This window comes from Perognathus longimembris, chromosome 2, assembly GCF_023159225.1.
Source record: "Perognathus longimembris pacificus isolate PPM17 chromosome 2, ASM2315922v1, whole genome shotgun sequence".
NCBI classification, from domain to species: domain Eukaryota; kingdom Metazoa; phylum Chordata; class Mammalia; order Rodentia; family Heteromyidae; genus Perognathus; species Perognathus longimembris.
The window spans coordinates 44883555-45162746 of record NC_063162.1 but is presented as its reverse complement, the minus strand read 5'-3'; the positions used below and the strand labels follow the sequence as shown (position 1 = coordinate 45162746).

Here is a 279192-nt window from a genome sequence, read left to right as displayed (position 1 = left end):
GTGTCTTTTGTCTGCCACTTCTGCTGAGTGGTGACCTGAACACTTTGATTTCTCCAGCCCTGACATGCCATGCAGAGAGTCTGGTGCTTGGCCACCTCACACTTATCTTTCCTCCTTTCCATCTTTATTTCTGTGCATACTCCTTGTGTCCTGCCAGTTGGACCCTCTTCCACCCAGGCTCAGACCCAGCTCCTCTGGGAAGGCCCAAGGTTATCTCCCTTTCCCAACCTCGGGACCGTCTCCTGGTCCCAGGAAGGCTGTCATGTCTATTCACCTCTGTGTTACATGAACTAACTGGGCAGGCGTCCAGTGAATTTCTCACATGTGCTTGATACCTCAATTGAGACTGTTTTGCCCTTTAATCATCCTTAGGGATGACTCCTGCCCTATTGAAGGACTTCCTGGAATCAGAATCATGGTTCCAACCTCTGTTTGAGGCCTAATCCCCCTATTTTACTAGCTGAGTTCCTTAGTCCATAGGGGCCTCAGTGTCTTTGGTAAAACAGAAGAGTAAAACTTACCCTGCAAGACCTGTGCAAAAAGGAACTGAAGGAGGTATGTAAACACATGATGTTCGATGATATTAGCTATAAATTTTCAAACAGTACTGGTGGGATCATTTAATCAGAAATAAATGCCTGAGCTGCCATGATGCACACTCCAGTGGAGGTAGGAAGATCTCCTTGGTCAGAAGCCAGCCTGGGACAAAAAATTAGCATTCTATCAGAAAAACAAGCTAAAAGCAAAGGATGGTGTAAGGACTTGAGTTCAAACCTTAGTATACCCCAGAAAAAGTAATAGAATCCTTCTGGATGTCAAGGGCTGGGGCTGGACCAGCCAAGAATGGACAGTGATTTGTGATGGATATGAGATTTCATTTTGTGATGATGAAGATGGTCTAGAATTATATATAGGAGGTAGAGTTGATTATACAGTCTTTTTTTTTTTTTGCCAGTCTTGGGCCTTGGACTCAGGGCCTGAGCATTGTCCCTGGCTTCTCTTTGCTCAAGGCTAGTTCTCTGCCACTTGAGCCACAGCGCCATTTCTGGCCATTTTCTATATATGTGGTGCTGAGGAATTGAACCCAGGGCTTCATGTATAGGAGTCAAGCACTGTTGCCATATTCCCAGCCGATTACACAGTCTTGACCTCATTGATTTTTATGGCACTTAAATAGGTTATACCTTAATTTAAAAATATTCATTTGGCAAACAATAATGAATTTTAAGGGAACTGGATACTGGGGTCAGTGCCAGACACAATCTAGCAAAGGGAGGTCTGTGCCCAAAGAGAAGGTCTAAGGTGTCCTCGCTGTCAGAGAGAAATAACTGTAGGAAGAGAAAAGGAGATGAACACTATTTGAAAGTTTGCATAGCCCAGGACAAATGTGAGACTTGTGTACCACCAATTTATTTGCCTAGCAGTTTCTTGTCACTCAGGATTAGGACAGGTTAGGCTCCCAGCTTTCTATACCCACACTCTGGTACCAGTTTATCTTCTGTTGCTCCAGTGGCTTAGAGAAGGCAGAGATAGGAAAGTTCCCCTTCCTCTTTTTTTCAGTAATGGAGTTTGAACTCAAGGCTTCTCCCTTGCTAGTCAGGTGCTCTGTCACTGGGAGTTGGCTGCATCCCACCATCTTTGCTTTATCCCAGATGTACCAGAAGTGCTGAGCTAGTAAAGGAGAGGCAGGTGAGGGCGTTTGCTCTCCCCGGGACATTAACTCCTGTCCTAGCTGGAGATGACTTTAATGTATCTTGTGTGTTTGCATGCATGTGCTGCTACTGGGGTGTGAACCCAGGGCCTCATACTCTCATTTTTTCCTGCTCAAGGCTTGTGCTATACCAGTTTAAGCCATATCTCTTCTTCCATTTTCCTGCTGGTTAATGGGAGACAAGAGTCTCACACACTTTCCTGCCCTAATGGCTTTGATCTTCTATCCTGAAATCTCAGCCCTCTGAATAACTAGGATTACAGATGTGAGTCACTGGTGCTTAGCTCCAATGTGTCTTCTAGATGGTTCTGATCACAATGCACCCTATATCAGGACTGTTGGATGTCAAGGTTTTTCATCCCAGTTCTATTGTTTATTGGCATATGTTAATTGTACAAAAGGGTTTCAGTATAAAATTCCCATACGTGTAACCAATGTACTTTGGTGGTATATGTTCTCTCTATTACCCTGTCTTTTTTTCCCCCCCAGTCCTAAGGCTTGAACTCAGGGGCTGGGCTCTGTCCCTGAGCCTCTTTGTGCTCAAGGCTAGAGCACTACCACTTGAGCCATAGCACCACTTCTGCCTTTTTCTGAGTAGTTTGTTGGAGATAAATCTCACAGACTTTTCTGTCAAGACTGGTTTCAAACCATAATCCTCAGATCTCAGCCTCCTGAATAGCTAGGATTACAGGCATGAGCCACTGTTGTATTACACTGTCTTATCTCTGACCACAGCATGTAAAAAAAGTACAAAACTGGGAAGATGAGAGCGTCAGTCTGATTAAGAAAACTACCAATGAACTGCTAGGACAGGGACAGGCTAATCTGGAATACAAAACATCTGTAATACTGGAACTGGCTATGAAAGTGTTCCTGTTGTGTGGCTGGCGTCTTACTGGATCTTCCCCACAGCTCTTAAGGTAGGTGCTGATATTTATATTAAGAAGATGGAGATGGTTTTCTGGTGCCAGTAGCTCACACCTGTCTCAGGTAATAGACACCTAGAGGATGAGGGTCCAAGTCAGCCAAGGCAGAAAAATCTGTGACTCCATCTTCTACTAAACAACAAAAAGCCAAACTGTTGGCATGGCTCAGGTAAGTGGTAGAGTGCCAGCTGTGAGCAAGAAAACAGCAAGAGCTGAGGCCCTTTTAAGTCAAGGTACCCGTTCCACTTCTCCAAAAAGAGGATGGGGATTTTTATTTATTTGCCATTCCTGGGGCTTTGACTCAGGGCCTGAGCACTTGTCCCTGTTTTTTTTTTTTTTTTACTCAAGGCTAGCACTCTACCACTTGAGCCACAGCGCCACTTCTGGCTTTTTCTATTTCTGTGGTGCTGAGGAAATGGAACGCAGGGCTTCATGCATGCCAGGCAGGCACTCCACCATTAAGCCATATTCCCAGCCCTTGGGGATGGTTTTAATCTTTCACTGTTAGCTTGAGTACTTCTAGATTTAGCTTCAAATATGCTGGCTCTGGAATCCTTGTCCTTCCTCTGGGTCTTAGCACACACAAAGGGCACTTCCCTACTGTCTGCCCAGAGTATACTCCTCATTCTGGGAGGGAGGCTTTGCACCCTTCTTGGTCCCCAGTCTTTGTCCCTGCGACTGACCATCTTGTTGGTTCTGGTTGGGCTGCCTCTCACACCTGTTTTTCGCTGGATTATCATAGCGTCCACCAAAGCAAAAATTGGGTCTGTTTTTGCTCTCCATTATCCCACCCCTTCGCCAGCACTAAGCACAGTACTTGGCGTACAGTAGGTGCTCAGCTAGGTTGGTGGGATGATTCCGTATTTTCGTGAAGCGAAGAAGCAGGTAGTGTACCCGGGGTCCGCACATCGGGCAGGCAGCGGGTGAGCAGCTCAACAGGTGTCAATAGAGAAGATGAAGAGGTTGGCAAGGGCCGGGTGGAGCAGGGCTGGGGGCGGGGCTTTGCGGGATGGTCGGGGCTTGTGAGGGTGGAGCAGACGGGGCACTGGAGAGAGAGCTTGGAGATAGAGGGGGCCCGCGTGGGAGGGGCGGGGTTTGTGGCTTGTGGTGCGGAGTTGGCGGGGCGCGGGCGGGGCGCTGGCTGGGCGGGGCGGAGACTTCGGCCTATAGGGGGCATTTGTTGCAAAGTTCAAGGCAGTTTGCTAGCGGTCAAGGTCAGTCCCAGGAGCAGCTGGGGCAGCGCGCAGGCGGGAAAGGCGGGGCGCGGGGGTTGGGGCTTTGCCGCGGGGGCGGAGGTTCCGCCAGGCCCCGCCCAGTCCGGAGGGCCTGGGGCTGGCCGCGCCGGAAGGCGCCGGCGGCGGTAGCAGAGCGGAGGGGGAGCACGGGCGCTGCGGGAGATCGGTAGGTGAGGTCACCCCGCAGATGGGGTTCCAGGAGGGTGTGTGTGGGGGGGAGGGGGACCAGCGCCTCGGCGGGACGGGGACTCCCGCTTACACGGGCGCGAGGAGCGGGGTCTGGCAGACGCCGCGTCCCGCGTGGGGAGGTCGGGTCGTGGAATCGCGGCTTAAGGAGTTGGGGGTCGTTGCCGAGGAAACAGGCTGGGACCGCAGCACCCAGTACCCCAGTACCTCGGGCGGAACGCCGGAGGCAGGGTTCCTCCACCGGGGCAGGGAAACGCTCACTTCCCGGCTGGCCCCTAAATCCCAGCTAAGTATTGGTTCAGGCCTGGAAGAGCGGGGTGAGCAGTGGCCACGGGGGTGGGGGTAGGGGGTGGCCCCGATCCTGGGAGGTCTCCCACGGGATGAGGCTGGTGTCGGTGGCCAGGTGTAACCTTAGTCTCTACACCGGGTGCCAGTAGACTTGGGGAGCACCCCGAGTCCCGCTTCGTCCTGTGTTGAAGCTGAACTGTTAGTTCAGCAGGAGCTGAGCTCTGAGGGGACCCTGCCATCAACTTGGCACTGCTTGGAATGGGGAGGGAGCAGGTGGCTTGGGAATGATGCTCCTGCAGGACAGGCACCCAGCTCGGTCAGAGCTTGGGAAGGAATTTCCAGGTTTCCCGGGCTCTGAACCTGTGCATGAAGATTCTCCCTAGCGTGCTCTCAGGTCTTGGCCGCCAGCAGGCTGTTAAATGTCCCTGCCTTCTTCCACCTCCTAGAAATGAATTGTTGAAGGGAAATTGCCGGTAACCAGAGATCCAGAGCACCTCCATTTCATCAGACCAGCTAGACTAGGGCCTTGCTCAGGACTACTACACAGCCCCGAAGTGATGGAGCTGGAGGCGGGGGAGGGGGATGATGTTGGGCTGTGTACACTCTAGCCAACCTGGTCTTTGGTGTTGAAATCAGGTGCATGCTGGCAGACCATGAAGAGTGTCAAGGGGTCCACAAAATAGCTATCTCTGAGGAGGGTAGACACATAGCTTGGCACAGGAGTAGATATGCTACCTCAGTAACCCTGTCTACCCCAGAACTGCCTTCATGGGGACATGAAAGAAGATTGTTCTTTTCAGCAATCCATCTGTTTGGAGGGTACATTTAGAGTATGTTCCCTAGGAGGTTTCCCAGGAAGTACCCCCTTTTCAGCTGGCCTCCAGTGTTCAGGGAGGGAGGTTGTTACCCTTCCATCAGATATTAGATTGGTATTAATAGCCCACCGAGTCACAGTCATGGATCTCTCTAGAATCTTGGCCACTCTGGATATATGGCTACCCAAGGGATCAATGTTGAAATCTACCTTCTGCGTAATACATGACGAACTGAAAAGCTGCGTGTTCTGTTTGGAATTCAGAACTCACATGGCTCCTCCTGTGGGTCTTCAGAGGCCTGACCTCTCAACAAGTTCTGGCTTTTCCCGTCAATTCCTGAAGGCCTCTTATTCTTAAAGAAGAGTCCCCCTGGGATCAGGCTGGGTATTTGGCAGAGGAAACAGGACTGACTGAGAAGATTCAAGAGTAAACCGCATTTTGTGTGTTGGGGGATTGGGTAGAGGTGCAATCAATTAGGAATTGCTGGACAAACTATTCCTGAGGCTAGACAGATGTAGTTGGGATTGCTTGCACTCCCTAGTTACCATATGACTTCAGCTATTCCAAGTCAAGCTCTGTTATATATCCACACAAAAATATGTCTACATGTTCATAGTGCATTTCTCACTATTGATGGAAACACCCTTAGTGGTCATAGCTAAGAATGCAAATAGAATGTTGTATATTCAAGCTGGGCAGTATGTGATACCCATTCCATGTAAAGATGTAGTAAAAGTGCCAGGAATGCTAACTGTGGTAGCAGTTGCGTGTATGTATGTTTTAGTACTAGAGTACTATATTTTATTACCTGAAAAATGGGACAAGGCAGTTGTATTGCCTGACCTTTTCATAGACAAACTTTTCATGTGAAAATGTCTTCATCTTTAAAAAATGAATAGCTATGCTGTGTACCTGTAATCCTAGATACTCAGGAGCCTCAATATCTGGACAATGGAAGTTAAAAGCCAGACTTGGCAGTAAAGTTTGCAAGACTCAATCTCTAAAATAACCAGTGAAAAATAGGGCTGGTGTTAAGGTTCAAGTAGTAGAGTACCAGCTGTGAGCACAGGCGTTCAGATCAAACCCTAGTACTGGGGGAAAAAAAAGAAGGTGCCAGTGGTTCAGACCTAGAATCCTAGCTATTCAGGAGGCTGAGATCTGAGGATCACAGTTTGAAGCCAGTCTAGGTAGGAAAGTCCATGACACTCACCTCCAATTAATCACCAAAAAGCCAGAAATGGATCAAGTGGTAAGCACTAGCCTTGAGCAAAAAAGCCCCCCAAAACTCAGGGACAGTGCCCAGGCCCTGAGTTCAAGCCTCACCCCACAACCCCCACAAATAGCTATAGAATTTTTGTTGTATGGGAAAATAATGGATGCTTCCATAGACTAATGTGTAGTGTCCCACTGATTGAAGTGTGCCATCCCCACTGCCATTCATTCATTCATTCATTCATGCACATTAAGCATCTACAGGGTGTGCAGCTATAAACGCAGGGCCATGGCTGACACCTAAGCCCTTGGTTTAGGTGTCTGGCAAAGCAGGTCATGGCCCACAGAGGGGAATGTGCCATCCTTGGAGTATAGGCAGAATTGACAACTAAGGAAAATCTTCTGTCCAAGTTAGGCAATAGCTGCAGTGAGGGAAGGGTGGAATGTGTTGGAAAAGCACTAGTGAGAGTGTCAGAGGTCAGTAGAGGAGAGAGAAGATTCCAGAAAGGGCCTAGGGAGCTCTCAGTGAGGAAGTGTCTGCACTCCTGGACCTATCCTAGGTCCCCCTAGACCTTACACTGGGAACCCCAGAAAAGCATTTGCTTTCATGTGCCTTTGGGGAAGCAAGTTGATGATCCAAGGGGCTGTGGAAAACGGGGCCTCATTGCTTTGGTTTAACCAGGATGCCTGACAGGCCTGTTGGGACCCCTGATTTTTTTTCCTCCTAGGGAGGGAGTCCTCATGATATGTGGAGGTCAGGCTTGTTTGTTCTCTTGGCATGTCTGTTCTGGCCCCTGTCCCTTGTCCTTTGTGGTCTTTTGACCTTTGTGCTACACATGCCCTGAACTTCTTACACTCACTCCCTTCCTGCCTTTGGGCCTTTAGCCTATACCTGTCCTCTGCTGGGATGGGTCCTGACTCAGCTTCTCTTTGGGGTTCTAGGCTACGCTTCTTGAGTCTCCCTGATGGTCCAGTGTGACCAGCCCATCATGGATCATGGGTAACACTCTTCAAGCTATGCAGCCCCTCTCAGGGCCAGTGTCCAGCCTGCTTGTAGGTGGGATTTTCCTGGATGTTTTCCTGACCTTGTCATTGGCTGCCAGCCCCAGAAGGGACCATGCAGAAGAAGGCAGGTGAACATACCCCACCCTTGGCCTCTCATGTCCCCAGGCCCTGCTCAGCTCCTGGTGTGCACTCTTGCCTCTGGCTTGTCCCTAAGCCCTCCTAATCCTGACCCCCAGGAGACATTCTCCTGCGACTCACTTGGCAGGTTAAGTCTGATGAATACTTGGGATCAGCTCTGGATAGTCTTGTGAGGACCTGGAGTAGAGAAGGTTGCACTGCCTCTGGGGGGATCTTGTCTTGGGAACCATTTTGGAGGCTGCCATGTCACATCTCAGAAAGGGGCTGCAGTGATGACTAGACAGTAGGTGGCCTTTCAGTCTTCCTAGAGGGGCTAGAACACACTCCCCCATGAAGTCCTTCAGCAGCCTGAGTCCACCCACTTCAAGTGAAGTGACTTCAGAGTCCTGGTCCTCCTTCCTTGATGCCTCCCTCCCCAGCCTGCACCCCTGACTGCTTTCTGTGCTGTGAGCTTTGTTTCTTCCCCAGGTACCTAAAGCAGGCTCCTTGTGTGTGGCTCCGCAAGCAGGAGGATGCTTGATCACCTGTTGCTGGAGCCATCATCCCCAGCAAGCCTTCCACAGCTGGGGATTTCTCTAGGGTTATTTTCCCTCTAAGGGGCTCCATGGCTGCCCCCACACCAGAGTCTGCAGCCTGTTTGAAGGCCACAGTATAGTGTCCTTGTCTGGGGTTCATCCTGGCTGGAGACAAGCCCCCTGGGGGCAGCCCCAGACCAGCCTTTCCACTCCCTGTGGAGCAGACTCCGGGATGCTATAAATGCTGTCCCAGCCTCCCAGGTGTGGATGGGCCAGACTCAGCAACTTGGCTCCTTTCCCCTTTTGCCTCTGTGCTCAGCAGTTCCACGTGTAGTGACCCAGCTCAGCACTTCTGTCTGTCTCAGGTGGCTCCTGTTTCTGGCTGTGGGCCAAGGGGTCCCAAATTTTAGCTCCATTGAGACTCAGCCAAGGCTTTCTTTCAGTTTGTTGGGAACTGGTGAGTCTCCAGTACTCTGGGGTGAGCATGAAGTCCAAAATCAAGGGGCTAGCATGTGATGAGGTCCTTGCTGCTGCAAAAGAGGACGGGACAGCAAGAGATCAAACTTGAGTCCCAGAAGCGTTTTACAATCAGGATTAATCCACACTGTGGTTTTAGACCCTTCAGGACCCAAACCCTTCCCATTATGGTCACTTCCCACCACTCTCAAAGGGAGGATTACATTTTTAATTCATGTTTTGGAGGAGACACATACATATCATAGCTGGCACGCTTGTCCTACCCTGGTTGCCCTCATTAGGCCTTGCAATCAAGCTGGTGAGCCTGGAAGGATCTGGTTGTAGTGTTTGCTTCGCACAGGCCTTGGAGAATTTCCCTTTAAAGGGGCTGGGAATATGGTCTAGTGGCAAGAGCGCTTGCCTCGAATACTTGAAGCCCTGGGTTCGATTCCTCAGCACCACATATATGGGAAACGGCCAGAAGTGGCGCTGTGGCTCAAGTGGCAGAGTGCTAGCCTTGAGCAAAAGGAAGCCAGGGACAGTGCTCAGGCCCTGAGTCCAAGCACCAGGACTAGCAAAAAAAAAAAAAAAAAAAAAAAAATTCCCTTTAGATTCTTTATACACCATTGGTGGGAGTGTCATGCAGCCAGCCACTGTGGAAATCAACATGGAGGCTCCTCCAGCAGCTAAAAATGGACCTACCATATGATCCAGTATACTATTACTGTGGATATGCCCAAAGGAATCAGAGTCTCTTTCTTCTTACCCATGTTTATAGCAGTGCTGGTCACAGTAGCTAAGTCATGGAGTCAGCCTAGGTGCCCAGCAACTGAGTAAAGAAAATGTGGATGTACATACATGCATATGTATATGTATGTATATATATACACATGTATGCATATATATACATACATACATACAGATAGATAGATAGATAGATAGCAGGGTGGCTGGGAATGGGATGGAAGTCAGGCATTCTTCTTTCTGAATTAAATTCATATTCCACTAATGAAGGATTTAACTCTGTGTTTTTTTTTTTTTCAGAGTAGGCAGTACTAGAGCTTGAACTCAGGGCCAGAGCTCTGTCCCTTAGCTTTTTGAGCAAGGCTGGTACACTATGTATGTTACAATACAGTGTTATCTACCCACAAGGAAAACCAAAATTATGACAATTATAGGAATATGGATGGAATTGGAGAACATCATGTTGAGTGAAATAGACCAGACTCCAATAAATACCACATGAAAAAGGCATGAAAGTAGAGGGGACTACTTGGGATCAGCAGGGATAGAGTGGATGAGGGTAAATATGCTTGTGTACATACATGAAGATGTCATAATGAAACCCATTGTTTTGTATAATTAATATATTCTAACAGTAATTTTCCTTGAGAGGTGGCCTGTGCAGGCAGTTCCCCACAGGCATGCCGGCATTTCTGTTCACTTGCCTAACTTCCCCTGGTTCTTTGGCTTTGGACTCTCTGCCTTTATAAGAGCAGGGACCTCATGCGAATGTGTTGGCCACAGGATCCACAGCAAGAACATGCTATATGTGTTGAGTGAACATTATTTCCTCTTCAAAAGAAGTGTATGGAGTAAAAACAGATTAGTTTAATGTGAGCAAAAAATTAGTCATGGCCGTAGGTACAGAGTGTCTCTAGAAGGCTTCACACAGCTTCAACACCAATGGGTCCCTGGAGAAGGGAACAGGGTGGCTGACAACAGGATGGAAATCAGGTACTCTTCCTTCTGAAGTCAGTTCAAATTCCACTAGAGAAAGACTCACCTCTTTCTTTTCAGGGTAGGCAGTATTGGAGCTTGAACTCAAAGTCAGGTTACTGTCCCTTAGCTTTTTCTCAAGGCTGTCACTCTACCACTTGAGCCACAGCTCCACTTATGAATTTCTGATGATTAATTGGAAAAAAGGAGTCTCATGGACTTTTCTGCACAGGCTGTCTTTGAACCCCAATCCTCAGATCTCAGCTTCCTCAGTAGCTGGGATTACAGGTGTGAGCCACTGGTGCCTGGCAGATTCACCTCTTTTAAAAAGGGAGGCAGGGGGCAGGGAACATGGCCTAGTGGTAGAGTGCTTGCCTCACATACATGAAGCCCTGGGTTCAATTCCTCAGCACCACATATATAGAAAAGGCCAAAAGTGGCGCTGTGTCTCAAGTGTTAGAATGCTGGCCTTGAGCAAAAAGAAGCCAGGGACACTGCTCAGGCCCTGAGTTCAAGCTCCAGGACTGGCCAAAAAAAAAAAAAAACAAAACCAAAACAAAACAAAACAAAAAATAACAAAAACAAAAAGGGAGACACATGGCATGCCAGTCCAGGCATCTCTCCTGACTGATATGGTCTTTTTCCTAGCCTAGCACTATCTGGTTTGAGATGGGGTCCCAAGTATCAGTGGACACAGGAGCTCTGCATGTGGTGATTGTGGGCGGAGGCTTCGGCGGGATTGCAGCTGCCAGCCAGCTGCAGGCACTAAACATCCCCTTTATGCTGGTGGACATGAAGGACTCCTTCCACCACAATGTGGCAGCCCTCCGAGCCTCTGTGGAGAGTGGTAAGGAACCCTCCCTTCTTTATTCCCTCTTCCTTTCTCCATGCTGTCTTTATGAGAATGGTTGTGTTACTACTGAGGGTATTGTTTCAAGGCTGAGAGTGATTTTCCTTCATGTACAGCATGTTACCTAAGTTTTACCATTTTACTGCTAGATATATTTCAGAGAACCTGAAGGTCACTGATCTTTTTTTTTTTTTCTTAATGAGGATAGTCCTGGGATTTGAATTCAGCACACTGCACTTTTTGCAAGGCTGGTGCTCTCATATCACAGCCCCTGATGATCTTTGGTCTTAAGCAGCTACTATAATAAAGCCCCAGGGGCTGGGAATATGGCCTAGTGGTAAAGTGCTCGCCTCATATACATCAAGCCCTGGGTTCGATTCCCCAGTACCACATATATAGAAAAAAACGGGAAGTGGCACTGTGGCTCAAGTGGTAGAGTGGTAGCCTTGAGCAAAAAGAAGCCAGGGACAGTGCTCAGGCCCTGAGTCCATGCCCCAGGACTGGCAACAAAAACAACACAAATGAAGCCCCCAAATAAGAGCTTGGGCTTTTTGGAAGACCCAGGGATTGGGTGGCATTTTAGGGGCACAGAGTGCCTGGTGTCCACTGAGTAGCCTAGCTCTGGCCAAGGACACTCTAACTGGTATATAACTTAGGGAAGATTCTGCCTAGTTCTATAATGCCACCTTTCTGTAATTATTCCCCAGGCTTCGCCAAAAAGACATTCATTTCGTATTCAGTGACCTTCAAGGACAACTTCCGGCAGGGCCAGGTGGTTGGGATCAACCTGAAGAATCAGACGGTGCTGTTGCAGGGTGGCGAGGTAAGTGTGGGCTCTGTCCTTGGGCATCAGCTGGCTCTCTGGAGGACTGTCAAGGTATGAGAGAGCCTTCCATGGCCTCCCTGCCCTGCCTGGTGCTGGACAGGTGCAGCTTCATAAACAAAGGCTCCACCATAGCAACAAGGGTGTGACAAGTCTCTCCTATATGCCAGGCACTGTCTGATGCCTTCACATGAATCTCATTTAATTTCTGTCATGGCTCAGTATGGTAGTTGGTATATCTTTGTTTAAAAAAAAATTTTGTGGGGCTGGGAGTATGGCCTAGTGGCAAGAGTGCTTGCCTTGTATACATGAAGCCCTGGGTTCAATTCCCCAGCACCACATATATAGAAAAGGCCAGAAGTGGCGCTGTGGCTCAAGTGGCAGAATGGTAGCCTTGAGCAAAAAGAAGCCAGGGACAGTGCTCAGGCCCTGAGTCCAAGGCCCAGGACAGGCAAAAAAAAAAAAAAAAAAAAAAAAAATTTGTGGGCTAGGAATATAGCCTAGAGGCATGAATGTTAACCTCATATACATGAAGCCCTGGGTTCGATTCCCCAGCACCACATATATAGAAAACGGCCAGATCTGGCCCTGTGGTTCAAGTGGCAGAGTGTTAGCCTTGAGCAAAAAGAGGCCAGGGACAGTGCTCAGGCCCTGAGTCCAAGGCCCAGGACTGGCCAAAAAATAATTTTTTTTTGGTGCCCATTTGGCTTAAATTCAGGGTTTTGCACTCTTGCTTGCCTTTTTTCTCAAGGCTGGTATTCTGCCACTTGAGTCATACCTTTCACACCTTCACTCTGGCTTCCCACTGGTTAAATGGAGATAAGAGTTCCCTGGGATTAGTCTACCTGGGCTTGAACCTTGATCCTCAGGTCTCAACCTCCTGAGTTACTGGGATTACAGGTGTAAGCCACCAGTTCCTGGCTTTTTTCATTACTATTATTATTATTAGTCCTGAGGCTTGAACTCAGGGCCTGGATACTGTCCCTGAGCTTCTTTTGCTCAAAGCTGGCATTCTACCACTTGAGCCATAGTGCTACTTCTGGCTTTTTCTGTGTGTGTGGTACTGAGGAATTGAACCCAGGGCTTCATGCATGCTAGGCAAGCACTCTACCACTAAGCCACATTCCCAGCCCTTTTTTGTTTCTTTGAGTTAGGGTTTTATAGCCCAGTCTAGCTTTGAACTTGAGATCTTCTTGCCCAAATCACCAAGTGCTGGCATTATACACACAGCTTTCTTTTCTTCTCTCTTCTCCCTCTCTTTCTTCCTGTTTGATGGGTAGGTAGAGAGATCATCTAAAATGTCCAGGGAATTCTAAACTACCATCTGTCCTGCTTATTCCCTACCAGTGGTTTCCTGCTCTTTTGCTTCTGCCCTTCCCCTCCTGCTGCTGGACAAGTTCACCTCCCATTACCACGGTGGCTGGCTCCACAGCCCAAGTGTTCTGCTTCCTTAGGTGGCTCAGGGGTTCTAGTGTCTTCTCTTGGCCCCATTGGTTTGGTGATTTCACTTCCCTCCAATGGGGCTGCTCCCTGTGTGCCCAGTGGCCTTTCCATCCCTTACCCCTTGGCAGGTGGGGGCCTGGTGTTGGATGCAGATATCCAGGCCTCCTCTTTCCTGTTCTCTCCTAACCTTTCTTTTTCTTGTCCCTCACAGGCCCTGCCCTTCTCCCATCTTATCCTGGCTACCGGCAGCACCGGGCCCTTCCCAGGCAAATGTAATGTGTTTTGCCAGCAGGCTGCCATCCAGGCCTATGAGGACATGGTGAAGCAGGTGAGCTGTAGTAACAGGCATGGGGGCTGGCCAGAGAGCATATGGTGAATGGCAGAGCAGAGAGGTCACATGGGAGGCCTCCGGGCAGCCTCCAAAGCTGGAGCACTGAGTCATTGGGAAGAAATTTCCAGGAATATTGCCTCTGGTCTGTCACTGAGGCCTGGACAGGAGCTCCTAGACCTACACATGGCCTTACTCTCACTTTATGTTCTTCTGTCCCCTATGTCACATGGGGCTTTGTGATTGGTGGAGCAGGCTCAGGTCCTGACTGCAGTCAATTTCCACAACATTCTTTCAAGAAGGGGAGGAGGAGGCCTGTTTGGCATCCAAACATAGAGCATTCTCTGCACTTCTTAGGCTCTCTGCCTCAGGCAGAAGGTAGATGTGCAGGTGGGTTCCATGTTCTCTTCTCCAGGTCCAGAAATCACAGTTCATCGTGGTGGTGGGAGGCGGCTCTGCGGGAGTGGAGATGGCAGCGGAAATTAAGACGGAGTACCCTGAGAAAGAGGTGAGGCTCCTACCTGAGCTCTGACCTTCATGTGGCCAACTGCTTCTGCTTCTCCTGCTGACCTTCAGGAGTTTATTCAGGGCTTGGAGGCCAAGCTCCATGCACAGCCATTGTGTGTCCCACCTTATGTGGGATTCTGCAGGATATTTTCCTAGAGATCTGGTATCCTGTATCTCCGTGGCACTGTTCTGGGTGTGTCCTTATTCAGGGAGAGGAGGATCAAGCCCCAGGCTATGTCTTATAAAGTTGGCTACTCCTGTCCTCCCAGAATCCAGGTCTTTATAATGAAACCTAGACTTCAATGATTTCTTCTTGTTGCCAGCCAATATGGACCAGGTCACTCTCAGTTGACTTCTTGGCATGTATTATTATTTTTTTTTTTTTTGCCAGTTTTGCTTTCTCTGTTTATGTGGTGCTGAGGAATCAAGCCCAGGGTTTCCTGCAAGCTAAACAAGCACTCTGCTGCTAAGCCACATTCCCAGCCCAACTTCTTGGTGTTTTTCCTGATGGGAATGTCCTTGCTCTGGAGAGCCACGTGGTGGTCCACGCTCTGGTCAGTGGGGGAAGCCACAGGGCGGTCCCTCACTGCCCAAACAGCAGTGCCTCTGTCTTGACCCTTCTAATGCTGGAGTGGTAGAGAACCAGCCTGGCAGTCAGAAATAGAAGAGCTAGCCTCCCCTGGGCCTGGTGAGGGCCTGATGAGCTGTGACAACACTAATGGACCTGCAGGCCCCAGCTGGCCCGCCTCGCGTGCAGACAGACTCTGAGAACCTTGCAGAGATGGTGGATGCTTCTTTTCTTCCCAAGGGAGAGCTGGGTTTTGAAAAGAAAAATCAATCTATACTTAATTTATTCCTATAGCTATTTTCTGATAAATTGTCAAAATTATGAGCAATTGATATGATTAAAGGTTACTCATTTTGAATGATGAGAACTGAATGGGGCAAAGCCACAAGAGTAACACTACTGTGGGATTTTTCACATGTCAGTGTTCCAGGAGGAGCTGTGTGTCCTGCAGTTCAGTTCAGCTGAGACACTGAGCAGTTAGCACTGACCTGCAGATCAAGGGCTTAGTCCTATAATAATGGCCTCAAGTCAGATGCTGGCTATGAGGAATGGTCCCCAACTTAGCTACACTCCTGTCTGACTGGATTCAAATGGAGAACTGTTATGACCTTGTGATTGGGTTTGGTAATGTCTTAGAGTGGCTGATATGAACCTAGGAAAAATCTGACTTACGATTGCGATTTATGACAAAGGTTTGTTCACTCCTAGGATACAGATGGAGGGTCAGGTTAAGAGGTTCTTAGTGGGAGGGTGGGAAGGGCCCTGAGTTTAGGAGGTTCTGTGCCCTGGAGCACATAGAACTATCCAAGCTCTGTAGGGAGTTTCTAGCGGCATTATGTGGGCCTGATGGATTACAAACTTAATCTCCAGCATTTCTCCTTTCCCTGGAGGATGGGGTTAGGGGTGGAATGGAAAGTCCCAAGCTCCCAGTCCTGGTTTGATCTTTCCGGTGACTAACCCCCATCCAGAACCCATGAAGAGTACCCTTACAAGAACAAAAGATATCTGGGTGCTGGTGGCTCATGCTTGTATTCCTTGTTATTCAAGAGGCTGAGATTTGAGAATCACAGTTCAAAGCCAGCCCAGGCAGGAAAGTCTGTGAGACTCTTACCTCCAATTAACCACCAGAAAATGGGAAGTGGCGCTGTGGCCCAGAGTGGTAGTGCTAGCCTTGAGCAAATAAAAGAGCAACCAGGCCCTGAGTTCAAGTGCCATGACTCCCCCCAAAAAGAACAAAAGATATTCTGTGGTGGCTCATGCCTGTAATTCTAGCCACCTAGCAGGTTGATATCTGAGGATCCTGAAAGACTGAAAGACTCTTATCTTCAATTAACCAGCAAAAAGCTGGAAGTGGAGGTATGGCTTAAGTGATACAGCACCAGCTTTGAACAAAAATAAAAAGCTAAGGGACAGAGCTCAAGGCCTGAGTTCATCTCAGTACTAGAACAAAAACAACAACAACAACGAAAAGACATTCTGTCACCCAGGAACTGCAAAGGGATTCAGGGGCTCTGTGTCAGATGCTCCTGTTACTCAGAAAATTACAAAGATCCTCAAAGCTCTGGTCAAATACAAAAATATTAGAATAAATGTCTCAGCAGTTCTTTCTACAAGGGCTGTAAGAGCTGGATGTCAGGAATCAGGGTGAAGGCCTTCCTTCCTTCCTTCCTTCCTTCCTTCCTTCCTTCCTTCCTTCCTTCCACTTTTCTGGTACTAGGTTTGAACTCAGGGCCTTGTACTTGCTTGGCTGAGACATCTGCCACTGGAGCCATAGCTCCAGCCCTCTATGTATGTATTTCTTGTTATGTTGTAGGGGTAAAGACCCACGTGAAGTAGAAATTTAGTTCAACTAAGTCAGCATAATGTTCATATGCTTATACTTAGTAGGTAAATAATAGTAATGCAACAGAACATGTCAAGTTATATCCTCTACACGTTTTCTCTTCATCATAACAAAGTTCCTGAGTGGGGTGGTTATACCCATTTCAGTGAGCTTCTGAGTGGTGATATCAGAGGTGGGGTTTCAGAGCTGGGCTACTTCCTGCCTCCTTGTATCCACCCAGATAACTGGATATGTCCAGGAGTGCCAATTTTAGAACTTGCCTGACCATCAATACCACCCTGGTGGAATTCTGCTTGCTTATATGTAGATTATGCCATTAGAAGGGCCCTGAGATGCTTGTAAGTAACTCTGCAGCTGGCCTAGGGGAGGTTGGGGTTGGCACACTGGCACATGGGTAGTCCTTTGGTCTAGGGATGCAGGATGTTGATAAAAGTGTTGTAGACAAGGTGGTGTGGGCTGGAGCTCTGCTTGCCATGGTCTGCTACCAGCCCTGTGCAAATGACTTCTCTGGGGCCTCAGTTGGTAGAGGAGGTGGTCGGTGTGGTGGGTGTTTATGTGACTCAGAGACTGGGGTTCCCTTTCATCCTCTGGGCCATTTTGTCCCTAGGTCACTCTCATTCACTCCCAAGTGGCCCTGGCTGACAATGAGCTCCTTCTCTGTGTGCGGCAGGAAGTGAAGGAGATCCTCCTCCGGAAGGGTGTCCAGCTACTGCTGAGTGCGTGTGACCTCACTCCTCCGTGTGACCTCACCCCTCCGTGTGACCTCACCCCTCCATGTGACCTCACCTCTCGATGTGACCTCACCCCTCAGCCTTTCCCGGCTTGCTGAGTTGTGGCCCAGGGGCTTGGCCAGAGCTTCCTGCTGCAGGGCCTGTGTCTTCCCCATTGTGTGCAGGATTCAGCACGAAGCATGGGTAATAGATTCAAGCATGACTCCAGTGTGAGGCTCCTTATCCAGGAAGTAGAAGTCAAGAAGGCAGCAGTGCTGGTCAGATACCTGGGGATACCTGTTTGCTGAACTATTTTTTAAAAAGTGCATCTAAAGGATTTGCCCTGAGTTTTGATGTCCATTGGGAGTGGGAAGGGGATTGTTGGTTTGTATTTTGAGTGGGAGGTGTTTTGTCCAGAGCAGGTGGTGAGAGAAGCACCCAGCATTTTAGAGGGGTTCTAATCCAGCAGTGGGATATCCATGATTTACTCCCTCATGCTTTGTGCTGAAGGAGATAAGGCATTTTTAAGTCCTTCCCACCTGTCACACCCTTTGTTTTTTTTTTTTTTTTTTTTTGCCATTCCTGGTCCTTGGACTCAGGGCCTGAGCACTGTCCCTGGCTTCTTCCCGCTCAAGGCTAGCACTCTGCCACCTGAGCCACAGTGCCCCTTCTGGCCGTTTTTTCCATATATGTGTAGGAGGCAAGCACTCTTGCCACTAGGCCATACTCCCAGCCCCCTTTGTTTTTTTGGTGCTAGTCCTGGGCCTGGACACTGTCCCCGAGGTTGTTTTTTTTTTTACTCAAGGCTAGTGCTTTACCACTTGAGCCACAGCTTTACTTGCTTGTAGTTAATTGGAGACAGTCTCACAGATATTCCTGCCCAAGGTGGCTTTGAACTGTGATCCTCAGTTCTTAGCCTCCTGAGTAGCCAGGATTACAGGTGTGAGCCACCAGTGGCAGGCTCACAGCCTCCTTTTGGTAACTGGATGTTCAAGTCATGAATACTGTGAGCTGCTTCTCTGAAGCTACCTGCCCTAAAACTTGGTTCGAAGTGTCCTGGGACGGGAAAGGTGACAACCAGAGAGGCCGACTTGAGGCACTTCCAGGGAGGCTCGGCCTCACTCCCTTCCAGTTGTATCCTCTGAGGCAGGATATCCACCTGTGTGCTTCCTGGGGTAGGAGAGTGGACTGAAGAAGAGGCTGGGTGGGAAGATGGAGTGAAGGGGAAGCCTCGTTGAATGGCCCTGGCCTTGCCTGTGGTCAGCCATGGTGTGGTGCCAGCCTTTGCCAGCCTCCTAATCATGGAACCCCCTGACAGGTGAGCGGGTGATCAACCTGGAGGAGCTGCCCCTCAATGAGTATCGGGAGTACATCAAGGTGCAGACAGACAAGGGCACGGAGGTGGCCACCAACCTGGTGATTCTCTGCAGCGGTGTCAAGATCAACAACTCTGCCTACTGCAGTGCCTTTGGTAAGGGCAGCTGGCCCTCTGTCCAGCACTCTTGAGGATGCCCTCCAGTCTCTGCCTTCCACCCTCACCTCAGAAGCTCACTGGTTTAAATTCAGAATGGTAAATTTGAACTTTAAATGCAGGCAAGGGTCCCCTTTTGTGGAGCTTTCCTCAGCTCTTGGGTGGCTCTAGCTCAAGCTGATCAAGGACACCGGGAATTTTCTAAAGTTAGGCTGCCCCCTAGTGGTAAATCCTGGGTTAGCCCTTTTATGCACAGTGTCCTGCTGTCTCCAAATTTGGATACAAACATCTGGCTACTTCAGCTTACAGTTTGCAGTGAGGTTTTGGGGTTGGGGACAGTCCTTAGCCTTAAAGCCCCGTGACTAGCTGCTTGGAGGTGTAGTGGGCGGGTTGATTTGTGAGAGCAGGATACTCAGTGGCCAGATCCTCTGGTTGCTTGGTGTCCCCATGTCCTTGTCATCTACTTCTGAGTGTTGCTTCCAGACCAGGAGCTCCTGCCTGCATGCAACAGGAATGGGAGTTAGGACTAATCATGGACACAGAGCACCCCATTGCCCTCGTGTGTTTTCACAGATAAGTTACTTGGTATTTATGAAAGCCCCACATTTATTTTAAAATTCTGATCTGTGTCCAAAGGGGAATTGAAGACCTGGATCTCTGTGCCTGACTTTGCAGGAGGGTCGGAGGTAGGGACTTGGGGCAGGACTATAGCAGGTGGGAAGATCACCTCTTGGATATGCGCCTCTGAGGTGTCTGGACCAGTGCCCAGGACTCATCCCCCCTGTGGCCTGCTGCTGAGTCTGGCTCCTCGGGTCTAATCTGGGTGTGTCTTGCCCTGCAGAGAGCCGACTGGCTGGCAATGGTTCCCTGAGAGTGAATGAGTTCCTGCAGGTGGAGGGCTGCAGCAATATCTATGCCATTGGTGACTGTGCCGATGTGAAGGAGCCCAAGATGGCCTATCACGCTGGCCTCCATGCTAATGTTGTTGTGGCCAACATCATCAACTCCATAAAACAGAGGCCCCTCAAGGCCTACAAACCAGGTATGGTGAATGCAGGAGCAAGTGTCACTTTGGGGTTCGACATGGGGAAGATGACTGGCCATTAGACCACAGTCTCAAAGTTGATGACAGAAATAGCCCCTTGAAGGCTCTTTAAAAATAAGCCATTAGCTGGGGTGCCAGCGGCCCACTCTGTTAGCTACTCAGGAGGCAGAGATCCTAGAATTGCAATTCAAAGCCAGCCTGGGCAGGAAAGTCCATGAGACTCTTATCCCCAGTTAACCACCAAGAAGCCAGAAGTAGAGCTATGGCTCAAGGGGTAGAGCACTAGCCTTAATAACAAAAGCTCAGGGACAGTACGTAGGCCCTAGTCAAGTCCCAGAACTAGCACATACAAAACAAAAAAGTCATGTAAATACCCATGCTTGGGAAACTGAGGCAGGAGGATTGAGGTCAACCTTGGCTATATATTGTTACCTTGGCTCAAAAAGCAAATGAAGTACCCCAAGCCCTAGGATACTGCTTCCCTAAAAAGTCATACAACCCCTGCCCTGGAGGGAAAGGGAAGGGAAGGCTGGGTGGGTGCGCGCTTTGGAAATCGAGGGCCATGGCTATGAGTGCTATGCTGTGTCTCTGCCCCGCAGGTGCCCTGACCTTCCTCCTGACCATGGGCAGAAATGATGGTGTAGGCCAGATCAGCGGCTTCTACGTGGGCCGACTCATGGTCCGGCTGGCTAAGAGCAGAGACCTGTTCATCTCTACCAGCTGGAAAACCATGCGGCAGTCTCCACCTTGACAGGGGCGAGGGGCAGGTGGGAGACACAGCGAGGCCTCACATGTGCCACAGGCCTCTTGGCAAAGGGCAGAGAAGCTCTTTGTCTGGAGTAAAATGTGATACTGTCTTGTCTGAAAGAATTACTTGTATGAAACCAAAAAATGAGAGAGAGTAGAGAGAGGAGCATTAAAGAAAGAACTGTTTAGAAGGTGTGTTTGCTGTTGAGCTGGCAAGGTGTTGGGGAGGGCTCAGGCAGCTTTCTGCCCTCAGGCTCCTGTGCAATGTGCGTGTGTTGGGGCTTGGGTGTGGTGTTCAGGGTATGGCTCCTGGGGGCTGCCATCCTGTCTGAAGACCAGAAGGAGAGCCTGCAGGTGGGAACAGCTAAGAAAGTGAGCTGTCCTGCACCCCAAGCCTTTCCTCAGACAGGGCTGAGGAAGCTCAGACCTCCCACGATAAGCAGGTTGTTAAGCCTTATTGTAAACTCTAGTTTTGGGTTAGTGTTTGTGCTTTATATTTTTGACACTGTGGCTCAAGCCACCCTCCTGTCTCAGTCTCCTCAGTTGCTGGGATTACAGGTATATACCACTGAACCTGACTAGTCCCTACCTTCCTTCATCTTTGTGAACGTTTCTATTTCTCCTGTTTTCAATCCCAACTCTACACCATAGGCATACTTGAGAAGAGCTACACAGAGTGTGCTTCTGGCTAGCACACTGGTGAGGTGTTAGAAGCTGGGCGGGCTGCTGGGGTAGTTAAGGAAAAGCAGCAGATGACCCATGAGGAGGTGCCATCGAGGGCCTGCAGGGAGCAGAGGAACCAGCAGGGGACTCTAATGTTGCTTGGAAATTCAACTTGTATAAAATGACAATGAGCAAGAACTAAGAGGGGAAGTTAGAAACAGATGAGTGAGACTTAGAGGCAAATTTGTGTGAAGTGTCAGTAATTCTAGGAGAGGGGAAGAGAATCCCAGGGACTTTTGGTTTTATGCTTCTGTTTTCCTGGTCAACCCATGTCCCTGGTTTGTATGCTCAGCCTGGTTGGTGGCAGTAATGTCTCGCACTGTCTCAGCTACAAGTAACTTCCGTATTTGAGAGAGACCTGATATGGAGAAGCCTCTTTTAGGATGCCTTAGCTAAATGGAGATCATCTGAATAAATTCAGGCCTGGTTCTGCGCATCCCTGCTTGCTTTTGATGGTTGTCTTCGGCAGTCTTTTGGGCACCAGCCTCACCGGTTCTTAGCCATCCCATTTGGGCTGTAGCTTAGCTTTGTTGCATTTATATAAGTTATTATTATTTTTTTAATGGTAGTAGGGTTTGTCAGAGTTTTGTGCATGGTAGGATGGTCCAAACTGCAGTCCTCCAGATTTTAGCCTCCTGAGTAGCTAGGATCACATGTGTGAGTCACTGGTGCCCAGCAAGTCTGTTTCATTTAGCTGCCCAGGTCTCAGTGAAACTTGTGCCTCTGTCCCAGAGGATGGCAGCTCACATGTGGCTTTGTCCACAGCTTTGCTCTTGAGACCCCATCCAGCAGGCTTCTACCCAGAGGCAAGGCTTACTGCGTGTGTGTGTGTGTGTGTGTGTGTGTGTGTGTGTGTGTGTGTGTGTGTGTGTGTGTGTGATGCGCCAGTTCTGGGGCTTTAACTCAGGGCCTGGGCAGTGTCCTTGAGCTTTTTTTTTTTGGCCAGTTCTGGGGCTTGGACTCAGGGCCTGAGCACTGTCCCTGGCTTCTTTTTGCTCAAGGCTAGCACTCTGCCACTTGAGTCACAGCGCCACTTCTAGCCATTTTCTATATATGTGGTGCTGGGGAATTGAACCCAGGGCCTCATGTATATGGGGCAAGCACTCTTGCCACTAGGCCATATCCCCAGTCCCCTTTCTTTTTCTTTTTCTTTTTTTTTTTTTTCTTAAACATAGTACTCTATCACCTAGACTATAGCTTCACTTCTGTTTTTTTTGTAGTTAATTAGAGATGTGTCTCATGGGCTTTCCTGCCTGGGCTGGCTTCAAATTTTGGTCCTCAGATCTCAGCCTCCTAAGTAGCTAGGATTACAGGGGTGAGCTACCAGCGTCCTGCCCCCACTGCCTTTTATTATTTAGTTACAACATCCTAGAAGTATCCATCCAAGGGAACAGTTTTGGGGAATGAAGGAAGGCATTGCAATAAAAAAAGAATATATAATAAGAAAGACACTGAATCTTTTATTTTTTTTCCCTTTCATTTTCTTTTTCTTTAAAAAACAAAATGAAATAAACAAGAAAGCCCAAAGCAAAAAAAAAATCTTTAGGAGTAGTTACAGATATTATAGGGGTCAGAGGTCCGGGGAGGGGGCTCTAAAACAAGAGAAAAGCACCCATGAAATTTCTTTCCTGTCTTCTCTTCACTGTAGAAAAGAGATAGCCAACAGACTCATGTCCTTCTCATATCCTCTTCCTTGTGTAAAAGGGGGAACAAAAGATTTAAGAATCCTGGAAAGATTTTGTGTGCATCTGTGGGTGTTTGTGTGTAAAAGTCAATGCTATAAATCTAAAATGAGGTCTGTTTTTTTTTTTTTTTAAAAAAGTTCTAAAACAGGAAGAAAACACATGGAAAAAAACTCCCTGGTGGAGACCTGGAAAATTACAGCGGAGGCTCTTTGTAAAGACAATATTATGCAAAGGGCTCCTTCCTTGGGCAGGGTCTGCTCCCCGCTGGCTACCCCATGACCCCTCTTCTGCCCTCTGCTCCCCTGCCAACACCCTTCCCTGTTGCTTTCAAAAATAAAACCCCACTCTCATGAGTCGATTCTCCTTCCCTGCTGGTGCTGAGGCCCTACTTGGCATCCATCTTGGCCATCTCCTGCACATAGATGCCGATGCTCTCGCTGTCGAAGAGCAGGAAGTAGACGTTCTTCAGTGAGGACGCACTGGAGCTGTCAAAGTGGGCCGAGATGGCCTTGAGGGTTACCTGGGCAGCCATCTGTTTGGGAAAGCAGTTTCTGTGCCAAAGCAAAAGGAGAGCCATGTTATTCTGGGCCCAAGTCCCACTGGTGTAACTGTCCGTAGCTCACTGGGTCCTAATGGTGTGAGGGGTCTCATTGGGAACAGGAATAGTTCTCTCTTCAGAGCTGCCACACTGACAGATATGATGCCGCTAGCCAAGATAGAAGCTGGTCTCAAAACCTCTAGCAGGTCAGCATTTTATAGCTGGGTGCTACTCAGGAGGATGAGATCTGAAGATCACAATTTAAAGCCAACTCAAAGCCAAATATATGAGATTCTTTGATAGTTAACTACCAAAAAGCCAGAAGTGGAGCTGTAGCTCAAGTGATGTCGCTCTAGCCTCAAGTGCACAAGCTCAAAGACAGTGGCTAGGCCCACCCTGAGTTCAAGCCCCAGGACTGGCACAGAAAAACAACTAATATGCCACCTTGCCTCTGTTCACGGTACCTCTCTGCAGCTGGAGAGATGGCCCCAGCCAGGGATAGCAGATGGACAGACCAGAGGCTTGCCTCTGGATGTGTGGAAGGTGGAAACTGGGTTTCTCACCCTGTATCCAGGCTATGGCGCTTGGCTGTGCTGCTAGGCCTTGGCCGTGTGCTGTGGAATGGGCAGAGCATGTGTAAACGTGTTGGGAAACAGTGCCCAGCAAAAGTGCTGGAAGCCATCAGCTTGGGGGAAGCACATCCTACCTGCCACTGGGGAAGGGCGGGAAGGCGACAGACTTTAGCTTTTTGTCCTCGGCTGCTGACAGGCAGTTTTTGATGGTCTCCTCCAGCTGTTCTTCACATTTGTCGGAGCCCCACTGGGGGATGTGGCAGTGGATGACAAACTTGGCTGCGAGTCCACTGGATTGGCTGATGGCGGCTGGGACATGGGCAAGAAAATAAGCAGCAGGTGATTCCCTAAGTGTCACCTTCAGCCCAGAGGGTCAAGCTGAGCCTTACAGGGGCACCTGATAGATCTGTGGGGGGACCAAAGTGCAGGGAGCTGGACAGCACCCCCTGAGTCTGTGACAGTCTCTCATGCTCATGCGGCCATCGACAGGCCCTGGGTACAGCTTATTCCTACATCTCGTCGTGGGGACACATGGAAGTTGTGTTGTGGTAGGTTGATTAGTGACCATCCCCCCCCAACCCCCCAACAACTGTGTTCTAATCCCTGGGACCTGTGGCTGTCACCTGGCCCCACCAAAGGGACTTTGTAGATGGGATTAAGCCAGAACCGTGAGATGGAAGGTCTCCTGGAGCACTGGGGGTGGTCCTAAGTGTAACTCCATGGCTTCTAGAAGAGGAGGCCAGATAGCCCAAAGGCGGGAGCAGGCATGTGATGAGGGAAGCAGAGATGAGTGATGGGTCCTTGAGCCAATGTGGGCTAGAGTTGGGGCAGGTGGGACGCTCCCTGCCTCCGGAGGAACCAGTACTGCCCACCCCTTCCTTTTAGCTCTCAGAACTCCCTGCGGGATGCTGACCGCCAGGACTCTTAAGTCTACATTTGTGTTTTTGATATCACTGTTTGTGGTCACTTATTGGGGCAGCCCTAGGAATGAGACATCGTGGCTTTCAGAACATAGCCATGTCTGCCCGCATCATTCAGGCCTTGTGGGTACGGCGCTGGGCTCACGCTCAGACCCTCCCTGAGCCACTTAACCCTTCGTGTACTTGCTCAGACATGCACTGTGTTGGGTCATCTCCACATACCCTGCAGAAAGCTGGGTTCAACATGAACTAGAGTTCAGCCTTGTCTCACAATCTGCCACTCTTCCTTGCTTTGCTCCACCCCCTCTCCCCCACCCCGTTCCTGGGACAGGACCTGATGAGCACTGTGGCTGCTGAGAACTGGAAGGGGGTTCCTGGGCCCATCAATCCCTAGGAGCCACTTGGTCTGATCCGTTGGCTCACAATTGGGCCCCCTTGAATTGGCTATAGCTGATCCTGAGTTACTACTCTGGCAGAGCTAGGCTTGGTGACCCAAGGATTTCTGCAGTGTCTGAGCTCTTGGGAACCTGGGCAGTCTGTGGAGGTCTGGTGACATTCATGGCCTCTAGGGGCAGCATTTGCAACATATATGATGTCTATTGTCTGTGTGTGAGCGGGGTTGGCCTGAAAGATTTATTTGAGCCAGGCATGGTGGTGCACACTTATAATCCTGGCATTTGGGAGGCTTGAGGCAGGAGGATCGAGAGTTTGAGGCTAGCCCAGATTATGTAGTGAGACCTTCTCCCAAACAAAACAAAAGAGCTGGACACCAGTGGCTTGCTCTCCTAGCTTTTCAGGAGACCGAGAGTGGAAAGGATCGACATTTGAGACCAGCTGGGGCAGAAAAGATCCTATCTTGAAAATAAGTTTTAAGAAAACAGGAGGTATGGTTCAAGTGGTAAAGCAATAGTCGTGAGTGAAAAAGCCAAGTAAGATCTCAGGGCCCTGTGTTCAAGCCCCAGTTACTGGCACCAGAAAAACAACAACAAAAAACAAACAAAAGCACCACCACCACTACCACCACCAACCAACCGATTAAACAACCAAAAAAAAGAAAACCAAACCAAACAATAAAACCTGAACGGTTTATTTGAAGGCTACAATGTCCACATAGTTGCTGGCATGGGTGGGGAGCAGTCTGGGGCTGGAGTCAGACAGCCAAGTTTATGGTTCCTGGCTTTGCCTGTGTCCAGTGGGTGCTGAGTGCAACCAAACAGGACAAGCCTGTTCACCAGATACCCGTGAAGCAGTTGTCATGTCGTGTCTGGGAGGCCTCACTCAGGGACTGGAGATTTGTTCACTAGCAGCATCACGTTCCCATTCAGAATGAACAGTGATGGCTGGGAGGAGTTTTGGGGGGGAGGTCCCTAGGCCCCTCTGCGGGCCTGATGACCCTGGGCCTGCCTGGCTGTGGTCAGCCCCCTTTTGCCAAAGCTAACATTTTCTTTTTCTCCCTCCTTTCCCTCCTTCCTCTCTCCCTTCTATCCTTCCCTCCTTCTTTCTTTCTCTCCATTCCTTTCCTTTCCCTTCGCTTCTGTTCCTCCCTTCCTTCTTTCCTTCTGCAGTGGAGGGAATCAAGTTCAGGGCTTTAGGCATGCTAGACAACATTTCCCCACTGAGTCATACCTCCAGTCCATTTAATATCTTTTTACATCTTTTTCCTTCCTTCCTTCCTTCCTTCCTTCCTTCCTTCCTTCCTTCCTTCCTTCCTTCTTCCCTCTCTCCCTCCCTCTTCCTCCTCCTCCTCCTCCTCCTCCTCCTCCTCCTCCTCCTCCTCCTCCTCCTTCTCCTCCTCCACCTCTTCCTCCTCTTCTTCCTCCTCCTTTCTTTTTCTTTTCTTTGGTGCTGGCCCTGGAACTTGAGCTCAGGGCCCAGGTGCAGTCTCTTGAGCTTTCTGTGTTCAAGGCTAGCATTCTACCACTTGAGCCACAGTTCCACTTCCAGCTTTTGGGTGGTTATTTGGACGTTCCTGCTCAGGCTAGTTTTGAGCCATGATCCTCAGATGTCAGCCTTCTAAGTAGCTAGGATTACAAGCTTTTATGTGTTTCTAATAAAGATGAAATAAGCATGTATTCTATAATTGCTATCAGCCTGGATTAAAGCTGAGTCCTTCTAGAAATACATTAGATTTCCTTCTATGTCTCCTGGGGATACTACCAAACCAAGCCGACCCCCAGTAACCTCTACATGCACGTGCATGCATGTGTACGCACACAAAGACACAACCTATTGGCTCTGTACCTTTTGGAGAAGAGGTTGCATCTGGACATTGGGCACTTTCTAGCCTCCAGAGCATATGACAAGGTCTGCCTTGGCCACTCAAATGGTCAGAGAGGTGTCTGATGAGTTCTAGTGTATGATGTTGTACATGTGGAATATATGTGTGATGTGTGGGGTGCCCCACCCCCGCTGGGAACAAGGCCCGGGCCCACGCTTACCTTCAGCAACTTCCAAAGGGCCTTGGGATTTGCGAAGCTCCTTTACTGTTTCCAAAAACTCTTTGCCCCCAGCCTTCTCCAAGGCTTTTCCTGCAGAGAACAGTAAAGGGTTTGCAGGTGTCCTGTCCTTCCCATGGGGAAGTCAGGAAGCAGCCAGGACTCAGAGCTCCCAGTTGTTATCCTGGCCTACCCGGTCCTCTCCTGTGGCAGGGGTTTCTGGGTCTGTGTGTGGCAGACTTAGGTCAGCAAGCTGAAGTAAAGCATCTTTTTAGGGCAATGCAGTAATCACAACTTGATCCCTGAGGATTTGTTTCTTTTAAGGGATAGAACACAGGAGCATTCTGTTCTGTATGTTTAGAGCCCACATCAATCTCTATAGTATTCTCAGCAGCAGACAACATGTTGTAAGGATTTGGGGTCAAGGGCCAGATACAGGTCCAGAGCAGCCTGTCATGTTCCTCTAACTTGAGCCTTAATTTTCAAAGGAAAAATGCAGATTTGAAAAGTGTATTCCTCTCTCTTGCCCTCCTTTCTCCTCTCTTCTTTTTTCTGCACTGGTACGGTCTGATCTTGAATGTTTGTCCCAATACTAGTGTTCTTTCTACTCTGTTACGTTTTTTTCCCCCCAGTTCTGGGGCTTGAACTCATGGCCTGAGCACTGTCCCTGGCTTCTTTTTGCTCAAGGCTAGCAATCTTACCACTTGAGCCACAGCACCACTTCTGGCCTTTTCTATATATGTGGTGCTGAGGAATTGAATCCAGGGCTTCATGTGTGCAAGGTGAGGACTTTACCACTAGGCCATATTCCCAGCCCCTACTCTGTTACTTTGAAACAAAGAACTCTTTCTTTCTTATTCTCTCTCTCTCTCTCTCTCTCTCTCTCTCTCTCTCTCTCTCTCTCTTTCTCTCTCTCTTCTTTCTTTGCCAGCAGTCCTGTCTCTTGAACTCAGGGTCTGAGCACTGTCCCTGGCTTCTTTTTGCTCAAGGCTAGCTCTCTACCCCTTGAGCCACAGCACCACTTCCAGCTTTTTCTGTTTATGTGGTGCTGAGGAATCGAACCCAGGGCTTCATGCATGCTAGGCAAACACTCTACCACTAAGCTACATTCCCAGCCCGAACTTTTTCTTTTTTCCCCCCCAATTGTTGATGGTTCACACCTGTAATTCTAGCTACTTAGGAAGTTGGGATTGAGAGAATCAAGGTTCCGAATCAAGGTTCCAGGCCAACCACACTGGAAAAAGTTCTCAACTAAGAGCCGGCTGTGGTGGCATATGTGTGTTATCCTAGCTACAATGCAGCCCAGGCATGTGTCTGGAGACAAAGACTAAACCTTATCTCAAGGCAAGCACTCTTGCCACTAGGCCATATCCCCAGCCCCTAAACCTTATCTCAAAAATAACCAGTGCAAAAAAATGCCTGGAGGTATGATTCAGTGGTGGAATACCTGCCCAGCAAGTATAAGGTCCGGAATTCAAACCTCTCTTCTACCAAAAAGAGGGACATTTTTATCATTGCTCCCCGCCCCCCCGCCCCCATGTCACATGGGAATGTATGAAGTAGGAACAATCTGCTTTGTTTGCAAGAAGCTAGGACACAAATAAAAACAGAGCTTGTGGTTGGTCCAATAGGGGGCGTCCTTCTACAGTGGGGACTGACGGGGCCTTGCCAGGTGAGGGAGGAACTGTCCCTACTCCTTAGTGGGCAGCAAAGTCCTCCCATCTCCTTTTTCAGTTTCTGATGCCTGGAGGGAGTGACAATGAGCTGGGGGAGGGGGGAGTCATGAGTTGGGCGGGCGGGGTGGGGGGCGCGGTGAGGTGCTATGACCTAGGTCTGTACTGCTATAAACTCACAGGCCAGCCTGCTCCCTAGGACAGAGCCTTTTCTTCACTTACTTCACCTTTCAGTGGAGAGCTTAGGGCAGTTAAGATGGTGACCATGGTGACCACTTGGCTTGGGTGGTGCCCATGCTCTGGACAGATTAAACCACAGCCCCAAGCCTCCCTCCTCTCCCAGTAACAGCTCTCTCCCCAACTCATGAGACAACTGGGAAAACACTGGTTAAATAAGTCAAAGTGCATAGATTTGGAGGCAGCCTAATTATTTCTAGGTGTCCTCCTCCATCTTTGTTGTATTTTGCTTTTGGAAGCAGGGTTTTTGCTAGCCCAGGCTAGCCTCCCTTCTTCTCCCAGTTTTGTGATTACAGGAATACACCACCATGCTTGACTCTGTCCCTTTCCTTTTTTACCAGTAGTATTCTCAATATGCAGACATATATGTGAAATTAATGCAAAACATGTTCAACAATATTCAAAACAATACTGATTATGGTGGCCTAGTCAGTGGTAGAATGGATTAAAAAATTATGGATTATCCATGGAGTACAACATCATACACCAAAGAAAATGGATGAACACAAGCACACACATCTGCCTGGGCAGATTTCACAAATGTTAATCTGAGCAAAAAGAGCACATTATTTCATCCTAGTAACATTCAAAACAGATGAACCCCTCTGTGCTGCTAGAAGACAAGGTGTTGGTTTCTTCTGGAGGAGATAATGGCCAAGAGGGGGCTATGGGGGTTTCTGGGAGCGCTGGGGAGGGTCTACCTCCCCATCAAGGTGCTGGTTGAATGGAGGTATTCCCTTTGAGAAAACTTCATCAAGCTGCACACTGATGATCTGTTTCTGTATGACACGACGATGAGGATGTACCAAACCATGAGTGAATATTAACATAAAGTGAGGTCACGTCCAGTGACACCATTGCATTACCTTCAGGGACAAAAGCTTTTATGTAGGACTTCTGGAAAGATGGCACCCAGCACCCAGCAACAGCCTTCACAAGACCTTGCCTGGACACTAGGCTATTCATGGCACTGCTATGGAAGTCTCGGGGCCTTACCTATGTCTTCCTTGAGGTCAATTTCGGCTGTGGTTGGATGGACAATGCCCTCCACTCTCATGGAGCCAATGTGGCTGATGTCACTCTGGGTCAGGGACAGCTGCATTAAGAAGAAAATAGGAAAGCAGGTGAAACATCAATCCCACTGAAAATCCTCATTGCCTCTCTCAGTTATTCAGACCAATTGCTAACATAAGGGCTGCATGTAGAGCAACATTCTATATCCCAGTGCTTGGTTTTCAGTGGCCTTTTACAAGGCTAAGAGCATGCAACGAATCTATTTTCTTTCTTTTTTTTTTTTTTTTTTTTGCCAGTACTGGGGCTTGAACTCAGGGCCTTGCATTCTCCCTTAGCTTTTTCATTCATGGCTGGTGAAGTGCCAGACTTTGAAGTCAGGCCCCACTTTACCACGCGAACCCCACTCTACCACGTGAACCTGAGATAAGCAGGCCATGTGAGCAAACCCAGGACAAGCTTATTAGGGCCCAGTCGGTCTAGAACTCTAACCACTGGGAATGCTTAACTCTAACTGCCCCCAGAGTGCCTCGAGCCCTGAGCCAATCAGATTTGTACCTGTGTCCTAATCTTGCTTGCTTGAACACCTGGTTGTTGTAACTTTGTTTTTGCCTTTATAAGCCCTGTGTAACCGCAGCTCAAGGCTCCCTCCTAACCTCTGGTGTGTCGGTGGGTAGGATGAGGCCCGAGTTGCAGCTCGCTTGAATAAAGCCTTGCTTGCTTTTGCATTTCGGAATGTCTGAGTCTTGGTGGCCTTCTTGGTGGTCGTACTGGTAGGACTGGTACTCTACTAGTTGAGCCACACCTACACTTCCAACTTTTTTTTTTTTTTACCCAGAGCTGAGGACCGAACTCGGGGCCTTGCACTCACCAGGAAGGCACTCTTCCACTGAGCCAAATCCCCAGCCCCCACTTCCAGCTTTTTGCTAGTTACATGGAGATAGAGTCTCACAGATTTTTCTGTGTGGGCTAGCACTGAACTAAGATCTTCAGATTTCTGCCTCCTGAGTAGCTAGGATTACAGGCATGCCTGGCTGCCTTCTTTTTCTTTCCCTTGTAGGTTATGCCTTTAGTTCCCAATCTGGTTTGGGATGATTTACCCAAGAAGATCTGGGAGGGAGGGGAGCCTGGGACTTGCTCTCTCTTTCCTGGCCCCAATGTGTTGGAGTAGCAAGGAACTTTGGGAACAGGCACTGAAGCCAATGGTGTTGCTGAAGGGAAGGAATGGGCTGTCTGACTTGATGAGCTCTGACTGCCTTGCCCTCTGGGGATCACATTCTTGGGGCTATTCGATGCAGAGCAGAATAAAGAACATTCTCTAGTGTCCCCCCGTGTGGTGAAGAACTTCAAGATTCCCTAGGTAAGCTTGAGAGAAAGCTAGTAATCATATATAGATCCTCCTCTCCACTCCCCTGCCCCTCGATCCCAGAGGAGATGAATTAGGAACCTGCCACATTTAGCTTCTTAGAACACGCTCTTCCCAGCAGCTGGAACGGAAGTTCATTGCACGCACCTGCCGACATTTAGAGAACTGACTGACTCTTTCTCCATGTGTAGATAAATTGTTCAGTAAACTTTATGTTGTGAGGATGAATTATTTGCATGTCTGGCCAGGCTGCTTATTGTGTAGCTGAAAACTATTCAAATATGCAGCCATGTTTGCTTTTTTGTTGTTGTTGTTCTTGCAGCTCAGAAAGGCAAGCCGACTGAATTATTGGCAAATAATTCATTTCTAACACCAAACAAATACAGAAAGCATACATTTCTATTTTCTTTCTCTGATGAATTGCATGAAATCATGAAAGCCAGGCTGTCAGAGGCAGTGAACTATGGATTTTTTGGGGGGTGGAGTGGGGTGGGTGTACAAATAATTGGAACTTGGAGATTTCCCAGTCAATTTTTGTTGTTGTTGTTCATGGGGCTTGAATTCAGGGTCTGGGCGCCGACTCTGATCTCTTTTACCCAAGGCTAGCGCTCTACCACTTTGTGCCACACCACCACTTCTAGTTTTCTGGCGGCTAATTGGAGATGAGTCTCATGGACTTTCTTGCTTGGGCTGGCTTCAAACCACAATCCTCAGATCTCAGTCTCTTGAGTAGCTAGGATTATAGGCCTGAGCAACCAGAGCCCAGCCCAGCAAAACATTTAATGCATATCCTGTCTACTAATAAGGCAGATCCTCTATGCTGACCTTTGGCTGACCAGAGTCAGCACAAACCATCCTCAGCACCAAAGGGCAGAAACTGCCACAGGTCTTCAGCTTACAGATGTATAATTCAAGACTCAGGAAAGTTGTACCAGGGGCACAAAGGCTGAAGGGGACATTGTGGCATGGAAAACATAGGGTCTAAAAACACAGTGGCAAGGGCTGGGATGTAGCAAAGTGCTTGCCTGGCAAGTAAGATGTCCTGGGTTCGATCCCCAGTACCAAAAAACAAAACACCCCCGCCCCCCACAGTGGTGGCTCTGTGGTATGCTCTGATACTCTGCCTTACCTTTTGCCCTAGTACAAGGCTCTTTGAAGACAGGATGGTGAATCCATCCCCCGGCCCATCTTCAGAGGTGGCATTTGAAGTTCCTTCTTTATCACTGTCCTTTGGTTTGAACTGTTGTAAAAAATAAATAAAATCAGAAGGACAGATGATAAACAACCCAGAGAAAGCCCAAAGTGCCTATGAAACTCCTTTGGCTGTCTGGAACTTGGGGAAGGAAGGTGTTATGTCCTGCTGTGTTGTTGTTTTGTTTACAGTGCTAGGGATCAAACCTGGACATTTGTACCTGCTAGGCATGGCACGCCCCAGGGCTCTGCTCTTTGTAGAGGGTGAGGAGTAGGAGTAGAGGTAAAAGGATGGTGGGGGGGGGGAGTAGGAGCATGGAGGGGGATATTTTGTCATAATGTAGCCTAATACAAGCAGTGAAAGTGGTCTAAAATCCAGCATGCTTTGGGTTTGGAAATCTCTAGTAGACACAGTTTTGTGACAAGCTCTAATCTCTGTCTCTCCCCCCCCCCCCCTTTCTCTAGCTCTAGTCTCATGGGTGAGGGATCTGGGGTCAGTCATTATCTCCCACCTCTTAATCTTGTCTTGTGTATGTCTTTTTTTTTTTGATGATAGTCCTGAGGCTTAAACTCTAGATCTGGGCACTGTCCCAGAACTTCTTTTGCTCAAGGCTAGTGAGTGCTCTAGCACTTGAGCCATAGCTCCACTTCCATCTTTTTTGGGGAGTAGTTTATCTGGGATAAGAGTCTCACAGATTTTCCTGCCAGGACTGGCTTTGTGTGTGTGTGTGTTTTTTTTTGCCAGTCCTGGGCCTTGGACTCAGGGCCTGAGCACTGTCCCTGGCTTCTTCCCGCTCAAGGCTAGCACTCTGCCACGTGAGCCACAGCGCCGCTTCTGGCCGTTTTTTCTGTATATGTGGTGCTGGGGAATCGAACCTAGGGCCTCGTGTATCCGAGGCAGGCACTCTTGCCACTAGGCTATATCCCCAGCCCCTCCAGGACTGGCTTTGAAGTGCAATCCTCAGATCTCAGCCTCCTGAGTAGCTAGGATTATGGGCACGAGCCACTGGCACCTGGCTTACCATTGGATTTTTAACACATGAATCTTGAAGAAATACACACCATGAGGCCAGGGAGGTGTGCATGCCTGCATGCCATGTGCCTTGGCTTACCTTCTTGGATGTCCGTGGTTTGTCAGCCTTGGATTTCTTGCCTCCCTTTTTGCCTGATGTGGCCTTCCTCCCTCTTTTCTCTGGGGGTGGGGAAAGGATAGTTTCTGATTTGCCTTTGGTCCCTCGTTTTTTGGCCAGCAGTTCAGGGTGAATTCTGGGAAGGACACCTCCACTGGCGATGGTCACTCCTTTTAGCAGCTGGAGAGAAAAACACATGCTCTGGCAAAGAAATTGCTGGCTCTGGATTTAGTTTTTCAGTGCTCAGGATCAAATCCAGTGCCTGGTGTGTAGTAGCAGGCACTCTACACTGAGCTTCCTTCCCAAGTTTTTGGGCTTTTTGAGATAACATCTCCAAGGCTGGTCTCAAACTCATGATCCTCCTGTCCCTCTCTCTCCAGGGCTGGGGTTATAGAAGTATACCCCATACCCAGCTTGCTTCTTGATTTGATTCAGTTCTAACTACTGGCAAAACAAGGCTTGACTCTAGTCGTTACTTTTCTAAAGAAATGGCATAATTTAATTGGTTCTCCTGTCTCTTATTTCTTAGAATATCATCTCTCTGAAGGTATTAAAGCATGCTGTGATCTTGGACCAAAAAGCAAAACAAAGCAAAGCAAAGTGAAAAGAATTAAAACCAAGGATGCGGCCCAGACATTGGAATTCTAGACAAAACTGAGATAAAGGGCTTTACCCATGGGGAACACAGCTGGACAAAACTAAGTTCCAAGGTCAACATAAGGATGAGAGCAGAAAACAGCAGTGCTCCACACACTATGTAGTGGTTCTGTCAGGAAAAGATGTTTGGTCATGCACCTCCTAATTGGTAGATTGTGTGTGTGTGTGTGTGTGTGTGTGTGTGTGTGTGTGTGTGTGTGTGTGTATGTATGTATATATATATATCTACATATATATTTATTTATTTTTTGCTCAGGGGCCAGGTGCTATCACTTAGTTGTTTTCCACTCAAGGCTGGTGCTCTACCATTTGAGCCACAGCTCTACTTTAGGCTTTTTGGCTTTTTGGTCATTGATTGGAATCTCACAGACTTTTGTACCTGGGCTGGCTTTGAACTGTGATCCTGTGATTTCAGCCTCCCAGGTAGCTAGGATTATAGATGTGAACCACTGATGTCCAGCTCCAAACTGATATGTTTAATATTTATTTGCAAACAATCCACTTGTACTGACAGACTAATGTATTCTGCAGATCCTAAATCAGCGCCATGCTGAGCCATCTCAGATGCCAGCTCATATGTCAACTGTTGGCTCAGTCATCTGTGATCAGAGAAGCTCAGACATCTTGTAAGATGTAAGAACCATGAAAAAGTAAGAGTCTAGAAACCTTCACAGGAAATGGATAGCTACTGAATATCTAGTGAACCTATTAATAAGAAATTATGGCTTGTAGTCTGTATGCCCTTGCTTTATTCTAAGAACTTGTATTACATTTTTGAAATTATCAGTCTTTGATGGATTGACAATAAATTCATATGCTTAACACAGTCTGATAAGAACATTGTTCAAAAATAAAGAGAAGGCAAGTACTCTGTCTCACTCCTGTAATTCTAGCTATTCTGGAAGTGAAGATCGGGAAGATTTTGGTTCAAGGCTAGCCCGGGCAAAAAGTTGGAAAAACTTCCATCTCAACTAATAAAAAGCTAGTCATGGAGGCATGTGCTTGCCTGTGAAGTGGTAACCCCTCTGCACAACACCTTCATAATAACAATAAAATTATATTTCAAAAAATAACCAAAGCAAAAAGGACTGGAAGTATGGCTCAGGCAAGTTCAAGGCCCTGAGTTCAAACCCCAGTAACCCTCTCCTCCCCTTCAAAAAAGAAATATAAACATTCTTCTGCTATTCGTCTACTACCTTGTGGATCCCGGGATGGGGGTGGGAGGACATTCACTTGACTTTGGAGAGAGTTCCAAAATATAAGGGTCAGTTCTAATCCATAACTAAGGAACAAGCCATACACGAAGTCTGAAGAAACTGCAAGCATGAGGGTGCTGCTTGTCTTTAAACAGCACAGACCTGGTCTCTCATGAGGAAACGAGGTCTTGCAATACCCAGAAGGCCAAAGAGGTGACCTGATTTGGGCTCCTCATGACAGGACTAGCAGGATTTCTTCTTCCCTTCCTGGTTTGAAGTTTTTGTGTAGGTAGGACTGGGAACCCCTTAGGGGAGTGATGGGGGGCCAGCAGAGTCACCTACAACTGTGTGTGTGGCCAGCCTTTCACAGCTGCTCTGTGCTTCACACATACCTGGTTGAGCTCTTCATCATTGGCAACGGCCAACAGGATGTGTCTTGGGGCTATCCGGGCTTTCTTGTTGTCCCTTGCAGCATTCCCAGCCAATTCTAGGATTTCCGCTGAAATTACAAGAGGACACGAATAATCACAGACTAGGGGCTGAGTTCCTTTTCTTTAAAACTAGACTTTGTGTTTCATTTGTGGCTTTCTTTCCCCTGGGCCTAGAAAGAAATCCAGAAATTTCAAAGTAAGAGATTTTCAGCAGGACCTCATATATGATACCCAGGAGAAAAATCTTCTAATTGTGTATATGAGTTCTGTATTGGCATTTGGTTTTCTGTTAAGCTCAAAATTGTAGGACGAAGACTACACTTCCCATCCTCCTTTGTTGTGTGATCATGTAACTAATTCTGGCCAATGGGAGAAAAATAGTTGCCCTGGGATTTCTGGGAAGATGCCATCAATGAAGCGCAGTGCCCTTCTTCCCTTCCTACTCCTGCATGGAGGAGATGATGGTTGGAATTTGAGCAGCCATCTTTGATTTTTAAAAATCAATCCTTTTTTAAAAAAGGATGGGGGGACTGGGAATGTGGCCTAGTGGTAGAGTGTTTGCCTTGTATACATGAAGCCCTGGGTGTGATTCCCCAGCACCACATATACAGAAAAAGCCAGAAGTGGCACTGTGGCTCAAGTGGTAGAGTGCTAGCCTTAAGCAAAAGGAAGCCTGGGACAATGTTCAGACCCTGTTTTCAAGCCTCAGGACTGGCAAAACAACAACAACAACAAACTTGGGAAAGCCAGATGTTGATGGCTCATGCCTATAATCCTCCTCTCAGGAGGCTGAGATCTGAGGATCAAGGTTCAATACCATCCCAGGAAGGAAAGCTTGGGAGACTCTTATCTCCAGTTAACTAGTGGAGGTATGGCTTAAGTGGTAGAGCACCAGCCTTTAGCACAAAAGCTTAAAGGAGGTTCTAAGATCAAGCATCAGTACTGGCTCAAACGAAATAAATGTAAAAAAGGAAAAAGAACTAAGGATGTTGAAACAGAATAAATAAACGAGAGTGTTTTCTAGGTTTCTTTGTATGGGAGTAAGATAAAACTCTCTTGCTTAAACTACAATTAGCAGAAGTGAATCCTGACCGACACAGAATCCTAATGTAGGACCTACATTTCAGTCTACAGTGTAGAGCCAAGTATGGAAAACAGTAGTGCTGTAGGTAAAGCCATCTACATCTACCAAAATCGCCTTCATATTCTCCTTTTTCCTTTTGCTTGCAGAGTAGATAGGGAGAAGCAAATATGATGCCTATGAGTCCTGGTAAGGAGGCATGTTGGGGCACCAGGCCTCCCACATACTTATCACCATAGGCATGACTTGGCAAACATGGCACTTGGTAAGTGTGAAAATGCTCACAAAAATCGTACTCAAAGTTATTTTATATGCTATCGAAATCTGGGGGCCATATAAAAGGTGTTGCTTTATACCTCCTCCCCCTTTCTCTTTTGGTTGTGGGGCTTGAACTTAGGGCCTGGGTGCTGTCCCTGCACTCTTTTTGCTCAAGGCAAGCATTCTACCCCTTTGAGCCACAGCTCTACTTCTGGTTTTCTGGTGATTAATTGGAGATAAGAGTGTCAATGGCTTTCCTGCCCGGGCTGGCTTTGAACTGTGATTCTCAGATCTCAGCTTCCTGAGTAGCTAGGATTACAGGTGTGAGCCACCAGTGCCTGGTTACCCTTCTCTTATTATTATTATTTTTATATTCCTCAATTTTAAGAGAATGTCCTGCTGAATCAAATTAGGATTCCCTAAAAAGTATAAATAGAAACCTCCCCCCCCCCCCCAAAAAAGGATGAATGAGCTGGGAGTGGTGGTACAATCCTGTAATTCTAGCAGTGGGGAGTCTAAGGCTAGAGGATCTCAAGTTCAAGGACAGCCTGAGCTATATAGGAAGAGTGTGTCTGAAAAAAAAAGTATGAATGTAACTTTAGGAAAAGTTCTTCTTCCCTTAGAAAGCTAGAAACAGTATACTGATAATGTCTCATTGATAATGGTAGGGGGAACTGAAGTATATGTATGTGTGTTTGCATAAATATGTTGTTTGAGTGTGTGTAGGTACTCTGTATGTATATACTGTGTGTATGTATGTGTGTGCAGGCACTCTGTGTTCAGGCACTGTATGAATGTGTGTGTGTGTGTGTGTGTGTGTGTGTGTGTGTGTGTGTATGTGTGAGGAAGTCTGCCAGGACAATGGCATAAACCCTTAACCATAAATTATCAGGCAATTCTGCAGAAGTCTTTACCATCAACCTAATTTCAAATAAAATAGCACATGAAATTGCCATCATCCATAAAATCTATGGTGATAGTTAAAACTTGGCATAAAATGCCATATTAACTAAGCAAATGTAATTAACAAAAAATTAGAATAAAATAAACATTAGAGTTAAATATTTACATGGCATCTCCATAATGAAAGGTAGAAAATCAGTGCTAATTCACTGCAAACTCATTCTCATATCTTTCTCAGATTATGTATGAATATTATGTATACCAAAAACTCACTCCTATATCCAATAAAAGATTGGAGACTTGTGATTTCAAAACTATGAGCACATTTATTGGGACAATGGGACAGAGTGGAAGTCAGTACTGTATTAAATAACCTGGTATGCTGCATAAGGTTGCTGCATAACCCTTTCTTTCTTTTAAAATGATACTGATCAAGTCAGGCATGGTGTTCACACCTGTAATCCCAGCCCTTGGGGAGCTGAAGCAAGAGAATCATGAGTTTGAGGCCAGCCTGGATTCTGTAGCAAGACCTTATCTCTAAACAAAAACAAAAACAGAAAAAAATCCCTAAAAACATACATAAAAAAGCAAAATAGTTATCAGAAGAAAAAAATAATAGCCAGGCACTGCTGGCTCATGCCTATAGTTCTAACTACTCAGGGGGCTGAGATCTGAGGATCCTAGTTCAAACTCAGCCTGGGGAGGACAAGTCTGAAATTCTTATTTCCAGTTAACTGGAAAAAAGCCTTAAATGGAAATATGGCCCAAGTGGTTAGAATGCCAGCCTGGAGCAAAAATGGAGAGCGTGGGGTCCTAAGTTCACGCCCCTGTATTGATCTCGATTTCTCTCTCTCTCTCTCTCTCTCTCTCTCTCTCTCTCTCTCTCTCTCTCTCACACACACACACACACACTTTTTCCTATGTGTCTTCAGAAACTAAGAACCAGCTCAGCAAGGAGAACAAAATTAGGATAGTACACTGGCCTCGTGGAGCCTCCTGAAGATGCTCTTAATGTTCTAATAAATATGACTTACAGACTTTTGAGTCCTCATTTAAATTCACCAAGAAAATGGATGACTAGTCAGAAATTTGATGCAAAGACAAGACCCTCTCCCCCTTTTACAGTTACTCTTCTTCAAGAATTTATGCAAGTTAACATACACATTTGCATACATCAAACTTGGGGGGAAGGACAAGAAGAGCCTGTCGTTGCCTGTCTTCACCATCTGTCCCTCCCACACTCTCTTCTTCCCCCAGAGCCTGACCTTGGCCACACAGGCCAGGAGAAACCCTGTCTCCAGCCACAGAAGCCTTGGGCTGATGGGAGCATCCCACCCCAGTCCCCGTGTGGGCAGTGCCTGGGGAAGGATGGGGAGTTAGGAGTGGGTGGTACTCCTTTACCTGCCAGGTACTCGATGACAGCTGCCATGTAGACCGGGGCACCCATGCTGATCCGGTACTTGAAAGTCCCTTTCTTCAGGTAGCGCATCAGCCTGCCCACTGGAAAGATGACGCCGGCCCTGGCTGACCGGGACAGCTTGGACATTTTCTTCTTCCCACTCCGCCCTGACATTTTGCCTCAGTTTCCCTCTCAGCTTGTTGACCTACTGGCCTTCCGGCACTAATACAATGCTGGAAAGGAAACAAGGCAGGGTTGAGGATAGGTGGCAAGAAATGTGGGCACACGTGGACATAGTGATGTGACCTTAGGACACTGCTGCCACGGACATCTGGCTGCTAGTGCAAGGTACTCTGGGCACAGAGCCAGGCAGGGGGTCTCTGAAGGGCATGGACAGCCCACTCGAAAACATCTCTCCTACAGCCAGCAGCCCAGCCTTAAGAGGAGGGAAAACTGCCCAGCAGAGCAGGTCATAGTCCTGCAGGCAGCTGCACAATGACCCCTAAATATGGCATTTTCTCATTCCCACAACAGAGGATGTGGCTTCCTGTGACAAGGGTGTGATTAAGGTAAGGATCTGGAGATGAAGGAGATTATCCTGGATGATCTGGGTGACCTCATGTAATTTCCAGAGTCCTTCTAAGAAAGGCAGGAAATCCGTGAGGAGTGGTAGGTATGAGACCAGAGTCAATCGATTCTCTCCTCAGAGCCTTCTGAAGAAACCTTCGGGCCAGCACTTTCTCTGTAGCCCACAGAAGAGACGATGTCAGCTTTCATACCTCAGAACTCTAAGACCTTTGTACTGTTCAAAACTGTGAAGCTTGGGGTCATGTATACAGTAGCAATAAAAAAACCACAAAACCAAATACTCAAGCCAAGTGTGGTGGCACACAACTGTAATGTCAGCACAAGGGAGGTTGAAGCAGGAGGATTGTGATTTTGAGGCCACCCTGTGTTACATAGTGAGACTGTCTAAAAAATCTGACTATTTATCTATCCATCAATTGAGATGCAACAAAAAAGACAGTCTGTAAAGATATGATCACACTCATTAAAATTAGTTTTGAGCAACATAACTTGGAGCTGATGTACATTTATTGTTTGTTATTTATTCTAAACATCTTTTTCCTTTTTTTTTTTTTTTTGCCAGTCCTGGGCTTGAACTCAGGGCTTGAGCACTGTCCCTGGCTTCTTTTTGCTCAAGGCTAGCACTCTGCCACTTGAGTCACAGTGCCACTTCTGGCCATTTTCTATATATGTGGTGCTTAGGAATCGAACGCAGGGCTTCCTGTATATGAGGCAAGCACTCTTGCCACTAGGCCATAGTCCCAGCCCTCCTTTTTTTTTTGCCCATCCTGGGGCTTGAACTCAGGGCCTACGCTCTGTCCCTGAGCCTCTCTGTGCTCAAGGTTAGCTTGAGCCACATCGCCACTTCTGGCTTTTTCTGTTTATGTGGTACTGAGGAATCAAACCCAGGGCTTCATGCATGCTAGGCAAGCACTCTACCACTAAGTCATATTCCCAGCCCACATCTTTGCCTTTTAAGAAAATTACTTTTTAATTGTTCTTATAAAGGTGATGCAAAAAGGGGTTACAGTTACAAAAGTCAGGTAATGAGTATATTTCTTTATTTTTTTGTTGGTCATGGAGTTTGAACTCAGGGCCTGGGTGCTGTCACTGAGCTTTTTTTTTTTTTTTTTTCCTTCTCAAGGCTGGCACTCTACCACTTGGAACCACAGCTCTACTTCTGGTTTTCTGGTGGTTAATTGGAGATAAGAGTTTCATGGACTTTCCTGGTCAGGCTGGCTTTGTACCATGATCAGATCTCAGCCTCCTGAGTAGCTAGGATTAGAAGCATGCACCACCAGTGCCCAGCATGAATACATTTCTTTTTGGACAATGTCACCCCTTCCCTTGATCTCTCCCAGTTCCTTCCTCCCATCCCCACCTACAAGTTGTACAGTTCATTTTGTACCACTGCTGTATTTGTTCACCCATGTCCCTCCATTTCTGTGCCTCCTCTTACCTTCCCAGAGACAGACAAATAAGCAAACAAGACAAAAAGAAAACAAAAACAACCACAAAGAAAAAAGTTCTTATTTCCATTTCCTGGAGTTCATTTGATAAATATTATTTTATAAGATCAGAGGCACCTAGGTATTGCGCCTTTGTCTGAACACTTTTTTTTTTTTTGCCAGTCCTGGAGCTTGAACTCAGGGCCTGAGCACTGTCCCTGGCTTCTTTTTTTGCTCAAGGCTAGCACTCTGCCACTTGAGCCACAGCGCCACTTCTGGTCGTTTTCTGTATACATGGTGCTGGGGAATTGAACCCAGGGCTTCATGTATATGAGGGAAGCACTCTCGCCACTAGGCCATATCCCCAGCTCCCCGAACAGGTTTTTAACTTCTACAATCACATAGCATTCTTAAAAACAGAAGCAACCCAGAAGCTGTAATGGTATGGAATATGGTACTGCAGAGTAATAGCAAACGGCAAGTCAGAATACACCCTAGGCTTTCATGTCACATTGCCTCAGCATCTCCCCAAGCCAGGATGGCAAAGGACCAGGTCCAAGCATGTAATTAATTCCAAGAGGAGAGAAAGTGCTAAATGAACACATGGCCCACAGGACATGGGCCCCAAATGGAATTTATGTAATCTGGTTGAGCGAACAGAGTTCAATTTTCTGCAGTGTTTGGTGGCTGTGTAGTGACGAATATGATGCCACTATGCAGCAGCACCTAGCTGAGGTGAATGAGGTGAGCTTTTACTACATGGCTCACCCAGGTTATTATTACCTGATCAGGAAGACCGCTACTCTTATTTCATGTGCCATTTTGCCAACACAGATCGTCCATAATCATGAGTCAAGGGTAAGCAAAAATAGCCTCCAAATGTTATCGGACAGAGACAAGGGTCAAGCAGTGTCGCATTCTGAAAACCTCCTGCCACTGTCACAAATGCATGACGTGTGGCTGGAGTCAGCTCTGCTTACTGGCACACATGGAGGAGATCAGGGTGTGGCTTCGGTGAAAGCATGGAGCACCCAATGCTTGCTGGCGGTCCCAGGGGCTGGGACATGCTTGGCAAGGTTATGTGATCCCTGTGCTCACACCACACGTGTTTGCTGGCTGAGTGCTGGTTTTCAAAATGCAAATGGCTCCTGGTAGAGAGAAAAGATCCCAGGCCTGGGAGTAGGAAGCCAGGTATAGTCTCACTTCGATATAACTCCTATGTGAGTGCCCTGTGTCACCTGCTTGGGCCTCCAGGGCCTCTTCTGTGCAACTGGAGAGGGGCTTAAATTGATCCATTAGGTCCTTCTGGCTTAAACTTTCTGAGTTTTCTGAAGCGCAAATGGTTTTGGTAAAGGAGCATAGCCTTCTAGAGAAGTTGTTCTAGGCCTGAGAAATCCATGCAGGTTTTCAAAGATGGGCTACTGATCTCACTAAGCCAAGTAAGTGCCTTTCCCAGTTTCTGGCAAGTGTGTGTCTGTGTGGGGAGGATTAGGAAGTCTGGTTGCCAAGGAAACCACCTGAGAAGCCAATCACAATCACAAGGTACATGTGCCCCCATGGACAATACCCTGTGTGCTAAATGCTCAGAATCGCACCCTACCATTCCAACTCTGCATGAAGTTCAAGCTGCCACGGGATAGATATCTACACACACACACACACACACACACACACACACACACACACACACACACACACACACAACTTTGTGGCAAGCCTTTCCTTGTATGATTCTGGCTTTCCTCTCCATCAGGGACTGGGCTAGAGCTGGGCTGCAGGGCCAGGTGACTGGTGGATGTGCTTTACTTGGAAATGGAAGATATAGTTAGTGCTTTTACTAACAAGGTATAAGCCTCCTTGGGTCTCCAAGTGCTGGGCTCTGAGACCCCTTTTCACAGTCGAGTCAGACCACATCGGGAATCCCCAGGGGATGTAAGGGTAGGGGTGGGGGGCTGATATAAGCTGATGTGTTCCACTTACCCTAGCCACAGGTGGAAGGCAGTGTGCCTTTGGGACTACTCAGAAGACTGAGTCCCAAGAGCACTCCTGCCCTGTGCCTAGAGTCAGGAGAAGCTATAACCCAAACTTCTTTCTATTCCAGGTAGGTCTATTCCAGGTAGTCTTGGGAAGGCAGGAGTTCAAAACTTAGCAGTCTGTATTTGCATCCTGGGAGGAGTTTGAGTATGATGTAGGTCTACCATCTAAAGACAAAGCATTCACTGCAGTATTATGCATCTGCATAATATTGAAATGTTTATACTTATTTACCTTCTGCTCTCAAGAAATTTTGCTCTGATTAGGCAAAGCTTCAGGACTATAATACATTGTTTGTTTACATGTATGAAGAAAGAATATGGCTACATGAAGGTTGTGTACATCACGCACACATAAGTTGTTTTTTTCCTTCATCATCCTGGGACCTGCTCTCTCTGCTTCTCCATGATCCCATGGCTTCTTTCTTGGGGTGTCCTTATGTACTCAATCAAACTCTTCGGCAACAGAACTGAGAAGTAAATTTTGTTTACAAACAGAACATTCATTGAATGATCCTGGATTGGATTATCATTCAGTGGGTATATAATGATTGGCATCAAAATCATTTTGCTCCAATCTTTTGAGGCCATGAGTGCCCCCCTTCTCCATTCATCCTGTTCAGCACTTGGAAGTCAGTTCAATCTAGATTACTTGGGGATTTTCCCCTATTATGTATGTGATTACTGCTCCCTTCCCTTTTTCTCCCAGGTTCTTATTTACTTCTGTTCTTGGGTTCTCTGTAAACCAGATGTTGAGTGTCCTGGTTGCACCTTCAAGTCTCTTCTATACTTTTTTCTCTCATGTCTTGAATCCTTCTAACATTTAATTTAATCATTCTATTTTAAATATCAAGGCCTCGGCTCTTTTCTCGTAGCATCCTGTTCTTTCATGTGTGCACCATGTCTGCCGACTGCTTAGTAATGAAAGGTTACTTTCTGATCTCTATGCTGCTTTGTCCAGACAGTTGTTCTACTTATTTTCCTCTTTACCTTTTACCCCGGGATTCCTTCAGTGTCTGGTGGTCTTTGGTTATTCACTGGTACTTTTGCAGAAGCACAGGCAGGTAGAAGAGTTTTCTGTAACGAGCATTTAGCAGGTAGGCTTCCTACTTGGGGTGTATGCCAAGCATGACAACTAACAGAAATCACCGTAGGGTGTCCCATAAGGAAATGAAAGCTCCCAAGGCCAGAATGGGGATCTTTATTTTGTGGAGTCAAACCCATCTTAGAAACTTCAGATGTGCCCTGTAGTTGTGTGATTTCTTTAGAGTAGAAACGTCAGATTGTAAGCTTGGAAGAGGAACACTAAGGTTTTTTGTTTTGTTTTTGTCCTTCCTGGGGCTTGAACTCAGGGCTTGGGTGCTATCCCTGAACTCTTTTTGCTCAAGGCTAGTGCTCTAAAACTTGGACCCTCAGCTCCACTTGCAGTTTTTCTTTTAGGAGGTTAATTGGAGGAGATAAGAATCCCAAGGACTTTCCTACCTGGCTGGCTTCAAACCACGATCCTCAGACCTCAGACTCTTGAGTAGCTAGGATAATAGGCCTGAGCCACCAGCACCCAGTGAGCACCAGATTTTTAAGTTTGACAAGATGTTGAGAAGGAAGAGAAGCCAATTCATTTAGCTACACAAGAGACAAGTCTTTTCACCAAGTCCCGACCTGTCATCCCGCCCACTTTCACTGTAGCTCATCTTGCTTTCATTCTTTGTCTGGAGTCAGGGTTTTAAATATAGCCCAAACAGGTCTTGAACTCACAATCTTTGCCCTCTCCAGTGCTGGGATGACCACCATGCCTGTCTTTTCCTCTTATCTCTGATATATATATATATATATATATATATATATATATATATATATATATATTTTTTTTTTTTTTTTTTGGCCAGTCCTGGGGCTTGGACTCAGGGCCTGAGCACTGTCCCTGGCTTCTTTTTGCTCAAGGCTAGCACTCTGCCACTTGAGCCACAGCGCCACTTCTGGCCATTTTCTGTATATGTGGTGCTGGGGAATTGAACCCAGGGCCTCATGTGTACAAGGCAAGCACTCTTGCCACTAGGCCATATCCCCAGCTCTCTTATCTCTGATCTTTATGATAACCAACAGCAGTCTAGCTCCTTTGTTGTGCTTTAAAATTAATTAATTCATTATATGTAACCCAGCCCAGCTTCAAATTTGAGATGGTCTCCCAAGTGTTGGGATTACAGATGTGCACCAATAATTACACTATTATACATCTTTATCAACATTTCTGTGGATTCCAGGGAGGAAGAGGGGGATATGGTGGGGAAGGACTGCATATGCTCTCAGTCCATCATTTTGAACTGGAAACTAGAAATGTCATTTTCCTTTAACATCTTGACAAACCTTGCTTGGATATCAGCCTAGAAATGGACACACTGGTGAGGAACAAGTATTCACCCATCTTATAACTAAGTAATAGTGTCATACTAAAAATTAAGGTCACTTCTATCATCAAGTGAGTCATCAGAAACTAACCGATCTGAAGATAATTGGAGAATACAAAATTCCACATCAAGAGATTGTATAAAATGTACTAATATAATAGAATCCAACTCAATGGGTCTGTATTTGCATGGTGGCAGCATATGGTATTCTTACAAACAATATTTCAAATTATATTATAATTCCAGGAGGCAGGAAGAAAAGAAGGGGCAAACCCTTAGCATTTCCCCTTACTGAATAAAAAGCTTTTCATGAGGAATGGCAAACTTCATCACTTAACACACTGACTGCTTTCCTAAAACAAAGTCTGGATTCTTTAGACCATTATTTTGCTTATAAATAAGTTCTTTTTCAAGTATAAAGAGCTGGCAAGAGAGCATCAACTTTTTATGCCTTAAACGTCTTGGCACTGTTTTTAAACTGATAAAGACATAGAAAATTAGCAAGAAGCTTTCAGTGTCCTGATTTAAATGACCACTTAAAAGATCTGTCTATTCAATCAATCAATCAATCAATCAACCAATCTATCTATCTATCTATCTGTCTATCTATCTATCTATCTATCTATCTATCTATCTATCTATCTATCTATCTATCTGTCTATCTGTCTGTCTGTCTGTCTCTGTCTACCTATATATCTATCTGGTTGACTTTTTAAACAGGATCTCACTATGCAGCCCAGGCTGGCCTGGAACCATGATTCCCCTGCCTCATACCCCAGTGTTGGTATTACAGGTGTGTACCACCATGCCCCATTTAATGACTGCTTTCTAATAGTGAAGCTTCTAGAAAAAGATGCTCATTTTTTATCAACTTATTTTTTTTCTTTTTGTAGTGCTGGTAATTGAATCCAGGATCTCAGGCGTGATAGACAAGAACTCCACCACTGACCTACAGAATCTAGCCCAAAGCTTCCTAAAAGGGGAGAAAGGAGACAGGAGAGAGAGAGAGAGAGAGAGAGAGAGAGAGAGAGAGAGAGAGAGAGAGAGAGACAGAGAGACAGAGAGAGACAGAGACAGAGAGATAGAGAGACAGAGAGACAGAGACAGAGAGAGACAGCGAGAGAGAAAGGGGAAAGGGAATAGGGGGGCGGGGGGATAACAAGCATTGGGTTTGTTCACACTGAGGAATAATCTTGACAAAGGACCTGGAATTATGAGAGCTTATTCAAAAAGATTCTTGAGATCATTCCCTTCAGAAATACACATACCAAGAACATTTTCATATATGCATTATTTAAAATAAAAAAACAAGAGGTCTTACATAGCTTTTTAACGATGGAAGTGAAATTTTCAAAAATCTCCAAATACTGTTTTCTGATATGGTCACGAACACGAAATTTACACTGTCACACCCAATAGACTCAGATGCGATTTGAACATTTTGGAAATGTGTTCACTGTTAGTGTTCATGATGTTTTCTCATGGATACAAAACACCATTAGTACACTAAGTACTGCTGTGCTTCAGAATATTTTTATTGTAAATATTTATGAAACATGAAGTAGACACTGAAATGAAGCGGCTTTCTGCTGTCAGTTCAAAACTGTCCTTTGGAAAAATAAAATGACATGAAATAAAACTAAGTAGACCATCAGGGAATTCAATATAAATATGTTAACTCTATGGAGAAATGTATTTCAAAGGGTATGAAGAAAATCTCTTAGACAGCTTCACACGTAATAGAACTCTAATATATTTTGATGTATTACCCTAAGTACTGTATTAAAATAATAGTTTGTTAGCATTGCTTGGTAGCTATAAAAGCTATTTTCAGTAACACCAGCTAAATCTCTTACTCTATTAAACTCCCATTTATGAACTCCAAGGGCAAATCATGATTGTACAAGTAGTACTTTCCAAACCATTTTCTTCCAGGGCCACCTTTAAGTGAATGAGAATAGTCAATAATTTTATTGTCATATATGTTAAAATACATTAACAATTTATAACGTAAAGAGCTATATCAAATGCAATTTCAGCAAAATGACACGTAGATGAAATTAACCAAATTAACCAGCCATGAATTTGAGAACAAAGCATTAATCAAATTTATTTAAATTATATGATGATTGCGAATCATTCCCTTTTAAATAAGCCTCTCAGTTATGCTGAGCAGTAGGGAAGTATGCACATTCTTTGTAACTCAGAGGCAGAAAATTTGTACTCACTTTGGCCATGCCAGGGGCACTAAGAGATGCAGGAGGATGAGGGGTTTTAGGAGTTCCTTGAACTTTGGCCCACTGGGACTGTGTGTGTGTGTGTGTGTGTGTGTGTGTGTGTGTGTGTGTGTGTGTGTGTGTGTGTGTGTGTGTGTACTGGGGCTTGAACTCAGGGTGCTGTCCCTGAGCTTTTGTGCTCAAGGCTATCCCTCTATCACTGGAGCCATAGCTCCACTCTGGCATCTTTTTTTTTGGCCAGTCCTGGGCCTTGGACTCAGGGCCTGAGCACTGTCCCTGGCTTCTTTTTGCTCAAGGCTACCACTCTGCCACTTGAGCCACAGCGCCACTTCTGGCCATTTTCTATATATGTGGTGCTGGGGAATTGAACCTTGGGCTTCATGTATACAAAGCAAGTACTCTTGCTACTAGGCCATATTCCCAGCCCCACTTCTGGCTTTTTGGTGGTGAAGGGGAAATAAGAGTTTCATGGACTTTCTTTCCTGGGCTGGTTTTGAATTTTGATTCTCTGACCTCAGCCTCCTGAGTAGGATCACAGGTGTGTGTCACCAGCACCTGGCCCAAACTCTTCCTTGGCTTGGACCAAAGTTGATAGGAGCTCTAAGATATAATCTGCATGAGAGCAGAGCTGTCTTGGTTGGAGAAGGAAGTGCCTGGAACCTGGATGGGTTTGGCTCCCAATCTTCCTGCCCCGGGCTCTGCATAGCTCTGCCTGAGAACATAGCACCTCCTGACCTCCAGATAGAGAGGTGATACCTTTGCAGGAAGATGCTCAATGCACCATTCTTCCTGACCCCCACCTGATACAGGCATCAACACAAAGCACATAGACAGGAAACAAGCAAGCTTGCCTTTATACTCACTGGTTTACTGCCCATGAAAATCATGGATAAGAGTAAGTGGGGGCCCCAAATCTCCTTAATTTTGCCTCAAGGAATGTCTTTTCACCCCAAGATAATGACCTACATTGTCAACTATATATTGGCTAAGGTAAAAATTCAGTTTAGTGATGGGGCAGGGTGGGAAAACACTTGAGTGGACTTTTACTTCAATAAAATTGCAGAAGATTAGTAAATATGGAATTTAATCACTCTAATGTTGAACCCAGTGAATTATCCTCTGTGATTGCATAAGTTACTGGGTTTTACCTTTGTGAAATCCTCCACTATTCCTTAATTTTATTGAGTGATGAAAGCTGGCAAAAATACAAGTAACTTCATTCTCTTTCTAGAGGGTTGGTAGGGTCAGCCCAGCACAGATAGGGCCCAGGTTTCAGGGTAGGTCTGATTTTATCTTATTATACCTTTGTCCCATTGTCATGGGAACACCTCAAATTTAGGCTTCTAAACTCTACTATTAAGACTGCTTCTCCTTTAAAAAATTTTTAAAGTTTAATTTTATTGTCACGGTGATGTACAGAGGGGTTACAGTTACATACATAAGGTAGTGAGTATATTTCTTGTCAAACTTGCTACCCCTTCCCTCATTTTTCTCCTACCTTTCCAACCCCCAATCCCTCCCCCAAAGACTGCTTCTCTTATCTAGAAACAACTCCCCAAATCTTTGATCAGACCATGTCATATTGTCATTCTGGGTTAAAAAAAAATATGGTCAGAGCAGAGTGCCAGTGGCTCATGTCTGTCATCCTAACTACTCAGCAGGCTGAGATCTGAGAATCTCAGTTCAAAGCCAGCCCAGGCAGGAAAGTCTGTGAGACTATTATCTCCAATAAACTACTCAGCAAAAGCTGGAAGTGGCCCTGTGGTTCAAGTGGTAGAGCAGTAGCCTCGAGCAAAAGGGGCTCAAGGATAGTGCCCAGGCCCAGAATTTGAGTCCCAGGACTGACAAAATGAAGCAAAACAAAACAAAAAACAGTCAGTGTAGAAAGCTTCTTGGGCAAACATGGTCAGCTGAAGTGGCTGTCCCTAGATGGGGGTTGGTACATTTGTCTGCCCACAATCCTCTCACAGTATGGGAATTTTGAATTGAATGACTTACTCCATCCCAGCCCCTAATTGGCAATGACAGTTTAATAAATTGGACAAAGTATGATGGATGGCAAGGTGGTTATATGAACTGTAAGGGCTTCAGAGAAACCAAATTTATCTTATTTAATACTTTGTGACATGACAGTTTAAAGTACAGTGTCATGTGGCTCAACGTGATACTCTTTATCTTTCATTTGTCATGAAAATAAAAATGTCAGGTAAAACAGCGATGCAAGTAGGATTTTTAAAAATAAAAATTTGCATACACTATTCCAGTGAACGCAGTCTGTAACTAGTGACTCACAGCAGGCTCTTAGCTTTTCTTTTCTGTAAAAAGGTAGGTGTAATAACAGTATCTACCTGTGAGCTGTGGTTAGAATTAAAGAGTTCAGACATATAAAGTACTCAAAACAACATCTGGCTGGCAGTAAACACCCAATAAAGATGAACTATTATGATTTGTTTCTTCCACAGAAACCACTATAAGCTGAGTGCTGGTGGTTCACGCTTGTAACCTTAGCTACTCAAGAGGCTGAGATCTGAGGATCTTGACTCAAAGCCAGCTAGGGTAGAAAAGACCACGAGGTTCTTCTTGCCAGTTAACCAGCCAAAAAGCCAGAAGTGGAGGGAGTGGCACAGCACCAGCAGGAAAGTGAAAATGAGTCTCTGCATTCAAGACCCTGTACTCACACAGAGAGCTACTTTATAAAAGGCAGTCTTCTCATATTGTCTTGAGTATGTTTCTCTCTATTTGTCCTTCTGTTTCAGAGTCAAGACTATTGGACTACAGGGCTTGAGGCTGTGTGTGAGAACAAGAGACGCTGTCTCCTGTTATTGAGTCTTTTATGTCTCTCCGTACGAGCTACCAGAGCCTGGCAATAATAATGAAGTATGTATGTATGTATGTATGTATGTATGTATGTATTTATTTATTTATATGCCTGTAGTGCTGAGGCTGGAATCTGGGGCTTGCCTAGCTCTAGGCAAGCATGCTACCACTGTGCTATGTCCCCAATCTGGTACTGGAGGTTTAACCCTAGGGAACTCCAACAGCCTTTTCCTAAGGCTAGGTGAGCACTTCTGGATCCCTCCTCATCTAACCCCGTATTCTCCAAATTCCACCTGCCTGAGATTTACATGCATTGCAAAGAGGAGGCCACAGGATTTCACAAAAGCATGGCTTAAACCTGGAACATCTTAAACCTGGAACGTCTTGGGTTCTCCCTTTCCTAAAGTCAGCTGCAATGTGAGGTGTGGTTGCAAAGGGTTCCCTCTGATTCCCAATTGCTGGGATTACAGGTGTGAACCACAGTGCCCAGCTGGGTGCCTAAGACATTAGGATAACAAGAAATGAAAGGCTAGGTTATGGGGCTGGGAATATGGCCTAGTGGCAAGAGTGCTTGCCTCACATACATGAAGCCCTGGCTGGGTTCGATTCCCCAGCACCACATATATAGAAAATGGCCAGAAGTGGCACTGTGGTTCAAGTGGCAGAGTGCTAGCCTTGACCAAAAAGAAGCCAGGGACAGTGCTCAGGCCCTGATTTCAAGCCCCAGGACTGGCCAAAAAAACAAAACAAAACACTAAAAAGAAAGGCTAGGTTATATAATGTAGGCATTATTCATTAATAGTGCCAGACTGCTTATCAAATTGGCTCTCTCGATACACATTCCTGTCTGTTTTCCCCTTAGCGTTCTTTTTTTTCCCCTTAGCTTTCCACTATCACTTTTTACCTTGTTTTGCTTGAATGTGCATCTTGTCTTCTAGGCTTTAGTCAAGGGCTTAATGGGTAAGCAGGGTGTGACTTCCTCCCATCTGTTCTCCCGGACCCCAGTTGGTGTTGATGATTGTTAACCATACACTCTTCAATTCTGCCATACACATTTTGCAAAAGCATTTCTAAAGATTGCAAGACTGTGCCTGATACCTGGAAGTGGTTGTTATTATTATTGTGTGTGCCAGGCTTGAACTCAGGGCCTCACACTATTACTTGGCATTTTTTGCTTATGGCTGAAACTCTACTAGTTGAGGCACAGCTCCACCAGGATTTTGATGGCTAACTGGAGATGAATCTCAGATGTTTCTGCTCAGGTTAGCTTCTAATTGGGATCCTCAGATCTTGTCTTCCTGAGTAGTGAAGATTACTGGCATGAGTACCAGCACTCAACCTGAAGGGTCTTTTTTTATGCTAGTCCTGGGGCTTGAACTCTGCCTGGGCACTGTCCCTGAGCTTTTGTGCTCAAGGCTAGCAGCACTCTACCATTTTCTGTTTTGTTTTTTTTTGTTTTTGTTTTTTGTAGTTTAGTGGAGAGAAGAGTCTCACAGACTTTCTTGCCCAGGCTGGCTTCGAACCATGATCCTCAGATCTCAGTTTCCTGAGTAGCTAGGATTACAGGTGTGAGCCACTGGCACCCAGCTTAAGTTCTTTTTTCTTTTCTTTTCTTTCTTTCTTTTTTTTTGGCTGAGCACTGTCTCTGCTCCTTTTTGCTCAAGGCTAGCACGCTACCACTTAAGCCACATTGTCACTTCCAGCTTTTTCTACATATGTGGTGCTGAGGAATTGAACCCAGGGATTCACGTACATGAGGCAAGCAGTCTACCACTAGGCTATATTCCCAGGCCCCTTAAGTTATTTCAGGGCTTCATGTATATGAGGCAAGCAGTCTACCACTAGGCTATATTCCCAGGCCCCTTAAGTTATTTCTTAAGAATGAAAAACATTCTGAAGGAAATTGGTTGAGTTTTTGCTCACCACTCACCCTAAGCAAGTTACAGATATCTTTCATTTAAAGTTGCCTAGGACAAAAATCTCCTCCTGCTTTGCTGGCAGGAGACAGAGAAAACAGACTGGCTGTCTCAGACAATACCTAGCAGGGTGTCCCACCTGCTGGGAGAGAGGCAACCAAAGGCACCTCACAAACCCTGGGAACTAGACATGAGATAGAACAGTGAGGGAGTAGAATCAGACTCTTTGGCACATTTTGGATCCACATGGTAAATTCTTTCATTGAGCACAAACCAGGAACAATATCAAGGGCTTGATAATGGTTCCAGGTGAGACAGAATAGTTAGGGTAGGAAAAAACCAGAGAAGAAAACTGAGATTTTAAGAAGGACTCTGGGTGCTCAAAAGAATGTTGAAGATGTGAATTATATGGTTCAAGAGATATCTTCCCACCGGACAATGCCTATATTTATTTATATGATCATCTTGGGCTAAAGCAGTTCTATTAAAAATCTAAAAGCACAGTAACAGATTTTGGAGCCCTGAACACTGAATTTGAACGTAAGAAGAGCTTTGCAAAGAAGTAAGAGACAACTTTCAGTTGAACAGGAATGGACTGAGAATTATGTGTAGCTTTGTTTGGAAACCACATAAAGACACTCTTAATATTATGTTTCTTTTTTCTCTCATCTCTGGAATCATTTCTGTAGCAATTGCACAGAGAGAGTACAACTCTACTCCAAAAACACAAGTGACAGAAGCCAGATCACCATTTGCAACAGTGCACTGAGAGCCCTCCTCTCAATGGTCCTCAGTGCGGTGGGGTGGGTGGTCCTTGGGTGTGTGGGCTCTTGTGTTTGAAATCCATTGAGCTGGACAGGGCTGGCTGGAATTCTCCCGGGCTGCTGTACCCAGGACTGCCCTACCATCAGGGCTGCCAGTGCATCCCACCAAACACCCAGGGACCCGTTGGGTTTCTCAGATCCTTCCCCCATTCAGGAGCCCCTTCCTCAAAGCCTCAGCAATGGCCAGGCCAAAATCAGGCCCAGAGGGGCCCATTTCACCCCAGGGACAACGGGCTGTATGACACCTTTGGAGAAGCCAGTTCACTGGATCCTTGCGGGACCAATGCCCCAATGGCCATTGTTGGGTGAAACAAAGAGGGCAGGAGCGGAGGGCGCCCCCACGAGGCAAGGCGTGGAATGGCACCCACGGAGCGTCTAGGATGCTGGCCAGGCTGTTCGCTGGGGCACACCGGGACGGCAGGGCTGGCCCACCCCCAGGGCGCCCCGCACGCGATTCCCCCGGTGGCGTGAGCCTGGCGCAAGTCTTTAGGGTGTCGCAGCCACTTTACTTCGATTTCCTTTTTCTTTACATTCTGAGGATTAATTTTTCCCGCGCAAAGCAGGCGGGAAATCCGACTACTTCCCCGGAAGGGAAGCGCGGAGGGGCCGCCATTTCCCGGTGAAAGCGCCGCGCGCGCGCGCCGGCACCGGGCGCCCCGGAAAGGGAACCGGAGGGGAGTGCCCGGCCCAGCGCCCTCCTCCCGCCCGCCCCGGGGCGCACGCACGCTCGAGGGGCCGCGCAGCAGCCCGCGCCACCCGCCCGGCATCTCGGGCCTGACCTTCCCCGGCGCCGCCCGCCCATCCCGGGATCACGGTCCTTTCCCTCTGCCCCGCGCCCCTCCATTGTCAGCCCCGAGCCGCCGGCGCCCAACCTGGGCACCTCGGAGGCCCCGGGCGCAGCTCCCGCCCCTCGCCCAGTCCCTCCCCCTCCTCCCTCCGCTCCCCAAACTCCGCTTCCCCAGAGCCCTCCAATCCCTCGGAGACAGCCTCGCCGGGGCCCCCGCCGCGGGACCCCGCAGCCCTCCTCGCCCGCCGTGCCCCGGGCCCCTCGCCCGCTGCAGGAATTTCACCTTCTCGAGCAATCTCCCTTTTATTTCCCGACTGTGCAAGTTGGGCAGACTGATTCATTTTTTCCCTCTTGCACAGAGCGGGATGGCGGTGGGGCGCGTCCGTGGGGCTGGGGTGGGCCGCGGGGGCAGAGGCGGGGTGGCTCCCTCCGGCCCCTCGCGCTGCCCGGGCACAGCGCGTTTTGTTTCAGATCCCCCCCCTCCCCGCCCCCGAGCTCCTGAACAATAATGCCGTCGCCAAGGCGGGCTCACCTGGTGCTGCGCCCCCTGCTCCGCGCGCGCGGTGCCCTCTGCGCGCCCCTCCCCAGGCGCAGGTTCGGCCCGCGCGGCGCCGGTGCGGGGCAGGACTCTTTGCCTTTCTTTAGGTTTTATCTGTGCGTGTCAATGGCGGCAAGCGGCAGTTCTCCGGGCCGCGGATCGTAGCAGGGGGAGGAGGAGGAGGAGGGAGAGGGGATTGCTCCTCCACATAACCGCCGCTAGGGGGAGGCGCCCGGCCCCAGCCCCCGCCAGCCCCGGCTCTGCCACGGGCGCGGGGCGTTCGGTGGGGCTTGATGAGCCATTGTCCTTCAGGGGCATTAATGAGGGAACGGGCGCGCGCGGCCTCCGCCGCTTTTCCGGGGACTACGGGGCGTCTTGCCCCAGATCCGGGGACACAAAGGCACTGTGGTCACCGCCCAGGCTACTTTCAGGTTAGCCGCGATCCACCTTGGCCAGGAGAAGGAGGCGTGGGTGTTCCTCTGCCCCTGCCGGTGCTGGGGACGGCTTTAGAGCATGGACGCGAGGGGGGAAAAGCCACCTTCGATGCCCCTCTCGTGTCCTTCCATAAGAACAAAACGCACCGACACGGTGTCCACCACCGCTGGGAAGCACCCAGGGCGGCCCCGGCCCCGGAACTGCGACAGCATCTCCCATGCCTGTCCGCTGGTTATAAATGAACATTGATGTAGAATCCGTGGTTGTGTCATACTTGGAATAGGAGATGTGTGTTTTGGCGGGGTACACCGTGTGTGTTTGTGTATGTAATGTTTAATTGTGCGTAAATTTGTCATCTTCTAAAGGGTATTGAGGTTAGCATACAGGTATTGCCTGAAGGAGCAATTTTTTATGAGTTTCTAGGAAACTCATTTTGTATGTAGTTGGGGGGGGGGAGAGCATGGACAAATTCAGGTGCCACAATGACATTAGTGGCTGCTACATCTTTACAGGAGATCTTTTGTATCAGGAGAACTGGCAAGAGCCCATGACTACAGGACCAAAGGAATGCGTTTATTTGGGGGGGGGGGAATCCTAACTTGCTGTGGGATCATCTGTATTTCCCATGTTGTCTCCTTAATAAAACAAACGTGTGTGTGTGTGTGTGTGTTTCAGCATTTTGATCTCTTCAAAAAAGAGAAACCCACCCAAGTGAAAACAGTTCTCCACCGCTGGCCAAATGGGTGTTTTCCAAAGGCATTAACTACCATTTGGTAATATTGTATATATTTGCTACTATAAAGTTGTAACTCTGCGGGCAAAGGGGCACTGGGGTGACTGAAGTCTGTGACTGTCTAGATGGATGGGCAGAACCCAAATGTGCACAGCCTTGGGGCATTTGTATAACTTCATCGTGGCAGTGGCTGGCATTTGCAGATAGTGCTTCAGATCATGTGCATTTTGTATTATAGTCAAAGAGTTCCTACTGAACAGGTTTGTTTGTGTGTATGATGCATCCTAGCAGAGCCATTCCTTCCATTATTCTCCCCACCCCACCTATCCCATCCCCACTCCTCTTCTCACATATCCTGGTTCCGTTTTCAGGTGTGTCCCTCGACTATTAAGATTATGTACATTTGAACTCATTTTTTTCTTTTCTTTTCTTGAGGAATCAACCATCTTCCTCTCTAATGTCACCCACGCCATGCATACATTAGAAAGATATAAATAAACTGCTTCTGATTAAGCCTCACGTGGCTTTTCTGACTCCCTTGAACCTCATATTCTTAGTAGAGGACACATCCGTACTCTCCTTCCTAACCCCTTTTTGTTACATGTGGCCTCACCGTTCTTTGTTTTTTTGTTTTTGCCAGTCCTGGGGCTTGAGCTCAGGGCCTGAGCACTGTCCCTGGCTTCTTTTTGCTCAAGGCTAGCACTCTGCCACTTGAGCCACAGTCCCACTTCTGGCTTTTTCTACATATGTGGTGCTGAGGAATCAAACCCAGGGCTTCATGTATATGAGGCAAGCACTTTACCACTAGGCCACATTCCCAGCCCCTCATCATTCTTTGTCTCCTGAACTACTTGCCAAGTCAGAAATCCAGGCAGGATGAAGACCTCTCTTTCATGAGACATACTTGAAGAATTTCCAATGAGACCCCAGAGTACCTCCTCATAGCTTCTTTTCCCATTTCTAGAGGACATGCCCACCTCCCTTCTTATTTCCAGAAAATCGTCAGGTCAACATTCAAGAGAGTTCTGGAGTCTTCTAGAACTGCTTGTCCTAAGTACTCCTATTCTGGCCCCATGCCCACCCCATAGCCACCAAGCTGACCTAAATACAGTTGAACAATTCACCACTCTGTGTTAGGCTCATGTTCTCCTTGTAATTTCCCAATAAAAATGATATACCTAGTCCTTTTTTGTTTTGTTTTGTTTTTATTTGAACCTGATGTAACCTGTTTCCTTCTAGAATTTGGTTATATGCTACCCTGAGAAAGGCTGGGGGCAGGAAATTTATGAATCCGCCTTCTCTCATTTCATACAGCATGGTTTCTTCAAACACAAGCTCCTCCCACTTATGGGATTATGTTACTAGGAAGACCTTATAAGTTGAAGGCAGAAATTCATGTGCGCCTAACCTTCTGAGATCCGCTGTAGAGAGCCAGCTGTTTTCTGTCAGGACCTGCAGTTGCTGCTGAGCTGCCCAGATGGTGAGAGGATACCCCTGCATAGGGCTAGCCTATCCAAACTTCCAAGAATGCACTCCATAGAAAGGCATTGTTTTTGTCCCGCTGTAGAGTTGAAAAATCATCATAACGTTAAGAAATCCTAAGTTGAGCCATTGTTTATCTGTCAAAGATGCTGTCACAACTCAGAGAATCAAGGGGACTTTCAGCTTCATAATGCTCTAAGGCATTGTAGAGGTCACTCTTCTTTTTATGGGAAGAAATCTGGTACTAGGGGGCAGGTGCAGTGACCCAGCTAAGACCATGAAGATAACCAGTAGTAGAGCTTTCAAAACATTCCTGGATACCTAATGATAACATCCAGGCCCTGAGTTCAAGCCCCAGTACTCATGCACATGCACACATGCACGGGCATAAACACACACACACACACACACACACACACACACACACACATCTAAGGTGGAGGGAATAGCATATAACTAGGATACATTTAAAGTAGTGGATATGATGATAAATTTGATGGTAATCTTGAATTCTACTGTGACCTCAGAAAGTTCCTCAGGGAACTTCTGTGAAGTCTTAATAAATGGTGATAAGAGCTCACATTCATTGAACACTTACAAACTTTTACCCTTATCAATTCATTTAACCCTTACAACAGTTTTAAGGGCTAAGCACTACTTGATGGAGAAACTGAGGCAGAGAGTAGATGAGAAACTTGTCCACAAAGTTAGGAGGCCGCAGGTCAGTGCTGTCAGTCACCATCTTAATCTGATGCTGAGGAAGTGCATTTGCTTTAAGCAAAGGGATTTTGTATTAGTCACATGATTGAGAGCCCCTTGGGCCCCTCCTGACACATATCTAGCAGGGGGGGTGAGCAAACAGCCTAATTATAAGAGGTATGGTTGATTACATCTCACAGAAAACATTTTCTTAACTCTTGACCTGTGTGTGTGTATAACATGATAAACACATGTATTGATTTTGAGCCAGTTCCATTAGCAACACGGATGTCCAGTAAAATTTTATTGAGATGCAGGATGAATTGCTTCACCATTCAGAACTAAGCATGTAGCATAACTTAGAGATGAAGATAAAAAATGGATCAAATGAGTCATCCATGTGATTGGACTCATGTCCTATTGGATTGACTTGTAATTCAAAATCAATACATCTCCAATGTAGCTTTAAAAAACATATAGCACACACTGAAAAGAAACAAAGACAGGAATGTAATAGATAGATTGGTACTATCTAGGATCCTGTACTATTTAGTGGGAGGGTGAGTGGAAAGGATGAAAAATAAATATGGTCAAAACTCTTTATGTACACATGTGAAATGGGACAATGAAGCTTGTTGAGTTGGTTTGGGAAAGGAAGAGGAGGAAGAGGGAAGCGATGGAGCAGGAGAGTCTGATCCTGGTGCATTGTATGCACATGTCAAAATGAAATTCCATTGTATAACTTATTGATGGTAATAAAATGTAAAGATATTCAAATGTAGCTCCATTAACTTTGCCCTCTTGTGTTTTTTTTTTTTGTCCTACAATCCATGTATGATGCTGTATGAAATGAGTGGACTTTGGTTTTCCATGATTAGTTCTAACCCAGTGTATGTTATGTGATCAGATTAGCCCTCTAGGATCTTGATGAGCAATTAATTATTACCTGTTGATTTCCTAACTTTGCATGCAGGTATTTATACGTGGTGTGTGTGTGTGTGTGTGTGTGTGTGTGTGTGTGATTTGTATATCCAGACTAATTTTGTTTGAGAGCTTCCGATCTCCTTTGAAGTAACCTGAGATGGCTAGGAGTGTCACAGGAGCAGATGGAAGTCACTGGTTCAGCCCTTCTGTGGATAGTAGGTGGGCATCCCTGGACGGAGTACAAAGTCCCTCAAAGCATCAATTGACATAACTTTGAATAACTCTGAGGATTTAAATGCAGACAAGCACTATGTTAAAAAAATCTCATTTTTATTTAAAAAAATAAATAGAGGCTTCCAAAACACCCACTTCCCCCCATGTAGCCTAGGCTAGACTCAGGTTGAAGAGCATCCTGTCCCAGCCTCCCCAGTGCCTCAAAATACTTTATAGCTAGACAAATGCCAGGCAAGCAATTTGATGATTTTTTTTAAACTAGAAGCATGCACAGTGCATGCAATTAATGTTAAACTTTTATTTCCTTGACCAGAACCAAAGTCTTTACAATTTGAATCATTTATGGAGGAAGATAATAAAGAACAGCAATGCCCCACTTAGTCTTACCATCTCTGTCTGAAATGAATATTTTCGTTTCCTAACAAAAGAAGTAGTTTCCTAATCCTGAGTCTAAAAACAATAAAATAAAATTTATTCTTTTGGATAGTAAGCTTTGAACTTTGCATAAGTGAGTGTCCACAGATGTGTGTGTGTGTGTGTGTGTGTGTGTGTGCATGACTGTAAATATTTGGTGTGAATGTTACATTATATATAGTTATAAGATGGGAAGTGCCTGAGATTACAATAGGCTCAGAATAAGACTGGTTTTGATGGACAGAAATCTGCCAAATGTTTAGTATTTAACTGATGAACTGCAATGTGAAAGAAAAGGAGGTATTTCTGGCCTTTAATACCCTGCCAGTCCCAATTATGCAAAGTTTAGGTTAGGAAAATAAGACACATGGTATTATTAAGTTTAGCGGAAACAGAACCCATAGCTAAGGGGAAGGGGGCCAGTTGGTATCTCGCTCAGCTCCACGATGTGCTCCGTGAGATCACCTGTTACCCCCAGGCAGAGCTCTGCTGCAATTGTGATGGGAAGTGACAGAAAGTGTCCAGAGAATTTGGGCCTTGGCATCTCTGTTGATGGAGCATGCAATGTGACCTTGTACCTAAACAAAATTGCACTTTCTAGTTTGGGGCCATTCTAAAGAATTGGAGGGGTGGGGGGTGGCAATCGATTTCCCAAATCTATGAATGCAGAATACCATCATAAAACTATGATTTATTTATGCAAATGGTGTGTTTTCACAAAGGCCATCTGTCAGTTGACTCTCTGATCTAAAACAAATCTGTTGGTTCCCCCAGAAGAAATAACATGTCTGTTGAGAAGGATTTATGGAGGACAGGCTGCCCAAGCTACCAGACATTGGAATAATAGTAACTATTTATGATATATTTACTTCTAAGGGAGCGCTGTGAATGGAAACTATTACTTGTAAAGTATGACAATTAATATTTCCTTACCTCGAAGCCAAGAATTGGAGGCCAGTTGTATCCATTAAGATTGCTACATGAGAAACGTTCCCTTTTGGAAAAAAAAATACCCAAATAACAACATTTATTGAGCTGTAGTGGACATCATGATTCACCTCCTGGATGGGGAGAGGGCCACAGGGTGGTGTGTCAAGCCCTTCACCGTTTTCTAGAGTAGAGGATGACAAACCACTCGGAAAGAATTTCTGGAGGCAAAAGAGTGAGAAGTGGCCCAGGAAATCGGTGGTCTGCTTGTAGGGCTTGTGGGTTCCCACTTTTATGCCTCTTTTGGTGATTCTTAGCTGTTCTGGAGTCTGGTTGGATCGTCATCTACCTCACCCCAAGGGAAAGGTGCCTGTTCCCCCCCTCCCCATGGGTCTGTTCCGGGGTCATGGGGAGAGGAAGCAGCATCATCTCCTCTGGAGCTGCTATCTCTCCTTATTTGCCTAGGTTTTTCTTCTGACTCTCCCTCAAGGAGGTAAGGCATCGTGGTTTTGGTTTGCAGTTCACTAATGGTTCATGGTGCTGAGCACTATTGGCCACTTCTAAGTTTTCTTTGGGAAAAATGTGTATTTAGGTCATTTATTTGTTAATCGAGGTGTGTGTGTGTGCACGCGTGTGCACAGGTGCCTGTGCGTGTACTGGTATTGGCCTTGAATTCAAGGCCTGTGCTTCTGCCTGGCTTTTTCTGCTCAAGGCTGGCACTCTACCACTTGGGCCATATTACCACTTTGGGCTTTTTGCTGGTTAATTAGAGAGAAAAGTCTCATACACTTTTCTGCCTGGGCTGACTTAGAGTCTCAATCCTTAGACCTTAGCCTCCTGAGTAACAAGGATTACAGGCATGAGCTAACAATATCCAGCCAGAAACATTTTAAAAAGGAACCACACCATATCCCATTGTGACTTTTCTGTCACTGACAGATGTCTAAGAAGAATGACTTGGAGGGAGGAGTATTTATTTTGGCTCCCAGGCTCAGAGAGTTTGGTCTGTCATGGTGGGGAGGTCATGACAGAGCAGCTCACATCACGATGACCAGGAAGCAGAGAGTGAATGCCTGAGCTAAGGAGTCCTTTACCCTTTTTAATTTTAAATTTAAATTTGTGATGTAGCCCAAGATGGCCTTGAACGCTCCATTCTTCTGATTCAGCCTCCTAAGTGTCAGGATTATAGGTGTGCATACCCAGCTCTTTTTTCCCTCTTATTCTATCTGGGTCCCCAGTCTACCAGATGGTGCCCACTTTTGGGGTGAGTCTCCCCCCTTTAGCTAATTGTCTCTGGAAATGCCCTCACAGAGGTGTGCCCAATTAGGCACTCAGTCCAAACAAATTGGCAATCCAGATTAAACATCACATTTTCAATGTCTGAGTTGCTTTTTACTTTTTGCCTTCTGCACATGTGAGTAAAAAAACAAACATTGATAACCACATTGGTTAAACATCACTATTTCTTCAATGTCTTCTTTTCTTTCTTTCTTTCTTTTTTTTTCCCCCAGTCCTGGAGCTTGAACTCAGGGCCTGAGCACTGTCCCTGGCTTCTTTTTGCTCAAGGCTAGCACTCTACCACTTGAGCCACAGCCCCACTTCTGGCTTTTTTCTATATATGTGGTGCTGAGGAATTGAACCCAGGGCTTCATGTATATGAGGTGAGCACTTTACCACTAGGCTTCCCAGCCCTGTCTTTTTCTTTTTTTCTTCTTTATTTGTGGAATTGTCCAAATGTATTTAGACAGTCAGAATAAAGACTGCATTACCTGGGCTCCCTTGCAGCTAGATGTGGCACTGTTGTTCAGTTCTGGTCAGTTCTGCACATGTAATGTGCAGGTAAGGGTATCTGTGTTCATATTCTCTATCCTATTACCTGGGACCTGATCACAGTGGTGTCATCCTCAACCTTGCAGAAGAGGGTGCACCTGGAAAGCTGAGCAATGAGAGAGAAGGCATATTGGTCCCCAGCATTATAAAGCCAATGTTTTTAAATATTCTTTGTTATAATAGGGGAAACTGAACTTCCATCTTGTTTACGTCACTGGGAGCAGAACCTGCAGCCAGCGTAACCATTGCATGTGTGCAACCTGCCATGTTGGGGATGTATTGCACATCAAATGGAAGTTCCTTTTGTCTTAAGTTCTTTTTGCCCACAGGAAAACACAAAAGTGACAAGAGTGGGGGAAGAAACGTCTCACATGTGGGCGAATAGATGAAATCGTTAGCAGTATTCCTGTTTATTTTGTTTTTATCTACCTTGTTCATGGGAGGAAGGATGGAAGTAGAGGTTAAAGACTCAGTGTTAGCCCAGCTCCTCCACTGTGTGACCTTGGGTGCATGATGGAGTTAATGACAGTCTTAGTTGCTTCATTTATAAAATGACAATAGTGGGTAAGATAGAGGGGCAGGGTACCAAATCATGCTTTTGCAATTATGTCTTTATATGTTGGCTTTAAAATTGGCCTTAAAATACATAAACTTACCTGTATTGCTGTAACACTAATAACCACTATTTATTAAACATTTCCTGTGTATTAAGGGCTACAGATCACTTAGTGAATACCTACTGTACACTCTGCATGAGTTAGCTCCTGTATTCCTGACAGCAATCCCTGGCAGGAACTAGGTCCATTCCTAAGCATCCTGTGCAGACAAGGAGAGCCAGGCTTGCAAAGATGCTATAACTTGCCCAGGACAAGCGTGCATACCCATGTGTGGCTCATCCAAACCTTTGTTCTTAGGCTGGTATGATTCTTTATTCCTCTCCATTGCTCTAGGCCGTGCAGGATTTCAGCAGCTGGAGATGGGAAGGCAGGATTAGAGGCAGAATCTGGAACTGGGCCAGCTGGGGTTATGACTGGTGTCCCTGCTGGGTCATTAGGGGTTCAGAGAACAGCTTCACAGAGAGGCTGTTTGGAATGGCAGTGTGAGGAATGCATCTTCCTTCCTTCTTTCAGCTTTTACTGAAAATGTCTCAGACAAGATACATGCTCACTTCATGGCCTCAGAGAGGCTCTGTCTTCTTACCTTGTCCTGTGTGTCCCAAATCACATGGCCAGTTAGCAGCCCAGTGGGGATCAGAGATTGTGTCCAGTGAGAGAGACTACAGAATCTCTTCATCCACCTCACTGTTACAGTAATCTCACTTATCTTCATTTCCTGTGTGTGTACATGTTTGTGCAAATGTTTATGTGTGCATGTTTTTGTGTACATATATATATATGTACAGACATCCCTCTACATCTGTGGATTCAGTCAACATGGAAGATACTAAAATATTTGTATTGCACGTGTCTAGACTGTTTTCTTGTCATTTTCAAAGCAATATTGTATAGCAACTATTTCTGTAGCATTTACATTAGATTAGATACTACAAGGCATATATATATGTATATATATATATATATGAGAGTATATGTATGCCTAATATGCAAACATCTTGCTGCTTTATACCAAGGACTTGAGCATGTTGGAACTTTGGTATCTGTTGAGGATTGGTTCTGGAACCCATCCTCACACATGACTGACTCTATGTGTGTGTATGGATGTGTGTACACATGCCCACGTGCACACACATGCCCACACATGTAGCAGGCACACACCTATATCTATACATGTACACATGCGTACATATATATGCACATCTATGTATATATGTACATATAGATGTATAGATGTGCATATAGGGGATGTAATATATTATAGATCACTCATGATCTTCCATCCAAAACAACTGAATCTAAGAATTTTTGTAGATATGTTTTATGTGGAGAAGTTAATGTGGCCCAATCTCTTTATTAACAAACATGGTTATTTTCATAAAACGATACTGTTCACATCTGAATGTTTGTGTCCTACTAGATTAAGTTGAAACATAGCCTCCAATGCAATGGTGGGAAGGGCTGAGTTCTTTGGAGAGTGATGCATGCGTGCATGAAAGAGGCTGGGGTGGGGAGCTTGTCTTCTCTTCCACCTGTGTGTGGGACCCACCCTAGCCAAACTCTGAATCCATTAGCACCTTGGTAGCAGATGTCTCAGCCTCCAGAACACTGAGAGCAAGGAATTTGTTTGTTTGTTTGTTTGTTTGTTTTGCCAGTTCTGGAGCTTGAACTCAGGGCCTGAGCACTGTCCCTGGCTTCTTTTTGTTCAAGGCTAGCACTCTACCACTTGAGCCACAGCACCACTTTTTCCTATATATGTGGTACCGAGGAATCAAACCCAGGGCTTCATATATATGAAGCAAGCACTCTACCACTAGGCCATATTCCCAGCTCCTTGGTTGTTTTTAAATTACCTAGCGTAAAAGGCCTAATATCTGTCATCTACAGAGAACTCAAGAAACTAACCCTCTCCAAACCCAGTAAACCAATTATTAAATGGGCAAAGGAGCTAAAGAGATACTTCACAGGAGAAGAAATAAAAATGGCAAAGAAACATATGAGGAAATGTTCAATATCCTTGGCAGTAAAGGAAATGCAAATAAAAACAACCCTGAGATACCACCTCACTCCAGTTAGAATGGTCTATACTCTGAACTCAGGCAACAACAAATGCTGGAGGGGATGCGGAGAAAGAGGAACCCTTCTCCATTGTTGGTGGGAGTGCAAACTAGTACAACCACTTTGGAGAACAGTATGGAGGTTTCTCAAAAAACGCAGCATAGACATATCCTATGACCCAGCCATACCACTCCTAGGCATCTATCCTGAACAACAGGTCTCAGGATATCATAAAGACATCTGCACATCCATGTTTATCGCTGCACGATTCACAATAGCCCAAATATGGAAACAACCCAGATGCCCCACTACAAATGAATGGATCCAAAAAATGTGGTACCTGTACACAATGAAATAGTACATAGTGATTAGAAATGATAAAATATTGGTATTCACAGGGAAATGGTCAGAGCTTGAACAAATAATGTTGAGCGAGACAAGCCTAGAACACAGAGAACAAAGGGGCATGATCTCCTTGATATATGACTGTTGGGAGTGGGGGGGGCAGTAGAGACCAGGTATGCAAAATAACAACCTTTTCAAATGGTATTTCCACATATTTGGGTCAGCAACTTTATATTATGTATCTAAAACCAAACAACTACTAATCAAACATAAAAAGGTCTAGGATAGACCTATCAGCGGATCACAATAGCTCAACAGCTATGTACACATGATTATATAAGATGAGGCTAAGCAAAAAGAACCCCAAGAGAAGGACACAGGAGGATTCTATTGTTGTTACGTATAATGTTTTAGATGAATTTCCTTTGGCTTACCCTACGTGGTTACTGTATATGATTTTGGTACACTGGATATTGTATATATGCTTACCTGAACTAGGGAAAGGAAAGAAAAATGAGGAAGGGTGTAACAAATATGACAAGAAATGTACTCACTACCTTATTATGTAACTGTACCCCCTTTGCACATCACCTTGTCAATAAAACTTAATTAAAAATAAAATAAAATCTACCAGGGGGGAAAATAAATAAATTACCTAATCTATGGTATTGTGTTACAGTAACTAGATGGATTAAAACAACCTTCCTCAAAGAGGTGTATTAAATAGCTCTGTCTAAAACCTTATAGTGTATTACTAGATTGTTAGGGTGGATTGAATATTTTACTGATAGGTTATCTGGTCAGCACAAAATCTCAGCAGTTTGTCCTTAGTCAGGCTTTGTCAGGAGCCCGGGTTCTCTTTCAAATATACCATGCAGCATGTCCTCTCCCTGTTTGTCTGTCTTAGTTGTCCTCTCTGTCTCTGTCTCTCACTCTCTATTCCTATCTCTTTGTCTTTCTGTCTGTCTGTCTCTTTCTCTCTGTTGCTGTCACTGTCTCTCTCTCTCTTCTTTTTCCCCAGCTCATCAAATGAGGTCACTCTCCACCTGGTTCTGTGTGGTGATGAAATTGTCTGCTCCCAAATTATATGACAGATGAGCTTGAGGAACCTTACTTAGAATCAGAGGGGACAGCCACAATGAAGATTCAAAAGACTTTCAACAAGCTGTCCCTGCAGAGTGGCTCTGACAGCCACTGCTCATTGCGATTAAGATCCCTTGGCTCAGAACCAGCTGTGGCTGAACACCACTAGCCTGCTCTGCTCTGCAGTGCTATTTCATATCATGGCAGCTGCAAGGCAGCCTCTAGGAATCCTGCTTTCCATGCGCCCCTGGGGACTGAGGCCATGATGGGCTGTTGCTCCTCTGTCTAGGAAATGCTTCAGTTCTGTTATACATCTGTGAGTTGGCTTCAAGGACTGTCTGTGTGTGTTATCCCAGACTGCCGCAGTGATGTGTGTGTTTGCTGGGGTAGCCCATAGGGTCCTTTGAAGGAAAATTGTATGGGGGACATTAATAGCACATAACCTAAAGAAATGATTTTTTTTAAAAAAGAATAACCTCTGTAGAGTTACAAGACATGTTTTGATTTTCCAAGCAGAATGAGTATTCAGATAACCTTTAGCTCACATTTACATATCCTGAAAATGATTATGTGTATTCATTCATGAGTTAGTTAATACAGCTTCTAGAAATAGTTAAATTTTTCCTCCATTTCCTAAAGGTTACACAAAAGCCCCATTTCTGAATTCTGTTACTGTGCACCAAGCCTTGCATTATACTTAGTGAGAATTTGTGACATTTTACATAGGCTTTGTCACTATACTCTTTTCACATTTGTAAATATATTTTTACTTTTGTAATCAGTTATTAAACTGTTTTCATTTAGGTGTTGATACTTAGAATGTTTTCTTGGGAAATTCAGAAGAGCTGATATTCAATGTCTCTAATCTTACTTGGCCCAACCTTAGTCCTTCAGAAACACAGATGTTCATGGCCTCTCTTTTGCTTTTCTGCCTGCTCTGCAAGCAATTAGTTTTGAAGTAGGTTATGTCTCTCTCAGGTCCTCAGATTTTGAGTCAGGCTTGATGTTTTCCCACTGCTGATTCCCCTTCCCTTGGGACTCAGCGTTCTGATGATGTTAAAGCTTTGTGACAGTCTTCATTGAGGCCTGTTCTCGTTTTGGGTACAGATCATGTTGACAGAAGATTTCTGTCAGATAAAATTTAGAGGCACTCTGTTTTTCTATTTAGAATATTGAAAGTGCAAGGAGCTTTCAACAGCATTTGTAAATATATTACCTTGCTCTCCTTGCTTACAAAAACAACTACAGAATTTTCTGAACCATACTAGAGTCTCCCAACAAAATCCCAAGGGTAGCCAACTGCCAACTCTGGCTCAGGGTGATTGTTTTACACTTCTTATTTCTCAGTCAAATATTATTAATTAGAACAAGAAGTCCTAATTAGAAATGTAATTTTGGCTGCCTCTAATTCAGTTCTTTACACATATATACATGCATACACATATATACTTATATATTCACACATACAAATATATATGTTTACTAGATTCTGGTTTCTTATCTTACAAAGCAATTCAGGAGTTGACAAGACTTAAGTAATCACAACAAAGATATTGAATTACACCCAGAGGTATGAATTTTGCTCCCAACAAACATGTATCTAATTTGGTAACAAAGAATTTCCACATAAAATGTTTATTTTTTGCCAGTCTTGAGGCTTGAACTCAGGGCCTGGACACTGTTCCTGAGCTTCTTTTTCTCAAGGCTAGTGCTCTACCACTTGAGCCACAGTGCCACTTCCTACCTTTTCTATTTATATAGTACCGAGGAATCAAACCCGGGGCTTCATGCATGCTAGGCAAACACTCTACCACTAAGCCTGTAAAATATTTACTTTTGATTATTTTTCTTGATTAGAAAGTAAATGGTAGTCCTTGGAGACATTTTGGGGAAAAATTAGTCATTACATTTTATCTCATCACCTATACAATAGTCATGGCTAATTCCTTGTTTTGTGTCTTTCTTGTTTTGCTTCATGTCTGTAAATTGTACTAAATAGAATTGCTCATGTATGTATGTATGTATGTATGTATGTATGTATGTATGTATGTATGTATGTATTTTTCTGCCAGTACTAGGACTTCCACACAGGCCTGGATGCTGTACCTTAGCCCAAGGTTGGTGCTCTCCTTCTTGAGCCACAATCCTAAAGAATTGACAAAACTGGGAACTTCCCTCCTTCCCTCCCTCCCTCCCTCCCTCCCTCCCTCCCTCCCTCCCTCCCTCCCTCCCTCCCTCCCTCCCTCTTTCCTTCCCTTTCTTTCTTCTCTTCTCCTTCCTTCTTTCCTTTTGAAAAATTATATTGAGATGTTTCTGACCAGCATATTTGTGATAAAAGAAATGATTTCTGAGCTGGATGCAATAGTAAACATCTGTAATATCAGCACTTGGGAGGCAGAAGCACAAAGTTACTTGGGTGCAGGAATCAAGGCCAGCCTGGGCATCACAGTGGGACCTCATCTCAAAACAAAACAAAGGAAAATAAATGAACTAAAAACATCCAAAACATTATACAAAATGAGAAAATAGTATTGAAAGCTGCAAGAGAAAAACCCAGAATCATATATAGAAAGATTAACTCATCAGAATTAACAACAGATTTCTCAGAAGAAACTCAAAAAATAAGAAATGATGCATTTTAGCCATTAAAGAAAATAACTTGAAGACTAGATTACTGAATACAGTGAAGCAATCCATCATAATTGAAGGAGAAATAAATACCCTCATTGACAACAAGAAATTTATGACCATAGCCATCAATGCAAAAGGTACTTAAAGGAATGTGACACAGAGAAAAGGAGGGTAAAAGCAATCAGGAACACACAGGAAAGAATAAATCTCATTGGATGAATAGATAAGCAAATAAAGATTAGGAGAGAATCAAAACACTACAGAAATAATGTAAGAATTTTTACATATTTTTTTTTGGGGGGGGAGAGGGTTCAGTCATGGGGCTTGAACTCAGAGACTGGGCACTGTCCCTGAGCTTTTGTGCTCAAGAAGCTATAGTGCTCTACCACTTTGAGCCCTTGCAGTACTTCCAGTTTTCTGGTGGTTAACTGGATAACAGTCTCATGGACTTTCTTGCCCTGGCTGACTTTGAACTGTGATCCTCAGATCTCAGCCTCCTGAGTAGCTAGGATTATAGGCATGTGCCACCAACGTCAACCATATACTTTTCATTAATATCTCTGAAGGTTAATGATCTTAATATGCCAATCAAAAGACAGAGACAGACTTGTGAGTTGGATTAAAAACAAGACTCAAACATTTGTTGCCTATAAGAAATGCTGCTGTGGGTTGGTTCCATATTTTAGCAATGACAAATTGTTCTGCTATGAACATAGTTGTGCTGGTGGCTTTGGTGTGGTCTTGCTTGTAATCTTTTGGGTAAATGCCCCAATTGGCACTGCTGGGTAATAGGGGAGCTCTATGTTTAGCCTTTTGAGGAACCTCCATACTGCTTTCCAGAGTGATTGAACAAGTTTACACTCCCACCAACGGTGTAGTCGGTTTTCCTTTTAGCCATATCCCTGTCAGCATGTTGTTATTAGTTTTCTTGATAATGGACATTCTTACTGGGATGGGGTGGCATTTACCCAAAGGATTACAAGCAAGACCACACTAAAGCTACCAGAACAACTAAGTTTATTGTAGTACAATTTACCATTGCTAAAATATGGAACCACCTCAGATGCCCCTCAGTAGATGAATGGATCAAGAAAATGTGGTACATATACACAATGGAATTCTAAGCTTCTATCAAAAAGAATGACATGGTGCCATTCGTGAGGAAATGGAAAGACTTGGAAAAATATCATACTAAGTGAAGTGAGCCAGACCCAAAGAAACATTGACTCTACAGTTTTCCTCATTGATAATAATTAGTACTTGTCTAGGATAGGCCTAGCAGAAGACCACAATAGCACAATAGCTATGTACAAATGAACACATAAGATGATGCTAAGGGAAATAAACTCCAAGTTTTGGAAATAAGTGGTTTATCTTTGTTGTTGTTATTTTCAACATACCATGTGAAATTATGCCTTTTTCTTTTGTCTTTCTTCCCCAGGGTTTTATCCCTAATGTCATTGTTACTGATTTTGGTATCCTAGGTATTGTATGTACATTTATCAGAACTAGGGAAGGGAAGGGAAACACAAAGGGTGAAACACAAAAATGGAAACACAAAGGGTGAAAGGCGAACCAATGCAACAGCAATACTTACAAGACAATATGCTGTAAACCAACTGTACAACTTGGGGGATGGAAGGGAACTGGGGAGATTGGAAGGTGGGAGTAAAACAAGGGAGGAAGTAACAAGTTTGATAAGAAATGTACTCACTGCCTTAAGTATGAAACTGCATCCCCTCTGTATGTTACTTTGACAACAAATAAATAAATAAATGTTAAAAAATATTAATCACTGCCAAAGATAAATACTGGCTTAAAGTAAAAGGATAGACAAAGATAATCCAAGAAAACAGAGAACAAAAGCAAGCAGAAATAGCTATATTCATATCTGGCAAAGCAGACCTCAAAACAAAATTAGAAGAGAGAAAATTACTTCAGATTGGCAAATGGAATAATCCATCAAGAGATGGCAACAATTATAAACACATATGCACTGAGTGCTGGTGTATACAACTTCATAAAACAAAAACTACTGGTAATAAAAACACAGACTCCAACACAATAACAGTGACTGGTTTTATTACCCTATTCTCACCCATAGATAGGTCATCCTGGCCAAAATAATTGACAAAGAAACTTCAGGGGCCAGAATGTGGCTAGGGGTAGAGTGCTTGCCTAGCATCCATGAAGCCCCGGGTTCGATTCCTCAGCACCACATAAACAGAAAAATCCAGAAATGGGGCCATGGATGAAGTGGTAGAGTGCTAGCCTTGAGCAAGAAAAAGCAGCCAGGGACTGTGCTCAGGCCCTGAGTTCAAGCCTCAGGACTGGCAAAAAAAAAAAAAAAAAGATAAAATAATGGCATTCACAGGGAAATGGTCAGATCTTGAACGAATAATGTTGAGCGAGACAAGCCTAGAGCACAGAGGACAAATGTGCATGGTCTCCCTGATAATGTGGTTATTGGAGGGGGAGGGGATAACAGTAGAGATCATGTCTGTAAAATAACAAACTTCTTTTCAAATGGTATTTCTACATGCTTTGGTCAGCGACTTTACATCTGTCTCTAAAACCAATTACTAAATAAACATAAAAAGGTTTAGGATAGACCTGCCAGGAGCACAATAGCTCAACAGCTACATACATAGGATTATATAAGATGAGGCTAAGCAAAATGAACTCCAAGAGATGGAAGCAGGAGGATTTTACTGTTGTCATTATGTTTAATGTACTAGGTGAATTTCCTTTGACGTACCCCCTGTGGTCACTGTATACGATTCTGGTACACTGGATATTGTATATATGCTTATCTGAACTGGGGAAGGGAAAGAAAAATGAAGGATGGTGTAACAAATATGACAAGAAATGTACTCACTACCTTATTATGTAACTATACCCTCTCTGTACATCACCTTATCAATAAAATTTAATTTAAAAAATAAAGAAAAGAAAGAAACTTCAGAATTGACATGGTAGATCAGGAAACATGAGCAAGAAATAAGCTGGATGCTGGTGGCTCTGTAATGCTTGCTACTCAGGCGACTGGGAATTGAGGATCATGGTTTAAAGTCAGCCTGGGCAGGAAAGTCCATGGGACTCTTATTTCTAACTAACCACCTAAGAGATGGAAGTGAAGCTCTGGCTCAAGAGAGCTAGCCTTGAGGAGAAAAAAAGCTCAGGGACAACAACCAGGTCCTGTATTCAAGCCCTAGGACTGGCACACAAAAAAAAGACAAACGAACAAAACAAAAACAAACAAAAACAAAAAAAACCCAACAATAAATGACAAATGGAATTGTGACAAAAGTTTTTTTTATTTTTTACTAATTTTATTTATTTATTTATTTATTAATTGAACACAATTTTTTTTTATTATTAATTGAACATAAATTTTTTTACAAGGTGTTGTGCAAAGAGGGTGCAGTTACATAGTAGGGCAGTGTGTACATTTCTTGTGATATCTTACAACCTGTTTTCCCATCCCTTGTCTAGGTCAGGTAGACCATATGCAATATACAATGTATCAAGCACATATACAGTGTTCACAGACTTGGTCTCTACTGTCTCTCCGTCTCCCTTTGTTAACAGTCATATATCAGGGAGATCATGCCCTTTTGTTTTCTGTGTTCTAGGCTTGTCTCACTCAACATTATTTGTTCGAGTTCTGACCATTTCCCTGCGAATAACAATATTTCACCATTCCTAATCGCTATGTAGTATTCCATTGTATATAAGTACCATATTTTTTGGATCCATTCGTCTGTGGAGGGGCATCTGGGTTGTTTCCATATTTTGGCTATTGTGAATTGTGCCGCGATAAACATGGAAGTACAAATGTCTTTTTGATATCTTGGGTTTTGCTGTTTAGGATAGATGCCTAGGAGTGGTATGGCTGATAGGGTAGGTCTATATTGAGCTTTTTGAGAAACCTCCATACTGTTCTCCAAAGTGGTTGTACTAATTTGCACTCCCACCAACAATGGAGAAGGGTTCCTCTTTCCCCACAGCCCCTCCAGCATTTGTTGTTTCCTGAGTTCAGAGTATAGGCCATTCTAACTGGGGTGAGGTGGTATCTCAGGGTTGTTTTTATTTGCATTTGCTTTACTAGCAGGGATGTTGAGCATTTCCTCATGTGTTTCTTTGCCATTTTTATATCTTCTCTTGTGAAGTCTCTCTTTAGCTCTTTTGCCCATTTCCTAATAGGTTTACTGGGCTTGGAGGGGCTTAGTTTTTTGAGTTCTCTGTAGATGACCGATATCAGGCCTTTGTCTGTTGCTGTGCTGCTAAATATCCTTTCCCATATCGTTGGCTGTCTTTCTATTTTGGTAGCTATGACCTTAGCTGTGCAGAAACTTTTAAATTTGTAGTAGTCCCATTTGTTGAGTCTTTCCCCCATTTGTTGTGCCCCTGGGACTCTATTCAGGAAGTTCCTTCCTGTGCCTATAAGTTCTAGTGTCTTTCCTACTCTGTCCTTCAGTAGTTTCAAGGATTCAGGTCTGATATTGAGGTCCTTGATCCATTTTGAGTTGATCTTGGTGCATGGTGATAGGCTTGGGTCTACTTTGAGTTTTCTGCATATGGCTGCCCAGTTCTCCCAGCACCAGTAGTTGAAGAGGCTATGTTTATTCCATTGTATGTCTTTAGCTCCTTTGTCGAATATCAGTTGGCTGTAAGAGTGCGGTTTTATTTCTGGGTCTTCACTTCTAATCCACTGGTCTTCCGATCTGTTTTTATACCAATACCATGCTGTTTTTGTTATGATGGCCTTGTAGTAGAGCTTGAAGTCTGGTATGGTGATACCTCCTGCACTATTTTTTTTTTGCCTAGAATTGCTTTGGCTATTCTAGGTTTTTTGCTGTTCCATATGAATTTATGGATTGCTTTCTCTATTTCAGTGAAGAATGTGGCTGGGATTTTGATAGGGATTGCATGGAATTTGTATAACAATTTGGGCAATATGACCATTTTCACTATATTGATTCTGCCTACCCATGAGCATGGGAGGTCTTTCCATCTCCTTGTGTCTTCTTTGATTTCCCTTATTAGATTTTTGTAGTTTTCATTGAATAGGTCCGTCACGTCCTTGGTTAAGTTGATCCCTAGGTACTTTATTCTTTTTTTGGCTACTGTAAATGGAGTTGTTTCCATAATTTCCTTTTCTGTTTGTCTATTGCTGGTGTACAGAAAAGCTGCTGACTTTTGTGGATTGATTTTGTATCCTGATACTTTGCCAAATTGGTTTATTAGGTGTAGGAGTTTGGGTACTGAGTTTTTTGGGTCCTTCAGATATAAGATCATGTCGTCTGCGAATAGGGATAACTTGATTTCTTCCTTGCCGATGTGGATCCCTTTGATGTCCTCCTCTTGCCTTATTGCTATGGCTAGGGATTCCAGCACTATGTTGAACAGAAGTGGGGAGGGTGGGCATCCTTGTCTTGTTCCTGAGTTTAGGGGGAATGATTTAAGTTTCTCTCCATTTAATATGATATTAGCAGTTGGTCTGTTGTATATGGCTTTTATTGTTTTGAGGAATGTTCCATCTATTCCTGTTCTCTCCAAAGCTTTTAATAGGTATGGATGTTGTATTTTGTCAAAGGCTTTTTGGGCATCGACTGAGATAACAATGTGATTCTTGATTTTAGTTCTGTTTATGTGGTGAATTACGTTGATTGATTTACGGATGTTGAACCATCCTTGTGACTGAGGGATGAAGCCTACTTGATCATGATGTATGATTTTCTTGATCAGTTTCTGGATCCTGTTAGCTAATATTTTATTGAGGAGCTTTGCGTCTGTGTTCATTAGTGATATTGGTCTGTAGTTCTCTTTTTTTGTTGGGTCTTTGCCTGGTTTGGGAATGAGTATGATATTAGCTTCATAGAATGAGTTTGGGATTTCTCCCTCTGTTTCTATTTCGCGGAAGAGTTTGAGGAGTATTGGTATTAGCTCCTCACTAAAGGTTTTGTAGAATTCGTTGGTGAATCCATCTGGGCCTGGGCTTTTCTTAGTAGGGAGGTTCTTGATTACCTCCTGTATCTCACCGTAAGTTATTGGTTTATTTAGTTGATTTATTTCTTCTTGGTTCAGTTTGGGCAGTTTGTACTTCTGTAAGAATTGATCCATTTCTGTAAAATTATTGTTTTTTGCTGAGTAGAGGTTTTGGAAATAGCTCCTTATGATTGTTTGAATATCGTGTGTACTTGTTGTAATTTTTCCAGTGGAGTCCCTGATTTTACGTATATGAGTCTCTTCTCTTCTTTTTTTTGTGAGTCTTGCAAGGGGTCTGTCAATTTTGTTTATTTTCTCAAAGAACCAGCTTTTAGTCTTATTTATTTGTTGAATGGTCTTTCTATTTTCAATCAGATTTATCTCTTCTTTAATCTTTGTGATCTCTCCCCTCCTAGTCGTTTTAGATTCTGTCATTTCTTGTTTCTCCAGTTGTTTTAGTTTCATCGTGAGGGTATTCACCTGCGCTGCTTCCATTCTTTTAATGTGGGTGCTGAGTGCAATGATCTTGCCCCTCAGTACTGCCTTAGCTGTGTCCCATAGGTTTCTTTGTGATGTGTTTTCTTTGTGATTGTGGCTTATGAATTCGTTGATTTTATCTTTAATTTGGTCTGTGGCCCAAGTGTTGGATAGCAGCATGGGGTTTAGCCTCCAAGAGTGTGTATAGTGTCTGTGGTTTCCTTTGTTGTTGAGGGTTACCTTTAATCCACTGTGGTCAGATATAATACATGGGATGACGTCAATACTTTTGTATTTGCTGAGGTTCTTTGTGTGGGCTATGACGTGGTCTATTTTGGAATATGATCCATGGGCTGCTGAGAAGAAGGTGTATTGGGTCTCTGTAGGGTGAAAGGTTCTATATAGGTCTGTTAGATCCATTTGGGAAATGGTGTTATTTAGGTCCTCAGCTCCCTTACTAATCCTCTGAGTGTTGGATCTGTCTCTTGGAGAGAGAGGAGTATTAAAGTCACCCACTATGATTGTGTTTGCGTCTATCTTGCTCTGTAATTCTGTGAGAATTTGCTTGACATATGTAGGGCCTCTTTTGTTCGGTGAGTATACATTTATCACCGTGATGTCTTGATTCTGGATTTTTCCTTGTATAAATATGTAGTGTCCTTCTTTGTCTTTTTGAGTGGACTTTAAAGAGAGGTCCAGCTTGTCTGAGATCAGATGGCTACACCTGCCGTTTTGGTGGGTGCATTTGCTTGGTAGATCTTGCTCCATCCTTTCATTCAAAGCCTGTTTTTGTCCCTTGCTGTAAGGTGGGTCTCTTGTAGACAGCAGATGTCAACTTTTTGTTTGCGAATCCATTCTGCCAGTCTGCTCCTCTTAATCGGGGAGTTTAAGCCATTTATATTTAAAGAGATCAAGGATAAGGGTGTTTTTTCTCCTTCCATTTTCTTGTTGGGCTGTTTTTTCCTCTTTTTTTTTTTTCTTCTTGTCTTTAGTGAGCTGGTCTTTCTGCTGGACTTTGGCTATTGAAGTTTCTTTCTGATTCTGTCTGTGTGTCTTTTACGATCTCTGTTGGGTGGGGTTCCCCTCTTAATATTCGCTGGAGGGCTGGTTTTTTATTCACATACTCCTTTAGCTCCTCTTTGGTGTGGAAAGATCTGGTTCTCCCTTCGAATGTGAACTCCAATTTCGCTGGATATTTGATCCGAGGTTGTAAATTGTTATTCTGGAGTACTTGGATGGTGTTCTTCCACTCACTTCGAGCTTGGTAACTTTGTGTTGATAAGTCGGATGTTATTCAAATCCTCTTCCCATTGAAAAAAGTTTCCTTCTTCGCTTTGGCTGAATTCAGAATTTGCTCTTTAATCTTGAGGTCTGTAGTCTTGAATATTATGTGCCTTGGGGTGGTTTTCCTGGGGTCTGGCCTGCCAGGTGTCCTATAGGCTTCGGTTACCTGGATGGGGTCCCCTGTGAGATTGGGGAAGTTTTCTGCAATAACTTTATTGAGAACATGATTAAGCCCTCTGTTCTGATATTCGGCTCCTTCTTCTATTCCAATTATGCGCAGATTATATCTCTTGTCTTTGTCCATTAGTTCCTGGATTAATCTTCCCTGAAGCTTCACCTTTTCTTGGAGTGTAGTCATTTTCTGGTTGTTGTCAGCTGCTTCATCGTCCAGGCGAGAGATTCTGGAATCTATATGGTCCACTCTTTGTGTTATGGTTTCAATTGTGGAGTTTATGGATGTCAGAGAGCTATTCATGGTTGTCATATCAGCTCTGATCGTGGAAATTTCTTCCTTTAAAGAGTTGTATTTTAAATCTATTTTTTCATGCATTTCAATTCTCAGGCTGTGGAGATTTTCTTTAAAGGTGGCTTGCATTGTATCCATTTTTGCTTCCATTTCTTTAAATGAGGCTTGCATTGTATCCATTTTTGCTTCCATTTCTTTCTTGGCTTCCTGGGTGTCCTTCCAGATTTCTGCTCTAAACTCCTGGAATTGTTTTCTGATTTCATTTCTGACGCTTTCGATCATTCCTGTTAACATGGCCTCATTTGCTTTTTTAGTCTCCATCTCCTCTTCAGTCGTGCTGCTTTTTGGAGCTGGTGAGTTGGCTTGTCCTTTGATGAACTGAGTTATGTTTCTTTGTGATTTGCGCATCTGGAAATCTGGGTGGCTTCTCAGGTTTGGTTCGTAGCTCTTTTCTCCCTCCTGTGTAGGCGTGTCTATGGCAGCAGGTGCTGCTGCTGTGGCCCCGCCCACCAGTGCAGGGTACGCCTACCAGAGTGGGCGCTGTCGCCGGGGCCCCCGCCCTCCTGTGCGCTGTTGTCCACTACAACATGCACTTTAGCGGGATATGCCTCCCAGAGCGAGCCCTGGGTTGTTGGGTTGTGCTTGCGCCCTCCCGCGAGTCCGTTGGGGGGGGGTATGTGTGGGGCCCAGTGGGATCGACTGTCCAGGTGTGGCTTGGCACCCTCAGACCTCGCCTCCGCTGCGAGGGGGGGGACGTGATCAGGCTCAGGTGACCCTGCTGGGCTGGTATTGCCCACCAGCGCCTGTGATTTTAGTTGTAAGAGTCCGCAAGGTCCCGGCGCCTCTGGTGGGGCTTGCTCTGCCGGCCGTCCCCCGGCCCCTGTTGGGAAGGGGACGGGGCCGGTTCTGCCAGTTCAGGAACCTGTGGGGGCTGGGGGCTGTTCCGCCCTTCCCCTGCTAAACTGGCTTCCCAGCTCCTGATGGGAGCTTCCCGCCTGATTTGGGGATTCTTTGTTCCCTCGGGAGTAGGGAGGGGGAGGGAGGGAGATCTAGCTTCTTTTCGGGCTTGGGTCTCCCATTGGGGGAAGGGATTATGGGGGACTCACTTTTGCTGCTTTGTGTGTGTGTCCCGTGCAGCCGTTGGCCCTTCAGGGGTTGGCGAAGTGTCGTGGTGGCTTCCCCCGTTCCCTCTTTCTGCTGCGCTGGGTTCCCTTGTCCGAACCCGGTGTGGACGCGACCTTCTCGTCGCTGCCGGTGTGTGTCTTGGTCCGCACCCTGCCTTGTGTCCGTGGGGTCTCCCGCTATATGAATTCTGCACTCCTGGCAGCCTGTCTGCCGATCGCCGGGTTCCCCTTTCCCAGCCTGACCCTGTTTGGGCCATGGTCGGCTGGTGGGGGGAGGGTGCCCCGGAGAATCTCCGGCTCCATGTAGTTTTTCGGTTCTTCTTTTTTGCTCCTTTTTGTTTTCCTGCGTTTCTCCACTGCTTCTGGATGCTAGTTTTGCTGGGTTCTTGATGGGGTGTTGGGTGTTGGAGTTCCCAGCTCGCTATTCAGTTGGTGCGAGTCGGGGTGCCTCCCTATTCTTTCGGCGCCATCTTTCTCTCGCCACAAATTTTTTTTGACAAGGTGTTGTGCAAAAAGGGTACAGTTACATAGTAGGGCAGTGTGTACATTTCTTGTGATATCTTATGCCCTGTTTTTCTTTCCCTTCTCTAGATCAGGTAGACATATATACAATACACAATGTATCAAGAACATATACAGTATCCACGTGGCCAAGCCCAAGAAAATTCGCCTAGGGCTTTAAATGTAATGTCGATATTAGACAATATGTCAACAGTAGTCTTATATGAACGTACATACATAGCTTTTGAGCTATTGCATTCCACTGAGAGGTTGATTTTTGACCTTTATATGTTATTAGTTGTTTGGTTTTAGTTACATACTGTTGGGTCGCTGCCCCAATCCTGTGGGAAATACCATTCGATAAGCAGTTTTTGGTTTCACAGACCTGGTCTCTACTGTTTCTCTGTCTCCCTTTCTTAACAGTCACATATCAGGGAGATCATGCCCCTTTGTTTTCTGTGTTCTAGGCTTGTCTCACTCAACATTATTTGTTCAAGTTCTGACTATTTCCCTGCGAATAACAATATTTCACCATTCCTAATCGCTATGTAGTATTCCATTGTGTATAGGTACCATATTTTTTGGATTCATTCATCTGTGGAGGGGCATCTGGGTTGTTTCCATACTTTGGCTATTGTGAATTGTGCCGCGATAAACATGGAAGTACAAATGTCTTTTTGATATCTTGGGACCTGCTGTTTAGGATAGATGCCTAGGAGTGGTATGGCTGGGTCATAGGGTAGGTCTATATTGAGCTTTTTGAGAAACCTCCATACTGTTCTCCAAAGTGGTTGTACTAATTTGCACTCCCACCAACAATGGAGAAGGGTTCCTCTTTCTCCGCACCCCCTCCAGCATTTGTTGTTTCCTGAGTTCAGATTATAGGCCATTTTAACTGGAGTGAGGTGGTATCTCAGGGTTGTTTTTATTTGCATTTGCTTTACTAGCAGGGATGTTGAACATTTCCTCATATGTTTCTTTGCCATTTTTATCTCTTCTCTTGTGACATCTCTCTTTAGCTCCTTTGCCCATTTCCTAATTGGTTTATTGGGCTTGGAGGGGCTTAGTTTTTTGAGTTCTCTGTAGATGACAGATATTAGGCCTTTGTCTGTTGCTGTGCTGGTAAAGATCCTTTCCTATATGGTTGGCTGTCTTTCTGTTTTGGCGGCTATGTCCTTAGCTGTGTAGAAACTTTTTCATTTGTAGTAGTCCCATTTGTCGAGTCTCTCCTTATTTGTTGTGCTCCTGGGATTCTATTCAGGAAGTTCCTTCCTGTGCCTTTAAGTTCTAGCATCTTTCCTACTCTGTCCTTCAGTAGTTTCAAGGATTCAGGTCTGATATTGAGGTCCTTGATCCATTTTGAGTTGATCTTGGTGCATGGTGATAGGCTTGGGTCTACTTTGAGTTTTCTGCATATGGCTGCCCAGTTCTCCCAGCACCAGTAGTTGAAGAGGCTATGTTTATTCCATTGTATGTCTTTAGCTCCTTTGTCGAATATCAGCTGACTGTAAGAGTGCAGTTTTATTTCTGGGTCTTCAATTCTAATCCATTGGTCTTCCTATCTGTGTTTATACCAATACTAGGCTGTTTTTGTTATGATGGCCCTGTAGTAGAGTTTGTAGTCTGGTATGGTGATACCTCCTGCACTGCTTTTTTTGCCTAGAATTGCTTTGGCTATTCTAGGTTTTTTGCTGTTCCATATGAATTTATGGATTGCTTTCTCTATTTCAGTGAAGAATGTGGCTGGGATTTTGATAGGGATTGCATGGAATTTGTATAACAATTTGGGCAATATGGCCATTTTCACTATATTGATTCTGCCTACCCATGAGCATGGGAGGTCTTTCCATCTCCTTGTGTCTTCTTTGATTTCCCTTATTAGATTTTTATAGTTCTCATTAAATAGGTCCGTCACGTCCTTGGTTAAGTTGATCCCTAGGTACTTTATTCGTTTTTTGGCTAGTGTAAATGGAATTGTTTCCATAATTTCCTTTTCTGCTTGTACATTGCTGGTGTACAGAAAAGCTGCTGACTTTTGTGGATTGATTTTGTATCCTGATACTTTGCCAAAATGGTTTATTAGGTATAGGAGTTTGTGTACTGAGTTTTTTGGGTCCTTCAGATATAAGATCATGTCATCTGCAAATAGGGATAACTTGATTTCTTCCTTGCCGATGTGGATCCCTTTGATGTCCTCCTCTTGCCTTATTGCTATGGCTAGGGATTCCAGCACTATGTTGAACAGAAGTGGGGAGGGTGGGCATCCTTGTCTTGTTCCTGAGTTTAGGGGGAATGATTTAAGTTTCTCTCCATTTAATATGATATTAGCAGTTGGTCTGTTGTATATGGCTTTTATTGTTTTGAGGAATGTTCCATCTATTCCTGTTCTCTCCAAAGCTTTTAATAGGTATGGATGTTGTATTTTGTCAAAGGCTTTTTGGGCATCGACTGAGATAACAATGTGATTCTTGATTTTAGTTCTGTTTATGTGGTGAATTACGTTGATTGATTTACGGATGTTGAACCATCCTTGTGACTGAGGGATGAAGCCTACTTGATCATGATGTATGATTTTCTTGATCAGTTTCTGGATCCTGTTAGCTAATATTTTATTGAGGAGCTTTGCGTCTGTGTTCATTAGTGATATTGGTCTGTAGTTCTCTTTTTTTGTTGGGTCTTTGCCTGGTTTGGGAATGAGTATGATATTAGCTTCATAGAATGAGTTTGGGATTTCTCCCTCTGTTTCTATTTCGCGGAAGAGTTTGAGGAGTATTGGTATTAGCTCCTCACTAAAGGTTTTGTAGAATTCGTTGGTGAATCCATCTGGGCCTGGGCTTTTCTTAGTAGGGAGGTTCTTGATTACCTCCTGTATCTCACCGTAAGTTATTGGTTTATTTAGTTGATTTATTTCTTCTTGGTTCAGTTTGGGCAGTTTGTACTTCTGTAAGAATTGATCCATTTCTGTAAAATTATTGTTTTTTGCTGAGTAGAGGTTTTGGAAATAGCTCCTTATGATTGTTTGAATATCGTGTGTACTTGTTGTAATTTTTCCAGTGGAGTCCCTGATTTTACGTATATGAGTCTCTTCTCTTCTTTTTTTTGTGAGTCTTGCAAGGGGTCTGTCAATTTTGTTTATTTTCTCAAAGAACCAGCTTTTAGTCTTATTTATTTGTTGAATGGTCTTTCTATTTTCAATCAGATTTATCTCTTCTTTAATCTTTGTGATCTCTCCCCTCCTAGTCGTTTTAGATTCTGTCATTTCTTGTTTCTCCAGTTGTTTTAGTTTCATCGTGAGGGTATTCACCTGCGCTGCTTCCATTCTTTTAATGTGGGTGCTGAGTGCAATGATCTTGCCCCTCAGTACTGCCTTAGCTGTGTCCCATAGGTTTCTTTGTGATGTGTTTTCTTTGTGATTGTGGCTTATGAATTCGTTGATTTTATCTTTAATTTGGTCTGTGGCCCAAGTGTTGGATAGCAGCATGGGGTTTAGCCTCCAAGAGTGTGTATAGTGTCTGTGGTTTCCTTTGTTGTTGAGGGTTACCTTTAATCCACTGTGGTCAGATATAATACATGGGATGACGTCAATACTTTTGTATTTGCTGAGGTTCTTTGTGTGGGCTATGACGTGGTCTATTTTGGAATATGATCCATGGGCTGCTGAGAAGAAGGTGTATTGGGTCTCTGTAGGGTGAAAGGTTCTATATAGGTCTGTTAGATCCATTTGGGAAATGGTGTTATTTAGGTCCTCAGCTCCCTTACTAATCCTCTGAGTGTTGGATCTGTCTCTTGGAGAGAGAGGAGTATTAAAGTCACCCACTATGATTGTGTTTGCGTCTATCTTGCTCTGTAATTCTGTGAGAATTTGCTTGACATATGTAGGGCCTCTTTTGTTTGGTGAGTATACATTTATCATCGTGATGTCTTGATTCTGGATTTTCCCTTGTACTAAAATGTAGTGTCGGGCTGGGAATATGGCTTAGTGGCAAGAGTGCTTCCTTCCTACACATGAAACTCTCGGTTCGATTCCCCAGCACCACATATATGGGAAATGGCCAGAAGGGGCGCTGTGGCTCAGGTGGCAGAGTGCTAGCCTTGAGCGGGAAGAAGCCAGGGACAGTGCTCAGGCCCTGAGTCCAAGGCCCAGGACTGGCTAAAAATAAAAATAAAATAAAATAAAATATAGTGTCCTTCTTTGTCTTTTTGAGTTGATTTTAATGAAAAGTCCAGCTTATCTGAGATCAGGATGGCTACACCTGCTGTTTTGGTAGGTGCGTTTGCTTGGAAGATCTTGCTCCATCCTTTCATTTGGAGCCTGTTTTTGTCCCTTGTGTTAAGGTGGGTCTCTTGTAGACAACAGAAAGCAACTTTTTGTTTGTGAATCCATTCTGCCAGTCTTCTCCTCTTTATCAGAGAGTTCATACCGTTTATATTCAAAGAGATCAAGGATAAGAGTGTTTTTTCTCCTTCCATTTTCTTTTTCTTTTTTTTTTTTTTTTTGCCAGTCCTGGGCCTTGGACTCAGGGCCTGAGCACTGTCCCTGGCTTCTCTTTGCTCAAGGCTGGCACTCTGCCACTTGAGCCACAGTGTCACTTCTGGCCATTTTCTATATATGTGGTGCTGGGGAATCGAACCCAGGGCTTCATGTATACGAATCAAGCACTCTTGCCACTAGGCCATATTCCCAACCCCCTCCTTCCATTTTCTTGTTAGACTGTTTTTTCATCTTTTTTTTTTTTTTCTTGTTTTTAGTGAGCTGCTCTTTCTGTTGGGCTCTGGCTATTGTAGTTTCTTTCTGTTTCTGTTTGTGTGTCCTGTACGATTTCTGTTGGGTGGGATTCCCCTCTTAGAATTCGCTGTAGGGCTGGTTTTTTATTCACATACTCCTTTCGATCCTCTTTGCTATGGAAAGATCTGGTTCTTCCCTCCAATGTGAACTCCAACTTCACTGGATATTTAATCCTAGGTTGCAAGTTATTGGCCTGTAGATCTTGGATGGTGTTCTTCCACTCACTTCGCGCTTGGTAGGTTTGTATGGAGAGGTCTGCTGTTATTCGAATCCTCTTCCCATTGTAGTAAATTTCTTTCTTCGCTTTGGCTGCATTCAGAATTTGCTCTTTATTCTTGAGATCTGCAGTCTTGAATATTATGTGCCCTGGAGTGGCTTTTCTGGGGTCTGGCCTGCCAGGTGTCCTCTAGGCTTCGGTTACCTGGATGAGGTCCCTTGTGAGATTGGGGAAGTTTTCTGCAATAACTTTATTGAAAATATGATGAAGCCCTCTGCTCTGGTATTCGGCTCCTTCTTCTATTCCAGTTATGTGCAGATTATATCTCTTGTCTTTGTCCACTAGTTCCTGGATTAGTCTGCCCTGAAGCTTCACTGTTTCTTGGAGTGTGGTAATTTTCTGGTTCTTGTCGCTGCATCATTGTCCAAGAGAGAGATTCTGGATTCCATATGGTCAATTCTTTGTGCTGTGGATTCAACTGCGGAGTTTATGGATGTCAGAGAGCTATTTATGGTTGTCACATCAGCTCTGATCGTGGAAATTTATTCCTTTAAAGAGTTGTATCTTAAATCTATTTTTTTCATGCATTTCACTTCTCAGGATGTTAAGGTCTTCTTTAATGGACGTTTGCATTGTATCCATTTTTGCTTCTATTTCTTTCTTGGCTTCCTGGATGTCCTTCAAGACTTCCACTCTAAACTCCTGGAATTGTTTTCTGATTTCGTTTCTGATGCTTTCCATCATTTCTGTTAACATGGCCTCATTTGATTTTTTATTCTCCATCTCCTCTTCAGTCGTGCTGCTTTTTGGAGCTGGCAAGTTGGCTTGCCCTTTGATGAACTGTGTTATACTTCTTTGTGATTTGCGCATCTGGAGGTCTGTGGGTAGCTTCCCTGGTTTGGCTTTGTGCTAGTTCCCGCTGGTCCGTCAGTGGGAGCCTTGTGTCCTGGTGTCCTGGCTCTGGGTTTGGGTTTGGCTGTTGAACCTTGCTTCTCAATGGGTGAGCGTGACCTTCTTGGTTGTTGCTGAGGTGGTCACTCTCCCTGCACTTGGGGGCCGGTAGGTTCTGTGTCTTTCTCTGTGGGACAGTGTCCTGCCTCTGTCTTGTGCTGACCCTAGCGTGCCCCTGGTGGGGGTTTGCTGGTCGCTGATTCAGCGTGGTGTGGAGGCTTATCTCTTCTTTGGTTCTTTTTTCCACTCTGTATCTTGGTCAGAGGAGCTCACCGCTCAGGCAATTCGCCTTCCTGTGTGGACTGCTCCGGGGCCGGTGTTGTTGAGGGGCGGCCCACCCACTTGTGCGAAATGCGCCAAACTGAGTGGGCACGGGCCGATGGAGAGCTCTTCCCTTCTGTGCAGGCGTGCCCACCAGAGTGGGCGCTGTCGCCGGGGGCCCCGCCCACCTGTGTACTGTGCGCCCACTACAACGGGTAGTGGGCGCTGCTGCTGTGGCCCCACCCACCTGAGCGGGGTACGCCTACCAGAGTAAGCCCTGGGTTGTTGGGTTGTGCTTGCGTCCTCCCGCGAGTCCTCTGTAGGGGGCGGTATGTGTGGGGCCCAGTGGGATCAACTGTTGGGGCACGGGTTAGCGCCTCAGACTGTGCCTCCACTGCGAGGGGGTCACGTGATCAGGCCCAGGTGCCCCTGCTGTGCTGGTATTGCCCACCAGTGCCTGTGATTTTAGTTGTAAAAGTCTTCGAGGTCCAGGTGCCTCGGGTGGGGCATGCACTGCCTGCAGCCCCTGGGCCCTTGTTGGGAAAGGGGCGGGGCCGGTGCAGCCATTTCAGGCTCCTTGGCAGCCTTGGCGCTGCTCCGCCCTTCCCCTGTTAACTCCTGTGTCTTCCCAGAGCCTGATGGGATCTTCCCGCCTGATTTGGGGGTTCTTTGTTCTCTTGGGGTGGGGAGGGGGAGGGAGGGAGATCTAGCTTCTTTGTAGGGTTTGGGTCTCTGATAGATGGTCTCTCATTGGGGGGGGGGGGTTAATGGGGGACTCACTGGTCCTGGATTGTGTGTGTTTCCCATGCCGCCGTTGGCCCTTCGGGGGTGGAGTGCTGTGGTGTGGCGAAAGGTCATGGTGGCGTCCCCGGCTCTCCCCTTCTGCACCACTCAGATCCCCAGTCGCTCACGTCCGTTCCCGGCTGTGTGGACCCAAACTTCCGTCGCTGCCAGTTGGGGGCTGGTTGCAAAGCCAGTTCTTCTGGTTCCGGACCGAGAATTGTGGCCTGCTTCCGCATTCCCCCAGGGATGGGGGAAGGGCGACTTCTCGGGAGTGCTCCCTTTTGCTCTTCCCCCTCAAGGCCAAAGCTGAACCCCAACAACCGCCGTCACTGTGTGCCTTGGTCCGCGCTCTCCCTGGGGTCTGTGGAGTCCTGCTGTCTGGACTCTGTGCTCCTGGTGTGGGTTTTCGGCAGTCGGTCTGCCGATCGCCGGGTCCCCTTTCCCAGCCTGGCACTGTTCGGGCCAGGGTTGGCTGGTGGGGGGAGGGTACCCGGGAGATTCTCCTGCTCCGTGTAGGTTTTCCGCTCTTCTTTTTTGCTCCTTTTTGTTTTCCTGCATTTCTTCACTGCTTCTGGCTGCTGGTTTTGCTGGGTTCTTGATGGGGTGTTGGGTGTTGGAGTTCCCAGCTCGCTATTCAGTTGGAGCAAGTCGGGGTGCCTCCCTATTGTGGCGGCGCCATCTTCCTCGACAAAAGTTTTTTTTTTGCATATCAAAGGAATCAATTAGTAGAACGAAGAGACAAACCACAGAATTAAAATATTTGTAAGCTATTCAGTGGACAAAGGTCAATATTCTTAATAGATTGAAGACCAAAAGAACAAGTGATCCAATTAAATGGACAAATGAATTGAACAGACAGATCTCAAAAAGAAACAGAAAAAGGAAATGCAAATAGCCAATATATACATGAAGAAATAGCCAGCATCCTTATCCATAAAGGAAATGCAAATCAAAATGACAATGCAATGCTATCTCACACCAGTTGGAAGAGGTCTCAGAAAATAAGCAAAAACAAATGCTGGTGAGGATCAAGGGAGGAAGGAACCCACAGACATGGGTGACAGGAATGTAATTTAGTGAAGACACTATGCAAATTAGTGGAAGCTCTTTAAAAAATGGAAAGTACAATTTGACCCTGCTATACCACTTTTGAGCATATTTCTAAAAGTGTGTAAGCCAGTATACCATAGAGATATTGTGTACTTATGTTTATTGGAACTATTCACAATAGTTAATCTGTGGAGTAAGCCTAGGCACCTCACAACTTAAGAACAAATAATGAAAAAAATAGTGAAATATAGGTGTATATATACATGCACTTATATACATACACAATAGAGTATCATTCAGCTTTAAAGAAGAATGAAATTATGTTGTTGGCAGGAAAATGGATGTCACTGAAGATTGCTTTGTGGAGTGAGATATGCCTAGCTCAAAGAGCCAATAATCTCATGTCTTCTTTGACATGTGGACTGTAGAATTAAAATGATGATGTTATACATATACGATGGTAGCATAATGAACCCTTCCAAAGGAGGGTGGTTCAAAGGAGGATGGAAAAAAATGTGAGGGGGATCAGCAAGCAAAACAGAGGAGGTGAACTAGACCAAAATGCATCATATGCATGTATAGAAATGTCAGATGAAATCCCTTTGTGTAATTAATTTACATTAGTGGGGAAAAAAGCAATACAAATTGCTTTGACCTCTGGGAGATTTTTTTTTGGCGGGGAGGGGGTCGGTCATAGGGCTTGAACTCAACGCTTAAGCACTGTTCCCGAGCTCTTTTGCTCAAGGCTAGTGCTCTACCACTTTGAGTCACAGCTCCATTTCTAGTTTTCTAGTGGTTAGCTGGAGAAAAGGGTCTCATGGACTTTCCTGCCCAGGGTGGCTTTTTTTTTCCCCAGTCCTGGGCTTCAACTCAGGGCATAAGCACTGTCCCTGGCTTCTTTTTGCTCAAGGCTAGCACTCTACCTCCTGAGCCACAGTGCCACTTCTGGATTTTTCTATATATGTGGTGCTGAGGAATCAAACCCAGGGCTTCATGTATGTTAGGCAAGCACTTTACCACTAGGCCACATTCCCAGCCCCCCAGGCTGGCTTTGAACCAAGATCTTCAGATCTCAGCCTTCTGAATAGCTAGGTTTATAGGCATGTGCCGGGCTCAGGTCACCTCCCCTGGCACAGGGGTGTCAGGCTCTACTCTAATCTAATCACTCCCTTTCTCACCCTCTCCCCTGGTCACCCAACCCGTAGGTAAGGCCAGAGTGGATTGGGGGGCTCAGGAAAGACCTCAGGTGCACGCAGCTGTACGAGATCCCTTTTCCTCCCTCCTTACCCATGAAGGAAGCCAGGCCCAGACGGATCTTGGAGACGCTTCAAGAGCAAATCTGATTTAATAAGGGAGTGGCTAACAGTTGATATAGTAGGGGTGATGAGAAAAGGGGTGATAGACCAGGAGCTGGTGATAGGCTGGTGAGCTTGTCATAAGCCCACGAAAATGGGGAGCACATGGGCTGGCGAGAAAGTTGGGGGGCTGGTGGCAAAGCCAGTTCTTCTGGTTCCGGACCCAGAGAATTGTGGCCTGCTTCCGCATTCCCCCAGGGCTGGGGGAAGGGCGGCGTCTTGGGAGCACTCTCCTCTGCCCTTCCCCCTCAAGGCCAAAGCTGAACCCCAACAGGCAGGAGCCACCGGCACCCAGTCTCTTGGAGATCTTGATGCATAGGATAGCCAGTTTCCCACTAATGTGGCGGGAATGGAAAATCTTTTGGGACTTTTTGTTGTTGTTAACTGGGAGGCACCCAGCATGGTCCCGAGTGTGGCTCTGTAGGAATTACTTCTCTCTGAGGTAGCTCATGTTTTCTACTTTGAATGTTCACTACTTTGAAGGATTCAGTTTTCCTGTAAAAGGAGATTGTCTGTGCTGCCAACCCCTGAGCTTTATTTTTATGTATATTATCCCATCCATTTTCTTGAGTAACTATCTGTATTGTTTGCCTGCTGCATTGATGTTATTTTCAATGATTAAAAAGCACATCATTTTGGTAGGAAGAAAGGGCTGCATGATGGTTTTAATTCTTCTCCTAATGGAAAGGTTTGACTAGAGTCCTTTGGGGGTGCAATTATCCGGTTAATCTGAGTATGTCGCAGGAGGGAGGTTAAAAAGCCTACTTTGTAGAACTCCTTTCTTCAAATTTGGTTCCAAGAAAATGCCTCTCTAATTCCACACTTTTAATAAGAAAGAGATGTTGTGATACATAAATAGGGTAGATTGAAAAATACTTCAGAGTTGTACAAAGTCAATTTCTGGAGCCATTTGTATTTTTACCCTTTAGATTTTTATGGATTCTTGGAGCAAATATAAAGGAAACAGTGACAAGAAAGGAGAAATTAAAAAAATTCTCATTCAAAATTCCATCATTCTGCCTCAGAAACATTTGTAAAGTGTATTTTCTTTGAGCTGCATTTGTTAATTTTGTCTATATATGGAATTGAAGTTTTCAGTGTGGTTTCCTGTTTGTTTTTTTAATTCCACTTAAAACTGTGAAGACCATCACCAGTCTTTCATCTTCTTATCAACATTGTACTTTGAAAAGGAGAAATAGCAAGTCTACTTGATTGCTTCGTGAAGACCACCCAAAAGGCAACGGAAATGCTCTCCCCTGTACCCCAAGGACACAAATGCTTTGGGGGCCTCTATTCAAGAGACCTTGGCTACTTTTCAGGATGTAAGGTAGAGAAATATCAGATGTTCAATGAGTTTACTGCCCTGATCAGAGTCAACTTATACCAATTAGAAAGAGGAAGAGAAGGCAAAGGAAGAGAAAGGGAAGGGAAAAAGGGAAAGGGAAGGGAGAGTTAGATTCCCACCATTGTGTTATTTCCCTCCACTTTTGTTGCTTTTGCTGCTATAATTCATCTTCAGTTTGATTTCTTTTCTTTCATTGTCTACTTGAAAAAAACAACAAGGAAGCTGTACGAATACATTCTTTTTTTTTTTTGGCCAGTCCTGGGCCTTGGACTCAGGGCCTGAGTACTGTCCCTGGCTTCTTTTTGCTCAAAGCTAGCACTCTGCCACTTGAGCCACAGCGCCACTTCTGGCCGTTTTCTGTATATGTGGTGCTGGGGAATCGAACCCAGGGCCTCATGTATACGAGGCAAGCTCTCTTGCCACTAGGCCATATCCCCAGCCCCACGAATACATTCTTATTCACACTAATCAGTTTACAACATATTTTTGTATTGTACTATTTAATACTACACTATTCTCTGTCTCTGTCTCTTTCTCCCACGATCTTGTCATGTAGCTCAGGCTGGTCTCAAACTGCCCACCCTTCCACCTTTGCTTTCTGAGTGCTGGGATTACTGGTGAGTACCACCATGCATGTAGACTGCCCTCTAACTGCCACTTTTTTCCTTTTAGTAGTTAAAAACTACATTTCCCAGCTTTCTTTGAAGCTTGTTGTCATGTGAGTTTGTTCAGGTCAATGAGATACCAGCAAAAGTAATAGATGTGTTTATCTTGGTCTTCCTTAATTTCTCTGTCTTTGAAAGCCATGTAGTAAGAATGTCAGAGTTTTTCCAGCAGTTGAAATGGCTGCCAATAGTTCATGGAACAGAACCCATAGCTTACATAATAGAGATTAAGGTATTTATTTTATTACTTACTGAGTCTTTGTCTTTTGAGATCACTTCCTTAAAGCACCTTGCACTCTACTCTATATTTAATACATGCAGCTTTCTAAACACATGGGATATTTATATTTTTTCTACTATGACTTGCTTGTTCAAACTATTTGCTTATTTTTTTTAGCTAGGTGTTGGGTCTTTTCTCATGTTTTAGTGAATATTTTCATATATTCTAGAATTTTCTCCATACTTAAAAATATTGTCAATATTTGTCCTTTGTTTTCAACTTTATTGTGTATTTCAAGAAAGAACATTTCAATAAATGAGAGACTGACTTGTTTTAAGTGAGGGAAATGATGAGCTATTACAAGCAGTTGTAAGGATAATTCAAACAGACACATTTATAGATTGGGACTATGAAAACAAATGCGAAAATGGAGGGAAAACTGACATCTATGGAAGGATAGTTCTTCCTTGGGTATGATTTATTTTCACATTTATTCAGGAATTATTTTCCATCCATATCAGTTATCTCTAACTTGCAGGGTTGTAAAGCAGCCCAAAGCAAGGCCCTGGCTACATTCAGATTCATTCGTCTGGGGTTTCCCTGGAGACAACGAGCAGTGGCTTTTTCTTATTGCAAAAGTGACTCGTTGCCTCCTTTCTGCTTATTTGTTGTGGATTTTGTATCTTTCATCCCCACCTGGGCATCACACTTCTTTCTTTATAGCAAGAATTGTTTTATTTTTTGTTTCTTTCCGTTTTTGCATATGTATTGCTGGGGAACAACAAAAACAAAACAAAACAAAAAACTGGTACTGTTTAACTAGTTAGAGATGTTAACCTATGGTGTCTGATCTTTGTGGCTTGTTATCCAATAGTGCACAATAAGAAAAAAAATATTTAAAAAAATCTCAGTTACAAAAAATGCCTGTGGAAATCCATAGAGAGTAAAAGTATAAATTCAAATGAAATCAACTCTGTAAATCATACATTATGGTATGTTGGCTTTGAATCTTCTGTGGGGAAACAAACAACCCTGTTAACTTTATGGAATAAGTTTAGAATTTTTAAGTTTGTAGCTACATACTTTTTTTTTTTTTTGGCCAGTCCTGGGCCTTGGACTCAGGGCCTGAGCACTGTCCCTGGCTTCTTCCCGCTCAAGGCTAGCACTCCGCCACTTGAGCCACAGCGCCGCTTCTGGCCATTTTTCTGTATATGTGGTGCTGGGGAATCGAACCTAGGGCCTCGTGTATCCGAGGCAGGCACTCTTGCCACTAGGCTATCTCCCCAGCCCCTGTAGCTACATACTTTGATAATTGATGCAATACAACATCTATTTCTTGGAAATTTGGCAAAATTTGTCTATAGAAATATTTGAGTATAGTATTGCTTCTAATGGTAGATCTTTGATGACTTCTTATACATGTTTGTTCATTCAGATCACTACCTATTACCTATGACCTATCATTTTCTTTTTGCCAGTCCTGGGCCCTGGCTTGTTTGCTCAAGGCCACTTGAGCCACAGTGCCACCTCTGGCCATTTTCTATATATGTGGTGCTGGGGAATCGAACCCAGGGCTTCATGTATACGAGGCAAGCTCTCTTGTCACTAGGCCATGTTCCCAGCCCCTGACCTATAATTTTTAGATGACTTTTTTTGTGTGTATCAATACTGGTGCTTGAACTCAGGGCCTGTTTATTTCTTTAGCTTTTTAATTCAAGGCTGGTGCTTTACTGCTTGAGCCACAGCTCCACTTCTGGCTTTTTGGTGGTTAATTGGAAATAAGGGTCTCACAATTTTGTGTGCCTGGTCTGGCTTTGAACTACAATCCTCACATCTCAGCCTCCTGAGTTGCTAGGATTACAGGTGTAAGCTACTAGTGCCTGGCCATTTTCTCCGCTTTTGATAAATGTGTTTCTTTTGATATAAAGTATGATCAACTTTTGTTAATTTTCCACGGGTTTTGAAAGAAAGCTATATCCTGTTTTGGCAGTAAGATGCTTATTCACTAAATTGATGAAATCTGTTCATTAAATTTTAGTTTATATTTGTATTGCTTTTTCTTTGCCATCTTTTCTAAGAGACATAGATAAAATAAATCCCACTAACTGACTGGAGGCATGTCTCAAGTGGTAGAATGCCAGCTATGAGCAAAAAGCCAAGTGAGAGGGGCCCTACTTCCAACCCCTATACCAGAACACACACACACACACACACACACACACACACACACACACACACACACACACACCAGAGCTGAAAGCATGGCTTACATTGTAGAGCCTTAGCTAGCTCAAGGACCTGATTTTAAGCCCTGGTACTGGCAAAAAAAAAAAACAAAAAACAAAAAACAAAAAACAAAAAAACTGAACTTTAATCTCTATTAATAAGGAATGTTTCTATTACCCCTTTAAATATGTTTTACCTTAGGTGTGTGTGTGTGTGTGTGTGTGTGTATGTGTGTGTGTGTGTGTGTGTGTATGTGTGCAGGTCCTGGGGCTTCAAGTCAGGACCTGGGTGCTGTCTCTGAGCTTTTGGTACAAAAGGCTAGTACTCTACTACATGAGTCGCAGCTCTACTTCCAGCTTTTTGGTGCTTGCCTAGGCTGGCTTTCAACAATGATCCTCACATTCCAAGCTCCTGAGTAACTAGAATTACCGGTCTGAACCACTGCCAGCTAGCTATCTAAGGTTTTATATTTTCTAGCAATTCTATTTCCCTTCAGTTAATGTGTGTATGTGTATATACACAAATATATGTATATATGTTGAATATATATATATATATTTATACATTGTTTTCTTATTTATTCTCACCCTTCCCAGGTCCTTTTTCATAGGCATTTTTCTTCTGAAAAATATTCACCTGGGGTATTTAAACAATTTTTTTTTTGTGGTTCCCCAACCCCTTAATGCATGGTTAGCGATTACTTACACACTTGAAAATACTTTTAATTCTTTTTTTTTGGTGGGGGGGACAGAGTATTTGTTATGTAGCACAGGCTGGCCCTGGATGTAAGTTCTTTTAGCTTCAACCTCTTGAGATTGGGATTATGGGTGTGCACCACTATGCCCAGCTTTTAATTTTGCATTATGAAGTTTCCTTGTGTTTTGGATTTTGTTTTAGATTAACTTTTCCTTGTGTTACATTTTTCTTGTAATAATTTGGAAGGTTTGTGGCCTATTTCTTCTTCTTTTGGAAGAATGCTTTAAATTATTTATTATTTTTATTGAGTTAGAACTCACATATTGTAAAATTCTTTATTTTTCTGGTATTGGGGCTTGAATTTAGGGCCTCGCCCTCTCACTTGGCTTTTTCTATCCATATTGGCACTTTACCACTTAAGCTACACCTCTTCATCTGTCTTTTTGCTAGTTAATTGGAGATGAGTCTGATGGGCTGTTTTGTCCTGGCTAGCTTCAAACCACAATTCTCAGGAGTAGCTAGGATTACAGACATCAGCCACCTGTGCTCGGGAAAATTTACTTCTTAAGGGTCTAAAATTGGTAGGTTTTAGCTTATTAACAGAATTCTAAGGTCAACCAGACCAATGATAAAAAGTTGTCAGAATTAACTTTCTTACAACTCTGACAATTGATGAACGACATAGCCACTGAGATGTTTTTATTCAAGAAAACTGGCTGAACCTTGGTAAGCACAGAAAGAGTTTAGCCCTTTTTCATTTTCCCTGTCCCCTTGGTCTCTTCTCTACTCTGCAGTAACCTTGACAATAAGAGAACCAACAGCCTGGCAGGCCCTGGGGTTGAGGTGGCAGTGGCACTGGGGGCGTTAAACCAGGTTGGAGCTCCCTCAAGCTCAGAAAATTGGTAGCATTTTTCTCCTTGCTCAGGGTCCATTTAATTATGACATTGCTTTGATCTTTGTTGTTGTTGCTTTGGACTTTTTTCCTTTTCATTTGTCTTTCACAACATGGATAGCTTCGGAGAGTGTAGGCCGTGCTTTCCTTGCCTCTCCCCTCATAGCATATCTTCTTATATCCATCCAGTGTTCCTGGAGGGGCTGGACAGGACTGGATCAACTCAGTATCTTCCAGCCTTGCTTCTCAAAAGCCGGGAGAGATGAACAATTAGCATTTGGAATTTCTAGTTCTCCAATTTCTTAGGTTCCCTTCAAGCTCAGGTTCCTGAGATGCCATTCAACAGATCCTTTTCTGGAGAGAATTTATTGCTTTCTCCAGTGAGGCATAAGCTAGGAGAAAACTCTTTAAGTGGTTGGAGTTATCCAAGCCAATCTCTCCCCAATCCCCAGTACAAATCTGTAGTCTGAAATATTGTACATTGCCTTTTTCTCTACCATACTTGCAGCTGTCAGCAGCAACAACACTCATTAGCCTATTGGAAATGTCTGTGGCTGCCACATACCTGCAGCCATTGCTGTAATCATGCTAGTACCAAGAGAGATTCTGAATTCAATGTCTTTAATTTTAGAATGGGAGATGAAGGCTTGGTGAAGGCCTCTTAATATAGTGCCACAACCACATCTTGAATTAATATTCTGATTCATTCGTTAAACTTGAAACGAACTGGCATTACTAAGGAAACTATTGTTTAAGAATGACCACATTAGTTCTCTGGTTTCCCTCATTGGTAATAATTAGTACACATCTAGAACTCCAACTTATGGAAATAAGTGGTTTATTATTGTTGTTGTTATTTTCAATGTTCCATGTGAAATTATGCCATTTTCTTTTGTCTTTCTTCCCTAGGGTTTTACCCCTGATGTCAATGTTACCGATTTTGGTACCGTGGGCATTGCATATATGTTTATTGGAACGAGGGAAGGAAAAGGGAACATCAAAATGGAGAGACAAAGGATGAAAGATGAACCAATGCAACAGCAACATTTTCAAAACTATATGCTGCAAACCAACTGTCCAACTCATGAAGGAGGAGGGAACTGGGGAGGGGGGAAGGTGGGAGGAAGATGAGGGAGGAGGTAACAAGTTGGATAGGAAATGTACTCACAGCCTTACATATGAAACTGCAACCCCTCTGTACTTCACTTTGACAGTAAACACATTTTAAAAAGAAAAAAGAAAAGAATGACCACATTAGTTAGTAGTAGGAAATGAGGGCGGGAGACAGGGTTTGTGTCTCCATGACTAAGCCCATGATCCTGCCAGCTCAGCTGAAAACATCAGGTAACATCAAATGGGCCTTTAGGAGGCCAAACAAGAGAGTCTGCAATTCATTAATCCAAGGGCACTCTAACTGTCAGCACACTGAATTAAAGGACCAGTGGCGGAGAGGCTCTTTCTGGTTAACAGCCACCAATGTGAAGGGTTAGGGACATTTAATTCAGAGGAAAGACTCCAGCCATATAAACTTAGAGATTTATTGCTCAGCTAGAGATGAATGCTGTGAGATCGAGAGTTTTCATTCTGTACCACATCTGCTTTTGATCAGCCCTGCAAGAGTAAATTATTTATGTGGCATTCTTGGCCTCAAGCTATGTGGTGTGGGGCGTGGGAAGACCATGAACAGAGATCCAGGAAGGGCTCAGGGGTCAGCGGTCAGGAAGTTAACACTCATAAAGAGCTCTATCAACATCTGCCCAAAAAATTTCCCTGATTGCACATTTGCCAACATAACGATGATTTGTTTTAATGTCTGTGAGATAGGACTGGGTATCAAAGCAAAACGTTGCTGTAGGATGGCAGAATTTAATTTTGGGTTTCAGTGGGAAGCTAGGCCTTGCCTATAGCAGCATATCATATTCTTCTGGGCTACCCAATTTTAGAGCTGTTCTTGGTCTTGGAGTTTTGGAGCTCTTCCGCAGCCCTTTATTTATTGTGGGTTTCAGATTGGCATGTACATTCAGTCCTATCTCACAGTTATAACTGACTTTATGTCTTCCACTTGCAATTCATCTCCACATTGCTTTTCTCCATATGAATTTGTGCTTTTTTGATTGTTCTGAACTGGTGAAAACCTCTGTCTGTTTCCCTCATCATGAATGAAATGAACTCTTGAACACGTGTACGTTTTGCTCTTGTTCATCTTTCTCATTTCATTTATATTGGAGGAGGGTTTCGCCTCTTTCTGAACATGGCCATTTAGCACCATTCTTCCAGAGTCTGAAGTTTGTGGAAAGACTCAGCTATGTCTCCGTTCCTTGTTTTTCAGTGATCTGGGTACCTACATCAGTTCTCTGGAGACTTTGAAACTGGAGCTTTTAAACATCAGTCATCTAAAACCAAACACAGCTGTGATTCTTTTGAAAAATGCTGTTTTCTGAATTGTGGGGTTAATTTGTTGGAAACCACAGAACTTCATCATATGATGACTACCTGCATTACCAATTTTCACTCAAGGAAGTGACAGAAGTTCAGTGCTGGCAGAGGAAGAGGAAAATTCAGGGAAGAGAAATCAGAGAAGGTGCTTTTACATGTTTTGCCTGCACTCTGGCTTTTCTAAGCAGACAAGGCGTGGGATCATGTATAATGGTGGGCCCAGGCCTGGAACCTTACTTTTTAGAAAAGGAGAGCTAGAAGTATTTATTCACAGTGGTACCAGAAATTTAGGACAGCTAAGCTGGCCTTGGATGCTTGCATATGGATAGAAAAGAATTCAGGCAAGATGAGAACATAGTAAAGGTGATAGAAAGGTTTATCTGAGAAGAAGCATGGTAGAGAAAGAGAGAATAAGATAGGCCTTCAGTCTATCTCAGCCATATTATACTACCTCCTTCCTTACTGGGATTGGCCTTGAGTTAAATAGGGAGAGTTAGGGTCTTTGAAGATGGCTTTTTTGTTGTTGTTGTTGTTGTTGGTCATGGGGCTTGATCTCTGAGCCTGGGCACTATCCTTGAGCTCTTCAGCTCAAGGCCAGTGCTCTACCACTTGAGCCACAGCACCACTTTTGGTGTTCTGGTGGCTAATTGGAAATCAGAGTTTCAGGGACTTTCCTGCCAGGGCTAGCTTTGAACCTCAATACTCAGATCTCAGCCTCCTGAGTAGCTAGGATTACAGACAGGTCTGAGTCACCAGTGCCTGGCTAGAAGATGTGTGTGTGTGTGTGTGTGTGTGTGTGTGTGTGTGTGTGTTTTGCCAGTCCTGGGCTTGAACTCAGGGCCTGAGCACTGTCCCTGGCTTCTTTTTGCTCAAGGCTAGCACTCTACCACTTGAGCCACAGCACCACTTCTGGATTTTCCTATATATGTGGTGTTGAGGAATTGAACCCAGGCCTTCATCTATATGAGGCAAGTAGTCTACCACTAGGCCATATTCCCAGCCCAGAAGATAGCTATTTGATTGGTGGAATTCCCTTTAGTTTCCTATAAGGTCTTGGCACCAAAGGTTTAGTGTTCAGTCCTTAGTTCCTCTTTTTTTTTTTTTTTTTGTCTTTCTTACTTCTTCATTCTTTTATAGCTCCCTGTCCCATTTCGTTACTGTGATTTTTTTTAGAAGTATGAAGAGGAGAAATTAACTTTATATTCCATTTCTTGTTGATTTTATCTTAAAACAGAAGCCAAGAAAAATAAAATACAAAACAGAGATTCCCTACCTGTGACATAGCCATCCCTCAACCAATGGGCTCCATGACAAGAGTTAAACCATAGCTGTTTACTGCCTTTGCGAACAACTTTTTACTTTCCAAGTATTTTGCTTCAGTTACTTTGCTGAGTCTTAAAACAACAGCAGCAGCTGTTTTTACTTTTAGGTGAAGTTCTAAAAGGTTAAGTGGCTCCATCAGGGCTCCATACCTGTCAATGGCAGTCAGAACTAAGGCCAACTCCTTACCCCCTAATCCCTGTCATCTTCCTTCCATTAGTCAGGAACGAGGGATCTCTTTAATCATGGAACTCTTTCCCTTCTGAGAGATATCAGAGTAGGAGTATGTATAATTTCTAAAATTAAAAAAAATAAGAACAAGATGTCTACGATTTGTGATTCACTTCTTGGATCAACTTCCCTTTTGGAAGACAGGAACAATGTATATATTTCAACATTCACAGATTTTTATTATTCCTTGGATCAACTTCTGTTTTAGAAAAGGCAAGAATAAAATATATAATAATTAATATTTACATTTTACTGTCGCTTGGATCAACTTCCGTTTTAGAAAAGATGAGAGCAAAATATATAATTAATATTTACATTTTTTACAATGGAAAATATTTACATCATGGGGAATAAGTAAAAAAAAGTGATAGGAAACTCTTGGACAACATAGACAGCAACAGAGTTTTAGCAAGGAATTTTTTGGCTAGTTTTTTCCTTGTAAGTTAAAGTGCACTAGGTTAACAGTTGTCTATCTATTTTGCTAATTTAGCCTGTTATTGTTTCCTCTTTATTTTATTTTATTTTTTTTGCCAGTCCTGGGGCTTGGACTCAGGGCCTGAGCACTGTCCCTGGCTTCTTTTTGCTCAAGGCTAGCACTCTGTCACTTGAGCCACAGCATCACTTCTGGCTTTTTCTGTTTATGTGGTGCTGAGGAATCGAACCCAAGGCTTCATGTATGTGAGGCTTTTGCCACTAGGCCATATTCCCAGCCCCCTTGTTTCCTCTTTTGATGGAAAGGTTTAACCAAAAGAGCCTTTGGTTAGTGTAAGTAGTAGTTGATTTCCCCACATCACTTTCTGGGGGTCATCCTTGATTGCTAGGACACCTGATGATGCCACTGTCATTGGCCCCTGCGGTCTAGGAGGGGGGGCGATAGGACCTCTTACTTGACACTGTGATTGGCTCATTTGCTCAAGTCCTTCACCTCTGGGCAGTAGCAAAATTACAGTTCAGCAAACAGGCTGAGTTGTTCAGCTAAGTCTTTCCATTAAGAATATTCCAGTGCAAAGGAAGTGTGACCCTGTATTTTCTAGAACTGAGGTCAGAAAGGCCACTACTTGGTACAGCAGTGGAAGAGGCAAAATTAGAACTTGAGCCTCTGTCTCAGCACATGGGGACCTTCCCTGGATGTCACACTGCCTGGGTTGAGTTTTTAGGAGAGAGAGGACTTCTCTGTTTGCTGCCTCACTGTAAGCAGGGTTTGTGGCCCACCAAATCTTTCCAGAGTTTCAGGCTGAAGCCTACTTTGAGGCAGAGAAGAGGAAAACAAGAGGTGCAGGTTAGCTAGAGGGCACTGTGTCTGGCATTCTCCAAACACTAGTGGAAGACTTACGAAGACCTCCTGGGGCAGTAGGAACTTAGGCTGCCTCTGGTCATGTGGGCAGGTGTTTTTCTTGCCCGTCACTTTTAGCCTGGAAGTTACTGAAAGGCAAAAAGGCTCTCTTGCCAAGAGACCTAACTAGCTATCTTTGACCTGATATATCTTGGCATTGGCAAATTGAGTCACTGGTATCTAAGTATTAAATAAAAAACTGGAAGGACAGAAAAAAAATCAGCAAAGCAAAGAAAAAAAATAGCACCTGTTAATGAGAAGAAAATCATGTAGGTAGCGCTCTTCCTTTCTTGCTTTACTTTCTTGCTTTCATTTCCTTTTCTTTTTTTTTTTATGATGCTGGTACCATGGCTTTAATGCAAGACCTTACACTTTAACTTGGCTTTTTTGCCTGGTTTTCTTGCTCATAGTTTGAGCTCTACCACTTGAATCACACCTTCAGCCAGGCTTTTTGCTGATTGTTCTGAAGATAGAGTCTTTCAAACTTTTATTCCCAGACTTTCTTTGAATCATAATCCTCAAATCTCTGCTACCTGAGAGGCTAGGATTACAGATATGAGCCACTGGTACCTGTCTGTAGGTAGCATTTAAAAGGATCAATCTTTAAAATCAGCACTTACCAAGGGCTTATGGCTTAACAACATCATTTTCCCATATCTACTTATATAAATAATCAACACCTTCAAAATATCCAAAGTAACTTAAGAAAATCAAGTGTACCAGAAAAATCATCCGAACTTAAGATTCACAACAGAATCATAATAGTGATCACAAAATAACAGTGACAACAGAACTTAGAACACTAAGATAGGTGAAAAGGGATTTACATGTACAAAATCAGCAATGGCACAACATATATAAAAGAGATGTGGCCCATTACACAGTTCTGAAATTATCTGAAGGCTAAGAGAAGCAAGAGACACTCTATGCCCTCATCAGGTTAATTATGGAGGCAAATATTATACCTTTAAATATTGTATATCAAATGCACCAAGTAACAAGAAAAAAGTTGAACTGAAAGAATGAAAGGATCAACGCCTAGACTCTAATTGCTTTGGTAAGTGGGCTGGCAGAATGACCTGGATGGGGGGGGGTATATATCTATGGTGCCTGCTGGGCAGAAAGAAGTGTTAGCCAAAGGAAATGAGCACCTTGTTCATGGTATATTTTGGCAGCATTGACATTCTTACTAAATCATTGAAATATGTTATGAGATTATTTGTGAGGGCAGTACTAGGGCTTATAACTCAGAGATAGGGTGCTCTCCCTTAGCTTTTTTTGCTCAAGGCTGGTGCTCTATCACTTGAGCCATGCTCCACTTCCAGTTTTTTGCTGGTTAAGTGGAAGGAAGAGTCTCATGGACTTTCCTGACTGGGATGACTTTAAACCAGGATTCTCAGATCTTAGGCTTTTAAGTAGCTAGGGTTATCGAAGTGAGCTACCAGTACCTAACTTTATGGACTTACTTGTAAGAAAAGCTTTAGACACCCACAATAATTCAAATCTTTTGGATAGTTAACTATAGGCCACGAGATGGTTTTGTGCTTTGTGAAGTCTGACTAGACAGACGAGAAACTTTGGGTTGTTAGAGAAAAGCTGTTGTTTGAGGCACAGGGATTTTGTGTCAGGGTCTCTTTGTACCTACCAAGAGACTAAGTTTGAGTCCAGAGCTCTGAGACACCCACAAAAATCATGCTGTAGGTTACCGTACTGATCATGGGGCACAGTGGTCTAAGTTTTGGACACTCCTCCCACCCAAGACATCTTTTTCTCATGGCTAGTGATCTGGGAGTCACGTATCCTTTGAAATCACACAGGCGAGTGAATTTTTCAGACTAAAAGACTCACCCTTCCTGGTGGGATATCTTTGGTTTATGATTGAGTTCTTGTTTGGGTAGGGAACTGGAGGCTCTGTCCAACATAGACCCAGTCATTCCTGGTAACTCTTCCTGGTAACTCCTGGTAGCTCTTGGCCAGATAGAATCATTGGTTCTGCCTTACCCCTGCTGGTTGAGGGCTCAAGGGCCAGAAACCAAAGAGGTATTTTTTTTATTGTTGTTTTTGTTTATTAATGACAAAGATTAGTTCTATGTTCTTTGCCAAAGACCATGCTCTGTGTTTTGTTGGGTGTCTCCTCATTTATGAGAGACCTAATATCAGATTCCAACAACCCACACAGTGAAAGAAAATCAGGGGTGTTCCCCAATAAAAAAGTAAGAACACACTTAGAAGGATTTGGCCGGGCTTGTCCAGCAAAGGGGAGAGTGGGGCCCTTACCCATTTCTTCCATCCAGCTTGGTGGAAGAAAAAGGACTGCCATCAACATGGGTTTCAGCAAGGACACCTCTTTAAATGAGAGAACATAGGCACCTATGTGGTTAAAAACAATGAGACCCTGGAGGGCCTAAGAAAGTGTCATAGATTTCCAGAAATCAGCAAAAAAGGTCACTGAATTATAGAACCATAGGGAACTACATCTAGTCTTTCACTTTTCTGTTAAACTCTTGGCTGCCTTTCTCTTCTGAGATGGAGCTCGTCATGGGCCTATACTGTAAAGTTTGCTGACACATTCAGCCGAAAGCCCCTAAGGTCTTAGAGCTTTGCTTATGGCCATGAAGCCAGAAAATAAAGATAACGTCAAGCATTCATTCCCTAATTACCAAGTTGTATCTGATATGTAATAGAAACTAAAAAGAAAAAAAATCAAACCAAATAAAAGTGCATTTTCCCTCTAGTAGGAAACATAATGAGATATGTCTATTTAAAAGTCTGTTTCAATGAAAGGCACATGAGTGTTTGGTGGGAAAACAATTTGTCCCAACAAGTTGACAAGACCATGGATTATTTTTTTTTTCCTTCTCCTACTCATCCCCCAAAAGTTCCAGGTTGTTGACAAATGAGCTCTCTGGGCCTGTACAGGGTAGTGAAGGTGATGGGATGCTATAGATGAGGAGGTAGGGGTGTCTCACCCTGGGGGTGTGTAGCAGCAGGTGGACTTCCATGAGCATGTCTGAGGCAGAGGAGAGTTCAGCTGAAACACCTTTGTTAAAGTCGTAGGTTAAGAAAAAGATCTCTTGCTAACATATCAGAACAGAAATCACACAAAGCTTGAACCATCAGTAAACCATATACAAGTTAATGTCTTCTTCTTTGGTAGAAATGACCCACTGCCTGCAAGTATTAGACACGTCTTTATAAAAAAAAAATTAAGCATGCTTCCATTATGGAGGGATTGCTCTCAAATCCTTCTTCCATGCTATTCAACCCACAGTGCCAGCCCCACAAGCTGTGGGCTTTCCTTGTTCTATCCTGAAAATTAGGTTCTCCCCAACTTAATAAAACAAAAACAAAAACACACAAAACCCTCAGTGAGGGCTGGGAATATGGCCTAGTGGCAAGAGTGCCTGACTCGTATACATGAAGCCCTGGGTTCGATTCCCCAGCACCACATATATAGAAAATGGCCAGAAGTGGCGCTGTGGCTCAAGTGGCAGAGTGGTAGCCTTGAGCAAAGAAAAGCCAGGGACAGTGCTCAGGCCCTGAGTCCAAGGCCCAGGACTGGCAAAAACAAAACAAAACAAAACAACAACAACAAAAAAACCCTCAGTGAGCCAGGTGGAAGTTTGCTGCAACATGAAAGGACAGATTTTTTTTCTATGGAGGCAGTGAGGTAATAGTTGTTAAGCTTAAGACATTAGGTGGGCTGCCGGGAGAGTTGCCCATGTGTCTAAGGGGGCACCCGTGGGCATCCGCAGGAAGAAGGGGGCTGCCGGGGAGAAGGAGGCTGGCTCAGTGTTGGTAACACAGATCAGGTTGGAGCCAGCCAATGTGAAAAACCTTGTTTAACCAGGAATCTGAGTAACTGGAATTTTAAAGCAAGCCTTTTTTGTTAAAAAAAAACAACAAAAACAAAAACAACCAAAACCCTAGGAACACTTAATGAATTTAGCTTAACAAAGCAACTTCTTACCAGTCAGTTCATTCTCATGTCTAGCTCCAAATGGGTACCATTTCTAACATCCTTCATGTCTATCAACCAGACCCCTCTTTGCATCTCTGAAGCTAATTTCAGAAGCCATTCCTCAAGTGGTTCCAGTGAATTGAGGGTTGTCTATAAAGAGGAAGAGGTTTTTTTTTTTTTCTTTTTGTTTACCAACACTAATCATGGTGCTGTCCAGCCTTTATACTGGACTTTTCCTGTTCCAAGTGCCTTTGCAGGGGTTGCTCGATGTCACGCGGAGGAAGGTGGCACTGCCCTTGTACAGAGAAGGAAGCAGGGGCTGGGAGGACGAGAGACATTATTTGGCCAAGATCATCCAGCTAGCAAGCTGTAGTCAGGGCAAGCTCATAGCCTTCCTCAATCCCAGCCTGTAATGCTTTGCCCCTGGTGGGGGGAGTTTGAGGCACATTTATTTTGGCAGATTTGCCAATAAAACATCGTCTTTGGAATGAGTGGAGTGTGAGAAAAATGTCTCTTAGAAAGCGGTTTCACTGAATTTCTGACGGGGAGCCACAGAACCAGTGCTTCTCCTGAGACGGTGGTAGAGATGGCTTGTCCTCTCTGATGCTGGTTCAGATCAGGTGATGCAGACTGTGGGACTGTGTCCAGATGTCCAGGATCCCGAGATCACACGAAGCCCTCTGGCCCACTCACCTATGTGCCATTTCATCTAGGATAGCAGAGGGTAGAGCAGCTGGCTCACTTGGCTGGAAAGAACTCCATGGTACTAGCAGGGCCCCACACGTGCCTGGACCCACTAGCTGATTCGCCATGTGCACTGAGGTATATGTACCCTAGAGCAATTTGTCTGCATTTCTGCGCAGTCACCTAAGGTGGCCACTGTTTCTATGGGCAACATGTCCCCACAGAAGGAGTGGCGAAGAAGTGATCAAATGAAGACCAGGTGGCGCTTTGTGGGTCAGGCATAGGGAAGGGGGAAACCCCTAAACTTGTTCTAATGCATTTTCTTTAATCTCTCAGTGAAGGAAAAAGGTTGTTATGGATTTGAAGTCAGAACTGCAGGTTGAAGTCAAATGACCCCCACTGCTCCATCTTGGAATCATCTTGAGAGACCTTCCATTAAGATGTCTGCCTATTCCAGAAGATCTCTCTTTCCTTTGTGCGCCCTCTTCTGATTGTTCTCCCTGCTGAGGTGGTGGTGTTTTGTGTTCTGGTCTTTCCTCTCCGCTAGAAGCGAGGCGGAGCAGAGGCTCCAGCTGCTCCCCTTGGTTCCTCACACAGTGTCTACCTGGTAGATATTGGCCAGCCAGGCCCTCTGTGATGGCTGGGGTGCTAAGAAGGAGGAGGTGTTGGGGTGGAGACTAGCTTCCCTACTGGCTTTTAAGCAGTGTGTCCCACAGTTTGCTAGGTCACAGCATAAAGTCTGACAACGCCTTTGCTTGAAAGTGGCTTGGATTGGGCAAGACCATGTGGTCACCACCTGCTCACTGAAGCAGTTCAGATATCATGACAGAGGGAGAAGGGGATCTATTGCCTTCAGCAACTTTGCTAAATGAATGAGGCTCATTCCAGACCATCCGACACTCTGCAGATTGCTACCTTCCTCCATCTGTGTCAGCTCAGTCATGGCTGGGATGTCAGAAGAGTATGTCAGAAGAGACGTGAGAGGCTCTTTGCTCTGAGGGCCAGAGCAGGTGGGCTAACACCACGGCCTTGCTTGAAGCCTTCTCTCCTCTACCTCATTGCGTTCCTTCCTCTCTGAGTCCAAGGGTCTCAGCGCTTCTAGCTCTGTACATACATTAGCTTAGGACATTCAAAAGAGCGCAGGAAGGGAAAGTCAGCAGCACCAAAGGACATCACAGCAACTGTGTTTAGAAGAAGCTGGGAAAGGCGACAGGTCTCTGGTCACCGCCTTCTGGAGGCTTTCCAAGGTCAAGGCAGGACACCACTGACAGCCCTCCGGCAGAGATGTCCTTCACAAACTATAGCGGAGTTGGGGGCCCTTGATATGGCAAACACAGTAAAGGGCCCGTCTGTGAGTAGCAGCACAATTTTTCCATCAGCCCAAGAACTGGAGGGAGCAGACGTAGGCTTAGTGCCAGCAGAACTAGCTCGTGGAGAGGGCAGAGCCCCTGCCCTCCTGCTGCCACACCCCGATCAGCCCTTCAAACCAAGCCTTGGGAAGGGTGCAGCTGTGTGCCGACCCTCTGTCCAAGGCAATTCCTCCATCTTCATCCTCCTCCAAAGGCAAGGCGCTCTGGCTGGCTGGCTGCTTTCACTTCTTGGCCACTAACCAAGGACTCTGGCCCTTGAGGAAGTACAGAGAAGTGGGGTTTGAGAAGGAGGCTTGCTGGGGACTGGCCCGTTTTATGGGTACCTCTTGACATCAGCGATCTCCCCATCCTAGCCGTTATCTGGCCAAACTCCCCAGCCCCTCACAGTTGAGCTCTCCACTCCCTCTCCCTCTTCCTCTGCAATGCCAATTGTCCTCCCATGATTTGAGAAGCAAGTGAGGCCCCAGCTTACATGCACTGGAACATTTTATCACCAAAAGGAGCCTGAAACCAAGGAGGGGATCACCTGCAGGCAGCCACCTGCTCCTCCCTCTTTGGTTTTCAGCCAGGCCCTTACTGAGCATGGAGCATGGAGTGTGGAGCATAACTGTATTGCCATTGCTGAGTACCATTGGCCCCAGGAGGGCAGGGCTGTGTCCCACAGTGCAGTGTTCAGTTCCCCCTTCCTATTGAAACCATCCTTGGGGACATGGAGCCTGTGGCTGATGCCTCTATGTGCTCAGCTTCCATGTCTGGTGGGGAAGTGTCAGCCCTGCCCCCTCTAATGCAAGGTGGAGGAAGAAAAGAGTTCCAGGCCTTTCCAAGGGTGGGGGAAGAGAGTCATTCAGCATCAAGAGTCACCATTCCTAGATGGCCCTTAAAAGGTGGATAGAGCACTGTTGAGGGAAGGGCCCAGCATGAGTGAGTGCTGGACTGGGAGTGGAGGGCCAGTGGGCAGACCCTGGAAGGCGAGTGGGACCCTTGGGAAAAGGGAAAAGGGAAAAGGGCTTTGTCCCCACTCAGCCTGGTCACCATCAGTGTCCTCCCTGGACACTTGGACACCTCCGTGGGGCTTGGCTTTTCTAAGTCACTCTTTGTTTTCTGATTGAACGCCTGAGATAGAGTTCCCTCCATCTGTTATCCTTACTTTGTGGGAGCTTCTATGACCCTAGAAGATTCTAGTCCTCTCCTCGCTCCACTCCTTTTTTTCTGAGTCACAAATAGGAGTCTCCCCCTCCTCCCGCCTATGCTTGTGTATGTACGTGCCAGTATTGGGGCTGTAACCTGGGTGTAGTCCCTGAGTTTTTTTTTTTTCCTTTTGATCAGTCATAGGGCTTGAGCTCAGGGCCTGGGTGCTGTCCCTGAGTATTTTTTGGCTCAAGGCTAGCACTCTACCACTTTGAGTGATAGCACCACTTCCAGTTTTCTGGTAGTTAATTGGAGGTAAGAGTCTTACAGACTGTCGTGAACAGGGTTGCTTTGAATCCTGATGTTCAGATCTCAGCCTCTTGAGTAGCTAGGATTACAGGTGTGAGCCACCAGTGCCTGGCTGCCTGAGTTTTTCTGCTCAAGACTAGCGCTCTACCACTTGAGCTTCAGCTCTACTTCCAGTGTATTGTTGGTTAATTGGAGATAAGAGTTTCACAGACTTTCTTGCCTGGGCTGGCTCTGAACTATGATCCTCAGACTTTAGCCCCCTAAGTAGCCAGGATTGCAGGTGAGAGCCATTAATGCCCAGCCTTTCTTTTCTTTTTAAATGTTGCACTCTCTGGTGCTCACTGTCTCCACTTGGCATCAAAATCCAGGGCTAGGGAGAGGTGAGGATGAGGGAGTATGTGGGGGGGCATATGGGAGGACAAATCTTAACACACCAGCCGTGCTCCTAACCTTTACGAGGGGCCTGGGGAACCCCTGTGGGCCAGGTGGTTGAGCTGTGTTGCTACTCCCTGCCAAGCTCTCAGGGCAAAGCCAGTGCGAAACACAATCTCTTCTGCCATTCTTGCTTTGGGGGAGCCCTGCCGTTCACCCTTACTCCCATGCCATGAGGACCCCTTCCTTTTGTCACTCAGGGTTATTCATCACACACATGCCACACCATTTAGCAACAACCACTCCATGCATAAACTCCTTGCAGCCAAGCAACTCTGGGCAGAGGGGCCCCCCCAATGCCCCAGTGCCCAGGATTCCCCCTTCAAAGCTGAGCTGTTAGAGGGTTTCAGAGTTAGAAGAATCCATGGAGCTCACCCAACTTGAATTTTCTCCTTTGATTCTTGGGGAACAGACCTGGGATTACCCAAGGCCAGAGTGCTAGTTCACAGTAGAGAAAGAGCCAGAAGCTGTGTCTCCAGACTCTTATGGGGTGACTCCAGGCATATCACACCACATTCAGCTGATGAAGTTGGGGGTGCCAGGAAGGGAAACAAACAGGATAGGGCAGAGAGGAGGCATTGGGAGCCAGCCTTTCCTTTAGTGATGGTGATGGGAGGGGGTGTCCTTCAACTCATATACCTAGAGCTACATGTCACCAACCTCAGGAGTCATTACTGGGGCTCTCCTCAGTCACCCCCGGTCTCTGGGTGAACAGTGCGGTAACACATGTCACCCCTGTGGCAGAGTGTGCGCCCTGGGCCAGGAAGGAGAGTGGCTCACGGGGGACAAAGGCTTGAAGACTCTGCACCTTACAGTTTCTGAGGAGGAACTTTTCCTTGCATGGCTGGTGTGTCTCTGGCTCCAGTGCTCGTTAGGAGCTGCTGCCAAGTCCTCCTTCTTCTAACCTGCCTGTTGGGGACTGGGAGATGGTGGTGTTAGGAGCGTCAGGTGACCAACCAGTCATTTGGGAGACAATGCTATGCACATGGCCCAGCCCTCAGTGGACAGAAGCCCACAGGACAGAGTGGTGTAGGCGCCACAGCCTGGCTTCAAGTGACATGTAATAATCACATGTAATAGTGGGGATCCCCTTCTGCCCACACAGGGCTTCCTGCCACTCTGTTTTCTCTGTCCTTTTTTTCTTAGTCTTTACACATTTCTGATCTCTCTCTCTCTCTCTCTCTCTCTCTCTCTCTCTCTCTCTCTCTCTCTCTCTCTCTCTCTCTCTCTCTATCTCTCTCTCTCTGTGCACCAGCACCAGAACTTGAACTCAAGGCCTCATCGTCTTGCTTGACTTTTTGCTCAAGGCTGGTACTCTACCACTTGAGCCACATCCCTACTTCTAGCTTTTTGCTTGTTTATTGGAGATAAGAGTCTCTGCCTAGGTTGGCTCCAAACCTCCATCCTTAGATCTCAGCCTCCTAAGTACCTGGGATTACAGCTGGGGGTGAGCCCTGGCACCCTGCTGTATTTCTGATTTGTTGCATCTATTTCTACAGGGGATGGTAGGACTGTGGGTCCCCAGCCACCAGCATCAGCTACTGCCATCTCTGGGGGTCCTGTCAGCACCACTCTATTCAGACATTATTCTGAGTGCAACTGCTCCCCCATGGCCTGAAAGGAACAGAGCTGTGGGTTCAGCAGAACCAGCCACACAGCCCAAATACTGGTGCAAGAACAAATCTGATCCTGGCCATACCCACTGTTATAGAGCCACTCTTCTCTTCTGAATTGAAAAGCAGTGAGGCCCCTCAAAGTGGGAACCCAATGGTGGCGGCCAATGGGCTGTAATGGGCAGCCGCCTCTCTTGAGGTGATGGCGATTTAACCATCACCTTGGCAACCTGGAAAGTGCCTGCAGGAGAAGCAGCTGGTGCTGGCTGGAGGCATGGGCTGTGGCCCAGGGGAGGGGAGGAAGGGGGCGGGGCCAGAGAAGAGCCACTTACGTCCACAGGGGTGACTTTGCTCTTCAAAGGAGCAAAGCCAGGCTGAGAAGAGGTGGTGATCTGCTTTTCAGAAGGGGAGTGGGTATTGTGAGGGAGGACTCCGCGTCAGGGAAGCCTGTGGTTCCATGAGTGTGAGTTGGGCTATTGGAGTTTGCATGTGGGAAGATCCATGCTTAAGCTTTGCAAAAGCTGACTATGCAGAAAGGATGGGAGTATTCCAGGAGTCAGTGTGTGTGTGTGTGTGTGTGTGTGTGTGTGTGTGTGTGTGTGTGTGTGTGTGTTATTTATTATTATTTTGCCAGTCCTGGGGCTTGAGCTCAGAGCATGAGCACTGTCCCTGGCTTCTTTTTGCTTAAGGCTAGAGATCTACCACTTGAGCCATAGCATTACTTCTGGCTATTTCTGTTCTGAGGAATCAATCCCAGGGCTTCATGCATGCTAAGGCAAGCATTCTACCGCCAAGCCACATTCCCGGCCCCTCACTTTTATTTTTCATGCTTTTTAGAAGCACCAATTGATGTTGCATAACAGCTAATTGCTGTGCACTACACCATAGTATCACAGTCATTAAAATATGTTTCCCTGGACCTTTACAAAGCAGTGTACTACAAATGGAAAGAACTACAATTCTCTCTCTCTTTTTTAGGTACTGGAGATTGAACTTGTGCCAGCCAAGCAAGTGCTCTACCACTTGAACCACACCTTCAGCCCTTTTTGAGTTAGTTCCTTTTCAGATAGGGTATTTCATTTTTCTGCCCAAATGGGCCTTGGATAATGATTACCACCCTTTCCCCACCCTCAGAGTTGAGATCCTAGCATGCACTACCACACTTAGCTTGTTCTTTGTCTTGCTGTTTTGCAAGGGTTGGCCTGGAACCATAGTCCTCCTATCTCTACCCCCCAAGAAGGTGGAATTTAAGGCATAAGCTACTGTACCTGATTATTTTTTCCTTTCCTTTCCTTTTTTTCCCCTGTTTTCTTTTGTGTGTATGCCAATCCTGGGGCTTGAGCTTGGGGCTTGGGCACTACCAGAACATTTTTACTCAAGGTTACTACCACTCTACCACTTTAGCCACAGCTCTACTTCTGGTTTCTCTGTGGTTATTTGGAGAGAAGAGTCTCACAGACTTCTTTCCTGCCCTGGGTTGGCTTCAAACTGTGATCCTCAACCCCCAGGCTCCTGAATAGCTAGGATTATAGGTGTGAATGATTGCTGCCTGTTTCCTGATTCTAATGATTATTTCTTCAAAAATAAAAACTTCTGGGGCTGGAACGTAGCTCAGTGGCAAAGTGCTTGCCTAGCAAGTGCAACATCCTGGGTTCAATCCCTAGTACCGAAAAAGAAAAGGCAACTCTCCCCAGATCCCAATAGCTTCTGACCCCATGTGTCCTAGATCTGGGGTGGGGGTGGTTCTGACTGTTCTTTGCTGAAATAGAATGGTCAACAAGGCAAAGTTCCTTTCTGGATATTTGTGAATGGATTCACAGATATAACTGACCTGTAGTAGCTGTTGCTAATGACCATTACACAAAGGTAGAAAGAAAAATAGAACAAACAAACAAAAAGCTCCACCAAAATCCCAAAGCAATAGCAGCTACTTCTGGGAATCCCCAGCCTCACGGAACTCTAACTGTGCAAATGGCCTTGTAATGACCTTAGGATGATGTTACAAAATACATTGCTTAACAGAGTCCCCTTTCTAGTTCTTTGAAGCTAACTTGTCCAACATTACTCCATACATCTGAGGACCCCTTGCTTCTGATGCTTTCCTCTCACACAAGAAAGAAGCTATTTAATTAGGTGATTAATCAGGATTTTGAATTGACATGTTCCTTTTTTTCCCCCAGTCCTGGGGCTTGAACTCAGGGCCTGAGCACTATCCCTGGCTTCCTTTACTCAAGGTTAGCCCTCTATGACTTTAGCTGCAGTACCACCTCCAGCCTGTGGTGCTGAGAACTCAAACCCAGGGCTTCATGCATGCTAGGCAAGCACTCTACTGCTAATCCACATTCCCAGCCCTCTATTTTTTTAAGTAATGAAAATTCATAACAAATGGAACTATCCTCAAACACATCTAGTCTGGCAAACATCCAGGGACATTAATGTTTGTGTGAGTGTCCACATAGTGTAGCAGCATCTTGGTGCTGGAAGACCCCTTCTCACACTGAAACACAATCATTCATTAGGCTTTGAGGCTTAATAGGTGTGCACAAACATCATGCAAGCATTAAGACTGTACTCAAACAATGTGTATTAGAGACATAGAATTATACAAAACAGCTTGTGAACAAAGGGAAGAGGTTGTTATCATCTGTACAAAATAGGCAGGTTTTCTTTTTCTCTCTCTCTCTTTTAATAATCTGTAAGATGCATCATACTTCCGGCATTTTCAAAAAGTGAAAACTGTATAAAAATAAATATTCTATGTACAAACACACACACAGGCCAATCCAAGGTTAGAGGTAATCACTGCAAAACAAAAAGAAAACAGTGCATAGTTAGTCTCAGGGTCTGGAGGATGTTTACTTCCTTGTAGGAAGGGAAAGGAGGTAGATCCTGGCCTGGGTTGGTGGAGGTCTAGGCAAGGGGAAACTGAGGAACCCTAAACTCATGGGAAGAAACTGAGGTGGATTTCCCGGCTTCCAGCCATTTCCTTCATGGCCACTAGAGGGCACTCTCTCCTTATGCTGTCTAGGAGGTCTCACATCACTGGATGGTCCCAGATGAAATCTACCATGAGGCTTCCTAGTTACTTCTCCAAGACTTTGTAGCTCTTGATAGTAGCTGTGGTTCTCTTGCTAAGCTCAACTGTACTCCTGACCACCTGCAGCAACTTTGAAGGAGAAAATCCTTTTCTTTGGATGTACCCCTTTGTCCAGCTCCTGTGGACCCTTAAGTGTTCTCACAAATGGAAAAGAGGATGAGGCTCTGCTAGAGAGGAAGTGCGTGTGTGCTCGTGTGTGCACATGAGTGTCTGACACTAGAGCCATATCTCCACTTTTGCCCCTTTTGCTGGTTAACTGGAGATAAGTCTCACAGACTTTGCTGTCCATTCTGGCTGTGAGCCATGATCCTCAGATCTCAGCTTCCTGAGTAGCTAGGATGACAGGCAGGAGCCACCAATGCCCAGCGAGGGGCGCATTCTTGAGGAGCATTCCCATTAGGGTTGACTTTTCTTTTCTTTAGTCAGGATTGATTTAGATTTTGGGAAAGCTAAATGTTCATCCTAGGGCTTGGGGTCATGGTGGCTGCATTACTTTCCTGAGCCAACCCTGTGAAGAGAGATACAATTCTGTGTGCAGGAATGCAGGAAAATGTATCCATCTCATTGCAAGTATGATTGCATCACAGAAAACAAAACAAAACAAAACACGGGACCAGTGGGGCTCCGACTCTTGAGTGGGCTGGGGCTCCAACTTGTTTACAAGGACACATGGGTTCCTGAGAGTCAAGTTGTGTTGGTGAGGAGTTGGAGTGGGAGATGGGAGGAGGCAACCCATGGGCTGTAGGCTAGGGACCCCCTATCTTGGGGGAGCTGTGGCTGAGTGGTGTAATCTGACCCTGTGATATTTGACTTTTTTCCCCCTTCAGAACTCGGGTTTGAATTCAGGACATTGTGCACCTGCTAGGTAGGTGTTTTCCTGTTGACCTATACCTTCAGCCTTTTGTGCTCTGGTTATTTTGAGTTAGAGTCTTACTTCCTATCCAGTCACACCTCTGAATGGAAATCTGCCTATTTTATGCTTCTGAACACTGATAGGATGACAGACGTGTGGTACTATGCCCAGCTTTTCCCCTGAGATGGAGTCTTATGAACATTTCTGACTAGGCTAGCCTGGACCCATGATCCTCCCAATCTCAGCCTCTTGCATATAGCTGGGATGACAGGTTGTATACCACGGTGCTCAGCTATTGGTTGAGAAGGGGTCTCAAATGTATGCCTGGCATAGTCTCAAACTTAAGTTCTCCTGACCTTAGCCTTCCAGGTAGCTAGGATTACAGGCATGAGCTACTAGTACCTGGCTTCAGCAGGTTTAATGGTAGCAAATACCAGGGTAAGAGTGAATAAGTGAAACTTTTCTGCAGGAACTCTGGGTTCTAGAGGAGGTTGGGCCATAGGTCAAATGCATACAAGCACACGGCTCTGATGGGGTGAACCAGACAGTTCTTCTAAGAAGGTACAGAAGCCATGTGAGTTTAGAGCTTAAGCAACCCTTACATCATCATGTGGTTTAAATGACCTCCTGTGAATGCTGAAGTAGCTACTTGATAACCTCTTCTAAGACCTTCTAAGGCCCAATTAGGAGCTGGTGGCTCATGTCTGTAATCCTAGCTACTCTGGAGGCTGAGATCTGAGAATTACAGTACAAAGCCAGCCTGGGCATGAAAATCCCAGAGACTCTTATCTCCAATTAACTGCCAGAAAACCAGAAGTGGAGCTGTAGCTCAAAGTGGTAGAGTGCTAGCCTTGAGCAAAAAAAGCTCAGGGACAGTGCCCAGGCCCTGAGTTCAAGCTCTACAACTACAACCACCACCACCACCACCACCACCACCACCACCACCACCACCACCACCACCAAAAGACATGGCCTAGAGGTGCTGGGAGAACAGGCATGACACACAAAGTGTAAAGATGTCATCTGGTTGCTGTGTGGCAATTCCATACACTGGGGTTCTGACCCACTGAAAAGCATTCCCTGTGTCTACAAGTGTGGGTGGTGCCTGGATGTTTAATGGGCACCCTAGCTTTGACCTTTCTTGACCCTTGTCTTGATGCCTCATCTGTAGAAAGGAAACTGCATGTTTCATGGTACCGTTGGGAGGAGGGCTCAGTACGCCCACATCCTTTGAGGCCACCCCAGACCCCTGGGAAGATTACCTTGTTCCAGCAGCCCTGGACTGGTAAGCCATCTTCGCCCTGCAAGAAGGAAGAGAGGCAGAGAGCTCAGACTCTCAGGACCATCCACCCAGCAGTCAGGGAAGGGGGAACAAGGGCCACAAACACCTGGCAGTTGGTGGAGGTGTGGCTTACCGCTGTTGTCTATTTCTTTTCAATACTCGTAGTCAAAACTTTGGACAGGTGTAGGAAACAAATGTGGCTTGTTTTCCATTGGCCAAGGCCACATGTGTCTACAATGCCATGACAGGAGGGGCTGTCCCGGTCCATGGGGGCAGCAAACACTGATGTTCCTGAGCCCCTGAGAGGACAGTGTCTGATCTAGCTTTACCAAGACACTCAGCACATGGGCCTGCACACCTACCTCTGCAGAGCCTGCTCATCCCAGCTTCCCAATCTCTTACTAGTCTTCCTTCATGTGGGAAGAGGCATTCTAGACCATCCAGAATGGGGCTGGGAGTACCAAGGGACAAGCAATCTCAGGGGTACTGCAACAGGATCCTAGGATGCCTTCAGCTAGAGAAGAAGGATTTCTGGCTCAGTTCCAGCCAGCCTTGGGAATTTTGGGTACAGTGCAATAGTAGGGTGGGTTACATTGTTGGGGGGGGGTGCAATCCCAGAGCTCCCTGCAGCCTCAGAATGCTCTGTCCCTGGGATGCAACCTTGCTGGGTCTTCTTATGCTTGATGCCCTGGCCTTTCTGCACACTTGGGGGGAATCTAGGCCTCTTCCAGAGCCACTGTGGGGATGGCAAGGCAGGAGCAAGCTCTGGGTCTCAGGCCAGGTCTAAGGGAAGGACAGCCTGGATCTTAGAACTGCAGTTCCAGGGTAGAGACAGAGCCAGGCTCAGGGCTATGGGGAAGCATCCTGAGGAAGGCTGAAGGGTGTCTTCTGTGTCCTGGACCAACTTCCCCCACCCACAGCAGACATGGGGACCTCCTGTCACCTGACATTTAGCAAGAGGGCAGAAGTCTAGTTATCTTGTGCTAGAGTGGTGATCCGGAGCTCACCATTCCCCCAAGTCCATAAGAACACAACACAGGAGGCAGAGTGAGACACAAGGTGGGGGTGGGGGCTATGGACACATCCACAGATAATAGACAAATGAAACGTCATTAGGGAGGTCATTGAGGAAAACATTCCTTTGTGTGAAGGATCAAATAAGCATTGTCTTCATTTCCCATTGTGGGATGGAGGAGACAGCTGGGGAGAGGTGGCACATTCCAGTTTCATAGTGAGTGACCCTCTTTGTCTCCTTCCTAGACCACCATGCCATGCCACCATGCTGCACACAGAACCTGGGGAGGGGAGGAGCCTCTGTGGGCCAGGCATTCTCACTGGCATGTGGGTGGGGCAGGGTGTGGGAGTGGGAGGGGCAGGCAGAGAGCAGAAAGCAGTGCTGAAGGTGCAGGGAGGTATCAAGGGGCTCAGATAGAGAGAGGAGCCAGAATCCAGGGAAAGCAGGGATTAGTGCAGGAGGCTTGGAAACCATGGTCACACAGGACGCCATGCATGGTGCATGCTGGGCTCTTCTGGACTCGGTGGGCTTGCTTATGTCACATGTACTAGGCCTAAAAAATTCCCCAGTGCTTTTCAAGGGACTTTATGGCCACCCACATTTCCTTAGGCCATTTTTTCTTCAATTCATGGGGAATTCTGAAAGATGCCTGGGATGGAGGCGGGGATGGGAAGCCAGAAGTTTGAGGTGAAACTTGCTTCCCAAACTCTAACCACAATGGGGAAAATGTAAGGCAGGTAGGAATCTCTGGAGCCAAATCTCCTTGTAGTTCACTGTCACAGTGTACTTCTTTGTCTACAAGGACACCTAGACAGTCCCTTCCTTGAGGGACTCTGGGTTAGGAAGGAACAAGTTGTAGCCTCTTAGTTGTGAGTGTGCCTGGAAGAGGGGACCTTGGCCACCACCTGCCCCTTCTAAACTACATTTGTGTGTGTGTGGGGGGGGCTCATGGGGATTGAACTGGGGACCTGGGTGTGGTCCCTGAGCTCTTTTGCTCAAGGCTAGCACTCTATCACTTGGAACCACAGTGCCACTTCCAGTTTTCTGGTGGTTAATTGGAGATAAGAGTCTCATGGACTTTCCTTCCAGGGCTGTCTTTGAACCTCAATTCTCTGATCTCAGTCTCCTGAGTAGCTAGGATTACAGGCATGAGTCACCAGCACCTGGCTTAAACTACATTCTTTCCATTTCTCCTGGGCTTTTCATGGCCAGCCACCTGAATATGAAGGCGAGGGACCCCAGAGAAGAGTTTTCTAATGTCTCTTGGGACTCAAGCAAGGAGGACAGGCCTTTTAGGATCTCAGCACCTCAGATTCGGGGCCATCCTTTGGTTTCAGTGCTGTCACCTGGACAGTGACTCAGGAACCAACCCAGAAGAAAAAAATAGGCAAGTGCCCTCTCCAGAATTTCTCTTCCTAGTAGCATGTCCATCGATCCTTTGTCAAACCATGAGGGAGTGGCTGCAGGGTGGTGACCCAGGCATATGATTCGCTTTGCTAAGTGCCTTTGCTGGTGCCTTCAGAGCGAACTGCATGGCACAAAGGTAAATGAAGGCCATCCTAAGAACCCGACCAGAGACTGCTGTTTCCTAGTTTGAGTTCTGGTGGCAGGGTTAGCTAGAAGCAGCAGCGGCAGCCCGGACTGGCTTGTGTCAAGGGGAGGGTCTCCAGAAACAGCTGCAGGAGGAAGCCAAGGAAATGCCTTGGTACATCACATGCAAGAGGGCAGGTGGCATAGCCGGAGGCCACCGAGCACAAGCAGGGTGATGCCTGGTGTGGACAGAGTGGACAGGCAGGCAGTGGAGGCAGAGTTGCTGGAGCAGAAGGGGCATGGAGGCACACGGGCACAAACTGCACACGTGGGACGGCACAAACCAGCCATCAGGCAAGGGAGGGTGGTGCCATACCAACGGGCATGGGGCATCCAGTCCGTCCAGCCCTGGTAACCCCGGCTCCCCTTTCTCTCCTTTAAAACCTCGGTGTCCCTGTTCACAAAACCAACCATGATGATTATTTAGGTCACAGTGGCCAGCTCCAACTGTGGAACGGAGGCCTAGTCTCACGCTGGCCAGGATGCAGGACCCTCCAGGCACCTACCAATAAGACTAAGTCCTTGTTGGTCCCCCATTGCCCAAAGACTTTAACCATGGCACATGAACAGCCTGTCCCCTCTCCATTCACAGACTGCCATGGAATGGTCACAGATAGCCTTCAACTTCAGGGCACTTGAGAAGCCTGGCAGATGGGCCACAATTCATTAATGAATTGCCAGGTAACTGTAGAGGTGTTCTGTGGGTGTCTACTGTGTGTGTGTGTGTGTGTATGTGTGTGTGTATGTGTGTGTGTGTGTGTCTGTGTGTGTCAGTCCTAAGAGTCAAACTCAGGCATTGCCCCTGAGCTTTTTTGCTGATGGTTAATGCTCTTCCACTTGTGCCATAACTTCACCTCTGGCTTTTTAGTGGTCCATTGGCACCCAGTTGTTTACTGATTTTTTTGTATGTTGTGCTCAAGGTTTTAGCTGGTTGGTAGGCACTGAATGGCTGTCTGACCTCATTGTGCCCAGTGTTGAGCCTCAGTGGCCCTTGGGAGACTGTCCTGCATCCTGACTAAGTGAGGTTCAGAGACTAAAGTGCTAGCCACACAGTAATGGCCATGAAACGAAGAAGGCAAATCCCAGGCTTAGAACTCAGGGCTGAGGCCCAGGCCCAGCTCTCTGTGGTTCCTCTGCTGCCAAGCATCAATCATTCTGCATCTTCAAAGGAAAAGGATTTGGGCAAAATTACTTGCAGCTGTAGCTTTAAGGGGTCTCCCTGCTCCCACACAGTGGGGTAGAATTTCCAAAGCCCAGGGAGTGATTTGGTTCTCATTTTAGCCTATTTGCCTTCTTTGTTTGCAACTTGTAACACTCAGGGAACAAAACCAGAACAATACAAGTGAGAAATGAGAACATACCAATGGACAGGGGGCATCTAATCCAGGTGCTCCTTGGTCTCCCTTATCCCCTTTTGGCCCTCTAGAGCCTTTCTTCCCCCTCTCCCCCTGTAAATAATGATTTAGTCCAAGAGAAACAAAAACAATATCAAAACTTTAGGATCATTCATGTGTTAAGGTTAGAGACAGAAAAAGAGAAGAGGGAGAAGTAATTAGAATACTTCCACCCCCATTCCCAGTAGAATCTGGGATCATTATCCACCTCCCTCCTCTTAAACACCTGGGAATTAGGTTCAGAGAGTAGAAAGGGTCAGGAGGCTGGAGATTGAAGGCTAAGAAGCCAGAAGGCAGGAGGATGGGGAGCAGCTGGAAGAGAAGGGGGAAGGGATTGTAGCCTGAAGATACTTCCACACAGTTTTGCTGATAGGAGGGTCTGTGGTGGGGTGGGGGTGTGTGTGGAGTACCACCTGACTCTTTGAGGGTCTGCTTTTAAAGGACTTCAAACTGGCAACATTTTGTCCTCATTTCCATCCTTCTAACAGTCCATTAGGGAGAAAGGAGGTTTTGTTTAGAGCCAGGGTGTATGCAGACAGGTGTGGGAATGTAATATGGGGAAAACATGTGCATGTACACGCCTCTGTGCATGTAAAATGTGCATGTTCTCCACGAGTCCTCTAATTCCATGTGTGTCTCTGATTCACCCTGGTATTAAGTCATAGCTACTATCTATCTATCTATCTATCCATTTATTTTTGTGGGATCCAGGCTTGAATTTAGGGCTCCACAGTCATGCTCTCAGCCAAGACAGCTCCTTTTAAACATTGCATCTTATTTTTATTACAGGCAGCTATGTGTATATGAACATGTTGGTTCAGGGAATTCATTTATGTCTGAAAAGCTTCAGTAAACATTACTCTCCTAAATCAAGTCCTACCTATTTCTTTTTATGTTAGGGAGGATTTAAAGAAGGCCTGTGGACAATTCTTAAAATTGAAAAATCTAGCTGAATATGATGGCTTCTACCTGTAACCTCAGCTAGTTGGGAGGTAGAGATTGGGAGGACTGGTTGGAGGCTAGCCTGGAATTTAAAAAGTTAGGACACCTCCATGTCAAGCAATAAACCAGGAATGGTAGTCATACTGTTATCTCAGCTACAAGGGAGGTGTAGGTAGGACTAGGCTAGCCTTAGGCATACACTTGACTGTCTTAAAAAAATGAGAGGAAAAAAAGGATGGAGGATATGATTCAAATGGTAGAAGGCTTGCGTGGCAAGCACAAGGCCTTAAATCCCATTCCTCATATGGAAGAAAAAAAAAAGTATGAAGAGTCACCTTGTAATAATAAATTTGAATTTGGATTTTTACATGTTTTATTTCTTTATGGGGAGGGGGTATGTGTGTCCCTAGGGAGTCTTCCCAGGCAGTTTCCTATCTGGAGGGCTGGTTGTCTAATGCTTGGGGACATCCCCAGTGCCACTCCTAGATGACAAGAGCTTGCCAGCTGGCCACATGCTAGAACAAAGGCTTGGAGTCTGAGCTGATGCTCACAGTGATCAGCAGCATGATGTAGGGAAGCTATGCGATCTCTCAGAGTCTCAGCTCCTTCACAAGTAAATGAGGAGACTAACAGGAGCTTCACCCATTTGTTGTCAGGCCTTTGAGCACTCACGTGCCTAATAAGGCGTCACTCAGTAAGTGACAGCTGCTTCCTGAGTCCTGCTGTGATATACAGCAGGGGGGTGTTTGTTAGAAGGAGATGGAGCTAAGGATACTTTTAGTGTTTTCTCCAGGTTCTTGGAAATCACCCAAAGTTCTTGGTTCCAGAAGGCATCTGCAGTTGCCAATGCGTTAGTGTGTATGTGTGTCTATGCGAGCGTGCGTGTGTGCATGTGTGAGTGTGTGTGCAGGTACTGGGGCTTGAATTCGGGGTCTTGTGCTCTTGCTTGGCTGGCACTCTACCCCTTGAGCCACAGCTCCACTTCCTCCAGTGGAGGAATTGGAAAGATAGGGAGAGGAAGGGAAAGGATGAAGGTCATGGAATTATAATGGAGGAAAACAGAAGGATGAGGAAGGAAGAGGCATGTACAGGCTGGAGAAGAGTGGAGGAGGGGGAGACAAAGAGACAGGACTCTGGGAAGCATGAGACAGCATTGCATGCATGCACATGCATATGAACAGGTGAGCCCTGTGGCATGCTGGGACCTTTGCAGTTGGCTGGCTTGCTGGGGGGGGTGGGCAGTCCATGTAACACCCAGCTTTCTTCACTATCCAATGGCTAGATGCATTGTACCCTTTATTCATTGACCAGTTTGTTTGTCTTTTAATCCTGACTGTGGCACCTAGGCCAAATTCAAAGGATTCCTTAGAGACAAAGGGGTTGCCCTTAGTGAAAAGGATTCCGTATGTGTCCTTCCCAAGCTCCCAATTTGGGGCTGCAGACCTTTGCCCACTGCTATGAGGACCTTCTCTTTCCATGCACAGGAAAGAAGCTTGGAGGATGTCCTTGGCAGAACAGTGAAGCTTGACCAGAAGGTTGCATTGTGGTTCATTATAAGGCAGAACCAATCTCATGCCTCAGGCATGTAAAGAGCAAATTTGGGGGCTGCATGGAGCCACCCAAAATTTAGGTAGGGAGGGCTTTGGAGATGACTCTACTTCACTTTTACAGGAAGGTGAGGCTTCTAACCATAGGTGGTCTTAGCCCTTCTGGCATTTAACTGCATCCTACCTATTCACAGATTGAATGTCAGTATCTGCCCCCTGTAAAATTCCATTAGGGGCTAGGGGCATCTGAATGAGGAGGTGACATTCAGAAAAGCTTCTTTTGGCACATTCAGCTAGAAAACACTCTTGGATAAAGTGTATAAGTATAAGCTGTTCCTTGCTTCTGAAATCTGGGGTTTGGGATAAGTCAATTTGCTTTTTTATGGTACACTCAAAAGACTTTGTGTAACTTTATAATTTTCTGTACCCAACTTTGACTAAATGGTATATCCTCACTTATAGATGGGATGGGAGACAGTGCCTGAAATACCAGGGAGGGGAAATGGAGGGAAAGGTTATCCCACTGATTCTTGGGGTTCAGTGGATCATTCAACAACTTGGGTTCCTTTACATCAGAGCCACTGGCTTGGTCCTTTTCCTCTTCCTCACACCCTCTGTGACAAGAGCACCTTGCTGGCCCTGCATCCCCAGAGCAACACTGTCACCGGCACTTGAAGGCTGATTCTGAGACCTTCAAATGGATAGGTGACTCCAGCCAACTGGAAAAGTCTTTGAAATAGGTTTAAAAATATTAGGTGAATATAATAAAACCAGAACACCTTTATAAATAAGCTAGAGAATTGGTTAGGATGCCAATGAAGAGGTGGAATGATCATGGTGGCAGAGATCTAACAGGTTGCCATGGATCTTGATAGGTTTGTGTGTTACTGGCTCATCTAACCTGGTCTTACCATGGACAATCTGATAGGGGTAGCAATGCCCATAGCTACTCGTTAATATAATTTGTGGGAAAAATTGAGTTGCTTTTGAACAGCTGGCAGTGAAGAGTATTTAAGGATCTAGAGTGTTTAAGAAATACTTCTTAAATTGAAGAGAATGGAAACAAGTTGGTACCACATACCAAGCATATAGATTCTGGCCCTTTCTATCCATGAACATAGTCCATCAGTGTTCAAAGACCAACCACAAGACCTGGATTCTGGGATCCACATGCTCTACCTCTAGCTCTCAACTCAGTATCTTCTATTAGCATTCTGGATCATGTTTCTCCATGTGTTCCTATCATTTCTTCTCTTCTAAGACCCTTAGATTTTATAAGGCACTACAAGACACTTTGGAGCCTTTAGGGGGCACTGCGGGTAGAGAGTGCCTCTGTGAAGAGGCAGCATGAGAGACCTTCTAGAAAGGACCCCAGGGTCATCTCTTGGTCGGCTGTAGTTAAATAATCCTTCTTGGCCCAGATGTCCAAGGCCATGGCATGTGTCAAACATCATCATCATATGGCTGTGGGTACTGGAGATATTTAGGGTGTCCTGGTAAAGATGGCATGAAGCAAGGGGGCTGGAAGACACAGCTTGGTTTGTAAGCTGGTCATCTCTTTCTGAGAGAAAGAGCAGCTGTGATAATTTGATAAAGGCTTGGCTCCTTACAAGAGCTGTCTGCTTGTTCTTAGAGCTAGCCTGGAATGCCTGAGAATCCTAGCTTTCAAGAGGCAAGGGCGGAGCAATGATGGATCTCCAAAAATCAATTAGGGGTCCCTAATGGGGCCACATGTAGAGAGCAAGACACGTGGCTCCCATTACTGGAAGGCAATGCTGGAGAGATGGCCACAATGAGACGCAGCCACCCTGAAAATGTGGAAAAATTCTTGTGTTCATGTCAGGATTAGGCCCTGGGCTCCCTGCCTGCCATGGAGTAAGTTCTTCACTATTAAAGCCTTTTCATTTAGGATGATTTATCAGGAAAAACTGTATTTGCCTCCATAGATCAGGAATCCACAATAGGTCATTCCATCCTTCATGAAATCACTAGTAACTGGAGCCAACATGCAAGCATGCACACTCACCCGGTTTCCTTTGTCCCCGGGTGGTCCATGTAAACCCTGTGATAAATCAGGGGAAAGAAGACATTTTAGAGAGAAAACACAGTGGCCATACATTTCTTCCTTCCAGGCTCAGAAATCTCTTCACAAATGCTTGCTTCCCAGGAGATGGACTTAACTACCCCCATTTTGCAGGAGTGGGGAAAGACAGAGAAACAAATCTTTCAAGGAACTTGACCCAGAGACAAATGGCGAGTGAAGTGTTCTTCTCACATCTCTCTGTGGATGGGTGCTGGCTTCTGAGCAATCCATCTCGGCACAGAATGCCTTAGCAGGGAAGGGGAATAGTCCCATGGCTTTCCTGCCAGGCTTTTGATAGCAAAAGCCTCAAATCTAAGCACACAACTGAAAGTCTAGCTACGCAAGGGGCTGAGATCTGAGGATTCTGGTTCAAAGCTAGCCCAGGCAGGAAAGTCTGTGAGACTTGTATCTCCAATTAGTCACAAAAAGCCAGAAGTTGAGCTATGGCTCAAGTGGTAGAATACTAACCTTGAGCAAAGAAGCTCAGGGACAGTGCCTAGGCCCCTGAGTTTAAGCCCCAGGACTGGTGTGTATGTGTACACACACATACACTCGCCTTTACATCTTCTCAGACCTCTTTCTGTAACAGAGTTGCAAGCAGCTGGCACAATGGCTCATGCTATAATACCTATTTGGGAGGCTGATGTCAGCAGGATCAAGGTTTCAAGCCAGCCCAGGCAATATTCAACCAATAGCTGGGTGTGTTGGTATGGGTCTGTCATCCCAGCTCTGGGGAAAACAGAAAAAGTAGGATAGTGGTCTGAGCTAGTATGGACACAAATGTGAGATCATGGTAAAAAGTTTAAAAAAAGCAAAAAAATGGCTGAGGATGTAGCTTAAGTGTTGGATCACTTGTTTAGCAAGTACAAGGCCCTGGGTTCAAACCTCAGTGTTGCCAAAAGAGAAAAAAAGTCTCAGGCAACTGGAAAGCCAAGTTCATCCCTCAACGCCACCTCCCTTGGGAAAGCTGGCTGGCTTGGGAGTGTCTCCTATCTGTGATCTAGATTTGTTTCTGTCCTTCTATGAGAGCAGGGGCCTTGGCACGTGTACCCGAACCCCTGTTGCATCTGATACAGGAGCTCGGAAGAAATTGTTATCTACTGTGAGATGGTCCCCATGGCTGTACACTTATCTCCTGCAGTGCCCTCTGGGGAGTTCTATCACATTGCTAGTCGCCCCTGGGTATCTTTCTCTGTCACAGAAAAGAGAATTCTCACTAGGTGCTAGTGGCTTACACCTGTAATCCTAGCTACTCAGGAAGTTGAGATCTGAGGATTGTGGTTTGAAGCCAGCCCAGGCTGAAGAGTCCATGAGAGTCTTAGCTCCAAAAAAACCACTAGAATACCAGAAATGGAGCTATGGCTCAAAGCGGTATAGCACTAGCCTTGAGCAGAAAAGTTTGGTGACAGTGCCCAGGCCCTGAGTTCAAACCCCATGACTGATCCCCACCCCCCTCCAAAAAAAAAAAAAAGAAATGAGAATTCTTCCTTGGCCCAGATCTATGCACCAAGCTCTGGACACTCTGTGTGACTTCATTTTGTCTGGATAGGGGTGGCAGACAAACTCTGATCCTGTGAGACTCACAGGAAGCCCAGCTGCTCCCGTTGGTCCTGTTATCCCTGGATCTCCTTTGCTGCCCTGAAATGAGAAAAAGAAGCCCCTGAATCTTCTCTGCCATGGTGAAGATCTGACACTGCCATTTCCAGTTCTAGTGTGGGTCCCAGGAGACCTTCCTGTCACCCACCAAGAGCCTTGGGAAGCAAGATCTGTGGACGGTGGGGTGCTACTGGCGCAAACTCTGTTCTGAAGAGACTTGCCCTGTCCCTCTGGCTGGGCCTGTCCCTGCAGGCCTCCAAAAGCACTGGGCAGTCTCCTGTGGGTTCTGGCTAACCTGAGGGAGAATCCAGGGAGGAGGGAGGGGAGGGAAAGGAAAAGATTTGGAGCAGCCATCCTGGTTTCCCCAGGTGACAGTCTCATTGAGGTCCAGACCTTCTACAGGAGCTGCCCACCTCCTGTTCCTGAGCTCCCCCACCAAGACAATAAGGGGGAGAGCGGGAGCTGCTCATGCAGGCAGAGGAGTACACAGATGTTGCTTGGGACCAGGCTGGGGTCTGCCCTCTAGCTCTCCTACCTCCATTACAGAGCCTCCCACTGCACTCACCCTTGCGCATGTCTGCTCTACAAGAGGTGGGACTGGACTTGGGGGGTGTCACATGACATTACTAAAGCCACTCCACAGTGACTGTGGGAGCCACACACCTAGAGTTCTAGTTATATCACAAAGCAGCACCAGAGGTCTTGCCAGGTGGAATGAAGACAGGTTCTAGGAGACCAGCAGGGGGATTGCTCCCTGTCTCACCCCTCTGTGTCTCTGTCCACTCATTCCACACAGTGGGATGCCCCTCCTCCAGGCCTGCTTAGCACCTGCACCCCTATCCCCTGGTTGCTGTGAGAATGCCCTGAAGTGATGACTGAGGACAGGGAGAAGGGCTGGCGTGGTGACTCTATGGGTCCTAGGTCCCAAATGCTGCCCTCCCTTCTTCCTGACCACCCAGGCTCCCTGTTCTCCTGAGCTCTGCTCACCCTCTCGCCCTTTGGTCCTGCTGGGCCTGGAACTCCGATTGGTCCTGGAGTACCCTGGAGACATGAAAGAAAGCCAAGGTGAGCTGCCAGAGGCTGGGGGATCCCTGGGAATCCCATTGGGTATCTGAAGATAAGTGAGGCTTGGTTTTCAGGGTTGGCGAGGCCAGGTTTGTTCGGTGTGGGCATTCAACTGGTCGCAATCATTTTTGAGGTGGGGGTGGGGTTGGAAACCTCTCCGGAGAGAGTGCCTCCCCTGTCTCAGGGCCAGATTCGTGCAATGAGAGAAACTCTTTCCCATCACAGCCAAGCTCGCCAAGGCTGAAAACAATAGAACAGTTGCTTAGTTTGCTCCCAGAAGCACTTCAGAGAGAGGTGACCCCTTCCCAGGAGTGGGGGTCCCGGGCGGGGACCCCTTTGCTGTCACAGCTCCACATGCAGCGGGAGGGTCTTCATGCCACAGAGACCAATGCGGACGCACACACAGAGGCAGGCATCACCGGCACCACCCAACCCACCACAGAGCCCACAGGCCTGGGCCTTGGTAACTGGCTTGGGTGTCTGCTCCACACTGGCCTGCAGGGGGGGCGGCTGGAGCTCTTCTAACCCAGGGCTGTGGGGAGCTGGGCAATGGAGTTCCAAACTTTACTTGGAGACAAGCTACAGTCATCAAGCCTCTTTCCCAGGTGCCCCATCTGCAGCCCTAGCACGGCCAAGTTTGTTTTGCCGGCTGCTGTTGGTCTGTCTCCGTGTTGGTATACCCTACTCAGGTGAGGATGTGGACATGGGGAGGGCCTGCAGGCAGTGCCTGGTGCTGAGTGTCGCTGTGAAAGGCAGGATAGCCATGGGGAGACGGCTGGTTTGCTTCATTTCGATGAAAATCCAGCCTTGAGATGCCCTGGGTGCTGCTACTACGAGGAATAAGGGCAGCTGTGGGCACCCATGACAGTAACATATCAAGGACTCAGAGCCCAGATCCAGGTGACAGCTGAGAACAAGGCTCCAGCCTTGCCTTAAAGCCTCCAGATACCTCCATGTCGGAGTTCCTCAGTCTGTGTGGGCTTCAGGCTGCCCCTCTGGAGCACAAGGTGGGTGTCCTGAGCAGCTGCTCCCAGGGCTCAACGAGTGGATGCTGGGCATGGCACCCAGGAAGTACTAAGTACTCAGTAATGCTGCAGAGCCATGTGCTGTTCCTCAATGCATTTCCCTTTAAGGTGGTAACAAACAATACAATCTCAAGTCCAAGAGGACCAGAGACATAAATTTGCTCTGCTTCTCCTTGCCCAAGATGAGTGGGATAAATAATTGAAGGGTGGGGGCTGGGAATATGGCCTAGTGGCAAGAGTGCTTGCCTCCTACGCATGAAGCTCTCGGTTCCATTCCCCAGTACCACATATATGGAAAATGGCCAGAAGGGGCGCTGTGGCTCAGGTGGCAGAGTGCTAGCCTTGAGCGGGAAGAAGCCAGGGACAGTGCTCAGGCCCTGAGTCCAAGACCCAGGACTGGCCAAAAAATAAAAATAAAAAAAAAATTGAAGGGTGAAGCTTGGTTTCTCTGATTCCAAAGTCAGCTCCCCTCCCCAAGCTCAGCACCAAATGAGGCGATGCTTTGCTAGGTGAGGATGATGAAGGTGGGACGTGGAGGAGAAACAAGGCCCGAGAAATGCCTGGAATACTGGTATGTGCTCTGATTGAGAGCCCAGCCTTATCAATGCGTGACAGGAGGGGCTCCCCCTCATTCATATCATCTCATTTTAACAATGTAAGGTAGCAGGTCTAGCTATATTACCTAAGCTTTGTCTCTTTGGGATGGAGTCTAACTACATTACTCAGGCTTGTCTGGAACTTGAGTGCTCAAGTGAGCTTCTTCTTAGCCTCTTGAGTGCTAGGGTTACAGATGTGCACTGCTAGGTCCTGTATACCTCTCCTTCATGAGGGCACAGAGTGGACATTCAAAAAATGCCAAGGCCCTGACAGGGTCACCTGGGGGGGTCCCTGTGTCTCTGAAAACTCTAGGCTTTTCTGGGATTAGTTATAAGTTCTCCCCAGGGCCCTCTTAAAAGATTGACACCCCTCTACTCTGTCCCTCATCCTCCCTATCCATACAGGGAGCCCTGCAAGTTCTCCCCCACCCCTCACCCTGAGCGCTGCTCCTCTAGCTCCCACAGGGTTGTGGTCTGGGATGGTCACAGCTTCACGTGGCCTTAAAAGTAGCACGTAAAGCGCAGCCAGCCAGGCTCACTGGTGAAGGCACTGGGCACGCGTAGCTCTAGTGTGACACCTGAGCAGGGAAGTCCAGCCCCCTGGTCCCGGATGGTGAGTGATACCAACACCCTGACAGGTAATGGGCATCAGCCAGGGCAGCCACAGTCCTGCCACCTAAGCTCTCTGAGCTTAGGTTGGGGACTGGAGATAGAAGGGGTGACACTTATGCTTTGGCCTTGTGTCACAGCAGAAGAGCTAGAACTCTTGGGTCAGGAGGTGAGGCCTGTTTTATTTAGAATGGAGATGGGGGGATCCCGGTGTGCTTCACTTGGCTCTATAGTGAACCTCTTGCTGGGCCACAGGGCAGCTGTAGTGCCCTGGCATGGTGAGGTGTGGTTACAGGATGCCTGTGGGGCATGGGTCTGGGACTGGCCCCTGTGTGTCTATACACTATGCCTGGCCTCACCCTTCCAAGCTGCCTACCCACATATGCCAGGCTGGTGGCTGCACAGGACTGGGATGCCCTCACAGGCACAAGGTGATGGACAGAGCTCACGGCAGGAAGACGACACAGCGTGACGGGCACATACAGACACTTGTGTTTGTTTGTTGAGGATGCATCTTGGCCCAAACCCCCAGGGCCAGAGGTCCTGGAGTGCACACTGTAGGCGGGGTGGGGGGGGGGTTGTGGGGTGTGTTAGATGAGCAGCCAACTCTCTTTGGGAAAGAGGCCTGAAAAAGCATCTCTGACCCGAGCCTGGCTGGGACTTTTTGGTATCTGTGGTGGGACAAGGCAGGACTCACTGGGGGAAACAAAGCCACAGCGGGACAGACAAGAGGGATCACAGGCACAGGGCAGGAGTGGGACAGGGAGGGGTGATGGACACTCACCGGTGGCCCAGGCCTGCCGTCCAAACCTGAAGCTCCCTGGACGAAGGGCACAGTTTGACCAAAAGAAGAGGAAGAGAGGAATGGGAGGGAGAAAAAGGGGACAATGGGGAGGGGAGAGGAGGGGAGAGGTGAGTAAAGCAATGACTGTGGACAGACATAAATGCTGGCAATCAAACACAACGGGAGAAATAAGCTTGGGAGGACAGGGGTGGTATTTACATGGAAACCAACGAGGACATGGAGACATTGAACGCTGTGGCCTCCCTGCTGAGCAGGTGGGGCAGAGGGCAGTGCTGATGGCTGCTCTGATCCTCTGCAGCCCCTGCTCCCTCCTCCCCTTTGACCTCAGAAGCCCCTCTCTCAGGGGACTTTAGCGCTACACCAGAAGCAGTTCCTGCAGAAACATTTGGAATTTGAGCTGTATGCTCTCCCCAGATATCCTTCACATGGAGGGGACACAGGTGAGGCGGGGTCTTCCCAGACTCCTTTGCGCACCTGTGGAGTCCAGTCCCGCCCTGGGTCTCAGCACCCAGTTTTGAAATCTGGGGAGAGGCGGGTCTATTATTCTCTACCTGAATGAGAGGACTCGGTTCCCAAATGAAAATACTAATGACCCTTACACATCTCTGGCATTTCACAGTTTGCAAAGCTTGACACATCCATTCATATGCTCACAGACAAGGCCCTTATATAGCCAGAGTCTTCGGAGACAGCTGACCAGACCCGAGGTGTCAGGCATGTATTCCTGAGGCAAAGGGTAGGCAGGCAGGAGTGCCATTTGGCTCCATGTGTCCTGCGGCCTCCTTATCTCTACTGACCCTGACACACACAGCCTTGCTCCAATGCAGCTGTCCTCATCACTCACCTAGGACAAGGGATGGGCATTGGTGGTGGTGGTGGTGGTGGTGGTGGTGGTGGTGATGGTGGTGGTGATACAGATTCCCATGGGACAAGCCAGGGAGACGGAGGGGGTACTCTAGCCAGTAAAGACAGACTTCCTAAGAACTGCTTCCAGCTGGGTGCAGGGGATTCATGCTATTCAGGAGGTTTGAGATTTGAAGCCAGCTGGGACAGAAAAGTCTGAGAGACTCTTATCTCTAATTAACCAGGAAGAACCCAAGAAGTAGAGCTGTGACTCAAGTGGTAGGGTGCCATTGAACACAAAAGCTCAGGCACAGCACCCAAGCCCTGAGTTCAAGTTCCAGGACGGTACAAAACAAGAGCAAAGACCAAAAAACCTGCTTCCAACCAGCCTTAAAAATAAGCCTCTGAAATGAGCCTTAGCTTCAGGATTTAAAGGTATGTGTATGGGAGTGGGTGGGGAGGAAAAACTCCAGGAAAGGGGAGGTAGAAAAACTCTGCCTCCTGTGGAAAGTGCAGTGTAGGAGAGTTTAACAAGAGCAAGGTCCTCAGTGTTAGGACACTGATTTGGACACTGACCTTGATCTTGACCTTGCTCCCATGCTAGAGCTGAGGCTCTCAACTCTGGTTGCACATTTGTATCTCCTGGGTGTTTGTGAATACCCAGGCCCCACGTGGTCAATCCAGTCAGTCTCTAAGAGTGGAGCCCAGTCATGGTATAGTTGAAGAGCTCCCAGGGGACTCCAGTGTGCTTCTGGTATTGAGAAACACGTCTGGAGGGCAGATGGGAGGAAGTCATTAGGAAATGCCTGGAAAACTAGGCTACATAATGGCTTCTAGTCATCCAGGTGTAGCCTAAAAATAGAAATGGAGCTAAACACCACACACTTCCTCTACGCAGCATTAATAGAGTTGTCTTGAGAAGTTGGGAGCAGAGGGCACAAACCCAGGACTTTCAGGACTTCTGTGGGCCCCTGGCATGTTTTGTCTGGTCCACAGAATGCAATTTTACTCTAATATTAGAAAATGAGGACATTTCCTCTCAATTTCCCGATGTCCAGCTGCCTTTGAAAAATCGGAAGGTTCAGAAATGCTGGACCCTTTTTTCCCCCAAGGCATTAGGCAGCTGAGTGAAGGAGGGGCTGCACCCCATATTCTTATGGGATCACAAGTAGCCAAGGTCACCACCACTCCCTATGGTCCTTCTCAAGTTCATGTGAATTACCTTCTATGCACATGCTTGTTGGATGAAAGTTTTCTTTTTCAAAATGATCTTGACATAGTTGTACAAAGGATTGGCCATTTAACAAGGCGGTTTAAATACAACGCATCTTGATCAGTGTCACCCCTTTCAACATTCTCTACCTGCCTGTGAAACCATTTTCTGAAACCACGATAGATATTTCTCTGCCTCTGAGACCAAAAGCTGGAGAAGCAAATGTAGGTGGCAGCTTGATCTTTTCCTTAGCACTTTGCTCTGCCTGCTAGTTGTGGTGCTATTCGCATGCCAACCTCTAACTAAATGCTCCAGTGCTCCCTGGGGTTTGGGGCCCATGAAGGTGGCTGTTGGGAGATTTGTGGCTGAAGGAGGCAGGAAGTCACTTCCAGAGGAAGGAGTACTTAGTTATTCCAGACCCAGTTTATGCCATGGAAAATGCCTGTGAAAGTCATCAGTTTTCTGTAGCCTGTCAAGCGAATCAGCTTCTTAAATCCTTCAACACTGGTTGCATTAAAGAGGGTGTAATTGGACCTTCTGCTTTGGCTGTGAGGTTGCTATGATTACATTAACCAGACCTTTCAGCCCTGCCAAGGTGGAGGAAATTGTCTTCCCATAGTTCCCTTTTCTATATGTCTTCCTGGGCTCCAGACTGGCTTTGATCTGGAGACAGAGGATGAATGTCCAAAGGGGCTAACAGGAGCCCCACTGTAAGGCATGTTTGAGTAGCCCCCAGCCTAACTGGTCACCAATTTCATATGTGAATTCAAATGACCATCAGTAAAATGAAGAGATGGCATGTTAAAGCCTCTTCTAGGCCTTGAAAATAAGACTGAAAGAGCATCAGCCTCAGGTGGGTGAGGGGTGAAGAGGCCACTGGAGTGTCGGGGCAAGGGGAGGTGTGCAGCTCTATCCCTATTTGTGGACAAGCAGATGCCTCCTGAGCAGTCCTGTAGGACTGACATCAGGCCCCAGGAACGCCATGTGGGAAAGGCTTAGCCAGCTGGGACCACAGAATCTGACTTCTTAGGTACTTCATCCCTGTGGCTGTGTGCAAGAGGAGAGAGCTTGGATTCTCTTTGGGAAGTAAGGGGAGGATAGAGAATGTCCTGTTGACCCACTGCTCCTGAGCCCTCCATTTACTCCAATCAGGCACAAGAAGGTCCCGAGGGTTACCTCAGGCCCTTCTGCCCCTCCATCTGAATATATGGAGAAAAAGGTCTTGTCTTAGCTTCACATTCTCCAGCATTAAGACCAACCAGGCTTGGCCAGGAGGATTTCCTCAAGAGGAAACACCCTTGGTCCTACCCAGGTGAAACAGGAAGTCTACTTGATGCTCTGCAGTGTTAGGAGCATTAGACCAGCATTTCCCAGCTGCATCCTCCCTGCAAACCCTGCCCAGCGCTCCTGGCCTGTCAGAGCCCTGGCCGGCTCCTCACAGCCATCTTACTAGATGGGAGGTAACTTACCGGTAATCCCAGAGGCCCTCGGTCTCCTTTTTCTCCCTGGACACCCTTCTCTCCTTTTGCACCATCTAGGCCTGCTTCCCCCTGGATGAAAAGGAGATAGAAGGAGATCTCAGAAAGGGTATGGCCCAGACAACTCTCTCTGGTGTCCTGGGATAGTGAGATGGTGTGGGGGTGGGGATGAGGGGCACAGGACAAGATGGGATGGAACTGGAGGAGAGAGTTGAGGGGCCAGGGATGGCAGGATGGGGACCCCACAAGCCTCTGAGTCAATAGTCTGTCTCAGTTCACATTCCTTCCAGTACTCTGAACTCTCCAAAGGGAAGAGGGGGTTGAGGTGGGGACAACACATGGGAAGTTCTAGGTGAGCCTTTCGCATGGGTGGTGGCCATTTGGAACACTGCAGGATTTGCTGGCAAATGCCTTAGCTCCAAGCTCAGAAACTAGTAAGGAAAAGAAATGTCCCCAAAGTTCTCTGGAGGATGTCAGGACAGGGAGCAAAGACAACCATCATACTAGTAGCTCCCAGCCTCTGTTACTTGCTAGCAATGCTTTGGGAGGGATTGGGAGAGCCCTAGCTCTCTCAATGGGGAACCCCTAAGGAGGGGTCCCATACTATGTCATTGGCTCTGACCTATACTTCAGGGTGGTGTAGAGTCTGAGATAGTGAGGTGGGAAAAGGGTTTCATAATCTTCTGAGACTCTAACCTATCATCTAATGGGGTACATTAGGTAGATGGTGGAATCTTGTCTCTAAAGCATGCCACATGTCAGTGCTGGAGGTTAAAGGATGGTAGGCCTCATTGTGCTCTGATGGTACCACAATGGCCGGAGCATCCCTTGGTGCAATTTAGAGACAGAAGGATCAGTTGACCCTCCCTGAAGCATTATCCCCCTCTGCTCTGGTTAATGTACCCTGCCTCCCTCCCCCGCCCCCCCCCCCGCCCCTTGCCAGCCCCTGTCACATGACCTCTTCTCACCTTTGGTCCAGGAACACCTTGGAGGCCCTGCATTTGGAATCAAAACAAGGTGGATTAGAACTATATTGCTAGCTCACTTTCCTGTCCATAGGTTGGGTCATAGAAGGGCAAGGGGGAGTGCAGTGTGCCATGGCAGCCTTCTTCAACAGAGAAGTGAAAGGAAATGCTGAGGGTGGTCTAGCTTGGGGCTTCATCCAGTCTTTTCAGCCAGAGGCCGACAGAAAACCTCCCAGTGGTCCCCTGACTGACTCGAGTCTCATGAAAGGAAGACTGAGCAAAGTGTAGAATTTAAATACATAGACGTATGCAGAGAATAATCTGGTACCTAGAAAGTTTCAATAGATGTTGCTTACTCTCATTACCGCTACTTCTACTTCTATCAGTGATAGCCAGAGACACCCAGGGCCACGGGGGACTGTGAATGATGAAGAGGCAAGTACCAGCATCAGTTGGTTGTGGTGTGTGAGGACCTCTAGCTGCAAGGCAGAGGGGTCTTGGGGTCATAGTTATATAAAGCTAACCCAGGAAACTGGTGTTAATATATTACTCTGTGTGTGTGTTGGTACCGAGGCTTGAACTCAGAGAGCCTTGTGCTGTCACTCTACCCCTTGAGCCACACTTCCGCTTTTGGCTTTTGGGTGGCTAATTGGAGCTAAGAGTCTCAAAGACTTTTCTGCCAGGGCTGGCTTTCAACTGTGATTTTCAGATCTGAGCTTCCTGAATAGCTAGGATTACAGATATGAGCCACCAGTACCCCAGCAAACACATCACTTCTATTTCAATTCAACTTTCTTGCTGGTGGGGTAGCAGGAGGGAGGATGAGGAGGAACAGATAACTGATGATGAAAGATTGAGTAAGCCCAGGGGAAGTGAGGGAGGAGGTAACAAACAGTATAAGAGATGTATTCAGTGCCTAACATATGAAACTGTAACCTCTCTGTACATCACTTTGACAATAAATAAGAAAAAAAAAGATTGAATAAGCTCATTGGCAAAGTCAGCCCTGGACTGACAGGCCAATCTGTGGTTTCTACCCCGACAACACAGATGCTCGGGTATCATTAGAGCGAGATGTTTAGGGTCAGAGGGAAGAGGAGCAGGGAGAGTTTGGAATGAGGAAATCCTTCCTTGGGGAGGAGGTGACAGTGACCTAAGGCTGAAGTTGAGCCCAGTGACCATCATGAGGAGACATAAGGAACTGAAGTGTCAAGGAGCTTTCCAAACTTACCGGAGGTCCAGGAGGCCCCTCTGGCCCTGGTGGCCCAGGAACCTAGAGGCCAAAGAGAATTCCTGTTATATTTGTGCAGTCTCCTCTCCTGACATAGGCCAGCACTCAGCTGGGACCGCAAGACCACAGGAGAACAGGATTGCCAATGGAGCACAGCCCAGCACCCAGCCTCCTCCCCTCCCCCCAGCAGAAAGCTTAGCCCAAGTTCTAAATGCATTGTAATCTACTGGCCTGCACAATGTTGGAAAACAAACAACAACAAAAAAACATTGGCAGGAAATAACCTTAGAATATCTGCTCTTCCAGATATTCCTGGGAAAACAACCACAAAAAAATAAGGCAATCTAGTAACACTAGATGTATACCACACTTACACAGGCTCATTATTGCCTGGAGAGGAAAGAAGGCTTTTCCATAGGATGTGGGGCATGGATCTTTGGTTTATCCCAGTCCCTACCACTCCCTATTATCTTGAGCTAAGGCCTTCTGAAAGTCTGGTCCTGGTGAGTTTGAGACCCTTGGCTCAGGGGAGCACAATCTATCTGGAATGGAGAGAAGGCCGACATGTCACTGAGGAATATTTTTCAAGTCCTTTCACCCGTGTTTGTAGCAGACACAACAGAGGGAGTTCTCACCCTTGAGGACAGATTCCATCAGACCAAGAACCCAGCTCCTTTCTTTTCTTACAGAGATGGTGCCTTGCAGAGGTCTGTTTATCTCTGATGAACAGCCTTTTTTTTTTTTTTTTTTTTTTGTCTCTGGTGCCTCCTTCTCTCTGAGCTGGTCACCTTGCCTCAGCTTCGGGATTTTCCTAGAATGCCTTGCCTCCCCGGGATAGAGCCCTTAGGAGGGAGGCCTGGCCAGGAGCAGCGGCAGGCCGCTACACTGGCAGGCAGGCAGGCAAACCCCCACTGTCCCTAGGGCCTGTGGACTTTTCAAATCCACAATGATCTCCCTGTAGAGAACATAATCTTCAGAAACTCCATCTTCTTAAAAAAAAAAAAAAAGTTAAGAGCCCACAGCCGGCAGCTCACACTTGTATTCCTAGCTGCTCAAGAGGCTGAGATCTGAAGATCATTGTTCAAAGCCAGCCTAGGTTGGAAAGTCTGTGAGACCCTTATCTCCAAGTAACCACCCAAATAATATGGAAGTGGAGATGTGGGCTGCAGTGGTAGAGTGCTATCCTTGAACAAAAAAGCTCAGGGACAGTGCAAGACTAGCCCTTTCTCCCCACCTCCCCCCCAAAAAAAAGTTAGATTGGGCACTGGTAGCTCCCACTTGTGATAATCATAGCTACTGAGGAGGCTGAGATCTGAGATCTGGTTCAAAGCCAGTTCAGGCAGACAAATCCTAGAGATTCTTATTTCTGATTAACCAGCAAAAAGCTGGAGATGGAGTGGATTAAATATCAGAGTACCAGCAAAAATGCTAAGGGAAAGTGCCCTGGCCCTGAGTTTAAGCCCTAGTACAGGCACACATAGCACACACACAAAGAAACATGTAGGAGAGAATCAGTTCCAGTCACTGAAACCGGACGGGGCTGGTGACATAAGGGTGTCAGTGGCTGGGAGTCCTCTGAGGAGGCTGAGGAGGGTTGGTGGCCTCCGGGCTGGTCTTGGATTGGCTAGGCCTTCATACCAAATGTTCTCTTCTTCACACTTTCCATGGAACCTCTAAATATGCCTGGTGCCATCATCCCCTGCAAAGCCTCTTCCCCCCAGCCCCCCAACTGCCACCCTCTCTTCTTCTCCCCGCTGCCTGTCTTTGGAAAGCCTTTCTCCCACACTTTGTGAAAAACTCCTACAAAGTCATCCAGACTGCCCAACTGGCACATTTTCTGGGGTACTCATCTGGATTCCTGAGTGTGGCTGAGGTATGGTTGTTTATTTTCCCATGTCCAGACTGAAGCAGCACGACAGGGCATGTGGGAAGCTCTGTGAACATTGCAGGGTAGGGTTGAGCTGGAGAGTGTGTACAGCCGGGGGACTCAGCACCCAGCACCTGCCATAGTGCTGCTGTGAAAGCTTCCTGCCTTCCCTGGGTCAGGTGCTGGCCTTTCATTCCAGGCACAGAGATGCTGTGCATCCTGGAGAGACTGTTGTTTCTGATGAGCTCCTGGACGAAGGATTGCTTATGACACAACAGGAAGAGTAGCTGTGACCTACCTCTGTTCCTGGATCGCCCTTCTCTCCAGCTTCTCCTTTCTCTCCCTGTGGACACAAAACATCAGAACATGAGGGCCAGCACCTGGGGGCCCTCGGCACGGGTCCACCCTCACATCTGTGATAAATCAGATCGGGACTAGGCTGTTCCAGGCATAGAAATATCATTGAGGCTGTGTTAGTAGCCAGCCCGCAGGGCAGGGGCCTGTGGGCAGGCACTGTGGCCACAATCTTCAGGGATCTGAGGTGTTACCAGTGGGAGAAGGGGCCAGGGCTCTGTAGGATTCCTGCAGTGGATAGACCATGGGTGGACCTGTCACTGGCTACTGCCAGGGGCATGTGGTAAAGATGGTGGCTGGCTGTTTCTCTCACTGAACTTGTTATAGATCACTACATATATGTGCTATACATATGAAAACATATGACATAAGCTAAGATCACATTACAAATCTCTCTCTCTCTCACATATACACACATACACACACACATACACACACATACACACTACTCTGTCATGCTAGCATGAACACTAGAGACCCTTCTTCTGGGCTTGGATTTAGTGAAGAAGCAAGCTGCTATAATATGAGCACCTGCTTTGAGGGGAGTCATATGGTGGGGCCCTCGGGTGGCTTTTAGTCCTACTGTTGTAAGAAATAGAATCCTGCCACCAGCCAGTCAGCCAGGCTAGAGGACGCTTAGCTAGCAGTACAGGACTGCAAGCTGGCTGACCGCTTGATCACAAATTTGTGAGACTCTGGGCTGAGACCTAACTAACTCTATATGCCTGGCCTGCTGACCCACAGGAAGCACTGGGTCACACGTGGGTGTGGCTGACCTCCAAAGTTCTACATCCAGGGGGGGGAGGTGGGATTCCAAACCTTCGAGTCCAGCACTGTTGAACAGTGGGCCACTGTGTTGTGATCTGAGAAGACTAGAACTCAGTTTGTACCCAAATATAGTTGCTGCTATCCAGAGGACCACAGGCCCTGGTGGTTGTCAGGTTAGTGTAGCCTGTTACAAGGCCACCTTAGATCCGTGGCCCCAATGAAGGCTTTGGCTCCTGTGTCCTCAACTTCCTGCTGATACCCTCAACACCCAGTCCTCTCGCCTTACTGTAAATCCTGGGAGCCCAATCGGGCCAGGCAATCCTGTCGCTCCGGGCCTCCCTTGGTCACCTGGTTCTCCTTTCTCCCCAGTTGGGCCGTCTAGACCCTACAGATCGACAAAGATCTCTGTTAGTGAAGCTCAGGGGCGTCATGCAGAGCATCTGTGATTATCTATATAGCCCACGGGTGTGGCTCCTTTCCTCTAGGAGTGAGTATGGATGATTGTGCCCATTTCACAGATGGAAACCACTGAGGTTCAGAGAGGGCTTCCAGGCCAAGTCAGTGGCCCAGCTGGACCAGGCCAACACTTTTCTTCTGTGCATGCAGCCTCTCCAGGTGTTGGGGTTCTAAAGAGGTAGTTTTCATCTCTGCTTATCCTTTTCCAGCCATCCATGGGGGGACCCAGGGAAGGAGTCCTTAGCCTCACTTCAGGGATGAGGAAAGTGAGATCTGCAGGGCTCAGTGACTCTCCCAAGGTCAGAGACAGGCAAGGACAGAGCAGGACTCAGCACCCTGTAGGTGTGGGGGTCACCAGGTGACTCCCCTCCAGAGTCCCTGGCTCCAGGGAGTAGGTGGCAGCATGCAGAGCTGGGGTGTGACCTGCAGAGGGGTGGGAGGCCCTGCCACTCACCGGTGAGCCTGTTTGTCCCATCTCCCCTTTCTCTCCCTTCTCTCCAGGGTCTCCTGGGTGTCCGGTTTCTCCCTTCATTCCTGGAGGCCCATCCTTTCCCGGAGGTCCTTGGGGACCTGCAGGACCCAGGTCTCCTGGCTTGCCTCGAGGTCCCTTTAGAAAACATCAACAGAGCTTCTTAGTCACCTTAATGGAGGGTGGAGGAGGTGGGAGAGCAGAAGAGACTTGGGGGCAGAGTCTGGAGGCCTTGCTGAGTGAAGGGAGCTCCCTGGGCTGGCTCAGCCCCTCTTCCCCAGGCCAGCAGCTAGAACCCCCCTCCACTCCCCTTCTCCCTTCTCAATGCTCCAGAACCTTCCTGCTGGGCCCTCAGAGGAGGACCTTCCAGAGGCCTGTCTGAAGAAATCTCTTCTTACCTTTTCCCCATCGTGTCCCGGAGGGCCTGGCAGTCCAATCTCCCCCTGTAGCCGGAACAACTAAAGGTGACCCTCAGAGCAGATGACCGCCATTTTACAATTTACACATCCTTGGGGCTCTCTCTAAGCTTTTCCACCTAGCTCAGGCATTTAATTCTCAGGCATTCTATTCTCACTGCAGTCCTGGGACCTTCATTGACTTAATTTGTTGGGGGAGAGGGGGCATGGTCATTACTGGAGTTTGAACTCAGAGTCTTATGCTAGGCAGGCAGATAGACACTCAACTAGTCGAACCACACTCCCATCCCAGTCCATTTTGCTCTTTATGTGGGGTCTTGCATTTATGCCTGGGTCAACCTGGGCAGTAATCCTCTTATTTATGCTTCCTCTGTGGGTGGAGCCCAGGGCTGTGGAGAAAGAGTTGTGGGTGTGGGTAATATGGTCCATGGGGCCTGGAAGTACGGCCAGAGTGTGGGGGAGACCCTGGGGAGATGACAGGGTCACAGATGAGAGGTGGCCCTGGGGTTGCATGCTCAGGGACACAGCATCCTAGCAGGGTTTTCATTTCCCTCCCCAGGTCAAGGCAAGTTTTACCTTCTGGCCTGGACTCCCTGGAGCTCCGGGTGGGCCTATTTGTCCGGGAAGGCCAGGAGGCCCCTAGGAGAGAAAGGAAAGGCACATGGAACCGCTTTCCCAGCAGGAAGGATGGCCTGGCTTGTAGAGAACAGATGTTTTCAAGCCTTTCTTCAATGGTACAAACATTTTATTCTTCCAAGCAAATTAACGCAGGGAACCTCAGAATACAAACCTATACATTATTGAGTTTATGTGTTTTGGAGTGGGGTGGGTGGAAAGCCATGACAACAGCTTATCTCTTCCCTCCCTCAGACTGCAAGGAGATAAACCTGATCTTTTCAGACAATGACTTCTGTCTCCAGGAGACAACCTGAATGTTCACCAAGTGCGGGCATAGAATATCCCTACAATAGCATACTACTCAGTGGGGAAAAAGAACCATGCAACAGCATGGACAAATCTCAGGCACATCGTACTGAGCAAAGAAGCTAGACACAGTCAGCTACACACTATGTGTGCCCATTGCTTTACACTAGAAAAGGCATGCCTGATCTACAGTGACAGAAAACAGACCTGAGACAGGCCAGGCATGGGATTGATGCCGAGATTCATGGAGTGATCAGCAGTTACTATTGTGCTAGGTGCGTGGGACACAAAATTGTGAAAAGTCACCAAACTCTGTACTTAAAATGGATAAGCTAAGATTGTGTTTCTTTTTTTTTTTGTATGTGTGTAGGTCTATGTGTGGGGTGCTGCAGTTTGAACTCAGGGCCTTGTGCTTTCTCGGTTGAAGCTCTACCACTTGAGCCCACTTCCAGCCCTGCTTTTTTGCTAGCTATTTTTGGGACTTTTTTTGGGGGGGGGGTCTGGGCTGGCCTTGAGTCTTGATCCTTGAGAACTTAATTTCGCATGAGCCATTGGCACCCAGCTAAAATTATTTGTAAAAGAAGACAATAGTTTCCATTCCCCCCACATCATTTCATAGACTAGTTTAGGGTAATTATGTGATCCCAGAGCAATGTCTGAGATACACACAGTGTGCCAGCCATCTGTGCACAGCCACAAAGAGTATTAAGTGAACTGAGATTTCTACAGTCTGATGGCTATGGGCACACATCCCCTCTCCTTTATGTAAGCTGGACTTGGTGGTGGTTGATTTAAATACATATTTCCTAAGAGCTTGTGGCAGAGACACATGTGCAAAACCCAGCATGGAACCCTTGGGGTTTCCAAGTGCTGAACATCAGACTGGTTTTTAGAGAAGGGGCCAGACAAAACTAGAAAGAACCCCCCCCCCCCACGGGCCCTACACAGCTGTAGACAGTCTAGAGTTACAATAACCACTGTTATGGATGAGGAGCTATCAGTGCCCAGCTAGGACTCACATTATGGTGGATCTATTATGGCCGCTCCAGTCCTGCCCTGCCAAGCTCAGCTCACCCTCTGCTCCGAATGGCCTAGAAGCCCAGCGTGTGCTTTGCCGAGGCGAAAGCACCCATCTTTACTCTCAGACCGTGCTTCCTATGCCCAGCCCTGCACCCTGGCACCTGCCCCGCCCACCCCCAGACAACTGGAAGTGAGGGAAGAAGGAGACTCACCATCAAGGCCAGTGTTCGGATCTCCTGTAAAACAGCATCATGTAATTAGATGAAGAATGAATTTGGGGCTAGTGGGAAGGTCTATTCTGCCCCATCAGAGCCCCTCAAAGGAGAGCATGGAGATAGAACTCAGCAGGTGGGCTTCCTGGCCCCCAGCCCCATTCTATACCCTCCCCCTCCAACTCCCAGATGCCTTATGCTGAGCATCTTGAAGGCCAGTGCTGCTATGGCTGCCTACAGTGGATGCAGACAGGCCCTGTGATGGATATTCCTGTCAACTTGACTGGATTGCAGAGTGTCTAAGAGGTTAGTAATGCACACCCCTCTGGGGACCCTAGCGCTCCAGAGCAGGGGATGGGGTACCAGGGTACTTCCAATAGGGCCTTCAGTTACCCATAACCAACCAGGGCAGAGAGCCAGGCTTCCTGATACCAAATAATGGAAGCCACTTGCTTGGAGAGGCCAAAGGAGAGAAAACCAGGGAGCAGATTTTTTTTTTTCCTCTGGAGGTTCAGTGGAATGGCCTGGCCAAAGGGCCATAAGTTGCCAGTGTTGACAGTCAAGGCTGAGGCCCGGCAGATCTCCAGCTTCTGGGCTACAGTCACTCACCTGAAGAGCCTCGTTGATGTTTCCATTGTAATCCACCATCTCTCCTTTCCCAGGTTCTCCCTTGGAGCCCTAGAAGGCAGAGAGATCTCAGTGAGGGCTAGGAGTAGGAGAAGCCTATGGGCCTGTAGCCTGCACTGGCTGCCCCTGCCTGCAATGCAGGGCCATCAGAGCAGCTGCACCTGCCAGGACTCCAGACACTCTCAGAGGATGCTCCAAGTTCCAGAACAAGAGAGCAGTCCTCACCTGAGCAGCTGGAACCAGACAGGCTTGGACAAGGCTATGTACAATGACTGAAGGCTAGCCATGGAGCCTCTTTCCTCCTCCTTCTCTCCCTCCCTTTTAAGACCTCAGCTGCTTCATGCTGTGACTCCAGGTGAGAAACATACCTTGGGGCCAGCCGGTCCATGCTCTCCAGGTGCTCCTGGCTGCCCCTGTTGGAGGATGAAATGAATGAAACATGCTGATAAAGCTAGGTATAAGAGAGCCTGATTTCCCCAGATAGGCCCTGTGTTAGGGACCATGGAAGGGCCATTTGAGCTTAGGTCTACAGGACACAGATCTCCCTGTCCATGGCAGTGCAGGTCCCGACCCTTCAGGGGCTCCAAACCCCATGCCACACTTCTCTCTTAGCCCTCTCGGTCCTAGCCACTTTGTTCTTAGTGATGTTCCTTCTGTCCTGTTCAGTGTTAGTGACTCCCCTTTGTCCCTCTGGCCACCTCTCCTACATCACACATCTCTTTAGGCACAGGGACCCAACCCTTGCTTGTTCTGCTTTCCATTCTGGACAGGTAGCAAGGACTCAGTCCTCTTTTGCTCATTGTTTTGTGCTCAGTGATTGCCACAGAGGGACCACGTAGTGTTTTTGGGGGGCTACAGTTCCTGGGAAAGGTTTGAATCTCCAGATAAAACATGGGGGGGGGGCAGCTACATTAGGAAGCATGCTGAGGACCCTGAGTAGGCTAAGACCTGGGGTGAGGAGCGGGTGGGGAGAGGGTGGTGGCTATTGGAAGCAGGACTGAGAGATGGAGAACAAATCTGTGATATCAACTGTGGAAAAACAAACCCAACATGTAGTTTTTTTTTGGGGGGGGGAAGAGTGATGTTAGCATTGAAGACAAAAGAAAAATCAAGAAAGTAAAATAAGCCAGGTACCAATGACTCACACCATCTCTAATCCTAGCTACTTAGTAAGCTAAGATCTGAAGATCAAGGTTTGAAGCCAGTTGGTTGGAAAGCCCATGAGACTCATGTCCAATTAAACACTTACAACAACAACAACAACAACAACAACAACAACAAAACCCAAGCTGGAAGTGGAGCTGTGGCTCAAGTGGTAGAGTACTAGCCTTGAGTGAAAATGCTAAGGGGCAGCACCTAGGCCCCAAGTTCAAGCCCCAGGACCAGCACCCTGCTCCCCCCAGAAAGTAAAAGACAAAGAAAAAGAACCATTTGGTGTAACTCAACTCTAATGATTGTGTAGTCAGCCAGCTCCAGCCATTGCTACCTCCATGGAGCTGCAGTCCCCTCTCCTACCCCTGTTCCCCTCTGACTTCCCACCACCTTATAGGGGCCATTATGCACCTCCGGGGGGACATGAAGCCCTTAATAAGGAGTAGCTGGAGGTGAGAGAGAGCCCTGCCTGCACAGATGTCTTGGGAAGCTACCAGAAGTCAGGGGTAGGCATTACTCTTCAGCCTAAGTAAGTCATCCCTGGGCTGGCTTTCATACAAGTGACCTTGTCTCAGTGGATAGCTTTCTGAGGTCCAAGTCCATGAGGAAACCCTGGAGCTCAGACTCGTGGCTACTCAGCTTTGTGCCCTGGGGTACAGGCCTGAGGTCCAGTCTAGTGATGGCCAGCATCTGAGCTGGGGCTTGAACTCCTAAAGGACCCCATCCTGCAGCTCTGGGCTTTTGTACCTTGTCTCCTTGTCGTCCTGGGGGCCCAGCCTGACCATCTGCACCAGCTTCTCCCTAGGGAGAAGAGAGATGAGCTGAGGGTAGCTGGGATAGCTGTGGAGGAATGGAAGATGGCCTTGCTGTGCATGTTCTGGGTGGGGACTGTGGGTCTCTCTCTCTCCCCCTACCCACCCCCCCTGCTGATTTCTGCCAAGCCTCCCACCAGTAGACTCTGAGGCCTCTGTGGGCCTGGCCCGGGTTTCTCCTCCTTCTGGAGGTCCTTCCCCTTCCTTTTTGGAGTCTTGGGCGTTTACTCCTATCCACCTGCCCTGCCAGGCCCATTGTGTGGTACCTGAAATAGCTTGTGTTGCCACCAGACTTCTTTACTTTGGGGGTAGAGGTGGGGGTGGGGGTGTGCTGGCACACTTGATATAGTACCTTATTGGGTCTTGCTTGGGTGACAGAGAGGTGTGCAAAGACCCTGGGAATCTGGGGAGAGAGGGCTCCAGGAGCCTCAGGATGGGAGAGGCAGGAGAGGTGGGTGGGAGAAGGCAGCTTCAAACATTGCCTATTAAACATTTCACCACTTCCTTTTACCTGCTCCTGGCTCCTGTGAGGCCTGTACTCTACCCCTGTGGATTGTGTGTCTGAGGGCAGTCCCTCTGCAGTCCTACTACCCAGGCTTAGCCCTGGTCTAGCAGGCTCTTGGTAAATGTTGATGCAAGGCATGAGAGCATTGCCTCAACTTGTGGAGAATAACTCACACTTGGAGCTGAGAGAGAGAGAGAGAGAGAGAGAGAGAGAGAGAGAGAGAAGAGAGAGAGAGGAGAGAGAGAAGAGATAGAAGAGAGAGAGAGACTTCATTCCCCTGCATTACAGAAACAGATTGAGCATCACAGGAGCATCAGCTCTGGGAACTCCACATCACACAGCTGCCATTTCCAGCAAAAGGAGGAGGCAGGCAGTCCACCTGCAACTGCCCCAACGCTGCCACCCCAAGGTGCATCTGCCTCAGGTGGGCTCAGCAGATCACTGACCTGCAGCCTCGCCAAAGCCACGGTGAGGGGCCTCCTGGTTATGCTAAGGCCCTGCATCCCTCAGTCCCTGCATCCCTCCAATCTGTCTTAGCCCTCTGAATCAGTGGGACAGTCCCTCTTCCCTGGGAGCCTGGATCGTGTGATCTTTCCAGACCCCCACTAGGGAAAACTACATGTGTGGAGCAGAAAAAAGCCAGCTGTCCCACACTGAGAATCTCTGAGAGAGACAGCCAAAGTTAAAGGCCATGGGCAAACATTTCCCTTGCTTCTATTGATCCCTGAAAGACATACCTTTGGCCCTGGAGGCCCAGGGAGTCCTGGGGGGCCAGGGTCCCCTCTGCTTCCTCCAATGGAGTTACCAGCATCACCTTTCTCTCCCTAAGAGCAGAAGGCAGAATTACACATAGGATCTTTTCTTTTCTTTTCTTTGTTTTCTGTCTGAGACCAGGATTCAAACTCAGTACCCGACACTTTCACTCCTTGGCTGGTGCCCCTACCAGTGGAGCCAAACCTCCAACCGCAGGAGGATCTGTTGATCCCTGGCTTGCTGCCTGTGCCTCTCACAGCCCTGAGGCCTGGGGAAGGAGGCTGCCTCCCTTCCCTGCCCATGATCTCCTGGGCTCCAGACCAGAGACTTCACACCCTGCCCTAGCCTGGCCTGGCTATGGGGCTGAGGAGAGCATGGTGCTGGTCACTTGGCAGGGGCAGGTGTAGAGCTGAAGCAGGGCCTTGAGCAGTGTCTGTCAGCGGGTTGGCGATGTTTGCAATGGGACATGTACTTTGGGGGCTGACTGATGTTGGGCGATGCAGAGCGACATGAAGCCTGGCTTGCTCCTTTACCACAGCCTGGGGTGCCCAGGGACCAGTCGGGGGGGGGGTGTGTGCGCGCTCTGTTTTAGGCAGCTCTTCAGATTGAGTAGACCTCAAGTCTTTTAAAAAGTGACTCAACTTAAAGAAAAGACTTAAAGTGAAATACCTTTCAAAGGCTGTGGATTTGGAGCAGGTTTTTAGAATGCATATCAAGAAATCCAGCCAGGTCATGGCTATTCTATTCTTTGAACTGGGGCATTTGTTTTTGACCAATCAGAGCCTATCTCCTAGCACTCTCCCCCTAGTCTGACTGCCCTAAGTGCCCTCTCCTGACATCTACTATGTCAGAACCCAGGGGGAAGGACCCTGAAGCTGAGAGAGAGGCCTCCATTCAGATTTGTCCACATTTACCTTCTGTCCCAGGAGCCCAGACAGCCCAGGGTGGCCAGAAGCCCCCTTCTCACCCTGCAGGGAGAGGGGGAGAGGGCAGGGTTAGGATCTGCCAGCCCCACCAGCTCAGCACTTGGCTTTCCTTGTTCTTGTCTAGCTGACCATCCTTAGGGCACCACTTCCTCTTGAATCTCTACCCTGACTGGCTCTTCCTTGGGCCATTTCACACTAGTGACAGCCACATCACTGTTCTTCTGTCTACCACAGCTCTAGCCCTCACAGGATGGCCACAGACCTGGCCAACACCAGCGGCCTCAGGCAGCTCTGAAAGTCAGAGCTTGGCAGGGTGGGGATGGGAGGGCATGTGGGGTGCTTTCCCCTGTATTCTTTTCTACATCCTCACTGTCTGGCTCTCACAAGTCCCCTACCCCCCGTCTTTTCTACCCACTGCTTCCTGCTGCTAGGAAATAAAAAACCACCTATCCACCTATCCTTCTTTGAGGAGTAACTTGAGAAGCCTGTATCCTATTATAAGCTGGAGCATATCCCCCTCCACCAAATTGGAATGTTGAGGTCCTAACTTCCAGTACCCCCAACAGTGGCCTTATTTGGTCATTGCAGGTATGAGTAGTTAAGATGAGGTCAGACTAGGCTGTGGTGGACCCCAACCCAATATGTTGGAGTCATATTAAGTTGGAGAAATTTAGACACAGGTTCTCTCTCTCTCTCTCTCTCTCTCTCTCTCTCTCTCTCTTCATGTGAAATCAACAGCCAAGCTAGGATGAGGCTTCTACAAGCCAAGGAACCCAGAAGACTGCCAAACCCACTGGTAGGTAGAAGAGGCGCATGGGGCAGTCTCCATCAGAGCCTTTGGAAGGACCCGGAGTATACACCATGGTTTCAGACTCCTGGCCTGTAGGGCTGAGGAGACATTTCTGTGATTTAATGCTCCCCTCCCCCAGTCTGTGGTCCTTGAATACATTCCTTCACTAGCTTCATCCACTACTGAAGAATTCTTCAACTTTCCCTACCATGTGAGCTGTGTAGTCCCTTAGAGAGAGATGCTTGAACCCATCTCTTTGCATGGGCGAAGCCAGCCAGGTCTCAGGAGGTACGTGGCTGTGACAGCCTGGAGTCTGTGGCAGAGCTGATGTCACCCCACACCCCACTGTGTGTGTGTGTGTGTGTGTGTGTGTGTGTGTGTGTGACCCAGCATCTTCCTTTTGCCCTCACAGATGGTCTGCGTGTGTCCTGGACTTCCGGCAGCACAGGTCTCTCTTCACGCAGTTTTTCTCCTCAGGCTCCAGTCTGAGATAAGCATGCCCGCACCGTGTGGGTCCACTGAGAGTCTCTTCCTCGGCTTTTAGATGGCTGCCTTCTCACTGTGTCCTCACGTGGTAGGGAGATCCCTCTTCCTTTGCTGATATGGCAGCCCATCCTATTGGAGTGGGGTCCCATTCTTGTGACCTCACTTTAATTACCCCCTAAAAGCTCCATCTTCTGCTACAGTCACCCTGGGGCTCAGGGCTTCACCATATGCATGGAGTGGAGACACAATTCCATATACCGTGGTGTCAGCTGCCAAGGTCAGGAGAGTATCTTAAACATACCCGCTGTGGCGTCAGGTAGATGATAGACGCTCCTGCCTCCATGACACTGAAGAACGCAGCTGTCACATGGGATCCGAAGGACATTTGGGCCATAATTGGTCATTGTACTATCTAGCCTTGGGTATAGATTGGATGGCACAAAGGCCTGTAGGCAGCCCACAGGGTTGAGAAGGGCAAGCAAGGGCCCAGCATTGGGAGGAAAGGGATGCCTGAGGAAAGGGATAGTGGGAGCCCCACTATCGGCCTGTGCAGGCCGCTCCTGGGGTGTGCCTTAGCCTGCACATCCTGAAACAGGTGGACCAGAGAGGCATGGATGCTGCACCTGCTTCCAAGGATCCTCAGGAGCAAGGATGAGGAGAAGGGCTCCCCATCCATGAAGTTTTTGCTGGTAGAGAATAGCTCCCAATCTTCCAGGAAGCTGGCTTCCTTGGAGCAGCCTCTGCAGCTTTGGGGGCTGCCTGCATTCCCATCTTCTGGGACTCTTGTATCCAGAGCATAAGATAGGCCACAGAGCAGACATGAGGTGGGGTTGGGGCGCAGTGTGGCCAGCTGAGCTCATATACTCAGATACACGTTCCGTTCCCTCTTTCCCAGCAAACTGGGGTCCCTATTCTGTTCTGCGTTTGGGTGCCCCTTTGAGGTTTATAGGAAATCACTGATACGATTGTGGTGGGGGGAGATAAGGGCCAGCAGAGACCAGAGTTCCCAGAATGCTGTCCCTTTAAGCTCCTTCTAAACGAATGGTTCTCTAGTCAGAAGTATTTTGCAAAGGCTGCATAAGATATTGCCTTTTTAGGAGATCTAAATACATACCGAGCCTGTTAAGCACTCTGTGAGGCCTGTAGCAAAGACACGTGTATTTTAGAACCAGTATTTCTCGAGCTTACTTGTCAATGGAATTTTTTTTCCTGTGTTACACCTGTTAGTGAGCTGGACATGACAGGACACTGTCGGTGTTGGTGCAGGGGACAGTAGGTCAGCCACGCAGGCCAGGATCCAGGCAGTGGAAGTGTGTCCCTGACCAGTGGGGCTTTTCCTTGCTTTATCAGTCCCAGCCAGCCTCTGAGGGGTGACGCATGGAACGGCTGTCCCTGCCTTCCCCGTGCAGTCCAGGAATCCCCTCTCCATTCGTACCTTTGCTCCTGGGGTTCCTGGCTCACCCTGTAGGGGAAAGAAAGGAGACTGGGGTGAGAAAACGAGAGAGAATGATCCCCAAGCCTGGGCCCCCTGTGATGGAGATGTGGGTGAGACACCTGTCTGATCCACGCTTCTCCTGCTTAGCAGAAACCATTGGGCTGCTGCTCCTCTGAAGCTCCTATTCCCTTTGGTGGGGGTGTGGGAAGTGGGAACTAGGTGAGCACCCTGGAGGAAGGAGGGGAAGCAGGAACTTGCATGGGGCCTGGATGTGGTGCCCCTCAGAAGGAGCAGCACTGAGCACTTGTTCTGCCAGGAGCCCTCTGTCTGCTTGGTTAGAGTGGGGGTTCAGTGGGAAGACAGCTGCCCTCCTACCCAGAGCTTTGGAAGTGCAGGCTTTCCGCAGTGGCAAGCCAGTCAGGCTTTACCTGAGGCAGGTAAACCTTTGTTCCTTACTTGCAAGACTTAAACATCTGTCTCAGGTTGCATATCTGGCACGCCTGTTGCCTTTAGAACAATGCTTCCTGCTCTGCTGCTTCTCCTTGGCTAGAAGCTACCCCACAGAGCCTTGTCCTACCACCCCTCCTGGTCAGCGTGGGCTACCCCCCTCTATTCTGCCCCTAATGTGTGAAATCACAGTATCCACGGACCTTCATCCCAGCCACGGCAATCCCAGGCGCCCCCTGGTGGACAAAAAAAGAAGCATGAGGGCATTTGGCAGTCTAGGGTAGCATGTGGTGGGGAGGGGTGGGCCATGCGTATGTGTGAAGAGCAGTCCTGTTGGCTGGGAGTCAGTAGAGTTGGAGGGGAGAGTGGAGGCCCTGAACTGGGCAATGTAAGAGTGCATCTGAGGACCGGGTGCAGGTCCCCCAGCGGCCAAATTTCCAGGCTCCACTGGGAGACAGAGGGGCTCACAGGTTCATAGATGGGTTAAGAGAGGACAACCCTGGGGGGAGGAGGGGCGGGCTTCACTGAGACACAAAATCAGGAGGAGGATATTGGCGAGTAGAATTCCGAGCCGTAGGGAGGCGTCCCTCCACAGGAGATGGCTGGAAGGGGTTGGCTTGTTCTAGTACCGTGGACCTTGAGTATGTAAATGGGGTTATCTCTCCTGTGGCTCTGGATCTCTGCTATTATGGGTGGAGTGTTTTGGGAGAGAACCCCACTTTTCTATCAGCCAGGCTACCTACTTTGAGGTGACTATGTTCCCTAAAGTATCACTTAGTAAATCCCAGGTGGACCTGATTTTGAAGGATCCTTCTATTCCCTATTTGGGCCTCAAACTATAGCCAGGGCTATTATCTGATGCTTTTAATGATCCAGAGACCCCGGGAGGAGCCTGTCCACATTGGGAGGCTCCTGAAGAGAGATGGCTCAAGGCCATCTTGAGAGCCACACTTGAGAGCCCTGCTCTGATCTTGCCTGGAAAGATAGGCAAATGTGCAGATGGGGATGGGGTAAGGGAAGTAGTGGGACAGGTATGGGCTCTGGGGAAGAATTTCAGGGGGATGTGTAGGGTGTGGAAGGTACCTTGGCTCCATGTTTGCCTGGCATCCCTGGCATGCCCCGTTCTCCCTGGAGGAGAAAAACATAAGAAATGATGAGACTCAGGTCCGTGGCATGTCCAGATGTCAAGCTCCTGGTCTGGAAGCTTGGGCAGCCGTTCAAGTGCTCTGTGAGCTCTGACAACTCTGCCCAAGGCCTCAGCCACATGGGTCACTCCCTTTAGTTATGTCACATGAATCTGCAGGAAGACCCAAGTCACAGATCCAGAAATGGAGAGAAAGAGAGAGGAGTGGGGGGCAGATAGACAGAGACAGATAGACCCAAACAATGGAAACCAATTTAGCCAGGGAGGCAATTTTCTTAAGATCTACCGTCACTTGGTGGGTGGTCTGGGTCTGGAGCTCGGTGCTATGGAGCAGGACAGGACAGGAGCAGTCTGTGAGGCTGCTTTCCCCTCCAGCTCTGCTCAGGACATTGTGGCCTGGTTTTACTCCATTAGTTTTATTAGCTGGGCCAGACTAGTGGCTGGGCCAGCTAGGACTCCCCTCTCTTTATCTGAGAGTGCTTTTCCTCTCCCACCCAACTTCTAAGGACCCGTGACCCTGGGTCTATGGCTGCCCATTTCTCTATGGCCCTTTCTCATCTGACGCTGCCCATTTCTCTATGGCCCTTCCTTGTATGCCTGTCCCGAGGCATCAGCAAGCTGTGGCCTCTCCAGGGAGTCATGAGTTTTGATCTGGCTTCTCAGCACTGTCTCTCTTTACCTTCAACCTCTTGGTCTCATAAAAATGCCCATCTACAGGAGAGAGGTGAGACCAGGAGGAAGGACATGCACAGAGATGGAGAAGGCAGCAGAGACAAAAGGGGGTCCAGAGCAGATGAGACAAGACTGTAACAAGCCAGATGAAGGGAGGTTGAAGAGCAGCCACTCTCCACACTGAACCCTGAATAATGCCCAAGTCTGAGACTGCAGGGAGGCCCTGCCTAGTGGCAGGTGACAGCTGCCAGCCTTCAGCAGCTTCCTCCATCTGAAGGCTGTTCCTACAGATGGGAAGCACACAGCCCTGACAGACTCTGTTCTTGGTGAGATGAGGCCTACCAGCCAGGCTGCATCTCCATAGGCTGAAGGGCACAAGAGGCCTCAGCTTTTCAACTGTCCACTCTTCCCTTCCTTGACCTCTTACAGAAGATCCAGGTCTATTCTTCTGCCACACAGCTTCTATCTTCTTCCTCCATGCTGGGTCCTCCCCAATGCATGGGCTGAATGACAAAGCTCCTGTTTCTACAGTACTGACTGCAGAAAAAGGGACTGGGCTCTGGAACCTGGCTTTCTGATGCCTGCCTCCTTCCTGTTTTCACCACCTGGATCTGTGTACACCACCCACTTTCATGACTGCATGCTTTCTGCTAGTTCAACTCAGAGCTCTAGTCATTATTCAGGGCTCTGGTTCAGTGTTATCCTTCTATGAGGTCCTTTCTGTCCCCATGACCCAGTGCTGGGTTCTCAACCGTGGGGACTGTTTTGCATTGTAATCTGCATATGCAGGTTCACATCTGCCTGCCACAGACACTGAGTCACCTTCATCCTTGGGTTAAATTTCTGAACTCTGTCGAAGGCCAGAATCTTTAGCTCCAGATGCCCACAGCCTTCTTTCTTTCTGACCTACCAGTGATACACAGATGGGGTGACAGAGCTGGAAGGAACCACAACAGACACGTGCCCAGGTCTGCCCTGGCTCTTAAGTTACCTCTGGTGGCAAGACCCCCTGTCACTTCACATCTGGTGCTGTTGATTCCAGCTTTCCATGCCACACTTCCCCCTTAGCCAGGCATTGATGCTCTTCCTGTCTCTTAGGTTGCAAACAGTGGTTAGAGAAGCAGAGGATGACTGCCAAGGATGTGCAGACTAGGCCTTTGAATATCAGTTTGATGTCTGCCAAAAATCCAGGTACTCTACTATCTTGGCTGCTCCAAAGCAGATATATCAGACATCCTGATTTTCCATCTACCTCCATCAGACTAGTTCTGCAGGCTGAAATAGGAGGGAGCCCTTCTCCACTGGGGCTTGAGGTCTGTGATCCCTAGAGGTGAAGAGTTCTTAGGTGAGGGCAGCTCAGGCTCCGAGCTCCAGAGGAAACCTAGAAAGGTCTGTTCTTCATGCACTGATCTGTTCTGTGGCCAGCAGAGGGCGCAACAGGATCTTACGTGAAGTCCGCCATTACAGCTGAAGCATGTTCAAGGCCTCAAGAAGGAAAGGAACAACAACTAAGGGTCCCCTTGTCATGCTCTCTTTTGGAAGATGAGGTCTCCTGCTACCATTTCATCTGGCCCCACTAGGCTGACTGGGTTTGGAGTTTTCCAGAAAGGATCTCCTGGTGAAAGGTGGGGAGGAGGTCTGACTGTTTGGGGACTCCAGTTTGACCTTCTACTTCCTCTCCTTCCCCTGCCTCTCTCTTCCTAAATCTCTGGTGGGGACTAGGCTAGGTGTCTGTGCCAGGTTTCTTGGCATAGTGATACTAAATACACCGGGTCCTCCAACCTTTACCCAGCCCTGTCCTTGCTCTGCACAAGGCCCTCAGGCCTAAATCTGAAGAGGTGACCCCGTTCTATTGACAGCTCTAGAAAAAGGCTCTGTTGGGGAGGGTGTCTTAGCTATGGGTAAAAATTCAGGTCTAGGAGGGGTCTCAGTGGGGCTCTGCCTTCCCATCCTATCAACAGAGGAGAGCTCCAGGAAGCTTCAGCAGGGGAGAAGCCCAGCAGCTAAAGACTAGAATCTGGTGGTACTCTGAAGAAACAGCAGAGCCAAGCACTGTTGCAAGGGTCTTTAGTCTAATTGGAATTGTCTTCAGCTCACCTTGGTTTGAGAGTGTAGAGACACAACTTGCACTCAAGGGAAGCAAGGCTCTGAGACAGAGGCAGCCCTCCTTGTTAGGGAGGCTGACCCCTGCCCTTTCTATCCCCTCTGGGTCAATCTCTTAGTTCTGCACATGACCCTGCCTCCCTTGATGCCTATCTCAGAGCCCCTCTCCCTCCCATCCCAGTACTGGGCAGGAAGCAGGGGCGCCGGGCTGACCCCGCCCCACAACTCACTCTATTCTCATTAGTTTCACTGTTCTGGGCTCTAATCTGCAAGCTTGCCCTGTCTGACCTCTAATGTGGGGAGGCTGGTTTCTCTTAGATGCGGTATCTTGCTTCCTGGACTATGCATGAGGTGAGGGGGTCTATAGACATGCTCCAGGCTGCTGGGCTCTGTGGCCAAGACAGTGATGGCTCTGGGTGGCCACTGATGAAGGAAGGCAGTGACACTCTTCCTTCTGCTCCTGGAACTATGCCCTGTGGCATGCCTTTGTGACATGCAGCATTTTCTACTATCCTCAAGTTTTTTGTTTCTAAGGCATAGGTTAGGATCATGCTTCCTTTAGACTCACTGGCTTGTTTTCAGAGATCTATCTGATCCTCACAGGCTGGCTGAATCTCTGGGCCCTCACTTCTTTCTACCTTTGGCATCCCTGGTCCTCCTAGTGGGGACCTCAGAGGCCCCCAGAGGCTGTCATAGGTACTCTTAGTGCTCACCTGAACCATCCAGCCCGGAGGGATAGCCCAGCTGCCTAGCCATCCCTGTGCAGGCTGGATCTCATCTCTTAGACAAGAAACATGGCCCAGAGGGGGTGGATTGCTGCGAGGGAGGAGGCTAAAGAGAAGGGGGTTGGAGCACAGGTGAGCAGCCAGGGCTTGCCTTGAATGCCCTTGAAGATCTGCCCCAAGCTGTGACTTAGGAGCTGCCATTCAGGGGCCCCCAGGATCTCTGCACCTGGGCAATCATGGCAGCAATATGGCATCAACAGATCTCTATTCTGCACAGCTTCCAGGTGGGAGGACCATCCTTTACAGAGATGACAGCATGGAGCCCGCCTTGGTGCTCTAGCCCTGTGGGAGTGGCCTCTTAATTGGTGATTTACTGTTTGTTGAACAAGCTGGACAGGGAGTTGGCAGGAAGACAGCCTAAAGGGAGATGAGGGCTTAAGGGCAGCTCCCCAGCCAAACAAAGGTCAGTCAGGGCTGGGGAGATGAATGGATCCCCTAACTGCAGGCTGTCTGGGTGGGGAGGGCTCTGGGCAGGAGGCCATGCACACAGAGTCTTTGTTCCCTGCGGGGAGGAGGAAGGCCATTCTTGGGGGTGGGAAGGCAGGGCAGGGCACAGACCTAGATCAGGGCCCTGGCCTGGGCTGGAAAAGTTGAGCCAGGGTGGGGATGCGCATGTACTCTAGCCTTTCTGTCCATTAAGAGTTCTTAGGACACCCTTCCAGGAAAATGCCCATTCAGTTCCTGCTTCCCTACCAAGCTTCCTGTTCTCAGAGTGAGGACCGGAACCATAGAAATCCCAGGTCCTCTGGTAATTAGGGCAGGCAGGAAGTGATTCAGGGAATTACCAGGGTTGGGCCGCCCCATTGAAGGCCGGGGGGCTTTGGAAGGGCTGCTGGCTTGTAATCTCAATTGGAGATCGGTTGATTTTGTAGTTAGTTCCAAAAGGAAAAGTCAGCTCTAATTAATCTGAGGACTTTGGAAGGCAAAAGAGGCAGGGCTCAGAGAGCATGGGGTGGGGGCTAGAGTCCTGTCAGCCCCCTCGAGGCCTCAGATCTGGGGCCTATGCTTTCATTTAAATGGTCTGAATGTCCCTGCTGGAATTTCCTGGCTTGGACAGCAAACACTGTCCCTGCCCCCTCCCTATCTGCCTGGCTTCTGACCCAGCCCTGGCTTCTTGGGGGGATCCTGGGGTCACTAAGGCCCTCTGGGGGTGTTAGGAGCACTCAGTAACTGCAGTGGAGGTTGAGACCAGCTGCCCGGCAATATTGGAAGTCAAGGACCAGCCCGGTTCCTTGGGGGAATCATTTCACAAAGCCAGTGGCCACAGGCGAAGCATCCTGCTTTCCCAGTCCTTCCACAAAACCAGCACCATGCCCTGTCCTGCCTTCTGCCTTAGGCCCTCAGGATGTGGTCTACAAGAGAGTTGGGAGACTGGGCGAGCCTGAGCCTGGCCACAGCCTTTTCCTCACAAGGAAGACAGCTCAGCTCCTACCTGTTTCCTTCTAGGGCAGGAGAAGAGAGGCAGGCTGCCTGCAAAGCACGTGGCTCCTGGGCCCAAAAGACATGGGGAGTGAAGTCATCCCTACCAGGGCTTTGGGGTGTATACAAGACCCACAGTGGACTGAGGGAAGCCTTTGTGAGCCTCTCTTTGCTCAGCTGTAACTTGGGAGAAGAGTAAACCCTGCTAACTATGGCTGTTACAGGAGGGGACAAAATATATTCCTGGGAGAGCCTGGTACCCAGCCTGGATATGGAAGAGGCTTAGAAAGTAAAATGAAGTCCTCCACATGTGTGGATCTCACTCTACCATGATGTCCTAGGCAAAGAATTGAAGAAGGGCTCACTGAGTCTCCATTGGCGACTCTCTCCATGGAGACTGTCCTGGAGGATTAAGGGTGGTTTTAACAGCTCAGGCATGAGGCTCTTGCTCCCTTTACCTCTTCTTTCTCCTCCTCCTCCTCCTCCTCCTCCTCCTCCTCCTCCTCCTCCTCCTCCTCCTCCTCCTCCTCCTCCTCCTCCCCCTCCCCCTCCCCTCCCCCTCCTCCTCCTCCTCCCCCTCCCCCTCCCCCTCCCCCTCCCCCTCCCCCTCCCCCTCCCCCTCCCCCTCCCCCTCCTCCTCCTCCTCCTCCGGTTTGGCACTGTAGCCCTCAGCTTGGAGGAACCAATGTGCAGAGTCCACAGCAATGTGTGTTTCTCACGAACACGGCTGTGAGACACAGCCCACGTGAAGACAAGCAGCCACGCACTTAAGAGATAAGCTCCTGTCCGGTTTTGTGACCCACTCCAGCCTGACAATACTCATCAATCCTCTTGAAAGAGAGCCAAGCTCGTAATGTTTTAAACACACTTCGCATCTTGCAACATATTTAAAGTAGATCCATGTCATAAATTTGGATCAAATAGGTACCACATGGCCCACAACAATACTTGCAGTGTCTTGGCAGGGGGCTGGTCCTGAGTGTGTGTGTGTGGTGGTGGTGGTGGGGGCGCTGTATGAAGTTGTTGGCCACACTGGGCTTTGATCTCTAGGAGCTGGTAGAGAAGCCAGCCTGGCTGGCCTTTGAGATGAAGCCAGGCCCAGTCCAGCTGGCAGGGGATTCAGTGGACGGAACTAATCATTAGCAAACTGCACAGGCTGAGAAGTTAAATTCTATCCCATGCTGCAAGACAGGCTCTCTGCACGTGCATCAAGTCTTGGGGACAGAGCAAATAAAGCCCATCTGGAGGGGTCATTTGCTACGGGGTCCCCCTCACACTCTGACCACAAGGGGCAGCCACGTGGCCTCTGGCTCAGCTCAGTATTTCTGCTGACTGGTGGTCACTACTTGGAAAGGGAGCAAAGTCATCTTCTCAACATCTGTGCCCAAACCCAGTGCAAGTTAGTGTCTCATCTCTGTGCCTTGTTCCAGACAAAAGAGGAGGAGAAAGAGGAGGAGGAGGAGAAAGGAGGAGGAGGAGAAAGAGGAGGAGGAAGATGATGGAAGTGGGGCAGGATGAAGGGGAGAGGGAGGGAGAGGGGGCAGAAGGATGGTCTAAGATGGTACCAAGTGACACAACTTCTAATACCAGGCTCATTCAACATCTATGCAACCGTGTCAAAGTATTAACCTCTCTGAGCTTCTCATTGGTGAGCATTCTGCTGCTCACCATCAGGCCCCAGTGGCCCAGGAGGCCTTGAATTGCTGTATGGGACAGGGGCTTCAGCATAGTGAAGATGAAACAGGGGTGAATGGGCTGTGGGTGCCGACACCACTGCAGGCCCACTGGCTGGTGTAGTGGTGGAGTGCTACCACCTACATCTGGGCTAGTGCATCGCGGGCCCAGGCCATATGCAGCATCAGGTCAGCACCCCAGCCCTGGGCTGAGGCTGTTTCACCCTCAGGACAACCAACCTCCAGGCAGACTTCTGTGTATTGCGGATCTAACACCCATCATGACACAGTGCCAGCCAAGGGCTCCACCACGACTCCTGGGGCCCCTCTTGCTGCCCCTTCACAGCCACAAAGAACCTATGCAGCAGCGAATGGGGAAACCGACCCTGTGCTGTGCCAAGAGGCAGTAAATTGTGTGAGTCTGCCTGAGTGGCTGGAGACAACCCTGGGGGCTATAATTTCCACTTCCTGACACAACACAAACTTCTCAGTTTATGCAGAACTAATTAAAGATCTCTCAGGTCTCACCAGTTCACCCATAAAACAACGTAGTGATGGCAGCCGCCTGATTGCAGCGTGCAAGGAATGCACTGTGTGCACCACATGAGCCTTTGACTCCCCCTCCAGTGCCTTCTGAGCCCGGAGGACAATGACAAGATCCTCACAGCCCTGCTTCCAGGGGAAGGACACACACCTGACTTGAATTCCTGTTCAGCATGCTCCCTCTGAGCTAAGAGACATATGCCTCAGTTTCCTTGTTTACTAAGCAAGAGCAAGGCAGGGTGGCTTAGGGTGAGAGATAACACAGGTCATGTTGAATGATGGAACATGTTTCATGGCAGGAGCTCAGTAAATAGTGGCAATTATTAAAATTATTATGCAGTTTCCAGGAGCTAGTGGCTCACACCTGTGATCTTAGCTACTACAGGAGGTTGAGAATTGAGGATCACAGTTCAAACCCAGCCCGGGCAAGAAAGTTCACGAGACTCGTATCGCCAATTAATTAAAAAAAAAAAAAAGCCACAAATGGAAGTGTGGTTTATGTGGTAGGGTGCCAGCCTTGAGCAAAAAAGCTAAGAGACAGAGTCCAGGCCCTGAGTTTAAGCCTCAGTACTTACATACATGCAAAATTATTATGCTATTCTAGTTATTGTAATACGGCCTCTGGGCCATTGCTCAAATGGTTTCCCTGTCTAAAATACCGGTTCCCTCTCAAATTTGCTGGTGAAGGGTCACAATAGTGTGTTAAAAATGGCAACAAGTGTTTTTGTCCCTCTAATCAGGCTGTGGAGACCCTATCTCTTCCCACTGGATGCATGTGACAATCACGACCTGGGCCATTAGAAGACATGATGCAGGCAGATGCTGGCAAGGTGCTTGTGCTCCAGAACCTGTCTGTTTGGAAGGCTGCTTGGAATCTGCCTGCTGGAGGGTGTGGAGTACAGACTGTAATCCACACCCTCCCTTCCTACCAGATACGTGAACAAGGCCATCTTGCTTCACCCAACCCTCCCAGCTATCCTCTGATAAGTGATTGCAGGGGAGACTCCAGGTGAGAGAAGTGGACCCTAGGCTACCAATCCAGAGTCATGAGAAATCATTGTTTTAAGCCAGTGATCTGGGATAACTTGTTACACAGCACTTAATTGCTGATACATCCACCTATGGTGTCAGGGTTGAGCCCTTGGTTGTCTTTCTCCCAGAAGGCTTCCCTATTCATCCCGCCTAGGGTCTCTCTCTCCATCACATCCTCACAGGATGCTTTGCAGTGGTCCTACTGAACACAATCTGCCTCCACCAGGGCTATTTGTGCAGGAATGCTTCATCATCTGGCATGGGGACTGTCTTCAGAGCAGGACTGAACCTGTTCACGTCCCTTCCACAAGCTCAGCATGCGACTCCACCCAGTGGCCTCCACAAATATGGCTTCCAGTTATGAGACCCTCAGGGGCCATTGAGAACTTGGCCACTTCAGTCCAGACGCGGCTACCCAGGAGGACAAGAGGGATCCTCCTGGGCCTGAGGTCCCACGGGCCCCTGACCGGCACAAGGCACTGTCCCTTTGCTTCCCCTCTTTCCCCAAGTGGAGACACTAAGCCCTGTTTGGCCACCTGTGCAGGTGTTGCGAGGCTATGCTGGGTGGTGTGTGTGTGCAAATGCACACTGTGCAGGACGCAGCCCTGAGTGCACAGCTTGCATGATGGGGAGGCCCCATTTGGGGTATCACCAAGGGGGCAGGCTTCTCCCCTCCCCTCACCTTCTTACCTTGCGTCCATGGTAGCCTTGGATCCCTGGGTCTCCCTTGGGGAGGAAGAGGAATACATACCATTTAGGCAGTTTTCCAAGATCAAACTGGGTGCTGCTCCCCACACACTGTCCCCCTTCCATGACTCCAGACCCTCCTGAGCCTTCAACTCCCACTCCAGCCCCCCTAGGGCAGCAGACATTGCTCTGTAGCTGAGCAGAGCTGAGGGGGGCTGGGAAGGCACAGCTTGGTGGGTCTCAGACACCACACTGTCAGTATAGGTTCTCCCGACACCTGGACCAGCCCCCTTTCCCTGGGACTCTCTGCTTGAATGCTTATTCAAAAGGCAGGGCAGAATCAGTGCATGGTGCTGCCTGATGCCCAGAGTCTGGGGAGTCCTGGTATAAAAGGGACCATTTTACTGACATTATGGGCTTTGGGGGCAATGTTTCAGGACACTGGATGACCCTGGCAGTCTCAATTATGGACCTCTTTTTTTCTTTCTTTTTTTTTTTTTTAATTGGGACAGTGTGAGAATGTGATAGGTTTCCATCTTGGGAAGCTCAGTGGGTGGGACTGTGTGTAAGCCAGGATGGGTGCTGGAGTGAGTCTGAGCCAGTATGAGCAGGGACTAAAGCAGGCTCTAAGGGGGCCAAAGGAGCTTTGGAGATGAGCCACAGTTCAACTTCAAATGCTTCCTCAGTCATCTTCCCTGCTCCCCTACCCTTCCTCCCCCCCCCACACACCCGCCCATGCCATTCAACACATATTACCTTCTGTCCAGGAGGCCCAGGTAAGCCCTGTGGGAGCAAGAAGAAGCTGACGTTACCTGTGCTAGAATAGCTCCAGAGTATCTGAAGGGATATCTGAAGCCTGGGGAGGGCATGTGGGGACAGTCTTTGGAGCCATGTGGGCACCGTGGGCAACTGTGCTGGGCTTGCCCAGTGGAAAGTGGGTCAGTGGTGTTGGGCTGACTTGATGATGGGGTTTGTCTGGGTCTTCACCCACCCACCTCCTCAGCCACCCCTCCCTCTCAACGAGGCCTTGATTTTGCCCTTGGCACTGCCAGCCTGCAGAGAGGCCCAGTGTCTCCTATCCTCCACAGCACTGACCACAGCAGCTGGCCAGTGAGGCGGGGCATGCCCAGGGCCCTGTGGGAGCCTGAGGGAAAGGCCAGGGGTGGCTGGCAAACTGTAGCCTTGGGCGGAGGTCTGGGCAGCATGTGTGGGTTAGGGAAAGCCATGATGTTTATGTCCAGCCTGGCTTGGTTGGTTTAGAAAAAAATAATGTTTTCTGGATTTTTTTTCTTTATAAACAACCTAATAAAGAAAAACCACCTGGCTTGAGTTCCCTGAGCTATAGTCCAGTGTACAGGGTAGAAGGGAGGGGTCAGCAAAGCAAATTTTGAGCACCCTTTTGGTTTTCTTGGCTTGATTTGGTTCATTTTTCTCTAAATTCACGTTCTTTAAGGTTTTCCATTTTCCCATCTCCAGGTGGATGGAAGTGAGACTAACCTCTCTCCCTGGAGTCCTGTGGCAGAATTAGGGAAATAGTTAAAATCAGGTGAGCAGCCAAGCTGAGCAGAGGAAGCATCGACCATGCAGGCTTTTGCTGAATAGCACCTGCCTTCCTGGCCTGGCTGGAGACCCTGGGGGGCCTGAGCCATCATCACTCAGCCTAGAGGGATCTGATGTCCAGCTTCAAGATGGACAGCTGGGCAGCTGAGAAGCCCAGAGGTGAAACCTTAATGTGGCCAGACAGATCGAGGGTGGAGGGCTGTGTGTCAGGAAGACACTGAGCAGCCATTTCATCCAAGAGAAATCAGCAATATGTGTGGTGCCAGTGTGATACATTATACAAAGGCCCAGCTGCCCCCAATTGACATCATAGGAGGCTCCTGGTAGCAGGTCCAGGACTCTCTTTAGGACATGAAGTAAAAGACTTGGAGTGGAAACGGTACCTGCTCAGAAGAGCACCACCCTGGGAACCTTGCAGGTATGTGCAAGGAAAAAAGAAAAAAATAAAGGACTCTGTCTAAAATGCTAATGAGATGAACTAAATGGGAAAATGGACATTTCAAAGTTGTTTCTGGTCTCTATTTCATTTTTCCCCCCACAGTAATGTACTCTATGGTGCTTTTATCTTAAGAGACAAAAACATTTTTAATCCTCTACCCCCATCCCCGGGGAAAACCATGATGAAAAAGCAAGCCCAAGCTGGGTGCCAGTGACTTATGTCTGTTAGCCTAGCTACTCAGGAGGCTGAGATCTGAGGATCATGGTTCGAAGCCACCCTGGGCAAGAAAGTCTGTGAGACTCTTATCTCCAACAGCCAAAAGCTGGAAGTAGAGGTATGGCTCAAGTGGTGGAGTGCCGGCCAGCTAAGGGAGAACTCCCTGGGCCTATGTTCAAGCTCAGTACCAGCATGGAAACAAAACAAAACAAAACACCCACAAAAGTCCAAGATCAGCCCTGTCTGTCTCTCCCTTTCTTAGCTTAGAGCATTTGTCTCCCTGGTGGGAGAGGACTGGCTTCTCGCTCAGAAGTCCAGGTCCATGTGGAGTGCACCTCGTGCTTGCCTCTTTGCAGTACTAATGGGCTGAGGAGAAGCAAGATTCAGCCAGGGCTTGAGGATGAGTGAGGTGGTGGCCCCTGGTTTGACCTGTTGCCCTGAGGTGGGGGGGAGGGGAGAGGCCTTTCCTACCATCAGCTCTATGCAGGGCCCAGTTTGGCTGGAAGGCCTGGGAAACCTGCACACACCTGGAAAGGCGGGGTCATCAGTGGGTGGTGTGCCCCTTGTGGGTTTTCTGAGCCTCTCCTCTGACTTGGATTTGTCTAAGCTTGGGGGATTAGGGAAAGCCGGCACAGGTCCTGGGGACTTAGTCTCCAAACTCCTCTCTGTGGTGGCAATTGGCCATGCTGTCCTGGGCGCAGGGTAGACACGGCCCCACAGGCTCACTCTCAGAGCTGGAGGGCCATAGGTGTGGCCCACACCCAGCTCCTTGTCTGGGCCATCCTTGCCCAAGCCCAAGGTCTTGCCAAGGCATCTCTCTCATTTGGTGGGAACCCAGATCCCTGTTGTGTATTTGTGGTTTGGAGACTTCTCTGGACAAAGCATGAGTGAGAGAAAGGGATACTTACAGGTGGCCCCATGGGCCCTGGCAGTCCTGGGTGCCCCAGAGGTCCACTTGGTCCAGGGGGGCCTGGTGGCCCTGGTGGTCCTTGGACACCAGCCTGGCCCTGCTCACCCTGAGGTTGGTAGAGACAAGCGTTAGAGATAAGCCCCCCCCCCCTCCAGTTTGTAGACCACTCGCCCTCCCCCACCCCGAGTGCCATGCACTTTCTGCCGGAAGGTGGTGGGGATGATGGGCAGATGGTGAGATGGTGGCATGATGTGACGCTGCTGTGGCAGAGTGAATGCATGCAAGGGCTGGTGGCAGTGAGGAGAGGGCCAAGACATCAGTTCCCCAAGCAATGGGGCTTCCAGAGAGGACTAGCTGCACAGAGCAGCCAGACCCCAGGGCATAGGACCGAGGCAGAGACAGAGGCAGAGTCAACCCCCACCCGACCCAAGTCTGTTTCCAGGCCAGGCAGATGGCCAGAGCCCAGGCCAGGTGTCTGGGGTCTGGGCCTGCCTCTGTCACCCTCTCAGCAGGGCATGCCATATTGTCTCTCTAAGGCCTGGCTTCTCAATTCCTTGTTTCCTGTCTCAACTTTTTTTTTTTTTTCTTTTCTGTGTTTGATTGTCTTGTCTCAAGGGTCAAATGAGATTCCTAGGTCGGAGGCCACAGAATTTTGTTTGGCTCACTGTTGAGTTCAGCAGGGCTTGAGGCCCAACTGTGAGCACTTTGTAAATGACCTCCAACACCATCTGCTAAGTACATCATGTCTTGTATCCACTTTCCTCTTTCAACTACTTTTAGGCCATCTTGCAGAGACTGTAAAATCAATATTGGTTTTTTGATAGGAAGTGAACAAGACTTTCTATGTCTCATGATGGCCAATAGCATGAAACCTTTACTCTCCAAAAAGAAAATTCTTTTCCTTTCCTTTCTTTTCTCCTTCCTTCCTTCTTTCCTTCCTTCCTTTCTTCCTTCCTTCCTTCCTTCCTTCCTTCCTTCCTTCGTGTGTGTGTGTGTGTGTGTGTGTGTGTGTGTGTGTGTGTGTGTGTGTGTGTATACTGGGCCTTGAATTTAGCACCAGGCACTGTCCCTGAGCTTTTTTGCTCAAGGCTGGAACTCTATCATTTGAGCTTTTTGCTATTTAATTGAAGATAAGAGTCTCACTGACTTTCTTGCCTGGGCTGGCTTCAAACCTTGATCCTCAAATCTCATCCTCCTGAGTAGCTTGGATTACAGGTATGAGCCATGGGTACCCAGCTTGGGCTTGCTTTTTTTTTTTTGGCCAGTCCTGGGCCTTGGACTCAGGGCCTGAGCACTGTCCCTGGCTTCTTCCCGCTCAAGGCTAGCACTCTGCCACTTGAGCCACAGCGCCCCTTCTGGCCGTTTTCTGTATATGTGGTGCTGGGGAATCGAACCTAGGGCCTCGTGTATCCGAGGCAGGCACTCTTGCCACTAGGCTATATCCCCAGCCCCTTGGGCTTGCTTTTTAATAATAATTGTTTCCCAGGGACCACATTCTTTTCTTTCTGCTTTGTTCAGGGCAGCACAGAAACTCCTGGCTTCATCCCTTGCCCCCTCTCCATGTCTTCCTCCAGCATGGTGGCTGATGTGTGGATGGCACGAGATAATCCCCGTAGTGTCTTCACAAAGGGCTAGAACTCAGCAAGGGCTCAGTAGACAGAGAACACAGCCAAGGCAATGTGGCAGCTGAGTGTCAGGTGGCTGTGTGTGTCAGGCTGTGGCTGCTCTGGGAGTGGCTTTAGCTTGCACCCGTGGGGTCTGGCATGGGAAAGGGTGGCAGTAGGGTGGCTTTGCTGTTACTCTGAGCTGCCAGCCAGCCTCCTGGGCAGCTCTGTTCCTGGGTGAGCACACAGGGGCTCTCGAGGATTTAGCTGGGGTAATGAGATATGCAGCTGTAGGCTTGGGTGGCGGGTACATCACATGTCCTTCTGTATTTTTAGCCCTGTTCAATCAGGTGCTTAAATAGTCATGCCTCTGGGTTCCTGACTCCTGAAACAGGGTTTTCAGAGAGCAGCTCGGAGCCCTGATACTCCCAGCTTCCTGTGCTTTGGGGGCTCCTCTGCACAATGTAAGCAAAGTGGGGGGCAAGGTGGACAACCTGGTTTGGGATCCAGCTGTGACCTCTTAGAGAGCAGGGGTAAGATTGCTTTATTTTTCACAGTCTGCTCTATCCCAGCCTCCTTGGGTTAGGAAGCCAGGAAGAAGGATTATACTTGTTGGTTGTGGACTATGTTTTTCTGTGAGTGCCGTTGGTCCTCAAACTCAGGTTGTAAGTGACTGATCCTAAGCAATCTGTACTTGTTTTCTTTTGTCTTTGAAGTTTAGGGATTGGACCCAGGGCCCTCATGCATGTTAGGCAAATATCCTGCCCCTGAGCTACCTCCCTAGCGGCAGCCTGCATTTATGAGCATAAAGGATGTAGATTTCACTGAGACAACCAGAGATGAGTGGATCAGGATGATCATGCTTAATTCATAAAACCATTGAGAGAACGGCTTGTGAAATGGATAACTCAAGAGCTAGTTATGGTGACAGCTGTTGCTGGTGGCTGTTCTGGTGCTGTGGTATGGTAGAAGTTGTGGACCCTCCCACCCCCACCCCGGAGCCTGTCTTTCCATGTCTATGGTATCTGTGGGCCCTGCTTATCTAATTTAAGTCTCCTAGGGGGCATTCTGGTTTCAGAGACAGCCCTAGTTGGCTACCCATGGTCTGGCAAAGCAAGATGTCTACCTGGAAGGTCCTCCTTTTAATGACTGGGGGTGGAGCCAGCCGCACTGAATTGAGAAGAGGCAGCAGCTGGAGAGGAAGATGCATTCGAAGGCCAGAGGGCATAGGTGAGAAATGGCAGCATTCAGAACGATGCATGTGGAAAGTCATCAGGAAAACCAAGCAGCCCAGACGGTAGGGAAGAGAGGGAAGGAGAGAGAGGAAAGAAAAGAGGTCAGCATGAGTCTAAGGCAGGAAGATGGGAGCGGACAGGACCCTCTGGTGGCTTGTGGGATGCGGTGCTGAGCTTGCTCTTGAGGGGTGCAGCCACCCTTCAATAGGAGGACCCTCAGTCAGCAGCCTCCTTCCACCTCCAGCTTGGAGCTGAGAGGTCCTCCTTGGCCAGGCCTGCCTCTGTGGCCATGCCAGGCTCTGGAGGCATCCTGATGTGCAGCCTCACATTGCACTGCTGGCCCGGCCCTGGCTCAGGAGCCACAGGACCAGCTAAATTGGTACTTGGAGCCAAGCTGGTGTGCGGTCCCCACTGGGTTGTTTTTTGGTAAGATGAGAAAGGCTGATGTCAGTGACTCTGAAGATGATGGTCAAGGCTTGGCTTCCAGGCCAAGCTGGTCAGGGGTGTGGCCCCCACTAAATGCAGCTGAGGTCTTACTCCGGGCCTGGTACACATGGAAAATAGAGGCTGGTGGGGTGGGGTGGGGTGGGAAGATGGCTCCGGAATGGTCAACCACTTTTTTGGAGGCTGGGGGGAGCAAGCAATTTGCAATCACATTGTCCAACGTGATTACCATTTCTGGAAATTCCTGTTGCTTTGCTCTCCCCAAGGAAGCTAAAGCGATCCTTGCTTTAGGGAGGAGGGGTCCCCACGGAAAATGAAGATGGTGTAGAATCAACTTGTTTTCAATGGCACTTGGACTCATGTGAGGCACCTGGGAGCAACATGAAGAGGCAGCAGCCCCCTGGGCTGTGAAGGTGCCCTGTTGCAGAGTTGGTGCAACTGTGGCCCTTCTAGATCACCCTTGCTGACTGTGCGGGCAGCTGCCATACACAGAACCCCACCCTCCTGAGCCTGGGCCTGGGGATATGCAATGTGAGGCTCCACGTTCAGGAGGCCTCTAGGCAGAGAGGGCCAGAGACCTTCCAGAACCTACAAACCTTCAGGGTAATTATCTGGTTGGAGCGCAGAGCTGCGAGCGTGCCACTCAGGGACTCCTGGTTTGGGGGAGGGGCAATGAGGGTGACAGAGACATGGTAACAGGGAGAGTGAGGGAGAGAGCCCACAAACCCCTGTGCCAGAGGACCCCATCCCACCCACTCCCCATCTCTCCTCTTTCCCACTGGACCTGCCACCCCTGCACACCTCTTGGCTTGGAAAGCCGCAGGCTTCTAGATGAATCCCCTGGCTGTCATATCCTTTTCTAAGTAAACTGTCTTGCTCAACAGCTAGGTTCCCCCAACCCACTTCATACAGGTCTACAGTGCTCAGACTGTATACTTCTGGAACCTTCTACCATTGCCCTTTTCCCTGTTCTTGTGTTGGGCAGAGCAGCAGAGCTTACTTCACCAGGGCCTGATGACACACTTTCAAAGCATCTGTGGTTGTGTTGCCCCTGTGCTGGAGGCTCTGTCTTTAGGTGATCTAGTAGTTCTACGTGCCCACCTTTTTATAGAAACTACAGCTGGCCTTCTTATTGTATCAGGATCAGGCTGGCTGGAATACCAGGGCCCTGCTTCCTGTACCACCCCATGGTCCAGCTCTGTCTGTGCACCCCTACCCAGGCCCAGCCCAGTGGGGCTTCAGATATATCCCTGCTTCTCACACTCCAGGCCCTCTAGGGCCTCCTCTTGGCTTAGGATCCCAGAGACGAGAGACTAGCAGGTAGGTCTGGCACTGCCCCTCAATCCCTGCTCCTGGGATGTGCCTGGCAGCCATGAGAAGGCAGGGAAATCACATGCATTGCTGGAGCCACCATGAGGTCCTGGCTGAGCTTGCTTCCCTGTCCTGAGTACAGAGGGGCTGGAACACAGGGGGTTTTCTGCACTAGTTCTGGGGCCCTTGCTGGAGGAGTATACATAGGGACACCTCCCCTGTCCTGAGCAGGAGCCCTACTGTCAGAGCCGAAGCAAAGAGTCCTCACAGAAGTCTTCTGGGTTCCATAGTTTGGGAGTGAAGCAAGGAAAAGGAAGGGCCAAGTGGGAATGGGGGAAGCATCATCTTGGCCTGGAAGTCCCCCAATTGCTTATAAAGATCTGCACTCTACACAAGAACTCCACTTTCTATAGGTGCAGTACCCCACACCTCCATTCTGCTTCCTTGAAGCTGGGGTCATTTGAGCAGCAATTGATTCCCAAACCCTCTTTTATCCATCTGTTCAGGGCAGGTGGAGACACACACACACACACACACACACACACACACACACACACACACACACAGCACCCCAGCCCTGTGGCCAACAGAAAGGGTGAGGCACATTCATCTCAACAACTCCCCAGACACTCAGCCACACCAGCAGCAGAGGGACAAGGCCATGGGAGGCCGGCTCCTGAGAAGACACAGGCACCTGGGGCTGACAGTTGCTCCCTTCCCCCCATCCTCTCCTGCTACTGAGCACAGGGGGCTACAGGCTCTGGTTCCTCAGCTCTGTTAGGTACAGAGACCCTAGGAGATGGGGAGGGGGGGAATGGGCCTCAGGTGGGATCAAAGGGCGCCTCCCAGTTTGTAGAGTCACTCACCCGATGAGGATACTCGCCACACTGACCCTGGGGAGAGGAAGAAAGGAGAAGGGTGTCAGGCACTTGTTGGGGGAACCTGTCCTGAAGAGTACCCCCAAGAGTGATAAACACACCATTAATCTCATCACCCACCAGCCCTGCTACTCTAGTCTGGATTTAAGCCTTCAGAGGCAGGAAAATTAATTTTCTCCCTTGAGTGCTTATGGGGGAAGAAACTCCCAGGGCCTGCCTGGAAGAGGATACATGGGCGGAATTCACACCAACTGCCTTGAAGGTAGAGTCTGGAGTTACACTCCAGGCCTGGTTGGGATCAGTCCTCTGGATAGGCATCCTATGGTCCTAGAAAAGAGCTCTGGATGAGGACAGCAGGACCCCAGGCACATTTGCTCCAGCCAAGTGTTCTAGCCCACAGCATCACCACCAGGGGCAGGCCTTCTTATCCTGTCAACAAGACAGAAAATGCCAGAGGCTAGGACAGTGTTTACAAGTTGATTTCTCAAAATGCTAGAGGCTCAGGGGTCAGGGAACAGAGTGTGAAGGCAGGTGGGAGGGGCTGAGGAAGAGGCTAGTTGGCCTCAGGAAAAGAGTGTCACCAGGGCAGCTTCCCTGTGTCTCTCACATCCTAGTCTGTTGAGAAAAACAAAATCAAGTTTGAGAGTGGCTGCTCTGTCCCCTTGGTCCTTAGGAAGGCTGTGCCTGCCATAGGGATTCTAGGAAACACACTGTACTCACCTTTTCTCCTTTTTGTCCTTGAGGGCCCTACAGAGAGACAGAAATGAGAGAGTTAGGGATCAAGACTCACACAAGATGACCCCAACTCCCTGCTACCCCGCCACTAAGGAAGATGAAGAGTAGGTACCAACCGGCAGTCCTCGGGGTCCTGCCAGGCCCTGGGGGAGAAACACACAGGTCAGTGGGTGTATCAAGGATGGGCAGATCAGAGACACATGTCTGAGTGGGGCTGGGACTGGTTCTGAGCTTCCAGATGCTTCTCAGAATGTTCTGAACTGGAATGGGCCAGGTCTCCCTGTGCCCAACACATGCAAGGTGGTATGGACTTGCCCACCTAGCCTTAGCTGCTTCACCTTCAATGGGCATGACTAGCTGTGCCCTGACCCCACCCTACCACCATGTCCCCTGAAATTCTCTTGTTCAAAGGGTTTCCCTGAGGCTTGGGAGGGCAGAAGCCAGGCCCTGCCAGTGTCCTGAGATTCATAGGGTATAGGAGGTTGGGTCTGTCTGAGCCCACCGCCACCTGACATGCGGATGTAGTCTCCTATGCAGCAGGCCAGGCACATGACAGTAGTGGGAGGAATGAATGAAGGCTGGCGTCTGCAGGGACAGAGTACACGACAAGACAGACACATGCATCTCATCAGCTGCCAGCGAGTGTCTGTCTATACTGATAATTTTGTATAACCCACGAATACTGTTACGATGATGTCCAAATGGCCCTTGGCAGAAAAGAGGATCCTCACCTCTGTGAGAAGGTTCCTTTTGGTATTTGGGAGTTGTGTGACCTATGTGCTTAGCCACTCGGTACCTCAGTTTCCCCTCTTGTCAAGTTGTTCTGAGGACTATGGAGCAGAGCATAGGGGATGACCATAAACATAGGGGATGACCATAAACATAGGGAATGAGCATAGTGCCTCCCAGGGTGCCAGGGGCGCCTTTATGCTAGGGTCAAGCTGCATCTTCCAGGAAGGAGACCTTCTTCCTGTGTAACAATGGGAGTGCATTGCCTTGGTCTCTGTTATTTTGCCTATGTGTAAAGGAAGAGAGTGGATCTGGATCCTGTTTGGAATGCTTCCTAGCTGGGTAACTTCAGACAAGTCACTTTGATGCCCCGGGCCTCGATTTCTACATCAGTCAAGGGTAGTCTTGGAAGGATCGGGAGCAGAGGTCATCCAATGCATCTCTGTGGTTAAACGAAGCATGGCTGTACAGCCACCCCTGTTGTCTCTTTGCTGGGCAGAGACCCTCCCCCGTTTGGGGAAGGGAGAAAAGCAGGGGGTCTTACCGGTTCCCCTTTTGGTCCGGGGTGGCCCTGGAAGAAGAGGGTGAATTTCAGGTCCATTGTTTGCCATGTGGAAGCTCCTGTCTGCCTGCCCCTGCCCCTGCTGTGCTGTCACCCTTCCTTTCCCAGGTGTTGCCTAATCACTCCCTTGTCCATCCTGTTCCTAACCTGCTGGATGTCCAGGGGCAAGTTATTTTCTTCCTGCCCTTTCCTGGGCCTTTCTTGCCCTTCACAGGAGAGAGAGATGGGGTGGTGTCCCTGGCCAATCCTCATTCCATCCACACCCCCATGATGGCTTTAAGGGCATGTCTAGTCCTCTCAGATGATGAGACACAACCCTCAAGACCCCCTTGTAGCTTGCTGGCCTACAGGGCAGATGGCCGGTTCCACTGGGGTGGACACAGCTTCTCTAGGGCCAGGTCAATATGAGGAAGAGGGACGGTCATTAAGTCCTAGACTTGAGGGAGTCTCTTTGGAGGCTCACCCCTTCCTGGGCGTGGGGTAGGGTCTTCTCCCCCCTCCCGCCCGCCCCGAGGATATTTATGTCAGGGTTAAATGAACTGAGAGAGGAGCTGGGTGAGAGGTCACAGGAAGTCAGTCTCCACACAGAACTGAGTTCATATAGGGCCTCAGTAACGGGAGAGTGGGGGACACAGGAAATTCCTTGGTGGTGCTAGGGCCCAGGGCTGGGCTGTGTTGAATGATGAGCTCTTTCTCAGGTCAGCCTTCTGAGCTCCACCCCTGCTCTCCCTATTGCTTGCCTGCCTGATCACTGCCCTGGGGTCCTTCCAGAATGGCACAGAATCACCAAAGTAGGGATGGCTTTTGCTTCAGGCCCTGGGCACTTAGGATAAGCCACTGAGATTGGGCTGACTCCTTCAAATAGCCCCTCCCTCCTTCTCCATGAGTGATACTATTTTTTTTTTCCTGTCAAAAGCATCTTTCAAAGAGTCAGAGTCTTGCTGGAGAACCAAGAAAGCCAGGATTAGTGAGCAAGATGGAGGGCAAGGGGAGCCCAGTTGTGAGAGTCCACTTACCGGTTTGCCATCCAGGCCAATAGGACCCTGCAAACAGAAAGGCAGCTGTAAAGCTGGGCACCACAGACCTCCTGACTGAAAGGCGGCCTGGCCAGGGGCTAGCAGCACAGGACCAGATGCCAACACATGAGAGCAGAGGTCACTGACTGACCTCCTAGTTTTTAGGTGATGGTGGGTGAGCCTAAGCCTCAAGTTGTTACTGTCCTAAGAAACACAAATACTAGAATGTTCTCCAAAAGGTTCTTGTGGGGCAGGAACAAATGCTGCAGACGAGGTGAACAGTGCAGAACGGAGTCCCATAGATGGCACTGTCACTGCCCCAAGTAAAAGCAGGGGGTCAAGTCCTACACAGCCTGGTCCTGTCTTGTGGGCTGGGGTCATAGGGCACCCAGATGACACCCCCCCCAAGGCCACTTTTCTGATGGGCATCCTGTCAGAGCCTGGCCCAGTTTGGTCCCCAGGTCAACTTCTGTCCACATTCTGGGGTCACACTGGCTCTGCTGGCCTGTGAGTCTGCTTGCCTGCTTCTGATCCTGTGGCCTCCTGTTTGGGTGTGTGTCTCCCCGCCCTTTCTTTACCAGAGGCCCATTTCTGAGCTACTGTCTGGGGCTGGGGTTGGCAATAGGTGCTAGGCAGCCCTTCGTTAGGGTTTAAAAGGAAAAGAGTGGCATCAGTGGCTTTAACTTAACCAACCAGGTCCAGGGCCTACCTGGGCACAGCTAACTTCAGCCCTCCTCACTCACCGGAAATCCAGGGAAGCCTCGAGTACCCGGCTGGCCCTGGGGGAAAGAAGACAGATGGCGAGGATGAGCAAGGATGTCTACCCCTCACTCCCACATGGTCACAGGTGGCTCCTCATTGCTGTGGCCGCTCTGTACCTTAGTTTGTAAATACATGGTAGGCCAATGGACAGCCAGGTCAGCACTCAACCCACAGTACTTGCAATGCACTGGAGTTCTGGACCAACACACAGGCTTTGCTCATGGATGCTTATCTAAGGGCTGTTTGGATCTCTGATGATAGCACACTTGGCCTTCTGAATGCATGCTTTCAGGCTGGAACAGGTCAGCCTGCTCATGCCCCTTACCCTGCCAGAAGGCATCTCCCAGCAGGGGATTCCCCAGGGTCAGTGGGGGTTCCATTTCCCTGCAGGTGCAGTGGGATGCAGAGAGATACTCAGACTGGGTCTAGAAAAGGGTTCATTGGTCAAAACCCAGTGGCTTATGGTCAAGATAAACTGAAGTGAGGTGCTGAGGTGGGGGCCCAGAGAAGGAGAAGGCTGACCAGAGAGGATCAAGAGTCACAGAGAGCTGGGAGACGTGAGCCATGTTTCTCCCTTTCTTGGAAACAAGAAAGGAACAAAAGTTCCTTTCTGTATCATTCAAGGCCACCTTCCATCACACCCCATAAAGGCTTTCCATTTACCCTTTCTGAGCTCAAATAGCCATTTCTTTCCCTAAGGATTAGCTGTTGAGTGTGCTGGGCTGAGTTCTAACCCTTCCTGCACCAACAAGGCTGTGGGACTGAGTGGTTGCCTAAGCTCCTGAGCCTCAGTTTCCTCATTTGTGGAAAGCAGATGACCTCATCAGGTTATTAAGCTACATCCAGTGGTGCTTGTAAAGCCTACCAAATGGTAGCAGTCTTCCTTGGATGTCTGTTGAACTGAGCTGAAGACAGGCACCAGAATAAACCAAGGTGACCTCTGAACTCTATAGGCCTTGGGATCTATGCTTGTCCTGTCAAGCAACAGATCCAGTCAGATCTGCTGTGATTCCGAAACATTTCCAGGCTGCCTGGAATCTCCTTGCAGCCAGATGGCCCGGGGACCCTGCCATGTCTGCGTGCTCTCTACAGCAGCAAGCTGAAGTCTGCTATGGTGGGTGTTTTCTCCTCTCAAGAATTGATCCTATCAAATAATATTTATTGAAATGAATTCCAGGAAAGGGAAACAAGAGGTTTTTTTCTTTGTGGATGTTTTTCTTTTCTTTTTGTCTTATTTGTTTATCTGTCTTGGAGGGGGAGGGGGCACAGAAATGGAGGGGCAAAAAGTGAACAAATGCAGCAGTGGTACTCACTAGACACTGCTGAAAATGAACTATACCACTTGTGGGTGGGGACAGGAGGGACAAACTGGTAGAGAGCAAGGGAAGGGGGGCATTGTTCAAAAAGAAATGTACTCTTTATCTGACGTATGTAACTGTAACCCTTCTGTACATCACCTTATAATAACAATAAAAATCACATGAAGAAAAATAATTTAAAAAATAAAAAAATATATGAAAGAATGGGGGAAAAACGAATAGCCTGAAGGAGAAACCCTGGAAACCTAGCAATGTAATCTCTAAAAGCTTGTGGTGTAAGCTTGCTACTCTGAAGGCAGAGAGGCCTGGAGAAAGGTCAGGAGAGGAGAGTGCCAAGAAACATCCTCAAGGCCCACTTGGGTTAATGTTTATGTGGGAGGGGTAATCACACGGTTTGCTAATTACAGAGCCTGTCCTGGTAGTAGGGTGCATCTGTTCAACCCAAGACCAAGCCCAGGGCTAACCAGGGCTTTTTCAGGGAATTTGGGAGGGATGTGTTGTCATTGACCACATGGAAACAGGGACTCCACTTCCTGCAGAGACTGGGCATGGGGAAGGCTGATATCTCTTCAATTATGTGCCAAGCTTAGATGTTTCTTCTATTGCTACTGGCTAAGCTGATTGGTCAGACCTTGTTTTAGGCCAGTGAGCTGCCTGTGTGTACTCTCTACTAACATGTAATATCTGTATACACTGTAGCATATTATACATAGACATACATATGCATGTGTGAATATACATATATATTATACAAGTATGTATGTTAGTAGAGAGTACACATGGTCATTTATGTTTGAAATGAGGGCTCATTATGTTGCCTAGGCTGGCCTTGAACTCCTACACTCAAGCAGTTTTCCTAACATATATTTTCTACTAGGTTGTTTCCTTCCTTCCTTCCTTCCTTCCTTCCTTCCTTCCTTCCTTCCTTCCTTCCTTCCTTCCTTCCTTCCTTCCTTCCTTCCTTCCTTCCTTCCTTCCTTCCTTCCTTCCTTTCTTTCTCCAGTCCTGGGGCTTGGACTCAGGGCCTGAGCACTATCCTTGGCTTCTTTTTGTTCAAGGCTAGCACTCTACCATTTGAGCCCCAGCACCACTTCTGGCTTTTTCTGTTTATGTGGTGCTGAGGAATTGAACCCAGGGCTTCGTGCATGCTAGGCAAGAATTCTACTGCTAAGCCACATTCCCATCCCCCCTTTATTTTGGTGCTGGTCCAGGAGCTTGAACTCGGGACCTGCAAACTGTCCTTGAGCTTTTTTGCTCTAGAACTCTACCACTTGATCCGCAGTTCCACTTAGGGCTTTTTGCTGGTTAATTGGAGGTAAGAGTCTCATGGACTTTCCTGCCCAGGCTAGCTTTTGACCATGATTCTCAGATCTCAGCCTCCTGAATAGCTAGGATTACAGGCATGAGCCATTGGAGCCTGACTTCTTTTTCCTTTTGATTTAAGTTCTTTGCCCAAAACAATAACTAATGGTCGTATGTGTCCCAAATGATTTCAAACTGATTTTTACTTTTGCCTATGGTATATTCCTTAGAAACTTTTACATTTATACAGAAAAAATTATTAAGGTTTACTTATGGCTTTTGGAGTTTATGTCCCCCTCCCTTCCCCTTCCCTCCCTCCCTCCCTCCCTCCCTCCCTCCCTCCTTCCTTCCTTCCTTTCTGGTACCAGATTTTTGAAATCAGGGCTTTGTGCTTGCTAGATAGGTACCCTACTGTTGAGCCATGTCTCTGGCTCATTTTTTGGAAGAGATCTCCTTGTGCTTTTCCTGAGGCCAGTCCTGGACATGCTTCCCTTGTAGCGGGGACTAGCACCAGCATGCATGGCCCTACCTCATGCTTCAAAGGGGCCTTCTCCAGTATAGAATAAGAAAGTATTCACTTACACATTGTGCTTACCTTTTGTGGTTTCATATTTTACAGTTAAACATTTTATTCACTGGGTAATTGCCTTAATGCAATGAAGGGAGTAGAGATTCAGCTTTTAAAAATAATAATAAAACTTTTTTTTTTTCTCCATGGCTGGTCAGTTGCTCTAGTTCATTTCCTTCCCAATGTACAAACTCTGACTTCACATGGCTTCTTCATTCTAGCTTTTTGATTGTTCCACACAGTCTGTGTTTATAATGCATTTTGGTACCTCCTAGTAAAACAACTAGTCCTTCCTTCCTAAACTCCTTTCTCTGGTTTTCAGAACTTTCCTGACAGTCTACAAGCCTTTTTTTATTATTCTAGAAGGAAATCCAATATTTTATTGGACTGCAAAGCCTCATAAAAAATTCACTGGGATTAAAAGCACATTCCATTGATGGATGATAGATTTACCTGAAGAATTGCTTCATAGATTAGCATGATGTCCTATACCAGGATGAAGGAAGCAAACTACACATGGATATCTCTTCCATCTTCCCCCCTACCCCTTAACTCAAGGCCAAGGCAGAAAGGGAGCCCTCACTTCCTGAACATGGACCCCTGTGTTACTGCTCCCACCTTCCTCCTATCTGTGGTTTAGGCCTGGGGTAGTGCTATAGACAGAATGTTAGAAGTCTCCTTTCTTTTCACTGTGATGTTCCAAAGAGGAGCTTCCACGTATGTGCTCAGGCCCTGCCTCGTTGTGCTCGCCCCTCCCACCACATCGCCATGAGTATCTGGTGAGTGGTGAACCCTGGCTGGGTGGGAGAGGAGAGAGCCTACTTGCATAGCCAGTGCCCTTGGGGTCAACCCTCCCATCATGGCCGACTGTAAGCTGTTAGTATGGAGTCATAGAACACAGAGGGAAGGTCCAGGCTGCTGCCCCATGGGCTTGGGTGCAACACACTGATGGACTGCTCACCTTGAACATCCTGAGACACCGCAAACTCCAAACTCTAACAGACCTCTCTTCCCCTGGCAGTTGGCTTTCCTCCTGCCCTGTGTTACTCAAGTCAGAGGTGTGTAGTGTCCTGAGATCCTGCTGCCACGCTGAGCCCTACTTTACCTCCAGTTTTCCATCACTAAATTCCATCACCTCCACTTTCAAATCGTCTAGTCCTCCCCCCAGGTCACCGGCTCTGCTTCTGTAAGGGCTTGAGTGACAGCAGGTCCCTTGCATCCAGTCACTGACCACTCAGTGGGCTCCCCGCTGGAGGAGGAGGAGGTCACCCCTGTAAACCATGCATCAATGTAATATGACGCAAATGCTCCCCAACTACCCCTGGGATAAAACTCAGGACCTGGACATCGTGTCAAGGCAGGCCCTTGCTGATCTCACCAGCTTCAGCCCCACTTTTCCTAAGAAGCATTTTCCCCATTCTTCAGTAACTCCTGTGCCCTTTGTGGGCTTGGGGGCCCAGCACCCTCCTCAGACCTCGTTCCCTGGGTGACCTGTTAAGTTCCGAAGTGCAGCTCAGTTTTCCTTATACACAGAAGTATCCCTGCCTGGCCCCAGTCTTGTGCCTAGTGTCTGGATTTAGCAATTTCTGTCTGTTGGTCTCTCTCCACTAGGTGTGGGCCTGGAGGCCCAAGCAGGCTGCCTTCAGGTTTCCATTCTCTACCCAGCATGCTCTAGGTCCCTGACAGAAGTACTCAGCTGGTGCAAAGCTCAGGTTATTCCTATGGCCTTTGCACAGTTGGGAAGCTCAGGAGGAGAACAGTTCCTCAGAGATGGGTATATTGCTCATCCTAGGGGATGACCTGTTCTGATGTGTGGGCTGCAGCCACCCCCTCAGTTTAATGGGGCTCCCTGAGCAGTTGGCATTCTCAACACTGCCCTCCAGCTTCTTGTGTCACTGCATGTAATCTGTCCCGGATCGTTCCCTTCACTCGGACCATTTATCAGCTTCCCAGAGCATGGGCATATGGCCCCAGAGAGTGGCAAGGCTGGTTTTGGTTGGCAGTATTTATTGGGGCCCTTCTTGGCTAAACAGGAAGCCACATGTTCCCATCGTTCCTGGCTGGCCCCTTGGGCTTGCCCATTTCACCTCTGCTCCTCATGACGGACAGACTCTCTGCCTCCCCCGTCCCTCTGTGCCTGCCAGCAAGGGCAGCAGGAGGAGTTGAGGCTTGCAGTGGACTGAGGGCTCAGCGGGGTAGGCCAAGCCATGCAGCCGATGGTTACCCACATAGGCTCACACAAGAGGGCCATAGCCTAGTCAATACTGTGGCACCATGAAAGCATTTCCTAGCCCCATGACAGGTACCCACTGGGGTCACTGTCTTCTTCTCAAGGTGAAGATCCTTTGTTAGCAATGGAGCTTTGAACACAGGAAGGGTTGTTGGGCAACTCTGGGCCTGAGTGCTGTCCCTGAGCTTCTTTTGCCCAAGGCAAGCGCTCAATCACTTGAGCCACAGAGCTCCTTCCAGCTTTCTTTTTTTTTTTTTTTGGCTAGTCCTGGGCCTTGGACTCAGGGCCTGAGCACTGTCCCTGGGTTGTTGGGCAACTCTGGGCCTGAGTGCTGTCCCTGAGCTTCTTTTGCCCAAGGCAAGCGCTCAATCACTTGAGCCACAGAGCTCCTTCCAGCTTTCTTTTTTTTTTTTTTTTTGGCTAGTCCTGGGCCTTGGACTCAGGGCCTGAGCACTGTCCCTGGCTTCTTCCCGCTCAAGGCTAGCACTCTGCCACTTGAGCCACAGCGCCGCTTCTGGCCGTTTTCTGTATATGTGGTGCTGGGGAATTGAACCTAGGGCCTCATGTATCCGAGGCAGGCACTCTTGCCACTAGGCTATATCCCCAGCCCCTCCTTCCAGCTTTTTTGAGTAGTTTATTGGAGATAAAAGTCTCATGGCTAAGGCTAAGCTGGGTGCCAGTGGCTTATGCCCATAATCCTAACTACTCAAGATGCTGAGATCTGAGGATCACAGGTGGCAGCCAGCCCAGGCAGGAAATTACATGAGTTCAAGCCTCAGGACCAGTGGGGGAAAAGAAAATCCAAGCTTAGGAAGGAGGCAGGCCTGGCCAAACCCAAGCTCAGCACATAGTAGCTGGGAGACTGTGGGCAACTGTGCAACTCAGTTTCTTCCTGTAAGATGGGCGGGTGGGGCTTCTTCCCATTGATGTGGGGGAGAGGGAGGCCTAGCACATGATTGGTGCCTGGGAGATGAATGCACCTTCCCATCAACACCTTGTTCAGGAATTTTAGGGCTCAGGGCCTCCCCATTGTGGCTTCCCCAGGACAGAGAAGATGGAAACCCATTAAGGCAGCAGCATTTGAGTCCAGGAGCACATGTGACGAGGACATGACAGCTGGGTTGAGCCACTACAGCAGCAGAGTCAGAGAGATTCTGGAGCCAGGAGGCCTGGCTGGTAATCACTTTCAGTGTGGTCACAGTGGAACTGTGCGACTTTGGGCAAGTCACTCAACCTCTCTGAGCTTTGGTTTTCTTATCAGTAACATGGAAGTAAAAACTATCAGCCAGGCGCTGCTGGCTCACGTCTACAATCCTAGCTACTCAGGAGGCTGAGATCTGAGGATCATGGTTTTGAAGCCAGCTGGGCAGGAAAGTCCATGAGACTTCTTATCTCCAATTAATCACACACACAGATCTGGAACTGAATCTGTGGTTCAAGTGGTTGAGCGCTAGCCTTGAGCAAAATAGCTCAGGAACAGTGCGCAAGTCCTGAGTTCAAATCCCAGTACTGGCACCAAAACAAGAAACAAATGAACAAAAAAAAAAAAATCCCATTATTTATTCCTTGGACTTAGTGTGTGTGTGTGTGTGTGTGTGTGTGTGTGTGTGTGTGTGTGTGTGTGTGTGTGTGTATTAAGGGAGTAGTCTGTGTGAGAGACACAGAATACTGGTAGTCAGAAACAAGGTGCTGTACCCCAGGACTGTTCAGATGCTGTCTTGGCCAGGCCCCTGATCTCTGCACCTTCCCTGGCTCCTGGTGTTGGGTCTGTGCCTCATCTCACCTTCCTGTTCCTCCTCTCACCTTCCTGCTCTCTGATCAGCCCCAACTGTCCTACCTCCTAGCTCACTCCTCAGCCTATCCTGTCCCTGGGACAGCAACTTGGTCTCTGACCCTTCTTCCTGGAGTGGGTGGGAGAGCCCCCTGCTCCTCTCAGGAGAGCTCTGCGGAAGGTAGGATAATGGGCAGGTTGACATTCATGCATCCACTGGGCTTGCCTTGGCTTCCCCTGCCTCCTCCTGTGGCAGAACAGGCCAAGTGCAGGCAAGATATGAAGCACACAGACAGTTGTTGCCCCAGCCTCTACACAGGGTCCTTGGCCACCCTCCTCCCCATTGCAGGCCTCAGTTTCCTCTTCTGAGAAGGCTGTGCAGGACTATGGCATTGGTGGAAACTTCTGGCTGGGTGGACAGCCCCAGGAAAGCCACCCACACGTCTTCCTGTAGCCCACACCTCCTTCCAGGCCCTGAGGAAGCTGCCCTGATTTCCCGAGCTCTGTCACTGTGGGACTCCGCGCTGACAAGGAAAGGAGCCCTGGAGGAGCAGCCCTGCAACCTGGTGGGTTGCAGCTCTGTCAGACCAGGAGTACGTTGGGGTCAGCGAACCCAGACCTGGCCATGTGCTCCCTGTTTTCCAGAAACAGGCTTGTTTCTGGGAATGCTGGAGCCCCCATCAGGGAGAGAGGGCCTGAACACTTTCAAAACAGTGGGCCATCACTGTCACCCCCTCTGCTCCCCTCCGGGCTGCTGGAGACTGTGGCTAGAGGTTAGGCCCAGAACCCTCCCCCAGGGTATAATTTAGGTATATTTACTCAGTCTCTTTCTCTAACATCAACTGGCCTTTGGGACAGGGACAGGGACAGGGACACAGGGAGGCAGGGCTGACTGAATCCATGCTTTTACCATATCCAGAATCACAGCCAACAAGCTCACCACCACCCCTGCCCCAGCCTCCCCACCAGGCCCTTCTCATCAACTCCTATTCCCCCATACCCCAAAAAGAGAATAACTTACAGGGGGGCCTCGGGGACCGATGATGGACATGCCGGCATCACCAGGGGCACCCTGTGGGTAAAGAGAGGGAGCGGAGGGCATGTGGGGCAGAGGCAGGGGTGAGGGTGGAAGAAACGGAAATAGAAGAGATGAGCTGGCAGGGAACAGGGGTGGGGCCAGAGGGAGGCCAGAGGAGTGGTGGGTGAGGGAAAGGCAGTGAATGGAACCCATGGGAAGGGTGGAGAAAGGCAGGAATGAAGACCAGAGGGATGCTAGCAAGATGTAAGAGAAGAAACAGAAGTGGAGAGACAGATTCATGCAGATGGGCAAGAGGAGACACAGGAGAGGGGGAGGCTGAACAATGGCTACCCAATACTTCAGGCCTCACTCAGGTCTCAGCGTACCCCCTCTCCCACCCCCAAGGTTTCCGCCCAGTATCCATCTGGTCACACACCCTGCAACGATAAATAGCAACCTATCCCAAGTGAGTGTGAGGTTGTGGAAATAACTGGGACCCGAGATGCACTTTTTGGCTGTGAGGGCTTTGTGTCTACCCAGAATGCCCTGGAAAATGCCACTGAGGAGTGAGGGCGGTGGGGGGAGGGGGCAATGGTCAACTCCAAGAGGATGGCAGGCACTTCCAGGCTAGGAGCTACATTACCGCTGGCTGAACCAGCTAGATAAGGGCTGTGTGTGTGTTTGTGTGTGTGTGTGTGTGTGTGTGTGTGTGTGTGTGTGTGTAAGGGAGGTGACAGAGGAGGAGGAAGGATGCACAGGACACAGATGGAAGTGAGAAGAGCAGTTCCAACACTGACTGCTGGGAGGAGGGCTGTCTGCCATCCTATTAGGAATCTACATCCCTCAAATGAGGCAGGCAGGGGAGTGAAAAGGCCTAGGGCCCTGAATTCAAGTCATGGCAGTTCCCCCAGCCCCACACCTCCACCTATGTGCCAGGATGCTAACTGCTCTACAGTCCTCACAGGGAAGGGACAGAAATGCATTTTGTAAAAGGTCTCTCCCCACCCCCCTACCCACCACACACACACACAGGCAGGGGTGCTTTCAGATTAGTCGCCATTTATACCACGGTGGTTTTCACACGAGGCAGTGTAGCATGCTTACTGGTTAAGTCAGAATGCTTGTGTCTGAAGTTCTGCCCTGCTCTCTACTAGCTGTGTGACATTGGCCAAGCAGCTCAACTCTCCTGGTCCTAGGTCTTTATCTGTGTCAAGGACAATAGCACCCACCAGATGCATGTAAAGATGTCAGGAGATATTGTTGTAAGGTGCAGAAAACAATGTCTGGGACATGAAGAAGAGTCATGTGTCTTTCTCCTGGGCAGTTTTGGCCCCTGCTGGATTGAACCCACAGACTCATTTTATGTGAAGGACAGCACAGAAAGGGAGTCTCAGCCCTGAAGTCAGATACACCAGGCTCTTCTCCAGCTCTGACACTTCCAAGCTGTGTGATGTTGGCTATGTGTCTTGGCCTCTCTGTGTCTCAGGTACATGGAAGTATTTAAACTTCCCTAGGAGGGGAGTGATGTCAGTGTTCATTGAGATAAGAAACAATAATACTTAAAACTGCTTGATACATGGTGGCTTCTCTGATGATCATGGCCACATTGTTATTTTGGGGACTAGACACTGTTGCAGACATATCACATGCAGGCAAGGAAGTCACAGCCAGGCGCCAGTGGGTGTGGCCTCTGGTCTCTGCTCATCACTATGGCTCAGAGTCTTTGGCAAGGCCAGCACCTCTCTGGGCCTCAGTTCCCTTCTCTGTCAGATCAGCTGATTAAAGAGGTTGTGCTCTGACATTTCCCAGAATCCACCTGGGCTGAGGCTTCAGGGTGGCCTCCTGGCCTCTGGTTTCCCTGGGGAGCACCTCTGTAACGCTAGCCTCTCCCCCCCCCCCCCGCCATCCCGGGGGCATTTCCAGTCTCCTGGCTTCAGAAAAGGGTGAGTGCCCACAGCCGGGATGGCAGCCATGAGGCCTGTGTGGTCAAGGCAAGGCACGAACCAGCCCCTCAGCCAGAGCAGCTGGGACCATGCGAACAAATCCTGGTTCCTGCCCCGTGGCATGGAAGCTGTTAGGAAGCTGCCAGACTGGGCTTGGACACAGCAGGCTTCCTTGTGCCTGGCTCTCCTGGCAGGGGAGGGCCAGGGTGTGGGGGGGGGGAGCGCCCCTTCTCCTCAAGTCTCTAGGTGAACCAGGGGGGTGGGGGTGGGGGGGAGGTGGACTCACCTTCTCGCCTGGTTGGCCCTTGACTCCCTGGACAGCAGTCAGAAGTGACACAGGGTGTAGGGAAGAGAGAGGGGGGAGAGAGAGTGGGAGGGAGAGAGAGAAGACAGGATGAGAGAGAGGCATCAACACAAGAATCCGTGTTAATGGCACAGCAACCAAACAAAAGAAATCACCGTGAAATGAGAAACACAACGGAACACAGATGCAGACGCATGACAAACCCCCATGTCCAGCAAGTAGAGCATGCAAAGCTTATTGGGACACCCCTGCCTCCAGCCAAGCCTGCCATTCAGATAACTGACAGAGGCACAGTGGCTATGGTTTAGGAGGCTGTGTGTGTGTGTGTGTGTGTGTGTGTGTGTGTGTGTGTGTGTGTGTGATTGGAGTGGGAGTTGAGAGGAAGGAGACAAGAGATCCAGCCAGCTCAGAGCTGGTCAGTGGAGATGGGGTGGGCCTGGGGGCTGGGAGTTTCTCAAGGCCTGTGCTGGATGGAAGGTCCAGTTGCAGGAGCTTTGAAGGTCTAGCTGTGAGGTGTAAGGGCTGGCCAGGCCAGGAAGAGGGAGGGGCAGAGGGGCACTGGTGGGCAGATAGGAGGAGGGACACCATATCTGCACAGAGATTGGAGAATGGGTCAGGATGCAAAGAAGCTGCATATCTGACTAAGGATCTCTTGTCATCATAGTGATGCCCCAATTTACCCTGCTCCCAATAGGCTGGTGGCGCCACCTCTGGTGAAATATGGGAATGACACAAGAATTTCACGCCTGTTGGTCATTCAGGTCCTTATCAAGGTGGCTCACTCCAGGACCCCTGATGGGAGCCAAATGGACCCACTGTCACATTTTAAATGGTCTGAGCTATATGAGCCCCCACAGTAGCTAGAAAGCAACTTTTTCCCAGAAGGAAAAGGGGAATCTCCTGTGGTTCTCTTATCTCTTCTCACTGCCAAGAGTCATAGTAAACTTAGATGGAAGCTTCCTGGGGACAACTCAAGGGTCTGAGGTAGAGGGCAGTGAGGAGGAGGCAAGAGGTGTGACTTTGTACTTCACACCTTCCTGTGGGCCAGTTGTTGCCCTTGGAGAGGCCCTGAGGCCTACCTAACTGGAGCCAAAACTGTGGGACAGTCTGCTTGGGTTCCATCCCCAGCCCCAGCCTCCTCATGGGTCAGTTGTGGTTCAACATCCATGAAGTTGGGTCTCAGTGGGTCGTGATGGAGCCTGTACAGAGTTTGGGTATGTGCACAGGAAAAATCTCCCTCTCTGAACTGGGCAGAGATTGCTGTGTGGTTTAGCGACAAGGCCAGGCAGGGGCCCGGCATGGTTGAGGCCCTTAGTCTAGAGCATTGCATGTCAGTCTTGGCCAGGGGTCAGCTGATGTTCAAGTGTCAGGGCTCCCGGATCACACTAGGCATGCACATTTTCACACCGGATGCCACAGCCATGCCTAAGGACAATGCCAGCCCAGGAGGTGAGATTCAGACCAAAGCTGGGAATGATATGGAAGGGGGCTGGGGCTGGGAGTCAAACTGGAGGTAGAGGTTGGTGCTGGTGGGAGTCAGATGGAGAAAAGCCTGGCCACATCCTAGGCCTGGCTGTGTGCAGGTGAAGCTGGCATGTGCCCCATCGTTGCCTTGAGCTGCTGCTTTTTTAACCCTCTGGGGACTGCTAGGGAAACCCAGGTGCCAGAATTGTGCCTGGAAGCCAGCCTTCCTGTTCTTGGGAAATACTCTCCCTACCAACCATTCTCATCTCCCTTTCTCGATCTCCATTTTTAAGCAGGAAACATTAAGCATTTTCACATTTGGCCTCCTGGTAAGGATCTGGAAGCCCCTCCTAGGACTGAGCCCTACTTTCACCATCTTTGAGTGTGTCTCTATTGACAGAAGGCATCGCTGCAAACTCCAGCTCTACTGGGGAACGCTAGCAGGAGGAGAGAGAAATCCCAGGGTATGTGGCCCAGTGGTATTCTGTGGGTGCAGAGGCTCATACCTCACCTGTCATCCAATGACAGTGATCAGCAAAGAGTTTTGTTTGTGCAATGTTTTTGGAACACCTCCTTTGCTGTGGTAGCTATCTGAAGAGTTAGGCTTTCCTGGCTTATCCCCAAGTGGATGCTGGAAAAACTGTGGATTGTACCGGGCCTTAGTCTAGAGAAGGCCTTAGTCTAGAGAATTTTCCCTATACACACACATTATATACATTAGGCACCATAAGAGACTAATGACATAATTAATCACCATATAATAACATGGTCACTACATAATAACATAATTAATCACTATATATAAATATCACTATATAATTATATGTATATACTAACAACATTATCTATCTATCTATCTATCTATCTATCTATCTATCTATCTATCTATCTATCTATCTATCTAGATAACGCCAGTTCTGAGGCTTGAACTCAGGGTTCGGCACTGTCTCCTGAATTTTTGTGCTCAAGGCTAGTGCTCTAACACTTGAGCCACACCTCCATTTCCATTTTTTTTTTTTGTGGTTAATTGGAGATAAAGAGTCTCACAGTTTTTCTTGCCCAGGCTGGCTTCACACGTGATTTAGCTTCCTGGGTAGCTAGGGTTGCAGGCATGAGACACTAGTGCCTGGCATATATACATATTTAAAGTCACATGAATACTGTCTCTCTTCCAAAATATCTTACTGTATCATAATATTTTTGAAGTATGGTTCACCACAGAAACTGAGGCCATGGGTAAAGCCATATGCTGAGGCCTGGAGTCTGGAATAAAATGTCTTCCTTCTCTTTTCCTGTTCCTCCTGGAAGCCACTCCCTTCTTGGGGCTGGGGTGGACAAAGCCTTGGCATGTTGGAGGGCAAGCTGGCAGGGAGAAGCAAGCAATGGCCCCCCATGCAGGCTAGATGAGCCAACTCACCACATGCCCAGGCATTCCAATGGAGCCTTTGTTCCCCTGACAAAGGAGGTAGAAACAATCAGATGTGACTGGCCAGTGTGTCTCACAGGCTGGTGGTGCACCTGGATTGGGGCACAGCTAGCCCGCTTTGCATGGGACAGCTGGGACAACATCCTGCATGATGCCCATGTGTCAAGTGGATGGATTTCCCAGGCAGTCCATGTGGATGAAGGGGCTTCCTGCACTCCGGCATGCTATTCTGCAGTGAGTTCCAAGGTCCCCCTGTCTGGGCTTCAGTTTCCTTATGTATTTGCAAGGTTCACTTCCTTACACTTGAGCTGTGGCAACCCATTCTAACAATGGCCAGAATGTGCCTAATCCTCATCACCTTCAACTTCAAGGCACAAAGCTAAGCAATTGGCAGCTCCCATGTGAGCTGGTCTGTCCGCCAGAGCTAGAACACTGATCATGCTCCCCCACCCCCCACCCCTCTGTCTGCAGAGGCTATGGGGGATGGAATCTGTTCCTCCCCTCCTTCCTCATGGCTATGTCCAGCATGGGCAGAAAGGACCCTGGACCACATGGACTCAGCCACATCATGAGTTTCAGATGCTTTGAGGGAGATGCTTTGTTTTGTAGCCAGGGGTGACATCTTCTCACTCTGGAAATCTGCTTATGAAGTTCTGTTTCTCCACACACACACACCCGCCAGCCTTTGGTAGAAAATATTTTTTTGCAATCATACCCATGCAGACATCATAAAACCTGGGGTGGGGCTTGAAAGGATGGGAAGCAATGGGGTGATGAAAATAAGATCATGTTTGTCCTGCTGGCTGGGCAGGAGAGAACTGCCTGTTGACATTCCTCTGAACTGTGTAGGCATTTCTAGGGTGACACTGCTGATCTTACTGAGGCAAGATGCCTCGAGGGACAGGGGTATCCCAAGATGTATGTGGGGTGCATCCGAGAATGCAGTCAGCTCTGAACACAGGGTTCTTGGGACATATTCAGTGTCAAAATAAATGGTGTCTTGAGCAAAAGTACTCTGCCTTTGCTCAAGGAGGGCAAGGTAGTGGTACGGTTATAATCATCAGCTTTTTGAGCATCAGCCCCATTGCAGGGGAACATGGGAGTTTCTCTCTTGGGTTTGCTGGGAGGATTCCACACAGTGACATATCTGGAAAACCATGGGCCCAGCTCCTGCCATTCAGTAAGTATTGTAGTACTCAGCCTAGCATAGCCACAGGCAGGTGAATTGTACAGGCATATTGTGCACCACACCTTTTGCAAAGGACCACAACCTGTGGGTCTGTGATGGTCACTTCCTGCTAAGAACCCCAGGCCAACAATGATTGTTGGCTGTTACATCCCCATGGTCTACTCACTCCTGGGCTTTTGAATGATATTTCAGGATGTGTGTTTTGGATTCTTTTTCTTTCTTTCTTTCTTTTTTTAAAAAAAAACTAATGTTTTTTGCAGTCCTGGCCATAAAATGCTCAGGTTAAGGACAAGTGTGGAGTGGCCAGAGACTAGAAACTGCTACAGTCCTTGCTCTGTGAATTGCCCCCTAAATGCTTTTTAAAGGTGGATGTTTGTAAGAAAAAAAAAGAAAAGAGTCTGCCCACGTTTCCCTCAGTCATCTGATTTTTCTCCTCCTTGGATTTCATGGGCCTGGTCCACCCGTCCTCCTGTGCTCCGGGGCTCGCTCTTACTGAGAGTTTCCACTTTAAGGCTGACTATCGTCCCACATGCATTTCATTAAGAGAGTCACTGCTGCAATGAACTCTAGATACCATTGGAGTAGTCAAAAGGCTGCATTCACATTCAAAAGGAAGTGGGGAAGAGGGATGCATAGAAGGCTCTGGAATCCCATGGATGAAATATTGAGAGGAGACAGGTGCTGCCCCAGGACAACCCCCCCCCCACTCCTCCCACACCTCATCTTGGCTTTCTCACTGGCAACCGCTTCTTGCCCATTCAAAGGCCTACAGAACTCACGCCCAGCATCCATCTCTATCCAGGCTGCACAGCACAGAACAACTTCCTAGAAGAACTTTGAGATAGCTCTTAAATATCAAGTATGAACTACAGAAAGTCCCAGTGCAGAAAGCATGGCCTGTGAATAATGTGAAAAACAGCAGAAACACCGTCACTGAAGCTTAGACAGCCAGACAATGGATTTTACCTCTGTGAACCTCAGATTTCCTCATCTCTAAAATGGACATATAGTCATGAGCCTTTCACTGGTTGTTGAACAAACCAAGCCTGAGGAATGATTAGCCTGAGTGCTTGGTACCCATGAAGATTTCAATAAGAGGTGGCTGTATTATGTCCACTTTCATCTCAAAGTCCCCATGGCTATTGGACTGGTCTTGCCAGACTTCAGAAATGGGAACGGGATTCAACACTGGTTTTCAGTCCACTCTTTGAGCAGAGGCCAGAGGAGAAAGGGGAAGAGATGGTAGTCTGCATGTCTTCTGGGAAGGATGCAGGAGAATCTGAGAGTGCTTTTCTGGTCCTATCCGTAAGGAGAGGACCACCAGTCTAGTGGTCAGCTCCAGTACTGGGAGCTGGATGGCCTAGGAAAGATTCCAAGAGAACACTGGGAATACCCAGTTTGTTTCAGGTTAAAGACTCGAGGGAGAGACCTGCCCAGAGACAGCCAAAGGAGAACCCACCACACCCCTGAGATGGAGAAGAAGCAGCTGAGGAAGTGGGGTGGCCCATTGGTAGAGCAGTTACCTAGTATGTGAGGCAAGAAAAAAAAGCAAAGCATGTAAGAGAGAGGGAAGTTACTTACTGGGAGTCCGGGTCTTCCAGTGGGGCCCTGAAATAAAGGGGTGAAGAATGAAGTCAACTCAGGTCAGTGTCAAATAACTCAGGTAGGTCTCCTGTACACTAGGAACCTCTGTTACTTAACGAACAAAATTCAGGGGTGACTTGATCACCAGGTAGGCTTCCTTTCCCTTCTATTACCCATCCATCCACCCATCCATCTATCAATCCATCTATCCATCCATCCACCCACCCACCCACCTACTCATCCACCACCCACCCACCTACTCATCATCCATCCATCCATCCATCCATCCATCCATCCATCCATCCATCCAAAATAGCATTTCTCTGGGTCCTGTAGGAACAGGAAACAGGAAGATGATTTGATCCCTTTGTGTACCAGGGATCCTGAAGGAAGTGCATCCCTGTCTCTGAGTCCTTCTGTCTCACCCAGTCACTTCTGGATGATGCAGGACAGAGGTGCCTGGTAACTCCTAGGAAGTTCCTGACCTGCCACATCCGAGCTGATGGCGCCTGACCATGGGGGTGTAGCCCACATCCCCCAAGGGGTGTGTGATCAGTGTTAGACTACCTATTCCACCATGGGTGGGTGCAGGGTGGGGTGGGGGCAGAAGCAGGGAGGTTGGAGTCTGGCATGTTTTCACTGAATACAGCTCTCTGATTTTCCCAAACCCTGACTCAGAACCCTAGTATTCCTGCTTGGTACATGTCTGTACATATACTAAAGAGTCCATAAAATACACCTGAAATCCCACTGCAAAGAAGAAAACAACAGCCCAGGTGTGGTAGTACATATCTGTAATCCCAGCACTTGGGGAGCTGAGCAGGAGTTTGAGGCCAGCATAGGCTACATAGAAAAACCCTGTCTTAAAAGCAAAATCAACAAACAAAAACAAATGGAGAAAGAAAAATAAAAGCTATAAAACATTCAATAAAATGCCTTATTCAGGGCTGGGCATGGTTTTGCATGCATGTAATCTCGGCTAGTCAGGAGGTAGAGGCAGGAAGACTGTGGTTGATAGACCAGGCAAAATTAGCAAGCAACTCTGTCTGAAAAACAAACTTAAAAAGAAAAGAAGAAAAGGAGAAAGATGGCGTCGACGGAATAGGGAGGCACCCCGACTCGCTCCAACTGAATAGCGAGCTGGGAACTCCAACACCCAACACCCCATCAAGAACCCAGCAAAACCAGCATCCAGAAGCAGTGGAGAAACGCAGGAAAACAAAAAGGAGCAAAAAAGAAGAACCGAAAAACTACACGGAGCCGGAGATTCTCCGGGGCACCCTCCCCCCACCAGCCGACCATGGCCCAAACAGGGTCAGGCTGGGAAAGGGGAACCCGGCGATCGGCAGACAGGCTGCCAGGAGCGCAGAATTCATATAGCGGGAGACCCCACGGACACAAGGCAGGGTGCAGACCAAGACACACACCGGCAGCGACGAGAAGTTCGGGTCCACACCGGATTTGGACAAGGGAACCCAGCGCGGCAGGAAGAGGGAACCAGGGAAGCCACCACGACACTTCGCCAACCTCTGAAGGACCAACGGCTGTGCGGGACACACACACAAAGCAGCAAAAGGGCCGGGGGACGGCCAGCAGTGCAAGCCTCACCCGAGGCGCCTGGACCTCGCAGACTTTTAAAACTAAATCACAGGCGCTGGTGGGCAGTACCAGCCCAGCACGGTCACCTGAGCCTGATCACGTCCCCCTCTCGCAGCAGAGGCGAGGTCTGAGGGTGCCAAGCCACACCCGGACAGTCGATCCCACTGGGCCCCACACATACCGCCCCCACCAACGGACTCGCAGGAGGGCGTAAGCACTACCCAACAACCCGGGGCTCGCTCTGGGAGGCATATCCCGCTAAAGTGCCTGTTGTAGTGGATGCACAGCGCACAGGAGGGCGGGGCCCCCGGCGACAGAGCCCGCTCTGGTAGGCGTACCCTGCACTGGTGGGCGGGGCCACAGCGGCAGCACATGCTGCCATAGACACGCCTACACAGAAGGGAGGGAAGATCTACACAGACCTCCAGATGCGCAAATCACAAAGAAACATAACTCAGTTCATCAAAGGGCAAGCCAACTCGCCAGCTCCAAAAAGCAGCACGACTGAAGAGGAGATGGAGACTAAAAAAGCAAATGAGGCCATGTGAACAGGAATGATTGAAAGCGTCAGAAATGAAATCAGAAAACAATTCCAGGAGTTTAGAGCGGAAATCTGGAAGGACACCCAGGAAGCCAAGAAAGAAATGGAAGCAAAAATGGATACAATGCAAGCCTGCTTTAAAGAAATGGAAGCAAAAATGGATACAATGCAAGCCGCCTTTAAAGAAAATCTTCACATCCTGAGAATTGAAATGCATGAAAAAATAGATTTAAAATACAACTCTTTAAAGGAAGAAATTTCCACGATCAGAGCTGATATGACAACCATAAATAGCTCTCTGACATCCATAAACTCCACAATTGAAACCATAACACAAAGAGTGGACCATATAGAATCCAGAATCTCTCGCCTGGACGATGAAGCAGCTGACAACAACCAGAAAATGACCACACTCCAAGAAAAGGTGAAGCTTCAGGGAAGACTAATCCAGGAACTAATGGACAAAGACAAAAGATATAATCTGCATAATTGGAATAGAAGAAGGAGCCGAATACCAGAACAGAGGGCTTAATCATGTTCTCAATAAAGTTATTGCAGAAAACTTCCCCAATCTCACAGGAGACCCCATCCAGGTAACCGAAGCCTATAGGACACCTGGCAGGCCAGACCCCAGGAAAGCCACCCCAAGGTGGCACATAATATTCAAGACTACAGACCTCAAGGTTAAAGAGCAAATTCTGAATTCAGCCAAAGCGAAGAAGGAAACTTTTTTCAATGGGAAGAGGATTCGAATAACATCCGACTTATCCACACAAACTTACCAAGCTCGAAGTGAGTGGAAGAACACCATCCAAGTACTTCAGAATAACAATTTACAACCTCGGATCAAATATCCAGCGAAACTGGAGTTCACATTCGAAGGGAGAACCAGATCTTTCCACACCAAAGAGGAGCTAAAGGAATATGTGAATAAAAAACCAGCCCTACAGCGAATATTAAGAGGGGAACCCCACCCAACAGAGATCGTGAAAGACACACAGACAGAATCAGAAAGAAACTTCAATAGCCAAAGTCCAGCAGAAAGACCAGCTCACTAAAGACAAGAAAAAAAAAAGAGGAAAAAACAGCCCAACAAGAAAATGGAAGGAGAAAAAACACCCTTATCCTTGATCTCTTTAAATATAAATGGTTTAAACTCCCCGATAAAGAGGAGCAGACTGGCAGAATGGATTCGCAAACAAAAAGTTGACATCTGCTGTCTACAAGAGACCCACCTTACAGCAAGGGACAAAAACAGGCTTCGAATGAAAGGATGGAGCAAGATCTACCAAGCAAATGCACCCACCAAAACGGCAGGTGTAGCCATTCTGATCTCAGACAAGCTGGACTTCTCATTAAAGTCCACTCAAAAAGACAAAGAAGGACACTACATATTAATACAAGGAAAAATCCAGAATCAAGACATCACGGTGATAAATGTATACTCACCGAACAAAAGAGGCCCTACATATGTCAAGCAAATTCTCACAGAACTACAGAACAAGATAGACCCAAACACAATCATAGTGGGTGACTTTAATACTCCTCTCTCTCCAAGAGACAGATCCAACACCCAGAGGATCAGCAAGGGAGCTGAGGACCTAAATAACACCATTTCCCAAATGGATCTAACAGACCTATATAGAACCTTCCACCCTACAGAGACCCAGTACACCTTCTTTTCAGCAGCCCATGGATCATATTCCAAAATAGACCACGTCATAGCCCACACAAAGAACCTCAGCAAATACAAAAGTATTGATGTCATCCCATGTATTATATCTGATCACAGTGGATTAAAGGTAACTCCTCAACAACAAAGGATACCACAGAGGCTATACACACTCTTGGAGGCTAAATGCCACGCTGCTATCCAACACTTGGGCCACAGACCAAATTAAAGATGAAATCAACGAATTCATAAGCCACAATGACAAAGAAAACACATCACAAAGAAACCTATGGGACACAGCTAAGGCAGTACTGAGGGGCAAGATCATTGCACTCAGCACCCACATTAAAAGAATGGAAACAGAGCAGGTGAATACCCTCACGATGAAACTAAAACAACTGGAGAAACAAGAAATGACAGAATCTAAAACGACTAGGAGGGGAGAGATCACAAAGATTAAAGAGATAAATCTGACTGAAAATAGAAAGACCATTCAACAAATAAATAAGACTAGGGCTGGGGATATAGCCTAGTGGCAAGAGTGCCTGCCTCGGATACACGAGGCCCTAGGTTCGATTCCCCAGCACCACATATACAGAAAACGGCCAGAAGCGGCGCTGTGGCTCAAGTGGCAGAGTGCTAGCCTTGAGCTGGAAGAAGCCAGGGACAGTGCTCAGGCCCTGAGTCCAAGGCCCAGGACTGGCCAAAAAAAAAAAAATCAAAAAAAAAAAATAAATAAGACTAAAAGCTGGTTCTTTGAGAAAATAAACAAAATTGACAGACCCCTTGCAAGACTTACAAAAAAAAGAAGAGAAGAGACTCATATACGTAAAATCAGGGACTCCCCCGGAAAAATTACAAGTACACACGATATTCAAACAATTATAAGGAGCTATTTCCAAAACCTCTACTCAGCAAAAAACAATAATTCTACAGAAATGGATCAATTCTTAGAGAAGTACAAACTGCCCAAACTGAACCAAGATGAAATAAATGAACTAAATAAACCAATAACTTACGGTGAAATACAGAAGGTAATCAAGAACCTCCCTACTAAGAAAAGCCCAGGCCCAGATGGATTCACCAATGAATTCTACAAAACCTTTAGTGAGGAGCTAATACCAATACTCCTCAAACTCTTCCGCGAAATAGAAACAGAGGGAGAAATCCCAAACTCATTCTATGAAGCTAATATCATACTCATTCCCAAACCAGGCAAAGACCCAACAAAAAAAGAGAACTACAGACCAATATCACTAATGAACACAGATGCAAAACTCCTCAATAAAATATTAGCTAACAGGATCCAGAAACTGATCAAGAAAATCATACATCATGACCAAGTAGGCTTCATCCCTCAGTCACAAGGATGGTTCAACATCCGTAAATCAATCAACGTAATTCACCACATAAACAGATCTAAAATTAAGAATTACATTGTTATCTCAGTCGATGCCCAAAAAGCCTTTGACAAAATACAACATCCATACCTATTAAAAGCTTTGGAGAGAACAGGAATAGATGGAACATTCCTCAAAACAATAAAAGCCATATACAACAGACCAACTGCTAATATCATATTAAATGGAGAGAAACTTAAATCATTCCCCCTAAACTCAGGAACAAGACAAGGATGCCCACTCTCCCCACTTCTGTTCAACATAGTGCTGGAATTCCTAGCCATAGCAATAAGGCAAGAGGAGGACATCAAAGGGATCCACATCGGCAAGGAAGAAATCAAGTTATCCCTATTTGCAGATGACGTGATCTTAGATCTGAAAGACCCAAAAAACTCAGTCCCCAAACTCCTACACCTAATAAACCATTTTGGCAAAGTAGCAGCATACAAAATCAATCCACAAAAGTCAGCAGCTTTTCTGTACACCAGCAGTAGACAAACAGAAAAGGAAATTATGGAAACAATTCCATTTACAGTAGCCAAAAAAAAGAATAAAGTACCTAGGGATCAACTTAACCAAGGACGTGACGGACCTATTCAATGAAAACTACAAAAATCTAATAAGGGAAATCAAAGAAGACACAAGGAGATGGAAAGACCTCCCATGCTCATGGGTAGGCAGAATCAATATAGTGAAAATGGCCATATTGCCCAAATTGTTATACAAATTCAATGCAATCCCTATCAAAATCCCAGTCACATTCTTCACTGAAATGGAGAAACCAATCCATAAATTCATATGGAACAGCAAAAAACCTAGAATAGCCAAAGCAATTCTAGGCAAAAAAAATAGTGCAGGAGGTATCACCATACCAGACTTCAAGCTCTACTACAAGGCCATCATAACAAAAACAGCATGGTATTGGTATAAAAACAGATCGGAAGACCAGTGGATTAGAATTGAAGACCCAGAAATAAAACTGCACTCTTACAGCCAACTGATATTCGACAAAGGAGCTAAAGACATACAATGGAATAAACATAGCCTCTTCAACTACTGGTGCTGGGAGAACTGGGCAGCCATATGCAGAAAACTCAAAGTAGACCCAAGCCTATCACCATGCACCAAGATCAACTCAAAATGGATCAAGGACCTCAACATCAGACCTGAATCCTTGAAACTACTGAAGGACAGAGTAGGAAAGACACTAGAACTTATAGGCACAGGAAGGAACTTCCTGAATAGAGTCCCAGGGGCTCAACAAATAGGGGAAAGACTTGACAAATGGGACTACTACAAATGAAAAAGTTTCTGCACAGCTAAGGTCATAGCCACCAAAATAGAAAGACAGCCAACGATATGGGAAAGGATATTTACCAGCACAGCAACAGACAAAGGCCTGATATCGGTCATCTACAGAGAACTCAAAAAACTAAGCCCCTCCAAGCCCAATAAACCTATTAGGAAATGGGCAAAAGAGCTAAAGAGAGACTTCACAAGAGAAGATATAAAAATGGCAAAGAAAAACATGAGGAAATGCTCAACATCCCTGCTAGTAAAGGAAATGCAAATAAAAACAACCCTGAGATACCACCTCACCCCAGTTAGAATGGCCTATACTCTGAACTCAGGAAACAACAAATGCTGGAGGGGCTGTGGGGAAAGAGGAACCCTTCTCCATTGTTGGTGGGAGTGCAAATTAGTACAACCACTTTGGAGAACAGTATGGAGGTTTCTCAAAAAGCTCAATATAGATCTACCCTATGACCCAGCCATACCACTCCTAGGCATCTATCCTAAACAGCAAACCCCAAGATATCAAAAAGACATTTGTACTTCCATGTTTATCGCGGCACAATTCACAATAGCCAAAATATGGAAACAACCCAGATGCCCCTCCACAGACGAATGGATCCAAAAAATATGGTACTTATACACAATGGAATACTACATAGCGATTAGGAATGGTGAAATATTGTTATTCGCAGGGAAATGGTCAGAACTCGAACAAATAATGTTGAGTGAGACAAGCCTAGAACACAGAAAACAAAGGGGCATGATCTCCCTGATATATGACTGTTAACAAAGGGAGACGGAGAGACAGTAGAGACCAAGTCTGTGAATACTGTATATGTTCTTGATACATTGTATATTGCATATATGTCTACCTGACCTAGACAAGGGATAGAAAAACAGGTCGTAAAATATCACAAGAAATGTACACACTGCCCTACTATGTAACTGCACCCTCTTTGCACAACACCTTGTAAAAAAATTTATGTTCAATTAATAAAAAAAATAATAAAATAAAAAGAAAAGAAAAACCCTAAAAGCAAAAGGATTGAAGGCGTGGCTCTGAGTTTAATCTATTCTAACAAACACACAGAAGAAGCCCTGGTAATAATAATTATTATCATAGCAGCATGCACAGGAGACAGCTAGAGTAAAAAAAAAAAAAGTCCAGAGGCTTGAACTCAGGGCCTGGGGCGCTGACTCTAAGCTTTTCTGCTCAAGGCTAGTGTTCTACCACTAGAGCCACAGAGCCACTTCCAGTTTGGAGGGATGGTTGAGTGGAGATAAGAGTCTCACAGACTTTCCTGTCCTGGCTGTCTTTGAACTGTGGTCCTCAGATGTCAGGCTCCTAAGTAGCTAGGATTACAGGCATGCATGAACCACCAGCACCTGGCCATTGTGCCTTTTTAGCTCTGAATTCTGACTTCCAGTTGGATCTGGCACAGAGGTAACTGAGAAGCTGCCCTAACAGTGGTTTCCTGGTGTGTCATGAACCCCGTGCAAAGAGGAGAGAGACTCCTGGGGAGACCCTCAGGAGCTGAGGCCTTGTCCTGGCATGGAGGGGCTGTGGGGTGGAGATGTCATAGGAAGAAAGATGGCACCTTCCAGCCCAGATGCTTTGGAGTCAGCCTGCCTTTGTTCAATCTTACCAATATTAAGGCACCATGTCTGTTTCCTCCTCTGGAAAAATGGTGGAACAATCATCACCTGTCTTTTAGGATTAAGTGAGATACTGTAGTCAAAGCACTAAGCACTGGAGTTTCATGTACTCTTGCAGCTTGAGTCTTACAAACCCTGCTTTCCTCTTTGCCTTGATCACCAGGGAGCTCAAAGTCAAATATTCCTGCCTCTTCTCTCTATTCTCCACTCTTGATTTCTTATCTAGTTTAAAAGCCTCTTCATGGAATGAGGTAGGATAGAAGCAAATGAAATAACCAAAAATTCACAGAGTCATTTATTCCTTAATTTTTCTTGTGCGTGGCAGTACTGTGGATTGAAATCAGGCCCTTATGCTTGCTAGGCAGGTGCTCTACCACTGAGCTACACCACCAGCCCACCTTCCTTCAAATTAAAGGTTTACAAGAATCTTGTGGATGGGGCTGGGAATATGGCTTAGCAGCAGAATGCTTGCCTTGCATGCATGAAGCCCTAGGTTCGATTCCTCAGCACCACATACACAGAAAAAGCCAGAAGTGGCGCTGTGACTCTAGAGTGCTAGCCTTGAGCACAAAGAAGCCAGGGACAGTGCTCAGGCCCTGAGTCCAAGCCCCAGGACTGGCAAAAAAAAAAAAAAAGAAGAAGAAGAAGAATCTTGTAGATGATCTAGGATAGCCGTGTTCTTAAGATGAGGCAAGTCAATGTATTTTAAGCAGAAAATATACACAGAAACTGAATATTCATTTACATATACGTTTTTCCCAATACCATGTGAGGCGGACACCACTACTATCTCCATTTTACTGAAACAAACAGGATAAATAATTTGCTGAAGTCAGGTTATAGTACCTCATGCCTATAATCCTGGATACTCAGGAGGCTGAGATCTGAAGATAGAGGTTTGAAGCCAGCTTGGGCAGGAAAGTCCATGAGATGCTTATCTCCAACTAACCACCAGAAAACGGGAAGTAGAGCTATGGCTCAAAGTGGTAGAGCACTAGTCCCGAGCAAAAGAGCTCAGGGACCTGAGTTCAAGGCTCATTATACCACCACCACACCAAAATAATAATAATAAATCATAACAATTTTCTGAGTCCATAGGTAGGGACTGGGCACAGAAGAAGGTCTGGCCAGAGCCCATGTTGGTCACCAATGTCATACAGTGAGTAGACACTTGCTTGTATTTCAGCGAGGATCAATGTAGTCCTCCTGTTTTAACCTCACAGTTTCCAATATTAAGAAAGCTCCTCAACTTCCAAGTCATTTTCTCTAGCAACCTGGAAGACAAGAGATTAGTGGATTGTGGTTTGAGGCCAGGTGTGGGCAAAAAGAAGTTCAAGAGATCCCATCTCAATCAATGGCTGCAGAAAGTAGCATGCACTCATCATCCCAGCCGTGGGGACACACAAGTAGGAGGTTCACAGTTCAGGCCAGCCTAGTATAAAGCAAGACTAACTTTGAAAATAAAATGAAGTGAAAAGGGCCTGGAGGCATGGTTCAAGTGGCAGAGTGCCTGCCTAGCAAGTGTGAAACCAGAATGGCTAAATGGTTATGTCACATTGATCAGCAAGGTTTGCTGTGGGCACGAGGGGCAGAGCAGTGGTGCTGTGACTTCAATGGTTCCAGTAGGGACCTCCAGTTGGAAGACAGAGACAGCCTCTGGAGATAACCAGAGGGCAGAAGTAAAACATGGCTAACTCTCACCTCTGGCCTACAGCATCCTCCTTTCTAAAGATGTGGAAAAAACAGGGCTGAGGAGGTGATTCAGCCCTGGCTGACTTTCTATCTCCTCCTCCTGCCTTGTGATGGTTTCAGCTAATGCTAGGCAAAAATTCTGGGCTCTCAACAGGAGGGGAAAGCTACCTGGGCCCTGCTCACTCCATGGTTCAGCTGGTGGCCAGTTGGGCAGAGACTAGGCGCAGAGACTCCTATCTGCTTCCTCAGTGTCTATTCACCACCGCAGACCCCAGGAGTGGCCGTGTCCACTCCAGCTACCAACACAGTCCAGGTCCGGCTAGCACAATCTCTTAGGATGCTAAACTTCTGCTGCATAAAGGACCCTGAAGTAAGTCAGGGCCAATGTCCTCAGCAGCTCTGGGGAAATTACATGTGGATAGGCCCCAGATGGGGAAGGAGGTAGAAACTCTTCAGGCTTCAGAAAAAGAAAGAGGAGGAGGAGGGGAGGAGGAGGAGGTGGAGGGGAGAAGGAGGTAGAGGGGAGAAGGAGGAGGAGGAAGAGGATGAAGAGGAGGAAGAGGACGAGGAGGAGGAAGAGGAGGAGGAGGATGAGGAGGAGGAGGAGGAAGAGGAGGAGGAGGAGGAGGAGGAGGAGGAGAGGGAGACACAAATTCTCAGGTCAAAGCTCCCATGGCCATTTTATGTTAGAAGATGGATGGCAAGGATTGCAATCTAACATCCCAAATACACCACAATAAATCACCTTCCCCTCTTCTGGGAATGATAAGCATTTCTTTTCTTGGTGTGTCCTACCAGCCAGGATCTCAATCAGAGACCCTCTGTGGGTATGAGGGTGTTTTCTGGAATATTCAATAATGGTCTCATTAAAAACAAAACAAAAACCAGGCAGGCTGCTCTCTGAGTGAGGGATAGGATGAGGTGGATTTCAGTAACTTTAAGAAAGATCTGATGTGAGACTCAGCCCGCTTATCTCTAGTCCCTAGCTCCCCCAGCGCCCTCTGGGTCTTTTGTTGGGATATCAAGTGCTGTCCCTCTAAAAGCATGTGCTAGGATTCTCTGGATCCATTACCTCGGAGAGACAGCTCCTTGGGCTCTTCTCAGGTTCTCTGGAGATGGCTCAGCTTCCCACCCACCCTGGGAGTGAGGATGGGGAAGAAGAGTGGATGACATGCCTGCCTCTACCATCACAGGCTCTGCCTGCCCCAGGAGAGCTGGCCAGAACAGAGCTGCCCATGCAGGGGTGTGGCCATCACACACACTCGGAGCTACGCCCTGACCTGGTTTTCTGGACAGGGTGGAGCTGTTCAAGGGGGAGGAACTGAGCAGGGGTGATTGCCTTTCTAATACCTGCTGCTTCTTTGATCATGGCTGCTTCTTGGAGGGGAAGGGGAGAGGGCAAAGGAGTTGTTCCAACAAGGGTCCAACCTATTTTTTGGAATGAAATTATGGCCTACTTTGCCCTGCAGCAGCCATTGTCAGAGCTGTGTGCAAAAGCACAACGGGGGCCTCCTCCTCCATGTGAACTTCTGGAAGGGACCCTGAAGCAGTCTGCACAGGTCTCCCCTGAAAGACAGCCAGAGATGACTGTCAGCATCCCACCCAGGACCCTGTTACCAGTAGATGACATAGGCTTTCAGACATGAGCCGGCTGGCCACAGCGTACTTACAGGAGGTCCTGAAAGAGAGAAAGAGTGCCCTGGTCAGTGTCACTGCTGCCAGCAGGGGGGGTGGCGGGGGATGGTGGTGTAGGGAGGCCACCTTAGATGCAGCAATCGTGACTTCTTCAGCAGAGGGTTTTCTGAAAGTTTGTGTTTTCCTGGCTCTCTTTTCACTGGTGTAAGCTCTAGCTTCTTGATCTCATCTTCAAATTTTTATTATTGGATGAGAAACCCCGGGCTCAGCCCTGCAGGGGACCTAATAAGGATTCCCCAGGCCTCAAGCTTCCTGCCCCACAAATATGGGCTCTTTAGAACCAGTCTGAACTCACATTGCAGTTTGCTTTGCATGGCATGGAGCAGAGAGCACTAAGGCACAAAGACACAGATCACGACTACAGAACCCAGAGAGCTCAGGATGATGGGTGCTGCTCTGCCAGCTTCCCACACTCACAATGCAAAAGGGGTGTGTGGGGGGGGGCAGGGAGACAGGCAGGCAGGAGTGGGGCACTCAGTTCCCTGCCTGACACTATGGGCTGCCATGCCTTCTGCTAGGCTGTGAGTCAAGTATCCTGCCCTCCTGGGTCTGTAGCCCACTGCGGCTCTCTTTAACACCCATCTCGGGGACTCCAGCCCCAGTTCTCCTTCCGTGCAGCCTCTCTTCCCTATGCCCACTCTCCCTCAGAGGGAGACAGGCAGGCAGGAGTGGGGCACTCAGTTCCCTGCCTGACACTATGGGCTGCCATGCCTTCTGCTAGGCTGTGAGTCAAGCTCATGGACCTTAGCAGCAGCCTCAGCTCTTTACTGGCAATGGCCAAGAATAACAAATTCAGGGGGAGCAGAGGGAGTGGGAAAGAAAGGCAGAGAAACAAAACAGCTAAAAAAAAAAAATGGGAACCTAGGATCCCCAGCCATGCTGTGCATCTGCCCATTCCCTGGTGGCCTGGCTGTTCTGCTCAGTGGCCACACCTGTGTTTCTTTCATGCTCAGCCAATAAAGACTCCTCATGTTTTCCCCTTGCTCCTTCTGTTCTCAAACCCGCTGTCTACCTTCCCCTCCTTCATCTGTCCGCCTCTGTGTTCTGGTCCTTATTCAGAAAAATATAGCCCAGATCATGCTGACCTCAGTTGTAGCATTGTAAGGGGGAGCAAAATGTTTTGAATTGAAACAACAACAATAAAATTAGGCGCTGCAGTAATAGGCTGGCGTGGGCAGCCTGCATGCAGGGCTCAGGAACAAGCTGGTTACAGTGTGGCATGTCCAGGGGGAAAATCTTGGATATTTTAGGCTGAGGAGCAGGAAAATGTCACCCAGAACCTGAAAATATGCCATAAGTATTGCCTGCTGGGATTGAAGAGGGGACAGCTGGGAACTTCCAGCCTCCTGGCTGGGAGATGTGTCCCTGGTATGAGAAGTAGGCTGGTGACCAAGTTCAACCTGTGGCAAAGTTTGGATGGTTCAGTCATATGGAAGGAAGATGCCCTGAGCCCACTGAACTTGTCAGGCTCCTGGCTCCTAGGATGGGGTAGTCACTGGGGACACAGGCCCAGGATCAGGTGGCTGCCCTGACCACAGTCTCGTCTGCACAGGTATCTACACGAGCTATCAATCAACTGGGTCCCAGGAGAACAGTTTGCTGAGTCTGTCCTGATAGATATAAATGCTACTGTGGCTTACGCCACAGATCTCAGGAAGCTGAGAGCTGAGGACTGTGGTTCGAAGCCAACCCAGCCAAGAAAGTCCACAAAACTCTTAACTCCAATTAGCTACTAGAAAACCAGAAGTGGATTTGTGGCTCAAAGTGGTAGACAGCTAGCCTTGAGCAAGAAGAGCTTAAGGACAGTGCCTAGGCCCTGAGTCCAAGCCCCATGACCTACCAAGCAAGCAAACAACAAATAAACAAATATAAAAATAAGTAAATGCTACTGTGTACTCTGTGTGGTGGTGGTGGGTTCCATCATGACCACCATTGTCCTTGCACAGACCTTTTCCTAGGTGGCAGGCACAGGTGTCAGCGTTCTCCATTATGAAATGGGTTCTAACATTCCTGGCTTGCTGGGAGACTGAGGCAGAGAAAGGCTGAGCAATTTTCCCATGACCCTATTAGTACCTGGTGGTGCTTCTGGCTTCTGCCTGTCAGTGCCTCTCTTTACTCTCACTCAGAAAGCAGCCACTCTACCCCAATTGCAGGCCGTGTGTTCCTAACCCTCTTTCCCTGGGGCACCCAACCCATTCCCACCTGTCACAGGGTTATCAGCAGGGAGAAAGGCCTGTATATGCAGACACTGTGCTGTGAGATGGGGAAGGGACTCAGGGAGTAGGAAGGGTTTGATCACAAAAGTTTCTGTCAGTTGTGAGGTCACCCTCATTTCTACAGCTTCTCCTGGGAAATCCTTAGGCCATTTGGAGCATCCAACGGCTGTCTGTCTCTATACCCCTCATCTCCTGCCAACTATCACTAGACAAGTCTGCAGTGAGGACCCTTGCATTTCAAAGCAGCCACTTTCCCTGGCATTGGGTTCCATGCCTGGCTGCACTGAGGAATGCAGGATGGGTGTTGTAATGAATCTTGGGTGGTTAGCATTCTGGACTGCCTTCCTTTCAACTACTTCTATATGCTTGCTCATTCACTCAACAAATACCAAGGAATGCTTACTGTGTGTCAGTCACTGTGCTGGGCTGTGGGTATCTAAAGGTGAATGGTCATTTTGCTTTGAGCATGGAAAACTGTATTTTTTTAGAGAAGGTACTGGGGTTTGAACTCAGGGACCCACACTTGTTAGGGCAGATATTTTGCCATTGAAGCACAGCTCTAGCCCCCCCCCCCTTTTTTCTTTGCTCTGGTTAGCTATTCTTTTTCTTATTTATTTTTTTCTGGTAGTGGGGCTTGAATTTGGGGCCTAGGTGCTGTCCCTGAGCTTTTTTGCTCAAGGCTAGTGCTCTACCACTTGGGAACCACAGCACCACTTCTGGGTTTTCTGGTGGTTAATTGGAAATGAGAGTCTCACAGACTTTATTGCCTGGGCTGACATCCGAACTGCGATCCTTAGATCCCAGCCTCCTGAGTAGCTAGGATTACCAGGCACAAGACACTGGCACCTGCCCAGCTGGCTCTTTTTGAGATAGGGTCTCACTTCCTGCCTGTGGTGACTTCACATGTACTTACAGGGAGGACCGCTGTGTCCTCATAAACACCTGTTCAGTGCCCGCTAGGTGAGGGTTGGTGTGCTAGATGCTCAGAGTCAGACACTGCCCCTGTTCTTAGGGGGTGTCAGATTCCTACCCGCCCAAGACCCCTGACCCTCAGACTGGAGGTTTGACAATAGAGAGAGGTAGGGAGGAAGGGAAGTGAGCAGAGCTCACCTCCCCTGCTCCTATCCCTGCCTGCAGAAGACCCTCCAGATCTGCTCCTCTGCTTCTGCCTCTGGGGACAGATTTGTCACATGACTGCTGGCTGCTGGCTTCCTGCTGGCTTCAGGCCCACGTTGAGTTCTTTTGCTCCCATTGGCTCCGTCCCCATGCCACAGGTTGGGACTGGACCTGCCAATCTGCATTCGTCTTTCTGCCTTCTTGGGGCTCTTATTTAATCTTAGCCCATTTGAGCCATGAAACAACCCTGCAAGGTGGCGTGGGAGCCAGGGGCACTAGGGTGCCATCTAGAACCTCCTAGAGCGTTCCTGCAGACCCCAGTCTCTTCTGGCACCAGCCCTGGACAGCTCCCTGCCAGTGGCCACAGGCCTAATGAACAGCAGGGACTGCAAAGGGTGGGTGGGCTCAGCTAGGCCCCTGGCCTCCAGCTCCAGCTCTCTAGCTCTGAGCCAGAGGTAGCTTTCTTCCATCTGTGTCATACTGGCTCCCGCAGAGGACAAGTTTCTGGGACGCCACCTCTGACCCATGGTGCTTCCTGACACTGGATCTTACCACAGCATCCAAGGTTGCAGTGTGAGGCCCGGCTTGGGGCAGCTCTGTGGCCTTACTTGGGATCTGTGCTGGCAGGTCCTACAGGCCACTGCTGCTGGGGAGGGCCTCTTTCTGGGCCTTGTGTCTCATTACCTGCATGCACACAGGCATTACTGAGTTCTCTGCCTTGCTCTGTCTCCTTCCCTCCTTGTGACAATACTGTAACTTCATACCACTGCTATTCACATGGAACCACGGAGTTGCTAAGGGTCAAGCCTGCAGCCTAGAATTTCACAGCTCGGGTCCAGGTATGGCGTACCTGGCCTTACTTCACTGTCCTGAGAGGATTCGTGTTCTCATTGCTCCATCTTGAAGAGGGGGTTCTTTGCAGCACAGAGAAGCTAAACAATTTGCCTGAGGTCACACAGCTGGTAAGTGGTAGAGCCAACATTTAGAATCAGCTATGTTCTAAAACTTTCCCTCTTGACCCTAACATTTATTGCTTCAGCTGTGAAAGCAACTTAAGAACCACCAAGACTTAGATGGGGGGTAGCGGGGAGAGGTTCAGAAGGAAAATCTGCAACAAGTCCTTTCAAGTCCCTTGGAAGACCACATGGACCCCACCGCTGGGCCAACTTCAGATCCTGGAGTCTCCCACTGAGGGCTGACTGAGAGCTTTGTCCAGACTTGGCCCCTCAGAGGAGGAACCCTGAGCAACCATGGACTTGGGCTGTCTCATGGATTCATTGCTCTGCCTTTCCAGAGAAGTAGTGGTACCCAGATCCTGCCTAGAAGGATGGGATTTGGAGCCAAAGCCTCAGGTTAGAGCTTTTTTTTTCTTTCTTTCCAGTCCTGGGGCTTGAACTCAGGGCCTGAGCATGTCCCTGGCTTCTTTGTGCTCAAGGCTAGCCCTCTACCACTTGAGCCACAGTATCACTTCTGGCTTTTTCTGTGTATGTGGTGCTGAGGAATCAAACCCAGGGCTTCATGTATGCTAGGCAAGCCCGTTACCACTAGGCCATATTCCCAGCCCCCAGGTTAGAGCTTTGATATTACAACTTACTAATTGTGTGACCTTTGAAAACTTGCTTAACCTCTCTAAGTTCCTGTGTTCTTCTCTGTAAAGTGTGTGTGTGTGTGTGTGTGTGTGTGTGTGTGTGTGTGTGTGTGTGTAAATAGTATCTGCTTTGCTGGATTCAGGGAAGAAGATGAGAAAACACAAGTATAATCTATTTACACCATACCTAGCTTACAGTCAGTGTGCAATAAATGACGAATGGTCATCATTGTGGTTACAAAGTGGGGAAAAATTATTTCTAATCCCAGAAGCAGATGATAGCTTCCTCTGTTGTCTAACAATTCACACACAGAGTGTCCAGCCCACGTACTGGACACTGTTCTTAAGCCTTTCCACAGAAAATTCTGTGCTGTGCTGTGCTTACTCTTCCAAGCCTTATAGGGTAGACATCAGGGTTCTCTCACTTTACTCACAAGGAAACTGAGGCCCAGAGAGGCAATATATCCTGTTGGGATTTCAATCTAGACAGGGGAGGTTGATTCAGGGCCCATGCTGCTAAGCTCCTCCCTAGCCAACCACCCCCCTCCCCTTCCCTGGAAACCGGAAAACAAGCAGGCAGGCCCAGGAGAAGTTGAGATAAGCAGGGCAGGATGGATGAACATTGAATGCAACTGCGAGGATTAGCAGATTAGCGTCACACTCTGGGCTGGTGGGACACGCTGCATTTTCTAGCTTCCTTGGGCCCCTGACATTTCCAGGCTGGGGTCAGAGTCTGAGGTCTGGAGGGTGGAAATCTTGCTGTAGATCTCCCTGGTAGAGATTACAGGCAGGTTCTGCAGCGTCAGGCCAAGGGCAAGCATTGTTCTCAGGCTGAGCTGTTTCCTGCATGGCCTCTGCACAGGGCTGAGGGGCTGAGCACAGATGGAGACCAGACCCAGGGGTGAGGTCAGCTGGCCACCAGGGGGGTTGTCTGATAGTCATTTCTTCTCTATTTCATGCACACATCCATCAGGGTTGATTCCCCCTCTGTCTCTCCCATTGGACTGCCTCCTCCAACTCCTCAACGCTAGTTTGATAAGTATCTGGAGTTTCTGGGTCTGTGAACTTGAACTTGTCACCCTTGACTGAACCTTCCAGGAGCAGATAGATCCTCCCACATGACCTGGAGAGATTTTTTTTCCCCCCAAGGAAAGCGATTTCCGGTCCCACCCCCCTGCCCTCACCTCGATCCTCTCCAGGAAGTCAGCAGTTGTGCAAGGCTTGGTTCCTTGTACACACCCAAGAGGCAGAGTCAGTTCTCCAGCAAGGATGACAGAGTGCACACCACAGCCCCCACCTTCTCGGGGGTAGTGGGCTCTAACACCAATGCCCTTGTTCAGTATGTCCTTATTTCTATGTGGGAGGGTGAGACCAGGTTTTTCTCCCTTCCTTTCCACTATACTGAGATTCATGATGGGCACAGGTACTCATTCTTTAATCATTATTCCAGGAGGCGTAAGGGAGAGGCTACTCATCTCTCTCATAAATGAATAAAGGAGGACCAAGCACTTGGGAATAGTGAGGAATGTGGCAAAATACCCAGAGGTTGCCTGTGTGTGCCTGCAATGACTGACCTCAGTTCAGAGGCAGCCAAGCAGTACCAGACCTGCTATTGGCAGATTTTGTTGTTGTTGTCTTAAATACAATCCTCCTGCCTCAACCTTCTGTATCAAATCTTGAAACTATCCAAGGAAAGTAGAGTATTTCATGCAAATTCTGATTCCTACATGTTGGTGCTAATTTAACAACGTTTCCAAACCACTCTGCAAGTCAAAGTCTCGGAGGAAGCTGCTAATTTAGAACACACGTTCTCCACATGTTCTTTGGAGGGAGCCTCCCAGGCCCAAACCCTTCCAGTGCCATAGTGGAGAACTTCTGGCCCAGACTGAACGTGTGCATGTGTAGTAGGCCCTTGTTAACTACGTGAGGGAGTCATTAAGGGATGGATGAGGGGTGGCAGGCCCACGTCTCCCATCTGAAGGAATTATATCCTAAGAATATTTGGAAGCTGAACTTGAGCTTGAGAATTAGACTGACGCAACAGTGGAACTGTCTGGCTCTGCCTCCATCCTTCTGTGTGCTTGTACCCAGTCTTGCCCCTCTCCTTCCAACTGGGTATGGAGGACTGGAGCTGAAAGCTTCCACAAAAGGTTCTCACATGTTAGCTGACTTGGGAGAAATGCATTTTCCTCAGGCCTGAGGAAAGAGCTCAGAGCTGGGTGATTCAGAGAAGTGACAGAGAATAATGAATAATCACTGTGATTTCTGAGATCTTACTTTCAATTACACACCATTTATAGTAATAAATAAATGCTAATACTTGGTTATAGTGCAGTGTCTTAACTTCCAATTGCATAATCACGTTTTCTCCTTTACCTCACAGTTGATCCATGCCTCAAATAGCTAGCTATATAGTTTGATCAAGGTGAGTGCACCTAACTGCTGTTAAGGAAGCTTAAAGAACACACAGCCTCTATGACTCCAGCCTGGTGTCCCTCTCTGGGCCTTCTACCCTACCACCTACCCTGTAAGCACCACCAAGTCCTGGGTACCATAGATGGTCTAGCTCATCCAACATCTCCTCTGTGCACACAGGAGCCTGGGCCCTTCCTACCCATCATTTCTCATCTTGGTAACTCCAGTGACCTATAAGTGTTTGACTTTAGAGATAGAAATGGTCAAACCCCAGATGTGAGGTAGATTATCACAGATCACAGAACCAACAAGTGATTCTGGCCTGGTCCATGGCATTGAGCTGTGTAGTGTTCACCATTGTCCAGAAAGTACTAGAAGGCTTGCAAGCCACAAGCTTAGACATCAGAGTCCTGCTTTCCCCACCAACTACTCTGGGATAGCAGCTACCTAGAATACATTCCACTACCTCTATCCAGGACCCATGGTAGACATAACTAGTCTATTGTGCCATTTCTTTTGCTTTGGGCAGCCACAACTAATCACTCAGAGCTGGCTCCTGTGAGAAACTTGTTTCTTTGCCACCCTTGGCCAACTTCTCAGCATGAATTACAAGTAAATGAACTTTCGTAACTGAAAATACAGAAGCTCTGACCAGCACCTGGTGTCCAGTAGGGTGGGCAGAATTTTTTTTTTTTTGCACTGGGTGGGCAGGAGCAGTGGTTTGCACTAATGCATGTGGGGGAAGGAGGAGCAGAGGAAACGGAGGGATGAGGTTAGGTTCAAGTGGCACATGGGCCAGGTGGTGGGGGTACAGCTGGCTGTGTGGCCTCTTGAGGATGTGTTGGATCTGTGTGGAGCTGGGGTGACTAAGGAGCAAGGAACTGGGTTCCTTCAAACTGGGGAGGGAGAAAAACTTTCTGCTTCTTACATTTGGCTTCTCTTTGCTTTCTTTTTTTAGATTGGTTTGTTTTGCTGACATTTATTTATTGTTAAAGCAGTTAAGACTGTTGAGGGACATTTTGTGGAGGAAAAGCATCAATCCTAACCCCCACCAGGCTCTCGCACGTCATAGTTCCCATTATCTCCTCTCCTCTCTGATAGATCATTTCCTTAGGTTAAGGAAAGAGACTCATGGATCAACCCAATAGGGCTGTAGGATGACTATTAGGGTTGGTTTTTTGTTGGTTGGTTGTTGGTAGTAGGATTTGAACTCAATTGCTCAAGCCACATTCTAGCCTTTATTCTCAGGTTATTTTTTGAGATAGGGTATCTGTGCCACTGCATAGCTTTAGCCTCCTCACCCTTCCTTTTCTTTTTAAATTTAGTTTTTTTCTTTTTTGTTGGTCATGGGGCTTAAACTCAGGGCCTGGGCGCTGTCCCTGAACTCTTTTGTTCAAGGCTGGTACTCTCCCACTTTGAGCCACGGCTCCACTTCCACTTTTTCTCTTGGAGATAAAAGTCTCATAGATTTTCGTGCCTGGGATGGCTTGGAACTGCCATCCTCAGATCTCAGCCTCCTGAGTAGATAGGATTACAGGTGTGAGCTACCAGTGCCTGGCCTGTGCATAGCTTTTTTCCTGGCTGAGACTGGGTCTGGTGAGCTTTCTGTCCAGCCTTTCTTGAACCACAATGCTCCCTGTCTCAGTCTCTTAAGTAGCTAGGATTACAGGAGTGAGCCACTGGTTCCCAGACTCCATTATGGCCTTTCACACTTGCTTTTTGCCCCCCACGAGTGGACTCCTGGGAGTTTCCAGAGCCCTGTAGTTCTCCGGATACTGTAGCCCCACTAGGAGGGCTCATTCTGCCTGTCCCCAAACAAGGCACTGAGGCTGGAAGGCTAGGAAACTCATGCCAGGCCACCTAGCTGAGAAGAAGCCTTGGAGCTGGCAGTTGCCATATCTTTATAAAAGAGCCTGGAAGATAAAGATGCGGGACACAGGAATGGGTGACAATGTGTCACAGCATTGCAGGAGGCCACAGCCTCTCCGGTGGCTCCCTTCCTCCCAGATGGCTCTTTAATTAGGAGAAGATGGGGTATGGGAGGCCCCACACATGGGGGAGGGCAGGCTGTGTTATCAGGCCTGGTTCCCACGGAGCTCCCAGCCTCCATCTTGCTCCTCCCCTCCCTCATACTGGACCCTCCAACCCCCCACAGCTGGACATCTAGGATGGGGAGGGGGGCTGTGTCGGGGTGGGGGGTGGGGGAGAGCAGGTGGGCGTGAGAGCTCTCCACAGAGGAAGAAGCTGGGTGGTCTGGAAGCTGCTCCCTTCTCTTTCTGCCCCAGGCACTGGGAAAGCACAATAAACAGGCTGAGCGGTCTCCTCAGCTCCAGCTCTGCTCAGCAATACCAAGAGACTGTGATGATGACTGCCAGAAACTGGCCAGGCCAATAGTGTCATCGCTGCCCAAGAGTGAGTGCTAGGTTGGCCCTAGCAACTTCCTTCCTCTCCCTTCCCTACCTCTTGGAGGCTCTAGAATGAATGAGGTGACTGTGACCGAAGACCATACCTATATGTTCCCATCCTTGTCTCTGTCCCACCCTTCCACCCACCTCCTCAGATCCCTGCCCACTGAGACAGCCTCAGTCAAGGGCGACCCATGGAGCCCTGGCTTAGGTGCCTGGAGCAGCTTTAAGTTGACACTGAGACTTCAGAAGGAACAGAGACATAGCTTGTTGTTCCCCTGGTCAGGTCAGACTGAGCCTCAGTGTCCTCATCTGTAAAATGGGATGAAGCAGCACTTATCTCATAGGAGTGTAGGAGGAAGATCACACCCATGAACTTCTTAAACTGGTACCAGGCATAACAGTAAGCGTCATGCGAATGTGATGCTGTGGTTCAGAGCCCTTTGCTATGGGTAGCAAACAGTCCAGGACTCAAGAAAGAGAAGTTGCCATGACAACAGCATTAGACCAAGCACTACCCTGATCAGATGGTCAGGGACTGTTAAGAAGGAAGCTTCCCTAAAATGAGGTGACTATTGGAAAGGTCCCAAGGAGTCTCACACTGTGCCTGGCATAGGGTGAAGAATAGGCCCAATAGGGTGTTGCTTGTGTGCTATATGCAAACTTAGGGAGGATGTGAATCCAGGCCTCACTGTCTTCCAAGGCTGCTTCTCCCCCACCCCCAATTTATACTGTGTTGCGTAGCCCCAACTTCGATATAGCTCCAGACACAGGAGGACTTTAGACCCTCTACCTTTGTTGTAGCCAAGGACTGAGGAGACCCCCTCTTCCTTCCAACCCACCCCACCTAGTTGTGTTATGGCTGGGCTCTGGCTACCAGCTAACACTGATACATTGCTTTTAGGCTTCTACAGCTATAGCTGTGATATGCTAACAGACCCAAAGAGGGACAGTAGCTAATAAATCCTGACCTCTGATCTCCCCCAGGAGCTGGCCATGGGACCACTGCTATTCCAGGAGGCACTGGGTAGGACAAGTCACCTGAACAGTTCAGCCTGGATGAGCAGCTTCAGTAGGTGGAATCTCTGGGGGCCACCACAGCCATCTCCCCAGCGATAGGTGGAGGCACAGCTGGAAGATGGCAAGAGACCCCATCCTTGTTGCCAGCCTCTGCCAGAAGATTATTATTATTAATCAATTGACTTCTAAAGAAACAGGCTCCATAAGCTACCAGGGTCAGAAAGTTCTGCAGAATTAGGGACTGGGGAGGACTGGACCAAGATCAAAAGGAGATGTGAAAAGAAATACCTCCTTGTAATAAAAACAAACAAAGTGAAATCCTGCCACTTTGAGGAAATGAAACCCCAGCCCTCTCCAAAGACAGAGCAGGAGAGTCACTGAGCTGGGTCCCTGCCAGGGGCGTCCACGGCAGCATAGTGGGACACAGAAAGGGTGAGGGTCATGTCTGAGTACATCCTCCCCTCAGCATCAGGCTAGGGGACTCTAGGAGCAGTGGGAAAGGGAGTCAAGGAGAGGTTTCCTGTCCATCTCTGATGAGCCGAGGGAGGATCTGAGGCCTGGAGCACCCCTCCCCTGGCTTAGGGTCAGAAGTGATGGAGAACCTTTGGAAAGTTCTTTGACATTAAAAATGGTTTTAATATTTCTCTTTGGACCTGGTCAAACTGTGTGATTTGGAGGTGAAAATGGAGATAAATTAGAAAAGGGAATCAAGCTAACCCAGATGTCTGGCAACCCCTAGGAGTCCCCAGGAGGAGCCAATGCCAGCTGGAGGTGGCATCCTGGGCTGTACGAAGGGCCCTGAGAAGGTAAGATGCCAGAGTGGACCATCAGGAAGTGACATTGTGACCCCCACTGGTGCCTAGGCTGTCCTCTCACTGTGAAGAAGGCTATGCTTTGTTCTTAGGGTGTGTGTGTGTGTGTGTGTGTGTGTGTGTGTGTGTGTGTGTGTGTGTGTTGATGAGAGTGAGGGGTGCATCCCTTCCTAGTTTCATGAAACATCTGGGCCATGTGTCTCCAGAAGACAGCTGAATCTGGGGTGGGGAAGATGGGTGACACTGGTGATACCTGATGAGCACAGCATCCGTGTGTGATCCTGGTTGCTCCCACTCTGCCTTAGCATGGCTTTCTGTTTGCAGCTGAGGTTCTTCTGCCAGAAGAAACCTGGGGTATGAGCTTGGTATCCAACAGGCCTGAACTCGAGCCCCAGCTGTGGTTCACAGCCATGGAGCTCCAGGCAGGTTCCCTGTAACTTCACAGAGCCTCTGTCTTCCTAGGATGAAATGGACTGAACAGTTTTTGGGACGGTTACCAGGCCAGCACATCTGCACATCTGCGAGAGTCTTGCACTTAATAACCATAAGTGGCAAACTTTGCTTCTTGTTACAGAGTCCTCGCCGCCGTGTGGGTTTAGGAAGTTTGCTGCAGGGTGACAGTAATTCATTTCAGGCCTCCAGCTTGCTGCATTTCATCAGCAACCTCAGCCATACTGCCTTGTGACACTTGTGGAGCCATCTGATCCCTCTTCTTGGAAACCTCTCTCCTGCCCTTCTTCCCTGGACTGACTGAGTCTCAGCTGAGCCTGCGGCATTTCCACCTCCCTGTCTTAGAGAGCCTCAGCAAATGACCAAGGACCAAGACTCCATGTGGACAGACAACTCCACAATGGGAGCCCAGACAAGTAGGGAAGAGGAGGGTGGGTGGAACCAGGGGGCAAGAGGGCTGTTTCCTGCCTGAGTTTCAAGTACACTGGGTGTCTCATTCCCTGAAGGCAGGAGCCAGCCCTGTGCAGGGCAAATGACCCTCTGGAGCCCCTGCCTTTCCTTCCATTCAGCCCGCCCCCTACCTTCCCTGTCAAGACCTTGATGTTAAGAACCTATTGAGCTTCCTTTAGATTTCGTGGCTGATTTTGTGGGGCCTGCCATGCCTTTATGCGTCACAGGAGGGGAGAAAGGGAGAGTGGTTGAAGACCTCTCCCCTGCTGCTTTGGCAAGGGGCCCCTGGCCCTGCCTCCCTGGATTCCTAATCCCTCGGCTAGCAAAGCAAAGTGCCTGTCTCCCAGGCTGAGATGCTGCAGAGCCCAGGCTCAACACAGGCTCTGTGATTTATTGAAGGCTAGGGGCCAGGATGAGGTCTAGAGGCCACAGAGCATTCTCTCCTTGTCCTGGCTCTTCTCACCTGGGTTGTGAGCAGGGAGGGACAGGTGAAGTGTAGGCAAAGCGAGGGAAGAGGGTAGAGAGAGATAAAGGAGAAAGGGAAGGCATGCATATGTGTTAGGGGCGTGTCCCTGGACAAGATGCATATGACCTGACATTGCTCAACAGATCACAGTTAGTAACTTGGACTGGATGTGTACATGTGTGTGAGCATGTGCTTTGGAGACAGGCTGGTGTGAAGATGAACAGTAAGCTCAGCTTGGCTGACTTGATGTACACCGACACGTTATTCCTCTTCTCTGAGCCTTGGCTCTCTCCTCTGCACAATGGGGCCAAAAATCTTGATGTTTTAGAGATCTGAAGGTGCTGAGCTCTGCCTCAGCACAGCATCTGGTACATTCATTATAAGGCATTTCATAGATGGAGGCTGTCAGAGCTGGTCTGAGCTGGGGAGACCCTCTGCCTGCTTGCCCTGGGCTTGGCCACCTTCAATCTCCCAGCAGTACCCTGGGGTGGACCCCTAAGAGGGAACCCTCAGCCCAAGCAGCTTGGCAGCCTCCATTCCAGATTCTGAACACGAGGGGCCACCAGTGCCCACTGCACACAGCGGGCATTTCTAAAGGGACTCTTCTATTCCCTGTGGGGAGTTGGTTCCTGGGGCTCCCCACTGAGAAGCGGGGTGTGTGGTGTGTGTGTGTGTGTGTGTGTGTGTGTGTGTGTGTGTGTGTGTGTGTGTGTATCATCCTGTGTCTTTAAGGAGGCGCCTGTTGGGAGCCCAGGAGGGAGGAAGGTTAAGATGATTAGCGGGTGTTAACAAATTTAGGATGTGGAAGAAGTTTTTTCTTGGCTGTCCATCAAAGAAAGGATTGAATGTCCCTGAGCTTGGGGAAGAGCAGAAGAGGGGAGGACACAGGCTGCTGGGGTGGGAAAGAGGAGGGTGCTTGCTCCCTGGGCAAACCTTCCCCAGACATTGGGGGTGGGCAATTGGGACCCTGGCAGGCCATCTGGACCGGCTGTCTGTCCAGATGCTAGCATCTCTGTCAGCCTGTCTGTCTATTGCTGCTGTCCACCCACCCCCATCCCCCTATTGTGGCCCCAGCTCATGTTCTGCCCAAGCAGCTGGGCTGGAAAGTGATCCTGGAGGAAGAGGGCATTTCCTGTTGACTAGAAACCAGCACCCCTTCCCCCAATCCCTCTATTTCTTTTAGACCCTCTCCTCAACCAGGCTCTGTCCCAGGACCACCCTGGTCCCTTGCCACCCAGAGCCAAGTGGCTCTTTAGTGTCCTCTGTAACCAAGGGACACCTGCATGGCCTCACAGAGAGATCACAAAAACCACATGCAAAATCCCCCATAAAAGCTTATTTCCAGCATGGGCTGGAAGGAGGACAAGCATGAGGACAATGCCATGTCCAGGAATGGTCCATTCAGAGCTGTCTGGGCACTGGCTCTGTGTATCTAGGTCCCTGCATCTACCCCAGACTCTGCCCCCCAGGAGATCCCTGTGTAGAGGGAGAAAGTGATGAGACCAGACATACACATGAAGGAAACACAGTGCTGCTTTGTTTCACTTGATGCATAAAGGAATAACCTGGACCACTGACCTAAAGGCAGTGTCCCTGCTGTAGAGAGTAGCATGTTACAAGGCTGACTTGGGGGCCTACCCATGTGCACTTTTTTTTTTTTTTTTGCTGGTCCTGAGACACTTGGGCACCATCCCTGAGCTTCTTTTGCTCAAGGCTAGTGCTTTACCACTTGAATCACAGCTCCATTTCTGGCTTTTTTTTTTTGGTAGTTAATTGGAGATAAGAGTGAGTTTCATGGACTTTCCTGCCCAGGCTGGCTTCCAACTGCGATCCATAGACCTCAGCCTTCTGAGTAGTTAGGATTAGAGGTATGAGCCACCAGCAACAAGCCCATCTATATTTTTGAGTGGAGCAAATGACCACAGGTGGGCTTTGCAGTTAATTGGAAAGACTGAAATGTAGAGCACAGGGGTAGAGTTAAGATGGACAGTACAGATGGTGTGGAAAACAGGAAACCTTTCCACAGGAGGATCCCTGAAGCTGCTTCCTGCTCTTTTGGAAGTGATGGGGGTGGGGAGGCAGAAAAGGAGGAGGAGGAGCAGGTGGGTGGGCCAGGTGATTTAATCCCTCCCCCATTTTTGTTTTTGTTTTGTACTGATACTAGGGCCTGAACTCAAGACCAGGGCAATGTCCCTTGTTGGTTTGTTTTTTTTTCTGCTTAGCTTTTTGTCTACCACCACTTTTGTCATACCTCCACTTCCAGCTTTTTAAGTGGATAATTGGAGATAAGAGTCTCATGGACTTTCCTATCAGGGCTGGATTCAAACCAAGTTTTTCAGATATCAGTCTCCTGAGTAGCTGGGATTACAGGCATGGACCACTGGAGCCAGTCTGTAGTGCCATCTCTTTTTGTTTTCTGTTTTGTTTTTTGTCAGTCTTGGGGCTTGGGCTCAGGGCCTGAGCACTGTCCCTGGCTTCTTTTTGTTCAACACTAACACTCTACCACTTGAGCTACAGCACCACGTCTGGCCTTTTATGTTTATGTGGCTCTGAGGAATCGAACCCAGGGCTTCATGCATGCAAGGCAAGCACTCTACTGCTAAGCCATATGCCTGGCCTAGTGTCATCTCTTTTGATGTGACTGTAGCTCCAGGCTTTTGGGGAGCATAACAAGGCTGAGCTGAGCCAATGGGTGCCCGAGTTCTTGGGTGGACCACCATTCAATGCTTAAAGCAGAGGATGGGGCCATACTTGCAGTTTGGAACGACTATCTTAGCTGTGACCAACCATGGAGAGTGGCGGAGAGGCAACATGGAGGAGGTGAAGGTAAGAAGACTGAGGCAAATATCTCCAGGAGGCTTATAGTAGGTGGAATGAGTTGGTGGATGGAGGGGAAATGGGGGGAGGCATGGTGATGCCAAGAAGGTGGAAGCCACAGGGTAGGGGGACCTGGTACAGGTGGGAGGAGGAGGAGGAAGAGGAGAAGAAGGAGAAGGAGAAGGAGAAGGAGAAGAAGAAGAAGAAGAGGAGGAAGAAGGAGGAGGAGGAGGAGGAGGAGGAGGAGGAGGAGGAGGAGGAGGAGGAGGAGGAGAAGGAGAAGAAGAAGAAGAAGAAGAAGAAGAAGAAGAAGAAGAAGAAGAAGAAGAAGAAGAAGAAGAAGAAGAAGAAGAAGAGGAAGAGGAAGAAGAAGGTTTCAGGATGTTTTCTGAGTTTCTAGGTTGGGTAATGGAGAGAGAGGCTGATGATGTGGAGAGTAAGCTGGTTCAGGGGGGAAAATGGCATATTTCATTTGCACTCAGTAGCTTGGAGTCCTGCGGGCCATCCTAGTATAGATGGGTGGTGGACAATCTAGACATAGCAAAGGAAAATAGAAAATGGTGAGACTGTGCCTGTGGGGTTCCCATGTTTGCCCTTATATAAGAAAATGGCAGCCTGGCACAGCCACAGAAAGTAGTGTTCCTTGTGGTTCCTTGACTACACACAGCACACTTGCTTGTTTTTCTTTGTTCCATTTCATGTCATTAATAAAAGTCTTGGTGACAATCCACCATGTCATGATGTCATGACAAAATCTCCATGCAAACTGAGTGGTTAGGGCCAAGGGAGTCACTAAGGAGCAGAGGTGGGATGCAAATGTCACTTAAGCACTGGTAGGAGATAGTGACTCACCTTGGGCAGAGACACCTGGGAAGAAAGGCTTGAGAAAACTCCACCCCCAGGGTCTCAGGAATGAGCTGAGAATTTCAAGAAGAAAGGAGGTCTGCTGCGGGAATCTGGAGAAGCCAGCAGGCATAGCCTGGTTTTCCTAGATTCCCACTGCCCCCAACCCTAGATCTGACTCAGAAAGGATCAACAGACGCAGAGGACTCAGAAGTACACTGCACTATGCTACAGATGGGGAAACTGAGTCCCACAAAAGTGCAAGGTCTTGCCAAAAAAGACTTGGGCTTTCTGTCTATGTCTCTCCTCTGCCTCTGGCCCACACTCCACCTCAACAGAGCACATGTCATCTCTCATCTTCCCTAATGCTCAGACCACTTAGAGCCAAACAGGACTTGTGCTGAAGGTCAAGAACATGTCATCCGACACTTAATCACTTCACGTTGAAGGCCTATTGTGTTTCTGGCACTGAGCTAGGTCTAGAACTCATGGGACCTACAGACAGCATTATAGATAGCAGCCCTTGAGGTGGGAGATGGGTCATGTTAAACCAAAGAGTAGAGAGGGCTTGGCAGTGAGACAGGCCACAGTTGGGGGAAGCCTCTGACTGGCTAAGCCTAGAGGGCAGAAATTGGGGCTGTTAACTTGGCCTCCATCTCCAAGGAAGGACTGCATGGTGGTCAGAGGCTGACAGAGATCTGAAGGCAAGGGCATCATCTGCTTCTGCAAATGGCACATGATTCCCTTCTGCCTGACTGGCCCTGAGTGATGCTCACTCTTTCTAGGCTGCAGAATCCTGGGAACCACCAGATGTGACAGGAGGCTGCAGGAAAGGCCTGAAGTCTGGACCAGTTGACATCTTCCAGAAAAGAATCTCTGGGAAGTCTTGGTATCCCAGAAGGTTTTACTCCAGGACTTGGGTATCACCAACTGGACATTCCAGTTGCAGTAAGAAATTGGAAAACAGTCAGGCCTGATGACACACATTTGTAATTTCTACTATTGGGGCGAATTGCAGTCCAAGGCCAAATCTGGCAATGTTAGCAGGACACATTATCTGAGAAAATAAAAGCTAACTAAAAGCAAAAAGACTAAGGGTGTGGCTCAAGTGGTAGAGTGTCTGTACTGGAGTTCAAACTCCTGTGCCACTAAATTTAAAGAAAGGAAGAGGAAGAAACAGAAGGTAAAAAGGATGGGAGGGAGGGAAGGAGGGAGGGAGGGAGGAAGAAAAAAAGAACAGGTCTTCATTATCTTCATTTGCAGATGGAAGCTCACCAGGAGGATAGCTTGCAATCACCGTTATGTTCTAAACATATGTGGTCCAACACAATAGCCATGAGCCACAGTGACACTTGAAACACAGCTAGTGTGACTAAGGAAATAGACTTTAAATTTTATTTCAGTTACCTTAAACATAGACAGTTGTGTGCCTATAGTGGCAGTCAGAGTAGACATTACAGTACAGGTGAAGAAAGACCCAAGATGTTAAAAAAAATGTTCTCAGGAAGAGCTTGAAGTTGACAAGTGACCAAGGCAAGATTTCAGTGTTTCTGGCTCTGAAAGCCCGATTTGAATGACAGCCCTTGACTCTCATGTCCTTTCCTGGCCTCTAGACATCTATGGAACCAGGAGGATCTCACAACCCCAGCCAGCTACAATTCCGCTGGTGGCTGAGTGCTCTGCCCGTGGGAACAGTGTGCTATGACTGGACTTCTGCTGTCCTGGGCCCTGCCCTGCTGTCACAGTGGGCACTGGGGGAGACCATCACTCCTATCAGGGACATGCCATGACTTCTCCATGGGGGCCTTGGTCACAGGCTCAGCAGCAGATGAACTTAAAACATGCTGGGCTATCTAGGGGTGAGGCGGAAATATAAATGGGCTACTATGGCCCGTCTGGGTAAGGTTATGTTTAGGTGTGATGGGCTGGTGGCCTGTGATCTGAAATTGAGGGTGGGGTGGGGTGGGCCAGGAAATCAGGAGCCACTGCCCAGGAGATGCCAGCTAAGGCCAAATCTGAAGGGTGAGCACAGTTAAGAGGCAAAGATGGAGAATGGATGGTGGAAAGGAGGGCAAAGTGGGGACAAAGTTCAGGCAGTGAGACATCCCTCTTCATAAGCGTCAGGATGCCTGAGCTGAAGGGAGGAACATGGTGGTGGTGGGTGGGGAGGGGGGCGTAGATGGGGTCTGTTTGGCTGTGACTGTGAAATCCTGGTGTCATTGTGAGGTTTCAGGCAAGGGGTTGACAGAGAAGTGTCCTCCTGGGTAAAAGGCAAAGACTAAATGGGCAGTCTGGCGCCCAGGGTCTGAGAGCCCCAGGCACGGTGGGTTAGCTCTGCCTCGCTGCCAGCATGGGCCTCGGGAGACTGGTTTTCCTCCCTGACGTCAGCCTAAAGGTCATGCAAATCCCAGATTTCCTCCTATGGGCCATTTAGAGCCCCTCATTTTTTTTTTCCTCTTTTACCCAGATCCCTTAGGGATCCTGTGTCATTGCCAGCCAGGACCACCGCTCAGGATAACAGGTCCTCTGAGGTCTTGAGTCACTGTGAGAAGCAATGCTTCCTTTCATTTGTCCTAAACTCACCTCACTCAAGTTTCATCCTAATATTTCAGGATTCAGTGAATGAGGAAATGAGCCCCCCGAGCCGCTGAGGTAGGAAGGGGATCTCAGGACAGCCGGCTCCAGAGCCCCCCTCCGTCTCACAGCCAACAAGTCACATTCCCACCAGGACCACAGACTGGCAGCCGGCCCTCCCTCCCAGCGCTGGTCCCCCTCCGCTCCCAAGAGCAGGTCATTCATGACCTGGAAGTGAACCCCAGCGTTCAACCAGCTGGCTTCTCTCTCTAGCAAGGAACTTTCTAGCAGAGATGTAACTCACAGGACCCCTAAATCACTAGCTTGTCCAGTGTCACTGGCTGGGCCTGCAGCCACTCCTTCCAGCCCATCCACCTTCCCAGGAAACCCGCACCTGGCCAGCACCTGGGCCACAGGTGTTCCTCAGCTGTGTTCCTTCATGCCATGCCCAGCCAATAGCTTAGATCACAAAGCCTTGAATCTAGGGCTGGGGATATGGCCTAGTGGCAAGAGTGCTTGCCTCGTATACATGAGGCCCTGGGTTCGATTCCCCAGCACCACATATACAGAAAATGGCCAGAAGTGGCGCTGTGGCTCAAGTGGCAGAGTGCTAGCCTTGAGCAAAAAGAAGCCAGGGACAGTGCTCAGGCCCTGAGTCCAAGCCCCAGGATTTGGCCAAAAAACCAAAGCCTTGAATCTTGCTAGCGTGCTCTGTCTCTAACCTAATGCCAGCCACCAGCAAAGGCCTGCCTATGCTACCTCAAGCCACACGCTGAGGGCGTCCATTCTCCACACAGCCTCCATCTCTTATCACCTCTCACCTGGATACCCACAATAAGTTCCTCTCCCCCTGCCTCTCCACTCTGCCCCTAACTGACTTTCTACCCACCCAAAAAGGAACAAAAAACAGAACCCAGAGCCAGTGGCATAACCCTCCTTCCTGAACTTTCCAGCTTCACAAGCAAGGGTCCCACAGGGAGCCACAGGGCAGCCCATCACCTCCCTGACTACTGCAGACTCTCCTTCATCTCACCAGGTCATTCTGACTGTCTTCCTTCTTGTCACCTACACAAAGCTCATTCCTGCCTCAGGGTCTTTGCACAAGCTGTTCCTGATGACCTCAATGCTCAGACTGCAAACTGTATCTTCAGATTTCATCCTCTTAGCTTACCTAATGGACACTTTTATCATGATTTCTTTCATGCCAGACTCTCACAGTCTGAGTCACTTGTTAATTCAGAGCCTGGTTGGCTCTGCTTGTCATTTTAAATGTCACCATCACATAGAGGCCTTCCTTGACTGCTGTCTAACGCACACAGCACTGCCTCCCATAGGGCCTATGGGAAACATTCCCTTGATCAATTGTGAGCCTTAAACACAGGCAACTTTTATTGATCAGTTGTATACCAATAGAGCTGGGGGATAGGGAGAATCCTAAATAAGAGTTATCGTAGAGCCAGCCAGCAGATATCTGTAATTCTAAGTACTTAGGAGGCCAAGATTATTGGGATTGAGGTTCAAGCTCAGCTCAGCCTTGGCAGAAAAAAATCATAAAAGTCCTTCTCAATGAAGAGCTGGATAGAGTGGTGCTTCCCTGTTTATCCTAGCTACCAGGAAGCCTAACATAGCTGGATTGTACTCAGGTAAGCACTTGCACAGGAAGTAAAAGTGTAACTGTATCTCAAAAACTATCAGCAGAAAATAGGGCTAGATTAGCATTTAGAGTACCTGCTCAGTAAGCATGAAGATGAGAAAGGCAAAAACAAAACAAAAAAATACTTTTAGGCTATGCCTGGGATTGTATACCTGTAATTCCAGCTGCAAAGGAGACAGAGGTAGGAAGATAAAGGTCTAAGGCCAACCTAGACAAAGTTAGTACTAGATTCTATCTGAAAAGCAAACCGAAAAAGCAAAAGAAACTAGGTACTTGTGGCTCATGCCTGTAATCCTAGCTACTCAGGAGGCTGAGATCTGGGCAGGAGAGTCTGTGAGACGCTTATCTCCAATTAACCAGCAAAAAGCCAGAAGAGATGTGGCTCAAGTGGTAGAGCTCTATCCTTGAGCACAAAGCTCAGGGACAGCACCTAGGCTCTGAGTTCAAGCCCTAGGACTGGCATGTTTGCGCGCGCCCACACACGCAAGCAAAAGGACCAGAGTATAGCTTAAGTGGTAGAGCACTGGCCTAGCAAATGTGAGGCCCTGAGTCCAAATTCAAATAGCTAAAAAAAAATTCCCCCTTACTTTATATTCTTCCTAACAATTGGCAATATTTTCTTATTTCTTTGTGTGTTATCTTGCCTGTATCACCCAATAGACTGGAAGCTCCAAGAGGGAAAGGCCTGTCCGTTAAGTTGGCCCTTGTGTCCCTGCAGCTCAGAGGCTGGCAGGTGGCAATAAATACGTGCCAAGTGAACAAACGAAGAGTCACCTGCCCCAGGGAGACTTCTGAGAGCAGCAGTCTTGAAATTCCACAGCTGCCATGTACAGACCACAGGATTATAATTGGTAAGATATTTCCTGTGGACATTGCTCTTCAGAGGCCCAATCAGGGAGGGTTTCTAGAAGGCAGGGGTCAGGTCTTGTCTATCATCACGTAACTACAAAAATAACAACTGGCACATATGCCTCTAACAGAAACCACTTGAGACCCTTCAAAGGCGCTTCACACGCATGAACTCACTGGCCTCTCGCAGATACTTGGCGAGGTCTTGATAGCCCTGTTTTACAGATGTGGAAGCGGGGCCTGGAGAGTCGGGGCCACAGTGTATACAAAGTTCAGGCTCAGCCAGACTCCTCAGTGTGGCTCTGAGCCTTTACCCAGGTCTGTATCCACCTGAACACCGGGCACCGTATTCAGCAGGAACCCGCAACAGCAGCTCAGAGCTGCTTCTGCCCTGGAAGAGCTGGGCCCCTGGGCAGTGACATTTCAGAGGCTTGAGAAGAGGGGCAGTGGGTGTGGTCAAAAGAGTGGTGGGTTGGGTTGAGAGCTGGATACCACTGGCTGGGTACCCAGCCAGTACTATTTACTAAGTACTAGTATGTTACTAGTACTATGGATGCCTAGTGCCAGGCACCATGTTGAGTGCTTTCTATGTAGCTTCTCACTCCCCATGACAGGATAAGGCCAGCATTGTCATTAGATAATGACATTTCACAGTTGAATAAGCTGAGGCTCAGAGAGATCAACTCACCCATGGTTACCCAGTCAGATTCTGGAATCCAGGCAATACATTACCCTGCTGCTTATTACCCCAGAACTTCCAAGACCAGCTGAGTGACTTGGAGAAAGCCCCCCAGCCTTCTCTGGGCTTTAGATTGTCTGTGAGGGTCAGGTTCCTATCAGATCCTATGTAGGCCTGCCTAGCTCTGACACCATGGGGCAGGGACGACAGCAGAAAGTGGCTGCTACTGGCTCTTGAAACCCCTTGCAGCAAGAGGAAGGAGTTCCCTCCATGCCTGCCAGTGGGATAGGCTTCAATTTGGCTAGAATGCCTGCAGACAACCAAAGTACAGGGCCCTAGCCCCCTGTGCTAGCTGAACAACCGAGGCCAGACAAGGACCAGGCCTTGTCATTCAGGGCGGGGAGATAGATCCAAGAGGTTTGAAAGAGTTAGAAAATGACTCATCATATCACAGGGAGAATTTTAAGGCTCTGAGGAATATCCAGCCCCACTAGAAAATGAACCCCAACTCGAGCTTCCTTTGAATAAGAAACTCTGGTTCATTCTCCATGTAGCTATTCCCTTTATTTTTCCCAACAGAATCTTTAACCATTTTTATTGTTATTATAAAGGTGATGTACAGAGAGGGTTACTGTTACATAAGTCAGATAGTGAGTACTTTTTTTTTTTTTGGATAATGTTCCACCTTCCCTTGCTCTCTCCCAATTTTCTCTCCCATCCCTATCCATAAGTTGCATAGTTCATTTTCAACATAGCATCTGCTGCATTTATTCACCTTTTGTGCCTCCATTTCTGTGCCCCTCTTATCCTCCCAAAGACACATAGATAAACAAGACAAAAGAGAATTAGCAAAAAAAGAAAAAAAACCTTCTTGCTTTTATTCCCTGGAGTTCATTGTGATAAATATTATTTTACACGATCAGAGGCACAAAGGCATTGTGCCTTTGTGTTCCTCTTCTAAGTGTATTCTCCTTTGGTCTCACTGTATGTGAATGCCTAGAGTCCTGTATAATTTATCATGTCCCCATGTATTGTTGGTCTAGCTTCCACATATGAGAGAAAACATGCACTATTTGTCTCTCTGGGCTTGGCTTACCTCACTTAGCATGATTTGTTCTAGGTCCATCTATTTCCCTGCCAATGACATAATATTATGCTTCCTAATGGCTGTGTAACATTCCATTGTGTATAAGTACTATATTTTTGGGACCCTTGCATGTATTGTAGGACATCTGGGCCTAACAGAACCCTTTAAAGTCTATTTTTCTACAGAATCATGATGCTATCACTCTAAGTGATCACCCACAGGTGAGACTGGCAGATGGAGAAGGATGGGATCAAGGCCAAATGCCCAATCTCCAGAGGATCTGCTGTGCCCCATAGACACTGGGAGATGGGACAGCGGGAAAATGCCCCAAGGTAGGAGTCGAGACTTAGGCATGACTTCATTCCTAGAAATGGTTGTGGGGTGGGTGGTGGCTTTACGGGCCAATGGGCTTTGGGGAAGCATCTTTGATTCTATTTCACCACAGGTGTCACTTGTCAGGAAGGACATGCTATCTAAGGGTCAGATGGATCCGGAATCATCTGCCTGGCTTGGCTAGAGCCCTTGGCCTCAGGACCATCAGGGGCCTATGGCACTGGCTGACTTCTGCATCTGGGCTGTTTTACATCCTCTGCCTGGCCTCAGTTTCCATCAGACACCACCTCCCTGTAGCCTTTGTAGTGGCTACAGGTCCATTTAGAGCATATGGTGAGAGGAACCTGGCCAGCTTGGCACATGTTTCTGTCCCTGTGGCAGGAGCTGTGTGGGTTGGAGCAATTGCTCTTTGCCATCTACCCTCAGTTTCTCAGTTGTACAAGGCAGGGGGTAGATGACATCAGTGAGTTTTTCATTGTGTGGATAGGGTTGGGGGGAGTCTCTTGAGATACTTGGAGAGAGTTTCCTATGGGATTCCCCTCAGGGCACCATGTGCTCCACCTCTCCCTACTCCCAGGCTCAGGCTGTTCTTTGCACAGATGCGAAGCATGTGTTGCATGCACTTCATAGAATACTGACTCCAAAGAAAGGCTGGTGATAGCCTGCCCTGCCTTGCCCTCCCTGCCTGAGAAGACTTGTGATGTCTGTTTGGTGCTCATAATCCCAACTCTGCTGCTGTGAGGAGGAGGCCCATGCTACCTTGGGTTCTCATGGGGCAGAACCTCCCTCTTACATTTCTGGTTCATTGCTAGCATTGCTGAATACCTTAAAGTCCCTTTGTCCTCTGCTAGCATATTGCTCTCTCTCTCTCTCTGTGTGTGTGTGTGTGTGTGTGTGTGTGTGTGTGTGTGTGAAGGAATCCCTGTTCCTTCTTCAGCTAAGTTGGGGAGTAGGTACTATGTGCTATGATTGATAGGACTGGGATCTGGATTCTTCTAGAGTTGAATAGATTTTCCAAAGTCAAACTCTCTCTCTTTCATTCATGGTTGGTGAAGAACAAACAAGGGGTGGGTGGGGATGGGAAATAAACTACTTGCATCTCAGAAAAAAAAAAAAGTCTATTGCTGTGTGACAGTGGCCCATGCCTATAATCCTAGCTACTCAGGAGGCTGAGATCTGAAGACTGTAGTTTGAGGACAGCCTGGGCAGAAAGTCTATGAGATTCTTATCACCATCAACTACGAAAAAGCTAAAATTGGAGCTGTGGCACAAGTGGTAGGGTCCCAGCCTTGAGCACAAAAGCTGAGGGACAGTGCTCGAACCTTGAATTAAAACCCCAGGACCAGCACACAATGAATAAACAAACAAATAAAAATAAGGTCTATGGAACACTAGACACACCCAACCTCCACTAACAAGAAGGGAACTTGGTTATCCAGAACAACATACTATTAGGAGATAAAGTGTGGGGGTGTGGGAGGAGAATTGGAGAATCAAGGCTTCAAAATAGTAGCAGCATAGAGATTTTCAAAAGCTTCCTCTGACCTTACAGTGTTTTGCCTAGAGTGTTTACTTCTTCCTTATCTCCTAAAGTAAATCAGAACCACTCATCTCCATCCATGTCTCTAAGAGCCAGTCAGCAGAGATGACAGCCACGTGCTGTGCTTACATATTTAGACTTAGAACGAGTTGCAGAGGAAGCCCTGTCACAACCAACAGTGGCCAGGACCCATCAGTAAAGGCCCACAATGTCCACAAGGTCCACAAGTCCACAATGTCCAGAGCAGCAAGCACCCAATTAGAAGACAAATTCTTCATGAAGGGGAGCCTGGAAGCAGGGCCTGGAGACAGACCCCTCCAATCCAACATTTGGGCTAATCTGGGGTGCCCATGGCCAATCCAATGCTTTCATTTTGGACCCTGCCCTGCTGGCCCTGCTGCTCTGTCAGTCTCTGCCAGGCCACCCAGTGACAGGTCACATAACTATGTAGGGAGATGGTATCCACTTATACACCCACCGCTTGCTGGACAGTCTCCTATGGCTTCTTGCCAGCTCAGCTCATCACATTTCCTCCCCCAATTAGGGTTTAAAGTGGTGGACAGGTGCTGCTGGAGCCCCTGCCTAATCTCAGCCCCCGTTCTAGGCTCTAGAGGGCTCCCCAGAGTGTCTGCATCCATCTGAGGTGTTCTGGCTCTTCAGGCTCCTGACTTCAGTCCCCAGCCCACTGGTAACATTCCTGCAACCCTTGCCTGGCATACCTGCAGCCCACAGACAGGTGGCAGGGACTGGAGGGCTGGGAGGAAAACCAGGCTGAAATCCAGTGTGTGAAGAGAGCTGGAAAGTATGAGCAGGCTGACTTCTCTGTGTAACACCTTTGCAATCACAATGAAAAACTTAAAAGAAAAAAGGAAAGAAAAGAAAGAACGAGCAGGCTCTGCTGCCACTCACCAACTGGAGGCTTGACCCCTGGCCATCTCCCCTCCCTTCCTGCCCTGCTCCCACCCTAGCTCTTCCCCCTCCCCCTTCTTGCTTCCCAAGGCACCAGAGGCCTCTGCTCCAAGAAGCTCAGCCAGCTGGGCTTGTGGGGAGGGGGGGTGAGGGTCCCTTTTGAACACAGATTTGATGCTTAGTAACAAATGCTAGCGGTACAAGCTGCTGGTTCACATGTATGGCTCTGGCTACATTTTTGCTTGTAGCCATCTTCGTGGTGGCTCGAATCCTGGAGGGTCTGGATAGGGGTATCCCAGGACCCTAGCTGACACTGAGCACCCACAAGTCTACACCAGAACCCTTGGTCTCTGGCACAGTGACCACATTCCTTGTGTATCCCTTTCCCTGCCCTGGATGCTCTTCTCTGACTCCTGAGGACAGTGCAAAGCCCAGGGCCAGTGCTTGAGAGCTGCCCACAATCACACTGCTCTGGTTTGCCTGCACACAGACTACTTGCATGCAAATTCTGGCTCCTCTGAGGCCTGGGCCATGTTATATTACCTCTTTAAAGCTCAGTCTTCTCAAGTATAAAGTAGATTGAACCACATTTCCTGCCACTTAAAGTACTGATAAGAATTCACTGAGAGAAGTGATGAGATGCTTCCCACTGTGCCTTGTCTACAAGCAGTGTGTAATACAGGCTGCCATTAGTGTCATAACTTAATGTCCTTCTGCTTTATCTGACACCTTGCTCTGATGTCATAGAATAGCAGTTACCAGTGGGTGTTCAGAGCTGGTTTCTGGTCCAAACCCATTACTTCCCAGCCCTGTACCCTCAAGTACAGAACTGAGCCTCACGATCTTCTTTGGGAAAATGGGATGTGTGAATCTTAATCTCTGTGAGATGATGGGCGTATGCAGAAAGTAGGCGTAAGGTGCAGGAGGATGGGGATGGGGGGGCAATGATGCTGGCTGCCAGCAGAGACTACCCCAGCTTCCCTGACAGCTTCACAGGACAGGAGCCACCAGGGTGAGAGGCCAGCTGGGGTGGCTCAGGAGGAGGCCTGGGGGCCTCTCCTTCTAGTCATTTATGACTGCAGGAGGGCAGTCCCCCCCACTGCCTTCCTTTTTCCTTGACCCTCTTCTCTAAAGTGGCATCACCATGAGAACCCACTCTGAGGACAGGCCAAGCCAAGGTGGCCCCCACTGAGTCAGGGTAGGGAGTTCCTAGCCTCAGCAGCTTGGAAAGATTCCACACCCCATGCCCCCCAGGCTATGAGCACGTCTGTTTCTTGAGAATGGACCCTGGCCCACAGCCAAGGTGCAAGCCCTGTTCAGTGAGTGAGAGACTCAAATGGATGCGGCCACGAGTACTCCACCAGGAGCAGAGCCTCTGGGCCCTGAGCCTCTCCTGGAGCAGGTCTCCAACTTCCATGCCTCCAGCTGGCTCTCCAGTAAGATGCACCCTGTCTTTCTTTACTCAGAGCTGTGATGCTGGCAGCCAGTCAGACAATGGCTAAAGGAGGCCCTTTCTTCTCTGAGGCTACCAGATCAGAGTTGACCTTCAAACCTCCCCGGGACCAGCCCTTCCAGGGCCCCCAGCACTTCCACAGGGGCTTCCTGTATCCCCCAACCCCCTACTTCAGCTTGTCCAAAATAGAGCTCTGCATCCTTCCTCTCCAAACTTCGTCCTTTCTGTTCGCATCGCCCCCAGGGCAAGGCACTGCCATTCAAGTCCTGGCCTCAAGTCTGGGGCTCTGGCTCTAAGCTGTGGACCTCGGATGATCCATGATTGTCTCCAAGTCTCTGTTTCTTTGTCTCTGCAAAGAAGACAGCTCTAGCTGATGCTGGAGGGTGTTGGGGTGGAATGCAAGCAATACTGTTTTTAATGCAGTAGGTACCAGGTCATCTTTGAATTAAACCGATGTCACCATCGTAATTGGTTACCTAACAAGCGATCAGCATTTGCCAAGTTTCCCTCGTCACTCTTCTATCCCCCTCACATGCTCTTCTCTTGGCAGGACCTCATAGCCTTGTCTTGGCGGCTCTCCCTCCTCTCATCCATCCTTTACGCTGCAGCCACACACAGCTGGATCATGTCACATCCCTTCTGAGAGACAGATCGTCCCTGAAGTCCACTGCCCACCAAATGGGGCTGGCCAGCTTCCTCGGTGCCCTCTTTTTCCCAACCCCCTACTTCCCCCTCCCCAGTCTCATTTCTGGCTTCATCTTCCATGGGACTTGTTTTAACCATTCTACATCATTTCTCAATTCCTGAAGTGGAATGGCAGGCTGGGGGAGGGGAAGCCATGATTCTTAGGATTCTATTCTTTAGGACATGTGAAAAAGTCCTTATCCACAATTTTACTTCCTGATTTTTTTTGAGGGGATGGGGGGATGGTGGGCAAGGCAGCACTGGGAATTGAACCCAGGATTTTGAATATGCTTGGCAAATGCTCTACCACCAAAGTCACATTTCCAGCTTTCATTTATTGAAATCTTCCTTGCTTTTTAGGGTCTGCTTCAGATGCTATTCTTTTATAAGGCCTTTCCCAATTCTTCCTATAAGAGTAACCATGGCTGTTATGTCTTTTGTTTTCTTGGTGACAGTACTGGGATTTGAACTCAGAGCTTCACACTTGTTAGGCAAGCTGCTCTGTGACCTGAACCACATGTGGATTTTCCTGGCTATTTTTAAGATAAGGTCTTACTTCCTTACCGAATGTATCTTTTTAGGCTTCCTGCCATTGCTGGGGGGTGGCAAGCAAGCATCATATCATCCAGTTTCTGGATGCTCAAAATGAAGTCTCATGGTCTGAACTATGACCCTCCTACATCATGGCATTCCGTGTGCCTTAGTATGTACCACTGTACCCAGCTATGAGATGAAAAGGAGTCTTTCCAACTTTTATGCTTGAGCTGGTCTCAAATTGTGATTCTTCCAATCTTAGCCCCACATGTAGTTGAAATTGCAGGTGTGAGCCACTGGTGACTGGCTTATCCTTGCATTTCCTGAATGAGGCATCTCTGCCAGGTTATCATTCTCAAGCCCTATTTAGCACTGGAGGGCCATATCCGAGCACCTTGTTCCTACAGCACTGGAGTAGTTCTTTTTTTTTTTTTTTTGCCAGTCCTGGGGCTTGGACTCAGGGCCTGAGCACTGTCCCTGGCTTCTTTTTGCTCAAGGCTAGCACTCTGCCACTTGAGCCACAGCGCCACTTCTGGCTGCTTTCTGTGTATGTGGTGCTGGGGAATTGAACCCAGGGCCTCATGTATACGAGGCAAGCACTCTTGCCACTAGGCCATATCCCCAGCCCCCACACTGGAGTAGTTCTGTACCTATGTGTGGGCCAAGGCTGCATGTGGACGTAGCTCAGAGGCTGCCAAGAATCTAGCCCCTGTCCTTTCTTGAGGGCTGGTGTGATGAGTTGGAAACAAGTGTTTATTTAGCTACTTTGGCTCTGTGTGTGTGTGTGTGTGTGTGTGTGTGTGTGTGTGTGTGTGTGTGTGTGTGTGTGTACACTGGTACTGGGGCTGAACTAAGCCTTGAATTCTCACTTGGCTTTTTCTGTTCAAGGCTGGCACTCTACCATTTGAGCCATACTTCTACTTCCAGGTTTTGCTGATTCATTGGAGATAAAAGTCTCATTAACTTTTTATTTATTTAACTGCCTGGGCTGGCTTGGAATCTTGATCCTCAGATCTCGGTCTCCTCAGTAACGAGGACTACAGGTGTCAGCCACCAGTGCCGGGCACCATGCACTTCTTTATATGTGTATAACTTATGTCTGTATAGCCTGAACCATGTACTATGCTGTTTTATGTCTTTAACTCTGTGTAAATAAACTGTATTGTAAATGGCTTCTTGTCATTTGCTTTTTCCTCCTTCCACAGGTTGTGATTCTTCTTGCATGGAACAGCTTGGTCCTAGTCTAGTTGACTTGCATTCCCTATGGACAGGATTTCTTTTGTGTAATGCAATTCAGTGCTGTGTGGTTTATCTGTCTGCTCTCTTCCCAGCAGAAGCAGAAGGAGGGCTGTGCAGCCCTAGGCATCCTTGCCCTCTCCTGGCCTCTCCTGGCTCTCCCGCTGTGCCTAAGAGGGCTACTGCTTACAAGGGTAAATCTTAGCCTCACCAGAGAGACTGCCAAATGGTTCTCCACCACCTGTTTCTATAAGGGAGGATTGAGGGTCCAGAGAGAGGAGAGAAACCTAAGCAGTGTCTTTCAGGAGAGGGGGCTGGGACTGATTTCCAGTCCAGAGCTTTCCTAGCCTTTCTGGAACCTTCCATTTCCTAGTTTCCCTATAAGTCTCTGTGACCACCCAGGTGTTATCAGAGCTGATCTAGGAGAAACACATTGTCAGTCTTGTCCAGGAGGGCTGGGAATCTGGAAGTGCTTTGGAGAGGAAATGGGGAAGAAATTAGCTTCAGAGGATTCCCTCCCCCTGGGAGACCTTAAAATTCAGGCTGAGGGTCTGGAGAGGAGGTGCTTCTAGGGGCAGATGGCAGAGTACTTGCAGCTGGGCAGCTCCCGATGTCCCAGCAAATGTGGGTTGCTGTGGCAACAGAGCTGGCAGTACAGCATGGGGGGCTTCCATGAGTACGGGGATGTTCCAAAGTAACAGTGAATCTCCTTTCTAGGACTAGGAAGGGCAAGGGAGCACCCTCTTCAGAGCAGCTGTCTGGGCTTCAGGGATGACTGGTTGATTACTAAAGCATGATACCACCCCACCACCATCCTACTTCCTGTGGCCAGGGCTGCCTTCACCCAAAGCCCTGCCACCCTCTCCCCCACTGTGATCAGGGGACCACTGGTGTCCCCAGGGAGCCAGCTTAGACTGCAGAAAGACAAGTGACCTTTAGCCAAAGGATAAGGCAAAGCACCCAAGAGCTGGGTTAACTTTAAAATCCTATTCTGGCTTCCGTGCTGAGAAGGGATAGGAGGGAGAAGGGCGGGTGGGTGGGGTTCTTGTGAGAGAAGGTGATGGTGTGGAGAGAGATGGAATTAAGAGAAGGACCCATGGGACAAATAACTGATGGAACATCTGAACATCAGTTCAGAACAAAGTGATATCCAGGACCCAATTTAGGTGTTAGCAGACAGGGGGAATGTTGGAAAGGGCAAGTATGGGGGACAGAACTTGGCTCAGTGTACACTATGAGACCTGTACAACAGGCAGGTGAGATGCCCACCTGGCTGCCCAGCATGTTCTATAGGCAGGAAGGCTCCCCCTGACTTGACCCCACCAAGGCTGTACCACAGCCATCTACTGCAGATGGCTGGCGGGGGGTGAGGGGTGTGCCGCATCTGGGTTTATTTGTATTTCTCAGCTCACTTGAGCTGAGTTGCCTATCCTGGTATGTGCTTCTGCCTGGATAATCCAGGTGTTCCATCAGCACCACACCAAATAGCAGAGCCAAGGGACGAGGCTTAAGACAGAGGCCAGGGTTAATAATGTAGCAGGTTTGGGAGGGTGAAGAATTCAACAGGTAGAAAGGAAGAACCTAGATGTGAGAGCAGCAAGAAAAGAGAGGACAGAGAGAGAGCCTGGCTCTTTGGAGTCCACAACTCTTTCCACCTTCTTCTCTATTTTGTATCACTGCTCTGAGCTCCAAGCTCCTTAAACTGCTCATCATCCTCAAGCACGCCTGCCTGGTTCTCACTCCTCAAAGCTTTGGTCCTTGATGTGTCCAACAGGTGACCCATAGCCTAGTTTCATTGAAAGACAGAAGGTCGGAGATGAGGTTAGGGAGAGGAAGTGGTCCTGTCAGTGGAGTTGGAGCAGAGGAGAAGTGACAAGGTCAAGCAAGTGCAATGGGCAAGGGTAAAGGAGACATCACCAGTGCTGCTGTGGGATGGAGCCCAGATGCCAGGAAGTCAGATAGGTCCTGCTAAGGACTGCACAGTCAGGAGCAGAAGAGGAGCCATTGAGAGGGGACCAGGGTGAGGAGGGGTGAGGCTGACATTGCAGGTGAAGGTGCACTCTTGGAGCTCTAGCAGAGCAGAGGAGAATCTGCACATCAGTGAAAATAGCACTTCAGACTTTGCTTTCAAAACCCCCCACTAAGGACTCAGACATAACCCATCAAACCTGCATGTAAAGTTGGGTTTCTGAGCTGCCTGAAAACAGTATTTCCTTAATTTAAATGTTCTTTCTGAAGTAAACATCAGCTCTGCTATCCTCTTTGTTGATGGTACCAAGGGATCCTTTGGCCTGAAGTCTCCCTTTTCTGGGTTAGCCTAATCGGAACTGAGGACCACAAAGAAAGAGTGTGTGGCTGTGGGCCTGCTCAGCCGTGGCACAAGAGAGATGACAGGAACCCAGTGGAGACGAAAGCCTTGGCAACAGGCTCTGCCCTTGTAAATGTCATGAGGCTATTGGGGGCAAAATCCAGTGCCAGGAAAAACAGGGCAAGGATGGCCAAAGGAAAGGGTTTGGGATGCTTGGGCGGCAGCTCCCACAACCTATGGAAGAAAACCAAGCTGGAGAGGCTGTAACAAAACAGAACACAAATAGGAGCTCATGAGAAGACAGAGTCTAGCTTAAGCGTGACAGATTTTGTTGCTGGAAGGGGATGCTTTCCTTTCCCAGGAATGCATCCTCCACATCAGTGCTATTATTGTCCTAGAATACAGATTGGATTGGGGCACATCTCTGCTTCCCAGACCTGCCCTGATGTCACTGTGTTCTGTGAGGAGAACACAGCCAGGACACAGGCAGTGTTGCCCACAGATCCTGCACCCATGGCAGACATCACTAAGTGATGACCACATTTTCTGCCAAACCTGGATACAGCCTCAGAAGCTGACACAGAAAGTCATTACCAATCATTCACCCTCAGTAGGAACACCATTTAAACAGAGAGAGCCTGGCTCTTTGGGGCCTTGACATCTCTTTTCACCCTGTTCCCTGATCATCTATTTCGTATCACCACTCTGAGCTCCAAGTTCCTTAAACTGCTCAAACACACTTGCCTGGTTCTTACTCTCCTCAAAGCTTTTGGCCTTGGAAGGCCTATCTTCCAGTGTTGACTGCTGAATGTGCCCAGTATCTGTTCTTCCATCTCTTATGGTACTAAAGTGCTTTCCAGGCATTTGGCCATCTAGCAAAAAAAAAAAAAAAAGTCTATCTGTTTTCCCATGGACTTGGATAAGCATGTAGCTAGATTTTGGCCAATGGGATGTGGGCAGAAGCAAAGTGTGCCTTCTTTCTCAAGTTCAACCTCCCCTAGTCCCTTCCACTTTCACAACCTGCAGCTGTCAGGAGTTCAAGTAGAAGAAGATGGCAGAGCCATCTCCCAGCCCTGGGCCATGCTCCATTAGCCTGCTTAGTAAGAGAGAGATCCATTTGTACGTAAGTCTCTGTGTTTAGGGACTGCTTCCTGGCTCCCTAGGCTGACCTCCACGTTTCCCCTTCACTGAAGCTTTTGTAGAGCCCCCAGGTCCTCAGGGCTCCCAAGGACATTACAGACACCTCTTGACAGCATTTCTAAACTAGAGAGGGGCCACAGCATCTCCCATTAGCCTGCTAAAACAATGCCCTCCCTTCTACCCATCCTTCACCCAGATACCAGTGAGAGCCAATGCCCAGAGCATTCCATCATTCCTTGCCCCTTGCATTAGGCAGCTCAAGCCCTTCAGCCTGGTGGTCAATGTCTGGCCTCTTAGAGCTTGAGCCCAGCCAGTGAGGCTGGCTCTGGTTCTCTCCCAGTGCTGACAGCCCCAGCCTGACCACGGACTGGGACCATCCCCACCCAGCTCCAGCAAGGCCAGCCTGAAGGAGCTACTTCCTTTTCAGCTGGAACCTATATTGTCCTGCTCATCATTTGTTAGTAAGAACAGGGTCAGAGAATTGGCGAATTTCCCTGAGTTTTGTATTTACCCTCAAGTGGCCTAGGAAGTCCCACGGTGTATGTATTTATATATATCTGTTCCCCATCAGGCTTTACAAAAGGCCCACACCTATTCCTCTGGCCCCTCACTGAGGCTGGACCTTTGGCATCCCGTCCCAGACCTACAAGCCCATCCCTTCCCTGGTGAACAGTGTGGGCAGCCAGGCAGCAGGCTGTAGCCAGTGCTCAACCAGGATGGGGCTATTTTGGGACAGGGAGGATCCCGGGAGGATGCTGGTGAGGTCAGTGTAGGAACCAAAGGAGGCAGGTTTTCTGCCTCTGAATATGTGTCCCCAGCCCTCTGGATGGCACCCAGGGGCTCAGGACTGCCACAAGGAAGAGCACACCCACCACAGGACTCCATTCTCAGCTTCGCTTGGCCATAGAGGAAAAGGGACAGGCGTGGGTTTGAGGCCATGGGCTCTAATTCTACAGTGGGCAGGAAATGTGTGTCTAATTGCTGTATCCCAATGGAGGTGATCCCAGCACCAGGCACAACTTTAGGGATAGGGGAGCAAAGCATATGAAGCCAATTGGATGGCAGATAGAGGCTTTTAGAAAGAATCCAAGCACCAGGAATGATTAGTGAATTCACATTTCTTGAGCAACTACTATATATCAGGACAACAGGGTTGGCACGACAATAGTGAATGCCACTTAGCATTTGTATGCAGCACCACATGATAGCATGAGTCCTGCAAGTCAGGAACCAGAGTGGTTGTGAACGCTGACTCTGGGTAATCTGGCATGTACCATGCATTGTGCTCTGACAGGGGTGTTTTACAGACACATATGAGGACTTCAAGCCTTTGAAATGCCAGAACTTCCCTGCCTGTTTCCAGTGTTTTCAGGGAGGCTGGCTACAGACAAGGAGCACACAGCAGTTGCTCATGGGTGGCCAATGGCAGAAACTGCTCTTACGTAGAGTGGGTCCATTTTGGTGCTACAGAAGCTTCTTTGCTACAGGGTGAGATGCTTCAGATTGGCCAGAGGGAGTCAGGTCCAGGCAGCACTGGGTGGCAGTCTACCCTAGGAGATACATTTTGCTCTGAGGTCACATGGTGTGGGAAGCCTTCCTTGTGGCCTTTCTAATCCATGGCCCAGCTTTCCAAATAGCCAGGGGCATCTGTTGGATTCTGCCTCCACCTGGGGTCTTTCTGTGGCTCTGGTCTATCTGTTGGGTCAAATTGCCAGCTGGGAAATTCTCAGTTTCCACAGTCTCTATCCTTGCTCTCTCTCCTGCTGTGCTGGCTCAGCTCAGTCCCACTGCCATCTCCTCCCCACAGAGGGGCCTGCTCCAAGGCCCTCCTTCTCTCCCAACATGTTGAGCTCTACCACTCTCTGCCTTTCTTATCATCCAAGAGCCCTGAGTCCTATGCGGCCTCTCTTCAAATAATCCTTCCTTCCTGTCTTGTCCCTCTCTAACTCCACCTCTCATGAGCACCTGAGCCAGACATTCTGAAGCACAAACTGAGCCCAGTGGGTACCTGGTTGGTAGGGAGCCAGGACATCCACAGGCCACAAGCCAGCTGTGGTTCCCGCACCTTCCCCCCAACTCTAGTCAGACAGGGGAAGGAGGGCAAGCCTGTGGCTGGCTCTGAACATGCAGTCACACTGTCCTGAACACTAGGAGGTGGGGTCAGAGGAAAGTAACTTTCACATACCAGAGTCAATTGAGGGAATACTAGTAATATCACACAATACAGGTGAGGCACAGTACCAATAACCCGTCACCTGGGGGTCATAACCCTGAGTCTCAACAATGTATTGACCAGGTGGCTATTATCCTTGTTTTCCAGACAAGGCACAGGGAGGTCAAGAAACTTTCTGATGGCCACACAGTTCATAAATGCCAAATCTATATCTTCATGGCTCCAAATCTCCTGTCCTGAACCAACGTTCTATTCTTGGCAATTGCCAAGAGTTACGAGGACACCAGACACAATGATTTGAAACCGGGGCAGTTCCTGGAACCCAGATGTATAGAAACATGCTGTCACCTTACTCTGGTATCTACTTCGTCTCATTAATCTTGGCATCTCATTAATCTGACAGAAAATTTTCCCAGACATCAGGATCCAATCTCCCAGGCCCACAGAGAAGGAGGGAGCTTCCCAGGGCTTCTGGACACCCGTTTAATTAACCTAGATGACCCACTTCTGACAGGGCCAGCTGAATCTCTTCATGGCTGCATGTCACCAGGGCCAGGGTGCCTGAACAGCACCTCCCACCCCAGTCAGCTCACACCCCGCCAATGAAGTCCTCCATTTCCCATATGCTTAACATCTGTCAGCCCCTCTTCCCTGGCTTGGGGAACCTTTGTGAAGTTTCCGGGACCCTCAGCAGCTGTGGACTGAGGAAGACCAGCTAAACAGCCTAGTGAATACCATTCCAAGACCATCCACCCCCAGTGGGTGTCAAGAGACCATATCCTAGGTCTCCCATATTCTGGAACCCTGAGAAGGGCAAAAGTCTTTGCAATTAGATAAGAATAATACCTGTCTCCTCAATTCTTTGTTAGTGCTTCATTCCCTACTTCCCCCTCTAAGAGAAAGCCCCTGATGAGTCTTTTTTCTCAAGGGCCTGGTTACTCAAGGGAGCAGTGCAGTGAGCAAGCAAACAAGCAAGCCTGTCATTTGCACAGGTTTTCACAAGCATGGTCAGGAACCAGAAAGTCCTGAGCCATCAGTATCAATGTTGTTAGCTGTAGACTTGAACCTAGAACAGAGCAGACACTCTGCACACAGCCTTCAATGCATGAAAAGCCACAGTTGTGGAGCAGGCCATGAGACAGCAGGCACTGCGGACAGGCCCACTGAGGGATCTGCCCATATATACCTAATAAATGGCAAAAGCAGAATTTGGATTTTTGGTGTTTTTTGCCAGTCCTGGGGCTTGAACTCAGGGCCTGAGCACTATCCCTGGCTTCTTTTTGCTCAAGGCTAGCACTCTACCACTTGAGCCACAGCACCACTTCTGGATTTTTCTATATATGTGGTGCTGAGGAATCGAACCTAGGGCTTCATGTATACGAGGCGAGCACTTTACCACTAGGCCATATTCCCAGCCCCAAAGCAGAATTTGAATCCACATCAGACCAGGTACATTACTTACAGCACATCACCTGGCAACCATCAATAGTGACTTGATCCCTTGTGTGAGGGCATGTGTATGTATGTGTGCAGGTAGCCCAGACACCACACAACGAACCGGTATTACCCTAAGGCATCTCCTTAACTAGGGTGTATAAAGTTTTAGTAGCATTCATTCATCTAGATAACATTTTTTCACATGTGCCATGGGCTGGGGCTGTGTGTTTGTGCAATAGTGAGCACAGTGAGTTGGGCACCCACTCTTGTGAGGCATAACACACTGTAATTTCCAAATCATGGTCATATCCATCAAATTATCTGAGTTCACTATTACCTAATTTAAAGTGTTTGTCAATGAATGGATGGATGAACACAAACTTGAATATATTTATGATGGCTGGGTAGCTGGATAAGATGGGGATGGATGGATAAATGAATGGATGGACGATTGATGACCAGATGCATGGAGACAGGGGGGCCCATCAGTGAGTATTGGAAAGTAGCCAGTACGGATACAGTTATTCCCATCTTTCAAGTGAGAATTAGTTCCCCTTCAGGGCACAGACACCACAGAGAAGGGCATCTGGTTGCAGTACCTGTCCTAGAAATGCCAACCTCATCCATCCGTGGCCTTCTTACCTGGCGGGCAGTTACATCCTGGAGACATCTTTGGGGCTTCCCGGCGCCTGCGGGAGTGGAGCTTCCATTTCTACACAAAGAGACAGATAAGAGGAGTCACAATGTGGGAGCTCATAAACACTGAGAAACACTTGAAAGTATGTTTGGGCTGGTGGAGAAGGAGGGGAGAGGGGAGGGGGGCCACGTGAGGGGGTTGGGCAGAGGGACAGCTCCTGGATCAAAGACTGGCAGTTAATTGCCCTCCATTGGCCACCGGGCATCTGGGTAATAAGAAGCAGAGCAGGCCTATCGTAGCAATTTCAGTGTGTGATGTCTTCGAGGAGCTCTTAAAGAAAACACAGCGCCCCATAAACCAGTGGCCACCTTCCTGCCTGCCACACTCAGGCACACAACCACACACTTTGCTCATCAATCTGTTCATTGTTTTCCTTCTTGGTTGAGGGACCCTGGAGCAAGGATGGAGCCTTCTGTTCTAGTATGCTTCAGCTGCTTGGGTAGATGGATGGGGATGAGGGTAGGAAGGCTGGGAATGTATCAGCATCTTCTTCCACAACTTTATACCACTGAGCCAACCTGGAAGATCTCAAGGAGGTAGGAGACCCCATTCTCCAGCAGCTGCCATATGCTTGGTGGCTGGGGATAGCTTCATGCAGTGTGGCCATGCAGATGAGTTTGCACACATCTGTGTGCCTGCGGACTTTCATGGTACCCCTTGCTACAAAGTGACAGGGGCACCTCTGGAGCCAGATCCCCCCAGGTTCACAGGCAGTGCCCGGACCCTGGCTGCTCATGGTCATGACCTCCCTGGTGGTGAAGGCCAGGAAGGTGATACATATGAAGGATGTGATTGACACTATGAAGGCCCTAGAGAATATCAGCTGCTGTTGGACTGTGGTGAGGACTCCACAGAACTCAGGGGACATGGCCACCCGACCAAGGTCACCGGGAAGTAAAGGATGAACCTGGATGGATCCCACATTCTCTGACTTAAGTGAAGCAGTTAGAGGTTGGTAGTCCCAGTTGATCTGTAGTATATTTCATTTAATTTCCAGAGATTTTTTAAAAGTTATTGTTGAGTAGGTTGCCAGGTTTTAGAAGCTAATCTAGAGATATCACAACAGTCAGTTCCCAGTCCTCCTGCCGGCTCCATTTCCTCCTTCAGAGCCAGTGCATGCTTGTCTTCAAGGTCCCTGGTAAGTATTTTAGGCCCTGCTGTGTGCCCCACAGCCTTTGCCACAACTACACAACTGTTCTGTGGTAGGCAAAGGCATCCACAGATGATTCAGAGACAAATCAGTGTGGCCATGGTCCCATAAAAGGGGGGTTGCAAAACAGGCTCCAAAGGGCTGAGCTGCGGTTTGCCCACCCCGATGCAATCACTGGTAAACATGCCAGTCCTCCCATCAGGAGGAAGAAAATAGCTTCTCTCTGAGGGTGGTGCTTTTCCTAGACAAACTCCTGGATGCCAGCCTTCCCTGTGGCTCCTCCCCTTCTCTCCTTCCCCTCTTCTCTCCTCTCCTCCCTTCATCTCCTTTCTTCTCCTCTCCCCTTCCCTCTCTTCCCCCTCTTCTTCTCTCTTTCTTCTTTCCTCTCTCCTCTCCTCATATATCTTCCCCTTCTCTTCTATCCTCTCATCTCTCCTCCCCTTTTCTTCTCTCTCCTCCTCCCTTCTCATTTCCCCTCCTCTTCTCTTCTCTCCTCTACCCTCCTTCCCTTTCCCTTTCCCTTCCTTCCTCTCCCTCTTCGCCTTTTCCTTCCTTTCCCCTCCCCTGCCACTCCATAGAGGGCTCTCTTCCAGTGACCAGGGTCCTCTATGTTGTTAATTCTGGCTGCCAGTCCTTGTCCTCCTTGGCCTGCAGCATCCTTTGTGGGCTTCTCTTCCTCCTCCTCCTCAAGTATTGCACACTTGGCTCCAGGGACACTGCACTCTCTTCCTTTCCCTCCCACGGCCCTGGCTGCTCCCTCTGGTGTCTTTCGCTGCTTCTTTGGATGCTAAAATTTGTGAGTCACAGGCCTCTGCTCTCCCCTCTAGACCCAGCTGGGGCCCATGTGGTGACTTCACCTGGTCCTGTGGCTTCTAAGCCATCTCCACCTTTGCACCTCCAGCTTGGCATTCACTGCATAGCTTTAGTTCAGCCAGCCAGTTGTGTGCCCATCTGAGCTTTTGTCTCATGACCCTGACTTCCCTTCACCAACTCCTCCATCCCAGGTGACACAACTGTACCTTCCAGCTATTCAAAGCCTGAACTGCTGGAATCTGTGGTTCATGCCTGTCATCTTAGCTACTCAGGAGGCTGAGATCTGAGGATAGGGGTTCCAAGCTAGCCTGGGCAGAAAAGTCCAAAGAGACTCTGTAATTAACTTTCTCTCTCTCTCTCTCTCTCTCTCTCTCTCTCTCTCTCTCTCTCTCTCTCTCACACACACACACACACACACACACACACACAGCTGAAGTGGAGCTATGGTTCAAGTGGTAGAGTATCAATCTTGAGCAAAAAAGCTAAGCAAGAGCTTAAAACCCTGAGTTCAAGTCTTAGTACTGGTACAAAACAAAACACTGGCTCTCATGACTCCCACACCTTCCAATGCACATCCCCTCCTCCTTCTGCCCTTGCCCCTGCTGCCCTCCTCAGTCAGGATGGCCACTCCCGCCTCTCACCCCTGTGTCAGCCCAGGCTCAGGCTCTCTGCCTGTGTCGTTCTTTTCCTAGCTGTCCCTCTGTGAGCTTCAGATGAGGCATCCTTGCTTCCTGTCCCCAAACTCTAGATTTCCCACCCCTCTCCTTTTCAGTTTTGTTTTTTCTTGTTGATCTTGCTGGTTGCTGCCCCTGATCAGATCATCCAAAGGGAAGTTCCACAAGGACACAGACATGGTGCTGTTAGTCACTGCTACCTCCCCCTGCTGAGGACAGGGCCTGCCATGCCATAGGTGCGCAATACACATTGTGGTTTACAGAGCAAGAGATGTCAGAGTCAGTGTCACCTCCTCCGGCCCACAGCTCAGCCCCTGTAGGTATCTGAACCTGAGGCTGAGCTGGGGGTGCATGGGGGACCTTTTGTAGTCCCAGGATAGGGCCCCACCACACTGAGCAGAGAAGGCTTCCTGCTCCCTGCTGGCATCCAGGGCCTCATGGAATGGCCAGAACTGAAACATCACCCCTGATGGGTTCTCAGCTTAAAATGCCTGTATCAGTATCAAAGAGAAAATGCCAGTGGTGGCCACTCCTCCCCCAGGGAATTCAGCTCCAGCCTGGCCCAGGATTTAGGGGCCATTCCCTTCCCCTGCCCCAGCCTCAGAGCTCTTAAAGGGACTCAGCTGCCCCTTTCTGCCTCGGTCATCCATGGACTGAGTCCAAGTCGTGTCAGCTCAGAAGGAGAGGACCGGTGAGCATTGCCCGTCACGCTGCGACCCTCAGCCTGGCACCTGCCCTCAAGGGAGCCTGCAAAACAGGGTTATGCCCCCTGCCCACCTCTAAATACTACTGTGAAGACGGAATAAGCTCAACAGTGGCAGGCTAGGGGGAACACGGGAATGTTACAATACTCACCAGTGATGTGCTTACACACAGAGCGCACACTAGACTAGGCACTGTGCTAAGTGCTTTAGGAAAAATTAACCATTTAACCATAGTATCCCTTATTATTATTTAAATTTCTGATGCCACAAAGGTTTGGATTCAGGTCTTCATGGTTGCTAGGCAGGTGCTCTACCAGTTGAGCCATGCCGGCAGTCCTTTTTGCTCTGGTGAATTTTTTGAGACAGGGTCTCACTTTTTGCCCAGAGCCAGCCTGGATCCTGCCATAACTTGAATGACAGTTTCATATTGCCCTGCTCAGCTTTTATTGGCTGAGATGGGTGTTTCACAACCTTTTAGCTCAGGCTGGTCTGGAACTGTGACCCACCTAATCTTTGCCTCCTGAGTAGCTAGGATTGCATGCGTGATCACCAAGTGTCTGGCTATCAATTTTTGGTATGATCCCTACTAGAACTCAGCTGCCCTTGGGACAGAACTGAGTGTTGGCACAGAGATGCCCTCTGCCCTCATGCTGACGAGGCGTGTGTCTGCTATAGGACTTGGTGGTGGGGTAGGAGCTTGAGGTGACATGGTGGGACTTCAGCCTCATGGTCTCATGCCAACACCCACCCCAATCAACACACACAACTTTGTGTGAAGCAAGAGGCAGAATGCCTCAGTACCTCAATGTCCTCACCCACAAGATGGGAATGGCAATTCCTAGACCACATAGGAAGGTGGGAGTACTAAACAGAGAGATTAGGCAGAGACTCTGGCCATTAGCAAGAACGAGCACCTGCTTGGCTGCCACAGTGTCCTCAGTGACCTGGTGAAGGCCACTGTTGCTCCTGAGCTACCACCGAGATGCAGGCCAGGGTCCCTGGGAGCATTGGGCACACCACTACAGGGGGCAAGTGCCCTGTGCTTTCTACCCTCCCAACTCCTGGGAAACCTAGCCCCACACTATTTCTCCAAGATGAAGGGGGCAAGTGAGGGTCCCCGCTGAAGCCGGGCCTTATGCCTGCGAGGGCTAGAAGCTGCAAGAGGAGCTGTCCACAGGCATGACCATGTCACAGCAGGAATCTGAGCCTGCACCCTGCGCATGTGCCTAACCTGAAACAGCTTGATGCCTTCTGCCAGAGCCCTCTCCTTGGTGGTGTTAAGTGTTTCTGGGCTGGAGACCAGGCCAGCTGTGAGAGGCGGGGCCTGGGACTGGAGTCTCTGGTCCACATGAGAACCCCAGCTACTCACATTCAGGCCTACCCTGTAGGCTTGGTCCCAGGACCAAGCTTTGGGTTGGGTCTGGGCAGAAGATAGCTGGGTACAGATGGGGAGAGGGTCTTCTGGTAAGGAAACAAAGCTCAGAGGCAAGACCATGCTACTCAGTGCTGCTGGCCAAACCCAGGGACCACCCAAGAGGGCTGGGCCCACAGGAGGAGTTTTCTAAAGCAACACACCCATGAGCTGCCACCCGCTACACCCGCCTCAGGGCGCAGACTGCTCAGTAGGGTGAAATCAAACCGGAGAAAATGCAGACACTCAATCCACACCCACCCAGACTGGACTCTAGGCTGCTTGGGGGCCTAAACACTGGGGGCTGGGAGGGAAGCATGCAAGGCTGGGGAGCTGTCTTCCTTCTCCTTCCACAGCTCTCTTTTGTGCAATAGACTTGGCACCTGATCACAGACTCCCAGGGCCATGAAATAGAGGCCTGAGGGTGCTCCGGATGCTGTGTGCTGCCTCAGCCTCCCTATGTCTTCAGAACCTTGGACAGATGTGGCCCAAGCTCTATAGTTCAGAAAGGAAAGGAGGTGTATGCCTCTGTGGGCACCCCAGCCTTTGCTTGAGGAAGTCCTCCCTTCTAGCTAACCCAAGACCCTGCTGCTCCAGAGCCTGCTTCTTACTGGGCCCTGGAGCTTTGGGAATCTCAGAAGTCAGAGTTCAACTCTGGGCCTGCTGCTGGATGAGACAGGGACCCCCAGACCACAGAGTGTGGAGGGTAAGAGTTCCCCGTGGAAGCTGATTCTCTCCTTTCCTCCTTTCCCAGGCTGGGAGCACCAGCTGCATGCCTAGAGTACAGAATGCTGGACATAGGTGTCCAAGAGAAGCAAGCAGGAGGCTGTCCTTGCTGGCTCAGACTCTAGGGAGCAGCACACAGCAGTCTACAAACCCAAATGTCAATGCAAAGTGGTTGCTGTTGGCAGAACTGAGGCTGAGAGCCAAGCGTGGGCACGGACTACTAGTTTGGCTCACCATGGGGGAAGTGATAGCTGACTTGAGGACATAGGGCAAGCTACCAGGTGAGGGCCTGGGCACAGGAGAGCGGCTCCAAGCTGGCACCACAATGCCCTTCTTAGGAATCAGGCAATCATCTTGCATATAGCTATTCACTTAGTGCTCGGAGCAAGCTGTTTCATGAGTCAAGAAAGAAGTAACTTGCAAGATAGCACCCATCCAGGAAGGCCCGAGGCAGGATTTGAACCCAGGACCATAGTCTCTGCTCTCTATTCCATGTCTATGGCCAATGGAGCTTGGCTCTTTCAAGATTAAAATATCTATGACCCAAGTACCAGACCCTTAAAGGACTTCGTTTTAACTTTTGAAATCCTGCAAACCACTCTTATAGCAGGAAATACTTTTATTACTAATCACTCTTGGTTCAGATACAACCCGAGAGACAGAGAGGTCAAAGGGACAGGTCAAACAACTTCTTCAAGGTAATTGACAGAGCTGGATTTGAATTCAGTGATCTGGCTCCAATATTTAGGCTTCCGTCATACCAGGGTAGCACTATGCAGGGGTACAGTGAAAGGCTGGTGAGGATGGCAAAGAGTGGGCCCTTCACAAGCCGCACCAATCATAAAGAAACATGACTCTAGTTGGAGCGCAATGTCTAGTTACAAAAGCATTTCGTTTTAATCAGGGAGACCATATGATTGTTCAAAGGCCACCCTGACTGCTATGGGAGTAAGAAGAGGGTTGGGATAGAGTGGGCAGAGGCAGTGAGGAGAGAGACAGGCTTGGACACTGATGAAGGGCAAGGACCTGGGGGCAGGGAGCTGGAAGAGGTAGCAAGGTGTATGTGTAGGCTGGACTTATAATAATCAGTTCAGACACACTGGCCTTTTGACTTGCTCAGGGGACATAGGATGGTGGGTATGGAGGCAGCTCTGGGGCTCTGATGCCGTCAGGTGCCCAGGGCAGTGAGCACCCCTGAGGTAGGAGCAAGGATGTGAGCCTGAAGACCTGGGCTGTGGCTGGGATGCTGGTGCCAGGATGGCCGTCAAAGCCCTTCCTCCACACACGCAGATCTCAGATCAGCTCAGATAGCACAGGAGAGACTGGAGAGGCCCGGACTGTGCTGGGACCTCCCCAGCACTAAGCCTCCAGCCATAGCCAGGAACCTCAGAAGCTAGTCTGAGGAGGAAAAGACCAACTCCCTTGGTTAATGCCCTTTTAGCCTGTACCCCATTCTGCATTCTGCTCCCCAGATGTCACTCTTCCCAGCCTGCCCAATTGTCCTGATGCAGAAACCCACGGGAGAGCACCTGCAGCTCGGCAGGTGGCTACGGCTCTAAAGCCCCTGGGGTGGCAGGAGCCCAAGCCACAGGATAGCAGACGGCGGAGGCTGGGCAGCCAGGGAGAGCCAATGGCAGCGGGCCTGGGGAGTTGTGACCTGCGGGCCTTCATGGGAGGGGGTAGGTGGGGTGTGGAATGGAAGAGGCTGGACAGGCAGAAGCCCAGCCCAAGTGGACTCCAGTCACAGCAGCCTCCAGGTGGGGATGGGGGGGACAGGAGTCCAGTGGCCCATCCTCTTGGCGGGCAGTTCTGCCCCTCTGTGCAGTTTGTTCTTATTTTCTGAAGGCCCAGAGGCACTGGCCGCCAGCAGCCCCTTGCCTCCCTTGGCTTGTCTGCAGGGACACAGAGTCCAGGGCACTGCAGTACTGGCTGCAGGAAGATAGACAGTCGCTGTGGATTTCCTGCCTTGGTTTCCCCTGGAGGAAGGAGCCTTGCTCACTAGGGATGCAACAAACTTCAGGAGGGAAAGGGGACCACCAAAAAAGGTAAAAGATGGGGCTGGGGGCATGGCTCAGTGGCACAACACTTACCTAGCATGTGCCAACCAGGCCCTAACTGCCATCCTCACTACTACAGAAACAAAACCACAAAAACAAACAACCCCTCCCCCATACACACCACCAGCAAAACATAGAAAAAGGACTTCTAGACTTCTTGGTGACAAACCCTCAGTTGACTGTCTTTTCAAAAACAGCAGAAAAAGAAAAATCCTTAGAGCTGAGCTTCCTTAACCCCCTGGGCTTTCGGGTGGGGGGAGGGACTCAGCACACAATAGGGCTCCACTGACACCTCATTGTGGTTCTCAGCACCAATACTGCAGCCCCATGAGCATTGTGGGGTCCCAGCACAACTTCCTGAGCCCCAGGCGGGTGTGAGGTACCCAGACTGTCCACCCTGCCCATTCCCTGCCCCTTTCAGGAGCCTGCATCCAGCTCCACCCAGCGGTTCAATCTCCAGCCAGAGTTCCAATCTGCCCGTCTCTGCTTTGATCTCTCCCTTCAGACCCCGTCAAGGCCCCTGGATGCATCCTATAGATGCAGGATGGTCCTATCATAACTCTCCTTTCTGGAGCTATGGGGGTTCATCTGCCTGAAGTCCATCAACACCTTAGCCTGGAAATTTCAGCTACTTCCTTTCCCAGATATCCCTCAATGCCCAGAAGAATGAATCACAGATGGTGGGAGGGAGGGACAGTGACATCAGTCTTCTTATCTGTAAAATGGGGTAACAAGCGTGCCAGTCCCTTTGGAAAGGAGCGAGGATTGAGCCACCGACACTGGGCTCTTGGATGATGGACTGATCACACAACACAGCATTCCTATTATAGCTGCATTGTTGTCATCAGGGATGGAAGTCAGCCTGGCACCCCTGAACTCCCACCTTGGAGGAGGCCTTTGAGGCCCTTTGCTGCTCTCCATGAGACTCCAACATGGATCCCACTATGTCTGACCCCATTCCTTCCTCCCTCTCCACCCCCACTGCCCCGTCCTAGGTGTCATCTGATTTTCTACATTTGGGGCATTCCAGCTTCATTCTTCACAGCAAGAAAATCAAATAACCAGCAGCTGGAGTGCTCATTAAGGGTCCCAGCCCAGGAGAGAGGCGCTGATGGGGGGGGAGTCGGCTGAAGTCAGGAAACCGTACTTCCAGCTCCCCCAGTTCTCCTCTCTGGGCTCTGAGCCATGCACCCAGTAGCCCAGCCCCTCAGATACACTTTTGACTTGTCCACCTCAGGCCCCCTCTCCTTCTGGGGTCCCCTTAGCTTATGTATTCTCCCAGAACCATCTTCCTTTGCAGATACCATCTCTGCCCTCAGTGTGCTTGTGTGACGACATTCCTGCCTTCAGGACATTGCATAGGCTACACCTATCCAACCTGGCCTTTTCCAGTGACTCCTCTTTCCTTCAAGATATGACTCAGTTCATGTGCCTTAAGGATGGCTTCCCTAGCTCCAGAGCTCTCCCTAAGCATCCTCTCGTCCAGAGTATAGTCACTAGTCATAGTGCTTCTTAGCACTCCTTCCTCCTCTGACCTCCATATAGACGTCACCATGATCCCAGGAGGGAGGCAGGCCCAGGCTTCGTGGGGAAGCCAGAAGTGTGCCACGATGGCCTCACTTGAATAAGGCCACAAGAGAATCTAGTCTTGGCTTCCCAAGCAGCTCCCTAGTCTAGGCAGATCCCAGCTGCTCGAGTGTGCATGAGGAGGCTCTTTTGCACAAGTATGTCACAGAACTGACCCCCTTCTCCCTGCCTGAACCAGTTACCCACCTCCCTCTGTTCTTACCCATTTCTCTCTTCTCTTCAAATGGCTCAGGAAGAGAGAGACCAAAGGTAGGTTTCATGAGCTCTAGGGACTTCACTACACGAACTGAAGTAGTGCTGACCCAATTTTCTACCAGAATGTGCAGTTGCTGATTGCCTGACATGAGCAGATGGGGGCCTGCAGAACTCAAACCCTAACTTCATTCAACTTACATGTAATAAGTCATGTGACTTCTGCCTAGTGTTTGGGATTGGAAGGGCCTAGAGTATGTTTCCAAGAGCCTCAGCACTTCAGATCCATCCCCACAATAGGCCAGGCTCCACTCACAGTCCTCCCTCTAGTCCAAGTCCATTACCTTCCCCCTTTGACCTAGGTAACAGCTACAGCCACCCTATCCAGTCACTCTCCTCGGCCCCTCCCTACTCCACTGCAGGTAGTGGTGGTTTGCCAGCTTGAGAGCGTCCTTCCCCTTTTGCAATTGTGGGGGTGGAAGCAAGGATCTTTTCTGTATAGTAGACAAGCACTCTACCCTTTGGCCCACACTTCCAGCCCTTTTTAACTTGTATTCAGAGACAAGGTCTGGCTGAATTGACTATGTTGGTCTAGAACTCATGGTTCTTCTACCTCAGCCTCTGAGTGCTGCGAATACAAGTAGGTGCCACTGTACCTGACTCAAACTCTCACTCTAGGGATATAAGTACTCTCCTCAGTATTCTTTGATGGCTTCCCATTGCCCATAGGTAGATCTGTCCCTGAAGCTCCCTCTTGATGTGGGCTGCCTATCTCTCTTCAATCACATCTTCAACCAGGGTTTTAGACTTACTTCAGTTCCCTGAACAAACCTCTCCCTCCGGCTCCAGCTTCAGAAGTTGGCCTTTGGCTCCTCAGTGCAAAGCCCCACATTTTTTCTCCTGAGAAATTTCTATTCACTATTCAAATCTTTACTTAAACATCACTTCCTCAGGAAGCCCACCACGATTGCTACCACCATCTGACCTTACTGCCTATAACACGTTTCCATTCTTGTAGAGTTTTTTTTTCCCCCCTGCCCATTTCCCATTACAATGAGCCAGGTAGAAATGTGTCTCCCGCCATGTCCAACCCATAGCCAGCTCTCAGGAAATGATGGCAGAACACAGTGGAAGGAAGAGAGCACACAGAGTGAGGACGCATAGGTGACCTGAGCAGCCACTGCTCCTGTAGTAGCCGGGGCGCAGGGGGTACCTGGGAAAGTGCCTGCTGCCTTCTTACTACTCAGCCAGTGCCTTCTGCATACTCAGCCAGCCGTCAAAAGCTGCCTTATGCTACAGCAGAGCCCAAAGACTGCCCTAGGCCCAGGGGACCATGGACAGCCTGACCTAGCCCTCCGGATTCCCTGAGGCCCTGAAAAGTGTGGGAATGAGCTGACAGCAGCAGGCATGGGGCATCACCAGTACCAGTGATCTGCTCTGTGGTTGCCCTCTGTGCTCTGGCCCGTGATTCTCACCCTCCCAGGCTACCCCAGGGAACTGCCCTGGCAGAGGAATGACATTGGAGAGGAACCTGGCAGCACCCTGTTAAACTAGCTCTTGCACCCAGCACCATTGGAAACAGACTCTGATATTTGCCACTGTCTCTGCCATTCTCCTGTCCAGAGGGGTTAGAGTATTTGTCCCAGGTGGGCACACTACAGAAGGCCCAGATAAAGCCTAGAATTGGGAGCTCCATACCTCTTCTGCTAAGTAAGAGACTCTATTCCAAGTCTCTCCTAGACAACTTTCATGGCCAGACTGCTCCAGGACCACTTCCCAGATTTCTGTCGCTCTGGCTCTGGTTGTCTGTGTTATCTAGATTCAGTAAATCTCCAGCCCCTGCCCCTCTAGGCCCAGCCTGTCCTCTGCTGGGTGTCAGAGCACCCTTTCTCTCTGGGGAGGATGCCATCTTCTCATGAGTCCCACCATTGTCATGGTTCAGAGACACAGTAGTAGCTTTTAGTCTACCTGGGATCAAGGAAACTTGGAGAGTGGGAGGAAACTTAGCATCCTTTTCTTAGCATAACAATGTTGGAGGCCATTCCAGAGGCCTCTGTGTGAGAAACCCAATTTAAAAGAACAGGCAAATTTGAGTTCAAGGACAGTAGAGCCAAGGGGCCTGTTTATGGGCTTTAATGGCCTGGGACAGTAAGCACTAGGGACCAGGACACTACTCCCCATGAGAACGGCCTCCTCTGGCCCCCAGAGACCTTGGATGACTCTCCATCTCTCACCCCTCTTCTCATGGAGCCATAAAAGCCAGGCACCTTGGGTCCTCGTGGGATAATGGGGGAGGACCAACTGGGCTCAGCCAGCCTCTGTCCCAGGACTCCAAGTTTGCTTTCCTCCACTAGGGCACCGAGGGCCTCTCACTCCAACGCGGGCCATGCCAAGGAGCGCGAAGTGGAGCGCACCTGGACCCCCCCCAGCCTTCCTCCACCTGACCGTCGTGCCCAGGGCGCTCCCAGCGCTGGAGGCAGCATCGCCAAGTGGTCACACGCAGCCGGGCCTGGCGCTCAGGGTCCTTGGCGCTGGGGCGGGTGTGGATCTGGGCTCCCACACCTCCGGCAGACGACACGTGCGAGGCCAGGGCGCACCGGGCGGCGCGGGTCGTGGGGGCGCCCGTGGGCAGAGGGCTGGTGGAGAGAATCAGGAGGCTGCGCGAGGGGGCGCCGCGGGGAGGGATCAAAGCCAGCAACAAAGAGCCACAGACCTCGTCCAGCAGTTGGTTGACTCGTCCCAAAATAGCCTTCTCCATTTGCCGTTCCCCGCGCTCCGCTTCCAGGCGCAGCACCCGGGCCTGCAGCTCCGCCGTCCGAAAGTGGGCGAGCAGGCTGAGCGCCAGCGCGCACAGGGCCAGCGCCAGGAGCCCGCACGACCCCGGGCTGGGCAGCCGCGCGCAGCGCTCGGTCCGCGCCGCCACCGCCCGGGGCGCGCCCAGCTCCCCGGGGCCGCGGGCGCGCTCCGCTACCATCCCTTCGCTTCTGGAGGACCAATAAATAAATAAATAGAATAAATAAAGGCTCGAACCGCCGCCAAAGGGTGCGATCCAAACTGAGGAGGGAAAAAGGGCTTGTGTGGCTGGATACGCCCCCTTTCCTTTACTCCCGGCAAAGAGCACGGAAAAAAGAAATCTTAGGAGGGGGTGGGTGGGTAAAGATCCCCAAATCACAATCAGCTGTAGTCGGGGTTCACCAAAGTGAGAAAAAAGTTATTTCGAAGACCGTTCCAAAGTCCAGGGGAGTTGAGGGGAATCTGGCCGGCTCTCCGCCCGTCTTCCCTTCAAGTGTCTGCAGAGTCCCCGAGCGGGTGTCGCCAAGTCGGTCCTTCTGGGTGTCTCGCGTGTCCCCGGCGAGCCGATTTCAGTCCCCGGGCGGAGGGGCGCGCGTGGAGGGCCCCATGGGCTGAGGTGGGTCGTGGCCGCGGCGGAGCAGCGCCCGGGCCGATTCCGGCGCCTGTGTAACTTGACACACCCGCTGCGGCTGCACGGATCGGATGAGCAATTCGTGCTACTTCCCAAACTAATCTCCCCCGCCCCCTCCCTCCCTCCCTCCCTCCCTCCCTCCTCCTCCTCCTCCTCCCCACTCCTCCTCCACCTCCCGCAGGGGAGGACGACGCCAGGGGAGGGGGGAGCTCGGATTTGTTTATTTATGCAAACTCGCCCCGGGGTGGGGGGCGTGGTGTATTGGGGGTCCCCAGCGGCCCCAGCCGGGCGGGGTTGGAGCCCCTCTCCAGCGCTCTCAATCCTCTTTGAAGTGACATGGGGGTTATTTATAGGCAGGAAGGGGGGGGGGTGGAGTAAAACGTGGGGGCTGTGCTTCTGTCCCTTTCCCCAAATTCACATTAAGAGCTCGTTTTGTCTTCGGCAAAGTCATGACACCTTGCGTCCAGGAGCTGGCAAAGCCGACCCTTGGCATCCTCCTTCCCCATGAGGCACTCGGCTGAGTTACTGTCAGGGTGCCTGGCATGAACCTCCCTGGTCCCCCGAACAGAATGATCCGAAACCCTACCGTCATTGCCCTCCTGCTGACTTCCCACCAACACCCTCCCCGCCCCCTTGGGCTTTGGAGTCCTGGTCTTTGCAAGCGAAGCAGCAGCTCCCCCCCCCCCACACTCCCCGCTGCCCCCGTGAAAAGATAACGGAGAGGGAGGAGGGGCAGTTGAACTGGCGCCCCTTTCTTTCAGGATCAAATATTAACAAGGTACAGGGGCTGAGAAACTGAGCCTCGTGCTTACCACCCTCATGCCTGAGTTTTTTCTTCCAGGATATCTGCGGGACAGGCCAGCCTTGCTTCCTGGAAGGCCATCATCTCTCCTTGCCTGCTCGGATCCGAAATGGTCTATCCATCCCTTCTCTCCTGGACCTGTCCAAGCATCCCAGCCAGCACAGGTGAGCTGTCCCTACACCTACCCCTGTGGGGCCCACCTGGGGTTTAACAGTGCTCCCAGTATCTGCAGTTTCTTCTTTGTCACCTTCCCCCATTTTAAGTAACATTTGTGTCCCAAGAGACTTTATCTCCCTAAGCTTCTTGGCATTCCTGCAAATGAGGTAGTTGGTGGGATCAAGTCTTTGGAGAAAGCCTGCTACTCAGAAAGAATAGGCAAGGGAGAAAAGGCTGGCACTTGAAATGTAGTTGGAAATGGGGGAGATAGGGGCACTAGGGTCCCCTTTCCTAAAAATAACGCAGTGGACATTTTACGTTTTGTGTATTGATGAGCCAGGGAGAGCTTAACACATAATACACATCTGGTAGATATGGCACATTTAACAGAAGGTAGTGAACTTGTAATAATCCAGTTCTTACATATAATAAATGTAACATTGCTTGGTCAGACAGATACCATGGAAGACTACAAGGAGAGAAAGTGATGCTGCAGAAAGGGCTGGTGGCCAAGAGTTCTGGGTTCCAATCTCAGCTGCAGCGGTTCTTGGATGTGTTTCAATAGGCTTGTACCAGTGACAAGAGTATCCTTGAGGATGCAGCAGGGTTAATGACCACAAGGGGGTGCCAGAGAGTTGCTTAGCTAGGAGGTACCAGCCAGGAAGCCATCTGGGGCCTCTGAACCAAAGGATTGAACTAGGTAGTTCCTTTCATTCCTTCCTCAATCTGAAAACTGATTTTTCCCTTCCAGGATATCAGGAGCCCCAAGGAATGCTAAGATAGGAAGCTGGAAGAAGTTTGGATCTGTAACATTTTCGTGATTGAGGTTTGAGTGGTTGCCTGATTGGACAGCATTGGAAATGTGTTCAAACCCACAGCTTCCCCAGAGTCCTGAAATCAGAATAGCCCAGGTACCAATCCTGGATTTATGATCTCTGAGTCCCAGCTTCCATATGTGCTCCTAAGGAAAATACTTAGCTGTTTGGAGAGGTAAATGAGGTGATACATGCAAAGTACTCATGTGGCACATAGTAGGTGGTCAATAAATGCTATGCACTTTAGGAATTTATGACTGCTAGTGCTGACTAGGATACCTAGTCACTCTGGCTTTCCAGTTGTGAAATGGGGATGGAGGAGGATCTAGATCTCTGGAAAATGCTAATGAGTCAGATTTAGCCTTCAGGTTACAACTGGTGGGGAAGAGGGGCTGGGGGTACACTTGTAACAAGTGAGCCTTCACTGCATACAAGAGACCTAACCCCAGATATTCCTCCACTTCTCCCACAGCTTTACAAATATCCAACTTCCCACATAGCAGCCACAACTAGAAAACTCAACCCAAGGAGGCTGGGGCTAGGGACCCAGCAGAACTTCCCACACAGCTTTCCAGCTTTGCTCCATTTCCAACATGCAGCAAATAACAAGGTAAAATGGGTCAGGGCCCCAGTGTTTTCCTAAAATCAAGTTCCCCAATGGGCCTAGACTTTCACAGGAGTGAGAAATCGCCTACCTCAGTGAACCCACTGTTTTCTTCCAGGTCTGCATGTGCGGCCGCATTCCTGTCCTAACTGGTCTTGTGTCTTCTCCTCTGAGACTAGGAGCTCACAGGGAGCCGGGCTGCTCAGGCCCACCTCTGCATCCTCACGCTTTCACCTGTGTGAATGCCCAGGAAACAGTGGTGGGAATGAGAGAGCAGGCAAAGGATGAATGGGTGGAGGGGTTGATTTGAGTTCTAGCTCGCTCTCTTTTTCTCACCCCTGAACTTCACTAGTATTGTGCCTCTATGTCCTCTGATGCAGCATGGAAGACATTGGTGGGCAAGGAAGAAAAGGAGTGGTGGAATGAATAAGTCTTAACTCAAAACTCTGTTAATTCAACAGATCTCTATGGAGTCCTTTTTGGTGCTAAGCTCTGAGCCTGTGTTGAGGGCACAAGGTGCCTACAAGGCAGTCAGACATAGTTAAGCACTACAACATAGGTAACAGTGGGCATGTGGAGATTGAAGAAGAGGAGCCCTTATGAGCCTTGGACTATAAGAGCTAAAGGGTGAGTAGAGTACTCTTGCTAAGCAGAGAGACCCCCTATGAAAGAGCCTTGGGGGTGAGAGAATGCAAGGTGCTTTGGAGAAGCGGGGTGATTCCACATGGCTGAAATGTGAGCAACGGAAGGGACCAGCATGATTAAGTGCTTGGGATTTTTGTCCTGAGAACATCAAAGGCATTATGCTCCTGTGCTAGATATGGGAGCTACAGATTCCCAAGAGCTCGGGCTAAGGCCAGCCCAAGTAGATGTAACACGCACAAGGCAGGTGCTTTCTGTAAGGCTATAATAGTCAATGCTTTTCCCCACCTGGCAACACGAGTTTGCAGGTCACTGGGGAAAGTGCTCACAGCCAGCTCCTAACTGGAGCTCCCGGCTAGAGCTGCAGCCCAGATATTTGGAAATGCTTTCTCCTAATTCTCACCTCCTGCCGACATGTGGTTTCCTCTCCTCATGTGGTTTCCCCATTCTGTGAGGACCCCAGTGGCTGCGGACTTGCAAAGCAGGGTGAGGTGGAGGAGGAGGGGCAGCAGATATGGGAGTGGGTGGAGCCAAACCAAACTCTGTAAGTTAAGAATGGAGCCAAGACAAGGTAACAAACAGTACAAGAAATGTATCCAATGCCTAACGTATGAAACTGTAACCTCTCTGTACATCAGTTTGATAATAAAAATTTGAAAAAAAAAAAAGAATGGAGCCAAGTATGGAGACAATGTGAGTGAGAACACCTTTGGGACATTTGTCACCAGGCCCATGGGCTTGGAAGAGTTAGGGTGTTTATGACTCGTGTGTGTGTGTGTTTGTGTGTGTGTGTGTGTGTGTGTGTCCCTCAGATGCTATTTATTAAGGCTCTCATTGTGTGTGGTTGCTTTTAACTGCTCTGGTGTTTGGGGGTACACAAGAACATGCACATTTCTTCATGAGTCTACAAGCAGGCACATGCAAGGGAGTGCAAGTGCCCTAAGTGACCAGGGCTATATCACAGTGCACAGTGCACATTGACATGGCTCCGTGTGTGTGTGTGTGTGTGTGTGAAAGACAGAGTGAGTGTGTATGTATACGTGTTGGAGAGTGTGCTGATACATGTACATGTGTAATACAAATGTATATGCAAGAACATGTACATGCTTTTGAATGGTCAGGGCCCAATTATGACTAAAAAATGGCAAGAGCCGTAAGGAGAGTCAGCATCACAGTCATCCACAGCTCTATAGGAAACAGCTCCCAGTGTAGAGGCTTAAACAATGATTTCTTATTTCTTCAACAGGCTCAACAGAGTGGTTCTTCTGCTCTGAGCTGTTGGCTGCATTGTGGGTCTGTGGGGGAGTAGGGGGCTTGGCTGGGGACCAGGTTGGCCAAGGTGGCCTCCAGCCCTCTAGGGGATACTCTCGGCCACCTCTGAACATTCCACAGTTCCTCCTGAGAGTTCTGTACAGATTGGGGACTGGCTTTCAAAGGGAAGATCCCAAGAGTGCTCACCAAGCCTCTGTAGGGGTGATACTTGGTCTCACTACTCCCAGCAAGTCACGTGGCCAAGCTTAGGACTAGCCCAAATTGTTGATACCAGGATGTGTGGTTAATTAGAGGCCATGATAGGTTTACCTCACAAAGGAATGAGTAACTGAGAGGGTGGGCTGGTGAATCTGTCAGGAAGACCATTTGACCCTGAAATACAGGATTTGGGGAATGTTGTCATTAGCAAAAGCCATGCCCAACATCAGCCCTAGGCCCTCCCTAGAACATCCACACCAGCTCTCTCTTGGCTGACTTCTTCTAGGAGCAGTTTGGAGGCTCAGAATATCTCCTCCCCACCCACCCCCTCCCACTATGATCTCAGGTGGATGGAGAATTTAGAGGAAGCTCTTATTCTACCTCACTTGAAGATCAGGAATGCATAGTTTTGCCTTCATTTTGTATTCACTGGGAGGCTGTTTCAAATAGTTTTGGGTGCTGTCCCTCTGGGTATTACTTGTGTGACAGGGGGTAAATTATCAGCTGCCTCTGCATCTGATTTTATGACCAGAGCTATGAGGAAAACAATGCCTTTCTCGAGGAGAACTGGAAGCTATCATGATGCGTGCCAATGGCAGTCCGGTCTGTTCTCAGTCCACCCTTAGAATAACTGCAGCAGTGCTGAGCATGTGACCAAGCTCACAGGAGGCAAACAAGCACTGCTGAGAGGAGGGCTGCAACTCCACAAACCTCCTGTTACAGAGCTCCGGGTGGCAGTGCAAAACCGAGAGCTGGCTTCCCAGGGGCTTGTAGCCCCAAGGTCCTCTGTGAGGACCTGAGTGTGCAAAAGAGAAGAGAGAAGACTCACTCACAGCATGAACTTCCAATCAGGTAGCAGAAGACTAAGGCCTTGGCATTCAGAGAAAGGCACAGGTAACTGATGAAGACATGGAGCTGGAGTTCAGAGCTGGGCCCTGGAGCATGGCAAGATGCAGATGGAGTAGAAAACTGGGAACATAGAGCAGACATTCCAAGCTTTTATGGCTCATCCTCTTCAGAGTGTATCAAATAATCTCCTGATACCTAATAGTCCCAACCATGACTCCTACTTCTCCCTTCTCAGGTGGGAGGGTCTGGACATGTTTGGCACAAATACCAACAGCACCCCTATTTCTGAGCCATTGGAAGACATCACCAATCAATTACAGAATACCATTCTTGATGTACACACACACACACACACACACACACACACACACACACACACACACACACACACTGGACATGAAACCATTTTGTTGACCCAAGTTGAAAAGCAGCACCCAGAAGCTCTAAGTCCTGGCCTTTCCATCTGCAGCTGTGTGCCTTTCAGCAAATGTCTTAACTTCTCTGGAATGCAGTCTCCTGTCAGGGGCAGGGAAATATAATTGCTATTCAGGGAAATACTAAAACCCTCAAATGAGATCATGTGGGTGAGACCCTAATAAAACACAAAACTCAGAAGGGAGCATGGGTTGGTCACGCTGCAGCCGGATGTCAGGAACCACAAACAAATGCATCCACTTGGGCCCCATTTATAGCTTTATTTTGGAGGCAGAACAATCAGCTGAGGAGTGAGAGTGAGACTCAGCCCCTCAGAGCTATCAGACTGGAGAAACAGGACTCAACTCAGAATTTGAGCCTGGGTACAGAGGCAGTGTAAACGTGTGCTCAGAGAGGAAGCCTGTGACTGGAGTGCTAGGTGACAGGCCTCTAAGAAATGTTGGAAAGACAGGCAATCGTGGGTTAAGAGGCAGATGGTTTTGGTTGATGACAGATAACAAAAAGCTCGATTTGTTTACTGGCACAGATCCCACTCGCCAGCATGTGGGAGGTGAAGATATGACACCATGTGTCGGCATACTTTTCTGTCCCCAGGCCCTGTGGCCCCCCCCCCGCCCCCCCCGTCTTCTGATCTCCTCTTAGGAGCTGTTGTCCATGTCTGAAGGATCTTTAGGTATCTTCCAAGATGCCACTGCTACATGCTACCTGCAGAAACTGATCACAGAGAATGCCGCTGAGTTCAAGCCCAGCTTGGGATCTGAACTATAGAATGGCTAGCGAATTTCTCTTCCTCTTCCTTCATTTCCTTCCTGAGCAGTAGCTATAAAGGGCTAGAACATTCATTCTTCTAGACCTCATTATAAAGGTCTTCTCTCTCTCTCCTCCCCCTTTCCCCTGTCTCTCATCCTTCTCTCTCTTCCCAGAAGAAAGTTGCTTTGTTATGGTCATTTCTGAGCTGAGGAGGGGGCTGCCGTGTTTGTTTTGCCTGCACACCCCACCCTCATCAGGAAATGAGCGGCTTGCTTTCTCTGAGTGATCCATTTCTGGCATTAACTTGCCGCCAATAGGCGAGTCTGCTGTAGATAAATAACTTAGGTCTTTCTTCAGTTTGTAAGGGTCTTGGACAACATCTGGAAACAGATGTTTACTCAGAGATGGAGCAGGAGGCATGGAGCCAACAACAGGCCTCAACTTCCCATTCCCCCTCCAGACACTATGGTAAGGGCTGTGGTGGGCCCCAAGTGATGGGCTGGTATGGGAGCTGGTCACCTAGGAAGGATGGGCACTGGCTGAGGTCTGCCAAATGACCTGGCCCATCAGAGAACAGCCCCGATGCTTCTCAACAGCTCTTGCCTTCCGGGAGCTCAGGATGCAGACCCTGTCTCCATAGCCTCCCTTTTTGCCCTGGTGCTGGGGTCTAGGGTAAGTGTCCATCTCTTTGAACAGGTCAACTTCATTTCCCAGAGCTAGTCACTTCCTGCAGGTCTGGAGACATCATCAAATTCAATCTCCAAACGTGAGGCTCAGGGATGGGCTCATTAGAGTTCTTAGCAAAGGATTGATGGTGCTGGTCATACAGCATGGTGGTGATGGTGAAGGTGGTGGTGAATGTGGCAGTAGGATGCCGGTGAAAGTAGGCATCAGGGTGGTGATGGTGGTGGTTGTGAAGGTGGTGTGGTTTGAGTGATATGATGGTGGTATTGGTGTTAGTGGTGATAATAATGATATGATGGTGGTAGTCATGGAGCTATGATGGTGGTAATGTGGTTGTTTTGATGAGATTATGATGGTGGTGGCAACATTAAGATGGTAGCAATGATAGTGGTGGTGATGGTGGTGATGAGTTGGTGGCAGTGATGGTGGTAGTGGTGGCAGTGGTGGTGGTAAGGTGATGTCATTATGGTGGTGGTAGTGATAGTGTGATGGTGATATGATGATGGTGGAGGTAGTTAGGAGATGGTACCATTATGGTGGTGGTAATGATAAAAATGTGATGTGATGGTAGTGGTGTTGACGGTGGTGATGGTAAAGGTGAAACATTACTAGTGGTGATATAAAGTGATGGTGGAGGGGGGATGATGTCATTATGGTGGTGGTAATGATAAAAATGTGATGGTCACAAGTAGTGGTGATGGTGATGGTGGTGATGGTGGTGGATGGAGCGAATGTGGACATGACCTAGGATGATTGAATGTTCATCAAGCTTCCCACCATTGTTAAAGTCAGTCGAGGACCTTCCTTGGGAGTTTTCAGTTTGAACTTGAGATGTGGACATTCTTTTTGTTTGTGGATCACTATGTAGCCAGTGTCATTTGTGGATGGGGCTGCCCACCAGACAGAAAAAAAGTGAATGGTAGAGAGAAGATAGGGTGAGACATGGGGAGAAAGTCAGCTTCCTGTTGGTGTTGGATGATTGAGTCCCTTGAGTGTGTCTTCCCTCCCCATTCTTGGTGTGTGAGCAGTAACTCCAATGGCTGTTGCTCTTAGTTCGCTGGCTTGGATTTTTGTCTCTTACTCCTAGTAGGGCTTACCACCTGTGAGCAAAGTGGTTATGGAAGCGTAGTGGTGATTGTTGTGTTTGACCCAAGCAGTGAGGATGATGGCGAGGATGATGAGAATGTGAAGAGCACACCAGTGATGGAGGAGATTGCAGGATACAATAGATTTTAGATTCGATGGTGACACTAAGTAGGAAGGGGTGGTGTGTGTGGGGGGGAGTGGCAGGGATCATGTGGTGGGCAATGATGACCATGAAGGCAGCCTTGCTAGCCTAGGCCTCAAAGACCCATCCTGCCCTTTTACTTGGCCTGATTACCCCTAGCTGAATCTGATTCCTAGCAGGAGGGGAGGGAAGGGAGGTCTGAGTTAGTACTCCATCAAACATTTGAACTGTATTGGAAACTTTGGAAACAGAGAGACTTGGGGTCTCCCTTCTATAATGGATCCTTTTGAGAACCCCAAGGGCCTCCTGACAAGAGAAGTGATAGCCAAGTTCAGACATCAGGCGAGATGAATGAGGGGCAGGAGCTGGGGTAGGAGATGCATTGTTGACCAGTGGGAACGCAAACATAAAAGAGCACCGTGTCTGGGTCTGACCATTTGTACTTCAGCTGTGCATATCTGTGCATGTGTGCTTGCTGTGGTCTGCTTGGTGAGAATGAGTCAACTCTGGAGAATAACTCTGAAGAATAGTGAATTTTGGTGAAGCATTTGCTACGTGCCAGGCACTGTTCTAAATGTGTTATATACATGCACCATCGCACACCATGCAAGTCTCACAACAGCGGATGTGAGAGTTCTATTCCCCTATTACAGATGAGGAAACCCAGGGACAGTGACACTGGATAATTTACATAATGTTAGGAAGGGGTGGTGGGAAGTGTCTTAGTGTGGGCTCTGGATTCTATCCCCAACTCATCACAGTTAGGAGAACATCTTCCTCACTCCCAGACAGTAAAGCTTCCCATCCAGCCCCTTGCCTAAGTGCCTCCTTTTCCACCCTCTTCTACTCAAGAGAATTTTTCAGAAAGAAATTATTGAGGGGTCCTATAGAAGAAGCTATGTCCTTTAGGCCTCCATCTATGGGGAGCACTATCCAGAAGGGCTGGGTTATTGGGAGGATCCAGTCCTTCCTTAAATCTAGTCCCTCCTCCCACACAGAAGGCTCCTTCAGTAGTGAGTGCAGAATGCCAAGATTTGACCATAATGTCAGATGACACATTGTTACCTTACCACATTGGGCTGGTAACCACTTCTCTGAGACGGGATTGTCACACCAGTAATGTGCAGACCATAACGCCTATCTCCCTGGTGATGAGCATTCAAGGTATATAGAGCCTAGCTCAGTGCCTGGGACATAGTAAGTACCTGGTAAATGTCAGCCATAATTATTGTAATGGTATTAACTGCCTGGATCTTGAGTCTCTTTCTTTGTAATTCTCCTCATCTATGAATAAGATTTCTGTTCCCCTAGAAGGAGAGAGACCTAGGGGGAAAGGATCAAATGGTTAAAACAACTCAGACCAGGCTTTAATGGCAGGAGTTTCAGTATTGGCCCCTAAGTCTTCCCCCCTCCTCCCACCCCCTGCAAAACTTGCATAGCCTGTGGCTGGATTTTTAAAAATAAACACATGCCATTTCCACAATGGAAAATTTTCTTTAAAAAAAGAAAGAAAGTAAAACAGTCTCCTGTCGTCTCCCTTGGCCAAAGAGAACTGAGAAAGATAAATTAAGCTTTTTGCTCAGACACACCAGGCTCCAGCTTTGGACCCCACCCTGCTATCACTCTGGCTTTGCTAGAGGCTTTTGTGGCCCAAAGAGGCCACTCCACAGTGCCCCTGGGAGCCCTCTGGGGGTCTACTGTGGAAATACTGGCTTTTGTTGGGGTAGGGATGTCCCATGTCTCCATTTAGTTTTCTTTGTAGTGGCGCCCCTTCAGGCAGTTAGAGTCATTGCACTTCAGAATCCTGACTACTTTTCATGATGTTGCCCATAGACACTGCAGAGTCCTCCTTTATGTGAATATACTTGTGGAAGGTCAACCAGCAAGGAAATGGCTGGTTTCCTTGAGATCAGAGGCCTGAACCCAATCCTGTCACTGAGTGGTGGGGATATGTCATGAGAATTGTCAAAACTAGAGAAACTATCAAGGGCCAAGACAAGAGAGAGAAATTTTTATCTAGGCCCAAACTCTCTGCCCTACCAAAGCATGTGCTCAGAAATTCTGATATCAATGGTGTGGGGAGCAGAGAGAAAAGCTTTGAATCTGAATACACACACACACACACACACACACACACACACACACACACCCTTTTGAGAATCCCAAGGGCCTCCAGCCAAGAGGAGTAATAGCCAATATATACTATATATATTGATTGCAGTATTGAGGTTTAAACTCAAGACCTTTCACTTGCTGGCTGGTACTCCATCACTTGCACAATGCCTCCAACCTAGCTATTCTATGATGTCTAGTGAAAATTTTCTCAAACCGTGAACCTCCAGTCTCCTGAGTAGCTAGGGTTACAAATGCGAACCACCTACAACCGGCTTCCTTCCAATTCTAAATAAAATTGAAGCAAGATGTCTTTGCTTCTCAACCACTTCCTTGCGGAGCAAAATCCCCATGAATCTGGGAAAAGGACTCATGTCCAGTACAATGGCATTTTAGTCAATGATGAGCCATATCTATGGTACTGTTGTGGCCCCTTCCATTCCATCAACTCATGGATGCCCCAGGCATCTTCTTCATGGAAGCACTCTCTGTGATATTTGCACAATGAGGAGGTCACTTGACAGTTCTCAGGATATATCCCCACTTCTCAGTGACCCAATAGGGCTCAGGCCTCTGATCTCACCATCTGCTCACCTAGGTTTGTGGCCTAGATTTTTAAGGAGGTAGACTGAGGCAGAGTATACACACAGGAGCACTGTGAGCAGGACCAGTTAGAGGCTGAAGTTTAATTATAATGTAGTAACAGGAAAGACCTCAGCCTGCCCTCCCTCTACCTTTCATCTATCCCAACACCTGCATCAGGCATCTCTGTACATAGCACTCAGTGGGCTGCCCAGACTCAGAAGCAATTCAGAAAACATTGAAGTCACTGAAATCACGTATTGAAAAACCCAGAGGCAGGCTGGCTTTGGCTCATGTTTGATGTAGAGGGTAATGGTGTCATTAAGGACCCAATTTCCTCCTTTCTCCCTTTCTTGGTTCTCGTTTTTCTTGCTTCCTTCTACTATTTCTCCTTTGCAATGTTTTCACACCTCTTCCCTCCTTCTTTCCTTCCCTTTCCCTGCTTCTTCCAGTTTGGCAGCATCACCTTTAGCTCCCAAGATGACTGTACATAGCTCTCAGAAGTACATGCTCAATAATTTGCATCTGGCCCTCATCAGCAGGCCTGGGAGTCATTCTGATTGGAGTACATCAGATCACAAGACCACTTAGACCTATCAGAATGGGTAGGAGGAGGGGTCTTGCTCACTGGCCACCTACCCCCCCACCCCACCCCATGGACTGATGATGGAGCCCACCATTCTGAGTGACTATACTCAGAAAATAGAACCACTATGAGGAGGAAAGGTCCAGGGGACAACCAACAAATGTCCCCATGCTTTATGGGGGTATGGAGCCCAGAGTTCTTTATCTGTAAAATCAGTGTGCTCCAAGAACAGCACACAGCTTTGTGATTCCTCACCCTGAGGTACATGGATGTGTCCTGGGAGCATTCTGTCTGCCCTGAAGTATGTACTATAGCTGCTCTAGCCACTGACTGTCTCCATAGTTGTGTGGTGGAAATGTGTGTGTGTGTGTGTGTGTGTGTGTGCGCGCGCGCGCTGGTCGTGGGGCTTGAACACTCAGGGCCTGGGTGCTGTCTCTGAGAATTTTTGCTCAAAGGTAATGCTCTACCAGTTGAACCACAGCTTCACTTCTGGCATTTTGGTAGTTAGTTGGAGATAAGAATCTCAGGCTTTCTTGCCTGGGCCAGTTTTGAACCTCAATCCTCATATCTCAGCCTCCTAACTAGTTAGGATCACAGGTGTGAGCCACCAGTGCCTGGTGCTTCTTCTTCTTCTTCTTCTTCTTGTTTAAAAATATAATTTTGTGGTTATTAGGGGCTGTAGATAGGGGTTACCATTTCATAAGTCAAGTAATACATACATTTCTTTTTTTGGACAATGTCACCCCTTCTTTGCTTTCCCCAGTTTTCCCTCCTGTCCCTGCCCAGGTGCTTGTTTTTATACAACTTATAGACTCATCACTTTGCTTATGATGCTGGCACCCATCACTCTCATTTTCTACCCTTATTGTTTGACTGGAGCCATGTGACCTAGGATTAGCCAATTAGTGCATTCTACTCTCTTGGCTTCAGTGATTGGCTCAGAGATAGCTTCATGATTATATCTGAGCTAATGAACATCTCCTAGGTCAAGCCTAGGAATTTATTTTCCATCCTTAGAGGAGGACTTAATCTTCTGAATCAATTTTCTGCTGAACTTGAATCTGGAAATGTGTAGTCTGGAGCAGAGCTAAGCCATCTGTGTACAACTTGATGCTTCAAAAGGAAGGTGAGTGGAAGAGAGCTGGGCTAAGAAATAGCCCTAGACTGCTCCCTTGTGACACATTTTCAAGCTGGAACAAGCTGAAACTGAGGGCAATACTATCCTGGATGTTTCAGGAATATATTCTAGTGAATTTGCTTTTTGTTCAAGCCCCGTATATTGAGTGTTCAGTCCCTGGCAATCCAGAGTTCTAACTAGGAACAGGGGTGTTGGACTCCCCCACCTTGCCTGTGCCTACAACTCCTGATTCATCTCATGCCGAGCCCAGACGCTCAGCGAGGAAGCTGTTTCTCTGCCAAATGCTTCTGCTGTGGAGTGTTGAAATGGCCCGTGAAGAAGAAAAACAGTTGTCTGAAATGGTCAAAGCCACATTTTTTCAGGCGATCTGTCCTAGTTAGGGAGAAGCCAGGGCCTTGCATGCAAATGACAGAAGGAGGTGCTCAAAAGGGAGGCAGACTAGAAAGGCTGGCAAGGTCACCCCCTTATGAAGGCATTCCAGGGGGTACTGCGTCGGCTGCTCCCTGGGGGAATTAATCTAGCTGTTGGGAATATTTCCCAAGAGAATGTGCACAGCTTGGCCACACATTCTCACTCAGGCCCTTCCTCAAATGGCTAAATCATCTGACAGCCTTTGCTATGTATTTCTCATTCCACAGGCCATTTGCCCTGCCCGGCTGTCCCAGCCAGCTAAGTTTAACCCAGTAGAGGCCTTCTTCTGGTGGAACTGAAGTAGACATAATCCCACCACTGTCCCACGGTATAACTTGATTGCATCCAATCAGCAGGTGTCTCTGAGGATCTCCTCCAGGTGGGACCGGGTCTGGTCAGGCCCTCTGTGAACCCTGATATGCAGGCCATACAACTCTTGCTTCTCAGAGAGCTGGGGAAAGTAGGATGGGAAAAAGACAAGTTGTAGAAGGCAGAGAGAAACAAGGGCAGCTTGGATTGGGGGGATTTGGAACCTTGTGGTGTGAGAATAGTGGTGTCATAGGCAGATTTGGTAGGATCCATGGGGTCCCATCTTGGGGTTCACCTGCCAGTGCCAAGAGAGCTTATCCCTGGGAGAGGCTGGAGGGGCATGCTGGGCTGAGGGAGCAGCAGGAGCAGAACCATAGGAGGAATCAAGGCCATGTACGCATGCTGCCCTCCATCTTCCTGGGACTCTTTTACTGGCTGGGCTTCTGTCTCTGAAACACCAAGGGGTTAACTATGGAGAACATCATACTCAGCTTAACTATGGAAACAGTCTTTGTGGTCACATTATCTTTAATTAATAAAGTTCTTTCTTTTCTGGGCAGGAGTCTCCTTTCTTAGGGCCAATCTGACAAGCTCCAAGCAAAGCCAAGAATTGTACATCACGTGGCATCACCATGCATTCTGAACCAGCCTACTACATGAGAACCCTTTGACAAAAGGGGGCATGTATGTGACAAACTTTATCTGCCACCCTTGGTCACTCACAAGCAGGGTCTGTTACCCTTCCTACCTGGATGGGGAGGGCCAGGTATGAACACAAAGAACTTGAGGAGCGGGGAATACATCTGCTTCCAAAAAAATATGTTAAAGGTTGGGGACACAAGGCTAAAGGAAGATGTGATCCAGAAAGGAAAGCATTCCATAGAGAGGTACTGCCAATCTAGGAACTCTATGTGGTGATATAGGGGCTAGTATTATACTGAGTTTAATAGCTTTGCTGTGTGACTGGGGACCTGCCACTCGACTTTTCTGTATTTCACTTAGAACTTCTGATGTTCTATTAGTAGGTGAGGATGTATTAGTGATGATGCAAAATGAATTGCTCAAAGCCTAGAGGTTTAAACAACTGTATTTATCCATCATTTCTAGATCTCTCACATCAGAAATGTAGGAGGGACTGGAGCTCTGTGTGTGTGTGTGTGTGTGTGTGTGTGTGTATGTGTGTGTGTGTGTCTGTCTGTCTGTCCATCTGTCAGTCCTGGGGGAGGATGGCTGTGGTCAGATGTCAATGGGAATTATTCTCATCTGCTGGACTGACAGAGGCTGGAGGACTCACTTCTGCTATGGCTCAGTAGCTTCTGGTGGCTGGAACCAGCATCTCACCATGTGACCCTCTCACAGGCTTCCAGCTGCCTCATGCCAGGCTTCCCACTCCTCCAATCAAGCAGTTTGCGAGCTCATGGGGAGGCTGCAAGGCTTTCCATGATGCCTCTTTGGCAGTCACACCCTCCCTTTGGCAGTGACACCATTGGTGACACAGGCCAGTCCTGATTCCATGTGGAGGAGACCACCAAAGGCATGCACAGGAGGATGCCAGGCCACCGAGTACCATCTTGAGAGCTGATTGCACCGGCGTGTTTTTTGTTTGGTCCAAGGTGAATGAATAGCGGCTTCACTTAGCAAGTTGTAACATCATGGCCCTGTTCCATCTACAAGAGTATCTTTTTCCAGTTTTGCTAACAGACCAGTGGGAACTGGTGGCTCTGCCTGCTAAGGCCAGATTACTAGGTGTTGTGAGGTATGAATGGGATGGACTGTTGGCATCCCCCTGACTGGACATGACCCTACTCTGAGGTTCTGACTCATCTCTGTAGAGACAGAAGGGAATGGAGGAGGGAAACGGGGTGTGGAATGGAGTCCATTATTCCTTTCATCCCAGAAGTGGAGAGCAGGAGCAGAGAAAGCAACCAGGCATCCACTCAGGCCAACATCTGGCCACTTGGCAGTACAGAAGTGTGGAGGTTGCTCGTTCTGCATAGATGTGGTGCCGTGTGCTCAGTCTGCATTGAGGATATGGGAAGCCTTCTCTCTCTGAGGAAACGAAAACAGGGCTCTTAGACAGTGGCTTCCCTGAAAACACCCCAATCCCTGGCCTCAGTTGTGTCTCGAGAGGGGCTAGGATCACCTGGAGAAGTGATCCAGGTGAGGGAGGGGGCCACAAAAGCAGAAGGCCGGGGTTAGAGAAGCTTAACCCCAACCTTCCATTTTCCCACTGTCCCAAGAGCCCTGACCTCTGAATTAGACCCCAGAATCCCTTACCCTCCCCTCCTCCTGAAGAGGGTATGGGGGCATATCTAGCCTCTGGAAAACCAGTAGCTCTCACTAGCCCATATCCCTAGCCCACCCTGCCATGGCTGGGCCCTGAGTTCTGCTTCTCTTTATTCCTCGCTGTGACCCATACATCTGATCACCTTGTGTGGTCCACCTGCTTCTTCCTGCGTGGGCTGTAGACCTACAGCCCCTCCAAGATCCTTGGTGCAGGGCCATGTGAGAGCAGAGTGAAAGGTGGCCACAACGCAATAGATCTGAATGGGAGTGCACCCAGCCAGGCACGGCAGCAAGGGAACCAGCTCATTTTGTATCCCAAAGCCTCATTCTGCCATGTTGTAATCATAGTCAGTTTGCAGCCCTTTTCCTTGTTCATGGTGACAGCTAACTTCCTGGAGGCTTAGATGGTGTCCAGCATCTGTCCTTACAATATCATCTGAGATGTTCATCACCATGCTTGCCCTCATTGTTCCCAGCAGGTTGCCATGGAAAAGGCCTGTGACCCTCAGAGCCCTGTGGACCCGCCCTTCCTGTCTAGTCCCATACTGATCTTGGGAGTAGTGGCTTGTTCTGTCCTTTGCTAAATCTCTCCTAGGCTGGCTGAGTTTTGCTGCCAGAATGTCCCATGATGCCTTCCCTAGAACTCTCTAGACTATGAGTACTAGGTCTCCTGTGCTCTCAGATCCTCTAAGGTTTTCTGGGATGGTCTCTCAGCCACCATAACCATGTTCCTGTGGCTTCCAGCCTTCCTGCACTGCCCACATTGTCCCACCCCACAGAAGGGGGCTCCCAGCAAATCTCCAAGGCGGAAACACTGCCCTTGCTTGGGTTTTCTCCAAATTGTTCTGCATGGGTTCTTTCTGATGCCTTATGGGCCTAAGACTTCAAGTGGAGGTCAGGGGACACTTTCCTCTGTCTTCTGCAACCCCTCCCCTCCCTGAGACAATGAGCCCTGGGCAGGGTTGGGGTAGGAGTGAGGAGGAGGGAAGAGAGCAGCTGGCAAAAAAGCAAAACAAACCAATGAGCAAAACAGTGACTAGCATTTCAAAACACTACCCTGAAGCCAGATCTAGGTTTCTTTGAAACTCATAGGGAACCTGTAAAGAGAGCATACTAGTCACAGACCGATCCAAAAACACAATCTGGAGCTGAATCCTCCTGCCTAGATACAGGATTTGACACAGGAAGGGAACTTGGCCCCAGAATATATAGAGCACTGAGGTCTAGGATAAAGCCTGTGGTTGACACACATACCAGGAAAGCCTATACGTCTGGATGGAAGATGGAGGATGCCAGCCTACCTAGTCACACCATCTGGGTGAGCAAAGTCTAGAGACCATCTTTGACACCTAGGCACAGCATGGCTGTTCCCTGCCTGGCACCCTTCCATGCACTGAGGGGGAGCTCCAAAGGAAGCAAAGGTGAGTCAGGTCATGGAGGAAGCTTGAGGAGCATCATTGCCTTGCAGGAAATCTGGGAGAGACAGTAATTCTGGCCAGGATTCAGAAAACCCTTTCGTAGAAGGGAGTGGGAAGAACAGAATCATCTAGAACATCTACTCACGACTGATGAGCTGACAGATGGGGGGGAAGGATTTGTTCTGGGACTCTTCATAGGATCCAAAGGATACAGGGAGGCAGGAAGGTATTAAGAATTGGTATGGAAATGGGAAGATCTCTGCAGAGATAATGAGCTCCCTGTCAGGGAGCCCACTACCTTCAGTGGACCCCATGCCTCCGTGGGGTCCCTTGTCTCAATGCATCCCTTGCTTCATTGGGATGATGAAGCCAGGGGTGATGGCCATGATCCTTTATCCTCCTTATTTTTGGTCTCTTTCTCCTCTTCCCCCCCATTCATTTCAATTCCACTAACTCATTCCTTGTGGCCATTCAGGTGCTGTCTAAAGACATTACCAACTATGAAAAATGCGTTTGCTGAGAGGGAGAAGTAAGTGGACTTGAGATCACACGAGAGGGCTTCCTGACTCATGAGAACAGGCTATTTCCAAGCCTCCCTTCATATGTAAGCAATCACCCTGGTAATTGACATCATTCTTCACTCAGCCCACTGCCACCTTTCCTCCCCCTCTTTCCAAGAAAATGGAAGCCATCATCTATGAGTTCTCAATTCCCAAGTGTCTTCATACTCAAGCTTTGGCCCAGCCAAACTCATCCTACCTCCCTCACTGCAGTCCCAGAGAACGAGATGTCTCTGTTTAAAGCCAACCAGCCCACCTGTGTCCTTGACCTTCATTTCTCCTGTCTCCTACCTCCTCCTACCTCATCAGTCATCCCTTCCTCTCCTGTATCTTCACCTCTCCCAGCCCACGGGCTGCTTTCCTGCTACTCCAATACACACCTAACCTTCTATAGCCAAAGCCTAAATCTTCCCCCTTATGTCTTCTCTGCTTCTGTCCAAAACCCCCTTTTCTCCCTCTCATCCCATCCTTGCAAAAACAAAAAGAAAAAAAAAACCGTTCACATGTGCTCTTCTCCATTTGCTCATAAGTCACTAAGACCCCTGTCCACCACAAATAGTTACAAGCAGTTGTTCTTGCCGGGCACTGGTGGCTTATGCCTGTAATCCTAGCTACTCAGGAGGCGGAAATCGGAGGATCACAGTTCAAAGCTAGCCCAAGCAAGAAAGTCCATGGGACTCGTATCTCCAGTTAACCACTATAAAATCAGAAGTGGCACTGTGACTCAAGTGGTAGAGCACTAGCCTTGAGCTAAAGAGCTCAGGGACAGTGACCAGGCCCAGAGTTCAAGCCCCATGACCGACAGAAAAAAAGTTGCTCTTATGATGACCCCAATTGACATTCAATGGACTTCCTCAATCCTTAGCTACTAGTCCTCACTGTTGTCCTGAAAACTACAGGACACTTGTCTTCTGAACTCTTCTTTAGTCCTTGTGATGTCCGGCCCTGTAGGCATACCTCAGACCTCTTGTCTTTTTCTGTCTTCTTCAAGGGCTTTGTGGTAGCCAATTTCCATGATGGCCCCTGTGTGCTCACCTCCTGGAGTTTCCTTTGCACAATCATGTCCCATATAGTATTGGACTCGGAGAATGGGATTAGTAGGGCAGGGTGGAAGAGATGGCATGTCACTCCAAGGTTAAGTGATAAGACAGAGAGGTTTCCATCTTTGTCTCGTTCTCTTTCTGTCTTGGGCCCTTGGAGAATCCAGCTGACATACTGAGGCCCTTCTACAGCCTACAGGTAGGTCCACTTGGCAAGGAGCTTAATCTTCCATCTATGAGCTAGTTAGGAATTGAGAACTCCAGTTAATAGTCTCATGAGTAGACCCTATTGAGAATGGATCCTCCCTCAGATGGGGTGGCTGGGGCCCCACTCATCAGTTTTATTGCCATTCTATGAGTGAGCTTCCTGTCAAGGAGCCCACTACCATCCAGTTAAGCTGTTCCCAGATTCCTGAATCTCAAAATTAATGAGAAAAGAGGGCAGGTATAGGTCACATCTTTAATCCCAGCACCTGGCTGAGGCAGGAGGATTGTCATTTTGAGGCTAAACTAGAATACATAGCAAGACCCTGTCTCAATAAGACTAAAGGGAGGTAGTAAAGATGTAGGAAGGCAAAGACAGACGGAAGTAGTGAGGAAGAGAAGAAAAAGAACAGAGGTAGAGGAGGATGAGGAGGAGGAATAAGAAGGAAGAAGAAGAAGAAGAAGAAGAAAAGGAAGAGGAGGAGGAACTTATTGCCTTAAACTAAGTTGAAGGGAAACTTGTTACTTGGAACTTGATCCTACATACATCAAGCTCCTAAAAAAATTTATGTTCCAAAAAAAAAATTATGTCCCATAGAAGTCAATCCTTGGTCACCTCTTTCTAGTGTTAGCATTATTGAGGTAAGGAAAACCCTATGGGGTTTCCAATAGTCATTCCAACCCACTCCCCATCTCTCCTTTATTGTAAACATCTACCTTCCATAGTGGAGATTGGAATTATTAGGCACTCATGTTACCAGCTTCCCTTGCAGCTATACATAAACATAAAATCCAGTATCAGCCAATAGGGTCCAGTGATAATATACTGGTGTTCAAGAAAAAGTTTCTCTCTCCAATAAAAAGTTTCTCTCTCCAATAAAAAGATTAGTGAGACTTCCTTTCACTTTTCATCCTTTATGTGTGATACGCAAATCATGGTGCTTGGAGCTACAATTGTGGCCATTCTGGGAACCATGTTTCCTCTATTGTCCTCTTTGGGCCATCAAAAGTGATCACTGGAAAGCAGGTACTTGTTGGTTCTGAGAAATTTTCTCTCAGCCTGTGTCTAACTAGTGTTAAGCTTTGAACAAAGGCTTTTAAGTCCAGGGTTGTGTTTTTTTTTCAGCCTAATTAACCTAAAGATGTAGCAATCACCTGTTTGATCTTGAACAACTCCGTGCATCCATAACCCCCTTCTTGGTTTTTCTGTTTTAGATACAGACTTAAAATGTTCTGAATTTCTCTCTTTCCTCATTGGTCCTCATTTCTGTTAGGCTGCTATGTTTGGGGGTAATGAATCTGACCTATCAGGCTTAGATGTGAGGCTGTTCTTTCACCTTTTTTCTCTCCAAGTCAATATGTCTGATAGGAAAGACACACACACCTCAGCCCATTCAGAGCCTTAAACAATGGTTATGATGGTCTTGCCATCAATTTGATCCTGGCAACAAGACTATGATCTTTCTCTGGCTACATTTCCAGTTTTTGCTTCATCAGTAGTTTTCCATGGTTTGACTGTGAAGTACCTTATTGAGGTTTTTCTTTGTGTTTTTCCTGCTTGAAATACACTGAATGTTTTGGGTGGGTATTTTGGACCTATGGGATTTATGTTCCACCACATTTGGAAAATTCCTGGCTTTTAATTTTTTTCCAAATATTTGTATTCCCCTACTCTTTGCCTGGGACTCTACTTACTTGTATATAAGACCATTTATCCAACAGAGTTGCTGATGCTTTGTTAATGCTTTTCTCAGATTTTTTTTCTTTCTTTAATTTTTTTTTCAGTTGTGGGGCTTGAACTTAGGGCCTGGGTGCTGTCCTTGAGGTGTTTTGCTCAAGGCTACCACCACTCTACCACTTTGAACCACAGTTGCATTTCTGGTTTTCTGGTAGTTCATTGGAGATAAGAGTTTGACAGACTTTCCTCTCTGGGCTGGCTTTGAACCTGGATCCTTAGATCTTAGTGTCATGAGTCATGAGCTTAGAGATCTTAGTGTCATGAGCTAGGATTACAGGTGAGAACTACTGGCTTGGTTTTGTTTTGTCTCTTTTTGCTTGAGACAGGGTCTCACTATGTAGCCTAGGCTAGCCTTGAATTCACTATCCTCCTACCTCAGCCTCTTGATGGCTGGGATTATAAGAATGTGCTATGTTCCTAGCATACCTGCTTCCCCCTCACTTTCTGTCTATTTGTCTTCAAGGTCACTATTCTTTCTTTCTGCCATATCTAATTTGCTATTTGTCTTGCCAGGAAACTTTTATGTCATAATATATTTTTCTGTTTTCAAGGCTTTCATTGGTTCCTTTATGCAAATATTATAGCCATGTTTTCCTTTAAGTGCCTATCTACTTATGATACCTCTTTTAAGGATCTTGTCTGCAACTTCCCTGTAATCTCTGGATTTGTCATTTATTTTTTGTGGTACCGAGGGTTCCCCTCGCCCCAGTACTGAGATTTGAACTCAGGGATTTGTCCTTTCTAGGAAAATTCTACCACTTCAGACACATTGCCCTCAGATCAGGGTTGTTTCTACTGATCAATTTGGTAATGGATATCATTTCTTTGTTTCTTACATCTTAGTAGTTATTGATTGGATGGTTGCCATTTTGGAAGTTTTGCCTTAATGAATGCTGGATTTTGTTATATTTCTCGAAAGACTGTGGGATTTTTTCCCAGCAATTTACTTAGAGATGAGCTTGATTTTTTTCCCCCAAGAAGCAAGCTTTAGACTTCATTAGGGGGGGTCTAGAAAAGCCTTCACTCCAGGGCTTCATAGCTTAGGTCTACTCCTATGACCTTTGTAAGCCTGTCACTGAGTATGGGTGCTCAATGAGGTCTCTCTACTCTTAGGCCCTAAATATATGAATATATCCTAGTGTTCGTGCACAAAATATGACTTCACTTATGGCTTCCCAGGAATCTTTCTTTCTTCAGCTTTGGTTCTTTGACTCCACATACATCCCCCCCCCCCCGCCCCACATACCTTAGGGCTTAACCAGAAATTCAAATATAACTTGTATGCAGTTTTTGAAAAGTTCTTTCTCTGCATAGCTCCCTTCTTCCCACTTTTCAGCTTTGCAAACCCCAGTGGCATCATCTCCGAATTTGAACCTCTGTCCCCTAAAGCAGCCAGACTTCTGCCTTGTGTGGTCAGTACATGTCGGACTACATAAATTGTGGGGGACACTCGGCTCTGTGCGCTACTCCCGCCGGTGGGAGGGCAGAGTGTATCCCAGTTGAGACTAAGCTGAGATGGAGTAGGACCAATGAAACCCCCTGTCCCAAGCCCCCCTTACGTTTAAGAGCAGACACTGGACACGGAGATTTCGGGGAGCCATCTGATGGACTACTGACTTCCCAAAGTTTTATTCAGGGGAGGGGTTTATATAACAGTAATGATGGGGGAAGGGAAAGGGGGAGGGGGAGGGGGGTATGAGGGACAAGGTAACAAACTGTACAAGAAATGTATCCAGTGCCTAACGTATGAAACTGTAACTTTTCTGTACATCAGTTTGATAATAAAAATTTTAAAAAACAACAAAAACAAAAAAAAACAGTAATGACGAGGGAGGGGGAGGGACTGACCAGGTGCTAACGATAGGCTAGTGAGCATGTCCATTACGGTGATGTCATGGAACTTCCTGCAGAGGGGGAGATTACAGTCCCCCAAGGACCGGTCCCCTGCACCATTACGAGACATGTGCTCCCAGACGAGATGGGGGGTTGGTTTGGCTCCCTCTTCTGGGGGAGGTTCCAGACCCAGGGAGAAGGTAGGCATGGCTAACAGCCAGCAGTCCCAGGTCTTAAAGGTATAGCCATCCCTGACAAGTACATCTAGCAGAGTCTGGCTACTCTAGTCATAGGGTTCCTCTTGTTTCTCTTTCCTCAGGGAGCACAGCCTTGTTCTCCTGGTTATCCAGTATCTGAGAATGGATGCTCCATATAGTTTGTTGTGGTTTCTTCTTGCTGATGGTGGCTGGAGGCTGGTCCAGAAGTGGTTAAGAGTCCACACAGAACAAATGTTATCCAGCCTCTCTCACTGGAAGCAATTCTCAATTTTACCTTTTACCATTTAGGGTTAAGAATTTGTTATTTCTTCCAACCTCACAAGAACTAATTAGTGGATATTTAATTTCCTCTCATTCTTGCTTGTGAACTAGCCAATTCTTTTATTAAGCCTAATCCATTTTTGTGTGTCTTGCCAAACACAGACAAAGACAGGCATGACATCTATTAACCAATTTTCCTAACCCTCTCCCCTGGGGCTCCATGTCCTTCTGGTACCTGGTATGTCCTCCATGGTACAGCAGGCTGTATTCTTATGGTGAGCTAACGTTTTTTGCCCGTATGTGGGTCCTTAACACACATTAAGATGACAGAGATGATGATCTCCAAACACAAATAATAAGTGAAATAAATGCTTTCCTTTTCCTAGTTCTAGATGTGAGCTTGGACTGAGGGCCTGGACTCTGCCCTCTAGATTTCTTTACTCAAGGCTGGCACTATACCACTTGAGCCAAAGCTCCATTCCTGGCTTTTTGGTAGTTAATTGAAGATAAGACTTTCCTGCCTGGGCTAGCTTCAAACCACGATCCTCAGATCTCAGCCCTCTGAGTAGCTAGGGTCACTGGAAGCTATGAGTCACTGGAACCCCACTTAAATTTTAGAGTCATTCTGATAAAATCTGTTGCGACCTCTGCTCTATAGGACATCCTGATGAACAAAGGCCTGTTCTCTCCCCTTTGTGATTTCTAAAGCTCATACTCTGAGACACCTCACGATCTTTTTCCTCTACCTCCACAAGCTTAAACAACCTGCTGGTCATGGCCAGCGTCACAGGAATCCAGGCCCAGTGTTTTCCACACTGACTGGCTCCTCAGGCTCAACATCCAAAATGGTAGATTTTTGTCTCTCCCTAAACTATCTTTCTTCAACATTCTTTTTCTTTTACCATAATGTTATTGTCTTTAAGTACTTGTACAAAGGGGTTACAATTCAACCTGTCAATTGATGAGTACAATGCATCTTGATCAATGTCACTCCTTCAAAATTCTCAGTCACAGTTGCAGGGGGTTGGGTGAGTGGGGGGGTAGGTGTACCACCATATACCTGTAACCTAAGCTGTAAGCCTGGCAGTCATTCTAGAATACCTGCTCCTCTCCTTCTCCTTCTATCCATAAAGAACCAGGTCTTGCTGCTTCCTCAAAACATTTCTCAAATATTCTCAAATGTTTCTCCCTGCCACTGCCCGAGAGCCCCTCCCTGCCTGACCCCTCCCTCCTGACTCTGGAGATGGTGCAGGATATGTCCTGAGATGATGGAGAACCTAGCCCTTGATACATCACCCACCCTGCCAGTGGATGCCTGACTTCTTCTGCAGCCCCAGTCTGCTTTTACATCAGCTCTGACTGTAGCACCACTTATCTGCACCAGCCCCTGTGCAGAGCCTCTCAGTGCCACCTTAGTTTATGGGATGAAGTCCAAACTTTTAGCAAAATGTTTGAGCTGCCTTCTCCAGCCTCTGCTCCTGCCACCTCTAGTCCTCTCATTCCACCCCAGCCTCATGGTTATCTGGGTCTCCACTGACCTTCTCCAGCCTGCAAACATGCTGAACCCATTGTAGAAACCCTCCCGGAGGCTCTCTCCACCCCAGCTTTTCTCCTACAAGCACACAAGCTTCCCCAGGATCCCAACCTCTAGTCTTGCACAGTTTTCCCCTTCTGGGCTCCATAATGCAACATATTCCCCACTGCCCACACCTTCAGGTAAGGACAGCCTCATGCCCTGGCCTCCAGCCCTGGATGGCTATACCATAACTGTTTAGTGACTGAATGAATTACCAAGCAAATCCCTTATCACGGTGGAATGCTTGCTTAGTGGTTAGCTCTCTTGAGTAAGTGGATTAGCTTAAAAAGAATAAAACCACCCTTCCTTAAAAAAAAAAAAAACATTTTCCACCAGCCTTTTCCTTGAATTAGCCCAAGCAGGGAAGGCGGAGTATTTGTGGCCGGGTTACCACAGCAGCTCTCCCCGAAGGCCTATTAGGTTTCCTGAAGCAAAGCATCACAGCTTAGGAAGAAAACATATGAAAAGTACATGACATGCCCCCAAGAAACTGCTGGAAACTTTGCCTGGGCCATGACAATCAGGATTAGCCATGGTGTCCGTAAAGGGGTGACTCTAGAGAAGGGCGACTTGGTATCTGATTGGCCCTTATTCAGTTGCCATTCTTATCAGAATTCTACCACTAAGAGACTCATTTCTTTAACTGTCCCTTCCCCCTTCCTGGGAAACTCGTGCAAGCCAAATTTCCTGTAGAAGGAAGTTCCTCTCTCCTTCAAGGGATGGCTTTCTTCCGCCTGGAAAATATTGCCCTCCCTATCTGCCTACCCTGATTTTCCCTGATCTTTAAAAAGTAGATGAAATTCTTTCCTTCCCAGGAAGTTCCTTGCAGCTACTCTGAGATCGCTTGTGGCTTCCCTTGAGATCAGAAACCACATCTCACTCAAAACGTGTCACTGAGCCTGGCACGTGGTGGGTGCTGAGTAATGAAAGGCACTGCCATTAAATACCTCAGTGCACAGACACTTTTCCATCCTGTTACATTCTGGAAGCTTCTCTCGGTGGTGTTTTTTGGGTACTCTGGTGATCCCACTTTCCTGCCTGTGGCAGGTCCTATGCTGTTCTCCTGAGAGGCTCTTTCTGATGTGACTGGGCACAGGCACATGTTCTTGGCTGAGCAGGGGGAGCTGTGGTTTTGTCCTCTTGATCTCCCATGGGGTGAGGGCTGGTGAGTACCCTGTAAACAGAAGTTTCCCAGGGGATCAGATGGTGAGGAGAACATTTCCAGCCCATGGCATGTGGATGACATTTGTACTCATTTTTTTTTCTTCCCCCTGCCCTACAAGTGAGACCCACTGCTCATTGGCACCTGGGGTGGTCAATGGAATTCTCACACAAGGCCACTTACAGGGGCTCAGCAAAGTCCATGAGTGGCAAGGTAGGGTGTCTTTCTTGTCTGATTAGCTCATAGAGAGGTTAACATGACATCCTAGGTCTGCCTTAATGGTAGCCTTTGCTCAGATAATGGTGATTTCTTCAAGGGCTACCTCAGAGCTGGAGCAGCTCCCAGGCCATCAAACATACCTCTGGATGTGGTCATGCGACTTCTTGGGCACTGTCCCCCTCAGGTCCCCAACTTCCCCCATTTACATTACTCACACAACCTCTGACTTTGGACAATGGAAAACCCTTCCTCACTTACCCAGTCCTGGTCTTGAACCCTTTTCTCCTCAAGTTCCTTCAGCTCTGACCCATCTACCCTCTGGCACAGGAAGACCCAATTCCTTTGCTTGTTGTTAGGATGGGAGAGAAGAATATTTCAACCCAAATCCTGCAAAGAGAAAGCAAGGGATACCCTTGTATTCCATTGCTTTGAGTGCAACAGGATTAGAGCAAAAGAAGGAAGGGCTTAGTTTCCAGACAAAGAGGTTAGATCTCTTCTGTGAGGCAGAGTAGACTGGAGACTGGCTTGGACTCTCCACTCTGTCAGGCAGCTGCACCCTGCCGTAGCCCTATCATGGTGTGCTATGTTTCTCTGCCTCTCCCCTCTGGATGTGACCCCATGCCTGGCTTGGCTAATGGTCTGGGGCAGACAGAAGTGCACTGGCTTCTTAGGATTCTTCCTGTACTTATGCATTCTCTGTTGCTGCCTTTAAAGGAATGTATACCAGTTGCCCCTTTATCCTGGGATGGGAAGAGACACCATGTCTCTGGGAGCACAGCTAACCCACAGACATGCAGTAAGAAATAACCTAAAGTAGAACAAACCAGCTCATCCTAACCTAGATTCAGCTGAGCTTCAGCCAATATCCTGGAAAATGAACAATTACCTTTTTATGACATAAGTTAGGGGTCATTTGTTATGCAGCGATATTAAGGCAACTAGTAACTCATACACTTGTCCTTTGTAGAGAGCAGGGTAAAGCTCTCGGTACTCAGGCACACAGTACATGATGAGTGCTCAGTACTTAGATATTGATTAAGGTTGGCTTATATACATCATAAAAGAATGTCAGAACAGAATGTCAGACTTGGGAGAGCCCTTAAAACAGATGAGTCAGGCGTCAATGGTTCATGCCTGTAATCCTAGCTATTCCGGAGACTGAGATCTAACGATCAAGGTTCAAAGCTAGTCTGGGCATCAAATCCATGAGATTCTTATCTCCAATTAACTACCCACATGCTCACAAAAATCCAGAAATATTGCTGTGTCTCAAAGAAGTAGTACAAAAGCTCAGGGACAGTACCCAGGCCCTGAGTTCAAGTCCCAGAACTGGTACAAAAGAAAGACAGACAGACTGAAAGAGAAACCACACGGGAATGGATCTGTGACTTGTTCCAGGCTAACCCAGGGAATTCCCGATGCAGCTTAAGTTAGCACTCACGACTAGTGTCTCCTCTGCTTCCCCATTTCTCAGGATCAGTCGATGCTAATCACGTCTTCCTCTAGTTTCCCTTGGCCACGCATGTGAATTGCACGTCATCGTACAGGAATTTTGACAAACAGGAGGTAGTGGTGAGAGGGGAAGAAGAAGCAGGAAAGCAGGGAAGGAAAAAGGTTCAGCTTGACATGCTCCAGATGCAAGTGGGGATGTTTTGTCTGTACCCACATCTCCATCACTGCTAAATGTCTCATGGTGGGAATCTCCCCCAATCCAGACCCCAGGCTGTGGGCCAGCTTCCATAGTTTGATCTTGAGAAATAAGTTTGCGCTCAGGTTCTGGGGAACCCAGTGACTGTCTGACCAGTAGTCATGAATGTTGGCCACCTCAGGACAGATGGCAATGGAGCTGGGTAGAGGGAGACTGGAAAAGGGGGAGCCCAGGGATAAAGGAGCTGATCTTGGATGTCTGTGTCTTGCTGATGCTTTGCTTCAGGGCCTTGAGAGGCACCTATCACTTCTCAGACTTCATCTTGTAGAGGAGGCAACTCCTGAGACTCACTGAAAAGCAACTGCCCCATCTCCTCATTGTGTCTCAAGCTGGAAGGAAAGGGAAACTGAGGCTGGGGCTAACAAAGCTTCCCTGAGTTCTCCCTACCAGAAAAGTTGGACAGAAGAAAGGGAATCAGCTGGGGAGTCATCACACCCTAATTGTGAACTTAACTTCACATTTTATTAGCAACCTAGTATAAACTTTGCAAGCTGCTTCTTATACCAGAGTCTCCCTCTTCAATTCTATCAAATGGCCATGTGGCACTCCTGCTATTTCCATTTACAGATGAGGAAACTGAGACCCAGCAAGGCTCAGCAGCTTGCTCACGGCTTGTCAATGTGGAGCTGCGATTTCTGAGGAACCTCCACCCTGCCCCTCCCCATTCCTGTCCATCTCCACACTCAAAGAACTCCAGACTCTACAAGAGGGAAAAATAATTCCTGATATCAAGCAGATGGATGCAGTCTAACCCAGCCCTCTCTGTGCTGGCCCCAGTGGAGACAGCTCAAGCACACAAGCTAGAAGAGACAGAGGAGGGTCCCCGATGGTGGGTGATGGTGAGTGATGTGATGTGATGCCAGCCCAGGGCCCTACACTTACTTGTTCCACTCCAGGGACCCTCATGATTTGTAATTGCATGTTGGGGGAGATGGACAGGCAGTTGGGGCCACCATAGACAG

General features: G+C 48.1%; 3 protein-coding genes across 17 annotated transcripts; 1 reads left to right on the top strand and 2 right to left on the bottom strand.

The window, feature by feature from the left end:
• Window positions 1-533: 533 nt before the first annotated feature.
• Aifm2 (apoptosis inducing factor mitochondria associated 2) lies at window positions 534-47449 on the top strand. 6 transcript variants are annotated; one of them, XR_007209927.1, is made up of 10 exons: window positions 3964-4038; window positions 10855-11053; window positions 11764-11879; window positions 13534-13650; window positions 14066-14158; window positions 17176-17284; window positions 18597-18749; window positions 19591-19791; window positions 20394-20695; window positions 47397-47449. XR_007209927.1 is itself a non-coding variant. In XM_048338933.1 (9 exons), exons 2-9 carry the CDS (start codon window positions 10876-10878, stop codon window positions 20543-20545), a joined length of 1119 nt encoding a protein of 372 aa, XP_048194890.1. In that variant the 5' UTR covers window positions 534-555; window positions 10855-10875; the 3' UTR covers window positions 20546-22124. The 6 variants fall into 6 exon arrangements, 5 of the variants coding, with proteins under 5 accessions (XP_048194890.1, XP_048194892.1, XP_048194888.1 ...); XM_048338933.1 differs by lacking the exons at window positions 3964-4038; window positions 47397-47449 and adding an exon at window positions 534-555 and having other exon boundaries at window positions 20394-22124; XM_048338935.1 differs by lacking the exon at window positions 47397-47449 and having other exon boundaries at window positions 11797-11879; window positions 20394-22124.
• Window positions 23081-55683, bottom strand: LOC125346411 (core histone macro-H2A.2). Its single transcript, XM_048338936.1, has 9 exons — window positions 55514-55683; window positions 39950-40180; window positions 36268-36374; window positions 34005-34202; window positions 32831-32941; window positions 30321-30420; window positions 27418-27507; window positions 24194-24368; window positions 23081-23500 (listed from the first exon to the last, which is right to left on the bottom strand). Exons 2-9 carry the CDS (start codon window positions 40119-40121, stop codon window positions 23335-23337), a joined length of 1119 nt encoding a protein of 372 aa, XP_048194893.1. The 5' UTR covers window positions 40122-40180; window positions 55514-55683; the 3' UTR covers window positions 23081-23334.
• Window positions 55684-112599: 56916 nt separating this feature from the next.
• Window positions 112600-250487, bottom strand: Col13a1 (collagen type XIII alpha 1 chain). Of its 10 annotated transcripts, none has more exons than XM_048338929.1 (41): window positions 249724-250487; window positions 237642-237711; window positions 199787-199794; window positions 188258-188284; window positions 185479-185514; window positions 182580-182606; window positions 180354-180404; window positions 172124-172159; window positions 171381-171407; window positions 170347-170373; window positions 169190-169216; window positions 169059-169085; window positions 168327-168353; window positions 166746-166802; window positions 165597-165662; window positions 162865-162972; window positions 160498-160524; window positions 159745-159780; window positions 150767-150811; window positions 149887-149919; window positions 149237-149263; window positions 146514-146567; window positions 145584-145670; window positions 144277-144330; window positions 142746-142790; window positions 142360-142428; window positions 141751-141774; window positions 140171-140233; window positions 139577-139621; window positions 139164-139316; window positions 137430-137474; window positions 135265-135306; window positions 134037-134063; window positions 133060-133140; window positions 129514-129549; window positions 126422-126475; window positions 125423-125476; window positions 123782-123817; window positions 119234-119320; window positions 115248-115286; window positions 112600-112837 (listed from the first exon to the last, which is right to left on the bottom strand). In XM_048338929.1, the coding sequence occupies exons 1-41, from the start codon at window positions 249982-249984 to the stop codon at window positions 112835-112837; spliced, it is 2148 nt and encodes a 715-aa protein (XP_048194886.1). In that variant the 5' UTR covers window positions 249985-250487; the 3' UTR covers window positions 112600-112834. The 10 variants fall into 10 exon arrangements, with proteins under 10 accessions (XP_048194886.1, XP_048194878.1, XP_048194876.1 ...); XM_048338921.1 differs by lacking the exon at window positions 165597-165662 and adding an exon at window positions 138540-138638; XM_048338919.1 differs by lacking the exon at window positions 166746-166802 and adding an exon at window positions 138540-138638.
• Between the last annotated feature and the right edge of the window lie 28705 nt (window positions 250488-279192).

Coding starts and splice junctions, on each gene's coding strand:
- LOC125346411 (XM_048338936.1), bottom strand. CDS start 40,121: ATGTCAGGGCGGAGTGGGAAGAAGAAAATGTCCAAGCTGTCCCGGTCA. Junction 36,375..39,949: donor TGTCATCGAGTACCTGGCAG/GTAAAGGAGTAC, acceptor TTGTAATTTCAG/CGGAAATCCTAGAATTGGCT. Junction 23,501..24,193: donor CCGCCCTTCCCCAGTGGCAG/GTAGGATGTGCT, acceptor GCTTTGGCACAG/AAACTGCTTTCCCAAACAGA.
- Aifm2 (XM_048338933.1), top strand. CDS start 10,876: ATGGGGTCCCAAGTATCAGTGGACACAGGAGCTCTGCATGTGGTGATT. Junction 17,285..18,596: donor GGGTGTCCAGCTACTGCTGA/GTGCGTGTGACC, acceptor ACCCCCTGACAG/GTGAGCGGGTGATCAACCTG. Junction 18,750..19,590: donor TGCCTACTGCAGTGCCTTTG/GTAAGGGCAGCT, acceptor CTTGCCCTGCAG/AGAGCCGACTGGCTGGCAAT.
- Col13a1 (XM_048338919.1), bottom strand. CDS start 249,984: ATGGTAGCGGAGCGCGCCCGCGGCCCCGGGGAGCTGGGCGCGCCCCGG. Junction 159,781..160,497: donor CTGGGCCTCCTGGACAGAAG/GTAATATGTGTT, acceptor TTCCTCCCCAAG/GGAGACCCAGGGATCCAAGG. Junction 141,775..142,359: donor ACATCAACGAGGCTCTTCAG/GTGAGTGACTGT, acceptor GCTGTTTTACAG/GAGATCCGAACACTGGCCTT.